The sequence below is a fragment of the Musca autumnalis genome, unplaced genomic scaffold, assembly GCF_047663935.1.
Source record: "Musca autumnalis isolate F117 unplaced genomic scaffold, ASM4766393v1 scaffold_1, whole genome shotgun sequence".
Classification (NCBI taxonomy): Eukaryota; Metazoa; Arthropoda; class Insecta; order Diptera; family Muscidae; genus Musca; species Musca autumnalis.
The window spans coordinates 236,950,781-237,239,138 of NW_027411644.1; the positions used below are offsets into that span (position 1 = coordinate 236,950,781).

Below are 288,358 nucleotides of genomic sequence, written 5' to 3' on the forward strand. Positions count from 1 at the left end.
AGCATCATTTGTTGGATCGAGCTTTTATGGAAGCTGAGCTCCATGGGAGGACTAAATCACAAAACATCCAGTTCTTCTATGTGAAATATTTGATGAGCAATTATGCTCAGTTGAAAGCAACCTACACCAATTGAGATTTAAGAAACAGACTGCTGCATTAAGTTACTCTTCCGTCACTTCACTGAGAAAAGTGAGATCTCTTTTTATACCCTACACCACTATGTGGTAAGGGGTATTATGTGTTAGTGCATTTGTATGTAACATACAAAAGGAAGCGAGATAGACCCATAGTTCCTTCTAGGGATATACATAGAATCACTTTCTGAGTCGATTTATGCATGTCCGTCCGTCCGTCCGTTCGCAACATACAGGTCGCATTTGTTGACCGATTTCGCTGAAAATTGGGGAATACCATTTTTTTAGCCGTCGGAAGATCAAGTTCGAAGATGGGCTATATCGGTCCAAGTTTTGGTATAGCCCCCATATATATTTCGGCCGATTTCACGTATTTTCTGTAACACACACGCTATATATGTCCGATTTCGATGAAATTTGGAATGTGTGACTGAATTTGGTCTAAAAATAAATGTGCCAAATTATATCGAAATTGGTTCAGATTTGGATATAGCTCCCATATATATGTTCGCCCGATTTCACGTATGCGATGTACCAATCACGCTATATACGTCCGATTTTAATGAAATTTGGAATGTTTGACTGAATTTGGTATAGAAATAAGTGTGCCAAATTATATAGAAATCAGTTCAGATTTGGATATAGCTCCCATATATATTTTCGGCCGATTTCACGTATTTTCTGTACCAAACACGCTATATATTTCCGATTTCGATGAAATTTGGAATGTGTGACTGAATTCAGTCTAGAAATAAATGTGCCAAATTATATCGAAATCGGTTCAGATTTGGATATAGCACCCATATATATTTTCGGCCGATTTCGCGTATTTGCTGCTACAAACACGCTATATAAGTCGGATTTCAATGATATTTGGAATGTGTGACTGAATTCGGTCTGGAAATAAATGTGCCAAATTATATCAAAATCGGTTTAGATCTGGATATAGCTCCGATTTATATTTTACATATTCACAGTGGTGTAGGGTATCATATAGTCGGCCCCGCCCGACTTTGATCCTTTCCTTACTGGTTGTAACGTTTAATTAGATCCCAAACTCTTCTTGCGTTTATTTTGGTGCCTGAAACCTGTACGTAAAATTGGTTCATTCATTTCTTACTCATGGTCTGATCATTGGTTCATTAGTCAATTGTTCCGCGCTATCATCCGCAGCTCTGAATAACTACCCATTGACCGAAACATTCTGTGCTGTAGGTGTGCGATAAAAGTCATGCAAGATTTATGAAATGAAAATTTTAAAATCATTTTGTACGAGAGGTTTATTTTATTTAATTACCTTATATGTAAGATTTTATGCAATCTTTAAAATAATCTCATCAACATATGATACAGGAATATGAGGTTCTAAATAGGCCATCACCTTAATAATACATAGATCGACAACTTCACACTACTTCCCAAACTTAGTTTAAATCAAGGTTGAGAGAATTTTCTACATATCGATCATTTACCCAAAGATTGGTATAACTCAAAAAATGCGTTTTTGAGTTTCTGAGCAACATTTTTGCAGAACATTTCTAAGCTGAAAAACGTCATCTTGTGGTACTTTTAAATCGGTTCTTAAAATAAATGACGAAAAGGACATTGAAGGAAGCGAGTTAGAAGGTCGAAATGCTCTACGAAAATAATCCTCATTCGACTTCTCATAAATAAGCTAAAACAACAGTCAACGAAGATATAACTCTAATTTCTGATGCCTTTTTAGGGTCATCAGCAGAAACTTCATCACGACATAATTCGGAAATTCGACTCGCAGATCTGTCCTTCACGGCGGATCTGTCCTTCGGAATTCTCAATATACTCATCAAGGGCTCTCATTCCCAATAGAAACTATCTCTGCCCCAGATTTTCTCCTCCATTTTGTGTCACAGTGTAATTGAAGTCGACAGCTTGGTAATATTGGAGCCGGTACTAGTATACTATTGGCTACGGTTACCCTTGAACTCTGAGAGAAATGAGGATAGGTCTTTAGTCACGTCGACGTTGAATGATCCGAAGAGCCGTGCAAGTTCGAGAGTATTATATGACAAATATGATCTCTCTCTCTCCCAGCGGTGGTGGCACCATTTCAGTTTACAATGGATGATGTTGCAAATGCCAACCCAAATGCTAAATTATTTAAGACATTGGGTCTGTACCTAATCTCCATAGTAATACTGAAACAGCGGTAGCGAATATATCATGAAAGTCCTCAGTTTTTCTATGACCACCCTTATCGTTCCAGAAGTCTTGAATAAGGACAGGGTTGAGCCGCAACTGATGCCAGGCAGGGATTCAGCACTTCGTTGCCAGAAAATTTGGCTATCGAACCTCCACGTTTCTCCATAAGAGATAGCTATCCAATTGCTGATCATTAGCATGGATTTAGAAAACAGAGCAGCACAATAACATCGCTGCCGGCATCTCTACACATATCAGTCGAAGACAGACTGATACATATCAATCGAGAACAGACCGTGTCATAGATAAGTGTGTAACGACATAGTCCATTTGGAACCTGATCTACTGTTGGGAGACATTCCTTTCGATAGTTATCGTTCCAACAACTATTTGGATTGGTCACCGTAGGAGTTTTCGATATTTTGGGTCATTATGTCAGGGAGCATGGTCTTGTCCACAACAAAATTTTCAATCCCAAGGCAGCGGGTTCCTTCGTACCGGATTGCCCCGAAACCAAACATGTTTCGGCCAGCAGCTGCCAACCCAGCATCATCACAACAAAATTATATCGTTCTAATCAGAATAACAGGGTGCCATCGTGGTGCTATGGTCAACCGCTGAACATTTAAAAACAATCATCGAAAGGAGTTTAAACTCACTTCTTCGAACTTTGAGTTTAAGTTTGAAAGAAATATTACGATGTGTAAAGGTTGGACCCACGTCAGTCAATCCTTTCAATAGTTTATCCTGGAAGTAGATCACTGTTGTAGTCATTCCTTTTAAAAGTTATCCTGAAAACCAGCCATTTTGGTTGGTCACTATATCTTGGGTCATTATGTAAGGAAACATGGTATTGTCCCCAACAAGGTCACAACGTTTTAAACAAAATCACAAGGACAAAACAATCCTCGGAAAGTGCTTAAAGTGCACTTAAGCAAAGTTTGAACTTTTGTGAGGGAGGTACCGGAAGGTGTAGTCCCTATATTTTTGAACTGCAGTTAACTTTGCGAAAAATATTACAATGTGCAAAGTTTGGACCTACATACATCGATAGTTATCGTGTCTATCATTAATTTCAGCTGTACACCATAGGTTTTTTTAGTTTAGTTTGGACCAAACACCGATCATCGAACAACGCTTAAACTGCACTTAACTGCATTTTTACTTTTGTGAGGGAGGTACCGGAAACTTTGAAGTAAGTTATTAGACGTATTGAACGAGAGAGATATAATACCATCAGTCAGTTGCATAAAGAAAAAAGGAATCTAAAATATGGACTGTTTTTCGACACATAAATCTTTGAATAACAAGTAATAAAGTATAAGTCAGCTGTTCCTACAGATTTACATATACCCTCAGCCTTGAACTGGGACCCGAAATATTGCACCGTCGTAACTTGGGCCGCATTCACAACATGTTGCCATAAATTTAAAAACGTTCCCCCCACGAGTCCTTAAACTGCACTCTTTTCAATCTTTGTGTTGGAAATACCCGAATGAGTGATCCGATGTAGCCAATATTCCAACATAATGTGTGTCTTTAAGAAACAATACAATGTACAGCGTTTGGACCAAATCGGCCTCTCCATTCGAAGGTTTTCTTAAGCACTACCCCGTTTATTTGGCTTTTTGGGCCCTTATCTTAGAAAGTATGGACTTGCCTCCGAAAAAAAACAAGGCCCGCAAGAAGAAACTGTTGCAGAAAATTTCAAAACGATCCGAGACGAGCTGTTAGACTGTACTCTTCCCAAATTTTGTGTGGGAGGTATACCGATTTAGTCCATATTCAAACCTAATCTGGTAGTAATATTACCATATGCAAAGTTATGAACAATTTGGTTACTCCTATCGAGAGTTATCATGCGCACCATTTTAGCGAACATTTTTAAACTTCTGTCGAGGAGGTAACGGTAGGAGTGGACCGATATGGCCTATTTTCGAACGTAAGCTATGTTCGGATAAAATATTACGATACCCAAACTTGTGACCAGAGCGGTTGATCCTTACGAGAGTTATCATGTGCACCAGCCAGCGAGGCAGACGGACGAACACACATTTTTGGTCGTATCAAACTGTATATACCCTCTTTAGCCCTAATCCGAGGGTATAAAATTAATACCCTGATCTTTAATCTGAGAGTCATTATACCCTCAGCCTTTGCGCCAAAAATGTGCCTCATTGAAATAATGGTTTTAGACCCCAAGTATACTTGTTTGAACGGAATCTGTTTCCGAGAAATTGAAGCTGATTGATCAATGTCTGTCCGTCTGTATGTCTGGATGGCTGGTGCGCACAATAACTCTCGAATGAAGCAACCGATCGGGTTCAAATTTTAGCATTAGTAATTATTTGTACAAACTTAGTTTAAGTTTGAATATTGGCAATATCGGTCCATCCCATCTTGTACTTCACCCACAGAAGTTCAAAAATTTTCGCCAAAATCTTGGGCACGATGACTTTACATATGGTAATATTACTTTCAGGCATAGCTCGGGTTCAAAAATGGACTATATTGGTCCACTCCTTCGGATAACTCCCACATATAATTCGGAAAAAGGGAAGTTTAAGAGCTCCTCTCGGATAATTTTGAAATTTTTTCAGCAGATTGTCCTTGCGGCCCCATTTACGACGGTACATTTTTTTCAGTTGCAAGTCCATACTTTCTGAGATATTGGCCTAAACGCTTCAAGAAACCTTGGCGGCAAATACGCAGGATAACTCTCGCAGGAAGTTTTTGATTTGGTCTATCGGTCCCGTCCTTCGGGTACCTCCTACACAAAATTTGGGAAAAGTGCAGTTTAACAGCTCATTTCACAGTTTTCGAAATACCTGCGGGCCATGTTACGACAGCACAATTTTTTCGGTGGCAAGTACGAGGGTCACTAGAAAACTAACTGGTCTAGGCAACAAGCAGTGTCGCCTGTCGTCCTTTGCCTTTTTTTTGAAAGTTTGACAGTTTTTAGCCTAAGAGTACTCAGGACAGTTTGACATAGGACCATGTGTTGTTTACAGTGACTTGAAAAAATCATTTTGTAAACAAAATGGAATTTACTTGTGAACATTTTCGTCCAAGAATTTTTCACAATTTTCGACGTGGATAATCACCGCAAAAGTGTATCGATCAAATTAAATCTCTGTGTGTCGATAAAGGACCATCCTATAGCACTATGGAAAATTGGTTTAATGAATTCGATCGTGGTCGGCACTCGCCAACTAACATTTGATATTGCATTAACACTTGGCGGCAGAAATTGTGTTTTTCTCGTTAGATCCCATGTCGATCGGTGCAAGAAATTTCGAAAAAAAACGATCGCGGTGCTTCAAAAGATGTTTATAAGATGGATCCAGGTAACGAAGCATGGAACTCTACATATGGTCGTATGTCAAACTGTCCTGAGTCAAATGATGCCTGGCGACACTGCGTGTTGCCTAGGCCAGATAGTTTTCTAGTGTCCCTCGTACATACTTCCTGAGATAATGGCCCAAAATATCTAAAAGGACAGGCTGCCAGTACACGCAGAGAAAAAAATATGATTGACCCAACAATATTCGAAGAACAAAATATGTATTGTAAAGATATTGTTAGATTCCGCATGTAGTATTGTGTGTCCAACAATAGTTTTTGTTAATTACAACAGTTATTTTTGTCATATCCAACAATAGTTTTTGTCTGCTGGACAATATTATTCTCTTCTCTCGGTATTCGATGCCGTGGTAAAAAAAAAACAATTTTGGTGAGTTTTGTTTGTATTAGTTCCTCTTATCTTTGTTATACCCTCCACCATAATATGGAGGGTATAATTAAATTTGTCATTCCGTTTGTAACACATCGAAATATTCATCGGAGGCCCTATAAAGTATATATATTCTTGATCAAGATAAGATTATAAGTCGATATAACCATGTCCGTTTGTCTGTCCGTCCGTCTGTTGAAATCAAGATACAGCTCGCAATTTTTAAGATAGAGCTTTGAAATTTGGTATAGAAGTTTCTATTACTCCTAGGTATTGCAAATGAAGGTTTTAGCCTCATTATCACACCATTAGTCTTCGTTGGGGATATACAACTTTCCCCCAGAAACTTGTTGGTACAGGTCCACGCCTGTATTTTCAAGGTTTTGGCCTCAATATTCTAACGAAATAAATTAAATTTGGTATTTGGTCTTCATTTGGGGTACTAAACGTTCCATATGAAACTTGTCGGTATAGGTCCACGCTTTCATATAGCCCCCATAGAACGGTACCTCCCGATTTTCGGTGGTTTGAAAGTTTAAGCCGCATTATCACACCGAAATAGTTGAAATTCGGTACTTAGTCTTCGGTACCAGGTCCACGTAGGTCCACGCCTTCATATAGCGGTACCTCTCGATTTTCGTTATTTTGAAGGTAGTGACCCCAGCAACCCACCGAAATGGTTGACATTTGGTATTTAGTCTTTGTTGGAAGTAAAAGCCTTTCAGACTGAAATTCGGAATAGGTCCACGTTTCGATATAGCCCTAATAGAACTGTACCTCCCGATTTTCGTAATTCTGACAGTTGTGACGTCAATATCCCACCGAAAGATTGACATTTCGTCGGTGTCATGCTTAAGTGTTCCATACACCATTTTTGACATTTTGAGATAAAGGTACCTTACAAGGTTTGAACCATGCTCTTTCAGATTTTTTGGTCGGTTTTTCTCTATCTCTTATAGTTTCTGAGATATTCAGATGCCAGTATGTTCCAAATCCGCTTTGTGGCCCAAAAAATCTTGTCGTTTTGTTCCATATCCATAAAGCCTGGCGTATGGAACAAAACATCTTTGAACTTTTTAGTTCCATATCCATGTCGTTTGGCGAATGGAACAAAAAGAGGCAAAAACGAATTGTTTGCAATTATAAAAATTTGCCATAACTTCTAGACTATCAAAGATATCTGACTAAAATAAACTACTGATATATTCTATGAGTTTAGTTAAGTAGAACTGAGCTCTTAAAGTATTGGATTATTGCACCATTTTTATCCTGTATGGCCTTAAACATTAACTTGAGTTTTTCTCGAATCAGGCAAATGGCGTATGGAACACTTAAGCATGACACCGACGATTTGTTATTTAGTCTTCCATGGGGTCATAAAATATTCCAGAATAGAATTATCTGTATAGGTCCGCGGGTTCCTATATCCCCCATAGAAGCGTATCTCTTGATTTTCGGCATTTTGATGGTTATACGGAAATATCTGAAATTTGGTGTTTAGTCTTCTTTGAGTCTAAAAACTTTACGCCAGAAATTTTTAGGTATAGACCAACGTTTTGATATAGCCTCTATGGAACGGTACCTCCCAAGTTTCGGTATTTTCAAGATTAGCCACATTGTTTTACCGAACTTGCTGAAATTTGTTCCATTTTACTTCAATAAAACTCGTGGTGGAGGGTATAACAAGTTCGGCCTGGCCGAACTTAACGTCGTTCTTACTTGTTTTATTTTATCTTTGTTCTTTTTTTGTGTATATACACCAATTTTTGTTTGTTTTGATAGAGTTACACCACAACATTAGAAGTGTTTTTGGTCGAATTTGTGTTTTCTTTTCATATTTGTTGTGGTTTTTATTCCTTATGTTGGAGTAGGTGCTTGGAGGATGAGCAAAATGGAGTAGTTATGTTTCTTCATTCAATTTGTTGTATGTAGGGTTTGTCAATGCTCATAATATTATACGTGATGTGGAAAGTGTATACGAGAATTGTATACGATCAATTTAAAAATTTCAGTAACACGTTTTCTGGGCTGACAATAGTTTTTGTAAAAATTCTAGATTATGATAGTTCCTACCATAGGTATTGTCAATGATTTTTACAATATTGAGGATTTGGATTTGCAATTGCAATGCTTGAACAAAACAAATGAATTGTCGGAACAAAAATAGATATTGTTGTTCCAACAATAGCGACAAATATTTTTTCTCTGCGTGTAACAACTAAATTAGCCAGTACGTAAGATAACCCTCGAGGGGAGAAGCCGATTTAGCCCAATCGTGGTACATTGTATTCCTTAAGCCCTCGAATTATGTGCAAATATCGACTACATCGGCCCACTCTTTCGTGTGCCTCGTTTTAAAACGGTACAATTTTTTCGGGGACAAATCCATACCTGCTGAGAAATTGTCCCAACAAATCTCAAAAAGCCCCTATAGACGTGAGAAGTATTGTTCTTTCTTTTGCTTATTTTCTTTATGTCCTTTACTTGTTGTTTGTATTTATCGGACAAAGTTCTTTACGGTAACTTTTTTCCTTTTTGAATCGCAAATGCAACTTGGCAACATTGTTGGCCACCCTTTCTTTAATTATCCTTAATTTTATGGTGTGTTAGTTCATTGGTTTTTATTTTATTTATACAATTTTCTTAGCTCTTTTTTGTTTAACTTAAAACAACGAGTCTGATTAATTAATCGAGGCTAGAAGTAGTGAACTGCCGCCTTTCTATTGACAAGACTATCCTTCGGTCTGTGCTTTTTAATGCTTGGAATAACCACAATAAATATTTGCTTTGCTTAACGTAGTCATCAGCGTCACGTTCCAAATTCCCTCGTAAATGACAGAGTATGTGTTTATATGGGGCGATTTTAGTTTAATAGTGAGAGTCACGTCAACTCCTTCACATCAAGAAGTCAAATTCTTGACCTTGTTGGCCATTGAATTTAAAATTTCTTAAAATCACGAGATATTTTATGGTTTTTGAGAAATGTTGGTTCTAATGACAGGCCGCAAGTTCAGGTTGTTGATTGAAGAAAGTACCCTTTATTAGTGACATGAATTTTTACACGGCAATATTTTTAACACCATATTATAAAAATACAAGGACAAGGATATGGACAAACGTTAAAAACTTGTTTACTTGTTTCCTTTCTAAAAAAGAGAAAAATAACGAAAAGAGTAACATTTTCCAAAGGAGTTGTTAAAATTTTAATAAGAGTTTGTGTTGGTTTTTAGTCAAGATTTCTATTATGGTTTGGATTTGTATGTAACGCGATAAACTTTCGCAAGTTATGGGGTCTCATCACTAGCTAACAAAAATCACTTTTTTCTTGAATTTTGAACAAGTCAATCGATATATAAATTTTATATAAATTAAACTAGAATTCACTTTTTCATTACAAACTCCTTAGGTCATGTTAGTTCAATTAATTATAAACTAATTTAGGTTGGCCGATTGTGTTTATTTTTTTGACAAAAAAAATTAACTGTAGACAAATAAATAATCACATTGTTGTCTATCTTTCTCCAACAATATATTTCAAAAAATTCAAAATCTACTCAATAGAATTTGAACCCCTTACAAGGCTAAAGGTTTTATGTCATACTACATTTCTACGATTAAGGTATATTCCTTTATTTCTTCTCTAACTCTTCGCTGTCTTGAATTCAAATAAAAAAATAGTACTTTTCAACTCCGAATCCAAGTGTCTAAAAAAGTGCATTAATCACATCAGGGTGAAAGTATTTCTTGTAAATTATAATAAATTCTAATTGTGCGGAAATGTCTTTCACGTGTCAACAATTAGTGCTGGAGGAACAAAACCAAACCGTTAATCATGCCGATTGTGTTTTGCGATAGCTTTGCATGAAATTATAAAGAAAGGTTCATAAATTTTCTGCAATCAAATTTGTAGCGCAGACCAGAAATTCACATTTTAAAAGCATAGAAATTACGCTATCCTTCCAAATACAATGTAGTAAACATTAAATGTGTACATTAGGGGTTATGACTTTTTTACGACCTACCTATGATTAGATAAAATCTGAATTATAAGGTGATTCGATAAAAAAACCTTCCGGACAAAATCATTTAAAAATTATTATTTTTTAATGTGACTAATGTGCTTCATCAAAACAATGGTATGTTAAATAATAGGCCATTTAGATATGACATCATTAGCCTGATGTAGCGCATTATCAGGTTTTATTCGCTAAATCCGGTCAAAATCTACAAGATTTCCCATACGAAAATAAATCCTCGTATTGAGTGGATTTGTTTTAAATCCGTCATAAATCCTCGTACACAACTCTGTTTTTTGCAACATGTTGCTAGAAAATACAAAAAGTTGCAAGCTGGCACAAAAAACAAGGTAGATGCATCGGTGAATTGCTACAACAAAAATAATTTAAAATGTTAACATTTTTAAACAAGGCGGAAAAATTAAATTTGCTTTGATGTACAAAGTTGATTTTAATTAAACAAGACTAATATTTACGGTGTCTACACGATTTGCTCATTAGTTAGCTTTAGTAGCATAATGTGCTAACATTTTCAATATTAAACAATAAATTTTTAATTTGCCGTACGTTTCTTGAGACGAATTCAATTTACAACAATTTCTTCTGACGTTTACCTTTGGCACGTGAAAATACTTTATGAAACATTTCCAATGGTTTCGTTTCGTATTTTCCATAGGAACAATACAAAACGAAACATTGTCCACGTTGACCGAACTCGCCGTTTTGTTTCGTTTTGTTTAAATTCGTGAGTACGAACAAAACGAATAGCGAAAAGTTCTGAATTCCACAACAACAGATAGAAAACGAAAAAGTTCAAAACACATGTACGAGTCGATGAATGATGAATGGTAGTTGGAAACACCAACCGTAGTATGTTTATTAATGGCTATATCACACCATATGTATGTATATGTATTAGGGTTATGACTTTTTTACAACCTCATATCCCTGTATCATAGCGTGATGAGTTTTGCCATAAGATTACATAAAATCCTAATTATAAGGTGATTCGGTGAAAAAACCTCACGCACAAAATGATTTTAAAATTTGAATTTATCAAAATTATGGACAATTTTTTGAAGTCACTGAAAACAGATTTATAATTGAAAATAAACTTTAGAGCCACATGAGATAATTAAAATGACATAAAATTTATTTCTCACTATTTTTCTTCAATTCTCAGAATCGTAAAAATGTTGTAAACGCTTTTATTCAAAAATATAATTTTTTAACAAAAAACAAAAAATTTAAAATTTTTTTAAACTGGCTTTTTTTGCGACTTTTTTAATATTTCAATGAAATAAACGTTATTATAGTTATTAATAGGCTTATATTTATTCATTCGTGCAACAAAAAAATAATTTTTTGAAAAAAATTTTTTTTTCTTTTCATATATTTTTTCAAAAAATTATTTTTTTAAAATCGATTTGTGCGTGAACTTTTTTTATATTTCAATGGAATAAACGATAGCATAGTGATTAATAGGCAAAAGTTCATTCATTCCTGCTACAGGAAATCATTTTTGAGGAAAAATGTCAAAAAGTCATAACCCTAATATGTATATTAGTATACCCAAAGTGACAACATACATGTGAAAAAGCATATGGTGTGATATAGCCATAACATAAACATGTTTGTGGCATTGATCATTTCGCACAGCAAGAGTCATGAAGGCCATAACCAATTTGATCCATCCCAGCAAAATTTGAAGGAAGGGGTTCCATGCGATGACGTGATTTCATGGCATATTTTGCATTGGTTCAAACGAAGTCGTGAAAGATGCCAGCTTTTCATTAGCATTTGAACCAATGCAAAGGAAGTCGTGAAAGATCCGATCTTTTCATCAGCATTTGAACCCATTCCATCGATCCAATAGAGATGAATTTTGTGTTTTTATTTATAGGCATTTTTCTAAATATTGTTACGAATGTAACTGATAGGTTTAAGTTAATTTAGTTTAATTTCCGTTAATTTAAAAATTTGAATTGTAACGTAACGTTTTATTACGCAGTTATTTTATTTAAGCAACAACAACTACCATGTAGAACTCTCTTCATCATTCTAGTCGTTACATTACCTTTTGTTAATGTTCTTTTGTTTGTTTTGCCATGTAATTATCGTTTAGTTTGTTACTTCTTTTCTTGCATTTATTTGTTGTTGTAATTACGTCATTGATCATCCCCCCTGTATGTGAGTCTGGTTGTTCGCTTAGTGCGAATGTGCGTCTGTGTGTTCGTTGTACATATTCGAGGAGTTGCCAGACATTTTCTAGAGGACTCTCGAACAGGGAGACTTTGGGATATAAATACAGGGGAACTGGCAATGACGAGTGAGTTGTGTTTTAAGCGTCGAACTGAACAGATCGGTTAAATAAGAGCTGCGTGCTAACTAGAGACTTGCTGTGTGCTTTGTAATTAAAGTCGGTTCTGAATAAGTGTAATAAAGTAAATAAAGCATTGTAGAAACGTAATCTAAAACGAACCCTGTTTTATTTGGTACAAATCGTACTGGGGAATAAAACAACGTCTACACGGAGATTAGTTAAACCTAATTCCGTAACAATATATAAGATTATTTATTTATAATAGGCTTGATGTTGTCGGAGACTCGAAATCACGCTCATATAAAATTCATCGATGAAGATGCTAAAAAGATGACATGCCAGATCACTTTCGCCCATGATTGAATGGTATCATTGGCATCGAACATTTTGCTGGAATACTCAGTACGTCGTACTATTTCTATTGGTCCACCCCTTCGATTACCTCCCACACAATATTTCGGAAAAATGCTGACACCATTACGACGCATAGTGTTGCCGGTGCCAGTGGACAATTATTATTTCTGAAAATTTTGTTTATAATATTAAAAGTTTTGGATGGGGATTTGATGGGTGGGCTATCTAAAATTTTAATACAATAGGTTGACATAAACTGGACATGGGCAAAGTACCGTTATCAAGAATTACAAATTTAAATTTGATAAAAAATATAAATTCTTAATATTTCGTAGAGTATATCTTTTGATTGCCACCTATTGCCACAGTGGCTCTTGATTTCCGTTAATTGGACATCTCTTCAAAAGCGAAATGTGTAAAAACGTTCTGGCCATCCCTGCAACCTTCTGAGATATATTGTTTCAGATTATATATAGCCCCCATGTATATCCTTTCCCGATTTTGCTACAACTCGTTCAATTTTGATCGAATAGCCTGCAAATTTAGTATGTGTTATTAGACCCTTGAGTAGCTACACCGATTTTACAAAATTCGGTTCAGTGCACCGATTTTTAACGAGTTGTAGCAAAATCGGGAAAAGATTTATATCCAAATCTGAACCGATATGAACCAAAGTTGATATTTTTCATTCCTGTGCCCTCATAAGTACTTGTGTGAAAATTCATCAACCTAGGTCAACGCCTTCTATTTTTGTCCACTTTTATATGGAAACGGAAACACTGTTCATACTTCCTGAAAAAATTGCCCAAAAACTGTAAAAAAAAACCAGTAAGGAAAGGATGATCCGGGCGGGACCGACTATATGATACAATACACCACTGTGAATATGTAAAAAATAGGAGATATATATCAATTTGAACTAATTTCTATATAATGTGGTACACTTATTACTAGACAAAATGCCGTCATAGATTCCAAATTTCATATAAATTGGATAGATCGGGCGAAAATATATATGAGAGCTATATCCAAATCTGAACCGATTTCGTTGTAATTTGGCTCATTTATTTTTAGACCGAATTCAGTCACACATTCCACATTTCATCAAAATCGGACGTATATAGCGTGTTTGGTGCGGCAAATACGTCAAATCGGCCGAAAATATATATGGGGGCTATTTATTTTTAGACCGAATTCAGTCACACATTTAAAATTTCATTAAAATCGGACGTATGTAGCGTGTTTGGTGCCGCAAATACGTCAAATCGGCCGAAAATATATATGGGAGCTATATCCAAATCTTAACCAATTTTCACCAAAAGCAATAGCTTTCGACCTATTGCAAAAAATATATATTACCAAATTTTCAGCTGAATCGGACAAAAAATGCGATCTCTACGTTGCGAACAAAAATTTATGGACGGACGGACATGCATAAATCGGCTCAGAAAGTGATTATATGTATATCCTCAAAAGGAAAAATGGGTATATTTCGTTTCCTTTTGCATGTTACATACAAATGCACAAAGACATAATACCCCTTACAACAGAGTGGTGTGGGGTATAAACATCACAGCACCATGTGTAGGGGCTAGAGCGCACGATAGCTCTCGAAAGGATCAGCCGATTCGAAGTTCGAAGATAGGCAATATCGGACCGTACCTTCCGGTAGCTACCCCTTAAAAGTGCAAATTTCACTAAAATTGTACGCGCTATATCTGTTGAACGGATCAACCGATTTTTGTATAAATTTAGTTTAACTTCAATAAAAATGGTCATATCGGTGTCTTCCTTAGGGATCTGTTCGAGAGTCTTTTGGAATATTATACCGATGCTACTCATTGTGGTTCTGTTTACAGCAAGCATGGTCACATTTGGCACGGCGGTGCCGGTGATTTTCGGCAATTTGCACGCACACGACCCGAATGCACATAAAGAGCGTACAAAAGAGAACAAATGTTTTGATTAGTTATTGTTTTATAGCTTGCGTGAATACAAACTTACTAACACACTGTTATAAGTTGCCAATATTTTCACATATTCTCCGTTCCCTTTTTGTCATGCCTGGTTTACAGCGATATTATATATTTCGTGAGCAAGTCCAGGCTTTCTGACATAGTGTTCCAAAACGTCTAAGTTATACGGTGTCCATAGGGTGTAGGCGCGATACCTATCGAAATGAAATGACTACCAAACCAAGATCCACTTCAAAACGGATCCATTTCTTCAGGTACCACCAACGCAACTCTTTTGAGCTCTAATCCAAACATACAAATGGGAATTTCTGAGTTAAATCGGGCAATTTTTCAAAATTGGTTTTTGATTTCATTTATTTTATGCGATCGTGAGGCTGTTGATCAGCAAAACAGTGTAAGTCTGGCATAACTTCGATCGCAGGGTCACAGCACTGGTTGCTTCGGGAAATGTTGATTGGAGATACATCTTTTCAAAGTGGGTCTTCAAGAATTTGAGAGCTTTTGGGTAGTCGATCGGAACTACAGATAGTACTTCAAAATCGTCAACGCGGAACAATTGACTACTGTAGTGGTAATCAAATGAAATGAATGGGTTTCAGGCATCAGAATAAACGCAAGAAGTCCTAGAATAGCACTAGAGTTTTGGTTGTTTTTGTAGCAGCATAAAAACCTACGTAGAAGCAGAGGTTTGAAGCTGTGTTGGCAGCCTCTGGCCAAAACACTATGTTTTCGGATCAATCCGGTACGAAAGAACCCGCTGCCGTGGGATTGCCGTTGTGCATGGCTGATGCTTGGAATCAAAAGGAAGGATCTTACTCCTCTCAGTGATGTTAAGGAAGACATGAGTTAGGTGGAAGAGAAACTTCAAGTCGTTCCACTAGGCGCTCGTTACCTTATTCTCAGTCTTACCATTGATGAAGGATGCTTTCAATTTAGCATAATTGTTAATCAAATCCAGCACTAAGAAGTGATCGATGTTTGTTGATTTATTCGAACCGCGCAGCTAATCGTCCATGGCAACACGAAGAACTCGTTATTTTAGTCATTAGTAAGCAAAAGTGTCGTGGTTGACGAAGGTGGTGGAAGATACCAAGCAAGGGTCCTGACATGGAAAAGCCCAGGACTTTTCTTGGTCCCTATTTTATCTCATGTGGACACTGACCTCCACGTTGAGTCACCTGTGGAGCTACCTTTAATACCCGTTAAAGGTAGCGAGATAACACGTGTAGCGCGTTCACGAATAAGAAGGATAAAAACTTGGGTTGGGCTAGTAACCCATCCCTTCAAATGACAGCTTACTATGAAAAAAAAAACAAAGAAAAAGAAGAAAAACAAGCCCGTCTAAAGTTGACGAACATCCAAACATTTTAAATACCATGATCTGCGAGTTTGGCAAGCCATGTCTGAGTTTGGCATCCCTACATAGTTAATACGAGTATGCAGGATGCAAAACGAAGTTTCAGACAAGTTGACAGTCTATCGTTTGACCTATTTAACATCCTACTGGAAAAAGTCATACGAGATGCGAATGGACATATATACGGTCAGAGACAAAATTAGCAATATATTTATAAATAAAAATCAAATGTCATTCGCTGGTAATTGCATCGGTTGCGAACGGCAGGACCAATTTTGATGATTTTTTTAATGTTCGTCATAGCCCAACCTGACAATGGTGGATGTATCTCGGACATTACGTACTTATTTGGGACCCAAAGACTGGACCATACCCACTTTTTTAAATATGTAACATCTACAAAACTACTGAATCGATTTTCCTGAAATTTTCAGGGAATGTACAGGCATGACCTCCGGTGAAAATAGAATGAATATTTTATTTTGAATTTCGAAGGGGCTGGATATCTCCCTATGCCTTAATTTTTAAAAACGCTATATTTGCAAACATTACGATTGCATTGGTTTGAAAATCAATTTGCGAGACAATGGTGGATGGTTCTCCGACCTTACGTAATTATTTGGGGCCTAAATTTTTTGATGAAGGGTGGTACCTCCCTTGGTCCCTATTTATACCCTACACCACACTGTAATAAACCTTATTATGTATTTGTGCATTAGTTTGTAACATGATATCGACTGATTGTTCCTTATAGGAATATATAGAGAATCACTTCATGAGTCGATTAACGCATGTCCGTCTGTCTTTCAGATCGCATTAATTGTCCGATTCGCAAGATTGGGAAGACATTCGTTGGCCAATGAACGAACGCTATGTATTTTGGTAAGAAAAGGTTCAGATTCAGATATAGCTCCCATATATTTTTTCGGCTGATTTTATTTACTTGATGCACCGAACACCCCACTTATGTCCAATTACAATGAAAGCTGCATGCGTAACGGAATCGGAACGGAAAGGAGGAAATACATTTGCCAAATTATATTGTAATCGGTTCAAATATGAAACATATTTGGAGTCAAAATTCCCAACCATTCCCACTTTTTATACCCTACACCACTATGTGGGGAGGATATTATAAGTTGGGTTTGGCCGAAAAGTTTGTAACGCATTGAAATAATGATCGTAGACCCATACTTATATATACCAAAATTAATGTCTCGACGAGCTGAGTCGATCGGGCAATGTGTGCCCGTTCCTCCGTCCGTCTGTCCACCTAAACCTTGTAATCACGCTACAGGTCGCAAATTTGATCGGATCGTCACCTAATTTTGGGTTTTGATAGGAGTGCCGGAGGGGAAGAAGTAGAGCTGGCAAACTATTGATATTCCCAACATTAGATATTTTAGATATTTTATTTAAAAAATCGATTGTTATCGATATTATCGTTAATTTGTCATCACCATTAAATGAAAATGCCGGAAAATTCTATGCTTTTGATGACATTTTCCACAAGTAGTTCACCGAAATATAAAGGCCGGCGTACATAAGCTGCCTTGCCTGCTTACCTTGCTTGCTTCTGATAAAAGAATAAAAAAGAAAAGGGCAACTCAGTTCGAAATTTGCTCCGCCTTATTTATTCTTTTATTTTTATTATGTCAGAAATGAAGCAGGAAAGCAAGGCAATCAGGCAATGCAGCTTATGTACGCAGGCCTTAAAGAAGGAAAAATAATTGCTTTTTTAATAAAAATATACAAAAAAAAACTTTTTACTTTTTCGGAAAATTTGCACGTATTAATACGGACTTACATCCACAAAACCGAAAAACCGCGAAATTTCTATTTCTTGGGATTTTTAATCCAATAATATAGATAGACAAACCTATCTATCGATATTGAATTTTTAAAAAATAATCGATACTCTCGATAGTGCCATCGATTTTTTGCCATGAAGAAGCCTATTGATTTGGATTTGGAGAAAAAGTCAACGTTTTTTCCGAAGCGAATATCTCAGTTTCTATGAGAGGTATATCAAAATGATGAAAGTAGAAAATATCCCCTTTTTAACGATGTAATGTAGGTTTTCGTAGGTGGTCAAACAACAAATATATCACAATAGTCGCTAATGAAATCTAGCTTTCATTTTTGCGATATTAATTATAACAATCAAAATGCCCGCTGCGGAAAAGGAATATTATACAAATAAACAATAGTTAATATGAAAATGGAGGACTCTGAAACTGTTGATGTACTAATACCTATTTTAATTGATATTTAATTTCATTTTAGTACTGGTCGTATACTTTTAGTTCGAATTTCCAAAAAAGGTTCTTATCGCACCCCTACACATCAACAGAGTATTTTTGAAGAAGTAGCTGTAATTTCGGAATTTGTGATATCAAAATGGAGAAAACCCATATTCAAAAAATGTACTGTATGCGCACGCTTGGATGGCCTCTATATAACAGTTAATTTTTTGAGACATTTTAATTAAGGCCTTTTTGTTCTCTTGTAAAACAATAGTTGCATAGATCTACATGCATTCTAAAACGTTCAGAATAAACAAGTAAGAACGGCGTTAAGTTCGGCCGGGCCGAACTTGTTATACCCTCCACCACAAGTTGTATTGAAGTAAAATGGAATAATTAGTTTTCTTTCGTGTATGAAGAATACTTAATACTAAATTTCAGCAATTTCGGTAAAACAATGTGATGCACCATTCTATGGGGGCTATTTCAAAACGTCGATCTATACCGACAAATTTCTGACGGAAAGTTTTTAGGCTCAAAGAAGACTAAATACCAAATTTCCTATATTTCGGTAAGAGAATGTGGCTAAAACTAAAAAAATACCGAAAATCAAGAAGTATGCTTCTATGGGAATATAGGAAGACGTGGACCTATACTGATAATACTCTTCTGGAATATTTTATAACTCTTGGAAGACGAAATAACGAATTTCAGCCATTTCGGTTGGATATTGACTTCACAATCTTCAGTATTACGAAAATCCGGAGGTACCGTTCTAGAGGGGCTATATCGAAACGTGAATCTATACCGACGAATTTTAGTCAGAAATGGGGCAATATGAAAGCGTGGACCTGTACTGTATTTCTGGCGAACAGTTTTATATCACATTGAAGACCAAATTTCAGCCATTTTGTTGGAATATTGAAGACACAGCCTTCAAAATACGAAAAATCGGGAGGTACTTTTCCATGGGGGCTATATGAAGGCGTGGACCTATACCGACAAATTTAAAGGGGAAGTTTGAGTACCCCCAACGAAGTCTAAATACCAAATTTCAGCCATTTCGGTGGAATATTGAGGCCACAACGTTCAAAATACCGAAAACCGGGAGTTACCTTTCTATGGGGGCTATATGAAGGCATGGACCGATACCGACAAAGTTCTGGGGGAAAGTTTTATACCACCAACGTAGACTAAGTATCAAATTTCAGCCATTTCGGTGTGATAATGGAGCTAAAACCTTCAAAATACCGAAAATCGGGAGGTACCGTTCTATGGGGGCTATATGAAGGTGTGGACCGATACCGACAAAATTCTGGGGGAAAGTTTTATACTCCTAAAGAAGACTACGTACCAACTTTCAGCCATTTTGGTAGGATAATGAAGCTAAAACCATCAAAATACCGAAGATCGGGAGGTACCGTTATATGGGGGCTATATGAAGGTGTGGACCGATAACGACAAAATTTTGGGGTGAAGTTTTGTACCCCTAAAGAAGACTACGTACCAAATTTCAGCCATTTTGGTAGGACAATGAAACTAAAACCTTAAAAATACGGAAAATCGGGAGGTACCGTTCAATGGGGTCTATATGAAGGTGTGGACCGATACCGACAAAATTCTGGGGGAAAGTTTTATACCCCTAAAGAAGACTACGTACCAAATTTCAGCCATTTTGGTAGGATAATGAATCTAAAACCTTAAAAATACCGAAAATCGGGAGGTACCGTTCTATGGGGGCTATATCAAAACGTGGACCATTTTCAATACCATCCTGCAAGTAATAAAAACTTCTGTACCAAATTTTGACTCTCTATCTTTAAAATTGCGAGCTGTATCTTTCAACAGACAGACGGACGGACGGACAGACGGACATAGAATTTTACGCTGATCAATAATATATATACTTTATAGGGTTTCCGACGAATATTTCGATGTGTTACAAACGGAATGACAAATTTATACCCTCCATATGGTGGAGGCTATAAAAATAAACAATTTTGTACAACGTATCTTTGACTTTTTGATTTCAATACATTATTTAGAAACCGCCTCCGCGTCAACATGAAATCAATAGTACACTATTCAGTACAATTTTTAAAATCCATGGTATTACATGTAGAAACATTTCATACATTTTAAAGGCGGATTTTCATAAATATTCTGATCCAATCTCAACAGTGATCCTCATTACAAAATCCATTTATCGGATGTACTACCACCTCTAACAGTGAACCTGACAAATAAATCATAAATCAGAATTCTACTTCTATTCCTTGGCCCCATACCAAATCTATTGCACCTTCGTAATCTTCGCACACTAATTGTATAATTTCAGCTTCACCCAATATCAAATTTAGTACCATTCTGTACTTTTCGTATTTAAAACACAAACTCAATAATTCAATCACTACCTCCATGCCTAATTGCAGAATTTGTATGCATTTCATAAACTCCTTATGTAAACACCAACATATATATACAACATCAAAATGGTACCGAATATAGTACTTGTAACAGGTATAAGTTTCAAAAATTACATCCCTTTATCCAAAACTATATCCCAAACGCGATACTCATTTACAGCTCTATCTGTTCTCACAAAACCGATTATAGCAGTATTTTATACTTTTCGTATAAATATAACCTCCTACTTATCTCCACTCTAAACGCCAACTGCTATCCTAATAACGAATTTCACAATTTCAGCTCTACCCCTTTACACAATATTTGTTCACTTTTGGTACGTATATATATCCACCAACAACCACCTCCATATCTCAACCCTACACACCAGCATCAACTATAATACCAAATTTCAGAATTCCACCTATATTCATATACCAAACTTAGTACCATTTAATACTTTTCGTACGAATTTCAATAACTATCTCTATCATCCACTCCAACAGTAATCTTAATTCTATATTTCAGGATTTTAGCTCGATGCGTTCACCAAATCTAAATTGTACCAAATTTAGTACCATTCACTACTTTTTGTACACATAACTATGAATTTCCGAAATCTGTCTCAATCCTCCATGCGACAGTAATCATTATTCCAAGTTTTAAGATTCCAGCTCCATCCATTCACCAAAATCCAAATTGTACCAAATTTAGTACCAGCTGGTACACATATCGTACACTGCAACAGTAATCATTATTCCAAATTTCAGGATCCCAATTCTATACGTTCACCCAAAACCGTACTAAATTTAGTACAATTTAGTAGTTTTCGTACGCAATAAGTACGAATTTTCAAAACTACCTCAATCCTGCACTCAAAGAGTAATTTTATTTCCAAATTTCAGAATACCATCTCTATCCGTTCAATCAAATACACATAGTACTAAATTTAATGTCTTTTTAGTATGAATTTATACAAATAATCTTCATTCCAAATTTCAAGATTCCCCTCTATACATTCACCCAAATCCAAATTGTACCAAATTTAGCCCCGTGTAGTACTTTTCGTATACATAATTACGAATTTCCAAAACTACCTCAACTTTATACTCCAACTTTAAACATTATTCCAAATTTCAGGATTCCAACTCTACCCATTCACCCAAATCCAAATTGTACCAACTTTAGTACCGTTTACTACTTTTCGTAGGCGGTGCGAAATAAGTCCCCAATGAAATAAGTCCCCAAACTGAAAATGAAACAAATCCCCAACATTTTATATACAAAACAACAACAACTATATTTTTAATTTTTGGGGATTTATTTCATATTTCTGGGGATTTATTTCTAGATTCACTTTTGGCAGTTTTGTTGAGATGTGTGTTATTTTTTTGTTGTAAAATAATTCAGCTTAAATCTCGGGTTTTGTTGTTTTTAAATTTTAAAACAACAAGTTTTATTTAAAGTGGGATGTAGTTAAAATTGATTTAATTTCGGGAAAGGCAAAGAATACTAGTTTCGTCCAACGCCACTTGGACTCATCAGTTCTCTTAGTTCTTTGTATTGAAACAAAGAACTCTTCCCCAATTTTATGACGACCAGAGCTCAAGAATAAACGTAACCGATGAATTCGTTTAAATGCGAATTCATCGGAAACATTTAAAAAATCTCGCAGCCGCATATGTAAACCAAGTAACTACTTCCCACTGTTATGGTCTTTGCATTGCAAAGAAACGCATAACAAATTTTTATGGTTTGTTTTAAACAACAACAACAAACTATCGTCACCGTGCTGTGTGCCTATTTTTATTTATTTCATAAATAAATGTTTGGGGACTAGGGTTATGACTTTTTGACATTTTTTTAAAAAATGATTTCCTGTAGCAGGGATGAATGAACTTTTGCCTCTTAATCACTACGCTATCGTTTATTTCATTGAAGTATTAAAAAAAGTTCACGCACAAATCGATTAAAAAAAAAATAATTTTTTTTGAAAAAATGTATGAAATGAAAATTTTTTTTTTTCAAAAATTATTTTTTGTTGCACGAATGAATAAATATAAGCCTGCTAATAACTATAATAACGTTTATTTCATTCAAATATTGAAAAAGGTCACGCATAAACCACTTTGAAAAAATTAAAAATTTTTTGTTTTTTGTTAAAAAATTATATCTTTGAATAAAAGCGTTTACGAAATTTTTACGATTCTCAGAATTAAAGAAAATTTGTGAGAAATAAATGTTATGTCAGTTCAATTATCGCATGTGGCTGTAAAGTTTTTTTTTTCAATTGTATATCTGCTTACAGTGACTTCAAAAAATTGCCCATAATTTTGATAAATTCCAATTTTAAAATCATTTTGTGCGAGAGGTTTTTTCACCGAATCACCTTATAATTAAGATTTTATGTAATCTAATGGCAAAACTTATCACGCTATGATACAGGGATATGAGGTTGTAAAAAAGTCATAACCCTATTGGGGACATATTTCGTTATGAAATAACTCCCTAATTTTGGAAATGAAATAAATCCCCAAAAATAAATTTGGGGACTTATTTCATGTTTCTAAAATTACATATTATTCGGAAACTAATGGAAATATCCCATTGGACTTACTGCTCGAGTCGTTGTGTTTTCTCATGTAGTTATTGCTTATCAATTAGTTTGTTAAAAAGCGTATACTGATCAGTATGGAATTCAAAATTATTGCCGCTGATAAAAAAGTTCGGAGGTATTATATGTTTCAAAAATGATTTATATACAAATTAGGAGTGAATGTAGAAAATGGAAAGTTTTTTAAGCAAAAAAAAAAAAAAAAAAAATATGAAGTATAGTCATTAGAATGAGAAAGGAATATATGGAACTAAAAGCATAGGGAATATGATTGTGAAAGTAAAATGTTTTGTGGTGCATGGTAATTGTTGTTTGGGGGAAAAAGGACGTGTCTTTGATTTGCTACTTGTATTCACTACCCCCCATACGACGCTATAAGTTTCATCAGGGGCAAGTCCATACTATAGGTCCACTCCTTCCGGTACCTCCCCCACAAAAGTTCGAAAATATTCGCTACAAGTCCACATTTACATTAAGCAATTCTCCGCGCGGCAATTGTCAGTTTGAAGGAGAAAGAGGTGAGGCATGTGGTAACCCTTTGCCCCTCAACACCCTCTCTCACCAATAAACTGATAATTGCCGCAAGGAAAATTGCCTAATGTAAATATGAAGTAATAATCTTGTTTATAAACGAAAGAATCTGAATCTGTTCCACTACTGCAAGAATCTACTAATTTTTACTTTTTTTTCTATAACATAAAGGAAAAATGTTATTGTGGGCAAAAATAGTAGCTTCTTGCAGGTTCGTCCATATTTATATTAGGCAATTTTCCTTTGCGCAATTCTCAGTTTGTAGGTGAGAGAGGGTGTTGAGAGGCAAAGGGTTAGCATATGAACTTCTGGAACAGAGCAAATTTAAAAAAAATGGTGAACAGTCAAATTCGAAATTTCGATTTTTAACAAAAAATGGGTAGTTTTTTGACAATTAATCGTAAAAAAACTTGTTGAAGGAAAATTCGTTGATTTAAAGACAAAATTTTGGTTGTATTCAATAAGATGTGGAAGAAGTGGAAGACGAAATCGAAAAACAGCAACAAATATAGAGGAGTGGAAATTTTTTCTTAGTTCGACTTACGCTTCACTTACACATGCCAGTGAATTGGTGCCAATTGAGTACATGTATTATACTCGAAAATGCCGAAAAAGTGTTCGACTGGCATGCAGTTTTCTTGTGTGTTTACACATGCCAGTGCAAGTTCAATTCCAAAATTATTTTAAGCCGCATATAACACACAAAATTGCATTATATTTCAGATTTAAAACACAATTCACAACATATTTTATTACTTTTTATTTTATTTTGTTTTAAAAGGATTATTTTCAATCATAAACATAATGAATCTGGTATTGCCGCCTTTTCAATATTGTATAATCCCAGAGGGGAAATTATTTATCAACCTATATTTGCATGAAAAACATCAAAATTATGTCTTTACTAAACACTAATATATTGCAGCTACCAAGACGTATTATTTGTGTTTCCCAATCTTTTTGAAAATATGCATTAAATCTTTGCATTCTTAAAAGAAACAAAAATGTACATGGATTAAAAAATAGTCTCGGCAACTCTTTTTTCATTTTCGACATATCACTGGCAGCAAGCTCAAAATTTTGCTGGCATGAAAAATCTAGTGCCAGTGGAGTCGACAATTCAAAAAATGTAATTGTGGTAGTAAAATATTGTGTATGTATTGAATTTTTCGAACTGTCACTGGCATGTGTAAAGGTTGGGTAAGTAAGTAAGTACAGATCTAGTTTCAAGATGGACTATATCAGTTCATGTATTGGTGTATGTAGTAACTCCCCCAACCAATTGAAATGGTCAACATTTTTCCTTGTAAATCCAGTTCAGTATTCCGGATGCTTGAAGAATATATCGCTCATTTACTCAAAGAGTGGCATAAGTCAAAAAATGCGTTTTCTGAGTCAGCAATTTCTATTTATTGTTGAAGATTCAATCTCATTTTGATTGCTTGAGTGGAATATTTCCCCATTGGCTCAACTTCATTTATTACCCTATATTACCGAGAGTAATGTTTTTCAAAACGAACTGACAGTGTTGCAAAATTTTACTGATCGCTACCAATATCATGATTTCATCCCGGCGAAGGGAATTATCAATTGGCTTCTCAGTTTTTGAAATGATGCCATTTTATGATATTGAATCTTCAACAATAAACAAAACAAACAAAAGACAGCGAAGGCAGGCAGGGAAATTTGTTAAAAACAAAATTCCAAAAACAACCTCACAGGCAACTGTGGTGATGTTATTTTCAACTCACAGAATTCGACGAATTCTTAGTTGATACGTGCTGACATGTTGCAGAATATTTTGATTTTGGTGTTTCTTTGGAAAAGCCGAAAAGTGAGTGTGATTCTCATTCATATGGGAATACTAGACACTTAAAGAGTTCGGTTTTTCGCTAAAAAGGTATCATTTCAAAAACTGAGAAGCCAATTGATAATTCCCTACGCCTGGATGAAATCATGATATTGGTAGCGATCAGTAAAATTTTGCAACACTGTCAGTTCGTTTTGAAAAACATTACTCTCTGTAATAGAGGGTAATAAATGAAGTTGAGCCAATGGGGGAATACTCCACTCAAGCAATCAAATTTCTATTTTTTCTAACACTTCTACTTTATCTTGTGTCAAATTTCCATGCTGATATCTCTAAAACTCATCGAGTTACAGCTCATTTACTCCGGGTTTGGCATAATTCAACAAAAAAGTTTTTTGAGGTTATGAATCACCAAAACACTTCAAATCATGCTTGATCTTGCACAGACATTTAGCACTGATATCTGGCTAGATGTTTGCAAAATATGGTTCAAGTAGTTAATTTATTTTCTGTGTAATAGTCTTTTTAAGTTGGAAGGTCAAATTTCAATCGGCAAATTAAAACGCGTTTTTCTCGAAACTAGATTTTTTGAGATGTGTCACTCTTTGAGTAAATGAGCGATATGTTAATTCTGACTATTGTTAATTCTGACATACATACATACTCGTGCATATGCATGTACTCTGTTTGATGTACTCTTCTGTATAAACAACATTTTTTTACGAATCAATTCCCATGTTTCCTTATCGTCCCCCACAGTCTATTTGCGTTTTTAATTATTTGTTTCAATTCTAGAAACACCACGAAATTGTGTGTGTCAGTGTGTTTTTTAAAATATATGAGTTTTAAAAGTGATAATCTATCTTTTAAAGGTATACATTAAAACGACATATCGTTTGACACAAATACCGTATCCGCTTCTTATTTTATGCATAATGAAAATAAACATATTTCCATTACAATACACAGCAGTAAGTATGTATTGCATGCTTTCTAACCACATACATACATGTGTATGTCCGTTTTGCATTGCATGTCCTACCACACAGACTACACTTCCGTATCCTGTTAAAGTTGTTGGGCTCTTAAAGTATGGCCAGTACGTTTCAGCCATGGCATGTGGATAGTTTTAAAGTATGCTAGCAATTTGGCATAAATACTACATACATACATACATACATATATAGACAACTGCTAGCTTTTTGCCAACAACATTCACGGCTCAACCACAAATGGCAAACCGCAAACAAAAAACATGAATAGTCCAACACCAATAATAAATACATAGAAAAAACGCGATGAAACTATTATCGCGTTTTATACGTGTATATAGTATTTCAATACTAAAATACTATGTCTGTATGTATGAATGTATGTTATGTTATTATATTGGCAGGAAAAAGAGGTAAAGAGCAACAACAACAACTTAGTTGGACTAGCGAACTAGTGACTTGAATTTTGCCTGTTCTGGTGTGGCAACTGGGTCAATCAAATGCGGATTTGGCCAAAACGCTAAATACAAACACATAAAACCTACACGCCAACTAAACTAAAAAAACTTACCCACCAACCAGCTAACCAACCAACCAACCCTTATGCAAACTCCATTTGTTTAGCAATCATTTATCCATTAATATTTCAATATTTTAAGCAAATATTTATTTTTTTTGCTTCTGTGCAACATTTTCCACATTTTATTTAAATGAGAAATTTATTACGTTGGATTTTCCATTCAAAAGGAATTACTTTAAAATGGAATAAATAAAAATATACTAAACTCACTTTTTTATTACTTTATTTAGTTTTTTTTTTGTTTATTGTTGTTTTTTATAATATTCAGATTTTATGGCACCGTTATTAACACTCTGTTTTTCTGAATTCGTTGTGCGTTTGTATTACTTGTTGTTATCCTTTGTGCGTCGTCGATAGGGTTCGTTTTAATAAACGTTTCGCGTCCGATTCAAAAACTCAACTAAACACCAGTCGAATGGTAAATCCTCATAAATGTGGTCAACATTCAAATGTTGCTTTTTTCGAATTCCATTACTAGGCTGCGACCACCCATCCTGCTAGTGGTGAGAGCCACAATAATTGTTTTTGCATTCAACTAACACCCCACTACTTGTGGGGCTAGTATCCTGATCGAGTTACTACTAGTCTTGTTAAACAAAAGCTAGTATGTACTCGTAGTTAGCATGAGAGTAGTAGCATAGGGATGTCGTGTGCAGTTGTGGGGATTATATGGTAAGTGGTTTAGAGTGACGATTCCAGGTCATATCTTTGGACCCACATTAAATACCTTTATGAAAGTTAAAGCGTATGAAAGAGAGATTTTTCCAAAGGCGGGCCAAGTTCGAATATGCGCTATATAGACCCACATTTTGGTATAGCACCCTTATAACAGTAAATCCAGATTTTCAGATTTTAGCTATAGTAGTCGTGTTGGAGCGACTCGGCTTGTTGTATTCGGGTTGATGTGGTCGAGTTGAAGCGACTCGGTTTGATAGCTGCAGAACAAAACCCGAGAAAATTTTTTAAAAGAAATTTGACCTTGGCGATTTTGACCTTGCAGATGAAGTTTGATGGATTATATGTATTCACAAATTTTGTTCCTTAAGACAAGATCTAGTCTTGAAAAATGACCCCTTTTTACATCAAAGCCTCAAACCATTGGAGGCCTACAACCGCGAAAGTTGATGAGATAGGGAAAAACGACGAGACACGTGTCTTCTATTTTTTGTCTTCTATCACGCTGCGGTGACAGAATATGGTTAATAACACTATGCAACACTGAAAATGCAAACAACTTCTAGCATGGATTTTTTGAAAGTACATATTTAGACTACAAAAACCCTAGTTGGGTTTTGTCCTGTCAGATCCAGTTCGGATTTTATGGCCTCATCTAAACCGGGCTAAATCTACACTTTTTTGCATTTATCAAGCCTTTATCTCAGAAACGAATAGGAATTTGGCCTTGCTGTCTTTAGCAATATTGTAGCCCTAAACTAGTAGAACTTATCTTTTGAAGAAAACGCATAAGAAAAACTCCATCTAGGGCATCAAAATCGATCAAATATAGACAATTTTACATAATTTCTGGAATTCTGGTCGGTATCAGCTAAACTATTGGGAGTTGAACCAAGTAACCTTTTGCAAAAATCATCCAAATAATGTTCTCAGCAATTCTTCAGAACATTCTGAAACTCTAAAATGCTTATTTCATGTTGTTTCAGCGGTATTTAGTATCATATCTTTTACAACACCCATTTCAAACACCTTTCACACGAACACTTTATTTACAACAATGGCATGTTCTGAAGAGTTGTGTATCACATTCTAGAGAACATTTTTTTAAATAAAACATTAAGAAAAAATTAAAAGTTTTGGAGATATTGTGCGAAATGTATACAAATTAGGGAATTTTTAAATATATTTTGAAATTTGAGGCAATAAATGTGGTCTTTCGAGTTCATTATTTCTCCAAATATTTTATTTATGTCCTTATCTACAAATTTGCTTCAGGGGTCAGAAGAATATTCGCATTGGTTTCAGAGATATAGCCCCGAATTTCTTTAAAAACTCAATATTTAACCATATTTAGATTAGGCCATAAAATCCGAGCTGGATATGACACAACAAAACCCAACTAGGGGTTTTTGTCGTTTGGGTCTGTACTTTCAAAAAATCCTCGGTTCGAATTGTTTGCACAAGATCACCTTAAAAATGTTGTACAGTGTTATAGAAGGCATGAAGTTTTTTATAGAAGATCTGGAGGTATACTTTTAGAAGATTTGGATTATAGAATATCTGGAGTTCTTCTTTTAGAACATTGAAAGCTTCTTATAGAAGACCTACACGCAGAGAAAAAAATATGTTTGATCCAACAATATTCCAAGAGCAAAATATGTATTGTTAACATATTGTTGGATTTCTTATGTAGTATTGTGAATCCAACAATCGTTTTTGTTAAATCCAAAAATAGTTTGTGTCAACTGAACAATATTTCTCTCTTTTCTTCGAAAATTTTTTTTCTCTTCTCTCGCTATTCGATGCCGTGTTCAAAAAACAATTTTGGTGAGTTGTGGTGTTTGTATGACATGCTGCCTTTATCTTTGTTTTTGTGTGTATGTATACCAACAATGAGACTCTTGTTTTTATTTGTTTCTGTTTTGTTTCATTCTTCTTCTTTATTTCATTTCATGTTTGTTATGGTGTTTAATTATTCCTTATGTTGGTGGTGGCTGCTTGTGGCTTTTTGTTTGTCTTTGTTGTCAGCTAAAGTAGCAAACCATGTATTGCGTTCATCAATGCTCGTAATATTATACGCGATATTTACATCAAAGTTGTGTGGAAAGTGTATATGAGAAGTATATACACTCAAATCAAAAAATTTAGTATCTGGTTTTCAGGGCTGACAATATGTTTTGTAAAAAATTTAGATTATGATTGTTCCTACAATCGGTATTGTTAACGATTTTTACAATATTGTGGAATTTCGAAATTTGTTTTTGTTTTCTATGTTCGGAACAAAAGATGGTATTTTTGGATGTTTGTACAAATCAAACACATTTTTGGAACCAAAATAGATATTTTTGTTCCAACAAAACCGAAAAATATTTTTTCTCTGCGTGTAGGGTCTTCTTATGGAAGATTTGAGGCTTTCTTATGGAAGATCTGAGGCCTTCTTATAGAAAAACTGGAGGACTTCTTATAGAAGTCCTGTATGTCTTCTTATATATTTTTGTCCACTTAATATTCAGGTTCTCTGATTTCTTCTTCACATGCTCCTTCCACTTCAATTTTGCATCTAGTGTCATTCCTAGATACTTTGCATTATTTGATTTACAATGATTGAGATGAATCTGTTTATACTGGGATTCATTACTACACCTTAACCGATTTTCAGTACCACCAACAGGGTATCATAACAATGACATAATAAAAATCGGTTATGATATAATATGGGGGGTGTAGCCTATCGCCTTTAGCATGTTACAAACAGCGGCATAATTCCCTTAATTACTACATTTTGTCATTAAACGGATTCCCTGCTTAGAATCAACCTACCACCACAAATGAGAACATTCCATGTTCTATTAACAATTGTATTGCATTCGCTTTCTCTTACTCATTTCATAAGGAGGTAGGACTAACCTACCTACCTTGCAGTGGGGTCAATTTGAAATGTAATAAATAGTGGAAAACCAAACAAATTCTACTACACCGATGATGGCTGTCCCAATGGAGTTCATGTGGAGTTGTTGTTTTGTTGTTGTTTATATTTATTTGTAACAACATGCCAATACAACGAATAAGAGAGGTGGACAACTTCTACCACTTCAAGAGTAGTTTTCCTATAATTATTGTTGTTGTGGAAATTTGAAGTTTCATTTCTAATAACACGAACCTGAAATGAATATTGATGTGTGGGTATTTCAATGTGTTTGTTGGTTTTACTATTGGTATTTCTACTGGGTGGACTGAGGAATATAGGAATCAAAATTTGCATAATATGTATTTAAACCAATGCCGCAACGTTATGTGGAAATCATTTTAAAGTTTTTACTGGTGCGAGGTAGATAAGTATGCCGTAGCCTTCAAAGTCACAGAATTCGCTGTACCACAGTGTGGGTAGGTTATTTTAAGTTTGTTTTGTCCCTCCGAATTCATAACTCGACTGTCCATTATAAATTGTATCAACTACACGCATAGAAGATATATTGTAGGACCAATCATATTCTATGGACAACAAGTAGGTATCAGTCAGCTGTGCTGACGGAGATATACCCTCAGCCACTGACCAAAAAAACCAGTAAGGAAAGCATTAAAGTCGGACGGAGCCGACGATATGATACCCTACACCACCACGATTTCAATATAATTTTGCGAAATTTTTCCTACACCAAATTGCGTTATATTTTCTAAATTTCATCAAAATATCTGAATAATTTTGTTTTTGGTGGAACAAATACCTCAAATCGGGCGAACATCGGAGCTACATCCAAATATGAACCGATTTCAGTATGATTTGGCACACTTAATTCTACTTTGAATTTGGTGCCATTTTCCAAATCGACAGAATTTGGGTGTTTGGAGCTACATATATCCAAATTTGAACCGATTTTCACAAAAGCACCAATAGCGTTCTTCCTATGGCTAAAAAAATGATTTTCCACAATTTTCAGCTGAATCGGACAATAAATGCGACCTGTACTTTGATCACAAAAACACATGGATAGACGCACTGACGGACATGCATAAATCGACTCAAAAAGTGATTCTGTGTATATCCCCAAAAGGAACTATGGGTCTATCTCGTTTCCTTTTGCATGTTACATACAAATGCACAAAGACATAATACCCCTTACCACAATGTGCTATAGGTAAAACAACAAAACTAAACCAAACACAATAATTATGCGGTATATAAAATATATTGATTTTGAATCATGAGTTTGCTTTAAAATCTGTAGGTACCAAATCATTGACATATACACAGAAAAAAAAAATACTGTATTATAGGAATAGTGTTCATAAAGTCTTGCCAAAGTTCAATATTCTGCATTTCAAGAACGCCTTTCATAAATCAAAACAAGTAAGAAAAGCGTTAAGTTCGATTGGGCCGAACTTTTTATACCCTCCACCACAAATTTCAGCCATTTCGGTGCATTAATGTGTCCACAACCTTCAAAATACCGAAATTCGGAAGGTACCGGAAGGTGTGGGGGCTATATGATGGCGTGGACCTATACCTACAAATTTCTGGGGGAAAGTTTTATACGCCTAAAGAAGACTAAATACCAAATTTCAGCCATCTCGGTGTGATAATGAGGCTAAAACGTTCAAAATATCAAAAATCGGGAGATATTGTATTATGGGGGCTATATCAACACGTGGATCTATATAAACATTTTATGGTAGAAATGTTTCTTAGCCTCTGGAAACACAAAATACAAAGTTACAACCGATTCTTTGGTCAAATGGGTCTAATACATTCAAAATATATTAAAATGACGCGTACTTTATAAGGGGCATTATGTGGGGGCCAGGGACGTAGCCAGGATTTCATTTCGGGGGGGTGGGGGGCCCACCTGACCAAAATTTTGAAAGTTCATGTTAGCGAAAATTTCTTATTTATCATAGACGTAAACTTATTTTAGACTTATATTACTGATAAAATAATGTTCATTACTATATTTTAAATAAAATGACGTAAGACTTCTTGGCCAATGTCCCTTGTCTTTTTGACAATATATCAGAGTTAATATATGTTCAAAACAATGGATATATTAATAATCGCATATATTGTTGGGTGTATCATTTATCAAATAACTCACAACTACAGTGAATGTTATGTAATTCAGTGATATCACTTCGGTAAGACCAAAATAAGGAGTATACAATCGGAAACCCTTAGAAATATCTTAAGATTTAACTTTTTTGTTTACATGGAATATTGAGGACCTTTCCTTTCCTACTTCACAAAAGTTCAAAATCAAGGCTTTAATTTTCCACTCCAATTTTATTGAGTAATTTATGGAAAGAAAATGAGATTAGTAGAGAATTGATTTATGCAGATAGAACGTTCGGATATCATGACGTTATCCAGTAATATTTTTTATATTTACAGGTATACTTAGCAGTTATATAAATAAAGGAAAAAACGTCGTGTCAGAATGTGGTCAATTTCGGAAATTCAATCGTTGCTATTGTCATAAAGAAACCAATTGTAGTTATTTCCCTAAGTATATTTTGGTGTCCAATCGTAGATCTTATCGCAAAGAATTTCTGAAGGCTGATAGTGGTTTTCTTGATAGAGAACTAATGCTGAGCAATAGTGAGTCTATCCATGATGAAATTCTAGCACCCAATCGCGGGACAATCGTCGGGCTTCTCTTATAGAAATTCTGGTTTCCTATCGTGGATCTTCTCATAAGTTGATCAGGAACTAGGAAAACTCTGGCAACCAGTCTTGAATACTTTTAAAATGAAATTCTCGCGCCAATCCAAGGACTATACATGTATACAAATCCATAAACACAATTTTCTCCAATCTACATTTTTTATACTCTTAGCATTTACTCAAATTGTGCCTCTTAGAAATAATGGTTTTAAGGGCAAAGAGTGTTTGGAAGAAATGTGTTTCAGAAAAGTTGGAGTCCACTTATATATGTTCGTCCATCTGGATTGCTGCCTTGAGAACACGATAATTCTCGAACAGATCCACCGATTCTGTCCAAAATTTGGCCTTCGTGATATTTTGTCCAAATTTCGATCAAGTTCGAATATGGACAATATCGATCCACTTTTTCGATATGCTTCCACAGAGTATTTCTAAATTTTTGAGAAAAGTGCAGTTTAAGACCTCTCTGGATAATTATTAAATATGGTTTCACTTCCTTTATGCTAATAATTTAGTTATAAGTAAAAATATGAAATAAATAAAAGCTTTGCTTTTTTGCAACAAGCGTTCTCGGGTCCGCTATTACTACAGTACAAGTTTTTTCAGGGGCAAGTCCATACTTCCAGAGAAAATGGCCCGAAAGCTGTAAAGAACACCTACGGCACCTACCATGTGCGCACAACAACTTTCGAACCGGATACTACGTTGGTCCAAACTTTGTCGCCATATTTCTGCGAGCCTTATATAAAGTTCGAAGATGGTGATTTTCGGTCTACTCATTCTGGTATTTCCCCTCAAATTTCAAGAATGTTAGCTAAAGCGGTATGTGCGATTTTTCTTGAATGGAGCAACAGATTTGGACCAAACTTTGGATTTAGTAATATTTTGTCCAAACTTAGTTTTAGCTCGAAAATGAACTACATTGGTGAAGAACTGAAATGACTGGTGGGCGCAATATCTTTTAAAAGGAATGACCCCCAAAATAATATCTACTTCCAAAATAAACTATGTTGGTCCGGTCCATTTCTTCAGGTACTTTCATCGCAACACTTGTGATCAATGAAAAAATCTATACTTTGTTGGCAAGTTCATACGTACGCAAATGGCTAGACAATTCTGAAAATCTCCTAATACATACCTTCGGGTTAAAGGATTTTGGTTATGAAGCCGCTATTCAATCTCTCCATAGATGAAAGTTTCAGTGCACACAGGCTCATGATATATTCCTGTCCGCAAAGCCGACTGATACTTGTTGAGACTTTGACGAAGAAGAATCTGTTTCCGACAAGTTTTTTTATACCCTACACCACTATGTGGGGAGGGTATTATATGTTGGCTTTGGCCAAAAAGTTTGTAACGCATCGAAATAATGGTCGTAGACCCATACTTATATATACCAAAATTAATGTCTCGACGAGCTGAGTCGATCTACGTGTGTTCGTCCGTCCGTTTTTCTGTCCATCTAAACCTATTAATCACGCTACAGGTTGTAATTTTGATCGGATAGTCACGAAATGTTGGTTGCTTATGGGGGTCCCAGAGAGAAAGAGGTATATTATCTTTGGTGGTAGTCGAATTTTATTCCCTAAAAGAAATGTTTTCCAGTGAAAAGCTTATGCACAGGGGTAGTGGTGTAGGGTGTCACATGGTTGGCCCCGTCCCGACTATAACCTTTTCTCACTTGTTTGATTTCGTTTGTCGTCACAAAGTCCTCTGCCGAAGAAGGAAAAGGGAACATTTCTAGAAATGTGTATCCATTGAAAGTAAGCCCCAAAATACAATTCATTTCAATGTAATTTCGAAATATTGGAAATAATATGCAATAAATAAAATATTAACTTTAACCTCAATAATCTTGATTTTATTATCATTCGAAGGGTCGAACAGCCCAATTATGAATATCAACTTCATTCATAATCACCCTGAAAAATACGACAGAAAATCCTTTTTTTTGTACAATAGCATTTACTAATTTGTAGCACTAACCAGTTTCAAATAATCTCAACGGGCGACACTGCGGTGGAACAGAATTATATCATAAAAAATGGTTGATATAGTTTTTTTTTTGCAAATTTCAAACATAATAAAGAATTTGTAATTGTTATGATGTTCAAAATAGTTCATTACAAAAACGTGTTAGAAACTATATACAAAAATTTAAAACCACAAAATTAAGCAACGATTTTATATTTTATTGTTGAATTGCTCTTATCAAAAATTTCAAAGACAAAATATCGCAAGAATGTTTTTTCTAGATGTTGTTTATAAGCCAAAGTATTGGACGTAATATGCAACAAAGTTCAACAAATACAAATCAACATCTTGTTCTGAACTCAGTAACACTTGCGTCAGACTAAAATTACGAATAAACGCTTAAACAACACCTTAAAACTTAACAACTATGGCCGGGCCCGTCGGTGGTGGGGGCTATACCAAAACGTGGACCTATATAACCCAACTTTGGTAGGTATGTTTTCTGGCCTCTGAAGACACAAAATACCAAATTACTATCAATTCTGTGGTCAAATGGGTCAAACGGATCGAAATCGATACGATGTCGCTCCGACATTTCGTTCCGAAATTATGTCAACCACTTCATACAACTTTCGTTAAGATATCGTTACGATTTCGGATCAGACATCGGACGTATCGTCCGAATTTTGTTCCGATTTCGTTAAGATGTCGGTACGATTGTAAAAATTCTTGAAATATTTTTTTTCTGTGTACCAAACATTTGTAGTAAACAGAAGAAGTCTGGGCTCGAAATATAAAATTACGTTAAACTAAGTTTGGAGGTAATTTTTGATAAAGCCGGCTGGGTTTTGGATATTTTGGGCCATTATCTCAGGAAGTTTTGACTTACTCCGGAAAAAAGTGTACCTTTGTTAATGAGGCAGCTAGAACAAACTACAAAAACAAAGAATCAGAACGATGCGAGAGGAGCTCTTAAACCAAATCAATTGCTCCCTTTGAGAGTTATTGTTAACACAATTTTACAGACAAAATTTGAACTTTTGTGGAGGAGGTACCCGAAGAAGTGGACAGCCAGCTAGACAGACAGACGGACTCCAAATTGTCTGCAATGAATTTCTTCCAAACATACTTGGGGTCTAAAACCGTAAAACCTCTCTAACCTAAAGGCTGAGGGTATAAAAAGGTGTAAAATTCTGAAAATAGATATTGTTAATTCAACAATATATTTTGCAACATTATAGTGCCTGCCACAAAGTATATTATATTATATTTTCAGTTTTTATAAATACCGTATTCTGTTCCTAGAATATTGTGACCCCCACAATATATCTTTTTGCGAGTACAGGCAACAATTATTGACTGATAAATAATGTTTTGTTTGCAGCCAGAAGATATCTGAAGAGATTTGTACAGGAATATTCGCTAAATGTTTAGCAGATACAGAAAAAGAGCAAATGGAGAAGCGTGATTGTGTGAAGAAATCTAGATGTACAGGAATCAAAATGATGCCAAAAAATTGTACCAAAGAGTAAAACACGGCACAGGTATATTTTCCTGTAAAATGGGATTCTGGTAACCGATTTAAAAAGCGTAGTGTAGTAACAAGTGGCAGAGGTTAATAAAAACAAGTAAAAAAGTATCAGTCGGCTTTGCCGACAGAGATATACCCTCAGCCAATGTGAACTGAAACTTTCATCTACGGGCAGATCGAATTTATTTAGGGTCTTTTCAGAATTTTGAGGCCCTTTTGAACATTTTAACTTACAGACAAAAATGTGGATTAGGATTATAGTTCAAAAGTGTTGCGGAGGAGATACTTGAAGTAATGGACCGACATAGTCCATTATGAAAGTGAATCTTATTTTGGGAGTCATATCTTTTCGATAGATATCGCACCCACTAGTCAGTTCAGTAGGTCATCGTATAACATTTGGACCAGTATGCCAGGAAGCATAAACTTGTCCACGGAAAACATATCGCTGTCCAAATTTGGACAAAATATTAGAAGATCCAAAGTTTGGACCAAATCGGTTACCCCGTTCAAGAATGTTTATTGTGCATTCCGTTTTAGTGACGCTTTTTTAATTTTGGGGGAAGTACTGGAAGTTGTGGACCTGGATTGCCCATCTTCGAACTGAAACTAAGTTTGGACAAAATATGTTGAAGGCCAAATTTCCGATCAAATCTGTTGACCAGTTCGAGTGCTACTGTGCGATCCAGCCACTATCCATGGTGCCATAGGGATTTTTACAACTTTCGGGCTATTTTCTCAGGAAGTATTTACTTGCCCCTGAAAAAACTTGTACCATCGTAAAGGGGATCAGTGAATGCAGGCTGCTTCAAGAAAAACCAAAGTGATTCGAGATCAGGTCTTAAAGTGAACTTATCCGAAATTGTGTGTGGGAGGTACCCGAAGGAGTGGACAAATATAGTCATTATTGGAACCTGATCTATACTTGGTAGATATATAAGGATGTGTAAAGTATGGACCAAATCGGTCCTTCCCTTCAAGAGTTATCGTGCGCACAATTTTTCCGAACAATTTTTAAACTTTTGTGGAGGAGGTACCTGAAGGAGTGGACCGATATGGCTCATCTTCGTGGACAAAATAAGTTTGGACAAAATATACGAAGGCCAAATGTCGAACCGAATCGGCAGATCCGTTCGAGAGTTATCTTGCGCTCCAACAAGTACACACGGTGTCATAGGGGTTTTTTACAACATTCAGGCTATTTTGTCAGGAAGTTGGGCTTGCCCCTGATGAAACTTATACCGTCGTATGGGGGCAGTGAACACAAGTTGTTACAATAAAAATCAAAGCGATTCGAGAGCTGGTCCTAAACTGAACTTTTCCGAAATTTTGTGTGAGAGGTACACGAAGGAGTGGACCGAAGGAGTCCATATTGAAACCTCATCTATGTCTGGTAGAAATTTCAGGATGTGCAAAGCATGGACTGAATCGGTTAATCTCTTCAAGAGTTATAGTGCGCTCAAATTTTCCGCACATTTTCGAACTTTTTTGGGGGAGGTACCCGAAGGAGTGAACCGATATGGCCCATCTTCCAACTTAAACTAAGTTTAGGCAAAACATTGCTACACCCAAAATTTGATTCGATTCGGCTGATCCGTTCGAGAGTTATCGTGCGTTCCAGCCAGCCAGACAGACGGACGGACATGTCTAAATCGACTCCAAATTGTCTGAAACGGATTTCGTCCAAACATACTTAGGGTCTAAAACCATTATTTCGATGAGGTATATTTTGCCCGTATGAAAGTGTATATACATACCCTTGTTAGCATAAATGCTGAGGGTATAAAAATTAATATTAAATGATCTTATTTAACCTGCCTGGCTTTCACGACAAACGTTTTTAGCTCAACCTTCGGAAGTTATGAGTTTGGCTTTGAACGTTAACACGTCATGATAACATTTTTCATATGTTTTCGTGTGTTCATATCCCAGCCTGTCTCAAGCTGGTTTATTTATTCGAAACTTTGTCTGTTTTCCCCCTAACAGGCAAAATTAAAATAACTTCTGAAGGCTACATACATTAAAAAGCGTTTGTCGTGGAAGCCATGCAGGTTGAATGGGTAAAAAAACTCATCACTGCAAAAACGCATTGCCTTTGAACAATCGAAGTTCGATGGCAAGCTTAGTCTCTTAATTACAATATTCGAAGTTACAATATTAAAATAACTTTGGTATAAGTATAAGCTTCGAAGCATTGCCAAGTCACTCCACAGCCGATATGCCTGATGAGCTGCGCAACTCACAGCAAAACCGGTAGCATAATTTTGTGGTTGTGTGGGAATCTCTTCGGATTTCATTTTTCATATGCAAAAATCTTCGTTCATTCGACTTGACTCCAACGAAAAATTAATAAAAAGAGCAGTCATGATGACGAGGTGACAGTATCAATCTCAGATGCCGAAATCGAACGTATACCGCCCAGTCATAATGATGTTAAGACTGCATTAAATCGGCTAAAGAACAATAAGGCAGCAGGAGCTAATGGGCTACGAAGTGAGGCGGTGAACTGCGCTTCATGTAGCTGGAGGAATGCATGCCCGACGATTGGATACATGAAAAAGATAACAATGTATGTATCAGCAGGTAAGAACGGCGTTAAGTTCGGCCAGGCCAGGCTAACTTTCAAAATACCGAATTTCGGGAGGTTCCGTTCCATTGGGGCTATATCAAAACGTCGATGTATACCTACAAATTTCTGGCGAATTTTTTCAGTCTCAAAGAAGACTAAATACCAAATTTCGGATATTTCGGTAAAACCTTCAAAATACCGACAATTATGAGGTACGCTTCTATGGGTGATATAGGAACCAACGGACCTATACTGATAATTCTCTTCAGGAATATTTTATAACCCCATAACAAATTTCAGTCTATTGGGGCTATACCGAAACGTTGACCTATACCGACGAATTTCCGTCAGAAAAATCTTTACCTCCAACAAAGACTAAATATCAAAGTTCAGCCATTTCGGTGGGTTGCTCTGGCCACAACTTTCAAAACACCGAAAATCGGGAGGTATCGTTCTATGGAGGCAATATGAAGGCGTGGACTTATACCGACAAATTACGGGGAGAAAGTTTTATACTCCCAACGAAGACTAAGTACCAAATTTCAGCCATTTCAGTTTAATAATGAGGCTAAACCCTTCAAAATATCGAAAATCGGGTGGTACCGTTCTATGGGGACTATATGAATGCGTTGACCTATACCGACAAATTTTATATGGAACGTTTAGTGCCCCAAATGAAGACCAAATACCAAATTTTAGTCATTTCAGTGAAATATTCAAGTATTGAGGCCACAACCTTCAAAATACCGGAAATAAGGAGCTACCGTTTTATGAGGGCTATACTAGGGCGTGTACCTATTCCGACAAGTTTCATATGGAACGTTTTGTACCGCAAATGAAGACCAAATACCAAATTTCAGCCATTTTGGTGGAATATTGAGGCCACAATCTTCAAAAGACCGGAAGTAGGAAGGTACCGTTCTATGGGGGCTATACTAAGGCGTGGACCTGTACCGACAAGTTTCTGGGGCATAGTTGTATAGCCCCAACGAAGACTAAATACCAAATTTCAGCCATTTGAAAACCTAAAACCTTCAAAATATCGAAAATCGGGTGGTACCGTTCAATGGGGGCTATATGAAGGCATGGACCTATACCGACAAATTTTATATGGAACGTTTACAAAATACCAAATTTCAGCCATTTCAGTGAAATATTGAGGCCACAACCTTTAAAACACCGAAAATCGGGAGGTACGTTCTATGGGGGCTACATGAAGGCGTGGGCATATACCGTCAAATTTCTGGGGGAAAGTTTTATACCCCCAACGAACACTAAGATTTCAGTCATTTAGGTTGGTAATGGTACCATACTTTGGGGGCTTTATCAAAACGTGGGCCGATATAGCCCATTTGCAATACCAAACATCCTAGGAGTAATGGAAACTTCTATACCAAATTACAAAGTTCTATCTTAAAAATTGAGAGCTGTATCTTGATTTAAACAGACGGACGGACAGAATTACCCTGATCAAGAATATATGTACTTTATAGGGTCTTCGATGAATATTTCGATGTGTTACAAACGGAATGGCAAATTTAATTATACCCTTCATGTCTTGGTGGAGGTTGTAATTATAAAATAGTACCCAGCCTATAATGTGAAAGACCAAAACCTAAGGTCAATGATATAATACGACCATATCTATACGGCTTTAAACCTTGCAAATCACCTTACGGCAAATTCTGGAGAATACTCAAAAGAGGCCGACCGACACCTATAGTTTTGTCGACTATAGGGCTGCTTTAAAGGTGTTCCATGTCCCCGACACGCGATCATCATTTAAAATAGGAAGGAAATCTCCGAGCAGTTCACTACCAAACGAGGCTTCAGACAACGGGGAAAAAAAAAGATCACGCGAAAGAATATTTTCAATATCCTGTTGGAGAAGATCATAGGGGACGCCCAGGCAAACAGAAATGACACAATATTATTATGGCCGACGACACCGACATCATAGGTCGATCGGAATATAAGATAAAGGACCATCCTATAGCACTAAGAAAAACCGGTTTAATGAATTTAATCGTGGCCGACACTCGCCAAAGAACGAAGGCCGTGAGGTCGTCCAAAAAAGGCCGTTGTGCCAGAAAAAAATAAAGCCGTGCATGAACGGATAATGCAAGATCGTCATGTTATACACCGTGAGATAGAGACATACTTGGGCACAACCCACCAACTTACATTTGATATTGCATGAACACATGTCCGCAAAAATTTATTTTTTCGTTAGACCAGGCAAAATTGGACAATCCCTCAAAAAAGGCTCTTGTGGATTGGTGCAAAGAAATTGTGAATACGACGTTTATAAGATCGTCACAGACGTCGAATCTTGGATCTATGCTTAGAAACCCGATACAAGACGGGAATCGACCGTTTAGGTCTTCGAAAGCAAGCCAAATCCAACGAAAGTTGTTCATGTAAGAAGTAATTCGAAGCAAGATGCTGTTGAAGCGTTCAAAAACCATGTTTTGGAGGTGTCTCAATCGGAGCGGAGAAAGTGTATGAACAATTGGTTTGAGCGCATGAAAAATTGTAAAAATCATGCTGGAGACTACTTAGGAAAACAATAAAACTATTTTTGATGTTAAATATTCGCGTTTTCATTGTAAGACCAGATAATATTTTAATTAACAGACTAATGACAATGACATGACAACATTTTCACATGCTTTTCGGCTCAAGCTGATTTATTTATTTTTTGAAAATGTTGCCTGTTAGGGCGAAGACCATTTTAATATTAATTTGTATTAATTTTTCGTTGCATTTAAATCAGCTTGAGCCAGGCTGGGGTTTGAACCCACGTCCTCAAAAAACATGTGAAAAATGTTGACATAACGTATTAGCGTTCAAAGCCGACTCATAACATTCAAAGGCCGCGCTGAAAAGAGTTTGGCAGGTTGAATGGGAATGAAGCTCATTACAGCAAACAACACATTGCATTTGAAAAATCAAAGCTCGATGGCAAAGCTTAGTCTCTTAATTACAATACTACCGTTACAGTATTACAATAATTTCAGTATAGGTGTGAGTTTCGAAGCATTGCCAGAGAAGCATTGGATCGGTCTATCTTTTGATATAGCCCCCACAGAACGGTACCTCCCGATGTTCGGCATTTTTGAAGGTTTTAGCCCCACTATAGCACCGAAATGACTGAAATTTGGTATTTAGTCTTCTTTGGGGGTACAAAACTTTCCACCTGAAATTTGTCGGTATATGTCTACGTCTTCATACAGACCCCATATTACCTCCTGATTTTCGGTATTTTGAAGGTTATGTCCTCAATATCCCACCGAAATATCTAAAATTTGGTATTTAGTCTTCACTAACTCAAGTTTGGAAATTAGTCTACATTGGGGTATAAAACTTTCCGCTGAAATTTGTCGATATATGCCTTTGTTATCATATAACCCCCATAGAACGGTTCCCTCCGATTTTCGGTGTTTTTAAAACGGAATAACTGAAATTTGGAATTTAGACTTTGCTTGAGAGGTACAAAACATCCCTTGCAAAATATTAGACACTGTTCGGGCCGGCAGAATTTAACGCCTTTCTCACTTGTTTTAAAAATATTTTGTTAATACATAGAAGTTTTCCGTTTCGATTAAGGATAAGATTATTAGGTTTTGAAAGATCCTACAAAAATATATGCCGATCGGTTTATACGTTTTCGAGCTATAGTGGGCACCGCAAACCGTTTTAGTAAAAACAGTTTTTCGTAGGCGGCCATATGTAGAAAAAATCCGAAAGTAGCGTAAGTCGTAACCTTTCAGATGGAAAAAATCTTCTAAAATAGTTTAGTTCTTGTAAAAAAATTATAAAAAATGCTTTTTGTGCTCAATAAGTGGCTATAACCACTTATCCAACCAATAGGTGTTCCATAGGTATGTGCGTATTTTTTGTAGTTGTAGTTCGCTTCTCTACTTCGAAAGTGACGTTTGCTATTTATTCTTAAAAAATCATTCTGTACCACTTTAATACACAAATAAACGTAAATTACCATTAAATCGTGTTGTGAATTGTAAAGAAAAATTAAAACTGCTTCAAATATTCTTTAAAGGATTCGTGATTAAACTCTTAACGACGGCAATGATGACATCTTTTGCGTATTTCTTTTATAATTTCCTTTCTTCATTTTTCTAACCAGGGATTTTCTTATGAGTAATTATTGCAACCCATGGAATACTAAAGAATGTCGAATGAAAGCAAAATGTTTTATACACGAAACGCTTAAACACATTCCCTATTCGTTTATAAACACTAACAGAAATTGCAATGAAGTATTGCCTGTTTTACATTTTTATTGAGCAGACCAGACATTTGCTAAAAGGGGAATAGGTTGGTTATTTTATGATTTACAGCTTTTCAATTTGCGTTCAACACCCTACTCGTGTTATTAAAATTTCTCTCTACTCTCAACTATAATCAAGTCTTCAATTCCTACATATTACTGACCCTAAGCGATTCCTTTCCTCTTCTTCCATAGGCATAGTTTCTTTCTTAGGCATGATTCTATCAAAATTAGCAATCAACTTTTCACTTTAACCTGATTGAGATTGATTGAGAAATTGAAATAAATTGCTTTCACATTTTTTTATGAAAATTTAATGAGTAGCAAGAAGAAGAAGGTGGTGGACTTCCTCGGTGACGAAAATCATTATTACGTTAATTCAATGTTCTTCGTGAATTTTGTTTGCAGTATGTGTGTCTGTATGTATGAACATATTTTTGTTACGTGTATGAACGAATGTGATTTCGTGTTTAAACTAGACCGACAATAACAACCATGAATTTTGTTTGGGGGCTCCTCCAACTAAGTAAATGGGTAATTGTGTGACCAATGAAGGAGGAAGACAAATTTTGTTATGGAACAGTGTTTCGACTAAAAAACAACAACAATACAAGAATATATTGCGTTATTTTTTAGTTCACATATAGCATGGTCATTTAATGATAGAAGAATTTAAGATTTTTTTTTAAATAGAAGACCGGTTATGAGTCTTCCATTGATAGAATATGTATATATTAAGGGGTTTTATATATAAAAGTCCTTTGAGTGTAATCTGTAGAAGGAAACATTTTTCAAAGTATTCAATAGATTGGATATTTTATAGATATGAGAGCTTTTATGAGACATCTGTGGAACAAGTAAAAAGTATCAGTCGGCTTTGCCGACAGAGATATACGCTAAGCTTATGTGAATTTAAACTTTCATCTACGGACAGATTGAATGTGTTTAGAGTCTTTTCAGAATTTTGTGGACCTTTTGGGATACTTGAACTTGCCGACAAAAATTTTGATTATGATTAAAGTTCCAAACGAATGGACCGACATAGTCCAGTATGGAAGTTGTTCATATTTTGTGAGTCATATGTTTTCGATAGATATCATGCAAACTAGTCATTTCAGTGTGTCGTAGTATAACATTTGGACCACTATGCCAGGAAGCATGGAATGTCCACAGAAAACATAATGTCGCTGTAAACAGGACCACAACGAACAGCATCGCTATACATTTTCAAAGGATCTTCGAACAGACCCTAAACTACACTTCGACACACATGTTGAACTTTTGTGTGGGATGTACCCAAAGGAGACGACGAAGATGGGCCATTTTAGAATTAAAAACCAGTAAGGAAAGGATCAAAGTCGGGCGGGGCCGACTACATGATACCCTACACCACTGTGAATATGTAAAATATAAATCGGACCTACATATATCCAGAACTTAACCGATTTCGATATAATTTGGCACATTTATTTCCAGACCGAATTCAGTCACACATTCCAAATATAATTATATATGGGAGCTATATCCAAATCTGAACCGATTTCGATATAATTCGGCACACTTATTTCTAGACTGAGTTCAGTCACACATTCCAAATTACATCGAAATCGGAAATATATAGCGTGTTTGGTACATAAAATACGTGAAATCGACAGAAAATATATATGGAAGCTATATCCAAATCTGAACCGATTTCGATATAATTTGGGACACTTATTTCTAGACCGAATTCAGTCAAACATTCCAAATATCATCAATATCGGACGTATATAGCGTGTTTGGTGCAGCAAATACGTGAAATCGGGCGAAAATATATATGGGAGCTATATCAAAATCTGAACCGATTTTCACCAAAAGCAAAAGCGTTCTTCCTATGGCTAAAAAAAAATTTAGTCCCCAATTTTCAGCTGAATCGGACAAAAAATGCGACCTGTACGTTGCGAACAAAAATACATGGACAGACGGACGCACATAAATAAATCGACTCAGAAAGTTATTATTTGTATAACCCCAAAAGGAACTATGGGTCTATTTCGTTTCCTTTTGTATGTTACATACAAATGCACAAAGACAAAATAACCCTTACCACAGTGTGGTGTAGGGTATCATAAATTTGGACAAAATTTAAGGAGATCCAACGTTTGGACCAAATTGGTTGCCCGTTCAAGAGATATCGTGCATACCGTTTTTGTGACATTTGTTTGGGGGGAAGCACCGGAAGTTGTGGGCCGGTATTGCTCATCTTCGAACTGAAACTAAGTTTGGACAAAATATTGCAAAGGCCAAATTTTGGACCAAATCGGCTGATCTGTGCGAGAGTTGTCGTGCTCTCCAGCCACTACATATTGTGCCATAGAGGTTTTTTACACCTTTCAGGATGTTTTCTCAAGAAGTATTGACTCGATCCTATGGACAGAAATCAAAGTGATTCGAGAGCTGGTCTTAAGAAGTGAACTTATCCGAAATTTTGTTTGGGAGGTATCCGAAGGAATTGACAAATATAGTCCATATTCGAACCTGATCTATATCTGGTAGATATATTAGGATGTGTAAGTATGAACCAAATCGGTCATTCCCGTCAAGAGTTATCGTGCGCACAATTTTCCGAACATTTTTGAACTTTTGTGGCGTAGGTACCTGAAGAGGTGGACCGATATGGCTTATCTTCGAACTTAAACTAAGTTTAGACAAAATACAAGTAAGAAAAGTCTATAGTCGGAGGGAGCCGACCATGGGATACCCCATACCACTATCCCTGGACAATTGGATTGTGAAAATTTAATTATCAAATATCAGAGATGTAATGTATAATACTTATGACCAAAACCAAAAAATTATCTGGCATGACAAAGACATTTTTGTAGCAGGAAAGGAAAATTTAGTTCACACAAACTTTAATGTAATGAAACACACTTATGTAGTACTACTACTTTCGTTGTTTAACCGCTAAGTTATTGAAATTTTTACCAATTTCACACAAAAGTTACAGTCCATTTAACCTGCTAAGTATTATCTGATCTTCACGTTGGTTTGTACGCTTCTTCTTCATCATAAACTCAAACTTTGTTTAAAATTTTGCGGGTTATTATTTTGACCTACAGAGCCGCTACAAAATTGGTTAAAATTTTGTTTATACCCTCAGCCTTTAGGCTAAAGAGGGTATTTACACTTTGATACGACCAAATATGTGCCTCATCGAAATAATGGTTTTAGACCCCAAGTATGTTTGTACGATATCCGTTTCAGACAATTTTGAGTAGATCTAGCAATGTCCGTCCGTCTGTCTGTCTGGCTGGTGCGCACGATAACTCTCGAACGGATCAAACGATTCGGTTCAAATTTTGGGTATCGAAAAATTTTGTCCAGATTCGATTTAAGTTCGAAGATGGGCCATATAGGTCCACTCCTTCAGGTACCTCCCCCACAAATGTTCAAAAATTGTCCCAAAACTTGTGCGCGCGATAACTCGTGTAGGGAATAACCGATTTGGTCCATACTTTGCACATCGTGTAATTTCTACCAAACTTAGATGAGGTTCCAATATGGACTCAATCGGTCCACTCCTTCGGGTACCTCCCACACAAAATTTCGGAAAAGTTCAGTTTAGGACATGGTATCGAATCGCTTTGATTTTTGTTTATGCAAGTTGTATTCGCTGTCCTCTATACGACGCTGTAAGTTTCATCAGGGGCAAGTCCATACTTCCTGAGAAAATGACCGGAAAGGTGCAAAAGCCCCTATGACACCTTGTGTAGTGGTTGGAGCCAGGGACGTAGCCAGGATTTCATTTCGGGGGGGGCCCACATGACAAAAATTTTGAAAGTTCATGTTAGCAAAAATTTCTTATTTAGCAAAGATGTAAACCTTTTTAGACATACATATATTACCGATGAAAAAATGTGCGTTGCCATTTTTTGATTAAAATGACGTAAGACTTCTTGACCAATTTACCCTAGTTTTCAGAACTTTTTTGACAATATGTATAATAATATGTTCAAAACAATGGATATATTAATAATCGCATACATTTTTGGGTGTATCACTTATCAAATAACTCACATCTACAGTGAATGTTGTGTAATTCAGTGAAGAAAGAGTATATTATCAGATTACCTTAGAAATATCTTAACATTTCATTTTTTTACATGGAATGTTGAGGACATTTCCTTTGTTTCCTACTTAACAAAAGTATAAAAATCACGGCTTCAATTTTCTACTCCAATTTTATTGAGTAAAAAATATGGGATTAGTAGAGAATTGATTTATGCAGAGGGAACGTTGGATATCATGGCGTTATCCACTAGTATTTTTCATATTTACCGGTAGAATTTAGAAGAAAAAAACGACGAGGCGCGTGTGCTCTTTTTTTTGGTCTCTTATCACGCTGCGGTGTCAGAATATGCTCAATTTTTCAATTGGTGTCAGGTGTCCAATCGTTGTTATTGCCATAAAAAAATTGTAGTTATTTTCCTAAAGATATTTCGGTGTCCAATCGTAGATCTCATCACAAAGAATTTCTGAAGGCCGATAGTGGTTTTCTTGATAGAGAAATAATGCTGAGCAATAGTGAGTCTATCTATGATGAAATTCTAGCACCCAATCGCGAATATGTAAATGACAAATTCTGTCGCCCAATCGTGTATCTGTCAATAGACTAATTTCGGCGTCCAATCTTCGGACTTCTCTTATAGAAATTCTGGTTTCCTATCGTGGATCTTCTCATAAATTGATCAGGAACTAGGAAAACTCTGACAAATAGTCTTGAATTCTTTTAAAATGAAATTATGGCTCCCAATCCAAGTTCTATACATGTATACATTCTTTTAGCAAAAATCCACAAACACAATTTTTCCCAATCTAAATTTATTATACTCTCAACCTTTAGTCCTCATCGAAATAATGGTTTTAGGGCCAACGTGTTTTTGGAACAAATCTATTTCATAAAACTTGGAGTCGACCTAGCTATGTTCGTCCGTCTGGCTGGCTGCCTGGAGAACACGTAATTCTCGAATAGATCAACCGATTCGCTCCAAAATTTGGCCTTCGTGATATTTTTTCAAAATGTTGATCAATTTCAATCGATTATCTATCCACTCTTTCGGCGACCTTCCACAGAGTATTTCAAAAATTTTCAGAGAAGTGCAGTTTAAGACCTCTCTGGATAATTAGTAAATACATCTGTGTAATCTTAAGACCTCAGTCATGGCTTCACTTCCCTTATGCTAATAATTTAGTTATAAGTAGAAATATGAAATAAATAAATTAATAAATAAAAATACCTCTCTGAAAGGCTTTGCTCTTTTGCAACAAGTGTTCTCGGGGCCCCTATTACTATAGTACTATAGTTTTTTCAGGGGCAAGTCCATACATCTAGAGAAAATGGCCCGAAAGCTGTAAAGAAAACCTACGGCCATCATGTGTAGTGGCTGGTGCGCACGACAACGTTCGAACCGGATACTGCGTTGGTCCAAACTTTGTTTATCACAATATTCCTGCGAACCTTATATAAAGTTCGAAGATGGTGATTTTCCCCCAAATTTGAAGAATTTTAGTGAATGTGGTATGTGCGATTTTCCTTGGACGGAGCAACAGATTTGGTCCAAACTTTGGATTTAGTAATATTTTGTCCAGACTTAGATTTATCTCGAAATTGGACCCTCACATCCCTCACAAACCTTCAAAATATTTGTTTAATGCAGTTTAACGTATGTTCGAGGATCCTTAGCAATTTTTACTGAAGGAATTCCTTGTGTTTAGAGCGGTATTATGTTTTTCGTGGGCAAGTCCATATTTCCTGAAAAAACTGAAAGTTATACGCGACGAACTGAAATGACTGGTGGCCGCAATATCTTTTAAAAGGAATGATTCCGAAAATAAGATTTACTTCCAAAATTAACTATGTCGGTCCGGTCCATTTCTTCGGGTACCACAGCAGCACTTGTGGTCAATGATAAAATCCATATTTTGTTGGCAAGTTCATACGTCCGAAAATGACTACACAATTCTGAAATCTCCCAATACATAGCTTTTGGTTAAACGATTTTGGTTGTGTAGCCGCTATTCGATCTGTCCATAGATGAAAGTTTCAGTTCACACAGGCTCAGGGTATATTCCCGTTCTCAAAGACGACTGATACTTGTTAAGATTTTGACGAAGACGAATCTGTTTCCGATTAGCTTTTTTTCTGATTTCGTTTGTCGTTACAAAGGCCTTTGCCGAAGAAGGCAAAAGGAACATTTCTAGAAATGTGCATCGATTGAAAGTACTTCCCAAAATACAATTAAAAGAGTAATCGACAGAAAAATCCCTGAAGATGAAATTCAATGTAATTTCGAAATATTGGAAATAATATGCAATAAATAAAATATAAACATTGAGCCCAATCTCAATAACCTTGATTTTATTAACATTCGAAAGGCCGAACAAAACATAAAAATACGACAGAAAAATCCTTTTTTATACAATAGACATTTAGTAATGAGTAGCAAGAGACCAGTATCAAATAATCTCAACGGACGAAACTGCGTTGGAACAGAAATTATATCATAAAAAATTGTTGATATAGTTTTTTTTTGCAAATTTCAAACATAATAAAGAATTTGTAATTGTTATGATGTTCAAAATAGTTCATTACAAAAACGTGTTAGAGACTCTATACAAAAATTTAAAACCACAAAGTTTAAGCATTAAGATTTTATTGTTCTTTTCAAAAAAGCTAAAGATCGGAAGATTTTTTCCAAATGGTGTTTTTTAAGCCAAAGTATTGGACGTAATATGCTGCAAACGTTCAATAAATACAAATAAACGTCTTGTTCTGAACTCAGTAACACTTACAGTCAGCCTAAAATTACAATTAACAGCTTACAAACAACAGCTTAAAACTTAACAACAACTATGCAGAAAATTGCTCAAAAAGCCTAACGTGTTCCTTATTTTTATACTTTCCAATATGTGTGACAATAATGTATACCAATGTAGTTAAATAATTCTCTGTAATACTTCATCCAAATACTTTACATATTTCTTGAAAAATTTAAAACAGTTTAACATTTTACTCAAAAATTAAAAAAAAATGTGTAACTACGTCGGTGGTTGGAGCGCAAGATAACTCTCGAACGGATCTGTCGATTCGGTCCAAAATTTGACCTTCGTAATATTTTATCAAAACATAGTTTAAAGAAGGTCTATATCGGTCCACTCCTTCAGGTACCTCCCCCACAAAACTTCAAAAAAAAAAAAATTTTTGCGCACGATAACTCTTGAAAGGAGTGACCGATGTAATCTATACTTTGCACACCCTAATATATCTACCAGATATAGATCAGGTTCGAATATGGACTATATTTGTCTACTCCTTCTGGTACCTCTCACACAAAATTTCGGATAAGTTCACTTTAAGACCTGCTCTCGAATCACTTTGATTTTTGTTGAAGTGATTTGCATTCGCTACCTCCATTACGACGATAAAAGTTTTTTCAGAGGCAAGTCCATATTTCTTGGACTTGGATTTCACAATATGTGGCGGTCTGAGAGCACGATAACTCTCGAACTGTTCAACCGATTTGGTCATATTATATCAAAACTTAGTTTCATGGACAATACCGGTTCACAACTTTCGGTACTTCTCCCCAATATTTAAAACATGTCACTAAAATGCTAGGACGATATCACTTTAATGGGGCAACCAATTTGGTCAAAACTTTGGATCTCCTAACATTTTATGAAAATTTAGGTTAACTTCTAAAATGGCCCATATCGGTCCTCCCTAAAGGTACCTGCCCTACAGAAGTTCAACATTTGTGTCTTAGTGCAGTTAATTCCTAATCAAATGTCCAAAAAGGGCCACAAAATTCTGAAGAGACCTTAAATACATTCGATCTGTCCGGAGGTAAAAGTTTGGCTTCACATTAGCTGAGGGTATATATCTGTCGGCAAAGACGACTGACACTTTTTTACTTGTTTTGGTCCATTTCATCCCCTGAACATTTCACGATCATCACCAAAAACTAATCATTTCTATTCTGGCCCAAACCCAACCTCCTTAAAAAATTCGTTACAATCGGTCCATAACTGCGGCCTTAGGCTTGTTTACAATTTTTAATGGACGGACATACTAAATCGCTTTATCTCGTCGAGATATGAATTTTGGCATACCAAATAAGGGGACTAGGACGAATATTTCGTGGTGTTACATAAACTTTTGGAGAGACAATATGTAGCATGGGATAAAAATGTGGTTCTCTGCACAGAACCCATTATATATTAGGCACTAGGCCCGTTATCTAGCAAACACTTTATTGCAATTTACATAAGAGGAAAGGTCAGTAGTTTTTTTCCATGTGTAGGCTACTTTGCGAAATATATATGTATGTCCTCAAGGAATTAAAATATCGACCAAAAATAAAATTTTTATATTTTTCATACAAAAGTAATGGTCCAATTCACCCGCTAAAGAATATCAGATCAACATTCAAAATTGTATGCATCTTTTTCGACCCATACTCTTACCCGGTGCCAAATATCGGGACTATTGATGTATAATTGCGACTTCTAGCGAGTTTATTATTAAACTACAAACAAATAACGGAATATATTAGGCTGTAACTATGTTATCTGATCATGCACACCAACATAATTGGCATCAATTGAAAGCTCAAGCGTTCCACTTTCAAGTATATCTCCGGAATGTCACTTCCAGGAATAAAGATATAAGCTGTATATTAAAAATTTTCACAATTTTCACACAAAAGTTTTGGTCCATTTAACCCTCTAAATATTATCCGATCGCCATCTCAAATTGCAAGCTTCTCCTTTGTGATATACTCTTACCTTATTTAAAATTACGCGTTGATCGGACTATTATTGAGACCTACAGAGCCGCTAGAAAATTGGATAAATATTATGTTTTTGGTCCATTTCACCCGATAAATATTTCACGATGATCACCAATAAGAATAGAGATCTATTCTGATCTGAATCCTCCATACAAAATTTCGTGAGATCGGTCCATAATTGCGGCCTGGAGCGTGTTTACAATTTATAATGGACAGAAGGACGGACGGACAGACACACATCTCAAAATCGCTTTATCTCGTCGAGATATGAAGATTGGTATACCACATTGAGGGTCTCCGACGAATATTTCGCGGTGTTACATGAATTTTTACCAAACCAAACTTATAACACCCTTTTCCACATTGTGGTATAGGGTATAATTACGGAAGACAAATTTTGTAACGAATCGGCAGATCCGTTCGAGAGTTATGTTGCGCTCCAACCACTACACACGGTATCCTAGGGGTTTTTGTACCTATCAGGCTGTTTTCTCAGGAAGTATGGACTTGCCCCTAACGGAACTTATGCCGTCGTATGGGGAGCAGTGAATACAAGTTGCTACAACAAAAATCAATGCGATTCGAGAGCAGGTTCTAAACTGAACTTTTCTGAAATTTTGTGTGGGAGGTACCCGAAGGAGTGGACCGATTAAGTCCATATTGGATACTCATCTAAGTCTGGTAGACATTTTACGATGTACAAAGTATGGTTACTTCCTTTAAGAGTTATCGTGCGGACAAATTTTCCGAACATTTTCGAACTTTTGTGGGGGAGGTACCGGAAGGAGTGGGCCGATATAACCCATCTTCGAACTTAAACTAAGTTTGAACAAAATATTCGGAAAGCCAAATTTTGGAACGAGAGTTATCGTGCGCTCTAGCCAGACAGACGGACGAACATGGCTAAATCAACTCCAAATTGTCTGAAACGTATTTCGTCCAAACATACTGGGGATCTAAAACCATTATTTCGATAAGGCACATTTAGCCCGTGTGAAAGAGTATATACCCTCGTTAGCATAAATGCTGAGGGTATAAAAACAACAGTTTCTGGTTCATCTGTAAAACGAAGAAGGGGTGTTCTGTAGAAAGAAGGTTACTTAATGGTATTCTATAGATAAAATAACTTTTCACGGTCCTCTATTGATAGAAGACTTTCTGGATGACGTTTTGACTGTCCTATATAGATGGATCACCATTTGACGGCATGGAAGTCCTTTTAGCGGTCTTCTATTGATATAACACTTTTTGGCAGCTTTCTACAGGTAGAACCCCTTTTGACTATCTTTGGACGGCTTCCTACAGGTAGAAGGCTTTTGAACGGCATTCTGCAGATAATAGACCTTTGGACGGCCTTCTACGGATAAAAGACCTTTGGATGGTAATTTACAAATAGTAAACATTTGGATGGTCTTCTATAGATAGATGGTCTTCTACTGCTCTTCTAATCTTGATGGTCTTCTATTATTTATCTATATATTGATGTTTTGGGGTCCTTTACTGATAGAAGACGTTTTAAGGGTTTTCCATAGAGTAAAGATCTTTTGACGGTCGTGTACAGATAGAAATAGATTACCTAGATATAGATTACCTTTTGACGGTTGTCTACATATAGGTGGCCTTTTGAAGCTCCATTACTGATAGAAGACCGATGGTCTTCTAAAAATTACATACAGTGAGTGTCAAAAATATTCGGTTTTAAATTTCACCAATAATAACACCTCAGTATTTTAGAAGCCCATGCCCAATATCCAAAAAACAAAATACTTAAAAAAATGTTGGTCCTGTGGCAATTAAAAAGTGTATGTAACATGGATCCATGGCAACCCTATAAGCGAGAATAACAAAGAAAACCTTGTTAACCCTGTTTTCAATGCGTCAAAAATATTCGGTTTTTGTAACTTTTGTTAAATATTTCGCCAAAAAACAGGTCATTATCGAACTTTTTCTGCAATACTAGTATACATTTTATCATATTTCTTAGCAAATTATCAAAATTTAGGGCTAAGGAAAAACGCTATCCTAGAAAAGAGAAAACTGTTTATATTTTATTATAAAAACGGCAGAAATAAAGGGAATTTTTGCTTATTTTTGAATATTTAGTCGAATATAGTTTAAATAATTTGCAAAAGTCACGAAAACACAGAAATAATCGATTTCGTGAAACACATAAGCCAGCCAAACCAAGGTCTGTGAGGGAAGGTAGAGGAATCTCCTGAAAAATTACAGCTAAAACGCCCTTAATTTTCTTGAAATTAGTCACCGAGCCCTAAATAACTTTCATAAGTCATTAACAAATAGATGTCTCCTAGAAGCTCCTTTGTACTTTTTGTGTTGGAGTACACAGAAAGGCCGGAAACTTGGTGGGTTAACAACGTTTTCTTTGTTATTCTCGCTTATAGGGTTGCCATGGATCCATGTTACGTACACTTTTTAATTGCCACAGGACCAACATTTTTTTAACTATTTGGTTTTTTGGATACTGGGCATGGGCTTCTAAAATACTGAGGAGTTATTATTGGTGAAATTGAAAACCGAATATTTTTGACACTCACTGTACCTTCTGACTGTCTTCTACGGATAGACGACCATTTGACCGATGACCTTTTCCGGGGAATAACATATACATATAACTTTGCAAAACCAATGTTTATAAGCAGACGCAAAGAGGAGGCTACTTGGATATTGTTCATTCAGCCATTTTCATATATTGTTGTTTTCTCGTAAAATCAACGATTTTAAAATATGTACTTATATTTAAATAAAATTGAATTTACATATTTCCATTAGTTTCAAAACACTGTGCCAAAAGTAAATCACTCTGTTTTGCTTATCGTTTATTTAGGTCTTGATGTGGTGGTGGCTACCTTGACTTGATGTGAAAAATTACTTCAAATCAAATGATGTTGACTTATCTGACACGCATATAAAACTTAGGGAAAATAACGTCAAGGTGGTGGAACTTGAATCGCTGTCGTTAGTTAGTCTTTCAACAATTTGAGAAGCTTTCAATCACAGTCACGTTAGCAGTTTTCACTTTAGTTCATTGTGGAAAATTGAAATGGGTCAAGTTTGCGATTATTGCAGTTTTGTAACGACGGGTTAATTTAATGTCAAAAAGAATTGTTTCATAAAAAGAAACGAAGAAGCAAGCGCGATCAAAGTGTATGTGTGTATTGTTAAAAATCGCCATTAATCATAAGAATTAACTTGTGATGAAATTAAGAGAATTTAGAATATCAAATGTGTGATTTAAAATGAAAGAGACACCCACAACCAGTAGAAAAAATAAAATAAAGTGTCTGTCATTGTGCGCGTGTGTGTCTGTTTGTCATAAAAAATAAATCATTATCATCATAATCCAAATTGCTTTTATGAATGTCTTTTGTATATTGTCAAAACTTAGGAAGCTGTATTATCTCATCTCAGTAATATTCGAATGCATGAAATAATGTTCGAGAGAAGCGTAAATGGGAATTGATTGAATCCATTTGTTGTTGATGCAGCCTTGTGTTTGTGTTCTTTCCTAAGTTACAAACAACAATTTAATAATGGAAATGGAATAAAAACACCCCAAATAGTTAAAGACTAGGTACACGAACATATGGGTCACTACGCACTAATTTACAAAAAAAGCGCAAGGGAAATTACAGAATATTTTTTTTTTTGAATTAATGGGTTGAAATATATCTGCAGCCAGTGAGTAAAGAAAAGAAACAAACTCAAATCGTTTACTCCTCATGTCTATAAAATATATTGATTTTTAATCAAAGAGTTTCTGATAATTTTGAGGTTTTTGTAGACATCTTCCGAAAACGTTATTTACAATTATAGCTCTGTTCCAGAACTAACAAGTTTTTACAATTTTTACCACTTTTACACATTTTGCGTTCCCGTACACAAAATTTATATGAAAATCGTTTACGACTTTTACAACTTTTACCATTTTATAAAGTACGGGAACAGGCCATATATTTCGTAAAAAGTTAACGCTACTATCACAGTTTTCATAAGAGGTAGACTTTTGCCAAATTGGGACCTTTATTTAAGAGCTGATCGAATGAATATCTTGACAGAAGCCCTCATCTTGCTTTGTGTCTTATACGGACAGAAGACCTTACCTTGAGGTCTGCTATAGACCAAAGGTAGGTCATCATCGTTTATACTAAATCATGGACCAATAACAAAACTTTTGTTTGAGAAGAGATGTTGAAAATTATAAAAGCTGAATGACAAAACTCTCAAAATACGTCAAATTAAAAGGTCAACAATTTTGAAATTCAAATATACAGCTAATTTGGTTGGAAAACGTGTGAAACTTTTCGAAATAACCTTTAAAATGTATCCAATCCCAATCAGTACTTAAGCCAAAATGTTTGAAATTTAGTTGGGTATCGGAAGGAGTGGACCGATATTATAGCCTCGTCAAAATAGACATGTGTATAAAAGGGGAAATAGCAGAAATTTTCCACAAGTTGAATTTTTATGGAGTGTTAGAGTTTGTCATTAGAAGCAATGTCCCAAAAGTTCCTATCGACCCATGTGAACGAAATAAGTTAATCGGGGTCAAAAGTCATTTTTTGGCACACCACCTGTATAAGTTTTGATACGTTCCAACAACTTCCCGAGCTCAGTCGATCACGGATGTGATCGGACATTTCCTCTGCACGTTCCCTCTGCGGCCACTGTAGAGCGCATATAATTCTAGTTGTAGTAGTAATAAATGAAGATCCTCTGGTATCATAAGGATACTCTGCGGTCACTAAAATCCTCTGCGATCCAAATGAACCTCTGCGTTCATTAAACACTTGTCGACCAACCTTTGGACAGTAAACTTGTACGAACTAACATAACATCAACGCGGTATACTAACCGACCTCTGTCGCCACCAGATTACAAAAGGTAATCATTGTTGTTGTTTAAGAAGATAATTGAATATCACCAATAAACTTCAAGCATATTATTATATTCAAACTGATACTGCTTTGTTTTAATTTCTTTGGTTCTTTTCTCACTCCTTTGCTCACTTCTTTGCTCATCATAAGGCATCCTAAGCTATCGTTTGTAGACACATATGGATTTCCCCTCCCTCATCGAAACACCCCTATACGTGAATATACATATACTAGCAAATACCCGCTACTTCGTATGCGGAAAGCGAATAAAATATAAATAAATAATATTTTATATGAAAAAAATATTTCAAAATGGAAATTTTATCTTAACCTTTCACAACAATAGCGTACATTCATACATATTTAAGAGGCCTTTGTTCCCCCTGACAACATAAAATGGTCGCATAGACGTGGTCCTTGAATTAACGTCCTAAAACGTTTAAAACAAAAAAACTTGTGGTTTGACTACTTGATTTCAGTACATTATTTAGAAACCGCCTTCGGTGAACATAAAATCAATGGAACAATATTAATTTTTCAAACCCAGGAGTTTATCTCAGCGACGTCCTTACATAATTTCAGATTTTGTACGCATTTAAAAACTCCTTACCTAAACAAAAACATTGACCCTTATACAAAAATTTGGAATTCAAATCCAATCCGTTTATACAATAGCAAAGTGGTACCAAATGTAATACTTTTCCTACACATAGGTTTATGTTTCAAAAAAGAACCTATTTATATCCCAACTATATCCCAATCGCAATTACTTATTCGAGCTTTATCTGTTCCCCTAAAACAAATTATTGAACTCTCAAACTCAATTGCACTTCGTAAACTTATGATTCGAATTTCCAAAAACCCTTTGAAACATCTTTCTTACTCTTCATTAGTAACCCTCATTCCAAACTTCAGGATTCCAGCTCAAATTCAATATGTCCTAAATTTAGTACTTTTCGTAAACTTATGGTTTGAATGTACAAAAACATATTTGTTGCCTCTTTCCAAATGTCAGGATTTCAGCTCTATCCGTTAACCCAAATCCAAATTGTACTAAATATAGTACTATTTAGTAATTTTCGACTTTGGTCCATCTTTGTTAATCTTCATCAGTGACCCTCATTCCAAATTTCAGGATTCCAGCTCTATTCGATGACCCAAATCCAAATTGTACTAAATTTAGTAACATTTAGTACTTTTCGACCTTTAGCCCATTTCTGTTACTTTTCATCACTGAGCGCATTCCAAATTTCAGGATTCCACCTCTATCCGATCACCCAAATCCAACTTGTACAAAATTTAGTACCATTTAGTACTTTCGACTTTTGGTATATCGTAGTTTCCCTCCATCAGCGGCCCTCATTTAAAATTCAGGACTCCAGCTCTATCCGTTCACCCAAATCCAAATTGTACTAAATTTAGTACCATTTAGTACTTTTCGACCTTTGGTCCATCCTTGTTACTAATCAGAAGTGACCCTTTTTACAAATTTAACGGTTCCAGCTATTCGTTCACCCAAATCCAAATTGTACTAAATTTAGTACCTTTCGTACACTTTTAGTTCGAATTTTCAAAAATCCTACTGTAATTCTTTGTTATTCTTCATCAATGAACCTAACTCCAAATTTCAGAATTCCAGCTCTATCCGTTCGCCCAAATCCACTTTTTCCTAAATTTAGTACCATTTAGTACACATAGTACGAGTTTCTAAACCTCCATATTTTAATATTTTACAGTTGAAGTGTAACCTGATCCCAAATTTCAGGTATCCTACTCTATCCTTTCACTCAAATCCAAATTGTTCTAAATTTAGTACCATTTAGTATTTTTCGTACCCGTAAGTACAATTATCCAAAACTTCCTCTATCCTACAATCCAACAGTAATCTTAATTCCAAATTTCTGCATTCCACCTGCCCCGTTCATCCAAATCCAAATTGTACCAAATTTAGTACCATTTCGTACTTTTCGTACACATAAGTACTAATATCTAAAACTTCCTCAATCCGACGTGTCCACGTGTTTCCGTTCACCCAAATCCAAATTGCACCAAATTTAGTACCATTTCGTACTTTTCCTACCCATAAGTACAAATATCCAAAACTTCCTCTACCTACAATCCAACAGTATTCCTAATTCTAAATTTCTGCATTCCACGTGTCTCCGTTCACCCAAATCTAAATTGTGCCAAACTTAGTACCATTTAGTACTTTTCGTACCCATAAGTACTAATATCTAAAACTTCATCTATACTACAATCCAACAGTGATCTTAATTCCAAATTTCAGTATTCCACCTGTCTCTGTCCACCCAAATCCAAATTGTACCCGGCTTAGTACCATTTAGTACTTTTCGTACTCATAAGTACGATTTTCCGAAACTACCTTAATCCTACAATCTAAGAGTAATCTTAATTCCGAATTTCAGGTTTCCAGCTATATCTGTTAACCCAAATCCATGTTGTACTAAATTTAGTACCATTTAGTACTTTTCGTACACATAAGTACGAATTTCCAAAACCATTTGCTTATATAAACACCACCACCCAACCTTGATTCCCATACCAAATTTCAAGATTCTAGCTGTATCCATTGAAAATATACAATTGGTACTAAATTTAGTAAATTTTAGTACCATTCGTACACTTGTAGTTCCAATTTCCAAAAGCCCTTTGGTACACCTTTCTAGGTCTCCATCAGTTACCCTCATTCCAAATTTCAGAATTCTAGCTCTTACCGTTTGCCTGATACAAAGGGTACCATATTTAGTACCATTTAATACTTTTCGTACACATAAGTACGATTTTCCAAAACGACCCACACTTCGTTTTCAACAGTAGTCTGAATTCCAAATTTCAGGTTTCCATCTCTATCCGTTCACCCAAATACAAATTGTACTAAATTTAGTACCATTTAGTACTTTTCGTACGAGTGCGTATTCCCCAAACCATTTCCGTTTTTAAACAACACTTTCCAACCTTGTTTTCCATACCAAATTTCAAGATTCTAGCTATACCCGATCAAAATATACAATTGGTACTAAATTTGGTAACTTTTAGTACACTTAGACGTCGAATTTCCAAAAATCCTTTGGTACATCTTTCGAACTTTCCATCAGTGACCCTAATGCAAAATTTCAGAATTCTAGCTCTTCCCGTTTGCCTAATACAAAGGGCACCATATTTAGTACCTTTTAGTACTTTTCGTACACTTCTAGGTCGAATTTCGAAAAACCCAGCCTTATCTCACCCCTACACACCAACAGCAACCTACACCCAAAATTTCAACTTTCTAGCTTCAGCGGTTTCGTCTGGGCGCTGATGAATCAGTCAGTGAATACCTCACCTCACTGCTCTTTTATATATATAGATGATGTGTCTTTTAGAACATTTATAATTCAAGAATGGATCGTTCTAGAAAAAATTATAAAGATCATCTACAACATTTACTTCAATCACTTCCGAAAACCTAAAAAAACCTTAAAATTTGACCTGCACCTATGGCATCGATGGGGATTTTAGGATATTGCTTCTAATGGCAAACCCTAGCTCTCCACCGAAATTCAGATTTTTATAACCTCAGTCTTTAAGCTATCGAGGGCTATGCACTTTGTTACTATCAAAAATGTGCCTCATAGAAATAGTGGTTTTTGACCCCATGTATGTTAGGGTGAAATCCGTTTCACACAATTTGGAGTCGATTTAGCAATGTCCGTCCGTTTGTTTGTCTGGCTGGGGCGCACGATAACTCTCGAACGGATTTACCGATTTGTTCCAAAAATTTGACCTTCGCAATATTTTTTTCCAATCTTAGTTTATGTTAGAAGCTGGACCATATTGTTCCACTACTTCCGTTACCTTTGAAACCGGTCCATATCAAAATTATTGATGAAGTGGAGTTTGAGTTCTGTTCCAAGATCTTTTGGAAATTTATATGTATCTATGCAAATCCTTGGGGTCTTATTTACAGCAATATTATGTTTTTCTTCGGATAGTCCTGACATAGTGGTCCAAAAGGTCTAAGTTATTCGGTGTCCAACTGCAATGACTAGTGGGCGCAATATCTATCCGAAAGAAATGACTCCCAACATAAGATTCACTTCCAAAATGGACTATGTCGATACATTCCTTCAGGTAACTTCTTCGCAGCAGATTTGAGCTTTAACCAAATATAATTTTGTCAGTGTGGTTTGACGTGGGACCGTGCGTTGCGTTGTTTACAGTGACTGAAAAATATTTTTGACAAAAAAAATGTAATTAACTTGTGAGCCATTTTTCACAAATTTTACTACGACTACAAGGATGTGCTACAGGTGACATTGATATATGTATGTTAGCCATATTGACGTAAAAGATGCACTCTATAGGTCTCCAGGTTCAATACACATTGCTCGGTGGATGGCAAACGCTGTATACTGTCTGAAAATGCAGCTCTTCCGTGACAAGTTTATTCTGACTTCACAAGACGAAGAGGCCGTAGGAGCACTTTTTGTTTTCATCGTTCGAGTCTACTGCAGCGTCAGGCGAGAGAGCGCCCACGTGCGCTCATTTAACGCTGCTCTCCCCACACACACAATTCAACCCATTGAAAAAGCATGCACTCACACAATGACACCCCGTAAACTATGCAATAGAAGAGTATGGTGCCTGACGATGGTTTACTGCAATGCCCGTTTTAACGGCCTCATAGCGTGTTTAGCACCATAACAAGACCTAGACCTCATTGAAAATCGATTCAAATAGGAAAACATTCCCAAATAGTATCAGAAAAAGTAATTAACAAAATGATAAAACGTCTGCGGTATCTTAGTCCTGCACCTCCTGCTCTGGCACTGTTACAAAAAAAAATCTTAACAAATCAAGGATAAGAAAATGGGAGCTTAAAGTTGTGAACGACAGGGAAGAGCGAGCAGTCAAGCTCATCACAAATTACTACCAATTACATACAAAGGACGAGCATCAAGAACAATACGTTCTGCAAGTGATCAGAAGGTGCCGTCAGCTGATTCCAGATACATAGATCCAAAAGAACATTACACTGTACAACAAAATCGAACTTTTTTTAAAATTACAAGAAACCCCGCACAGATTATGAAAGAGGACCGAAAAAAGAAGACACGTGTATCGGCGTTTTGAAAGTTTACGTCGGGAAGTAACCTAAATAGGCGTGGTAAGTTCCGCCCATTTCTACAGGTTTTGAAATATTCCTTGGAATCCTTGCATTTTAGGTATAAAGTGTCTTTGGCAATATTACCGACAACAATGCGGGGTATCTTTTTATGAAAAAAATTAACCCTGATTCGAGTCACTAAAGGGGTCTTTTTGGTCTTTTTTTTTCAAAAACGTTTAAAAACTCCTTTAAAATGTAATCGTATCAGATCAAAATATTCTACAAAATTATTTGTCATAAAATTTTACTATAGGTCCCCGAAAACACCAAAACTCTAAATCGTACTTAAACGCCAGGAATCTGCCAAAAGTAAAATCACGTTTTAGGGTTAATGTTGTACTTTATCTGAGTTTATTAAGTTTTGTCCCACAAAACTTCATTCTAGATAGAAGACGTCAAAGACAAATATAATCTCCATCAAATTTCAATATAAGTCGCTGAATAAATGAAATATGTATTTTCAATATATATCAAGATAATATATACATCAAGTTTGCCAACAAAACACCCACATATTTATACCCTACACCACTGTGTGGGGAGGGTATTATAAGTTGGTTTTGGCCAAAAAGTTTGTAACGCATCGAAATAATGGTCCTAGACCCATACTTATATATATCAAAATGAATGCCTCGACGAGCTGAGTCGATCTGGCTATGTGTGTCCGTCCGTCAGTCCGTCCGTCCGTCCGTCTGTCCGTCTGTCCGTCTGTCCATCTAAACCTTGTAATCACGCTACAGGCCGCAATTTTGATCGGATCGTCACGAAATTTTGGATGTTGATGGGGGTCCCGGAGGGGAAGAAGCCTATTGATTTTGGTGATGGTCGGATAATATTTAGGGGTCGGAAAGGGCAAAAAACTTAGGTGGATAAAAAGACAACGTTTTTTTCCAAAGCCAATATCTCAGCTTCTATATGGGGTATACCAAAAGCAAAACCTGACAATGAAAGCAGAAAATATCATCTTTCTAACGATGTAAAGTAGGTGCTCGTAGGTGATTAAACAACGAAGATATCGCAATAGTAGCAAATAAAACCCCAATTTTCATTTTTGCGATTTTAATTATATTGACAAATATCACAGCTTTGGTTGAAAATTTTCCAAACGCAAAACCTGACTATGAAAGTAGAAGATCCCGTCTTTACAATGATGCAAACTAGGTCGGCGTAGGTAACCATATAACGGAGATATCGCAATAGTCGGTAATACATCCCATTTTTCTATTTTTTTGGAAATCACGCTACAGGTCGCAATATTGATAGGATCGTCACGAAAATTTGAGGGTTAATGGGGGTCTCACAGATGAAGAAGCATATTGATTTTGGTGATGGTCGGATAATATTTAGGGGTCGGAATGGGCAAACACTTATTTGGAGAAAAGTCAACATTTTATTTCAAAGCCAATGTCTCTGTTTCTTTAAGAGGTATATCAAAAGCAAAATCTGGCAAGGCAAGTAGAAAATATCACCTTTACAACGATGTAAATTAAGTTGTCATAGGTAGTCAAATAGCAGAGATATGGCAATAGTCGATAATGCATCCCATTTCCGATTTTTTTGTAATCACGCCACAGGTCGCAATTTTGATCGGATCGTCACGAAAGTTTAGGGGTTAATGTGGGTCCCACAGAGGAAGAAGCCTAGTGATTTTAATGATGGTCGGATAATATTCAAGGGTCGGAATGGGCAAAAACTTATTTGGAGAAAAGGTCTACGTTTTATTTATTTCAAAGCCAATATCTCTGTTTCTTTAGGAGGTATATCAAAAGCAAAACCTGGCAAGGAAAGTAGAAAACATCACCTTTACAACGATGTAAAGCAGGTTGTCGTAGCTGCTCAAACAACAGAGATATGGCAATAGTCGGTAATGCATCCCATTTTCCGATTTGTTTGTAATCACGCTACAGGTCGCAATTTTAATCGGATCGTCACGAATTTTTTGGGAGTTGATGCGGGTCCCACATAGGAAGAAGCCTATTGAAGGTGGTCAAACAAGGGAGATACCACAATAGTCGGTAATGCATCCAATTCTTCCATTTTTTTTTCAATCAAGCTACAGGTCGTAATTTTGATCGGATGGTCATGAAATTTTGGTTGCTTAAGGGGGTCCCAGAGACAGAGAGGCATATTATTTTTGGTGGTAGTCGGTTTATATTCCCTAAAAGAAATGTTTACCAGTGAAAAGCTTATGCACAGGGGTAGTGGTGTAGGGTATCACATGGTCGGCCCCGCCCCGACTATAGCCTTTGCTCACTTGTTTTTGAATAAATTTGTTTTGTTCTTTTTTCGAGTTGATGCATGAAAGTAACATGAAATTTAGTTCTTGACGAAAGGTGTTAAAAGAAAAAATATTCTACTCAAAATTTCATTGTAAGTTCTAAAACAAACTAGATATCTGAGTAAAGTACTTTGTTAAGAAAATGACGTTAAAAAATTAGATATTATAGGTAGAAATTATTTGTTACACTTTTAGACTCTTAATTAAAATTTATTCCATACTGAGCCAAAATCTCCTAAAATACCTCACTTTTTGGGGTTTGTGTCAAAAGAAGAAATGTTCCAAATCAAATTTCATTATGAGTCTCTGAACAAAAGAAATTTGTAGGTATAATATTAAACATCTCCAGAAGCATTCGCTTTTTATATATGATTTAGGACCATGTTCTACCATTTTTTTCACATTTTCGTTATCTGCGGTCACAAAATATATTTTATTGATGTTTTTCGTAATAAATTGTTTCAGAAGATTATGTGTGCTCGATCCAAACTGTTTTTGGAGTATCTATGGTGAATATATATAGGGAAAATATTGATAACCCAGATCGGACTATAAAATTACGTATTTTAGTACTATAAACTAAAATAATGTCATCAGGATAAGTCATAGGTTCCTGATATTGTATGTGAAAATGCGGGGATAGTCTACGACTATTGTCCAGTGAATATATATCTGACATGCGAGTCCTAACATCCATGATTTTGGCATGGTCCTAAATACTATAATAACGGCAGCTACTCTTGATCTGATAAAATTGACTGAATTCTATCTAGAATGAAGTTTTGTGGGACAAAACTTAATAAACTCAGATAAAGTACAACATTAACCCTAAAACGTGATTTTACTTTTGGCAGATTCCTGGCGTTTAGGTTTTCGGGGACCTATAGTAAAATTTTATGACAAATAATTTTGTAGAATATTTTGATCTGATACGATAACATTTTAAAGGAGTTTTTAAACGTTTTTGAAAAAAGAGACCAAAAAGACCCCTTTAGTGACTCCAATGAGGGTTAAATTTTTCCATAAAAAGATACCCCGCATTGTTGTCAGTAATATTGCCAAAGACACTTTATATCTAAAATGCAAGGATTCCAAGGAATCGGATGTCGAATATTTCAACACCTGTAGAAATGGGCGGAACTTACCACGCCTATTTAGGTTACTTCCGGACGTAAACTTTCAAAACGCCGATACACGTGTCTTCTTTTTATCGGTGCTCTTTCATAATCTGGTCGAATTCTCTTGTAATTATTTTTTGTGTTGTACAGTGTTATGTAAGTCCTTTGAATACATTTCAATAAAAATGAAAATACATTTATTTAATTTCATGTTTTATACAGGCAAAGCATCTTTAGCCGTTCCATATATGTATATGGGTCGCCAAATAGCCAAAATATCGAGATTACTATCTTTCAACTGTCGACTTCGATTTTATTCCCTTTGAGATAAAACCAGCATAATGTGGGTCCTCGAAGACGAGCCAAAATCCAACGAAAGTTGGTTGTGGAAGAAGCACTTCGAAATAAATTTCGCCTGTTTTTTTAGTAAAAGCTGGTCATGTGACGACTTTTCCGCTTTAGCAACGTGGCGGTCAATTCTATGTGTAGTTCACCACAATTTGTTTGCCCTTCTTTGGAGAAATTCTAAAAATAAACAAGTGAAGACGAATAATTGTGCAACATGACAATGGAAGCTATCACATAACCATCAAATCAAACCATCAAACCAGGGGTTTTTTGACCAGCCAAACCGTGAAATTGATGGGTCGTCATCTGTCGACCATATTCCTTTTCTCTGTGAAGCATAAGTATTTGTGAGCAAAAATCGTATGCGCTAATCTGTATGAAGGATTCAGCGATGGCTATGTCATAATGTGGAATACGAGCATATGGAATAAATTCGATAGAAAGTTCTGAATGAAGTAGCCCTGATAGATTTTATTTTTTTCGTTGTTTTATGAAAACACCCATACCTCTGCGAATGATGTGCGTGAAATCTATGAACGTTGTCCGGTAAAAGAGGGTGAGAATTCAGTCAATCATGATTCATGAAGTATTAATTGGCGGTTGCTTCTATTGTTGTGCCAATGAGTGGTGTTCTTTCCGCGTAGTAAATCAAAACCATACATTAATGTACAATTCTATTATGTAGAACAAAGACTAAACATTGAGGGGTTGCTACTGTAAATCATAAACAGAGATTTTCAGTTCTTTCCTTTGTAAGCGACAAAATATTTATGTTTAAATATATTATTTTTAGGACATTTATAAACGATTTGTATTTCGATACAAATATTTTGATGGGTTTATATCAATGTCAAAAGTGCATAGAAATCAACATAGTGGTTTTTATAATTTTAATTTGAGAACAAAATAGTTTATCATTCTATTTAAGCCATCACGATCGATGCATTGACAAATTTTACATTTTGCGAGGTCCCAGTAGGCAATGCATATCTTAATCTACTTTCTGATTTTTCTACCTTCAGATTTCAGAAAAAAAGGATAATTTTTTTTCGCGCTACATCAACGATTTTTGATATGTAGGTTAAGAAAAAGATTCACAGTACGAATCTGGTCGCGAGCCAATTTTTGGTTGTTGCGGACAAAAGTTATGGCGCTTTTATTTCGCTTTTTAAGAAAGAAAATATTATAAAAACGCTAATTATTTTAATGAGCACAATTGTTACAAAAAAGTTCTCTCGAAGTGACTTCAGCGAGTAGATTGCATAATACCTGCAAAATATTACACAGAATTCGCGGAATGTACATAAAATTGATAAATTATTGAATATAAGTCAACTTTTTTCAAAATTAAGGCCCATTTAGTGGTCATAAAATTACATAAAAATTTGTTCTAGATCAAAACTTCACGGCGAATCAAATGAGACTACAATCATACAGACTGGTGTTATAGTTTCGATGTTACAGCCAAAATAAGCATAAGTAGTAAAAAAAATTGTGAAAATCTATAGGAATACTTCCTTCATTTTGCTTAAATCTCCCAATAAAATAGACGGATTTTGCTTTATTGACATTCATATTAAAGCTTTTCCATTAGGGAAGGTAATTGGGTTGATGAGGAATAATCTCAAAGCTTCTGAAATGGAAATAGAGGTCAAATAACCTATTTTAATTTATATGCATTTTAAAATACGTGTAAATCTCGTAATTATCAAAATCATTTTGTCCGCATGTAGCATCGGCTGCATCTTAGCATTAAAAAACCTATAAAATATCGCTAATTTGCGCAAAGTGCATACAATTTTTGTCCGCATCCGATTTCAATGTCAACCATGAAAATCTACATCGATATATATCTATTTGAAGGCGATCAATCAAGAACCGCGGATGTAGCATCACACACTATTTTTTGGGATAAAATGAATGTAGCTTTCTTATCAGTAACGTTTTCAAATCTCTGTTTCCGCTAAAACGAAGATGTTGCACTAGTTTTTTCATTGCAGTGGAAACGATGCGCAGAAAACGCGATAAAATACGCGATATTTTCAAAAACAATTTTAGGTGATTTTTCTACTTTGGAATTTCTCGTAACTCGCGTTTTAGTAGATAGATTTTCACGAGGAATGATTTATTGGATCCGAAACGTAAAAAACTAAAATGTGCAATGGAGTACGAAGTATTCTAGAGACAATTGCAAATATTAGACCCGAAAAATATGATTTTTAGAAAAATGTTCACACAAAATTTCCGCATTTGGATGCAGATTTCTATGAAGCTGTGCAGACTACATTCACAATATACGTATCAAATAACTCAGAATCGCAAGTATTACAATTCTATATATGATTTTTTGAAAAACCTGTTTGCGGAATGACATTAGAAGAAAATTTCAAAAAACACTGTAAATCTGGCTTCAAAATGTCAGCATCTTTCAATGGTAGAAGCAGACGAAATTTTGAAAAATAATACATTATTGAGATGATCCTTATTTAGTTTGCTTCTGCTTTTACTTTGACAGGAAACTCAAGAGAAGTGTGGTTTACTCACAAATCGAGATATAACAAAAAAAGACATGGTGTCTTCAACCCATTTTCACCAATTTTTTAACATAAATATAGCCACAGCTTCCACGCAAATTATCTTTTAAGGCTAATATTTTTTGCCACGACCAAAAACATTTCATTTTATCCAAAAGTATTTAATTTGTATAATATACAATCACGAGTCGCGTTTTCTGAAAGGGCAAACCTTGGCTTCAGCTATGTTAAATTTTCAAAAATATTGGTGATATACACTTTGATACGACCAAAAATGTGCCTCATCAAAATAATGGTTTTAGACCCCAAGTATGTTTGTACGATATACGTTTCAGACAATTTTGAGTAGATCTAGCAATGTCCGTCCGTCTGTATGTCTGGCTGGCTGGTGCGCACGATAACTCTCGAACGGATCAACCGATTCGAACCAAATTTTGGGTATCGTAATATTTTGTCAAAACTTAGTTTAAGTTCGAAGATGCACATCGTATTATTTCTTCCAGATATAGATCGGGTTCGGGTAGGTTGCGGTTGCGGTTTCCTTTACGACGGTACAATTTTTTTGCGCAAGTCCATACTTCCTGAGATATTGGCCTAAAAGTTCTAAAAAACCCTGACGGCACCAACCAAAATGGTAAATACACTAGTTAATTCTTGCAGGAAGTTTCTGATTGGTGCAGACTTTGCACATCGTATTATTTCATCCAGTCATGTATTAGGTTCGAATATGGACTATATCGGAAAAACTAAAAAAATATATATTATAAGGTATATATCAATGTATTTAAAACCGCGGAAAAATAAACCAAATATAAATATATGTAAAATCGAATCGGGTGACGTAGGGGATGAATGATACCAAGCAACGGTCTTGACCGGCTTTAACATGGCAAAGCCCAGGATTTATCTTGGTCCCTCTTTCATCTCAAGTGGACACTGACCTCCCCGTGGTGTCACCTGGGGAACTGCCTTTAACACCCGTTAAAGGTAGTGAGCTAACATGTGCCGCGCGTTCACCCATAAGAACGTTAAAAACTTGGGTTTGGGCGTCGGGTTAGTAACCCTCCCCTAGAAAAAACATCCTACTATGAAAAAACAAAAGAAAAGAAAAACAAACCCCTCTAAAGTTGACGAACCCCGCAAACGTTTTAAGGACCATGATCTGCGAATCTGCACCTGGAATGTTCGCACTCTTTATAGAGAAGGTGCAGTCTTCGCATTGGCAGACGTACTTGAAAAGTACAAGGCCGACATTACTGCCATACAGGAAATACGATGGATTGGGAAAGGCGTCACAACAACACCTAAAGGTGACGCACTGTATTATAGCTGCCATGATGTAAAGCATGTGGATTCGTAGTTAGTCGGAGACTAAAACATCTGGTATCCAGCTTCACCCCAGTGAATGAAAGATTTGCTGCAATTCGAATAAAAGCTAAATTCTTCAACATCAGCTTTATTTGCGCTCATGCTCCCACTGAAGAAAAGGACGAACAGACCAAAGATATATTTTACGAGCGCTTAGAAGAAACATATGACCGTTGCCCTGCCCATGATATTAAAATCATTCTAGGCGATTTTAATGCCAAAATTGGAAAGGAGAATATCTTTGGCCCAACAGTCGGGAAATTCAGTCTCCACAGTGAAACATCTGACAATGGTATGAGGCTGATAGACTTTACAGCTGTAAAAAACATGGTAGTTAGCAGTACCAGATTTAATCATCTCGATATTCATAAGTGCACCTGGCTGTCTCCAGATCAAAGAACAAGTAATCAAATTGATCATGTTGTAATAGATGGAAGACATTCATCCAGCGTGTTGGATGTACGATCGTTCCGAGGCGCAAACATTGATTCGGACCTTCGTACCCGTCTAAACGTTGCAAATAAAGCACGAACAGACACAACGCGGAAGTTGGACATCGATAGGCTGCAAACACAACAGATAGCCACAGCATATTCCACTCAACTAGCCCAATTGCTTAACGCGAGCACTCCTTGTCCCGATAACATAACAACACAATGGCAACATATTGCCCACTCCATGCAAACAGCCGCAAAATCCATACTTGGATTCCAGAGACCTCCACAAAGGAATTCATGGTATGACCAGGAGTGTCGTGCTGATACCGAAGAGAAAAATGCGGCATATAGAGCTACTTTACAATCAGTAGCAACGTAGCGCACGAGAGAGACATCGGGAGAAAAGGAGAGAAGAGAAACGTCTTTTCCGCAAGAAAAAGAGAGAAATGGAAAAGAAAATGAAAAAAAAATCGAGATGTGCAGGAGCCAGAATGAAGTCCGAAAATTCTACCAAAGAGTGAAGCATCAAACAGATGGCTTTGGTACAGGCACATCCTCCTGTAGAGACCAGCAAGGTAATCTGGTAACAGATACAGATAGCGTGCTCAGGATATGGAAGGAACATTTCTCCAATCTGCTGGTATCCAATAGTAGCGAAGACGATGATACCACGGATCCAATTCCAGAAGATGGTATAGACTGTATACCGCCCGGCCAAGATGAGGTAAAAACAGCAATCAACCGGCTAAAGAATAATAAAGCAGCAGGAGACGATGGCTTACCAGCCGAGCTGTTTAAAATCGGAGGCGACGCGCTGATAAGGTGTATGCATCTGGCAGGAGGAACGCGTACCCGACGATTGGAACCTGAGCATCCTATGTCCCGTCCACAAGAAAGGAGGGGCATAAGTCTTCTCCCTATTGCCTATAAGATAGTGTCAGGGATATTGTGCGAACGACTAAAGCCAATGGTCAACGAAATAATTGGACCATATCAATGTGGCTTTAGACCTGGCAAGTCCACCATTGACCAGATATTTACCCTGCGGCAAATCCTAGAGAAGACCCAAGAGATGCAGATCGACACATTTCACCTTTTCGTCGATTATAAAGCAGCATTCGACAGTTCCCTCCCATCAAAGGTATTCCACGCAATGTCTGAATTTGGTATCCCCGCAAAGCTCATCCGGCTTTGTAAGATGACATTAACTGATACTAGGTCCTCAGTTAACATTGGAAAGAACCTCTCCGAAGAATTTTGTACCAAAAGAGGTTTCAGACAAGGAGACAGCCTTTCGTGTGACCTATTCAACATTTTGCTGGAAAAGGTAATACGAGATGCAAATGTCAAAAGAAATAGCACAATTTACACCAATAGCCACATGTTACTTGCCTATGCTGATGACATAGACATCATGGGACGATCAGTAAAGGAAGTAACTGATACCTTTATGAAGGTCGAAGCAGAATCTGCGAAAGTGGGTCTGGCGGTAAACGGCGAAAAGACCAAATTGATGGTGTCGACGCGCAAAGCGTCCATAGAGCTCGGACCAACCGTGGAAGTTGGTACCTACAATTTTGAGGTAGTTAAAGACTTCGTCTACCTCGGCACTGCCATAAACACAACAAACAACATCAGTTGTGAAATAAGAAGAAGAATTGTATTGGCCAACATATGCTACTATGGTCTAAGTAAGCAATTTAAAAACAAAGCCACATCTCGTCAAACAAAAATAACACTATACAAAACGCTGATACTACCCGTGCTAATGTATGGCTCCGAAGCATGGGTACTTGCGCAAGCAGATAAGGCAGTGCTTGGTGTGTTTGAGAGGAAAATTCTTCGAAAGATCTACGGGCCGATTTGCGTTGACGGTGAATATCGACGTCGTATGAACCACCAGCTATATCAGCTACACAAAGACATGAATATAGTTAAACGTATCGAGATGCAACGATTGCGATGGCTAGGCCATATCATGAGAATGAGCGATGATGAACCCGCTAAAAAGGCGTATGAATACATGCCACATGGCGGTGCACGCAGAATCGGCAGGCCTAAGCTTCGATGGAGCATACAAGTGGATGAAGAAATGGAAAGGCGCGGTATTCCAAAAAGTTAAGCGAAAAACAGAGAGGAATGGAGATCTTTTCTTAGTTCGGTCTATGGAACAAATGTTCTGTAATGGGCCAACTAAGTAAGTAAAATCGAATAGATTTGCAATTGTGAGAAGAATTTATTTAATATACACTCTAAACTTTTTCTGTTGACTTTCACAATGATAATGATAGGCAACAAGATGCGACACAAAAGTGCGTAATTTTAAACAGCTTTGTTGTTGTAAGATTTTACGCATAATGTGTTTAAAACTTTACACATTTCTTGTTGCGATTTTAGACACTATTTATTGTAATTTTAGGAAATTCGGTGTGTAAATTTGAGCAAATTTGTGCTTAATTTATGATTGCGTTTAATAAAACAACATTTTCAATAGAATGGGAAATTCATTTTTATTTTTTAACAAAAACTTAACTTATTTCATTTATAAACCAAAAATACTTATATAAATAAATAGGAATTCATCTAGTTTTTGTATGAGGGTTACAATTCTTTTAATATTATTGATATTCGTTTTTTTGCCTCTGACCTGTATGGGATAAAATTTAAAGAAGTATCACATACAAAATTCACAAGTTTGTGAGATATCTTTATACCCTACACCACTATGTGGGGAGGGTATTATAAGTTGGTTTTGGCCAAAAAGTTTGTAACGCATCGAAATAATGGTCGTAGACCCATACTTATATATACCAAAATGAATGTCTCGACGAGCTGAGTCGATCTGGCTATGTGTGTCCGTCCGTCAGTCCGTCCGTCCGTCCGTCTGTCCGTCTGTCCATCTAAACCTTGTAATCACGCTACAGGTCGCAATTTTGATCGGATCGTCACGAAATTTTGGATGTTGATGGGAGTCCCGGAGGGGAAGAAGCCTATTGATTTTGGTGATGGTCGGATAATATTTAGGGGTCAGAATGGGCAAAAAACTAATGCGGATAAAAAGACAACGTTTTTTTCCAAAGCGAATATCTCAGCTTCTATACGGGGTATACCAAAAGCAAAACCTGACAATAAAATTAGAAAATATCGCCTTTCTAATGATGTAAAGTCGGTTCTCGTAGGTGATCAAACAACGAAGATATCACAATAGTCGCAAGTAAAACCCAAGTTTTCATTTTTGCAATTTTAATTATAATGACGAATATCACAGCTTTGGTTGAGGACTTTCCAAAAGCAAAGCCTGGCTGTGAAAGTAGAAGATCCCATCTTTACAATGATGTAAACTAGGTCGGCGTAGGTGACCAAATAACGGAGATATCGCAATAGTCGGTAATACATCCCATTTTTCCACTTTTTTGGAAATCACGCTACAGGTCTCAATTTTGATCGGATCGTCACGAAATTTTGAGGGTTAATGGGGGTCACACAGATGAAGAAGCCTATTGATTTTGGTGATGGTCGGATAATATTTAGGGGTCGTAATGGGCAAAAAACTTATTTGGAGAAAAAGACAACGTTTTTTTCCAAAGCGAATATCTCAGCTTCAATATGGGGTATATCAAAAGCAGAACCTGAACATGAAAGCAGAAAATATCGCCTTTCTAATGATGTGAAGTAGGTTCTCGTAGGTGATCAAACAACGAATATATCGCAATAGCCGCTAATAGAACGCAACTTTTTATTTTTGCGATTTTAATAATAATGACGAATATCACAGCTTCGGTTGGGGATCTTCCAAAAACAAAGTCTGACTATGAAAGTAGAAAATCAAATCTTTACAATGATGTAAAGCAGGTTGGCGTAGGTATCCAAATAACGGAGATATCGCAATAGTCGGTAATACATCCCATTTTTTCATTTTTTTAATCACGCTACAGTTCGCAATTTTAATCGGATCGTCACGAAATGTTGGGGGCTAATGGGGATCCTACAGAGAAAGAAGCCTATTGATTTTGGTGATGGTCGGATAATATTCAGAGGTCGGAATGGGCAAAAAACTTATTTGGAGAAAAAGTCAACGTTTTATTTCAAAGCGAATATCTCTGCTTCTAAAAGGGGTATATCAAAAGCAGAACTTGCTGATGAAAGTAGAAAATATCACCTTTGCAACGATGTTACCTAGGTTGTCGTAGGTGGTCAAACAACGAAGGTATCGCAAAAGCCGCTAATAGAACACAACTTTTCATTTTTGCGATTTTAATAATAATGACGAATATCACAGCTTTGGTTCCGGACCTTCCAAAAGCAAAGTCTGACAATGAAAGTAAAAAATCCCATCATTACAATGATGTAAAGCAGGTTGGCGTAGGTATCCAAATAACGGAGATATCGCAATAGTCGGTAGTACATCGCATTTTTCCACTTTTTTGGAAATCACGCTACAGGTCGCAATTTTAATTGGATCGTCACGAAATTTTGGGTGTTATTGGGGGTCCCACAAAGGAAAAAACCTTTTGATTTTTGATAATGGTCGGATATTATTCAGGGGTCGGAATGTGACAAAAAAAATATTTGGAAAAAGGCCAACGTTTTATTTCAAAGTTAATATCTCCCTTCTGTAGGAGGTATATCGAAAGCAAAACCTGGCAAGGAATGTGGAAAATATCACCTTTACAACGATGTGAAGTAGGTTGTCATAGGTGGTCAAACAACAGAGATATCGCAATAGTCGTTAATGCATCCCTTTTTCCATTTTTGCGCAATCACACTACGAAATTTTGATCGGATCTTCACGAAATTTTGGGGGTTGATGGGGGTCTAACACAGAAAGAAGCCTATTGATGGTTGGCATACATCCCACTTTTCCTTTTTTTATTTGGGTTGTACTGTCGATGCACCTAAATGCGTTTCAAAAAAATTGACCTGTGTTAATGAAGACATTCAGAGCAAAAGCGCTAAGCTATCCCAATTTTAATATTTTGAATTTTATTAGTCAAAAGCTTATGAAGAGGGGTAGTGGTGTAGGGTATCACATAGTCGGCCCCGACCCGACTATAGCCTTGGCTCACTTGTTTGGATATTCTATATTGAATATGTAAAAATAACAAAGTAATTGTATAATTAAAGTTGGTATGTCGCTGTTGGGCTCTATACCAAACCCGTTCGTAGGTATTGATATGGTTACGAAGTTTTTCGGCAAATCACACACACGCGACCCGAACGCAAAGTAAGAGAGCAAATGCTTTGATTTTTTTACTTCAGTCTTGTACTGAATGTCATGCAAGTAGGTTGATGCCGCTTTATTTGTTTTTTTGGGTACACTGAAAAGATTTTGCAGTTGTACAGCAAATATGTGGAGGGAAGAATTTGAAAATGATTTTTTGTTTTGTATTAATATTTTTAATGACGCAGAATGCCTCGTCTGCAATGCAACAATAAACAAGTAAGAAAAGCGTTAAGTTCGGTCGGGCCGAACTTTTTATACCCTCCACCACAAATTTCAGCCGTTTCGGTGGATTAATGTGGCCACTACCTTCAAAATACCGAAATTCGGAAGGTACCGTTCTATGGGGGCTATATGATGGCGTGGACCTATACCTACAAATTTCTGGGGTAAAGTTTTATACGCCTAAAGAAGACTAAATACCAAATTTCAGCCATATTGGTGTGATAATGAGACTAAAACGTTCAAAATATCGAAAATCGGGAGATTTGTATTATGGGGGCTATATCAACACGTGGACCTATATAAACATTTTATGGTAGAAATGTTTCTTAGCCTCTGGAAACACAAAATACAAAGTTGCAACCGATTCTTTGGTCAAATGGGACTAATACATTCAAAATATATTAAAATGACGCGTACTTTATAAGGGGTCTTATGTGGGGACTATACCAAAACGTGGACCTATATAACCCAACTTGGTAAGAATATTTTCTGGCCTCTGAAGACACAAAATACCAAATTACAACCAATTCTGTGGTCAAATGGGTCTAATACATTCAAAATATGTTATAATGACGCGTACTTTATATGGGGCCTTATATGGGGGCTATACCAAAACGTGGACCTATATAACCCAACTTTGGTAGAAATATTTTTTGGCCTCTGGAGACACAAAGTACCAAATTACAACCAATTCGGTGGTAAAATGGGCCAAATATCTTAAAAATTCCTTAAAACGACGCGTACTTTATATGGGGCCTTATATGGGGGCTATATCAAAACGTGGACCTATATAACCCAACTTTGATAGGAATATTGTTTGGCCTCTGGAGACACAAAGTACCAAATTACAACCAATTCGGTGGTAAAATGGGCCAAATATCTTAAAAATGCCTTAAAACGACGACGCGTCACGCGTCATTTTGTATGGGGGCTATACGAAAGCGTGGACCTACATAGCGCGCTTTCAATACCAAAAGTCCTACGTAAATATAACATATTTTCCCAAAATTTCATCAACCTACGTCAATCCGTTCGGACGCTAGAGTGATTTCCACAGACGGACAGACAGACGGACGGACATGGCTATATCGATGTAGAATTGCACGCTGATCAAGAATATATATACTTTGTGGGGTCTACAATGATTATTTCGAGTAGTTACAAACGTAGTGACAAACTTAATATACCCCCATCCTATAGTGGAGGGTATAAAAATGTATATAAACAAAGGAGAGGATTCGAAATGCGGTATATGTATGTATCTGTTTGCTTTGATGAAAGCACTGATATAAGGGACACAAGTCAAATGCTAATTTATATTAGAACCGTAGACAATTTGTTCAATGCATTTGAAGAAATTTTAAAGTTGAAATCGCTATCATTAATTAACTCCTAGCAATCGCAGTTTTAATAAAAGAAACTGAAGTGGATACTTTTGACTGTGATTCACTGTATATTATTTTTAATTTTAGTCATACAAAGCGAACGCGCCAACAATATATTTTTTCTATTTGAAAATTTTGCCTTTTTAGGCGAAGATCATTTTTAGTATTATTTTTTTTTTAATTTATTAATCGAGCTTTTTTATGATCTATAATGCAAATGAAAAAGGAAAGCCGACGATTCGAACCCACACACCCACCACTATGTTTGGCTCTGAACGCTAACACGCCGTGACAACTTTTTTCCTGTGTTTTTCATTTCACCCTGTTCTGTTCTCCCAGCAAACACAATGTCGGACGTCCGACGCGTCTGCTCAAAGTCGGAAGTTTTTTCCGAGGCGTCTGACCGACTTCGGTCCGAACTCTGTCCGACTAGTCTGACGAACTTTTTACTGTCCGCTCTCTCCCTCTCTGAAGGAAATTTTTCTATTTTCTCTTGTGCTGCTTTGCCAAAATTAAGTGTAAATAAGCAGAGAGAAAAGAATTGTACATGTTTCGCTCGCACATTGTAAATGTGTAATTGTTGATGTGCCGACATTGATGCAGTACGAAGAAAAATTGAGTGCTCGGGTTTTAATTTCTGTATCGGAGAACAAATTTGGTTTATTTTTGTTATGCGTGTAGATGCATGATAGTGTTTAAATGTTATTCATAGTGATCGGTTGCATACATATTTCTTTATTTTTGTGAAGTTAATGAAAGTAAAGATTTTCTTCGTCAAACTTCAACACTATGTTTTATATTTGTATATGGCCAAAGTTAAGTTTCTTAACACTTTTATGTGTATGAACATTTTTTGCATGTGAAGACATGTATTTCCACAGATCGTGTTGACGAATTTGTTGTTTTCCACAGTTTGTTTTCCGCATTTAACACAGCATAAGATGATATTAAAACCTTTAATATGTTTATAGTAGATAAACTTTTATAGGATTTGGATATATCTTAACTAAAACACTTTCGAATTTCATAAGATTTTACTTCCGAATTCGGACCGATAGCTGTCCGAAAGTCGGTAAATAAATCAGAAATTTATACGATAGTTCATCAGAGTTCGGACCGAATTCGGTCCGAAAGTCGGCTAAAACATCCGATTTTCATCCGAATTTCGGTCAGAGAACACGTCAACCACGCCATATGACTTTCGGTCAGAGTTCGGACCGAATTCGGATCCGAACTCGGACGTTTCATCCGACTTTCGGACCGAATTCGGTCCGAACTCTGATGTTTTTTCCGATTTTGGTTTGCTGGGCTGTCAGTGTAATTTTACCCACACATAAACAATTTAAGCGCTCGCTCTTCTTGGTCGGCTATGCTCTATACTGGTCATTTCATCTTCTAACCAGACATATGCGATAGAATTCCTCTCTTCATCTGTAAGGGGTGTATCTGAAATGATTTAATTAAATTGAAACTCTTTTTATCTTTTCTTGTTATACAGTGTATACTTACAAATTATGGAAACCCATTGAGTAGCCGTTTCGTTTACACGTTTAATTTCGTCTATCGTTGTTCCAAACTAAAATATTGCCTTTACAATGCTGTTGTGCACCTTTTGTATGGTCAATGTGAAAAAGCATGCAAATCTTTCAAAATTGGATTTGAATATTGAAATATCCAAACCCATTAACTTCTCAAAGTGGTCAAATAGCCATTCTTTGTGAAATATCATTGGCCAGTTCTCCAATATATTTCGGCCAGTTGGGATATTTTGCGAATCATTATAAAATGCTCGCTGTGTGGCAAAACAGTCACAAATTTGGCATACATATATTTTTATATAAATACTTAAATTAATTTAAATTGTATTACTTATTTAAAACACAATATTACGCCACCACCACTTCTGCTCAAAACAAAGAACGGAAAGCTACTAAGCGCGAGCACGTGTGTTTGCATGTTGTTGTTATGTCTTTGGAGTTATGCACACTTTCAGTTCTGATTTTGCTACAGTTTGTGCTTAATTTTAGGCATTTTCTGTTGAAATGCAGTTTTTGCAACACTTTATGTTTGTAATTAAGCACTTCGTGTTTAATTTCAAGCATTTTCTGTTTCAAATCCAATTTTTGCAATAATTTATGTTTGAAATTACGCATTTCTATAAATTACACTATAATTTGTTAATTATTACGCACCTCTTAAAAAATAAACAAAAAATCACAGTGATTTTTATTGCAATTTCCAACAAATAATTTAGAGTGTATGTATGTATAATATAGTTTAAACATTTTGGGTAGCGACCAAAAATCACAAAAAGTCAGAAATAAGTATTTTATTTTTCTTAAACTCACTTCATATAGACTTATACTAAATTGGCCGTTACTAAAAGTCTTCTGCATTGGTATTATTAGGTTTCAAAACCCGATTTTGCTCGTTTTTTCATATTTATCAGATTTTGTAAGATTACTTCTCAATAAAAAGTCTAATTGTGGAAGTTTGGTTTGAGGAAATAAATAACAAATACAAGTAAGCAAAGGCTATAGTCGGACGGGGCCGACCATGTGATACCCTACACCACAACCTGTAGGAATTAGCTATGTGCAACCGCCTTGCACGCTGAATGTCTGGGTTCGATTCCCATCAAATTGTTAACGGTGGCAAAATACCTCTTAGTAATTTTGGCGATATTTTCTGAATATTTCAGCCATGAAGAACGTCTCTACAAGTGACAACTTAGGACACGCCGTTCGGACTCGGCGATATAAACTAGGTCACATATCAATAACTTAATATGAATCCATTGATGGATATTTGTGGAAAAATATATAAATTATACATTTCTAAAAAATATTCGAAATTTGAAAATTCACATTGATTAGCCTCTCCTGCTACATCTTCAAATTGTCTTTGAATATCAGGTTCCTTTTGGAATACACCTAAAATAAATAAATGAATATATCAGGAATATTGTCAATTATTTCATATTCCATTTCAGAAAAAATGTTAAATTTTTTTTCGCGCTACATCCACGATTTTTGATATGTAGGTTAAGTAAAAAATTGCCAGTACGAATCTGGTCGCGAGCCAATTTTTGGTTGTTGCGGACAAAAGTTATTGCCCTTTTATTTCGCTTTTTAAGAAAGAAAATATTATAAAAACGCTAATTATTTTAATGAGCACAATTGTTACTAAAAAGTTCTCTCGAAGTGACTTCAGCGAGTAGATTTCATAATACCTACAAAATGTTACACAGAATTCGCAGAATGTACATAAAATTGATAAATTAATGAATATAAGTCAACTTTTTTCAAAATTAAGGCCCATTTAGTGGTCATAAAGTTACATAAAAATTTTTTGTGGATCAAAACTTCACGGCTAATCAAATGAAACTAAAATCATACAGATAAGCACATATTTTGGTCAAACAAATAATTTTTTGTTTGAAAAAATATTTTTTCACATGCATTATGTTGTAAAAAATATTGAAAAAATCTATAGGAATACTTCTTTCATTTTGCTTAAATCTCCCAATAAAATAGACGGATATTGCTTCATTGACATTCATATTAAAGCTTTCCCATTAGGGAAGGTAATTGGGTTGATGAGGATATATCTCAAAGCTTCTGAAATGTAAACAGAGGTCAAATAACCCATTTTAATTTATATGCATTTTAAAATACGTGTAAATCGCGTTATTATCAAAATCATTTTGTCCGCATGTGATTTTCATGCACAACAAGACTATATCTTTAAATTTATATACAGTGACACAGAAAAGTATACATACACCCTACAAAAATGCAGTTTTGGCTAAGTCGTTGGGTTTTTTACAGCAACAACTACACTGTGTGACTCCTTTGTGACAAAAGAACCATAATTACACAAATTTATTTTAATCTAATGCGTATATTTAATACAATTGAAGAAATTCAATTTTCACAACACAGAAAAGTATACATACACCCCAAGGAAATACGAGTATTATCGTAAAATTTATGGAATTAGTAGCAAAATTTATACATTTTTTAGTTTTGGCGAATGTCTCTGGGTGTCTGAGATATATTTTAGAGAAAAGAAAATAATTTTTGGGGGTCAAATGCCGTTATTTAGGGTCAAATTTCGTATATACCTCGTTAAAGCTGACCCTTGCTTAATTTTTTGCGTTTTTAGGTATTGTACTTTATAAAAAGCACAAAATTCATATCAGATGGCAAATCTTGAGACCCTAGAAAGCTTTGAAGTTCTTTTTGTGCGTAATATACCTTCCTGAACGTCGATAAATGCACGTTTTCCCTCAGATTTCTCAGGAAGTGAATAGATTCCGCGGAATTCTTGGTGCAAATTACATATACATGGCCTTGAATTGCCTTGTAATATTGTCGGATACAATCCTTGGGCATCAATTGATTCAGAAATGTACAATTATACGAAACGTTTCGCGCCTATAGTAACGGTAATGATCATAATACGAAAACGATGTTGTTCACCGTACAAATTTCATGCTTTTTTTGTAGTGCTTATATTTTGTTGCTTTAGAAGCTTTGGGAACAGGTTTGTAACAAAATATGTCACATTTCTGATTCAATTAATGCCCAAGGACTGTATCAGACCATAATACAAGGCAATTCAATGCATTTTGTATGTAATTTGCGCCAGGAATTCCGCGGAATATATTAACTTCCTGAGAAATTTGAGGAAACACGTGCATTAATCGACGTTCAGGAAGGAATATTTTGCTCAATAACAACATCAAAGCTTTCTTGGGTCTCAAGATTTGTAATCTGAAACTAATTTTGTGCTTTTTATAAAGTACAATACCTAAAAACGCAAAAAATTAAGCAAGGGTCAACTTTAATTTTGCTACTAATTCCATAAATTTTACGATAATACTCGTATTTCCTTGGGGTGTATGTATACTATTCTGTGTTGTGAAAACTGGATTTCTTCAATTGTATTAAATATACGCATTAGATTAAAATAAATTTGTGTAATTATGATTATTTTGTCACCAAGGAGCCACACAGTGTAGTTATTGCTGTAAAAAACCCAACGATTTAGCCAAAACTGCATTTTTGTACGGTGTATGTATACTTTTCTGTGTCACTGTATATTTTTCGAAATTTACATTGGAGGCTAAGATGTAGCATCGGCTGCATCCGAGCATTAAAAAACCTATAAAATATCGCTAGTCTGTGCAAAGTGCATACAATTTTTGTCCGCATCCGATTTCAGTGTTCACCTTGAAAATCTATATCGATATATATCTATTTCAAGGCGATAAAATGAATGGGATAAAATGAATGTAGCTCCCTTATCAGTGAAGTTTTCAAATCTCTGTTTCCGCCAAAACGAAGATGCTGTACTAGTTGTTTCATTGCAGTGGAAACGAACCGCATAAAACGCGATAACATACGCGAAATTTCTAAAAACAATTTTAGGTGATTTTTCTACTTTGGAATTTCTTGTAAATCGCGTTTTAGTAGATAGATTTTCAAGGGGAATCATTTATTGGATCAGGAACGTAAAAAACTAAAATGTGCAATCAAGTACGAAGAAAATGAATGACAATTGTTAAAATTAGGCCCGAAAAATATGATTTTTAGAAAAATGTTCGCACAAAATTTTCGCATTTGGATTCAGATTTCTATGAAGCTGTGCAGACTACATTCACAATATTCGTATCAAATAACTCAGAATCGCAAGTACTACAATCCTGTATATGGATTTTTGAAAAACCTGTTTGCGGAATGAAATTGGAGGAATATTTCAAAAAACACTGTAAATCTGGCTTCAAAATGTCAGCATCATTTAATGGTGGAAGCAGACGAAATTTTGAAAAGTAATACATTAGCAAGATGATCCTTATTTAGTTTGCTTCTGCTTTTACTTTGACAGGAAACTCGAGAGAAGTGTGGTTTACTCACAAATCGAGAGATAACAAAAAAAGACATGGTGGCTTCAACCCATTTTCACACATTTTTTAACATAAATATAGCCACAGCTTCCACGCAAATTATCTCTTAAGGCCAATATTTGTTGCCACGTCCAAAAACATTTCATTTTATCCAAAAGTATTTAATTTGTATAATATACAATCACAAGTCGCGTTTTCTAAAAGGGTAAACCTTGGCTTCAGCTATGTTAAATTTTCAAAAATATTGGTGATATACCATTTGGTATATTTGATAATTGGGAAAATTGCGAGTTTATTGAAGATCTATCGTCCAAAAATTGTGTACTTGTACCACACGTATGCTTCGAAAATAGTTCATTGCATATATTGTGATATCAAAAATAGATTTTATACCGGTAGAAATAACTAGCAATGAATAGAAATTCAAAAATTTTGCATGCAAACAAATTTATAAATCCCAAAATTATTCATATTCAATTACACACCAAAGAAGATAGTATAAGTCAGCTGCGCTAACGGTGACATACCCTCAGCCTCTGCCGTATAAAAATATATTTATTTTGTAACACGAGTTTGCTTCAAAATACGTATAATCTGTAGGTAGGGTAATATGGGGCTATACCAAATTAATTTTAGTAAGCTAACTTCTGAGTTTTGGAAAAATTTGAGAATTATTTTTTCAGATTTGTAATTTTAGTTGGAGCCGGCAGGGGTTTTTGGAACTTCTGGACTATTATCTCAGGAAGTATGACTTACTCCGGAAAAGGGACCATGAAAAGAACCTTCTTCAAAAAAATCAAATAGATCCGATACGGGTCCTCAAACTGCACTTTTCCCAAATTTTGTGAGGGGAGTACTCGAATAACGGACCGATATAGTTCATATTCCAACCCGATACATGACTGCACGCAAAAAAATAACGGCCTCTCTAACATATGTCCCAAACATATTTTGCAACAAATATATGTTTGGGTGGAAACAAATATATGTTTGGGTGCAAACATATATTTGTTTGGGTGCAAAGATATTTATGTTTGGGTGCAAAGATATATATGTTTGGGTGCAAACAAAGATATGTTTGGGTGGAAACAATTTTATATTTGGGTGCAAAGATATGTATGTTTGGGTGCAAAAAAATACAAACCCAAAAGGCACAACAAAAAAACAAACACATGCACCAGTGGGCGCTTACTGAGAGCAAGGGAGCGTAAAATTCAATGTAAAACAGGAGGAGGCATTGTGACTCACAAGAGAGCCCATGTGCTCTAAGTGAGCGTAAATTTGTTATCGCTCACAGCCTGTGTAGATGCTAACACGTTGTGAACAACAACAAATTTACGCTCATTGAGAGCACAAGAGAGACCCAAAAATGTTCTCTGCCTCACTCTGATGTAAAACACTTTAAAATTTGTGCTCACTTGCTCTCAGTAAGAACTCACTGGCTATCTCTATAGCAGGGTCGAGCTTCTTTGCTTAGACCGTATAGTGAGGGCGCCCACTGAGTTGTTTTTGCATTTGCTTCTCTCTCTCACGTACAGTGTAAATGAATGAAAACAAACAAAAACATAATGTGGTTGTTGCTTTTTTCACTCATACGTTCATACATGTCTTCGCATTGGCTGTATTTCTGTGGTCGTCGCTGCTCTATAGTATACACACAAATGTTCTGGTTTTTTATTGAAAGGCAAAAGAACAACAAACACATAGATACATACAAAATTCCAAAGAAATACATAACACACTTTAATAAAAGAAAAACTGATTGAAATAATTTGTAAATAGTCACACTTTTAAAAAGGAAAAATATATAGAAACGTAGTTGAACGCTTCTCCTTAGTTGTGAAATAAAACAAACTGTCCTCATAGTTGAAATCATCAGCGGGGAATCGGCATCTAGAAACAAATGATAATGTAATGTAATAAATAAATATGGATATGCCATATTTCAAATATACATAAGTATGTTTGTAATTACCAATATTAAATGCGATTTCTTCCTTGTCCAATAAAATAATTCCATTCAACTTTCCGATTCAATTATAAAATGTATTGGGCATTTAATTTACTAAAAAGCACAATTTCTTTAAAAAAAAAAAACACAAAACACTGATTTATTCTGATGTTTTTTCCGATTTTGGTTTGCTGGGCTGTCAGTGTAATTTTACCCACACATAAACAATTTAAGCGCTCGCTCTTCTTGGTCGGCTATGCTCTATACTGGTCATTTCATCTTCTAACCAGACATATGCGATAGAATTCCTCTCTTCATCTGTAAGGGGTGTATCTGAAATGATTTAATTAAATTGAAACTCTTTTTATCTTTTCTTGTTATACAGTGTATACTTACAAATTATGGAAACCCATTGAGTAGCCGTTTCGTTTACACGTTTAATTTCGTCTATCGTTGTTCCAAACTAAAATATTGCCTTTACAATGCTGTTGTGCACCTTTTGTATGGTCAATGTGAAAAAGCATGCAAATCTTTCAAAATTGGATTTGAATATTGAAATATCCAAACCCATTAACTTCTCAAAGTGGTCAAATAGCCATTCTTTGTGAAATATCATTGGCCAGTTCTCCAATATATTTCGGCCAGTTGGGATATTTTGCGAATCATTATAAAATGCTCGCTGTGTGGCAAAACAGTCACAAATTTGGCATACATATATTTTTATATAAATACTTAAATTAATTTAAATTGTATTACTTATTTAAAACACAATATTACGCCACCACCACTTCTGCTCAAAACAAAGAACGGAAAGCTACTAAGCGCGAGCACGTGTGTTTGCATGTTGTTGTTATGTCTTTGGAGTTATGCACACTTTCAGTTCTGATTTTGCTACAGTTTGTGCTTAATTTTAGGCATTTTCTGTTGAAATGCAGTTTTTGCAACACTTTATGTTTGTAATTAAGCACTTCGTGTTTAATTTCAAGCATTTTCTGTTTCAAATCCAATTTTTGCAATAATTTATGTTTGAAATTACGCATTTCTATAAATTACACTATAATTTGTTAATTATTACGCACCTCTTAAAAAATAAACAAAAAATCACAGTGATTTTTATTGCAATTTCCAACAAATAATTTAGAGTGTATGTATGTATAATATAGTTTAAACATTTTGGGTAGCGACCAAAAATCACAAAAAGTCAGAAATAAGTATTTTATTTTTCTTAAACTCACTTCATATAGACTTATACTAAATTGGCCGTTACTAAAAGTCTTCTGCATTGGTATTATTAGGTTTCAAAACCCGATTTTGCTCGTTTTTTCATATTTATCAGATTTTGTAAGATTACTTCTCAATAAAAAGTCTAATTGTGGAAGTTTGGTTTGAGGAAATAAATAACAAATACAAGTAAGCAAAGGCTATAGTCGGACGGGGCCGACCATGTGATACCCTACACCACAACCTGTAGGAATTAGCTATGTGCAACCGCCTTGCACGCTGAATGTCTGGGTTCGATTCCCATCAAATTGTTAACGGTGGCAAAATACCTCTTAGTAATTTTGGCGATATTTTCTGAATATTTCAGCCATGAAGAACGTCTCTACAAGTGACAACTTAGGACACGCCGTTCGGACTCGGCGATATAAACTAGGTCACATATCAATAACTTAATATGAATCCATTGATGGATATTTGTGGAAAAATATATAAATTATACATTTCTAAAAAATATTCGAAATTTGAAAATTCACATTGATTAGCCTCTCCTGCTACATCTTCAAATTGTCTTTGAATATCAGGTTCCTTTTGGAATACACCTAAAATAAATAAATGAATATATCAGGAATATTGTCAATTATTTCATATTCCATTTCAGAAAAAATGTTAAATTTTTTTTCGCGCTACATCCACGATTTTTGATATGTAGGTTAAGTAAAAAATTGCCAGTACGAATCTGGTCGCGAGCCAATTTTTGGTTGTTGCGGACAAAAGTTATTGCCCTTTTATTTCGCTTTTTAAGAAAGAAAATATTATAAAAACGCTAATTATTTTAATGAGCACAATTGTTACTAAAAAGTTCTCTCGAAGTGACTTCAGCGAGTAGATTTCATAATACCTACAAAATGTTACACAGAATTCGCAGAATGTACATAAAATTGATAAATTAATGAATATAAGTCAACTTTTTTCAAAATTAAGGCCCATTTAGTGGTCATAAAGTTACATAAAAATTTTTTGTGGATCAAAACTTCACGGCTAATCAAATGAAACTAAAATCATACAGATAAGCACATATTTTGGTCAAACAAATAATTTTTTGTTTGAAAAAATATTTTTTCACATGCATTATGTTGTAAAAAATATTGAAAAAATCTATAGGAATACTTCTTTCATTTTGCTTAAATCTCCCAATAAAATAGACGGATATTGCTTCATTGACATTCATATTAAAGCTTTCCCATTAGGGAAGGTAATTGGGTTGATGAGGATATATCTCAAAGCTTCTGAAATGTAAACAGAGGTCAAATAACCCATTTTAATTTATATGCATTTTAAAATACGTGTAAATCGCGTTATTATCAAAATCATTTTGTCCGCATGTGATTTTCATGCACAACAAGACTATATCTTTAAATTTATATACAGTGACACAGAAAAGTATACATACACCCTACAAAAATGCAGTTTTGGCTAAGTCGTTGGGTTTTTTACAGCAACAACTACACTGTGTGACTCCTTTGTGACAAAAGAACCATAATTACACAAATTTATTTTAATCTAATGCGTATATTTAATACAATTGAAGAAATTCAATTTTCACAACACAGAAAAGTATACATACACCCCAAGGAAATACGAGTATTATCGTAAAATTTATGGAATTAGTAGCAAAATTTATACATTTTTTAGTTTTGGCGAATGTCTCTGGGTGTCTGAGATATATTTTAGAGAAAAGAAAATAATTTTTGGGGGTCAAATGCCGTTATTTAGGGTCAAATTTCGTATATACCTCGTTAAAGCTGACCCTTGCTTAATTTTTTGCGTTTTTAGGTATTGTACTTTATAAAAAGCACAAAATTCATATCAGATGGCAAATCTTGAGACCCTAGAAAGCTTTGAAGTTCTTTTTGTGCGTAATATACCTTCCTGAACGTCGATAAATGCACGTTTTCCCTCAGATTTCTCAGGAAGTGAATAGATTCCGCGGAATTCTTGGTGCAAATTACATATACATGGCCTTGAATTGCCTTGTAATATTGTCGGATACAATCCTTGGGCATCAATTGATTCAGAAATGTACAATTATACGAAACGTTTCGCGCCTATAGTAACGGTAATGATCATAATACGAAAACGATGTTGTTCACCGTACAAATTTCATGCTTTTTTTGTAGTGCTTATATTTTGTTGCTTTAGAAGCTTTGGGAACAGGTTTGTAACAAAATATGTCACATTTCTGATTCAATTAATGCCCAAGGACTGTATCAGACCATAATACAAGGCAATTCAATGCATTTTGTATGTAATTTGCGCCAGGAATTCCGCGGAATATATTAACTTCCTGAGAAATTTGAGGAAACACGTGCATTAATCGACGTCCAGGAAGGAATATTTTGCTCAATAACAACATCAAAGCTTTCTTGGGTCTCAAGATTTGTAATCTGAAACTAATTTTGTGCTTTTTATAAAGTACAATACCTAAAAACGCAAAAAATTAAGCAAGGGTCAACTTTAATTTTGCTACTAATTCCATAAATTTTACGATAATACTCGTATTTCCTTGGGGTGTATGTATACTATTCTGTGTTGTGAAAACTGGATTTCTTCAATTGTATTAAATATACGCATTAGATTAAAATAAATTTGTGTAATTATGATTATTTTGTCACCAAGGAGCCACACAGTGTAGTTATTGCTGTAAAAAACCCAACGATTTAGCCAAAACTGCATTTTTGTACGGTGTATGTATACTTTTCTGTGTCACTGTATATTTTTCGAAATTTACATTGGAGGCTAAGATGTAGCATCGGCTGCATCCGAGCATTAAAAAACCTATAAAATATCGCTAGTCTGTGCAAAGTGCATACAATTTTTGTCCGCATCCGATTTCAGTGTTCACCTTGAAAATCTATATCGATATATATCTATTTCAAGGCGATAAAATGAATGGGATAAAATGAATGTAGCTCCCTTATCAGTGAAGTTTTCAAATCTCTGTTTCCGCCAAAACGAAGATGCTGTACTAGTTGTTTCATTGCAGTGGAAACGAACCGCATAAAACGCGATAACATACGCGAAATTTCTAAAAACAATTTTAGGTGATTTTTCTACTTTGGAATTTATTGTAAATCGCGTTTTAGTAGATAGATTTTCAAGGGGAATCATTTATTGGATCAGGAACGTAAAAAACTAAAATGTGCAATCAAGTACGAAGAAAATGAATGACAATTGTTAAAATTAGGCCCGAAAAATATGATTTTTAGAAAAATGTTCGCACAAAATTTTCGCATTTGGATTCAGATTTCTATGAAGCTGTGCAGACTACATTCACAATATTCGTATCAAATAACTCAGAATCGCAAGTACTACAATCCTGTATATGGATTTTTGAAAAACCTGTTTGCGGAATGAAATTGGAGGAATATTTCAAAAAACACTGTAAATCTGGCTTCAAAATGTCAGCATCATTTAATGGTGGAAGCAGACGAAATTTTGAAAAGTAATACATTAGCAAGATGATCCTTATTTAGTTTGCTTCTGCTTTTACTTTGACAGGAAACTCGAGAGAAGTGTGGTTTACTCACAAATCGAGAGATAACAAAAAAAGACATGGTGGCTTCAACCCATTTTCACACATTTTTTAACATAAATATAGCCACAGCTTCCACGCAAATTATCTCTTAAGGCCAATATTTGTTGCCACGTCCAAAAACATTTCATTTTATCCAAAAGTATTTAATTTGTATAATATACAATCACAAGTCGCGTTTTCTAAAAGGGTAAACCTTGGCTTCAGCTATGTTAAATTTTCAAAAATATTGGTGATATACCATTTGGTATATTTGATAATTGGGAAAATTGCGAGTTTATTGAAGATCTATCGTCCAAAAATTGTGTACTTGTACCACACGTATGCTTCGAAAATAGTTCATTGCATATATTGTGATATCAAAAATAGATTTTATACCGGTAGAAATAACTAGCAATGAATAGAAATTCAAAAATTTTGCATGCAAACAAATTTATAAATCCCAAAATTATTCATATTCAATTACACACCAAAGAAGATAGTATAAGTCAGCTGCGCTAACGGTGACATACCCTCAGCCTCTGCCGTATAAAAATATATTTATTTTGTAACACGAGTTTGCTTCAAAATACGTATAATCTGTAGGTAGGGTAATATGGGGCTATACCAAATTAATTTTAGTAAGCTAACTTCTGAGTTTTGGAAAAATTTGAGAATTATTTTTTCAGATTTGTAATTTTAGTTGGAGCCGGCAGGGGTTTTTGGAACTTCTGGACTATTATCTCAGGAAGTATGACTTACTCCGGAAAAGGGACCATGAAAAGAACCTTCTTCAAAAAAATCAAATAGATCCGATACGGGTCCTCAAACTGCACTTTTCCCAAATTTTGTGAGGGGAGTACTCGAATAACGGACCGATATAGTTCATATTCCAACCCGATACATGACTGCACGCAAAAAAATAACGGCCTCTCTAACATATGTCCCAAACATATTTTGCAACAAATATATGTTTGGGTGGAAACAAATATATGTTTGGGTGCAAACATATATTTGTTTGGGTGCAAAGATATTTATGTTTGGGTGCAAAGATATATATGTTTGGGTGCAAACAAAGATATGTTTGGGTGGAAACAATTTTATATTTGGGTGCAAAGATATGTATGTTTGGGTGCAAAAAAATACAAACCCAAAAGGCACAACAAAAAAACAAACACATGCACCAGTGGGCGCTTACTGAGAGCAAGGGAGCGTAAAATTCAATGTAAAACAGGAGGAGGCATTGTGACTCACAAGAGAGCCCATGTGCTCTAAGTGAGCGTAAATTTGTTATCGCTCACAGCCTGTGTAGATGCTAACACGTTGTGAACAACAACAAATTTACGCTCATTGAGAGCACAAGAGAGACCCAAAAATGTTCTCTGCCTCACTCTGATGTAAAACACTTTAAAATTTGTGCTCACTTGCTCTCAGTAAGAACTCACTGGCTATCTCTATAGCAGGGTCGAGCTTCTTTGCTTAGACCGTATAGTGAGGGCGCCCACTGAGTTGTTTTTGCATTTGCTTCTCTCTCTCACGTACAGTGTAAATGAATGAAAACAAACAAAAACATAATGTGGTTGTTGCTTTTTTCACTCATACGTTCATACATGTCTTCGCATTGGCTGTATTTCTGTGGTCGTCGCTGCTCTATAGTATACACACAAATGTTCTGGTTTTTTATTGAAAGGCAAAAGAACAACAAACACATAGATACATACAAAATTCCAAAGAAATACATAACACACTTTAATAAAAGAAAAACTGATTGAAATAATTTGTAAATAGTCACACTTTTAAAAAGGAAAAATATATAGAAACGTAGTTGAACGCTTCTCCTTAGTTGTGAAATAAAACAAACTGTCCTCATAGTTGAAATCATCAGCGGGGAATCGGCATCTAGAAACAAATGATAATGTAATGTAATAAATAAATATGGATATGCCATATTTCAAATATACATAAGTATGTTTGTAATTACCAATATTAAATGCGATTTCTTCCTTGTCCAATAAAATAATTCCATTCAACTTTCCGATTCAATTATAAAATGTATTGGGCATTTAATTTACTAAAAAGCACAATTTCTTTAAAAAAAAAACACAAAACACTGATTTATTCTGATGTTTTTTCCGATTTTGGTTTGCTGGGCTGTCAGTGTAATTTTACCCACACATAAACAATTTAAGCGCTCGCTCTTCTTGGTCGGCTATGCTCTATACTGGTCATTTCATCTTCTAACCAGACATATGCGATAGAATTCCTCTCTTCATCTGTAAGGGGTGTATCTGAAATGATTTAATTAAATTGAAACTCTTTTTATCTTTTCTTGTTATACAGTGTATACTTACAAATTATGGAAACCCATTGAGTAGCCGTTTCGTTTACACGTTTAATTTCGTCTATCGTTGTTCCAAACTAAAATATTGCCTTTACAATGCTGTTGTGCACCTTTTGTATGGTCAATGTGAAAAAGCATGCAAATCTTTCAAAATTGGATTTGAATATTGAAATATCCAAACCCATTAACTTCTCAAAGTGGTCAAATAGCCATTCTTTGTGAAATATCATTGGCCAGTTCTCCAATATATTTCGGCCAGTTGGGATATTTTGCGAATCATTATAAAATGCTCGCTGTGTGGCAAAACAGTCACAAATTTGGCATACATATATTTTTATATAAATACTTAAATTAATTTAAATTGTATTACTTATTTAAAACACAATATTACGCCACCACCACTTCTGCTCAAAACAAAGAACGGAAAGCTACTAAGCGCGAGCACGTGTGTTTGCATGTTGTTGTTATGTCTTTGGAGTTATGCACACTTTCAGTTCTGATTTTGCTACAGTTTGTGCTTAATTTTAGGCATTTTCTGTTGAAATGCAGTTTTTGCAACACTTTATGTTTGTAATTAAGCACTTCGTGTTTAATTTCAAGCATTTTCTGTTTCAAATCCAATTTTTGCAATAATTTATGTTTGAAATTACGCATTTCTATAAATTACACTATAATTTGTTAATTATTACGCACCTCTTAAAAAATAAACAAAAAATCACAGTGATTTTTATTGCAATTTCCAACAAATAATTTAGAGTGTATGTATGTATAATATAGTTTAAACATTTTGGGTAGCGACCAAAAATCACAAAAAGTCAGAAATAAGTATTTTATTTTTCTTAAACTCACTTCATATAGACTTATACTAAATTGGCCGTTACTAAAAGTCTTCTGCATTGGTATTATTAGGTTTCAAAACCCGATTTTGCTCGTTTTTTCATATTTATCAGATTTTGTAAGATTACTTCTCAATAAAAAGTCTAATTGTGGAAGTTTGGTTTGAGGAAATAAATAACAAATACAAGTAAGCAAAGGCTATAGTCGGACGGGGCCGACCATGTGATACCCTACACCACAACCTGTAGGAATTAGCTATGTGCAACCGCCTTGCACGCTGAATGTCTGGGTTCGATTCCCATCAAATTGTTAACGGTGGCAAAATACCTCTTAGTAATTTTGGCGATATTTTCTGAATATTTCAGCCATGAAGAACGTCTCTACAAGTGACAACTTAGGACACGCCGTTCGGACTCGGCGATATAAACTAGGTCACATATCAATAACTTAATATGAATCCATTGATGGATATTTGTGGAAAAATATATAAATTATACATTTCTAAAAAATATTCGAAATTTGAAAATTCACATTGATTAGCCTCTCCTGCTACATCTTCAAATTGTCTTTGAATATCAGGTTCCTTTTGGAATACACCTAAAATAAATAAATGAATATATCAGGAATATTGTCAATTATTTCATATTCCATTTCAGAAAAAATGTTAAATTTTTTTTCGCGCTACATCCACGATTTTTGATATGTAGGTTAAGTAAAAAATTGCCAGTACGAATCTGGTCGCGAGCCAATTTTTGGTTGTTGCGGACAAAAGTTATTGCCCTTTTATTTCGCTTTTTAAGAAAGAAAATATTATAAAAACGCTAATTATTTTAATGAGCACAATTGTTACTAAAAAGTTCTCTCGAAGTGACTTCAGCGAGTAGATTTCATAATACCTACAAAATGTTACACAGAATTCGCAGAATGTACATAAAATTGATAAATTAATGAATATAAGTCAACTTTTTTCAAAATTAAGGCCCATTTAGTGGTCATAAAGTTACATAAAAATTTTTTGTGGATCAAAACTTCACGGCTAATCAAATGAAACTAAAATCATACAGATAAGCACATATTTTGGTCAAACAAATAATTTTTTGTTTGAAAAAATATTTTTTCACATGCATTATGTTGTAAAAAATATTGAAAAAATCTATAGGAATACTTCTTTCATTTTGCTTAAATCTCCCAATAAAATAGACGGATATTGCTTCATTGACATTCATATTAAAGCTTTCCCATTAGGGAAGGTAATTGGGTTGATGAGGATATATCTCAAAGCTTCTGAAATGTAAACAGAGGTCAAATAACCCATTTTAATTTATATGCATTTTAAAATACGTGTAAATCGCGTTATTATCAAAATCATTTTGTCCGCATGTGATTTTCATGCACAACAAGACTATATCTTTAAATTTATATACAGTGACACAGAAAAGTATACATACACCCTACAAAAATGCAGTTTTGGCTAAGTCGTTGGGTTTTTTACAGCAACAACTACACTGTGTGACTCCTTTGTGACAAAAGAACCATAATTACACAAATTTATTTTAATCTAATGCGTATATTTAATACAATTGAAGAAATTCAATTTTCACAACACAGAAAAGTATACATACACCCCAAGGAAATACGAGTATTATCGTAAAATTTATGGAATTAGTAGCAAAATTTATACATTTTTTAGTTTTGGCGAATGTCTCTGGGTGTCTGAGATATATTTTAGAGAAAAGAAAATAATTTTTGGGGGTCAAATGCCGTTATTTAGGGTCAAATTTCGTATATACCTCGTTAAAGCTGACCCTTGCTTAATTTTTTGCGTTTTTAGGTATTGTACTTTATAAAAAGCACAAAATTCATATCAGATGGCAAATCTTGAGACCCTAGAAAGCTTTGAAGTTCTTTTTGTGCGTAATATACCTTCCTGAACGTCGATAAATGCACGTTTTCCCTCAGATTTCTCAGGAAGTGAATAGATTCCGCGGAATTCTTGGTGCAAATTACATATACATGGCCTTGAATTGCCTTGTAATATTGTCGGATACAATCCTTGGGCATCAATTGATTCAGAAATGTACAATTATACGAAACGTTTCGCGCCTATAGTAACGGTAATGATCATAATACGAAAACGATGTTGTTCACCGTACAAATTTCATGCTTTTTTTGTAGTGCTTATATTTTGTTGCTTTAGAAGCTTTGGGAACAGGTTTGTAACAAAATATGTCACATTTCTGATTCAATTAATGCCCAAGGACTGTATCAGACCATAATACAAGGCAATTCAATGCATTTTGTATGTAATTTGCGCCAGGAATTCCGCGGAATATATTAACTTCCTGAGAAATTTGAGGAAACACGTGCATTAATCGACGTCCAGGAAGGAATATTTTGCTCAATAACAACATCAAAGCTTTCTTGGGTCTCAAGATTTGTAATCTGAAACTAATTTTGTGCTTTTTATAAAGTACAATACCTAAAAACGCAAAAAATTAAGCAAGGGTCAACTTTAATTTTGCTACTAATTCCATAAATTTTACGATAATACTCGTATTTCCTTGGGGTGTATGTATACTATTCTGTGTTGTGAAAACTGGATTTCTTCAATTGTATTAAATATACGCATTAGATTAAAATAAATTTGTGTAATTATGATTATTTTGTCACCAAGGAGCCACACAGTGTAGTTATTGCTGTAAAAAACCCAACGATTTAGCCAAAACTGCATTTTTGTACGGTGTATGTATACTTTTCTGTGTCACTGTATATTTTTCGAAATTTACATTGGAGGCTAAGATGTAGCATCGGCTGCATCCGAGCATTAAAAAACCTATAAAATATCGCTAGTCTGTGCAAAGTGCATACAATTTTTGTCCGCATCCGATTTCAGTGTTCACCTTGAAAATCTATATCGATATATATCTATTTCAAGGCGATAAAATGAATGGGATAAAATGAATGTAGCTCCCTTATCAGTGAAGTTTTCAAATCTCTGTTTCCGCCAAAACGAAGATGCTGTACTAGTTGTTTCATTGCAGTGGAAACGAACCGCATAAAACGCGATAACATACGCGAAATTTCTAAAAACAATTTTAGGTGATTTTTCTACTTTGGAATTTCTTGTAAATCGCGTTTTAGTAGATAGATTTTCAAGGGGAATCATTTATTGGATCAGGAACGTAAAAAACTAAAATGTGCAATCAAGTACGAAGAAAATGAATGACAATTGTTAAAATTAGGCCCGAAAAATATGATTTTTAGAAAAATGTTCGCACAAAATTTTCGCATTTGGATTCAGATTTCTATGAAGCTGTGCAGACTACATTCACAATATTCGTATCAAATAACTCAGAATCGCAAGTACTACAATCCTGTATATGGATTTTTGAAAAACCTGTTTGCGGAATGAAATTGGAGGAATATTTCAAAAAACACTGTAAATCTGGCTTCAAAATGTCAGCATCATTTAATGGTGGAAGCAGACGAAATTTTGAAAAGTAATACATTAGCAAGATGATCCTTATTTAGTTTGCTTCTGCTTTTACTTTGACAGGAAACTCGAGAGAAGTGTGGTTTACTCACAAATCGAGAGATAACAAAAAAAGACATGGTGGCTTCAACCCATTTTCACACATTTTTTAACATAAATATAGCCACAGCTTCCACGCAAATTATCTCTTAAGGCCAATATTTGTTGCCACGTCCAAAAACATTTCATTTTATCCAAAAGTATTTAATTTGTATAATATACAATCACAAGTCGCGTTTTCTAAAAGGGTAAACCTTGGCTTCAGCTATGTTAAATTTTCAAAAATATTGGTGATATACCATTTGGTATATTTGATAATTGGGAAAATTGCGAGTTTATTGAAGATCTATCGTCCAAAAATTGTGTACTTGTACCACACGTATGCTTCGAAAATAGTTCATTGCATATATTGTGATATCAAAAATAGATTTTATACCGGTAGAAATAACTAGCAATGAATAGAAATTCAAAAATTTTGCATGCAAACAAATTTATAAATCCCAAAATTATTCATATTCAATTACACACCAAAGAAGATAGTATAAGTCAGCTGCGCTAACGGTGACATACCCTCAGCCTCTGCCGTATAAAAATATATTTATTTTGTAACACGAGTTTGCTTCAAAATACGTATAATCTGTAGGTAGGGTAATATGGGGCTATACCAAATTAATTTTAGTAAGCTAACTTCTGAGTTTTGGAAAAATTTGAGAATTATTTTTTCAGATTTGTAATTTTAGTTGGAGCCGGCAGGGGTTTTTGGAACTTCTGGACTATTATCTCAGGAAGTATGACTTACTCCGGAAAAGGGACCATGAAAAGAACCTTCTTCAAAAAAATCAAATAGATCCGATACGGGTCCTCAAACTGCACTTTTCCCAAATTTTGTGAGGGGAGTACTCGAATAACGGACCGATATAGTTCATATTCCAACCCGATACATGACTGCACGCAAAAAAATAACGGCCTCTCTAACATATGTCCCAAACATATTTTGCAACAAATATATGTTTGGGTGGAAACAAATATATGTTTGGGTGCAAACATATATTTGTTTGGGTGCAAAGATATTTATGTTTGGGTGCAAAGATATATATGTTTGGGTGCAAACAAAGATATGTTTGGGTGGAAACAATTTTATATTTGGGTGCAAAGATATGTATGTTTGGGTGCAAAAAAATACAAACCCAAAAGGCACAACAAAAAAACAAACACATGCACCAGTGGGCGCTTACTGAGAGCAAGGGAGCGTAAAATTCAATGTAAAACAGGAGGAGGCATTGTGACTCACAAGAGAGCCCATGTGCTCTAAGTGAGCGTAAATTTGTTATCGCTCACAGCCTGTGTAGATGCTAACACGTTGTGAACAACAACAAATTTACGCTCATTGAGAGCACAAGAGAGACCCAAAAATGTTCTCTGCCTCACTCTGATGTAAAACACTTTAAAATTTGTGCTCACTTGCTCTCAGTAAGAACTCACTGGCTATCTCTATAGCAGGGTCGAGCTTCTTTGCTTAGACCGTATAGTGAGGGCGCCCACTGAGTTGTTTTTGCATTTGCTTCTCTCTCTCACGTACAGTGTAAATGAATGAAAACAAACAAAAACATAATGTGGTTGTTGCTTTTTTCACTCATACGTTCATACATGTCTTCGCATTGGCTGTATTTCTGTGGTCGTCGCTGCTCTATAGTATACACACAAATGTTCTGGTTTTTTATTGAAAGGCAAAAGAACAACAAACACATAGATACATACAAAATTCCAAAGAAATACATAACACACTTTAATAAAAGAAAAACTGATTGAAATAATTTGTAAATAGTCACACTTTTAAAAAGGAAAAATATATAGAAACGTAGTTGAACGCTTCTCCTTAGTTGTGAAATAAAACAAACTGTCCTCATAGTTGAAATCATCAGCGGGGAATCGGCATCTAGAAACAAATGATAATGTAATGTAATAAATAAATATGGATATGCCATATTTCAAATATACATAAGTATGTTTGTAATTACCAATATTAAATGCGATTTCTTCCTTGTCCAATAAAATAATTCCATTCAACTTTCCGATTCAATTATAAAATGTATTGGGCATTTAATTTACTAAAAAGCACAATTTCTTTAAAAAAAAAAAACACAAAACACTGATTTATTCACTCACTTTACCGTCTTGACTCTACAAAGGCATCTAAAACACTGAAGAAAGAAAAAAATATAATTCATATCATTTCTTCTTGGTTAACAACAACAAAACAAGAAACACACGAGTTTGACGCATACATGCCACCAAAGCCCCCTCCTTCGCTTCTACGTCTTCTATTATACAATACACATAACTCTTTATTATAAAACAGCATTCCACAGCCGCGAGAGCACTGTTATTACTCTCGCTGACAAACATCCTCTCTCCACCCATGAAAAAAATGTTCTAACATAAAAAATATGTTTTACCCAACATATCAAATTGAGATATGTTACAAAATGTTGCAAACATATATTTGTTTGGACCCAAACATATTATGTTTAGATCCAAACATATATTTGTTTGCAACCGGTCCCAAACATATATTTGTTTGGATCCAAACATATTTCTAACAAAAATTTTTCTGCGTGTGGATGAAATAAAACGATGTGTAAAGAGAGAGTTATCTTGCGGATTTGCGGCTCAAGTACAATCTACTGAAAAAAATCAAAACGATTCGAGAGGACTCTTAAATTTCCCTTTTCCGAATTTTGTGTGGGAGGTACCCTAAGGTGTGTACCGAGATAGTCTTATTCGATCTGTATCTGTAAGGAATAATAATATAAGGAAAGTTTGGAGCAAATCGATTGCTCACTTCGCCAGTTATCTTTTACACAATTTTTTGAAAACAATTTTCAACTTTTTTGGGTGATGTGTGGACCGACATAGTATAAAATAGTATAAAATTTGGTTCTAATCGGCAGATCCGTTCTAGAATTATCGTGAGCACCACCCAGCTAGGCATTAAGAGAGACAGATGAACGGACAGGGCTAAATAGACTCCAAATTGTCTGAAACGAATTTCGTCAAAGCATACTTGGTATCTAAAAGCAATATTTCGATGAGACACATCTTTTGTCGTATTTTGTTTGTATCCCTTTACCCTAAATCTTGAGGTATAAAATATGTGGCGAGGCGACCCCATGTTGCAATATTTGTATAAAAACTGCAATTTGACTACTGAACTGAAAATTTCTCTGTCATGAAAGAGTTGTCAAGAAATTGTGGTTCTCTACACAAAACCCATTATATATTAGGCAGTAGGCCCGTTATCTAGCAGACCATTATTGCATCAGGGGAAAGGTCAATAGTTATTATTCCATATATTATTCCATTTAAATATGGACCAAGAATAAGATTTGTATATTTTTATACCCGCTAAATAATATCAGATCATCATGCAAAATTATAGGCATTTTCTTCTACCTAAACTCTTACCTCGTGCAAAATTTCGTGACTATTGAGCTATAACTGCGACCTTTACAAAAAAAAAACACATTGTTCCACAACATCCCAAACGGGACAAGGGAGACTTCTGCGACCTTTAGAGTGTTAATTACTACACTACAAACAGAAAACTGGATATATTAGGCTGTAGCTCTGTTATCTGATCACGTACATTAACGTAATCGACATCATTGCAAAGGTCAAGAGATCGTCTTCCAAATATGACTCTCGAGGGAAGAATGTGTCTTACAGGAACAAATATATAAGCAGTATATTAACAATTTTCACAATTTTCACACAAAAGTTCTGGTCCATTTAACCCTCTAAATATTATCTGATCGGCATCTCAAATTACAAGCTACTTCTTTGTCATATACTCTTACCATATTTAATTTCGCTTTGATCGGACTATTATTGCGACCTACAGAGCCGCTACAAAATTGGATGAAAATTATGTTTTTGGTCCATTTCACCCGCTAAATATTTCACGATCATCTCCAAAATAGGGATCTATTCTGGTCTGAACCCGACCTCCATGCAAAATTGCGTGACGATCGGTCCAGACAGACGGACACGCATCTCAAAATCGCTTTATCTCGTCGAGATATGAAGATTGGTATACCACATTGGGGGCCTCCGAAGAATATTTCGCGGTGTTACAAGAATTTTTACCAAAACAAACTTATCATACCCTTTCCACATAGTTGTGTATACCCTATAGGGTATAAATATAAAAATATTGTTGTTTACAATTTCATTGCAAGTAAAATAGGTAATGGCGACAAATTGTTCGTTATATCCGTGGTTTTCTATAAACGGTGCGGCAGTAGTAAGCTTTAGTTTATCTCTCTGTCACATATTAATCATTGATACGGTTTAAGGGAGTACTAAACTCGTCTTTATTAACGAATATTCAAAAAAATTACAAAATTGTAATAACAATTCATTGGAAAATCTACTCGCGGGGACAATATTTTTGTTGCTCGTTTTCAACAGTTTGTTGTGTATAAGAAAACTAATGGAAATGGCATTGGAACAAATAGTTTTGTTCGTTGCTTATAACATATATCCAAGTATGGATTTTGCGTCTTTTTGAATGGAGTAGACAATATATTGACATTGCACTGTAGGTAATTTGCCCTATTTTAGAGACAAAAATTAATAATTATTGAAAATACCGAACATCGGTGGTACAGTTCTATGTTATTGTATCAAAACGTTGACTGATATAGCCCCTTTTCAATACCAAACATCCGTATCAAGTTAAAAAATCTCTGGCTTACATACTGCGAGCTGTATATTGATTTCAAAAGACGGAAGAACGGACATGCTTGTACCGACTTCGAGAGCCTGTTTCACTATGTCGAACGAAAAGGAAAACGAAAGAAGAACAACTAAACTCGTGTATGGTTTTTAAATTGTGTAGTTGTTTTAAAGCAAACGCAAAGTCAAAATTGCCATGAAAACCAAAGTTAAGGTGTTTTTCGTTCGAAATATTCGACATAGTGAAACAGACCCCGTATTTCAAACTGGTCAATAATATGTAGGTATTTTATATAGTCACCGATGAATATTTCTATGTGTTACAAACGGTATGATAAACATAATTATACCCTCCATTTTATGTCTTGATTTAGAATCTAAATTTTAGATTAGGCGAGTTTGCTTGCGGCAATTTTTCTCGTTCCTTTTTAAACTTGCCTCTTGCGTTTATAAAAGGCAATACTGTTCCGACTAGTTTTGTTTTCAGACAGTGAAAATAATGTCAAATACGAAAAATATAAAAGAAATTGCCTGAAAATTGCCGGTACGAACAATTTTTTTCCATTTACATTCCCCTTACGAGTCTCTCCTACAAACAGGCCCGCAAGTAAACTTGTCTAATGTAAATTGGGACTATGGAGGGTTGCCAAGTCCATTGAATATTTATTAAATGAAAGATAGTCCATATTTACATGTTGCGGGAGAGCTCTTGGTCCATTACTAACTTAATTCCAAAAAAACAATCACTCCAAACATGATACCCTGCACTGGCAATTGATTGTTTTGGTTTTTGCAAATATCACCATTGTGAATGGTTTTTTTTAACACATCCGAATGTAGAATCACACAAACAAAAAAAAACACCATATATTTTTCCACTAGTGGCAGGGTTTACTGAAGGAATGCTCTGGATGCCTTTGGACCATGCCTGGGAGCAGGAAATTATATAAAAGATAGCCCTTGATAGGTTTTCGTAACATTAGTTATTGCCGGCAATATTTATGTTTTTTTGACGGCAATATGGATGCCACACACACACAGACACATGACCGTCCAACAATCGAGAGATGAGATAGACGAGATGGCGGCTTTGGCGGCTTAATATTCCATGCACGTATTGGGGTTGGGTTGACGGAAAACCGAAATAAAAATTTGGTTGTTTTTATTCTGCCCAAATATGGCCACAATAAGTAAATAAATCCACTTTTTTCGCGAGAATTTCAATGTTGATGTACGTATTGTGGTAAAATTTACGCGGGGGTTGCCGGCCGTGAATGTTTTGATTGTCAGCTGTCAGTTTTTAGACCAGCTGTCACAATCATTCGTACTAAACAGTACAGGGTACGTACAAGAAACTGCTAACTGCCATCGCTGAATGCGGACGGACGGCATGACGGCGTTGGTCGTACGTCGAGAAAATGGGGGATTATAATTTGTGTAATTTGATAGAAAGAGAAAACGGTTAGAACTTTAAAATTATTGGAAGAAATTCTGTTTGGGAATAATCACCTATAAAAGGCAACAAACCAGAGAAAACAGCCATTTGTAAAGTGGAAATTTGCCAGTGTGGTTATTAATTGTGTGTATTGTTGGCCATAGTAAAAGTTAAAAACTTTAATAAACAGTCAAAAGTTTAGTGTGTTTAACGTTTGTGTTACCAAACCTCCATGCCTTCGGATTATAATCAAGGAAGTGAGTTTAAATAGTGACCAAAAGGTGTAGAATTTAGAGCAAATGCCTAAAAAGAAATTATTTCATCCATAGGTAATCCGTAATTCAAAAGGTTTGTCGCAAGCAAATAAACGTAGGCCACTACAATAGGACACGAGTAGTGTGTCGAGAATAAAGCCAACAATATAAAGGTAGGAACTATTTTTCCTCATAAACCACAAATTTCAAACTCTTTCTGGCGTAATTTATAAAGCTTCGTTTACGCCCAATCAAAATTTATACGCTGACCAGTGGCAACCTTTACCTTGTTAAATTTACGCTACGCCCTGTGAATGTGAGTCGTGTGCTAAAAGACAGCTGTTGGATGGTTGTAGCTGTGGTCAGAACCTATCCGAGCCAAACGTGTCAGCTGGGCGAAGAACTACAAGAACTGCCATAATAGTTTCCACACTGTCATATTGTTATACTGATGGCCACGCAAATTTGTTATACCAAGTCAGAAACTGGCATGAGGGTTAATGGCCTCGAATGTAAAGCCGACTCTTAGGCGCAAAATTAATTAATACACCCAAATCTAAATTTTCATTACTTTTTTAGTTAAGTTATATGTATTTTGTATCCGTATTATATTGTATTACTTATTATTTACCTTTTTATCCTAATTGATTAATATTTTGACCTTATTTAATCCCAAATTTTAATATTTTTTTTTTGTTTATTGACCTTTATAATTTCCATTAGTTATAATACTGTAAGGGACTGTACAAACCGAACTGGTAAGGGGTTTTTTTTATGATTTCGAATTCCTAGATTGAAAAGGATAACAAGACTAATTTTTCCCACTTAATTGAGCTCGATTAGGTAGGTGTCCTGGTAGAGTAATTAGTGGTCAGGTGTTAAGGCCTGAAAACACCCCACCTCAGTAAGATTGTAGGTCTTTGAGGAAAATTTAACGTAATTTATTTCTTTTTGCTTTTGTATTAAGGTTTTGATTAATCAGTCGACTAAAATAATGATTCTTTGACTGTTCGTATAAATGTTTAAGTTATGTATGGTATTATTTAATAAATATGTTTAATGATGAATCATAATATGAACATGGAGTGAGAGTATTCTTTTGAGGGAAAAAGGGCTGCGTGAGGGAGATGTTGCAGTAGAGGGGATTTGTGGGGTCCATCATGCTTTGGAATAGAAACCGAATGGACCATGGTTGGGCGGGTCAAGTGTGGGTCGAGTCATCAAGAGACCCAAATCTCCGAAAATGTTCCCCGTGTATGTGTTTTGTAAAGCTTTGTGTAGTGTTTGTTTTAGTTCATATGAAAAAATGATGTTAGGCCCTGGGTTTGTTTGGGTGGGTTGAGGACCGCCTTGAGAAGCCACCGTGGAGCTACCGGATGGCCCGAATAAACGCCCGTATGGGGCCGGAACAGAAATGGCGCCCAATCCAAAGTAACTTCTTTGAATTTGCAATGAAGATAGTAAGCAGAAGTGTATGAAACCGAGGCACTTAAAAATAGCCAAGAAATAGTTTAAATAGACCAGAATGTCTCATCCCAAAACTGACAATGTCTAGTCTATATTGCAACCAGATCTGTATTTAAGGATTATGTTTAAATGTGCAATATTAGATGTAGACAAATTAGTTTTAGGATAGATTTAAGATTAAGGTCATGTGCAATCTCTAGTTGTTTTGTGTAACTATGAATGTTTGTATCGACCTGTCCCTTGTTTAAGTTTTGTTTTGTTTGTTCTTTGAGTACCGAATGGTAGGAATAATGAGAGGAAATATGATAGCCGTTATAGGAATCAGATAGCCTGTAAGACAGAGTGTCATTCACCGAAGTGAAAACCCATGAAAGCGTGTTTTTTTGATAAGATAAAAACAGAGCCATGGGACCATATTCCTACGAGGGTATTCAATTCAAGTATATGTTCGTGTTGTCTAGAATATTTTCGGAGAAACAAAACACTTTATGAAAAACATTTTTAATGGATATTGCAACATGCAAATTGGTCATTCGTCACCCAAACCTAATGTTTGTGATTTCGAAGACAATAAATTCTTCAGAGTTATGTGATATGAATGACAATTGTAGTTGTTGTAAGACTCCTAATATGCAACTCCCTCTGAAAAATAGCAGCCTATATCCCTCTGTGAATTATAATAGATATATTTGAATATAAAAAATTAAACAATAATACATATTATAGTGAAGGAATTAGCAGAATTTAATCAGGATATTTCAGTAAAAAAGTTACAGATTTTATATTAAGAGTCTAGCATATATTGAAAAGAGAATCTAATTAAAGATAAATAACACTGGTTAGACTAATAGATACTCAAAGCATATTCTCCACGAAAAAGTGAAGCCTTCTTCCAATAAATTGAGAGTTATAACCGTAAAGAAAAGTAGGATTAGGGGCTCGAGTAAGGGTATGATAACCCGATCGGCTAGTAAAAGAACTTGGCCACCAGCTTTCGATACAAATTCTGACACCACAATTCATCCCGACACCGCGTCCAAAAAGAAAAAAATGGCCCAATCGCTAAGTAGTGATGCGAATCTAAATGCAACGATTCGGGACTTATCTGGCACGATAATACAGCGTCCAGTAAGCGAAAATTCGAATCTGCCAACTCAGCCACTGGCCGCAAATGGGGGTGAGAACGGTGCCGAAAAGTTCCAAACGCCTGACCAATCTCGAGCACAACCCTCAGAGAAGTTCCTAGAGGCAAAAATGAAGAAAATGATTAGCGATGAAATGAGTGTTATGAAAAAGACATTGGATACCTTGGTGAAAACGGTCCAGAGTATGACTATAAATGGTAATAACACTGCTCCAACACCAAGTAGTTCCAATGGTAGTTCCAATAGCAATAGGGATGTCCCCCAACAGCAACCAATAGAAACGTCAACTAGGGCAGCGTATACTGATCGTGTTCCGCAGGGAACCTCAGGAAATAATAGCCATTACTTTCCACCACCGTTCTTTAGCGAAATGATAAGAATCCGTGTAGACAAGTTCGGAATTAATTTTGATGGAAATTCTCAGAAGCTTACAGTGGAAGAGTTTATTTTTAGATTAGAGAGTCTTCAAGCCCAGTATGGAATCCCATGGGATGAAATACTCAGGGATTTTCGGGTTTTAGTCTCTGGGCCTGTACTGGAGTGGTTCTGGCAAAGCCAAAAGATGCGAACATTCACGTCTTGGATCCAGTTAAAGGACGCTTTGTTATGCCAGTACCGTAATACCAAGTCCACATATGAAGCTATGCGAGATTTGGTGGAACGTAAGCAGTTGGCGAACGAGTCGATTGATTCATTTTTCCACACAATGAACCAACTCAGGTCCCGACTGGTACACCCTATAACTGATCAAGATATGATACACATAATAAAAGTCAATCTAAAGGAAAATATAAAGATGGTGATATACCCAATGTCCGTTGCCACTGTCGAAATGTTGCGCATCGAGTGCAAGGACGCAGAAAAGAACTTCCCTAGGCGTGATGCCAGACCCATTCAGCCTCCGCAGCGCTCCGGAAGACAGGTGAATGAAGTAATGCTTGAAGAGTACGAACCACAAGAGCCGAATGCGCCAGAAAACAATGTGGAGAACTTATCAGCTGTCCACATAAATCACCAGCAGAGTCGTGTGGTGTGCTGGAATTGCCGCAATGTAGGCCACGTGTTCATGGAATGTCCGTCCACAGAACGCAAGCTGTTTTGTTACAGGTGCGGGAAACCAAATACTACCACTCCCCATTGTTCGAATTGCCAGGCGGGAAACACGAAGAGGGGCGTGGAGAAGCCGGGGGAATCACGTCCGTCAGACCACCCCGAGATCTAGACCAAATCGCAGTAATTCCGCGACTGAATTCTGGAAATAAAGATCGTGTGTATGAAGAAAGTGGTCCCAATGTCAAAAATAACTTTGCGAGACGACGTCATACAATACCTCTGGAAGAAAGAGAGAAAAATTATGCCGCAGTTAGATCCAGAATATTTGCTTCTGTGGATAGTGAGTATAATGTACCAAAACGCATTTTGAAAATAAGACAGAAAACGGCGGAAAAGAGAAAAACAAGACGGTTTTTAGTGGATTCTATTGTTAGAGCTGATACAAATAATAAAGATCCCCGAGTGTATGCCCTAATCCGTATGAATGGGAAATGCTTGAAGGGATTATTAGACAGTGGGGCCTCCGTAAGCCTATTAGGTAAAGGATGTAGGGAGTTGATGGAAGAGTTGGACATAGAAGTTAAGCCAGTATTACATAATATAACGACTGCCAGCGGACAATTGTTTAGAGTTATCGGAAAAATTAGTGCCGTGGTCGAATACGAAAACAGGCAAGGAGAAATACTTCTGTACTTATGCCCCGATTTGGAGCAAACCCTCTATTTAGGCATTGATTTTTGGAGGAAGTTTAATCTTGCCCCTGAAATAGTTGGTGTTGATGAAATTAACATTGAGAAAATAGTCGATGAATATAAAAATAGTGATGAAAACCATCGACTAAAACCCCATGAACTAAATAATGAACAGCAGCGTAGATTAAACGAAGTGATCAAACAATTTGATACCTTCGAAGAAAAAGGTTTAGGTCGGACAAAGCTAGAGAGGCACACAATAAAGCTGGTAGAAGGGGCTGAGCCTGTAAAGGATAGGCATTACCCGATGTCGCCTGCCGTCCAAGAAATTACTTATCAAGAGATAGATAAGATGCTCCAGCTAAAGGTCATCGAGGAGAGTGAAAGTCCCTGGAGCAACCGAACCACAGTGGTGAGGAAGCCCGGGAAGAACAGATTCTGCCTCGATGCCCGGAAGCTCAATAAATTAACGGAGAAGGATGCATATCCTCTCCAGAATATAGACGGTATTCTGAGCAGGATCGACGAGACAGTGTTTATTAGTAGCGTCGACTTGAAATTTGCCTTCTGGCAGATCGAGTTAGACGAAGACAGCAAGAAATACACCGCGTTCACGGTGCCGGGACGACCTTTGTACCAGTTTCGCGTAATGCCCTTTGGGTTATGCAACGCTGCGCAAAGGTTGTGCCGGTTAATGGACAAGGTCGTCCCCAGCAGGTTAAAAGAGAATGTCTTCGTCTACCTCGATGACCTTTTGGTCATTTCAAGTGATTTCGACCATCACCTGGAGATATTAAAAGAAGTTGCACAGTGTCTTAGATCGGCGAATTTGACGATAGGCTTAAAAAAGTCTCAATTTTGCTTCCAAGAGCTCAAATATCTGGGTTTCATTATTGGCGGAGGTATGTTGAAGACAGACCCCGAAAAGGTACAGGCGATCAAAAAGATAGCCATACCCAGGAACCCCAGGGAAGTCCGCAGTTTCTTAGGGACAGCCGGATGGTACCGTCGTTTCATTAGGGACTTCGCGACCATCTCGGCCCCTCTAACGGACACATTAAAAAAGAGCAAAAAGTTTTCAATGACAAAGGAGGCCATATCCGCATTTGAAAATTTGAAGAAGTCCTTGATAAGTGCTCCGGTATTAAGGCATGCGGACTTTAAAAAGAAATTTTATATCCAGTGCGATGCTTCGGAGTACGGTATCGGGGCAGTACTGTTCCAGCTGAGCGACCACGGAGACGAACACCCGATCGCTTTTTACTCACAAAAATTGAATTCGAGTCAAAAAAACTATAGTGTGACCGAAAAGGAGTGTCTAGCGGCTGTTATGGCAGTAAAAAAGTTCCGACCATACGTCGAACTGATGGACTTTACTGTCATAACAGACCATGCTAGCCTCCAATGGTTGATGAACTTAAAGGATTTGAGTGGTCGTCTCGCCCGTTGGTCGCTTCAGTTGCAACATTATCGCTTCGACATCGAACACCGGAAGGGAAAAGAAAACGTCGTGGCTGATACTTTGTCGAGGCTCCCGACAATAGATGAGTTAGATGTAAGTCCAGTAGTCGCCACTGAAACTAACGAATATGAGAGTGCCGAATATGAGGAGCTTATAAAGAATATCGAGGCAAATAAAGATCGGCTCCCAGATTTAAAGGTAGAAGATGGGAAAGTTTATAAACGTGTAAATTCCGACGATAACGACATGCCAGGTGAATATGAGTGGAGGTTGTGGGTACCAGAGTCGATGACCCACCTCCTCATAGAAAAAGCCCACGATCCGCCCACAAAAGCACATGGCGGAATTTTTAAGACTTTGAACCGTCTGAGGCAACAGTATTACTGGCCCCATATGACCTCACAAGTCCGACAATATGTCGGCAAGTGTATTATATGCAAAGAAACCAAAGGGGTCAACTATAAAACTCAAGCACCTATTGGTAATGAAGTCCGAACAGAACGCCCTTTTCAAAAGATATACGTTGACTTTTTGGGGAAGTATCCCCGTTCCAAAAGTGGCAACGCATATATTTTTATCGCAGTGGACCATTTTTCAAAATTTGTCTTTCTCAAATGTATGAAAGAGGCCACTGCCAGCAATGTTGTGAAATTTTTAGTGGAAGAGATTTTTAGGAAGTTTGGAGTCCCTGAAACTGTGCATAGTGATAACGGTGCACAGTTCAACTCCAAACAGTTCAAGGAGATGATCGATGCATATAAAATACAACATATGCAGACAGCCCCCTATTCCCCACAAGCAAACGCCTCAGAACGGGTTAACCAATCTGTTCTGGCGGCAATAAGGGCATATATGCAGAACGACCACAGAGATTGGGACTTGTACATGACGGAAATCGAGTGTGCTCTCCGAACCTCGGTACATGCTGCCACAGGTGTCACACCGTTTTTCGCCCTGTTTGGCTTTCACATGTACTCGAGTGGAGCCGATTACAAGTTAGCACGGAAGTTGAAATCACTAACCGAGCATGAAATATATGCCTTAGATAGAAATGACCGTTTATCTGTTATCAGAGAAAAAATTAGGGAAAATATGCATAAAGCCTATGAGGTCAGCGCTAAACGCTACAATAACAGAGCTAGGGTGACCAGATTTGTCCCCGGACAAGAAGTTTTTCGAAGGAACCACATGCTCAGTGAGTTCCAAAAGAACTTTAATGCCAAATTTGCACGAAAATTCACTAAAGTGAGAATAACCAATCCCGTTGGGAACAATATGTATGCGATCGAGGACCTTCAAGGTAGACCCTTGGGAGTAGCACACTCAAAAGACCTCAAGATGTGATTTTCCTGTGATATACCAGCCCTTTTTGGCGAAACTGACTGTGATATTAGTAACTAGGTGCAATATAGGATAAGTAATTATTTAATTAATTAGTTGATTATTATTGTTAATTATACAATTAATTATTTAGTGAAGTCCTATATGTATTAGTAGTTACAAATCAGTAAAGCAACTCACCATCATATCCTTTTATCCATACCGATCACAAACAGTCAAAACCAATAAAATCCAAGCCTAGAAAATCACCTACTTGACATATAACCATCCAGGGGGTCTAAAAATAAATATTTCACAAAGTAAATATTCGTACAATTTACTAAAATTGCAATATACTTCCCTAATATGACATTGTTTGCCCGGCTAATGAGACATCAGGGTGTGGGAGTTCCCCACGTTGGGTCCCACTTACATTTCTAGGCCGAACTATGGTGGTACACTGAACAAACCCCACCCGCACACCGACATTTACTGCGCTGGCTCGTAACCGTCGGAGTTTTGTTGCGGGAGAGCTCTTGGTCCATTACTAACTTAATTCCAAAAAAACAATCACTCCAAACATGATACCCTGCACTGGCAATTGATTGTTTTGGTTTTTGCAAATATCACCATTGTGAATGGTTTTTTTTAACACATCCGAATGTAGAATCACACAAACAAAAAAAAACACCATATATTTTTCCACTAGTGGCAGGGTTTACTGAAGGAATGCTCTGGATGCCTTTGGACCATGCCTGGGAGCAGGAAATTATATAAAAGATAGCCCTTGATAGGTTTTCGTAACATTAGTTATTGCCGGCAATATTTATGTTTTTTTGACGGCAATATGGATGCCACACACACACAGACACATGACCGTCCAACAATCGAGAGATGAGATAGACGAGATGGCGGCTTTGGCGGCTTAATATTCCATGCACGTATTGGGGTTGGGTTGACGGAAAACCGAAATAAAAATTTGGTTGTTTTTATTCTGCCCAAATATGGCCACAATAAGTAAATAAATCCACTTTTTTCGCGAGAATTTCAATGTTGATGTACGTATTGTGGTAAAATTTACGCGGGGGTTGCCGGCCGTGAATGTTTTGATTGTCAGCTGTCAGTTTTTAGACCAGCTGTCACAATCATTCGTACTAAACAGTACAGGGTACGTACAAGAAACTGCTAACTGCCATCGCTGAATGCGGACGGACGGCATGACGGCGTTGGTCGTACGTCGAGAAAATGGGGGATTATAATTTGTGTAATTTGATAGAAAGAGAAAACGGTTAGAACTTTAAAATTATTGGAAGAAATTCTGTTTGGGAATAATCACCTATAAAAGGCAACAAACCAGAGAAAACAGCCATTTGTAAAGTGGAAATTTGCCAGTGTGGTTATTAATTGTGTGTATTGTTGGCCATAGTAAAAGTTAAAAACTTTAATAAACAGTCAAAAGTTTAGTGTGTTTAACGTTTGTGTTACCAAACCTCCATGCCTTCGGATTATAATCAAGGAAGTGAGTTTAAATAGTGACCAAAAGGTGTAGAATTTAGAGCAAATGCCTAAAAAGAAATTATTTCATCCATAGGTAATCCGTAATTCAAAAGGTTTGTCGCAAGCAAATAAACGTAGGCCACTACAATAGGACACGAGTAGTGTGTCGAGAATAAAGCCAACAATATAAAGGTAGGAACTATTTTTCCTCATAAACCACAAATTTCAAACTCTTTCTGGCGTAATTTATAAAGCTTCGTTTACGCCCAATCAAAATTTATACGCTGACCAGTGGCAACCTTTACCTTGTTAAATTTACGCTACGCCCTGTGAATGTGAGTCGTGTGCTAAAAGACAGCTGTTGGATGGTTGTAGCTGTGGTCAGAACCTATCCGAGCCAAACGTGTCAGCTGGGCGAAGAACTACAAGAACTGCCATAATAGTTTCCACACTGTCATATTGTTATACTGATGGCCACGCAAATTTGTTATACCAAGTCAGAAACTGGCATGAGGGTTAATGGCCTCGAATGTAAAGCCGACTCTTAGGCGCAAAATTAATTAATACACCCAAATCTAAATTTTCATTACTTTTTTAGTTAAGTTATATGTATTTTGTATCCGTATTATATTGTATTACTTATTATTTACCTTTTTATCCTAATTGATTAATATTTTGACCTTATTTAATCCCAAATTTTAATATTTTTTTTTTGTTTATTGACCTTTATAATTTCCATTAGTTATAATACTGTAAGGGACTGTACAAACCGAACTGGTAAGGGGTTTTTTTTATGATTTCGAATTCCTAGATTGAAAAGGATAACAAGACTAATTTTTCCCACTTAATTGAGCTCGATTAGGTAGGTGTCCTGGTAGAGTAATTAGTGGTCAGGTGTTAAGGCCTGAAAACACCCCACCTCAGTAAGATTGTAGGTCTTTGAGGAAAATTTAACGTAATTTATTTCTTTTTGCTTTTGTATTAAGGTTTTGATTAATCAGTCGACTAAAATAATGATTCTTTGACTGTTCGTATAAATGTTTAAGTTATGTATGGTATTATTTAATAAATATGTTTAATGATGAATCATAATATGAACATGGAGTGAGAGTATTCTTTTGAGGGAAAAAGGGCTGCGTGAGGGAGATGTTGCAGTAGAGGGGATTTGTGGGGTCCATCATGCTTTGGAATAGAAACCGAATGGACCATGGTTGGGCGGGTCAAGTGTGGGTCGAGTCATCAAGAGACCCAAATCTCCGAAAATGTTCCCCGTGTATGTGTTTTGTAAAGCTTTGTGTAGTGTTTGTTTTAGTTCATATGAAAAAATGATGTTAGGCCCTGGGTTTGTTTGGGTGGGTTGAGGACCGCCTTGAGAAGCCACCGTGGAGCTACCGGATGGCCCGAATAAACGCCCGTATGGGGCCGGAACATACATTAGGCAATTTTCTTTGCGGCAATTGTCAGTTCGAAGGAGAGAGAGGCGAGGCATGTGGTAACCCTTTGCCTCTCAACACCCTCTCTCACCGACAAACTGAAAATTGCCGCAAGGAAAATTGCCTAATGTAAATATGGACATATATTTTTCCGAAACACCTGCATTAATCTGTGTTTAGACACACAAATTTCTCGGGAAAGTAAATTGAGTTTTTGGAAGAGAGCGGAGAGGAAAGAGCTTCTCAATACTCTTTCCTACCCCCTATTGCTTAAAAACTGAATTTACTTTCCCGTGTGTCTAAACACGGACTTAGAAATGTTATTCTGTTTCCTTTGAATAATATTCCAATTTAGCTTGAAACTACAATTCGGTGCTTCATGTTGTATCCTACGACCAGTGATGCCAGATTTGCCGATTTATCGAAATTTTGACGACCAAAAAAAAAGCAGAAATGCCGATTTGACGATTTTTACCCCTAAAACGCCGATTTTTAGTTATGACAAATTTTTTAAATAAAATTTGCGTTTTGTGTGAATATTGTGATTGGTAGCACTGACAACTATACTTAAATGTCAATTCCAGTTTGTATACGTCAAATAAATCCTCATAAAGGAGGTTAACCCGAAAAAAAAAAACTATAATATAAACAGTCTATTAATTAACTTCTTAAAACTATATTTGTATTAGTTTTATTTAAAGGGTCGTGCAGCTCAAAAACATATTTTTTATGATTTTTTTTCCAGGAAAAGTACCAGACTTTTTTACAGATATTTTTTTATGAAGAAAGGCATATTTTGATCTATCATCGGTAATTTTTTGTTGAAAAATATTGCATAGTTTTGCGGCAAATGACCATCTTCGTGATACTATTTTTTAAAAGCGTCTGGCGATGTCCGCTCTATCTCGAAAACGACTGGAGTGATCATCACATATTTCTATTGGCTTATTAAGTATCTAAAAATGTTGATAAAAATTAATTAAAAAATTGTGGACTTTTAAAATTCAAACTTTGTTAACATATTGGGTAGTTTATTGGCCAAAAAAAACGTTCAAAATTGAAATGAATCTCTTCTTTAAAGAAACTATTTTTATGTACTTTATAATATAGTATAATTGTTCCACAAAAATCCCAGAAGCGGCAAGTGAAGGTTAGGGTGGTGTTGTACTCAATAAACCCACAAAAATATATGAAGATCGGTACAGTCCTTCTCGACCTATAGTGAACACCGTTTCTTTAAAACAGTGTTTCGTAGGTAATTGTTTTCTTTACTTAACATTTTATTTTTTGTCTTATATAGTAATAATTTAAACTGTAATACAAGTTATTGTATTTGCCGATTTTTTGACGATTTTAAATACTATTTTGCCGATTTTGGCTCCCGAAAATTGACGATTTTCGACCAATCTTATCTGGCATCACTGCCTACGACCTATGTATAAATCGTTTGCAATTTGGGCCTATGTATCATAATTCGACATTGTAATTAACTGAGTATTTTCTCATGGAGTTAAAACTAGCTTATAATGCCACCCCGACTACAGTGGGCGGTATTTACAAACCTGTCTGCTTTCATTCATACAACATCAGTATGTAAATTTGTTGTTCCACATTTTCCTTTTTTTTTGGAAACTACTCAACATAATTAAAATGTAGTCACATGCATTACGGTATTAAAAGAAAGTTAGAATGTTGTAAACCCATTTTGATAAAAACCCGTGCTAAGTAACTTGTCCATTTCATTAATAAGCAGCATTGGTCGGTCGAATGTAGGCTGGCTGAACTATTTAAATGATGACGTGAAAAATGGTTCACGATGTCGTTATGTTGTCTGTCTGTTTGTATGCAGAAAGACACTTTGTAATGTGGCACACAGCTATCACTGATCGACATAGAAAAGTTAAAACATTAAGGTGGGTAGAACTTATAGAAAAGTTTTAGAAATTTAGGTTAATGAGATCACATAAAATGCTACATATGTATGTACACATATGCATATTAAGGGGCGTTGTTACCTACTATATGAAGACTTTTAGTAAATTAACACAAAATCAGAAATGTTCACATATCGATATCTACTCGACATAACATAACGTACATATGTATGTATAGTCGTTATTAAAATTATGGTTATGTACAGAATTTGTCATTTGGGTATAGGATTTAAATAGGCATTCATAAACTGATTTTCAGTTACTTTCAGTTCAACTAAATTTGACATTTTATATAAGTATTCTTAAGTTTAGTTTTATTGAATTAAATTTTTTGATAACAATTCTATGAATATTTATCTAATTTATTTCCAATATTTCAAAACCGACCCAATACCCAATTTAATGTAATGTCATGTTCCTCACTTAGTATTCCAAACAGAACAACAAAAACAACAATGACAATGTAACACAAAAGATAAAAGGTTTTCTAAAATATGTACAAATGTAACTGAGTAGGTAGAAAGAAGATAACCAACCAACTAACGTGGGTTTTATAGATCTTTTGTTGCTGTCCGTATCTTACATTTCGATTCTCCTATTCAAACCTCTTTTGCGTACACAAATTTATCTCTGTTTGTTTTTGAAAATATCACTTCTCTTCTAATGTTTGTATAAGAGAATTACAACAGAAATGTTACCAAGGCCGTTTGGTTAATTGGTTATTGAACCTGAACCTACATAAGTTGAACTAAGCATCTAATAAGTGCTCAATGAGCATTGTATACTACAGGGTTACCTTCGTACCATCGTACCAACGCACAGTGCGAAGTATGAACACTTTAGTGGAACTTTACTAAAATTTTGAAGTACGTACAAATCATGATATTCATATGAAAATCCATAGGTAAGTATCCCACCATAAATACCTCATACTTAATTTTGCAATTTTCCCCGCGAAACAACCAGAAATGAACGTAAAAGTTGAGCTTTTTATTCATTATTTTTTTATTTATAAATAGCACATCGATTTACTTAAGTTAATAAAGCGATAGTAACAAATGGTAATCCAGTAAGCTATGACTTTTCGTTCTTGTTGTATATTGGAGGAAATTGTGATTTTTTGGTGTTTACAGAATTGCAAAATATGATTTAGTTTTTGTGTTATTCGTCCTCAAAAAAATGGCTTTTTAATAAGTTCTTGAGAAAAAAAATATATACATCTTTGGAAGATTTCTTTATACCCAGCGTGGACCAGCGTACTAAAATTTATATCATTTGAAAGGTAGGAACTTCCTCTATTGGAAAATTAAAAAATTAGCTGCGATTATTTGCGATTCTTAGTAATATGCCATGATTTTCAGTATGACCCCGAAAATATCATATAACCGTATTTTTCAAAAGTGGAGAGAAGAACCGACATTGGAAGCTATTGTTGGTTTTGTTGTTCGCCAGTTCTAACAAATGATGCTCTTAGTAGTTTGTAAACTACTCTTGCTGTTGTAATTGATACTATAAAGAAAAACTGGCAGAAATGTGGTCGAAATTAGACTTTTTAGCAATAAAAATGCTAAATGGCTTGGATGTAACGTTCTCGAAGGCGGTAAATGATGGATTTCTTAGTAGTACAAATTTGTGCAAACCTATAAAAGAATTTAAAAATTGTCATCCTAAAGTTCAAACCAGAAAAGTAAAACACATTGTGCAGACAACTATTTACGAGGAGTTAGCTAAAGCAACTTCTACAAGCCTATACCAAACAGGAAAACGAAACTCTTTTATGAATAAATTGACAGTGACAGTTCGAGTTCACAAGTTCAATTCCAAGTTGTCAAGTCCTTATTGGAAAACCCGTTAGTAGTGAAATCCACAATCCTTCACATACATATTACAAGAAAACCACTTGAACTGCAGTTTTGAAAATTTCGAGCCGCTATTGAGGAAAGTACGGCGAATAATATTAAAGAGCTGCAATTAGGTAAGAGGCTGTATGAAGAGGTGGATCTAAATATTCGGACATTTCACGGTCATATACCGGAAAATATTGACTTTTTCATGAAAAAAAAACACTTACACTGTTTTAGTCATGATCACAAGGACTTATAGTACGAAAATTCTGATTTCATAAACCCACTGGGTTTCAAATGTCACTTCCATTGGCTATATGTCAAACGAATCCTCATAAAGAAGGTTAACCCGGCAAAAAAACTCGAATGTGTACGGCGTTTTACTTACTTAGTTGGCTCTCTATAGAACGTTTGTCCTATAAGCTCAACTGTTGATATGTTTCTCGATATCGTCTTCCACTTGGTTGCTAAGGCTTCGTTGGCTTGGCCTTCCACTTCAACGTGTACCGCCGTGCGGCCCATATTTATACGCCTTTTTAGGGGTTCACTCATCATCGCCCTTCTTTTCTTAAGCAACTCGTGGTTCATACGACGTCGATATTCACCGTCAACGCAGATTGGCCCGTAGATCTTCCGACGAAATTTTGTCTCAACAAGTAAAAAAGTGTCAGTCGGCTTTGCCGACAGAGGTATACTCTCAGCCAATGTGAATTTAAACTTTCATCTACGGACACAGAATGGACAGAATGTATTTAGCGCCTCTTCAGAATTTTGTGGCCCTTTTTCAACATTTGAACTTGCCGTCAAAAATGTGGATTAGGAATTAACACCAATGTTTAACTTTTGTGGGGGAGGTATTCTTAGGGAGGTACTCTTAGACCGATATGGGCCATTTTAGAAGTTAAACTAAATTTTGACAAAATATTGGTTGCACCATTCAAGTGATATCGTCCTAACATTTTAGTGACATTTTTTAAATATTGGTGAGAAGTACCAGAAGTTGGGGACCGGTATTGCCCCATAAAACTAAGTTTGGATAAAATATGACGAAGACCAAATGGTGCACCAAATCGGTAGAACAGTTCGAGAGCCACATATGGTGACATAGGGCTTTTTACACCTTTCGGGATGCTTCCCCAAGAAATGTGGACCTGCCCTTGAAAAAACTTTTACCGTCGTAATGGAGGTAGCGCATGCAATTCGATTCAACAAAAATCAAAGTGATTCGAGAGCAGGTCTTAAAGTGAAATTATCCGAAATTTTGTGTGGGAGGTACCCAAAGGAGTGGACAAATATAGTCCATATTCGAACCTGATCTATATCTGGTAGATATATTAGGATGTGCAGAGTATGGATTACATCAGTCACTCCCTTCAAGAGTTATCGTGCGCATATTTTTTCCGAAGATTTTTGAATTTTTGTGAGGGAGGTACCTGAAGGAGTGGACCGACATGGTTTATCTTCGAACTTAAACTATGTTTGGACAAAATATTACGAAGGCCAAATTTTGGACCGAATTGGCAGATCCGTTCGAGATTTATCTTGCGCTCCAATCACTACACACGGTGTCATAGGGGTTTTTTGCACCTTTCAGGCTATTTTTCTCAGGAAGTATGGACTTGCCCTTATGAAACTTGTACCGTCGTATGGGGGACAGCGAATACAAGTTGTTACAACAAAAACCAAAGCGATTCGAGAGCAGGTCCTAAACTGATCTTTTCCGAAATTTTGTGTGGGAGGAACCCGAAGGAGTGGACCGATTGAGTCCATATTTAAACTTCATCTAAGTCTGGTAGAACTTTCACGATGTACAAAGTGTGGGCCAAATCGGTTACTCCCTTCAAGAGTTATCGTGCGCACAAATTTTACGAGCATTTTCGAACTTTTGTGGGGGAGGTACCGGAAGGAGTGGACCGATATAACCCATCTTCGAACTTAAACTAAGTTTGGGCAATATATTACGAGAGCCAAATTTTGAACCGAATCGGTTGCTCCGTTCGACAGACGGACAGACATGGCTAAATCAACTCCAAATTGTCTGAAACGTATTTCGACTAAACATACTTGGGGTCTCAAACCATTATTTCGATGAGGCACATTTTGTCAGTATGAAAGTGTATATACCCTCGTTAGCATAAATGCTGAGGGCATAAACACACAATTCAAGGCCTTTTCTGCTTGCGCAAATACCCCGACTTCTGAACCATACCATTGCACGGGTGCTATCATTGTTTTGTAATGTGTTATTTTTGTTTGACTAGAGGTGGCTTTGTTTTTATTTAAGTCAAAGTAGCATCTGTTTGCCGATAAAATTCTTCTTTTTATTTCACAACTGATGTTGTTTGTGGTGCTTACGGCGGTGTCGAGGTGGACGAAGTCTATTACTACCTCAAAATTGTAGAAACCATCGTGTCGACACCATTAACTTGGTCTTCTCGCCGTTTACCGCCAGACCCACTTCAGCAGATTCTCTTCGAACTTCATAAAGGTATGTTTTACTGATCGACCCATGATGTCTATATCATCAGCATAAGCAAGTAACTTGTGGCTTTTGGTGTAGATTGTGCAATTTCTTTTAACGTTTGCCTCTCGTATAAACTTTTCCAGCAGGATGTTGTCTGAAACCTCTTTTGGTACAAAACTCTTCGGAAAGGTTCTTTCCTATTTTAACTGAAGATCTTGTGTCAGTTAGAATCATTTTACAAAGCCGAATGAGCTTTGCGGGGATACCAGACATGGCACAGTGTCCGATATTCCGAAAAACCTGGCCAAAACTTTAAAAATGAATGGATTTTGACCTAACTTTTGGTTCTTATGTTTTTCGGGCCGCTGATTACATTTTTGATATTATTAAACCTCAGGCGGTCATTTAAGGGGTCTTTTTGGTCCCTCCTCCTATAAAATGTGGTCTTATCGGATCAAAATATTCTACAAATTTCTTCGCCATCAATTTTTAATATAGGTCCTAGAATACACCAAAACTCTATATCTTACCTTAACTCCAGAAATATGCAAATTAGAAAAACATTTTAGGGTTAATGTCGTACTTCATCAAAGTTTTGGCAAAATTGTCATACAAAGCATCATTTTTGAAGAATGGCGTCAAAGACAAAAATGTTCTCAGCTAAATTTCACTATAAGTCACCAAAGAAATGAAATCCCTATTTGCATAACATACCAAGGAAATATCGGTATTAAGTTTGCCAAAAAACCAAGAAACTAAAATAGGGGTGCAAACTTCCACAATTTCTACAGTTTTGGAAATATTTGAGTTAAGATCACTTGGAATCCTTGCACTTTAGGTGTATAATGTCTTTGGCAACTTTACTGACAAGAATGCAAGGAATATTTGTCTTAAAAAAATTAACCCTCGTGCGAGTCATAAAAGGGGTCTTTTTGGCCCCTTTTTCCACAAATCTTTAAAATCTCCTATAAAATGTGGCCGGATCAGACCAAAATATTCTAGAAATTTGTTCGCCATAAAATTTTACTATAGGTCTTAAAATATATCAGAACTCTAAATTATGCCCAAACGCCAGAAAGTGGCCTTATACTATATTCTGACATTCTATTTTCATAATTTATTGTGAAAATTGATCTTGAAAAAAATTAACAAGTACGAACATCAATTATTAAAGAACGCACAATTCATTGGCGACACTGAACATCTTAAATACGTTTCACATACCTTTCATTACAAATACAAAAAGAAAATATTTAATAACCGTTGTTTATTTTGCATATTATCATAGATTTATAAACAACTTAAATATAAAAAAATAAAATTCCAAATATGGTCACTTCGACCTGCTTTTATACCCAAGAAATGTATATATTTTTTCATATCTACACGCACTGGGATCCTATAAACAATATCTGACCCTTTTTAGTGTACATTGATAATTTTTTTTAATTTTGGCCAGGTTTTTTGGAAAATCGGACACTGTGCATGGCTTGGAATACCTTTGAACGTAGTGGGCTATCGAAGGCTGCTTTATAATTGACAAAAAGGTGGTAGGTGTCGATCTGCATCTCTTGGGTCTTCTCCAGGATTTGCCGCAGGGTAAATGTCTGGTCAATGGTTGACTTGCCAGGTCCAAAGCCGCATTGTTTTGGCCCAATTATCTCCTTGACCATAGGCTTTAGTCGTTCGCACAATATCCCTGACACGATCTTGTAGGCAACCGGGAGTAGATTTATGCCCCTATAGTTAAAACATAGAGGTCATTGTCTCCTGCTGCCTTATTTATCTTCAGCCAGTTTATTGCTATCTTTGCTTCATCTTGGTCGGGATATAGGCATTCACCATCTTCTCCTGATATTGGATCTGTGGAAACTTCGTCGTCTTCACTTTCTGCTTTAAGTTTATGTTGAATTTTTTGTTCAGAATAACCCTCTTAACTATACAGTAAGTCTGACTTCCGACACGTCAGTTGCTCTGCAAATGTCTTAAGTATTGTATACCATAACGCTGTAATACTTAACTACTGAATTTTATGTTTTTCAAAACGTCACAGTTGCGCTATTTTGACGCAGTAAAAAAGCGAAATGTATAATTTTTATTTCTTATGCAATCGCAGTTGCATTTTCGAGGAACAGTGCATCAGTGTGAAACTAAAATATTATGGGAAGTCAACCTAATATCCAAAAATGGTCGATTTTTGCTACTTTTTACAAACCTGTCCGTATTTCAAATAAATGTGTGGGGTAACCCTTACATATATCTAGCAATAGAAGAGAATTTGTATGCGAGAACCCAGTGCGAGAGAATTACATGGTGTGGAATTGTTAGAAAAGAGAGATGTAAACAAAACAACAAAACACATGAATGGGAAAATATTTGTGGGTCGCACCGACGAACAGAGAGATGGGTGAAGGGTGACTGTAACATGAGGCATGTGTATTATGGTTGATTCTATGCTTTAATGGGTTTCTGGGAACATTTACAAAACATAGGCGAATAAACATAGATGTGCGTTCGTACGAAACGAACGTATCGTAGCGCTTTGTTTTACTAATTCATATTTTTACGTGAGTTGCGCGTCGCGTGGTGGTTGGTTTGTGGCGTTCGTTGGTTGTATTCCCGATAGAATCAACGTAAAATAGCAGTTAATATTTTGAGCATATCTTTCTGGCTCCGAATGTGTGTGTGTAAATTTAATATAGAACGTGATAAACAGAAGCAAAAACAACAACAATTAAACAATCTTACAAATTCGACGTGAAGTCGTATCTTTTTGTATACCAACTTCTTTTTCGTTACAATGAATATTATTGCGCAGGTTGTTGTTTTGCCATAGAGACGACGTAGAACCAAATACCCATAACAACGTCCCTCAACGTCCCTTCAGTGGAGGAAAAATAAACAATACATACCAACTGAATACTACGTTTTCCATGTGAAAGAAGAAAATGGAAAAAAGTTAAAGAAAACAGTGAAAAATTCTGATAGAGCTCATCAAGTCGTGTTTGTGAATGGTACACAGACGAAAAATTACAGTGAAAAAAGCGATTTTAAAAATTAAAAATTCAAAAAAAAGATATTTGGAATCAAAAATTGTAATAAAAAGCCCAACAGTGTCGTTTGACTAGCTTAAAAAACAAAAGAATTAAAAGTGTTAATCGCAATCGAAACATCTTGGATTACCATATCAAAATTTTGTTAAAAGAATATATCGAACGGAATATGGCTTGGTGGCTATTAGTAAGGAAATAAAATAAAACAAGAATTTCCATTTTCTGGCCATAATTCTTTGTAAATAAAAACCTGTAATAACCTTAACATCTAACAAACCCAAAGAATACCCAGCGGCAACATCAACCAACAACAAAAACAACACCTTAACCAGCATCTAACAGTAGGGTAACAACAACCTACCAAACAATCATGGATATTAAAAAAACAAAAACAAATCGTCTGTTTAAAGATCCGATCAAGCAGGTAAGCATTACAGGAAAAATAAAACAAAAAAACAAGTCAAACTGTCAAATACATTAGGTTTGAAAACTGAATTCTCATATCATCACCATCATTCGACAAAACTACCAAGATTTGTTTTTTTTTTATTATTTACTTCGTTTGTTTGTTCATTGCGCAAAGTGTAAATGGTGGTACATAGACGTGTTGTATAGGAGGAACCTAACATGTGTACGGAAATATCATTCCAAGAATGTTTTAATATTTACAATGAAAATTGGACAAATGTTTGTTCATTTTATTGTTGTAAAAAGCTTTATATGGCTCACTCACATATTAGTCAAAACAATTCAAACATTCGTATCTCATCATCTGCCATCCATTTGGTCATTTAGGGGGGATAGAGCGTTTTTTGGGGGGAATTGTTCTACTTTGGCCCATGCCATTCTCTCATTTTATGTATAAATTATGATTCTTATGCTTTCATTGACAATGAATTCGCTTTACGTTGTATGTTGCTCTCGCACTCAGTAACACCAGCCGAAGTACAAGGCCAAAATGTACATAAAACAGTGTAATGACTTTTAGCACGTTTTCCAGTGATGCTAATATGAGATTTATAAAAGCAATTGAAATAAGTATAAAAGAATAAGAAATTTAAATAACAAATCTAATGCTGGGTTTACATTTACGAAATCCACTCGATTTCAACCGTCAATTCCATTGCATAAACGTCAAATGAAATCAAATGGATTTCGGATGAGTTCTTTTGACGTATACACAAAGGAATTGACCCCCAGCAAAATTTTAAGGAAGGGGTTCCATGCGATGACGTGATTTCATGGCATCTTTTGCATTGGTTTACACGAAGTCGTGAACGATCCGATCTTTTCATTAGCATTTGAACCAATGCAAAGGAAGTCGTGAAAGTTCCGATCTTTTCATCAGCATTTGAATCCATTCCATCGATTCAATAGAAATGAATTTAGTGTTTTTAATTATACAAATTTTTATACCCTCCAGATAGGATGGGGGTATATTAAGTTTGTCATTCCGTTTGTAACTACTCGAAATAATCATTGTAGACCCCACAAAGTATATATATTCTTGATCAGCGTGCAATTCTACATCGATATAGCCATGTCCGCCGGTCTGCCCGTCTGTGGAAATCACTCTAGCGTCAGAACGGATTGAAGTAGGTGGATGAAATTTTGGTAAAATCTATTATATGTACGTAGGACTTTTGGTATTGAAAGCGGACTATGTAGGTCGACGCTCTCGTATAGCCCCCATACAAAATGACGCGTGAAGCGCCGTCGTTTTAAGGAATTTTTAAGATATTTGTCCCATTTTACCACCGAATTGGTTGTAATTTGGTATTTTCTGTCTCCAGAGGCCAACAAACATTCCTACCAAAGTTGGTTTATATAGATCCACGTTTTGGTATAGCCCCCATATAAAGTACGCGTCATTTTAATATATTTTGAATGTATTAGTCCCATTTGACAACAGAATCGGTTGTAAGTTGGTATTTCGTGTTTCCAGAGGCAAGAATCATTTCTACCATAAAATGTTTATATAGGTCCACGTTTTGATATAGCCCCCATAGGACGATATCTCCCGATTTTCGGTATTTTGAAGGTTTTGGCCTCATTATCATACCGAGATGGCTGAAATTTACACTTTTTTCATTTATCAGGCCTTTATCTCAGAAACGAATAGGAGTTTGTCCTTGCTGTCTTTAGCAATATTGTAGCCCTAAACTAGTAGAACTTATATTAAAAAAAAAAACACATAAGAAAAACTCCATCTAGGGCATCAAAATCTATAAAATATAGAAAATTGTACATATTTGCTGAAATTCTGGTCAGTATCGGCTAAACTATTGGGAGTTGAACCAAGTTACCTTTTGAAAAAAATCTTCCAAATAAAGTTCTCAACAATTCTTTAGAACATTCTGAAACTCTAAAATGCTTACTTCATGTTGTTTCAGCGGTATTTTGCATCATATCGATTACAACACGTATTTCAAACGCAGTTCACACCAACAGTTTATAATCGCATTTCAGATTTCACTACATTATTGACATTTTACAACAATGACATGTTCTGTAGGGTTGTCTAGGGAATATTTTTCCAAAAGAAAATATTCAGAAAAAATTAACGGTTTTGGAGATACGGTGCGAAATGTATAAAAATTGTGGAATTTTTGCATATATTTTGAAATTTGAGGCAATAATTGTAGTGTTTCGAGTTCATTATTTCTCCAAATATTTTATTCCTGTCCCTAGCTACAAATTTGCTTCAGAGGTCAGAAGAAGATTCGCATTGGTTTCAGAGATATAGTCCCGAATTTCTTTAAAAACTCAATAGTTAACCATGTTTAGATGGGGCCATAAAATCCGAGTTGAATCTGACACAACAAAACCCAACTAGAGTTTCTTGTCGTTTGGGTCTGTACTTTCAAAAAATCCTAAGTTCGAATTGTTTGCACAAGATCACTTTATAAATCGTCGTAATGATAATATCATTGCAAAGGGTTGGTGAAAATGACATGCCGAAGCATTGGGGAAAATGACATGTCAAAGCATTGGTGTAAATGACATGCTTTGTGTCCAGAAATGAATAGCATCTTTTGGGGTCCACTCTCATATAAAATTCATCGATGAAGATGCTAAAAAGATGACATGCCAGATCATTTGCACCCATGATTGAATGGCATCTTTGACATCGAACATTTTGGTGGGCAGTTAAAATCGAGTGGATTTCATAAATGGAAACGTAGTATGACGATTTGTTCCAGAACCTGCAATAATCTTACTTATAGCTCATTTAGACTAGCCATAAATCCTCAACTGGATTTAATAAATCCAGTACAAATCTCATTGCATTTAGATATACATTTGAATGATATAAACGACAGTCAGCTGATTTTTGTTCATAGCACACTTACCAATTTAAATGCATCAGGCCATCTGATCGAATTTGAAATGTCAAAAGAAGTTGTTGTAAATTGAATCCGGCTCAAAAAACATACGCAAATTACAAATTTATTGTTTAATATTGAAAATGTTAGCACAATATGCTACTAATGCTAACTTATGAGCAAATAATGAATTATTTTATCGTTTAGACATCGTTAATATTAGTCTTGGTTGATTAAAATCAACTTTGTATATCAAAGCAAATTTTTTTTCGCCTTTTTTACAGATGTTGACATTTTAAATTATTTTTGTTGTATATGTATTGTTGTTGTATTTTCTAGCAACATATTACAAAAAACGGAGTTGTATACGAGGATTTATGCCGAATTTAAAACAAATCCACTAAATACGAGGATTTATTTTTGTATGGGAAATCTGGTAGATTATCACCGGATTTAATAAATAAATCCTGATAATGCGCTAATGAGGCTAATGAGGTCATATCTAAATGGCCTGTATTGCTTTGTTCCAGAACCTGCAAGAATCTTACTTAGATGGTTTTATATTCTAAACAGAACGTTATGTTCCATAAGCCGAAATAAGAACAGATTTCCAAACACGCCGATCTTTGAGACTACTTCTCAAATTTTAAATGCCATGTTTGGTGATATCGTCTTCAACTTGGTTCTCCATCGGAGTTTTGGCCTTCCCTTTGGGCATAACGGTATATGCCCTTATTCGTATTCGTATGCTTTTTCTGGCGTGGACATCTTTATCCATCACATTGACATGACCCAGACAACGCAATCGTTGCAACTCTATATATACGTTTTACTAGGTGCCCGGACATGACTCCCACGGACATAACTCCCAAATGAACTAAAAAATCGCGGATATAACTCCGAAAAATTTTTTTCATTTCAAATTTTTTTTAATAGAGCTATTTTGAAAGTATTTGCATATTTTTACAAAAAAATTATATTTTCTTAAATTGTGAAAATATTTTTTATATTTTTTTTTAATATTTTCAAAAATATTTTTCCCTTCGTAGTTTTTTGATTTTCAGAAGTTATTTGCATATTTTTACAAAAACTTTGTATTTTCTTAAATAGTGAACATATTTTTGTAAAAAATCGAACTTTTTTCAAAAATATTTTGCCTGCTGTTTATTTTTCAGAAAGTAATTGCATACTTTTATAAAAATTTCTTATTTTCTTAAATACTTTTGTAAAAAAATCGTGCGATTTTTTTCAACATTTTTTTCGCCTGAGGCGCTTTCCATTTTTTCAGAAAGTATTTGCATACTTTTACAAACACTTTTTATTTTTTTTTTTAAATACAACAAAATATGGGTTTTAGCTGAAATAAACACCATCATGTGTATTTTACACAATTTTTATTTCAAATGTATAAGAACATTAAAAATAACTTTAATTTCATACACAGTTTTCATTTCATAAAACTATTTATAATTGATTTTAATTTTTTATGATAATAAGGAGTAGTAACCAATACAAATCGAACCATATTCAACATTTCAACAACATTTTGCCTGCTGTATGGATTTTTTGGTTTTTAGAAAAAAACGTGTAAAAATAAAATATTGTCACCTTATGAAGCTAAGTGGTGATGTGTCGGGAAGTGGAAAAGCATTTATGCTAACAAGGGTATATACACTTTCGTATGGGCAAAATGTGCCTCATTGAAATAATGGATTTCGACGAAATCCGTTTCAGAAAATTTGGAGTTGATTTAGCCATGTCCGTCTGCCTGTCTTGCTGGCTGGAGCGCACGATAAGTCTCGAACGGATCAACTGACTCGGTCTAAAATTTGGCTTTCGTAATATTTTATCCAACATAGTTTAAGTTCGAAAATGGGATAAAGAGTGGACCTTCCGGTACCTCCCCCACGAAAGTTCGAAAAAGTTCGGACAATTTGTGCGCACGATAACTCCTGAAGAAAGTAACCGATTGGGTCCACACTTTGCACATCGCGAAATTTCTATCAGACTTAGATGAGGTTCCAAAATGGACTCAATCAGTCCACTTCTTCGGGTAACTCCCACACAAATTTTCGGAAATGTTCATCCTAGGACGTGCTCTCGATATACTTCCAGAGAAAATAGCCTGAAAGGTACAAAAAAACCCCCTATGACACCATGTGTAGTGGTTGGAGCGCAAGATAACTCTAGAACGGATTTGCCGATTCGGTCCAAAATTTGGCCTTCGTAATATTTTGTCCAAGCTTAGTTTAAGTTCGAAGATAAGTCATATCCGCTGACAATTCCATGCTCCCCGGCATACTGGTCCAAAAGTTATACGATGAAAAGATATGACTCCCAAAATAACATCCACTTCCGTCCATTTTTTTAAGTACCTCATCCGCAACACTTTTAAGCTTTTATCCAAATCTACATTTTTGTCGGCAAGTTCTAATGTCCGAAAAGGGCCACAAAATTTTGAAAAGACCCTAAATAAATTCGATCAGTCCGTAGATGAACTTTTCAGATCACATAGGCTGAGGGTATTTCTCTGTCGGCAGAGCCGACTGATACTATTTTACTTGTTACAAAAAGTTTTGCTTATTTTAATGAAATATAAAGTTATTTTAAAAATATAAAAATATGTAAAAAAAGATGTGTTTAATTACAATTTCTAAATAAGAAAAGTGCCGCAACCGAATTTTTTTTGAAAAAAATTGCGCGATTTTTTTGAAAAAACTATTTTTACTATTGAAGCAAATAAAAATAAAAACGTATGAAAATATTAAAAATCGCGCTATTTTGTTCAAAAATATTTTCACTTTTTAAGGAAATTAAAAGTTTTTCTAAAAGTATATGTTCTAGAAAATTGTTTATTGAAATCTTAGGTACATTTTTGTAGTTGACTGTGTCCTTAATTTTTTGGGCGGTTCGGTATCTGTGGACCAGAATAGGACAAAAAATTATAAAAATCTAATATGTATTTTCAAAAGTTCAAAGGTGAGCGGTAGTGTGGAGGAGTATTAATACACAAATGTCAAAGCTCCTGAGCTGTCATAGGCCCCGATTTGATTCGTTTTTGTGTTAAAAAGTTCATATTTATCCAAGGAATGTCTTCGTATACAGTCGAAATCGCTTAAAAAATATCGACATATCGGTTATAACAAGTAAAAAAGTATCCGCCGACAGAGATATACCCTCAGCCTATCCTAATTTAAACTATCATCTACGGACAGATCGAATGTATTTAGGCCCTAAATTTTAGGGTCTTTTCGGACATTTGAACTTGCCGACAAAAATGTGGATTAGGATAAAATCAAATTTGTTGGAGGGGGTACTTAAAGGAATGGACCGACATAGTCCATTACGAAAGTTGATCTTATTTTTGATAGATATCGCGCCCACTAGCCATTTCAGTGGGTCATCGCATAAATTTTGTACCAGAAAATCGATATCGGCCATTTTGGAAGTTAAACTAAATTTGGACAACATATGTATTAGGAGATCCAAAGTTTTAAACAAATTGGTTTCCCCGTTCAAGAGGCATCGTGCATTCCATTTTACATTTTTAGTGAAATGTTCTACATATTGAGGGGGAAGTACTGGAAGCTGTTGCCCATCTTCGAACTGAGACTAAGTTTGGACGAAATATGACGAAAGTCAATATGACCAAATCGGTTGATCAGTTCAAGAGTTATATTGCTCTCCAGCGACTACATTTGGTGCTATGGGGTTTTTACACCTTCGGGCAGTTTTATCAAGAAGAGTGGACTTGCCCTTGAAAAAGCTTCTACCGTCGTAATTGAGGCAGCGAATGCATGTTGCTTCAACAGAAATAACAGTGATTCGAGAGCAGGTCTTAAAGTGAACTTATCCGAAATGTTGTGTAGGAGGTACACAAAGGAGTAGACAAATATAATCCATATTCAAAACTGATATACATCTGGTAGATATATTAGGGTGTGTAATGTATGGACCACATCGGTCACTCCCTTCAAGACTTATCATGCGCACAATGTTTCCCAACATTTTTGAAATTTTGTGGGGGAGGTATCTGAAGGAGTGTACCGATATGGCTTATCTTCGAACTTAAGCTAAGTTTGGACAAATATGACGAAGGTCAAATTTTGGACCAACTCGGCAAAACCATTCGAGATTTATCTTACGCTCCAACCACAACACACGGTTTTATAGGGGTTTTTTGTACTTTTCAGGCTATTTTCTCAGGAAGTATGGACTTGCCCCAGATAAAACGTGTACCGTCGTATGGGGGGTGGTGAATACAAGATGCTACAACAAAAACCGAAGCTATTCGAGACCTGCTCCTAAACTGAACTTTTCCGAAATTTTGTGTGCGAGGTACCCGAAGGAGCGGACCGATTGAGTCCTTATTGGAACCTCATCTAAGTCTGGTAGAAATTTCACGATGTGCACAGTATGGATCATATCGGTTACTTCCTTCAAGAGTTATCGTACGCACAAATTTTCAGAACATTTTCAAACTTTTGTGGGGGAGGTACCGGAAGGAGTGGACCGATATAACCCATCTTCGAACTTAAACTAAGTTTGGACAAAATATTACGAAAGCCAAATGTTGGACCCAATCGGCTCATCCGTTCGAGAGTTATCGTGCGCACCAGCCAGCCAGACAGACGGACGGACATTGCTAAATCGACTCCAAATTGTCTGAAACACATTTCGTCAAAACATACTTGGGGTCTAAAACCATTATTTCGATGAGGCACATTTTGTCCGTATGAAAGTGTATATACTCTCGTTAGCATAAATGCTGAGGGTATAAAAACAAAATCCAAAAGTCCCATATTTCTGTGTGCCTTTATGGCCCACATAAAACAAATATCGGTTATAGCGTCCAATTCCGTCGGTCCTTTGACTGTCGTTATAACTTTTACTTTTTACTTTTTTTAATGCAATAACATTTTTATAACAAATTCATCTTCTTCATCTTATATATAAAAATCAATATTTATGTTTGTATGCACGTATGGACTTAAAAACGTCTAAATTGATTTTCCTGACATTTTCAGAAAATGTACAGGGATGGCCCCCGGTGAAAATAGGCGATATATTTGTTGATGAATTTCGGAGGGCCCTATTGTTTTAAAATCGTTATATTTGCAAAACTTATGAACGCATCGGTTTGCAAATTAATTTGCTATACCGCCGCTTAAATTTTCTTAGTTGGGTCAGAAGTCCACCACTGCCACTTTTTAAATATGTTATACATATATACATTTTCATGAAATTTTCTGGAGATGGCACGGTACTATTAAAAAAACGACATGTTTACAAGTTATCCAAAATGGTTTGATTTAATGGTACAAAAGCGTAGATCTGTCCATCAGCAAAGAAAAACTAAAAACATATACGACCTTAATAAGCGGAAGAATACGACTTACCATTTTTTAGTTTTATAAATAGATTGCGTTAGGATAAAGATAGTGATCAGGGCGATTATCAATCCTAAACGTAACCCGCTTGCAATGAAAATTGCAATTGCTGTGATTTAAGTAGTCCAGAACTAGTTCTATGCGGTACTAGTACACAATTGACAACTAAGTAATGCGAAGGGAACCAATTGACACCTTTTTATCCCCAAATAAACGACGAGACGTCAGTTGCGATTATTCGCTCTTAAATTAAATCCACCATTTTTTTACTTAATCGACGATTTGTATAAATAATTCACATTTGCATTTTCTTAATAACTTGCATATAAATGCAGCATCCAATAACAGAAGCTAGTGCTGATGGACTGAACATATTCGTACCTATTATTCACATTGTTCTGGTATATAAAAGGAATATGAAGGAAATATACAATTTGTCATCTTTTCTCTCTACCCACTACCAATGAAAATTCCAATTGTCACAATTAGGCCAGAAATAATTCTGGGCCGAACTAGTACCAAATCGTCACAAAGTAAAGCGAAGGGAACCAATTGACACCCTTTTTATTCCCACGTAAACGACGAAGCGTCAGTTGCGACTATTTACTCTTACATTAAATCCACCACTTTTTTGAACAACATACTGGTATATGACTGTAAAATTGGAACTAGTACAATACTATCTACAGGTAATGCATAAAAAGTCAATTGGTTACCTCCTATGACATCCCCATGATAAAGTTTACAGTTGACTGCACTGTGAGGGGTCTAAAGTGGAACTAGTTACTGTAGCCCTAAGAATCGACTAGTTACTGATGCCGAACTAGTTAATCTTGTTAACATAATAATTGAGCGCAAAAATTCAGCAACGCGGACCCGGGTCTGTTAGTATACAATAACAGTTTCATACGATTTAAAATTGTTATTATTTTTATTTTTTAAAAATTGTGTAATTTTTCGTCGACATTAAGCAGTTTACAACACTGTCGTATTTTGCTTTGAATTTTGTTCTGGTTTGGGGTATCAACAATTTGCGGTCTTTTGTTGTGCGTACAATTTTATATACGCACATTTTTGTATAAGTATGTGTGTATATATAATTATGCGTAAATTGTATATACACAACAATCACTACCAAAATGCCAGCTGTTTCCCCACCATATACAGGCCTTTACATGTAGGCTTGTACCACATACTCTGTAATTTTGATGATTAGATGATGTCATGTGGTTCGCAGTTTTACAACTGTCGAACAATTTTCTTGCTCTTTGTCGCTCTCAACCAATTCAGTTCAATATTTGTTTTTTTCCAAATTTATAAAACAAGAATTGTGTGGCCAATTTGCCTTCGAAAATTTATACGATTTTCAATGGCGGAATATTTTACATAGTTATGACGATGATGATGATGATAATTTGTTTTTGTTTATTTTAATATCAACAAAAATATGACAACCTTGTGGTGCGTTTTGTAAAAAAAATAAATTAAAGCATAAAAAACTACCAGAGATAAGAGAACAAATAGGCAGATAAGTTTTTTTTTGTAACGCAAACATTTAAAATTAATTGCTAGGGTCATTGCCTTCGTGGCTTTTGCCAATGTCAGGTGCTAAGAATTAAGTTTTGTATTTTTGGTTAGTAGAAAGAAGAACCATGGAAATGAAATTCAAAAAACTAAGCAACCGAAAAAATAATAATTTCCACATCACTCAGCTGTTTAACGCTTCATTTGAAGGGGTGGTGGAGGATGTTGAAGCCTTTATAAGGGTAATGCAAAGTCATAAGGGTGCATATTTTGCTCCGTGCCATGATCACAGTGGCCGGCGTTGGAAGGGGGTTGAAGATCGCATAACATAAATAGGTGGCATTTACACCTTCAATATTAGGCTATTAGTTATGGTATTGAAAAAAATGTGTCTGCAGAAGATTGTATTGTTTAATAACACTGTGCAACAAAATTCAATTTTTTTCAAAATGATGGGAAAAATCGAATAGATTATGAAAATATGAGACACGTGTATCGGCGTTTTAAAAGTTTACGTCGGAAAGTAACCAAAATAGGCGGGGCAAGTTTCGCCCATTTTTTCGAAATATTCGAGTTAAGATATCTTTGAATCCTTGCATTTTAGGTATATAGTGTCTTTGGCAACTTTACAGAGGAATATGTGGGCAATATTTTTGTTAAAAATGTTAACCCTCATGCGGTTCATCAAAGGGGTCTTTTTTGTCCTTTTTTCAAAAATCTTTCAAAAACTCCTTTAAAATGTGATTGTATCAAATCCAAATATTCTACAAAATTGTTCGCGATAAAATTTTACTATAGGTCTCAGAATACACCAAATCTGTAGCTCTTGTCTAATCGCCAGAAATCTCTAAAAATGAAAAACACGTTTTAGGGTTAAAGTCGGACTTCATCTGAGTTTATTCAAAATTGTCCCACAAAACATAAATTTAGAGAGATGATGTCAGAGACAAAAATATTCTTCGTCAAATTTCACTATGGGTCACCAAAGAAATGAAATGTCTATTTACATTTTATAGCATGAAAATATCAGTATCAATTTTGCTGAAAAAACATGAAAATATTTCCGAATTTTATTGATGAAAAATTTTTCCTTCTTTTTTCGAGTTGGTACATAGAAGTAATATGAAACTTGGTTATAGGTGAAAAGTGCCAAAGGATGAAAAATTCTACACAAAATTTCACTATGAGTTTCAAAATAAACTATATATCTATGTATACTATTTCCTTAAAAAATTAGATTACAAATTTATATAAATTAGGATGAAATTATATGTTTTAATTTTGGACTGTTAATTTTACATAATTCCATACTGGATCAAAATCTAGCAAAATCCTTTACTTTTTGGGAATATTGTTAAAGAAAGAAATGTTCCAAATGAAATTTCATTATGGGTCTCTGAATAAAAGAAATCTGTAACCATATCATATAACATTCTTAGCAGCACTTGTTTTTGATATATATGTTTTAGGGTCATATTTCCCAATTTTCATACAGATTGTCGTTGTGATTGGATACTGTAAATATCATATTGATGGTTTTTCTTTATGAATTCATACAGAAGATGTTGTACGTTCCATTCATAATGTTCTTGAAATATTTGTGGTGCATATATAATTGGGAGTATAAAAAACCCACATTGGACCTGCCCAAATTGCGTATTTTTAGTACTTTCAACTTAAATTCCGTAGTTTGGATAAGCCATTGGTTGCTTATATTGTAACTGAAAATACATTAGAGGTCTACGGCTATGGTCAAGTGAAAATATAGGTGTCTTATGGGCTCTCACATGCACAATTTGGTGTGGTCCAAAAAAATACAATGATGGTGGCATTTACGGTGGCAATGGTGGCATTTGCGGAACTAACACTAGCATTTGACATAAATAGCTGTATCATGAATGACCATAATGAACCCAGTTACGATATAGTCATTTATGTCAATTTCTAAGGTTTATTCCGTAAATGCCACCAAAGTAGGACTTAGTCCCATCATTGTAGTTTTTTGGACCACACCAAATTGTGCATGTGAGAGCCCATATGACACCTATATTTTCACTTGACCATAGCCGTAGACCTCTAATGTATTTTCAGTTACAATATAAGCAACCAATGGCTTATCCAAACTACGGAATTTAAGTTGAAAGTACTAAAAATACGCAATTTGGTCAGGTCCAATGTGGGTTTTTTATACTCCCAATTATATATGCACTACAAATATTTCAAGAACATTATGAATGGAACGTACAACATCTTCTATATGAATTCATAACGAAAATCCATCAATATGATATTTACAGTATCCAATCACAAGGACAATCTGTATGAAAATTGGGAAATATGGCCCTAAAACATATATATCAAAAACAAGTGCTGCTAAGAATGTTATATGCTATGGTTACGGATTTCTTTTATTCAGAGACCCATAATGAAATTTCATTTGGAACATTTCTTTCTTTAACAATATTCCCAAAAAGTAAAGGATTTTGCTAGATTTTGATCCAGTATGGAATTATGGAAAATTAACAGTCCAAAATTAAAACATATAATTTCATCCTAATTTATATAAATTTGTAATCTAATTTTTTAAGGAAATAGTATACATAGATATATAGTTTATTTTGAAACTCATAGTGGAATTTTGTGTAGAATTTTTCATCCTTTGGTACTTTTCACCTATAACCAAGTTTCATATTACTTCTATGTACCAACTCGAAAAAAGAAGGAAAAATTTTTCATCAATAAAATTCGGAAATATTTTCATGTTTTTCAGCAAAATTGATACTGATATTTTCATGCTATAAAATGTAAATAGACATTTCATTTCTTTGGTGACCCATAGTGAAATTTGACGAAGAATATTTTTGTCTCTGACATCATCTCTCTAAATTTATGTTTTGTGGGACAATTTTGAATAAACTCAGATGAAGTCCGACTTTAACCCTAAAACGTGTTTTTCATTTTTAGAGATTCCTGGCGATTAGACAAGAGTTACAGATTTGGTGTATTCTGAGACCTATAGTAAAATTTTATGGCGAACAATTTTGTAGAATATTGGGATTTGATACAATCACATTTTTAAGGAGTTTTTGAAAGATTTTTGAAAAAAGGACAAAAAAGGTCCCTTTTATCAACCGCATGAGGGTTAAAATATTTAACAGAAATATTGCCCACATATTCCTCTGTAAAGTTGCCAAAGACACTATATACCTAAAATGCAAGGATTCAAAGATATCTTAACTCGAATATTTTGAAAAAATTAAAAATGGGTGGAACTTGCCCCGCCTATTTTGGTTACTTTCCGACGTAAACTTTTAAAACGCCGATACACGTGTCTCATATTTTTAGCTCTACTTTCATAATCTACTCGATTTTCCTCGTCATTTTTTTTTTGTTGTCGCACAGTGTAATAGGCTGCGGCATTTGGCGACAGCTGCTACGCTTTTTCACTTGACTAAATTTTGAAATTAAGTTGTGCTTATATTTCAGAATACTACTGTAGGTGTTTATTGACAGAAAATTTTAAGGTAGTATCTTTAAATTTTTCCCAAATCTGGGAGAAGTACGTATTTGTGGAAATCAGATAATAGACACACATACACACATATCTTGGTGTTAAATATGTACATCATATCATTAACCAAATTTCCGGAAAACTTTTCTTGTTAGAACATGGTAATGGCTAATGTGTGATAAAATGGATGACATATTTTTTTCTTCGATGTTGAACTTAGTCATCATGCATTTTTCTAAATTAAAAATAGTTTTTGAACAAATCAATCTGCTTAATTAAAATTACATTCGTTTTTTTTTAAAGACACGAGTGAATAATTAGAATATTTTCTTCAAGCCAATTTTGCTTGGACAGGTGTATGTTATACATACACACATATTTTTCAATTAAATGAAACGACAACTTTTCGGCCATCCTCCTATAAAAATTTGTGTTGTTCGCTTATTTAATTTTTGAATAGAAATTAAGATTTCATGTTTCGGTTTCAAATATTGAACGCCTACGATGAGCGACACTTGTCGAATTTGTAAAATACAACAACTGTAATAAAAGCATTTTAATAATGTGAAATTTACATAAAAATTTGATGATGTCGAATGGAAAATCATATGAATTATGGGGGTGAGTCATTTGGCGATCTTAAACTTAAATGATCTAGAAAGGATTTGCTAGTGGACATGCCAAGGTCTCGTATAGTCTGCGACAATTTATAACATCAAATTACATACGAATATATGAAAACAGCTACACCATGAGAAGAGCTATTGTAAAAGGAGCAATACTTACTTACTTAGTTGGCCCATTACAGAACATTTGTTCCATAGACCGAACTAAGAAAAGATCTCCATTCCTCTCTGTTTTTCGCTTAACTTTTTGGAATGGAAAGGCGCGGTTTCCATTTCTTCATCCACTTGTATGCTCCATCGAAGCTTAGGCCTGCCGATTCTGCGTGCACCGCCATGTGGCATGTATTCATACGCCTTTTTAACGGGTTCATCATCGCTCATTCTCATGATATGGCCTAGCCAACGCAATCGTTGCATCTCGATACGTTTAACTATATTCATGTCTTTGTATAGCTGATATAGCTCGTGGTTCATACGACGTCGATATTCACCGTCAACGCAAATCGGCCCGTAGATCTTTCGAAGAATTTTCCTCTCAAACACACCAAGCACTGCCTTATCTGCTTGCGCAAGTACCCATGCTTCGGAGCCATACATTAGCACGGGTAGTATCAGCGTTTTGTATAGTGTTATTTTTGTTTGACGAGATGTGGCTTTGTTTTTAAATTGCTTACTTAGACCATAGTAGCATCTGTTGGCCAATACAATTCTTCTTCTTATTTCACAACTGATGTTGTTTGTTGTGTTTATGGCAGTGCCGAGGTTGACGAAGTCTTTAACTACCTCAAAATTGTAGGTACCAACTTCCACAGTTGGTCCGAGCTCTATGGACGCTTTGCGCGTCGACACCATCAATTTGGTCTTTTCGCCGTTTACCGCCAGACCCACTTTCGCAGATTCTGCTTCGACCTTCCTAAAGGTATCAGTTACTTCCTATACTGATCGTCCCATGATGTCTATGTCATCAGCATAAGCAAGTAACATGTGGCTGTTGGTGTAAATTGTGCCATTTCTTTTGACATTCAGGATGATGTGCCTGTACCAAAGCCATCTGTTTGATGTTTCACTCTTTGGTAAAATTTTCGGACTTCATTCTGGCTCCTGTACATCTCGATTTTTTCACACTCCCGCTTTTCCATTTCTCTCTTTTTCTTGCGGAAAATACGTTTCTCTTCTCTCCTTTTCTCCCGATATCTCTCTCGTGCGCTACGCGTTGCTATTGATTGTAAAGTAGCTCTATATGCCGCATTTTTAACTTCGGTAGCAGCACAACACTCCTGCTCATACCATGAATTCCTTTGTGGAGGTCTCTGGAATCCAAGTATGGATTTTGTGGCTGTTTGCATGGAGTGGGCAATATGTTGCCATTGTGATGTTATGTTATGGGGACAAGGAGTGCTCGCGTAAAGCAATTGGGCTAGTTGAGTGGAATATGCTGTGGCTATCTGTTGTGTTTGAAGCCTATCGATGTCCAACTTCCGCGTTGTGTCTGTTCGTGCTTTATTTGCAACGTTTTGATGGGTACGTACCTTTGCTGCAACAAGGTAGTGGTCCGAATCAATGTTTGTGCCTCGGAACGATCGTACATCCAACACGCTCGATGAATGTCTTCCATCTATCACAACATGATCAATTTGATTACTTGTTCTTTGATCTGGAGACAGCCAGGTGCCCTTATGAAATCGAGATGATTAAATCTGGTACTGCTAACTACCATGTTTTTTGCAGCTGCAAAGTCTATCAGCCTCATACCATTGTCAGATGTTTCACTGTCGAGACTGAAATTCCCGACTGTTGGGCCAAAGATATTCTTCTTTCCAATTTTGGCATTAAAATCGCCTAGAATTATTTTAATGTCATGGGCAGGGCAGCGGTCATATGTTTCTTCTAAGCGCTCGTAAAATATATCTTTGGTCTGTTCGTCCTTTTCTTCAGTAGGATCGTGAGCGTAAATAAAGCTGATGTTGAAGAATTTAGCTTTTATTCGAATTGCAGCAAGTCTTTCATTCACTGGGGTGGGGTTCCGACTAACTACGAATCCGTAACCAAAGTCATGCTTTACGTCATGGCAGCTATAATACAGTGTGTCACCTTTAGGTGTTGTTGTGACGCCTTTCCCAATCCATCGTATTTCCTGTATGGCAGTAATATCGGCCTTGTACTTTTCAAGTACGTCTGCCAATGCGAAGACTGCACCTTCTCTATAAAGAGTGCGAACATTCCAGGTGCAGATTCGCAGATCATGGTCCTTAAAACGTTTGCGGGGTTCGTCAACTTTAGAGGGGTTTGTTTTTCTTTTCTTTCGTTTTTTCATAGTAGGCTGTTTTTTCTAGGGGAGGGTTACTAACCCGACGCCCAAACCCAAGTTTTTAACGTTCTTTTGGTGAACGCGCGGCACATGTTAGCTCACTACCTTTAACGGGTGTTAAAGGCAGTTCCCCAGGTGACACCACGGGGAGGTCAGTGTCCACTTGAGATGAAAGAGGGACCAAGATAAATCCTGAGCTTTGCCATGTTAAAACCGGTCAGGACCGTTCCTTGGTATCTTCCATCCCCTACGTCACCCTTGGTCCCTGGAAGTATTTTCAGAAAGTCCCTGGAGGTATTTTCTAGATATCAGAAGTACTCTGATCTCTTGAGCTCTTCTATAGAAAACAGAAGATCTTCTGAACTCTTCTATAGACAACAGAAGACCTCTTGTGATCTTTAACGGACAACAGAAGAGGTCTTCTATAGATAACCGATGACCTCTTAAGCCTTCTGCAGACTTTGTATAGACAACGGTGGATTTCTTGATGTCTCCCATTCACCACAGAGGATCTCTAGAGGTCTTCGGTAGACAACATAACACCTTTTGAGATCTTCTATTTACAAAAGAAGATTTCTTAAAATCTTCTATAGACAACAGAAGACTACTTGAGGTCTTCAATGAGCAAAAGGTCCCTGGAGGTATTCTCTAGACAGCAGAAGTTTTCTTAGGTCCTCAGTAGACAACAAAATATATTGTGAGCTCTGCTATAGACAACAAATTATTCTATGGGCAACAGAAGACCTCAAGAGGTCTTCTATATACAATGGAAGACCTCTTAAAGTTTTCTGTAGACAACATAGGACGTCTTGATATCTTCTATTTACCAAAGAGCAACAGAAGACCTCTTGAGGTCTTCAAGGGTAACAAAAGAGGTATATTGTAGACAACAGAAGGCCTCTTTGGTCTTCTATAGACAGAACAGAAGACTTCTTGGGTCTTCTATGGACAAGCAACATAAAACCTCTTGGCAACAGAAAACCTCTTGAGGTCTTCTATAGGTAACGGGAGACCTTGTTTGGTCGTCTATATGCGACAATGGGCAAGAAAAAAGTGCATAAGGACTTCTCCATACAACAAAAGAGCTTCTATAGACAACATACGACCCTTTGTGATTTTCAAGGGACAACAGAAGACCTTAAGAAGTCTCCTATTGACAACCGAATACCTCTTGAAGTTTTTTATAGACATCAGAGGACCTATGGCGATCTTCTATACAAAACGGAAGACCTCTGGAGATCTTCTATAGACAACATAACATCTTTTGAAGTCTTCTATATATCACAGAAGACTTCGTTAGGTCTTCAATGGGTTAGAAAACCCCTCATGAGGCTTTTTCTATAGAGCAGAAGAGATATTGAGGGCTTCAATAGAAAAGTGAAGACCATGGATGTCTTCAATAGACCACAGAAGACCTATAAAGGTCTTCTATAGAGGTCTTATATATACAATAGAAGACTTCTTGAAGTCTTCTATGGGCAACAAAATACCTTATATGGTCTTCTCTTCTAGACTTCTCGAGGTATTCTATAGGCACAGGAGACATCTCGAGGTCTTCTCTAGACAGCAGGAGACATCTCGGGGTCTTCTCTAGGCAGCAGAAGACGTATTGAAGTCTTCTATAGATAACAGAAGACATCTTAAGGTCTTCTATGGATAACAGACGACATCTTACGGTATTCTATAGACAACAGAAGACTTCTTCAGATCATCTGTATACAACAGAAGACCTCTGATGTCATCAAGAAGATGCAAGAGGCAAGAAAAAAGCTCATGAATAGACAGCGGAATCCTATGCAAATGCATATATTGTTAGGATGATCGTAGAGAAAATCTGATTAGACAGAAACCCGTTTTATCTATATATATAAAAGAGCTTAGTGATGACTGAGTGAGTGAGTGAGTGAGTGAGTGAGTGACATGTATATCATCGCCCAGACGAAACCGCTGAAGCTAGAAAGCTGAAATTTTGACTGTGGGTTGCTGTCGGTGTGTAGGGGTGAGATAAGGCTGGGTTTTTGGAAATTCGACCTAGAAGGGTACGAAAAGTGCTAAAAGGTACTAAATATGGTACCCTTTGTATTAGGCAAACGGGAAGAGCTAGAATTCTGAAATTTGGAATGAGGGTAACTGATGGAGATTTAGAAAGATGTACCAAAGGGTTTTTGGAAATTCGACTTATAAGTGTACGAAAAGTTACTAAATTTGGTACCAATTGTATATTTTGAGCGGATATAGCTACAATGTTCATATTTGGTATGGAAATCAAGGTTGTGAAGTGGTGTTGATATAAGGAAATTATTTTGGAAGTTCGTACTTATGTGTACGAGTAGTACTAAATGGTACTAAATTTGGTACAATTTGGATTTGGGTGAACGGATAGAGCTGAAAACCTGAAATTTGGAATTTAGATTACCGTTGAAGCGTACGATTGAGATATGGGTGTACTTTTGGAAATTCATACTTATGTGTACGAAAAGTACTAAATGGTACAAAATTTGGTACAATTTGGATTTAGATAGACATGGAAACCTGAAATTTGGAATTAAGATTACTGATGGAGTAAAGGAATTAGGTAGTTTTGGAAATTCTTACTTATGGGTACGAAAAGTAGTAAACGGTACTAAATTTGGTACAATTTCTATTTAGGTGAACGGATAGAGCTGGAATCCTGAAATTTGGAATTTCATTACTTTTGGAGTGTAGGATTGAGTTAGTCTTGGAAATGTATACTTATGGGCACGAAAAGTACTAAATGGTACTAAATTTGGTACAATTTAAATTTAGTTGAACGGATAGAGTTGGAATCCTGAAATTTCGAATTAAGTTTACTGATGGAATGTAGGATAGAGGTAGTTTTGGAAATTCATACTTATAGAAACGGAAAGTACTAAATTTGGTACAATTTGGATGTGAGTGAACGCATAGAGACGGAATACTGAAATTTGCAATTAAAACTACTTTTGAAGTGTAGGATTGAGGTAATTCTGAAATTCGTACTTTTAAGTACGGAAAATACTAAATTTGGTATAAATTGCCTTTGGATGGAGAGATAGCGCTGGAATCCGAAAATTATAATAAATAGTAAATAATAAATCATAAATAATAAATAATAAATAATAAATAATTAAATAATAAATAATAAATAATTAAATAATAAATAATAAATAATAAATAATAAATAATAAATAATAAATAATAAATAATAAATAATAAATAATAAATAATAAATAATAAATAATAAATAATAAATAATAAATAATAAATAATAAATAATAAATAATAAATAATAAATAATAAATAATAAATAATAAATAATAAATAATAAATAATAAATAATAAATAATAAATAATAAATAATAAATAATAAATAATAAATAATAAATAATAAATAATAAATAATAAATAATAAATAATAAATAATAAATAATAAATAATAAATAATAAATAATAAATAATAAATAATAAATAATAAATAATAAATAATAAATAATAAATAATAAATAATAAATAATAAATAATAAATAATAAATAATAAATAATAAATAATAAATAATAAATAATAAATAATAAATAATAAATAATAAATAATAAATAATAAATAATAAATAATAAATAATAAATAATAAATAATAAATAATAAATAATAAATAATAAATAATAAATAATAAATAATAAATAATAAATAATAAATAATAAATAATAAATAATAAATAATAAATAATAAATAATAAATAATAAATAATAAATAATAAATAATAAATAATAAATAATAAATAATAAATAATAAATAATAAATAATAAATAATAAATAATAAATAATAAATAATAAATAATAAATAATAAATAATAAATAATAAATAATAAATAATAAATAATAAATAATAAATAATAAATAATAAATAATAAATAATAAATAATAAATAATAAATAATAAATAATAAATAATAAATAATAAATAATAAATAATAAATAATAAATAATAAATAATAAATAATAAATAATAAATAATAAATAATAAATAATAAATAATAAATAATAAATAATAAATAATAAATAATAAATAATAAATAATAAATAATAAATAATAAATAATAAATAATAAATAATAAATAATAAATAATAAATAATAAATAATAAATAATAAATAATAAATAATCTATATATATAAAAGAGCTTAGTGATGACTGAGTGAGTGAGTGAGTGAGTGACTGACTGGCATATCATCGCCCAGACGAAACCGCTGAAGCTAGAAAGCTGAAATTTTGACTGTGCGTTGCTGTTGGTGTGTAGGCGTGAGATAAGGCTGGGTTTTTGGAAATTCGACCTAGAAGGGTACGAAAAGTACTAAAAGGTACTAAATATGGTACCCTTTGTATTAGGCAAACGGGAAGAGCTAGAATTCTGAAATTTGGAATGAGGGTAACTGATGGAGAGTTAGAAAGATATACCAAAGGGTTTTTGGAAATTCGACCTCTAAGTGTACGAAAATGTCTAAAAGTTACAAAATTTAGTACCAGTTGTATATTTTGAACGGATTTAGCTAGAAACTTTGAATTTGGTATGTAAATGAAGGTTGGGAAGTGGTGTTTATAAAAGGAAATGGTTTAGGAAATTCATACTCATGTGTACGAAAAGTACTAAATGGTACTAAATTTAGTACAATTTGGATTTGGGGAAAGGATAGAGCTGGAAACCTGAAATATGGAACTAAGATTACTGACGGAGTATAGGATTGAGATATGGGGGTGGTTTTGGAAATTCGTACTTATGTGTACGAAAAGTACTAAATGGTACTAAAATTAGTACAACTTGGATTTGGGTTAACGGAAATAGCTGGAAACCTGAAATTTGGAATTAAGATTACTGACGGAGTATAGGATTGAGATATGGGGGTAGTTTTGGAAATTCGTACTTATGTGTACGAAAAGTACTAAATGGTACTAAATTTAGTACAACTTGGATTTGGGTGAAAGGATAAAGTTCGAAACCTGAAATTTGGAATTAAGATTACTGTTAGAGTGTAGAATTGAGATAGGTTTGGAAATTCGTAAATTATGTGAACGAAAAGTACTATATTTAGTACAACTTGGATTTGGGTTGTAAATGAAGGTTGGGAAGTGGTGTTTATAAAAGGGAGTAATAATAAATACTAAATAATAAATAATCTATATATATAAAAGAGCTCAGTGAGTGAGTGAGTGAGTGAGTGAGTGACTGACATATCATCGCTCAGACGAAACCGCTGAAGCTAGAATGCTGAAATTTTGACTGCGGGTTTCTGTCGGTGTGTAGGGGTGAGATAAGGCTGGGTTTTTGGAAATTCGACCTAGAAGGGTACGAAAAGTACTAAAACGTACTAAATATGGTACCCTTTGTATTAGGCAAACGGGAAGAGCTAGAACCCTGAAATTTGGAATGAGGGTAACTGATGGAGAGTTAGAAAGATGTACCAAAGGGTTTTTGGAAATTCGACCTATAAGTGTACGAAAAGTTACTAAATTTGGTACCAATTGTATATTTTGATCAGATATAGCTACAATCTTCATGTTTGGTATGGGAATCAAGGTTGGGAAGTGGCGTTAATATAAGGAAATGATTTTGGAAGTTCGTACTTATGTGTACGAGTAATACTAAATGGCACTAAATTTGGTACAATTTGGATTTGGGTGACCGGATAGAGCTGAAAACCTGAAGTTTGGAATTTAGATTACCGTTGAAGCGTACGATTGAGATATGGGTGTACTTTTGGAAATTCATACTTATGTGTACGAAAAGTACTAAATGGTACCAAATTTGGTACAATTTGGATTTAGATAGACATAGAAACCTGAAATTTGGAATTAAGATTACTGATGGAGTGAAGGATTGAGGTAGTTTTGGAAATTCTTACTTATGGGTACGAAAAGTAGTAAACGGTACTAAATTTGGTACAAATTGGATTTGGGTGAACAGATAGTGCTGGAATCCTGAAATTTGGAATTTAATTACTTTTGGAGTGTAGGATTGAGTTAGTCTTGGAAATTCGTACTTATTGGTACGGAAAGTACTAAATGGTACTAAATTTGATACAATTTAAATTTAGCTGAACGCATAGAGCTGGAATCATGAAATTTTGATTTAAGATTACTATTGGGATGTAGGATTGAGCAAGTTTTGAAAATTCGTACTTATGGGTACCGAAAGTACTAAATGCACTAAATTTGGTACAATATATTTGGGTGAACGGATAGAGTTGGAATCCGTGGAGTGTAGGATTGAGGTAGTTTTGGAAATTCATACTTATGGGTACGGAAAGTACTAAATGTACTAAATTTGGTACAATTTATATTTGGGAGAACGGATAGAGTTGGAATCCTAAAATTTCGAATTAAGGTTACTGTTGGAGTGTAGGATTGAGGAAGTTTTGGGAATTCGTACTGATGGGTACGAAAAGTACTAAATTTGGGACAATTTGGATTTCGGGGAACGAATAGAGCTGGGATCCTGAAATTTGGAATTAAGATTACAGTTGGACTGTAGGATTGACTTAGTCTTGGAAATTCTTACTTATGGGTACGGAAAGTACTAAATGGTACTAAGTTTGGTACATTTTGGATTTGGGTGAACAGATAGAGCTGGAATCCTGAAATTTATAATTAAGATTACTTATGGAGTGTAGCATTGACGTAGTTATGGAAATTCGTACTTATGGGTACGCAAAGTACTAAATGGTACTAAATTTGGTACAATTTATATTTGGCTGAACGAATAGAGCTGGAATACTGAAATTTCGATTTAAGGTTACTGTTGGAGTGTGGGATTGAGGAAGTTTTGGAAATTCGTACTTATGGGTACGAAAAGTAATAAATGGTACTAAATTTGGTACTATTTAGATTGATTTGGGTGGACGGATAGAGGTGAAATCCTGTTGAAGATAGGAATTGAAATTCGTACTTTCATACGAAAAGTATTAATGGTATTATGAATAGAGGTGGAATTCGGAAATTTGGTATTATAGCCGCTGTTGGGTTGAGATATGGCTGTGGTTGTGGACATACGTACAATAAGTGTACGAAAATTACTAAATGGCACAGAGTTTGGTCCAAATTGTTATTGTGGGTAAAGCTGAAATTGTGAAATTCGGTATTAGTATAGCAGTTGACGTTTAGAGTGAAGATAGAGAGGAAGTTTTGGAAATTCGTACTAATGTATACGAAAAATACTAAATCGCGGTTGGGATATAGTTTTGTATAAAAGGAAGTAATTTTCGAAACTTATACATACTATAAGTACTAAATTTAATACCAATTTGGTGTAGCATTATGGAATATATGTAGGTGGAATTTCGAATTGTTGTATGAGTGATTGTGTTCGTGTTTAGATACGGATTTTTTGAAATGCATACAATTTCTAAAATTATGCTGAGAGCTGGATGATTTATTGAGAAATGCGAAATGTACCAAATGCTATTAAATTTGACGTTGGGTGTAGCAATGAAGATGGAATTATATCAATAGTGCGTGAAAAGTACAAAATTGCAATAAATTTGGTATTGGGCTAAGGAATAGAAGTGAAATTCTGATATATTATTGATTTGTCAGGTTCATTGTTAGAGGTGGTCGTACAATAAGTGTATTAGAAGTATAAAATAATACTAAATATTGAAGCACTGGTATTGGGTGAATCGATAAATAAAATTTGTTATGAGGATAACTGTTGAGATTGGATCAGAATGTTTATTTAAATCCACCTTTAAATGTATGAAAGGTTTCTACAGGTAATACCATTGACATTGGGTGAACAAATAGAAAATAAAAATTGTACTAAATAATGTGCTATTGTTCCTAGGTTAACACGAATTCGGTTTCTAAATAATGTACTGAAATCAAAAAGTCAAACGTACCTTTTCAACAAAATTGTTTTTATCTTTGTTGTCTATTCTAACCGTTATAGTTAGTTCATTTGAAAAGGTACACCTATGCGGCTAATGTTTTACAAGAAGGTTTTTACATCCTGAAAAAAAGGCCTAATATAAAATGTCTTAAAAATTAATTTTGATATCACAAATTCCAAAACTCGTTTGGAAAATGTGGATAAAATTTTCAAAATGACCATACCGTTCTAATAAAACATGGACTGGAATTTAAAATGTAGACCGCTGTTTTTTTTTTGTTTTAAATTCGAACAAAACTTATACGAGCAGTACTTGGAAGAAATTAAATATCAATTCAAATAGGTATTAGTACATCAAAATTTTCAGTGTTCTCCATATTGAATATTGTTTATTTGTATATTATTCCTTTTTCGCTTACGAAGTAGCGGGCATTTTGCTAGTTACAAAATAAAACGAATTAGGCTTAGAAATTTGTGCATATTTTTGCATAAAATGAGCATATGCAAAAATATATTCAAGGATTTGTGGTATAAATATCCCCCCGAAATGGCTGAAATTTGGTATTAAGTCTTCGTTAGGGGTATGCAACTTCACAACTGAAATCTGTCCGCATAGGTCCACGTCTTCATATAGCCCACATAGAATGGGACCTCCCGATTTTTGGTATTTGGAAGGTTGTGGCCTCAATATCCCACCGAAATGACTGAAATTTGGTATGTAGTTTTCGTTGGGTTTATAAAACTTCCCTCCTGAAATTTCTCGATATAGGTCCACGTCTTCATATAGCCCCCATAGAACGGTTCCTCCGGATTTCTGGTATTTTGAAGGTTGAGCCCTCAATATCCCTCCGAAATGGCTGAAATTTGGTATTAAGTCTTCCTTGGGGGTATAAATTTCTCGATATAGGTCCACGTCTTCATATAGCCCCCACAGAATGGTACCTCCGGATTTCTGGTATTTCAAAGGTTGTGCCCTCAATATCCATCCGAAATGGCTGAAATTTGGTATTAAGTCTTCGTTGGGGGTATAAAACTTTCCACCTGAAATTTGTCAGTACAGGTCTACGTCTTCATATAGCCCCCATAGAACGGTACCTCCGGATTTCTGGTATTTTGAAGGTTTTGGCCTCAATATCAAACCGAAATGACTGAAATTTGGCAGTTTGTCTTCGCTGTGGGTATAAAACTTTCCACCTGAAATTTGTCAGTACAGGTCTACGTCTTCATATAGCCCCCATAGAACGGTACCTCCGGATTTCTGGTATTTTAAAGGTTGTGCCATCAATATCCATCCGAAATGGCTGAAATTTGGTATTAAGTCTTCGTTGGGGGTATAAAACTTTCCACCTGAAATTTATCGGTATAGGTCTACGTCTTCATATAGCCCTCATAGAATGGTACCTCTCTATTTTCGGTATTTTGAAGGTTGTGGCCTCAATATCCCACAACATACGACCTTTTGTGATTTTCAAGGGACAACAGAAGACCTTAAGAAGTCTCCTATTGACAAGCGAATACCTCTTGAAGTTTTTTATAGACATCAGAGGACCTATGGCGATCTTCTATACAAAACGGAAGACCTCTGGAGATCTTCTATATACATATATATAACAGAAGACTACGTTAGGTCTTTAATGGGACCTCCCGATTTTTGGTATTTGGAAGGTTGTGGCCTCAATATTCCACCGAAATGACTGAAATTTGGTATGTAGTTTTCGTTGGGTTTATAAAACTTCCCACCTGAAATTTCTCGATATAGGTCCACGTCTTCATATAGCCCCCATAGAACGGTTCCTCCGGATTTCTGGTATTTTGAAGGTTGTGCCCTCAATATCCCTCCGAAATGGCTGAAATTTGGTATTAAGTCTTCCTTGGGGGTATAAATTTCTCGATATAGGTCCACGTCTTCATATAGCCCCCATAGAATGGTGCCTCCGGATTTCTGGTATTTTAAAGGTTGTGCCCTCAATATCCATCCGAAATGGCTGAAATTTGGTATTAAGTCTTCGTTGGGGGTATAAAACTTTCCACCTGAAATTTGTCAGTACAGGTCTACGTCTTCATATAGCCCCCATAGAACGGTACCTCCGGATTTCTGGTATTTTGAAGGTTTTGGCCTCAATATCAAACCGAAATGACTGAAATTTGGCATTTTGTCTTCGCTGTGGGTATAAAACTTTCCACCTGAAATTTGTCAGTACAGGTCTACGTCTTCATATAGCCCCCATAGAACGGTACTTCCGGATTTCTGGTATTATAAAGGTTGTGCCCTCAATATCCATCCGAAATGGCTGAAATTTGGTATTAAGTCTTCGTTGGCGGTATAAAACTTTCCACCTGAAATTTGTCAGTACAGGTCTACGTCTTCATATAGCCCCCATAGAACGGTACCTCCGGATTTCTGGTATTTTAAAGGTTGTGGCCTCAATATCCCTCCGAAATGGCTGAAATTTGGTACTTAGTCTTCGTTGGGGATACAAAAAATTGTCCACCTAAAATTTGTCGGTTTAGGTTCAGGCCTTCATATAGCCTCCATAGAGCGATACCTCCCGATTTTCGGTATTTTGATTTTAATGACTTGTCTGAAGAGAATTTTAAACAGAAAAATTGTACACACAAACATTTTTGTACCTATTATTGGAATATTTGTTGCATAAGAAAATATGTAAAATTTTTGCATAATTTTGCATATGTCATATGTTTCGATTGCAATGTAATCAGAAGCCAAAAATATGTCCAGTCTCAAAATTTGACATGAATCGGACCAAAAATAGTGGTTGCATAAAATTCCGCTGTCTACTCATGAAGTTATCTCTATACAGCAGAAGAGCTATTTAAGGCTTCTATAGATAACGGTCAGAAGACTTCATCAGTCAGTCTTCTACAGACCTGACGAAGTCTTCTATACAGTAGAATAGCTATTGAAGTCTCTTGAGGTTTTCTATAGACAACAGAGGACCGCTTGAGATCTTCTATACATAATATAAGACCTCTCGAGGTTTTGACGGGCAAAAAACCTCATCAGGTATTAAATACCACAATTATGGTCCGATCGATGAAAAAAACTTAACAAGTCCATTATTGTGGCTAAAAATCGGATCTGATTTTGATATAGCTCCAATATGCATATTTGGCCGATTTTGGGCCCTTTATAGTTATAGCAAAGGGCTTATTTTATTTTTTGGTTAATAATCTTTTTGTGTTGGGAAGTCAAATTTCAATCGCTAACTTTTTTTTTGAATTTTTAAACTGTATTTTTTTAGATGTGTCACTCTTTGAGTAAATGAGCGATATGTATTTCCTAAATCTTAAGCAATAACTGAGATAGTTTGTAAATAACCATAACAACGATGTAACGAAGCTATTACAAGAATTTCTATCAACAAATTGTTTCGTTGATATTTGGTGAAGATAAAGAAGTGGTTCATAAATTATTGTCGTTGGTTGGGAGGTTACAATAAAGAAAGAGGAGGGGGAGTAAACAACATGTAGGACGGTGGTTAGTACAATCAATCAAGCGTTAAAGAGAATAGCCAGCCGTCTGTTGTATGGTTGGCTACCATTTGGTAATTTAGTTTGGTAGCCAAAACATATTCGATTTTAAATTACCAAGCAACCACCACTACCATCGCCACTACCAATGTGAAGAAAGACCAACAAAGATTTTAAGACACTTCCGGGTTGCTAGTAATCGAAGAATAATAACATTTAAGATACGGACGGACAATCATTGATGTGTGTGATTTCAAGTTTTCAATCGAATACTTTAGAATCGATTAAAATCGCCAGTTATTAATAATATTTTCTTTCTCTTTTAGCTTAAAAATATGAATACTATGCGAGAATTGGCCACAAGTTTGGAGAGTAGTCAAGATTCGGCCAATAATTCAACAAATGCTGCTTGCCTTCGATGGAATGATTTACCCAATGAACTGCTGATACACATCTTCCAGTATTTGCCACATGGAGATTTGCAACAGATACATCTGGTGTGCCGCCGTTGGCATGATTTGGCTCAAATAACGGAGTTTAAAGAGAAAAATAAAATTGTGATAAATAATGAAAACAAAGCCCAACTATTGGAGAGTTTGCAACACGAAGCGGATTTGGCACAACGTTTAAGCTTTGACACCTTAGAATTACATGGCCTTGAGTTGGGTAAGGAGGTCCAGCAGCTCTTGCAATACTTGGGTAGGAAGGTGAATAAATTGAAGTTATACAAGTCACCAGTATTTGCCGCCTTAAATGATAATCTACCCGCCTTGGAAGAATTAATTGTCACCCACATACCCACAGTGCAAAGTGACAACACCTTTGCCTTGAATCTAAGCAAATTTCCCAAATTCAAGGCCTTGGATATTGCCTGCAGCAATGTCACCACCTATGTTAAAACTCACATGATTTTAAATTTGACCCGTGAGGTATCGCTAAAAATGGAAAAACTTTGTATTGAAGTTAATAGAGAGCACGAAGATTTACTGATTTACACCCTGCAGTGTCATGCCCAGACTTTGAGGCATTTGGAAATTATTTTACGTTCCACTCCCATTATGATTGTAAAATGGAAGCAGGTCTTTGCTGCGTTGCAAAATTTGGAGACTTTAAAAATTACGGGAATTTCATGTTACATGTGGCTGAAGCATGTCTTTGAATGTTTGCCCAAGGAGGCCCCGTTGAGACATTTGGACCTAAGTGGTGGCCTACAAGTAGATGATCCCTTACTCAAACTTATTGTTGCCAAATGGCCGTCCAGTTTAGAAACCATGGAATTGATGTTTTGTAGCTGTCTCACAGATGAAGGTGTGCGTAGTTTGGGTAGCCTAAAGCATAGTCTAAAGACTCTAAATATTTCCCATTGCTCCAAAATATCTAGCCGAGGTTTGTTGCAGGGTTTGGTTCAAGAAACCAATCCCATTTTAACGACATTGGTGCTAAACGATATCACCGACACTGATGCGGAAAGCATGTGTTTGGTCATGCAGCGTTTGCCGAATTTGTGTTACCTCAGTCTGGAGAGTTGCCGTGATGCTGTCACCGATGCCACATTGGAAAATATTTTCCGACATCAAACGAAATTGCAACACTTATTTTTGGACGATTGTATGCGTATCAGTGATGAAGGCTTGTTGGGTTTTGGTGAAGAACCTGCAGCCATACGAAGGCTGAAAGGCCTCCAAACCCTATCGCTGAGGGGTTGTCGTAACCTGTCCAATCGTGCCTTGGCAAAAGGTTTGAAATTCCTGGAATTGCGAAAATTGGTATTGGGATATTGTCATAAAATCTCTTCAATGGGTATTGAAGAGTTGGTGGAAAATTGTCCTGCGCTGGAGGATTTGACCATTTCCAGTTGCCTGATGATCGATGATGATGCAATGCTGCACATAGCTCAGGGATTGCGGCGTTTGCGTCGCCTTAATGTAAGCAATTGTATAAATTTAACTGGAAAATCCATAGACTACGTTGTGGAGCTATGCAAGTCGCTGAAAGAACTTTCAATGTGTGGCATTGATTCGTTGGAAATCCAAGAGGTCCAGGATAAATTTCTTCAAATTAAACCACAAATTTGTGAGGTTAATTTATAAGGTGGAGATTAACGGTGGCAAGAAACATGCACCCTTGGGTGGGGTGATTAGTGTGGAAGGAAAAAAAATCTTAATGGGCGCTTCGTTGTTGTGATTCTTGGGATTGTACTGATCAACTAAGTCCACTAGACCATACGTCTACAATTTGTGAGGTTAATTTATAAGGTTGAGATTAAAGGCGGTAACAAACATGCACACTAGGGTGAGGCGATTAGTATGGAACGAAAAAATCTTAATGGGCCATTCGCGCTTCTGATTCTTGGGATTGTACTGATCAACTAAGTCCACTAGACCACATCTACGGTGAAAATCGAACTTCAAAATGACTTGCATTCTTTTCTTTTTTTGAAAATTTGCAAATTTTCTTAGGCTTAAGGCCTCGGCACATAAGAAGCATGGCATTCTAGCTTAAGTCATATCTGGTAAATTACTAAAGACCAAGTTCGACCTAATTCAAATATGATTCTGAAATATTTTTATTAGTCGAACTTGGTCTGTAGTCTTTTATCAGGCATGACTTCACCAAGAATGCCGTGCTTCTTATGTGTCGAGGCCTTTATATTTCGCAAACTATTTGAAATGTTGACGTATTTTCAAAAGTTTTCGTTCGTTTTCATGACCAAAAGGACGAAAATTCACCATTTTCTGCCACGGTTTTTTTTATACTTTGACCTATAACAGCCAATCTATGGAGATTTTCGATCCAATACTAAGACATAAATTATAGCCAAGACAATAGTTAGGAAGTTTCTAGTACGTCGCGAAAGCATTGGAACGCTCCTTCAGACAGTTTTGGCCTTGTAAAAGTGCAAATTTTGATAATATATCAATATTTTCAGGAAAAAAGGCCAAAACTGCCTGAACGAGCGTCCCAATGCCATTGCGATGTGCTAGAGTCTCCTTAACTACAGAAGATATCTTGAGGTCTTTTATATTCAACAGAAGACTTCTTGAGGTCTTTTATAGAAGATATCTTGAGCTCTTCTATAGACAAAAAAAGTCCTCTGGTGGTATTCTCCAGGCAGCAGACGTTTTTTGGATCTTCTATAAACAATAGAAAAGCTTTGTGGTCTTCCATAGGCAACCGAAGACCTCTTGAGGTCTTCAATGGACAACATCAGACTTCTTGAGGTCTTCAATGGGCAAGATTAACATCATGAGGTCTTCTCTATACATCAACAGAGCTATGGATGTCTTCTGCAGGAAAGAGAATATATTTTGAAACCTTCTATAAGCAACAGAAAACCCCTGTAGGTATTCTCTAGATATCAAAAGTTCTCTTGAGATATTTTATAAAAAACAGAAGCCTATTGAGATCTTCTATAGATAACAGAAGATTTCTTGAGGTCTTTTATATTCAAAAGAAGACTTCTGGAGGTCGTCTATAGGCAACAGAAGTCCTCTTTGGTCTTCTATAGACAATAGAAGACTTCTTGGTAGACAACCGATGACATCTTGAGGTCTTCTTTGGACAAACAACTACCTCTTGAAGTCTTCTGTAGATAATCGAAGACCTATTAATGTCTTTTAGAATCAACAGAAAGTCTCTTGAGGTCTTCTAAAGACAACAGAAGATTTCTTGTGGTCGTCAATGAGCAAGAAAAACCTCATGTGATCTTCCAAGCTCTTCTATAGACAAAAAAGGTTTTCTGGACGTAGCATAAGTTTTCTTGGGTCTTCTATAGACAACAAAAGACTTCTTGAGGTCTTCTATAGACAACAGCAGACTTCTACAGGTCTTCAATGGGAAAGAACAACCTCATGAGGTCTTCTCTATACAGCAAAAGAGCTATGGATGTCTTCTGTAGGAAACACAAGATCTCTTGAAATCTTCCATAGACAACAGAAGGCCTCTGGAGGTATTCTCTAGATAGCAGAAGTTCTCTTGAGATCTTTTATAAAAAAACAGAAGTCCTACTGAGATTTTCTATAGACAACAGAAGGTCTGTTGAGGACTTTTATAGGCAACAGAATACTTCTTGAGGTCTTCTATAGATAGCAGAAGTTTTCTATCGAAGACCTTTTAAGTTCTTCTACAGGCAACAGAAGACTTCTTGAGATCTTTTATAGGCAACAGAATACTTGTATAGGCAACAGAAGACTTCTTGAGGTCTTCTATAGACAACAGCAATCTTCTTCAGGTCTTCAATAGGCGAGAACAACCTCATGAGGTCTTTTCTGTACAGCAAAAGAGCTATGGATGTCTTTTGTAAGAAACAGAAGATCTCTTGAAATCTTCTATAGACAACAGAAGGTCCCTGTAGGTATTCTCTAGATATCAGAAGTTCTCTTGAGATCTTTTATACAAAACAAAAGTCTCTTGAGATCTTCTATAGACAACAGAAGATATCTTGAGGTCTTTTATAGGCAACATAAGACTTCTTGAGGTATTTAATATTCAACAGAAAATGTCTTGAGGTCTTTTATAGGCAACAGAACGCTTCGTGAAGTCTCTTATAGACAACAGATTACTCCTTGAGGTCTTCTATAGATAGCTGACTTTTCTATAGACAATCGAAGACCTTTTAAGTTCTTCTACAGGCAAAAGAAGACGTGTTGAGATCTGTTATAGGCAACAGAAGAAGATAGTAGAAGTTTTCTATAGACAATCGAAGACCTTGTAAGGTCTTTTACAGGCAAAAGGAGACCTCTTTAGGTATTCTATAGACAACATAAAACCTCTTGAGGTCTTTTATGGGCAACAGAAGACTTGAGATCTTCTATAGATAGCAGATGACCTCTTGAGGTCTTCCATAGACAACAGAAGACTTCATGTGGTCTTCAATGGGCAAGAAAAACCTCACATGGCCTTCTAGGTCTTCTATAGAAAACAGAAGATATGTTGAACTCTTCTATAGACAAAAAGTCCTCTGGTGGTATTTTCCAGGCACCCGAAGTTTTCTTGGATCTTCTATAGACAATAGAAAGGCTCTTGAGGTCTTCCATAGACTTTTGAGGTCTTCAATGGGCAAGATTATCCTCATGAGGGTTTACCTTTATAGGAATGAGAAGATCTCTTGATATCTTCTATAGACAACAGAAGACCTCTGGAGGTATTCTTTAGATAGCAGAAGTTCTCTTGAGATCTTTCATAAAAAAACAGAAGTCGTATTGAGGTCTTTTATAGGCAACAGAAGACTTCTTGAGGTCTTTTATATTCAACAGAAGATGTCTTGAAGTCTTTAATAGGCAACAGAAGGCTTCTTGAAGTCTCTAATATGCAACAGAGGACTTCTTGAGGTCTTCTATAGATAGCTGAAGTTTTCTATAGGCAATCGAAGACCTTTTAAGTTCTTCTACAGGCAACAGGAGACTTATTGAGGTCTTTTATAAGCAACAACAGACTTCTTGAGGTCTTACATAGGCCACAGAAGACTTCTTGAAGTCTCTTATAGGCAACAGAAGACTTCTTGAGGTCTTCTAGAGATAGCAGACGTACTCTATAGACAGGCAACAGAAGATCTGTAGACAATGAAAGTCCTCTGTAAATATTCTCTAGACAGTAGACTTTTTCTTGGGTCTGTTGTAGGCAACAGAAGGCCTTCTACAAGCAACACAAGACCTCTTAAGATTTTTTATAGACGACCGAAGATATATTTATGTATTCCATAGTCAATCAAAGAACCCTTAAAATATTCTTTTGGTAATATGTATACCAATATTTTCACGAAAGAATATTGCAGTTTCACAAGACCAAAACTGCCTGAAGAATTATCCCAATGCCTTTGCGATGTGTTAGAGACTTCTTAACAATTGTCTTGGAGATAATTTGTCTTAGTATTGGATCGCAAATTTCAATGGCTGTTATAGGCTAAAGAATCAAAAAAACCGTGACCAAAAAAATGGTGAATTTTCTACATGCTCAGAGATACTGTAGTCCGAGACAACAGCTACAAATTTTCCAAGAAAAAAAAAATGCACAAAAAAATGTCTAGTGTACTTTTTTTGCTCAGTACAATCCTAAGAATCAGAAACGCGAAGCCTCCCTTAAGATGTTTAAATCACCCCAGCCTAATGCACAGATATGTATGTGCTGCTGGGAAGAATTGAGGGTATTTTGGTGGTGTTCGATGCAGATAACGTAGATATATTCAAACAACAAGGCCTCCAGATAACGTGAATATATAATCCAGATTATCCGTGCACATATTTTACCCATTTCCTTAAGATAAAGACATTTTATTATACTTTTTATCCAAATAACGAGGATATGATATCCATTTTATCCCGATAAAGTGGATATATTATCCATGTTGTCCATATAATATGGATAAATTTGCAATTTTTTCCAGATAAAATGTATATATTATCCACATTATCAGGTAACGATATGTGCCACATTCAAAGCAGATAACATGGAGACGTTATCCATATAATGTTGACGTCCTATCCACATTATCCATGTAATGTTAAAATAATTTCCATGTAAACCATATATAGCGATTATATTATCCACTTTATCAGGATAAATGTGGTATTTAACATGGACATAATATCCGTTTTTTTTTCTGAATTCGTATTCATATTATCCGGGTAAAGTTGTGGTATTATCCACTTTATTTACATTACCCATATTACCCAGATAACGTTGATTATTCATTATATCCAGATGAAGTGGATATATTTACCCATTAGCCATTTTGCCAATATAATATGGATAAAGTTGTCATTATATCCAGATAAAGATGATAAATTACTCAGATGATGTGTACATAATATCTATTTTATCAGGTAACGTGGATTATCCATTCTATTATCCAGATAACGTGGAAAGATAATCCCTATTTATTCATATAATTACCCGCATTGTTATCCATTTTATAATTTTATAATGTGGTTTTTTATCTAATTAATCCATATAATGTTGTAATACTAAGCATGATATTATCAATTTTATCAGCGTTATGGTTATAACTACATATTTAATTTTATCCAGATAACATTAGTATATTATCCGTTTGTACAGATGATGAGGTTGTATTATCCATATTATCTCGATAAAGTGATGGTATTTCCCACTTTATATACATATATTATCCATCCAGATAACGCAGATTGCTATCCATTATATCCAGATAAAACGGATATATTTTTCATTTTATCGAGATAAAGTAAATATGTTATACATTTTATGTAGATAAAAAGAATAGATGGATATAATGAGGATATCTTATTTTTTATCCAGATAACATGGATGATGATCAATGGGGGTTAGCATGAACGGCAATTCACCGTAACTTTTTCCCTTTCTCCCTTAAGTTGCAACGGCGGAAAAGCAAAACTCACGGGGACATTTCATTCATGATAACTTCCCAAGTTATTTATATAATATTTTATATATAATGTGGATATGTATTACATTTTATACATGAGAATATTTTTATATATTTAATTACATATATATTATCCAACTTATTTAGATGACGCGTGTTTTTTATTGAACTATCCAGATAATAAATATGTATACATATATTATTATATATTATTACCTTTTATCCACATAATTTGGAACCAAAATTCATGTATCCGGATAACCTTAATATTTATCTAGCCTTTCCATTTTTTCTGTATCAACAGCCAATTTTATTTTGATAACGAAAAATAAATTTGAACCCATCCTTTATCCGTTACAAAAGCCACACTTATAGACTCCGATATCACAAACAAAAGGGTCCAAACAAAGAACTGTGTTTTATTTTTAAAATGAATTTAATTTTTAGTTTAAACTCTGTACATGTTTATGTTTTAGAAAATTGTATATATTTTAAATATGTTATTTTCTTCAAAAAAATCCTTTATCCACAAAATAAGTGGATAAAAAAAATTAAAATTTAATTTTAGTTATTATAACAAAACTCTACTATACTACTTTGTGATTTAACAAATTTTTGTTAATTTTTATTAAAACAAAAACAGAATTTAGTTTATTTAAGGGATTAATGGTCTGTTTCTTTAATACCATTCAAATTTAAATTTCTTTCGAATTACTACCAAACTCGTTGTGTGGTAGAACATTTTCATTTGATTGAAAACATCAATGAATCAAATATTTTTCAAAAGCATACGTTTAATAGTTGTTCGAACAAATTTCGAATCGTCTTGGTGAAACAGGTCATTATTTTCGGTAAAGAAATGTGAAATGTTTTTTTTATGTTATGATGTGCAATATTTTTATTTTTTTCATTTTGTTTTATAAAAAGAAATCTGTAATGTTAATATAATACCATACATATATTATACTTATATTTACAAATTTACATACTTACATATACAAATGTTAAAAAGTAAAAAAAACATATTTTTAAAATGTATTTTATAAGAATTTTAAAATACCTTAAATAAAAAATCTTGTTATAATAACAATATTAACTGTAAATCGAATGTGTTTTAATTGACAAATGGCAGAATCATGGCACAATTACCCAGGTGTGGTATCAGACCAGCTGTTCGAATATGAAAAGTCAAATCCCTTTATAAAAACATATTTTTGTTGTAATTTCCACAACAACATAAAGAAAGCTTTGACATAACATATTCAAAATTGTACGATGCCATTACCTGGGTAATTGTGCCATGGGCAGAATAAAGTATATATACGAAGGTTACTAGAAAAGTTCATGACTTAATAATGAAACTTACTTACTTACTTAGCTGGCCCAATACAGAACATTTGTTCCATAGGCCGAACTAAGAAAAGATCCCCAATTCTCTCTATTTGTTGCTTCGCTTTCTGGAATACAGCGCCTTTTCATCTCATCATCCACTTGTTTGCGCCATCTATTACTTGGCCTGCCTATTCTGCGTGCACCGCCAAGCGGTCTGTGTTTATACGCCGTTTTAGCGGGTTCATCATCGCTCATTCTTATGATATGGCCTAGTCAACGCAATCGCTGCATCTGGATACGTTTAACAATATTGATGTCGTTGTATAGCAGATACAGCTCGTGGTTCATGCGACGTCGATATTCAACACCCCAAGCACTGCCATGTCTGCTTGCGCAAGTACCCAGGCTTCGGAGCCATACATCCGCACGGGTAGTATCAGTGTTTTGTAGAGCGTTATTTTTGTTTGACGAGATGTGGCTTTGTTTTTAAACTGCTTACTTAAAATAAAGTAGCATCTGTTGGCCAATACAATTCTTCTTTTTATTTCACAACTGATGTCGTTTGTTGTGTTTACGGAGGTGCCGAGGTAGACGAAGTCTTTTACTACCTCAATATTATAGGAACCAACTTCCACAGTCGGTCCGAGCTCAATGGACGCATTGCGCGTCGACACCATCAACTTGGTCTTCTCACCGCTTACCGCCAGACCCACTTTAGCAGATTCTCCTTTGACCTTCATAAAGGTATCAGTTACTTCGTTTACTGATCGGCCTATGATGTCTATCAGGCATGTCACAGATTCCGATCGGAATGGTTGCAATTCCGACATTTCATTTCGATCGTTTTTGTCTTAGCTTCTTTAGATTCCGATCGATTTTGTGAAGTCAGAAAACTTAATTATTTATTTTAAATGCGAAATTAAATGTAAATTTGTTAATAAAACAACATTTTAATTATTTCTAAGTGTTTTTAGAGTGTTTTAAAGTGGCAGATTTAAACAAAATAAAAATACAATTCCGTTTGCAAAATCAAAAGTGGTTTCATTCCGAAAAATTCTTCGTTTTTCGTTTTCTGAAGAAGCTAAATACGGAATCAATTCCACTTTCGATCGGAATTCGTTTCTGTGACATGCCTGTGTATCATCAGCATAAGCAAGTAACATATGACTATTGGTGTAGATTGTGCCACTTCTTTTGACGTTTGCCATTCGTATAACCTTTTCCAGCAGGATGTTGAAGAGATCACACGAAAGGCTGTCTCCTTGTCTGAAACCTCTTTTGGTACCAAACTCTTTGGAGAGGTTCTTTACTATTTTAACTGAGGACCTCGAGTCAGTTAAAGTCATTTTGCAAAGCCGGATGAGCTTTGCGGGGATACCAAATTCAGACATGGCTTGGAATACCTTTGAACGCAGCGGGCTGTCGAAGGCTGCTTTATAATCGACAAAAAGGTGGTAGGTGTCGATCTGCATCTCTTGGGTCTTCTCCAGGATTTGCCGCAGGGTAAATATCTGGTCAATGGTGGACTTGCCAGGTCTAAAGCCGCATTGGTATTGTCCAATTATCTCGTTGACCATAGGCTTTAGTCGTTCGCACAATATCCCTGTCACGATCTTGTAGGCAATAGGGTGTAGACCCCTATAGTTAGAACATACAATCTTATCTCCCTTCTTGTGGACGGGGCACAGGATACTCAGGTTCCAATCGTCGGGTACTCGTTCTTCCTGCCAGATGGTGCTAACTAGCTGATGAATACACCTTATCAGCGTGTCGCCTCCGGTTTTGAACAGCTCGGCTGGTAAGCCATCGGCTCCTGCTGCTTTATTATTCTTCAGCCGATTTATTGCTGTCTTTACCTCATCTTGGCTGGGCCGTATACATTCAATACCATCTTCTGGGATTGGGACTGTGGTATCTTCGCTGCTATTGGATACCAACAGTTTTGAAAAATGTTCTTTCCATATCCTGAGTACACTATATGTATCAGTTACCAAATTACCTTGCTGGTCTCTACAGGAGGATGTGCCTGTACCAAAGCCATCAGTTTGATACTTGACTCTTTGGTAGAATTTTCGGACTTCATTCTGGCTCCTGTACATCTCGATTTTTTCACACTCCCTCTTTTCCATCTCTCTCTTTTTCCTGCGGAAAAGACGTTTCTCCTCTCTCCTTTTCTCCGTGTATCTCTCTCGTGCGCTACGCGTTGCTACGGATTGCAAAGTAGCCCTATATGACGAATTTTTCTCTTCGGTGGCAGCACGACACTCCTGATCATAACATGGATTCCATGGTGGAGGTCTCTGGTATCCAAGTATGGATTTTGCGTCTGTTTGTATGGAGTGGGCAATGCTTTGCCATTGCGCTGATATGTTATCGGGATGAGGAGTGCTTTGATTAAGCAATTGGGCTAGTTGAGTGGAATATGCTGTGGCTATCTGTTGTGATTGCAGCTTACCGATGTCTAACTTTCGTGTTGTGTCTGTTCGTACTTTGTTTGCTACGTTTAAGCGGGTGCGTACCTTTGCTGCAACAAGGTAGTGGTCCGAATCAATGTTTACGCCTCGGAACGATCGTACATCCAACACGCTCGATGAATGTCCTCCATTTATCACAACATGATCAATTTGATTTCTAGTTTTCTGATCTGGAGACAGCCAGGTGCTCTTATGAATATCGAGATGATTAAATCTGGTACTGCTAACTACCATGTTTTTGCTGCTGCAAAGTCTATCAGACTGCACCTTCTCTATAAAGAGTGCGAACATTCCAGGTGCAGATTCGCAGATTATGGTCCTTAAAACGTTTGCGGGGTTCGTCAACTTTAGAGGGGGTGTTTTTCTTTTCTTTCGTTTTTTCATAGTATGCTGTTTTTTCTAGGGGAGGGTTACTAACCCGACGCCCAAACCCAAGTTTTTAACGTTCTTATGGGAGAAAGCGCGGCACATGTTAGCTCACAACCTTTAACGGGTGTTAAAGGCAGTTCCCCAGGTGACACCACGGGGAGGTCAGTGTCCACTTGAGATGAAAGAGGGACCAAGATAAATCCTGGGCTTTGCCATGTTAAAAGCGGTCAGGACCGTTGCTTGGTATCTTCCATCCCCTGCGTCACCCTATCATCATAAATAGTTTTATTATAGTTTATTATTTTCTGAAGTATTCTCCACTCCGAAAGAGACATCTCCAAAACATGGTTTTTCAACAGCGACGAAAATCGTTGACCACGCCTTTTTTTCTTTGTGTTCGGGAATAAAAAGAAGTCTTGGGTGCCAAGTCAGGGCTGTACGGCGGGTAACCCATCAATTCCACGTTTCATCCGATCAAAAAGACGCTGGTTTGAATTGATATGTGAGAGCTCGCATTGTCATTGTGCCTTACTAGGCGTTTACACCAGACGATTTGTCTTTAAATACAACTCTGATTTGCTAACACAAACATACATTTGTCGGCTGTCTCCCAGGTGTCCATCATTTTTTCACAGACAATCAGGCTAACAAATTTTTGACATTTTTGTAAAAATAAGTGAGATAATAATTGAAATGTATTGAAAACAAAAGAACATGAACAATAACAAAATATGTGAACGGAAAACAATCAATATATGAACTCAACTGTCCTGTCATGTGTAAACGCAGGGTTAGAAAACACAAAATATAGACGACGGAATGTTCTCACCGAGTATGTTCGAATTGAGTTTGATGATCATGCAACTCAATATAAAATGCCAAAAAGTGCATTTTAACAAATATTTTGTTCTGGCAACAGACTACATGGGGTTAGATTTTGATGGGAACTATATTCTGAGATAAAAATATCCATGAAAATATTGTCATTTTCCCCAAAAATCAAAAAATCGTTTTTGAACATTTTGATTTTTCGGGTTTGAGTGATTTGACAGCGCAACAATTTAGTAATCCTTCGCCTATATCTTCATTAGTCTACGATGGTGCATTATTCAATTTTCAATTTTTGCCAAATGCCATATTTATTAGGAATATATTCTTAAGACTAACAGAAATGGCTTACTGTGCTAATTATTCTGTATTACATAGCTACTTCGCTATCTACCACATTAAACATTTATAAATAGCTCTGGATGAACCACGAGTCGCAATTATTGAAATTAAAATTATACAAAATTCATGTTAAATATGAGCGGTCGGTCCAGTTCTCCTAGCTGGGAGGGTTGGTCGTGTCCTTAGTTGTGTACATACTAAAGCAACGATGGTGCATTATGATTTGTCTTTTCTTGTTCGTTTTTCGAATTTATCGAAAACAGCAATGTTCATAGATGAGAAAAATCCAAAGACAAGAAAAAATCGCTGGAGGGATTTTTAAAAAAATTGCGGTAAAAGTTCACATTTTACTTTGAATCCGCAACTTCTATCGAAATGGAACTAAAGAAAATGTTGTAGCTGTCAATTGAGATATAGAAGTTCATGTTACAATTTTAGGTTTTATTGTTAGGTTTTCGCGATTTTGCTTAAAAACGGCTAGACTTACCGAAAGGGCACTGAAGAATATCTTATATCTGTGAAAATTTTCTACAAGATTGTCTTTTGTAATTTTTTCCTAGGTTGTACCATTTTTGAGATATATAAGTTTATTTATATATTTATTTATTTTAATGACAGTTATTAAAAGTACTATGGTAGATTTTTTCCACCTTTTTTGTGTTCGATCGTTCTGAGGAGCCACCATAGACTCGGGCCACCTTGTTGCAGCAAAGGTGCGTACCAGATTAAACGTAGCAAATAAGGTACGAACTGACACAACTTGGAAATTGGACATCGGTAAGCTGCAAACACAACAGATAGCAACAGCATATTCCACTCAACTGGCCCAATTGCCAAGATGAGGTAAAGACTGTAATAAACCGGCTGAAGGATAATAAGGCAGCTGGAGCCGATCGCCTACCAGCGGAGCTGTTCAAAACCGGAGGCGACACGCTGATAAGGTGTATGCATCAGCTAGTTAGCACCATCTGGCAGGAAGAACGCGTAACCGACGATTGGAACCTGAGCATCCTGTGTAACGTCCACAAGGAAGGAGATAAGACTGTATGCTCTAACTATAGAGGCATAAGTCCTCTTCCTATTGCTTACCAAATAGTGTCAGGGGTATTGTGCGAAGGACTAAAGCCTATGGTCAACGAAATAATTGGACCATACTAATGCGGCTTTACACCTGGGAAGTCCACCATTCGCCAGATATTTACCATGCGGCAAATCATAGAGAAGACCCAAGAAATGCAGATCGACACCTACCACCTTTTAGTCGATTATAAAGCAGCCTTCGACAGCCCCCTATGTGCAAAGGTATTACAAGCCATGACTGAATTTGGTATCCCTGCAAAGCTCACACGGCTTTGTAAAATGACTTTAACTGACATTCGCTCCTCAGTTAAAATAGGAAAGAACCTCTCCGAACAGTTTTATACCAAAACAGGTTTCAGACAAGAAGACTGCTTTTCGTGTGATCTATTCAACATACTGCTGGAGAAGGTAATACAAGAGACAAACGTTAAGAGAAATGGCACAATCCACGCCAATAGTCATATGTTACTTGCTTATGCTGACTATATAGATATCATAGGACCATCAGTAAAAGAAGTAACTGATACCTTTGTGAAGCTCGAAGGAGAATCAGCAAAAGTGGGTATGGCGGTAAGCGTCGAGAAAACCAAGTTGATGGTGTCGACGCGCAATGCGTCCATAGAGCTCGGACCAACTGTTGAAGCTGCCTCCTATAATTTTGAGGTAGTGAAAGACTTCGTCTACGTCGGCACCACCGTAAACACACCAAACAACATCTGTTGTGAAATAAAAAGAAGAATTATATTGGCTAACAGATGCTACTTTGGCGCCAAACAAAAATAACACTTTAGAAAACACTGATACTACCCGTGCTGATGTATGACTCCGAAGCAAGGGTACTTGCGCAAGCGGACAAGGCAGTGCTTGGTGTGTTTGAGAAAAAATTCTTCGAAAGATCTACGGACTAATCTGAGTTGATAGTGAATATCGACGTCGTATGAACCACGAGTTGTATCTGCTATACAACGACAACAGGATGGATAAACGTATCGAGATACAACGATTGTGTTGGCTAGGCCATATCATAAGAATGAGGGATGATGAACCTGCTAAAAAGGCGTATAAATACGGGCCACATGGTGGTACACGCAGAACTGGTAGACCAAGGAATCGATTTAGAAAACAAGTGGAAGAAGAGATGAAAAGGCGAAGATTTGTAATTTGAGATTCCCTGTGGTAGCAAAACTTTTTCACTAAAAATTTTCAATATGGTTTTGGTATAAGCCCCATATGACGATACCTCCAGCTATTTGATATTTTGAAGGCCTTAGTTACATTTCTTGGACAAACTACCCATAATTTGATAATTAAGCTTATCTGCAGTCACTACACTTCTCCACCAAAATTGTCTACATAAGTCAACGTTTTGACCCCCATATCTCCCACGGTATCTAGCGGTCTTAGGTGTTTTCAACCGATCTATATGTAATTAGTTTGCCACAGTAGTGCAATGGTAAGCTAATGCGCCTTGTACGGTGAATACCCGGGTCCGATTCCCAGGCTAGGCGTCAACAGTGGCCAGAATACCCTTCAGCGTAACGTTGGGCGACATTTACAGAGTATCTTAGCAAGTCAAACTTCTCTATAAGACGTGTTCTGACTCGGCGATTAACCGTAGTTGCCATATCATTGCGCTAATATGAATCGGGGTGCACTCAGTGATATGATAGATCTCATCCTCTTCTGGGATGTTCGTGGAACAATTATATTATATTATAATTTTACTATATGTATTTTGGTTTCAAAGGTTCTTAGTGCTCACAACACATATGAGGACAAATTCGGATTTTCGGTATTTTGAGGATATGGTCCCCATATAACAGCACCTCCCGATTTTCGGTATTGTAAGCATTTAAACTAAAATTTTTAACCGAATTTTACATTTGAGGTTCCCAGCGGTCACAAAATTTCTCCACTAAAAATTCTCATCAAAGGGCCATGTTTTGGTATAGTCCCCATACAACGGTATCTGTAATTTGACATTTGAAGTTCCCAGTGGCCACAAAACTCCTCTAACAAAAATTGTCCACGTTTTGTTATAGATTCTATATGCCCGTACCACCCGATTTTAGGTGTTTTGCGGAGTTTAGCTACATCTGTTGACCGAAGTACCAGTAATTTGGTTTCCAGTGGTCACATAACTTCATCACCAGAAATTGTCAACATAAGTCCTTGTTTTGGTATAGGCCCTATAGGACTAAACATAGGACCACGCTTTGTTATAGGCCTGATATAGAAGAGCTACCCGATTGAAGGCATATTAGATAGATTTTTTAGGCATTTGGGTATACGTGGTCATAAGAAATAAAACTTTAGTTGTGAATATTTTATGGTGAAGATTATAAAAAAAAAATATCGGTTAGATTTGTTACTTGTTGTCCCTTTTTGTAAATGTGTATGAATATACTTCCTTGTTCCCGGCTGACTCCCAAATGACAACAAAAATTGTCTTTCATTAAATGTTTGACGACAAAGGCTGTCTTTATTAAATTGTTACTGTTTTTGGTAACGGGATTTAGCGCAGAGCGTCGTGTGTGTTTATTCTCAAAAGAGTACATAAGTAAATTAGAATAGTAAATTAAGCAAAACACAAAATGAAGCAAATGAGATCTTACTTGTTTTTGGCTCTATAACAAAAAGAACCGAAATATGTGTCAGATGGGCCTATCTATAGAGTTAGGATCCAATTAAAATACAACAATAAAACAAAATGAAGATATTTAGTACTTAAACAAGTGAGCCAAGGCTATAGTCGGGTCGGGGCCGACTATGTGATACCCTACACCACTACCCCTGTTCATAAGCTTTTGATAATAAAATTCAAAATATTAAAATTGGAATAGCTTAGCGCCTTTGCTCTGAATGTCTACATTAACACAGGTCAATTTTTTTGAAACGCATTTAAGTGCATCGACAATACAACCCAAATAAAAACATGGAAAAGTGGGATGTATGCCAACCATCAATAGGCTTCGTTCTGAGTTAGACCCCTATCAACCCCCAAAATTTCGTGAGGATCCGATCAAAATTTCGTAGTGTGATTGCACAAAAATGGAAAAAGGGATGCATTACCGACTATATTTTTGTTTGTCACATTCCGACCCCTGAATAATATCCAACCATTATCAAAAATCAAAAGGTTTTTTCCTCTGTGGGACCCCCAATAACACCCAAAATTTCGTGACGATCCAATTAAAATTGCGACCTGTAGCGTGATTTCCAAAAAAGTGGAAAAATGGGATGTATAACCGACTATTGCGATATCTCCGTTATTTTGATACCTACGCCAACCTGCTTTACATCATTGTAATGATGGGATTTTTTACTTTCATTGTCAGAAGGTCCGGAACCAAAGCTGTGATATTCGTCATTATTATTAAAATCGCAAAAAATGAAAAGTTGTGTTCTATTAGCGGCTTTTGCGATATCTTCGTTGTTTGACAAAGGTGATATTTTCTACTTTCATCAGCAGGTTTTTTTGCTTTTGATATACCCCTTATAGAAGCAGAGATATTCGCTTTGAAATAAAACGTTGACTTTTTCTCCAGATACGTTTTTTGCCCATTCCGACCTCTGAATATTAGTCGACCATCACCAAAATCAATAGACTTCTTTCGCTGTAGGATCCCCATTAGCCCCCAAAATTTCGTGACGATCCGATTAAAATTGCGACCTGTAGCGTGATTACAAAAAAATTAAAAAATGGGATGTATTGCCGACTATTGTGATATCTCCGTTATGTGGCCACCTACGCCAACCTACTTTGCATCACTGTAAAGATGGGATTTTCTACTTTCATAGTCAGACTTTGTTTTTGGAAGATCCCCAACCGAAGCTGTGATATTCGTCATTATTATTAAAATCGCAAAAATAAAAAGTTGGGTTCTATTAGCGACTATTGCGATATATTCGTTGCTTGATCACCTACGAGAACCTGCTTTACATCATTAGAAAGGCGATATTTTCTACTTTCATGGCCAGGTTCTGCTTTTGGTATACCCCATATTGAAGCTGAGATATTCGCTTTGGAAAAAAACGTTGTCTTTTTCTCCAAATAAGTTTTTTGTCCATTACGACCCCTAAATATTATCCGACCATCACCAAAATCAATAGGCTACTTCATCTGTGTGACCCCCATTAACCCTCAAAATTTCGTGACGATCCGATCAAAATTGAGACCTGTAGCGTGATTTCCAAAAAAGTGGAAAAATGGAATGTATTGCCGACTATTGTGATATCTCCGTTATGTGGCCACCTACGCCAACCTACTTTGCATCACTGTAAAGATGGGATTTTCTACTTTCATAGTCAGACTTTGTTTTTGGAAGATCCCCAACCGAAGCTGTGATATTCGTCATTATTATTAAAATCGCAAAAATAAAAAGTTGGGTTCTATTAGCGACTATTGCGATATATTCGTTGCTTGATCACCTACGAGAACCTGCTTTACATCATTAGAAAGGCGATATTTTCTACTTTCATGGCCAGGTTCTGCTTTTGGTATACCCCATATTGAAGCTGAGATATTCGCTTTGGAAAAAAACGTTGTCTTTTTATCCACATAAGTTTTTTGCCCATTCCGACCCCTAAATATTATCCGACCATCACAAAAATCAATAGGCTTCTTCCCCTCCGGGACCCCCATCAACATCCAAAATTTCGTGACGATCCGATCAAAATTGCGACCTGTAGCGTGATTACAAGGTTTAGATGGACAGACGGACAGACGGACGGACTGACGGACGGACACACATAGCCAGATCGACTCAGCTCGTCGAGACATTCATTTTGGTATATATAAGTATGGGTCTACGACCATTATTTCGATGCGTTACAAACTTTTTGGCCAAAACCAACTTATAATACCCTCCCCACATAGTGGTGTAGGGTATAATTAATAAACGAAAATATATCTGTCTCATCTTGGCTTCAAGCATTGGCATTTTTAAGGTGACCATCCACAACACTTGTGTTTTTTTTTTTTTGTGAAAAATTTTGTGTCTGCAACTATGTACTGAACGAATTTTTGTCATTATTTGTGACCTCTGGTGAGAAAATTTAGAACTTATGTGTGTACTGTGCTTTAGATGATTTCAAAAAATGTAAAGCTTTTACTGTAACATTAACATTCTGTAAAAAAGCGTTCATAAGAACTTTATTTACAATTTAAAGATATAAGCTTTTACACACATTTTCCCACCAACAATACCAGTTCATAGCCAGTTGAAAATTATGTTCACCCCTTTCAGTTTTCATTTCAACGCCAACAACAAACAACTCGAGAAGCACGACACAAACTGCATTTTCATTGAAATTTGGGAAGTCGCGTAAAAAAGTCAATCCATTGATGGAAAATGGGAAAAGTGGAAAAATAAACGTGACCGGTAGAGCGGGAAAATTGAAAATAAAAGTAAACATATAAAAACAAAAGAGGAACAAAAAACAGGCGCGTTCTAACGCACACACACACACTCATCTTTGCACACACATAGTGCCCAAAAAAGCTAAAGGAAAACACAATGGAATTAGCAAAACAATTACAATTTTGTTTTTTGTTTTTGGAAAAACAAAACGAAAATTAAGTGAAAATCAACAGAAAAAGTGTATTTTAAGCGGAAAATTCGTATCATTGGCCAGATAAATTTCAACTGTGCTCGAATGAGGACCTTTTTTCGGATGCGTGGAAAGTAAAATTACGGTTACGGATAAAAAAACATAACGGAAAATTTATCAAGTGGGGATATTTATTTTGGTGGCAATTTAAAAAAAATGTCAAGAAAATACTATAAATAAAAAACAAAAATATTCCACTTCTACCTGTTGACACAAAATATCCACGTTTTTGTGATTTTTTTAATAAATATTTTGCGTGTCGTCGTAGTTGGCCCCTTTACGGCATTGAAAAATCTCCGTACATTTGCCTATAACATTTTGTGCGTGCATCTTACCAAGTTTAAACGATTGCGATTACAAATTAAATAGCCTTACAAGACCTACCCCATGCTATTGTGTGCTTGGTTGTGAGAGAGGCAAAGGGAGTGCAAGCAAGATCATTTACATGACTGTTGTTTTTTTTTTTTTGTAAAATTTAAAAGTTATTGCAACACCAAATTTCTCATATCAAGTTTTGGAGATTAAAAAATGTAAATAAAAAATTAATCCATAATTAAAGTGAAAAATAATAAATTAAATGTGACCTAGGGCTTCATTCAATAAGCCAACCAAAATGAAAATAAAAAAAACAAGTAAAAAGTGTTATGGGTTATACCCTGCACCATGGAATATTCTGAACTAAAATGGAATAATATATAGCTAAACTCCTCAAAATACCTAACATCGGGGAGTTACTTGATATGGGGAGTTACATGGACCTATGTATGTTGACAATTTGTGATGGATAAGTTTTGTGACCACTGGGAACCTTAAACGCAAATTACAGATGAAAATGCCCCTAAAATTCTCAAAATACCTAAAACAGGAAAAACAGTTATATAGGATTATATCAAAAATATGGACCTATGTATATGGACAAATCTCGGTGGAGAGCTGTTGTGACAGCAAGGAACCTTAAATGGGAAATAACAGGTAGTTCGGTCCAATCCTGTAGCTAAAATCCTCAAAATACCGAAATTCGGGAGGTACCGTAGTATGGAGGCTATATAAACTTGTACCCGTATTGACAATTTTTGGTAGAGACGTTTTTTGACCAGTGGGAACCTCAACTCTCAAATTACAGGTAGTTCGGTCAAAAATTGTAGCTTAAATCCTCAAAATACCAAAAATCGGGAGGTACCGTTATAAGGGGGCTATACCAAAACGTGGACATATGTTGATAATATTTTGTGGAGAAGCTTTGTGACCACTGCTACCCTAAACGTCAAATTACCGATAGTTCGGTCAAAGATGTGGCTAAGATCGTCAAAATACCGAAAATCGGGAGATACCGTTATATTGGGGCTATACCAAATCGTGGACCTATATTAATAATTTTTAGTGGAGATGTTTTGTGACCATTAGGAAACTAAACTGTAAAATTACTGATAGTTCGGTTTAAAATTGTAGCTAAAATCCACAAAATTCCGCAAATTGGAAGGTACTGTTATATCGGGGGCTATACCAAAAACATGGAACTATATTGAAAATTTTTATTGAAGAAGTGCTTTGACCGCTAAGAACTTCAAGCGGCAAACAACAGCTAATTCGGTTAAAAAGTACAGCTGTAATCCTCAAAATACCGAAAATCGGGAGGACCGTTACATGGGGGCTATACCAAAACATGGACCTATGTCGACAACTTTTGGTGGAGACGTTTTGTGACCACTAGGAACCTGAACTGTCAAATAACAAGTAGTTCGGTCAAAAATTGTAGCTAAAATCTTCAAAATACTGAACATACTGTACACTGGAGGTACAGTTATATCTGGGTCTATACCGAAACATGGATCTATATTGAAATTTTTAGTGGAGAAGTGTTGTGACCACTAGGAACCTCAAATGCCGAATTACAAAATAGTTCGGTTAAAAAATTGGTGCTAAAATCCTCAAAATACCGAAACTCGAGAAGAACCGTTATAAGGGGGCTATACCAAAACGTGGATCTATGTTGACATTATTTGCTGGAGAAGTTTGTGACCACTGGTACCCTAAACGTGAAATAACCGGTAGTTCGGTCAAAAATTTGGCTAAAATTGTCAAAATACCGAAAATCGGGAGATGCCGTTATATGGGGGCTATACCAAAACATGGACCTATGTTGACAATTTTTAGTGCAGATGTTTTGTGACCACTGGGAAATTAAACTGACAAATTACCGATAGTTCGGTTTAAAATTGTAGCTAAAATCCACAAAATTTCGAAAATCGGAAGGTACTCTTATATCGGGGACTATACAAACATGGACATATATTCACAATTTTTAGTGGAGAAGTGTTGTGACCTTAAGTGGCAAATAACAACTAGTTCGGGTAAAAATTGTTGCTAAAATCCTCAAAATATCGAAAATCGGGAGGTACCGTTATATGGGGGCCTATACCAAAACATGGATCTATGTTAACATAGGTTTTGGTGGAGACGTTTTGTGACCACTAGGAACCTCAACTGTCAAATAACAGGTAGTTCGGTCAAAAATTCTAGCTAAATTGCTCAAAATACCGAAAATCGGGAGGTACCGTTATAAGGGGACTATACCAAAATATGGACCTATGTTGACAATTTGTGGTGGAGACGTTTTGTGACTACTAGGAACCTCAACTAACAGGTACATAGTTCGGTCAAAAATTCTAGCTAAAATCCTCAAAATACCGAAAATCGGGAGGTACCGTTATATGGGGGCCTATACCAAAACGTGTACCTATGCTCACAATTTTGTGATGGACCGCTGTTAATCTTAAATGTTAAATTACAAGTAGTTCGGTCAAAAAACGTAGCTATAGTCATTAATAGACATCGGATTTTGCATATTTGCATATTTTTTAATAATAAAGATACGAAGATTCTGATTGGACCAAAATTCGTTTCAAAGAAATCTAAATTCAATGGCAGGGTCATATTTTGTATTTATTTTGCATATTTGCATATTTTGCATATGCACAAAATATGCAAAAATATGCAAAATATGCAAAAAATATGCAAAATATGCAAAATATGCAAAAAATATGCAAAATATGCAAACAGTTTTTGGCCGAAAATCGTCATAAAAGTCGTAAAATTGACAATTAAAGTTGGTAAAAATCATCAAAGTGTCCTAAATTAAAATTGTTGGAAGTTTAACGTCGCTTTTTTAGCAGATTATTATGCTATTGAGACCCCTTACCACAGTGTGGATATAAAAATATGGTTATATGTATATTGTAATACCATTTTTTTTATTATTAACCTATTAAAAAATATAAAATTTGTTAATTTGTCAAATATTTTATTTAAAATTCAATATTTTCTTTGTCTTAATTTGTTGCATTAGTCTGGTTTTAACTCAAAGGAAAACATTGATGTCGGATTTTTTTATGCGGCACTCCCCAAAAGTGTTTAGTTTCGTTAGATTTTAAGATTGTTAAAGTTTGAGCACAATTGGAATATGTTAACACATGCCACTGGGTCCTCGTAGTTATGAAAATCTCGATTTTCTGGCTATTTGACGACTTCAGCTGCCCATATCTATGAAACTGTTAAAACTATTTGCCCGTGTTATGCATTAAATTAAATGCCATACTATTCTTAATATTTCTTGCTGAACAACAAAATACGTAAGTAGTACTGAATTCAAGATAATAAAGCCAATGTCCCGAAAACGCCTTAGGGTGAAAATGGAGTCTATTGTGAAAAAATCCTTTTTACAGTGTTTAATTTAACTTGCTTTTGTGTCTGTTTAGTTCAAATCTAGTAACTTATTTTCCACATAGTTGAAGTTGACCAATCGAACTAAAACTTTGCACACTTTTCAGACTTGGATGACAATACATGAATATGAAACCAAAATCAATATGGGTCCATTTTTTCTTAGAGCCCCATATAGCGGTACCACCCGATTCTGTTTAAATTTTTAGGCCGAATTGGCTATAACTTGGCATTTGGGGTTCCCAATGGCACAGAAACTTCCTCACTAAAAATGTATATATAATTTGTTATGAGGTTCCCAGTGGTCAAAAAAATTAAATGTTGAAAAGTTAAAAATAAAAAAATAGTTAAAAAATAAGTTACAGTGTTTTATTTACAAATGCACTTAAAACTAGCAAATAATTTTTAATGATTAAATCTCTCAAATAAAACGCTTGAATTTGAATTAAAAATTGTGGCAATATTAAACGGCCACCAGCGTTTTATTTGAGAGAATCCATCTTTAAAAATTATGTTCTAGTTTAAAGTGCTTTTATAAATAAAACATTGTAACTTAATTCTTTAAATTATTTTTTATTCCTCAATTCAATCAATTTTTGGGAATGAAATCAAATGTCTTTTACATTTTGTTCATATTTAAATTTATTTAAGGGACTGACTTAATGTGATTTTGGAGACATCTGGGTAAAGATGACTACTTGGTGATGAACTCGACTCCTTGCTCTGCTATGTCGTTCACATCTTTCAAATTTTTTAACACCTGATTGCTTTAGTGGAGTATTCCCCCATTGGCTCAACTTCATTTATTACCCTCTATTACAGAGAGTAATGTTTTTCAAAACGAACCGACAGTGTTGCAAAATTTTACTGATCACTACCAATATCATGATTTCATCCCGGAGATGGGAATTATCAATTTTTTAACACCTTTTACCCTTCCTGGTAATTGATGTTCTGCGGTCAAGTTACATGATCTTTTTCAAGAAATTCGGAGTTAATGCTTAATCTCTTAAACAAGAAGTAAGTATCACTGTGCAACACGAAAATTATTAACCATATTCTGACACCGCAGCGTGATTGAAGACCAAAAAAGAGAGGACACGTGTCTCACCGTTTTTTCCTATCTCATCAACTTTCGCGGTTATAGGCCTCCAAAGGTTTGAGGCTTTGATGTAAAAAGGGTCATTTAGTCAGGGCTATATCTTCCAAACCGTTAGGAAAATTGAATTTATCTCAGAGGCAAAATTGTAGCTCTTGTCTTAAAGAACAAGAATTGTGAACACATATAATCCCTCAAACTTCATCTGTAAGGTCAAAATCGCCAAGGTCAAATTTCTTTTAAATTTTTTCTCGGGTTTGGTCTACAGCTGTCCAACCGATCAAATTTGAAGGAAACAAGCAACTACAAAAATATACCTCAGATCTTAATAAACATCTTTCTAGAACATACGAACTAGGTATAGACGATTCTTAAAGGTAAAAATAGCAAAGCAAATGGGATTTTTATCCTGTTTCTCTGGTTTTGGTCCACAGATACTAAACCGTTCAATATTCAAGAAAACAACCAAGTACAATAATGTAGCAAAGGCATCAATAAAAAATTTTCTGGAACATGCGAAATGTCTATGAACGGTTCATTATGGTAAAAAAAGCAAAACACTTTTGAAAATATTCAATTTTACACTTTTTTCTCCGATTCTGGTCCACAGATACCAAATCGCCGAAAAATTAAGGATACCGCCAACTACAAAAATGTACCTAAGAATTCAGTAAACAACTTTCTAGAACATATTAAGATTCTAGAAATGATTCTCAGGGCTGAAGTTCACGAACAATTAAATTATTTTTAACATTCCCCCTGCTCAGGTTTGGAAATAACAAACTGTTAAAAACTCAAGGAAACTTGAAAGGTTTGTTATTTACGGACCTGAACAGGAAAGAATGTTCCAAAATAATCGAATTTTGAGCTTGAAGAATCGTTCGTAGAATATTCATATGTTCTAGAAACTTGTTTATTGAAAGCTAAGGTACATTTTTGTAGTTGACTGTATCCTTAATTTGTGGGCGGTTGGGTATCTTTGGACCAGAGTCGGAGAAAAAGTATAAAAATTGAATATTCTCAAAAGTGTTTTGCTATTTTTACCATAAAGAACCGTTCATAGACATTTCGCATGTTCCAGAAAATTGTTTATTTATGCCTTTGCTACATTATTGTAGTTGGTTGTTTTGTTGAATATTGAACGTTTTAGTATCTGCGGACCAGAACCAGAGAAAACAGCATAAAAATCCCAATTGCTTTGCTATTTTGACCTTTAAGAATCGCCTATACATAGTTCGTATGTTCTAGAAAGATATTTATTGAGATCTGAGGTACATTTTTGTAGTTGCTTCTTTGCTTCAAATTTGATCGGATTGATAGCTGTAGACCAAAACCCGAGAAAAAAATTTAAAAGAAATTTGACCTTGGCGGTTTTGACTTTGCAGATGAAGTTTGATGGAGCAAGACAAGAGCTACAACTTTGCTTCTGAGATAAATTCGAATTTCCTAACGGTTTGGAAGATATACTCCTGACTACATGACCCCTTTTTACATTAAAGCCTCAAACTTTGGAGGCCTATAACCGCGAAAGTTGATGCGATAGGGAAAAGCGGCGAGACACGTGTCTTCTGTTTTTTGATGTTCTATCACACTGTGGAGTCAGAATATGGTTAATAAAACATGACTCAAAAAATTACACACAGTGTATACCCTGTAATTACGCCTGGTAGACTTTTTCTGAAATTTCGGCAGTTGTTCTTTTGTTATACCCCGGTTACACTTAGCCGGATTAACCCAGTGGGTTTGGATTTCAAATGTCAATTCCCGTAACCGTACTATTAGTTTCGTTTTTTCCATCTTCTTCTGCTTGCTTTATTAAGATCTTTGTCGCATTTGGCTCTTTACGGTGGTTTGAACTATCAGATCAGGCCAACAAGTTCAGGACTAAGATACCACAGATGATTTATTATTTTGTTATTTCCTTTATCTAATATTTGTTTCGTATTTCAATAAATCTTCAATGCGGTCCTAAAAAATATTTCTGAATTTCGTTTTCACTATTTGTTGTATTAAACTCAATCTATTGTCTCTAATCCTTTTCAACCTATTGATTATGTTTACCCAAATCCATCCTATATTATATCTATATAAACATTATCTTTTTCATTATACGTTTTGTAAAATCAATAACCCACACTCTCATTTATACACTAAATTGTTTTCGTTTAATACAAACTAAATAAACAAAATAAAAAACGTTCTGGGCGCTTTAAACCAGGCTCGAAAGATGAAAATACAAAGTGCTTTTACGACCTCTTGTTCTTGGGAAGTCAGCTGGGAAGTAGTTTTAAAACATTCTCGCCTACATCGAACTTGGATTTGTCATTCGCAGACTATTCTTATAGAAATCGCGTGAATATGTTTGGTTGATGTCCGGATGTGCTGCCAAACTTGCAGACAAATACCTCTCAACAATACTTCTTATAAATGTGTACGCAGTTACAGAAGCTCTCGACCTAACATCAGCTCAAGCTGGTAAGACCCCATTATTTTAGGCATTCGTACACTGCTAAGTCTTGTTTCTCCCCTGAGCTACTGTCAGTTTCAGGAACGCCCAGGAGTTGTTCTTTACCTCCATACCAGATGATACCAGAACAGCAACCCGTTCTTTCTTCACTGTTTTGGGAATACCTGGTAATAGTTTTCCATGCCAGTGCACGCAAATAGCCTTGTTTTGGGGTATCTTCCTTGAAGTTGTTGCTAGTATTTTTCACTGTTTATTCTCCGGAATAAACGGATAAAGCTTCTAAAGATCATATATTTGTTGGGGTCCTCTCCGAAAGCTTATACTGTAGATAAAATGATACGACTAACGTTCCTATAGGACACTTTACAGGGATCCAGCAGCAATGACAATTTCATGGTTAGGAGTTTTCGTTGAAGCTGCGCTTGGTTATTTTCGGGACAGATGGTTCTTCAGATTTCTTCAGTTTAGGCGGCACCCCGCCTAAAAAAATCCGACATCGATTTCTTCCCTTTGAGTTAAATCCAGCCTAAAGCTACAAATTGAGACAAAGAAAATATTGAATTTACATAAAATGATTGATATTTTATCAAATTTTATATTTTTGTGTAGTTTAACAATAAAAAATACTATTACAATACCATATACCCTACACCACACCGTCGTAAGAGGTATCAATAACATAATAATCTGCTAAAAAATCGACGTTAAATGGGCAACAGTCTTTATTTAGGACACTTTAAAGTTTTTTTGATGATTTTGTCCATCTTTAATTGTAAATTTTACGACTTTTATGACGATTTTCGGCCAAAAACTGTTTTGCATATTTTGCATATTCTGCATATTTTTTGCATATTTTGCATATTTTTTGCATATTTTGCATATTTTTTGCATATTTTGCATATTTTTTGCATATTTTTTTTGCATTTTTGCTTATTTTTTTGCATATTTTGCGCATATTTTTGATATGACCCCAAATATCGAGAAATTGACCGTCAAAACGCCTAGATCCAAAATTTGAGTCCAATCGGATGAGAAATAAAAAACATGCAAAAATCCGATGTCTAGTCATTAAAATACCGAAAATCGGGAGGTACTCTATTGGGAGAGGGCTATACCAAAAAGTGGGTCGATATAGACCATTTTCGAACTTGACCTGCATATGAAAAAAATACACTCGGGTGCAAAAACATAACGCTCTAGGTTAATTATTGTGGACGCTGGGGTGATTACAACAGACGACTCAAAATTTTATCCTGATCAAGAATATACATACTTTATCGCAAATGTATATTTTAGTGCGTTACAGACGAAAAAACTAACTTAATATACCCTCCATAATAAATTGAAAACAATAAAAAAGTTTCAGTCGGCATTTCGGACAGAGATATACCCTCAGTTAGTGGCATAAAGAAAAGAAACCAACCCAATATGTGCTGCTTTCCCAATACAACTCTTTAACTGCTCACATCCACAAAATATATTAATTTTAAATCAAACATTTTCTACTAATTAGCAAGTATGATCTGCATTAAATTCGATCGGCCCCAACTTTTATAACTAAGAGTAATTAATTTCTTTTCGTTAATTAATGTACTAAGCTCTTTTTCCACGTTAAGGCTTATTTCTTGGAGGTGTAGAATATCTTAACTGACGCAAATCACTTTATATTGATCATTTTCTCCGTGGAGGTTTTCTACCCATTGCGAGTCCAAAATACCATGTTACATCCACTTCAGAACGAAAATGTAGCAAATCGCTTTAAGATAACTCACATGAGGCGTCATCGTTGTTCTTTAAATACAACACACAATACCAAATTAGAGCAATCTCCGTTCGAAAATTTGACAAAAAAAACCCTCGAACTACATAAAATTGTGCAATACCGATACTAAGACCTGGATATATATGGATAGTTTTTTGCTAGTAAGTTTTCTATCTGCTAGGAACCCATAATTCCAATTAACAACTAATTCGGTAGAAAAATGTGACTAAAATATTCGAAAAAGTTTAAATTTGATGGTACCCTTATATGAGTGCAATACCTGTTATAATGTTTTGTGCCCCTAGCGATGACTAAATACAAAATTTCAGTCATTATACTCTACACCACTATGTGGTAAGGGGTATTATGTGTTAGTGCATTTGTATGTAATATACAAAAGGAAGCGAGATAGACCCAAAGTTCCTTCTAGGGATATACATAGAATCACTTTCTGAGTCGATTTATGCATGTCCGTCCGTCCGTTCGCAACATACAGGTCGCATTTGTTGACCGATTCGGCTGAAAATTGGGGAATACCATTTTTTTAGCCGTCGGAAGATCAAGTTCGAAGATGGGCTATATCGGTCCAAGTTTGGGTATAGCCTCCATATATATTTTCGGCCGATTTCACGTATTTTCTGTAACACACACGCTATATATGTCCGATTTCGATGAAATTTGGAATGTGTGACTGAATTTGGTCTAAAAATAAATGTGCCAAATTATATCGAAATCGGTTCAGATTTGGATATAGCTCCCATATATATGTTCGCCCGATTTCACGTATGCGATGTACCAATCACGCTATATACGTCCGATTTTAATGAAATTTGGAATGTTTGACTGAATTTGGTATAGAAATAAGTGTGCCAAATCTGAAATAGAAATCGGTTCAGATTTGGATATAGCTCCCATATATATTTTCGGCCGATTTCACGTATTTTCTGTACCAAACACGCTATATATTTCCGATTTCGATGAAATTTGGAATGTGTGACTGAATTCAGTCTAGAAATAAATGTGCCAAATTATATCGAAATCGGTACAGATTTGGATATAGCACCCATATATATTTTCGGCCGATTTCGCGTATTTGCTGCTCCAAACACGCTATATAAGTCGGATTTCAATGATATTTGGAATGTGTGACTGAATTCGGTCTGGAAATAAATATGCCAAATTATATCAAAATCGGTTTAGATCTGGATATAGCTCCGATTTATATTTTACATATTCACAGTGGTGTAGGGTATCATATAGTCGGCCCCGCCCGACTTTGATCCTTTCCTTACTGGTTTCTTTTGAATAATGTGGTTAAAACTTTCAAATACCGAAAATCGGTGGTGCCATTCTATAGGGGCTATATGAAAACGTATACCTATAATGGCACATTTTTGGTGGAATCTTGTATACCCTCAACGAAGACTACATACAATAATTCATCCATTTCGGTTTGATAATGATGCTAAAACTTTAAAAATACCGAAATCGGGAGGTATTCTTCTATGGGGCCTATTCCAACAATTCTTTTCTGAAATGTTTTATACCCCAAACGTAGACGAAATACGAAATTTCACTTATTTCGGTTTGATAATGACGCTGAAACCTTAAAAATACCTAAAATCGGGAGGTGCCCCGCTATGGGGGCTATATGAAAACGTGGACATATTTCAACATTTCTCTTCCGGAAAGTTTTGTATTCCCATCGAAGACTGAATACTAAGAACTGTTTTAATAAATTACAGTATCGGTTAAAACTAATAACGCTGAATAACTAGTTATTCTATAACTACTAGAATAACTAGTTATTCTATGTCCACAAGAAGTTGAAAAATAAGCTGAAAACATATGTTCTATTTTTAGGACACTTCATATTTATACCCTACACCACTATGTGGAAAGGGTATTATAAGTTTGTTTTGGTAAAAATTCATGTAACACCGCGAAATATTCGTCGGAGACCCCCAATGTGGTATACCAATCTTCATATCTCGGCGAGATAAAGCGATTTTGAGATGTGTGTCCGTCTGTCCATTATAAATTGTAATCAAACTCCAGGTCGCAATTATGGACCGATCGTCACGAAATTTGGTATGAAGGTTGGTTTCACATCAGAATAGATCGCTATTTTAATTGGTGATGATCGTGAAATTTTTAGCAGGTGAAATGGACCAAAAACATAATTTTTTTCGATTTTGTAGCTGCTCTGTTGGTCGCAATAATAGTCCGATGGCCTCGAAATTTTTGTGTAGAGAACTACAATTTCCTCCCATACTAGAAATTGTCTCTATCGTGACAGAGAAATTTTCAGTTCAGTTGTCCAATTGGATTTTTATACAAATATTGCAGCATGGGGTTGCTTTGCCACCTCTTTTAAACCCTCAGCCTTTAGGATAAAGGGAATATAAACAAAATGCGACCAAAGATGTACCTCATCTAAATAATGGTTTTAGACCCCAAGTATGGTTAGACGAAATTCGTTTCAGACAATTTGGAGTCGATTTAGCCTTCTCCGTTCATCTGTCTCTCTTACTGACAAATATCAGATACATGGCAAATTGCATTGTATATATATTTATTTATATTAGGTGCATTTCAAAAAGTAACCTGATATTTAAAGATGTAGCAGGAGATAATAATCATTGTGAAAATTCGCAATTTTGGCATATTGTTTAGAAATGTGTAGTTTATATAATTGTCAATGGATTCATGTTATGCCATTGATATGTGACGTAGTTTTTATCGCCGAAACCGAAAGGTGTGTCCTAAGTTGCCACTTGTAGAGAAGTTTCTCATGGCTGAAATACTCAGGAAATATCACTAACATTACTAAAGGTACAGTTACATTAGGCAAATATTTGCTCCAGCGACCGGCAATGTGCGCTTACTAAAAGCAAGTGAGCATAAATTCAATATATTATTAACACTCACTTGATCTCAGTAAGTGCACAATGCCGGTCGCTGGAGCAAATATTTGCCTAATGTGACCTTACCTTTAGGGGTATTATGCCACCGTTGAAAATTTGATGTGGGCAGGCTTGGGAGTCGAACCCGGACATTCAACGTGCAAAGTGGTTGCACATAGCTAATTCCTAGAGGTTGTGGTGTAGGGTATCACATGGTCGGCCCCGTCCGACTATAACCTTTGCTTACTTGTTTTATTTTATTTTGCTCTCGGCTGGGTTCGATCATGCGTCCTTCTGATTTGTAGCCGAAAACACTATACACTCTGCCACGCGTACGAACATTAGGGTTTTTAAACGCTTACATACGCTTATACCCTAGACAGACGGCAGCGTTAATTCGCATTAACTGCCTTAATTCAAATTAATTCGTGCATTATCCACATTCTTAATGCACAAAATCAAAGGAAATTTAAACTGAATTTAGGTATTTCAATATGGCAATGCTGTAAAAGAGTACCCATATTCATTTAGGAGAGAGAGCATATTCATGCTCTGAGACACAATTTGCATTGAAAATCAATTGTCTTTTGTCAAATTTCCATGTTTAAGAAAATAAAAAAGGAAAACAAATCAGAAATTCTCGCGTTTCTTTCAAATAGTAGTGGTCTTTCTCGAATAGAATAGCAGCTAATCGTTTTCCATGCCTTCTAACAAATCTCTTTTTAAAATTTTTATTTTCACAACAATTTTCATTACCCACCATACCAATTCTATCGAAAATTATATCTTCTACAAATGTTTGTTTTTTTAAAGTTTTGCAATATTTTTATAATATTAAAAAGTCTCAAAAATATCGCGAATAAATTAAATTTATTTTTGCATTATCGTGGTGAAAAATTCAATGGTAGAAAGTATATTTGTTTCGCATATTTTGGCGAACTTTTGTAAAACTTTATGAAATGGTCTGCTGGGTACAAACAAACAACACAAACAGCTGTTTCATAAATGCAGAAACTATCGTCTGTCAGGGTAAAAAGTTAATTCAAATTAAGGAATTTTTAATGCAAATTAACTCTGCCGTCTGTCTAGGGTATTACATGTACACCACCAAACATTTTTTAGAGCTTTTCGAAAATAACACGGAGTACCTTCCGTACACATTTCAAAACGATCCACATATGTATGTATGTATGTTTGGTAGAAACATTACGATATGCAAACTGATGTCTTCATTTGCTGCCAAAACATGATTTTAATCAAAATTAAATAACAAATATTTCTCTTCTATCAACACCTCCAAATAATAGTATGCTAAGTCTAAAAAGCTCTCAAAGTTTGGACATTTTTTTGAACTTCAGTACTATGCTAAGTCAATATTTGTTTATAACTTCTGTTCGGATTGACCGATCATTACCAAAATTTGACAGAAGTTAAGTTAAAGAACGTTCGACACCTCCAAATAATAGTTTGCTAATTCTGAACAGTGAGTTTTGCAAGACAAGCTCTAAAAGTTTGAAAATTTCTTTGACCTTCAGTACTATGCTAAGTAAATATTTGTTTATAACTTATGTTCGGATTGTCCGATTATTACCAAATTTTGACAGAATTTAAGTTAAAGGACGTTAAATATAAAAATGTAAAGAACTTGAAAACATGCTAAGTCGACTTAGCATACTATTGTTTGGAGGCGTCGCTATATAGAATTTACATATGTGTAAAACATCTTTATTTAAGCTTCGCGCAGAATATTCTACAGTTTTCTTCTACCTTTTGTGGATATTTCGCGCAAAAAATTTTGACATCAAATAAAGCGTACGACCTAAATTCGCCTTTTGGATCACTTTCTTAAATTCGCCTTGGGTGATCCAAAAGACGAATTCAGGCGAATTTAGACCGTAGTCTTCATTTGCTGTCAAAATCTTTTGCGCGAAATATCCACAAAAGGTAGAAGAAAACGGTAAAATACTCTTCGCGAAGCTTAAATAAATATGTTGTACACAGATATTCTTTACGGAAGCGAAATATTTGTTATTTATTTTTAATTAAAATTTTGTTTTGACAGCAAATGAAATGGTAATTGTATCGCCTTCTTTTTTGCACCATGATACAGACAAGTTTTAAAAATGTTCGAAGATGGGTTACATGGGTCCACCCCTTCCGGTACCTCCCCCACAAAAGTTCGAAAATGTTCGGCAAATTTGTGCGCACGATAACTCTTGAAGGAAGTAACCGATTTGGTCCATACTTTGCACATCGTGAAATGTCCACCAGACTTAAATGACGTTCCAATATGGACTCAATCGGTCCACTCTTTCGGGTACTTCCCACACAACATTTCGGAAAAGTTCAGTTTTGGAGCTGCCCTCGAATCGCTTTGATTTTTGTTGTAGCAACTTGTATTCACAGCCCCCAATACCGCGGCACAAGTTTCATCTGGGGCAAGTTCATACTTCCTGAGAAAATAGCCTGAAAGTTGCAAAAAACCCCTATGACACCGTGTGTGGTTGGAGCGCAAGATAACTCTCGAACTGATCTGCCGATTCGGTTCAAACTTTGGTCTTCGTAATATTTTGTCCAAACTTAATTTAAGTTCGAAGATAAACCATATCGGTCCACACCTTCAGGTACCTCAAAAATGTTCGGAAAAATTTTGCGCATGATAAATTTTGAAGGCAGTGATCGATTTGGTCCATACTTTACACATCATAATATATCTACCAGATGTATGTCAGTTTTGAATATGGAGTATGTTTGTCCAATCCCTCGGGTACCTCCCACACAAGATTTCGGAAAAGTTCACTTTAATATCTGCTCTCGAATCACTTTGATTTCTGTAGAAGCAACATGCATTCGCTGCATGGACAAGTCCATATTTCTTGAGAAAACAGCCCGAAGGTTGTAAAAACCCCCTGTGGCACCATATGTAGTCGCTGAAGAGCACTATAACTCTCGGACGGATCAACCGATTTGGTCCAAAATTTGGACTTCGTCATTTTTTGTCCAAACTTAGCTACAGTTCGAAAATGGGCAACAACTTCCGGTACTTCCCCCAATATTTAAAAAATGTCTCTAAAATAGTATGCGCGGTATCTCTTGAACGGGGCAACCAATTTGATTCAAACTTTGGATCTCCCAATATTTTGTACAGATTTAGTTTAACTTCTAAAATGGCCTATATCGAACTTCTCCTTAGGGTACCACCCGCACGAAAGATCAACATTTGTGTATAAGTGCAATTTAGGGTCGCGATATCTAAAATAATATCCACTTCCAAAATGGACTATGTCGGTCCATTTCTTCCGCAACACTTTTGAACTTTAATCCTAATCCACATTTTTGTCGGCAAGTTCAAATGTCCATAAAGGGCCATAAAATGTTGAAAAGACCCTTAATACATTCGATCTGTCCATAGATGAAATTTTCAATTCACATAGGCTGAGGGCACTTCGACCTTCTAACTCGCTTCCTTCAATGTCCTTTTCGTCCTCTATTTTAAGAGCTGCTATAAAAGTACCACAAGATGACGTTTTTCAGCTTCGAAATGTTCTGCAAAAATGTCGCTCAGAAAATGTTAGGTATGGCTCTCATTGACAACTAATCGATTTTAACGCTGATATGCAATTTTAACATACCACCAAAGAACTGATGACTTGAGACATGCATTTATTTGGAAGTGTTTGTCTGAAATCTAAACGTAAATTGCTTCTTAAATCCTTTAAGAATCGATCTATAGCTTCTAGGGAGTTTTTATGTGCCATCGTACATTCGTTCCAAATGATAACTTCTATTTAATATTGCATGTGTAGCCTTCATTCACATGAATTTCCACTGTATTGTCCTTTCACCTTCTTATAGTGTATATCTTGTATACCTGACAATACTTAGCTATCGATATGTTGCCTTCTAATCCAAACACTTGATTTCCAATAAGACCAAAGCTTCGTTATTTATAACATCTGGTATATCCATGGATTTGTAACGTACGTAAGTTTTACATATATAGCGCATTTAAAAAAAAATAGGGCACAGGGGATCCGCCTCTACTACGAAATTCAACAAAATATATAGCCTATTTCCACCATTGGCCATCTCTGTACATCATCTAAAAATGATATGGAAATCGGTTGAGATGTTTTGGAGATATAACATATTTAGGAAAAACATGGTTGGGCCTTTGGGTCCCAAATAAGTACCTAGGGTGGGGGACACAACCATCATTGAGAATTCATTTTCAAACCGATACGTTCGCAAGATTTACAAAAATAACGTTTTTAAAAAATAGGGCCTTGTGGAGGTACCCCTCCGAAATTCAACAAAATATATTGGCTATTTTCACCAGGGGTCATCCCTATACATTCTCAAGAAAATCGGTTAAGCAGTTTTGGATATATAACATATTTAAAAAAGTGGGCGGGGTCAGATCGTCAGGCTCCAAATGAGTACCTATGGTCGGAGATACAACCACCATTGCCTCGCAAATTAATTTTCTCACGGATACGTTCGTCAGTTTTGCTAAAATAGCGTTTTTAAAAATTAGGGCATAGGGGAGGTATCCCGCCCTCCGAGATATAACATTTTTCACCACGGGACTTCCCTGTACATTCTCTGAAATTTTCAGGAAAATCGGTTCAGTAGTTTTGGATATATAACATATTTAAAAGGTGGGCGTGCTAAAATAGCGTTTTTGAAAATGTAGGGCATTGGGGAGGTACCCCGCCCCCTTCGAAACTAAAAAAAATGTATAGCCTATTTTCACCGAAATTTTTAATAAAATCATACACACATTGTCTTTTATATAAGTTTACTGCCTGTATAAGCGTGCCAAGAGAACATTTTTCAAACCGTATAATCTGTAAATTGGTATATCGGATTCCATATGAAATATATTGGCAAAGATTAACATTAATTGGGAACGTTCACAATTGTCCAAATAAAGGCCCTAACATTATTTGTGTAGGCTGAGGGTATATCTCTGTCAAAAAAGCCGACTGATATTTTTTACCCGTTTATACAAATTAGAGTGGTTTTAAAAAATCGAAGTCGGATTTTTTTATGTGGCACCCTCAATCGGAATATATTAACACGTGCCACGGGGCCTCAAAGTTTCCATGCACGGGCCCTTTATATTTATAGCTAACATAAAAATCTGACCCGATTTTCAAAATTTTTTGTAGGATCACTTGTTTAGTCACTAAAAAGAACTGGTGAACTGTTTTCATCAATTGGACAATAACCAAATCGGGGACTGCTATATAAAGGGCCCATGGAAACTTTGAAGCCCCAGTGGCACGCACGTGTTAACATATTCCGACTGAGCTCAAACTTTGGCAATCTTAAGTTTTAACAAAACGATACATTTTAAGAGGGTGCCGCATAAAAAAATCCTACATCGATTTTTCCCTTTGCGTTAAAACCAGTCTAATACATATGTATGTATGTATTTTCCTATATGCATATTTGGTGTTGTAATTGACCAGGACATATTATAATTTTTTAAATATGTATATTTTTTATACAGAAAGTTTTAAATAAAAAGTTAAATAAGCATAAATAAAAACAAAACTTTATAAAATAAAATAAAATAAAAATACAAAATGATGGATAACTTGTCAGAAACTTTATCTTCGAATAAATACAATAGCATAACATCATTATCATCAGCTATGAATGAAATAATGAACAATACAACAAAAGCAACACCAAAACAAACTACAAACACCAGTGAAGAAAGTCTCTTCGATGATGACATTTTTTATGAACAACACACATCCGTGGAATACGATTTAATAGCAGATTTCGGCCCGAAACGTGACTCCCTACATGTCGTTATACCTCTGACAATAATTTATGGTTTGATATTTGTGACCGGAGTCATTGGCAACATCAGCACCTGCATCGTTATCAAAAAGAATCGTTCAATGCACACGGCCACGAATTATTATCTCTTCAGTTTGGCCATTTCGGATTTTCTATTGCTAATTTCGGGAGTACCACAGGAGATCTATTTGACTTGGTCAAAATATCCGTATGTTTTTGGTGAATATTTTTGTGTGGGCCGTGGCATTTTGGCGGAGACATCAGCCAATGCCACAGTATTGACAATAACCGCATTCACTGTGGAACGTTATGTGGCCATTTGTCATCCATTTTTAAGTCAAGCCATTTCGAAATTGAGCCGTGCCATACGCATCATTGTACTCATTTGGATTTTGTCCATTTTAACGGCCATACCGCAGGCTCTGCAATTTGGTATAATCTCCATTGGAGGCATTGAGAAATGTGTTGTCGTTCGCATTATTCTCCAACATTCGTTTCAATTATCGACCTATATATTTTTCTTTGCTCCGATGTCGATTATTTTTGTCCTCTATCTACTGATTGGTCTTCATTTGTATCGTTCAAATGTAATCGGCGGTGGTGCTTTGGGTAATGCCGGCAGTCTGGAAAGTGATGGACACTATCGCAACAAAGACACAATGATGAAACGCATACGCCGCGACCTGTCACATGATTTAAGTGATCCTTCAACGGCGCGTGGACGTGGTCGTTTCGGTATGAAAAGTGTCCAAAGTGATACGATTTTATATCGTTACTCTGGTGGTGCTCAAGTTAGTGCTGTGCGTGGACGCATGAATCAATTTGGAACAAAGCGCGTGCTGAAAATGTTGGGTAAGTATTTTTGTCGGTTTTAGTGTTATTATAGTGTTGTAAGGTAGTTTTATACCCTCAGCCATATGGATAAGGTAGCTCCCCCACAAAAGTTCAAAAATGTTTGGAAAAATTGTGCTCACGATAACTCTTGAAGGGAGTGACCGATTTGGTCCATACTTTACACATCCTAATACATCTGCCATATGTATATCAGTTTTGAATATGGACCATTTGTCCACTCATTCGGGTACCTCCCACACAAAATTTTGGATAAATTCACATTAAGGCCTGCTCTCAAATCACATTGATTTCTGTTGAAGCATCATGCATTCGCAGCCTCAATTACGACCGTAAATGCTTTTTGAGGGGCATGTCCATACTTCTTGAGAAAACAGCGCAAAGGTGCCCAAACTTAGTTTCAGTTCGAAGATTGGCAACAATTTCCTGTACTTCCCTCCAATATTTAAAAAAATGTCACTAAAATGGTATGCACGATATCCCTTGAACGGGGCAACCAAGATTATCCAAACGTTGGATCTCCTAATATTTTGTCCAAATTTAGTTTATCTTCTAAAATGGCCGACATCGATCTTCTCCCCCACAAAAGTTCAACAATTGTGTCGATCTGTCCGTAGATGAAAGTTTTAATTCACATAGGCTGAGGGTATATCTCTGTCGACAAAGCCGACTGATACTTTTTTTACTTGTTTAGTCTCATTTTCATAAGACTTGCGTTTTCTAATCAAGATCGTGACAACCTAAAAAACCCTAAAAATTTTAACATTGACCGCGATTTATTTAAAAAGCCATCAGGCGATTTTTTCAGAATCCGCAAACTTCCCAGATGTAAGCATCACTCATTTAATGTTAGTTCGGGCGCAACGTGAACATTATCGAACATATTTGAAATTTATGTGTGAAAGATAACCCTTTAACTGGACCGGTATTGTCCATATCCGAACCTGACCTTTATTTGGTAGAAAAAGTGTGGACGAAATCTATTACTACGTTCGAGAGTGGGGATTTGCCATCTCCGAAAATGTTGATGTTCTGTTCAGGGATTGAACCGCAGGTCGGTTCTATGCACCGGATTGAGTCGGAGCCGTCAATTCAACAATTATGTGTTTGTGTCCGTGTATTGTCACCATGGGTGTGGCAATTTATCCCCGAATGCCTGCTCCGAGCTCCTTTGGTCCCTGCCGAGATATAGATAAATGCCGGACCATTGATCTGTTCCGTTTGCCACATCCGCTTTTACCACATGCAAATAGCGGTAAGATGCAATAGATGTAGGGCATGTTTGCACTTCCGAGGGTGCTCTCGTCTTAGTCGCACCCCGTTATGCGATGTTGCCATGCCAGAACATATCCTAACGTGTCTCCAACTTCGTCGTCCGTCGTCCGCAGTCTCCCCAACAACAAAAAACACAGCATCTTACAGCACAAGCTGTTGTTCAGCTCCCCGGAAAATTATCATTCCTGCAACTAAATTGCAACGGTCTCCGCAATATGATCAGTGAAATTGTGGATTTCATGACTCGGAAAAATATCATAGTCGCCGTGAACTAGGAAAAAACTCACCGTTATTAGTAGCTTGCAACGTTGCGATGTTGACAATGTTTTACGGAAAGACCTCATAAGAAGCGGAGGAGTAGGACTTGCCTTCCTTATACACCAGTCTGTCTATTATATACCTGCATATTTCGCTTGAGCTTGACTCTAGTGGAATGTATGGGAGTAGCAGTAAAGTTTGGTACTGCCGAGGTGGAGCTGCTTAATGTGTACATACCAGAGGCCTGCGTTGAATCAACGCAACTATGTAGTGTATCGCATCATTTCGTAAACAAATTATTCATTGTTACCAAAAGAATTTCCGTTGGCATAATTGAATCATCATAAATCAGCATACGCCAATTATTACTACAAGAATACATTTCTTATCTCATACACTCGGTTTGATTCATTCATAAATGAGTGTGATGTACGAACTACTAATGAGCGATCGTTGTATGATTAAAAAACCACCGCATGAATAGAGAGCATTAATCCAACATGGCATAACCAGGGTGCCAAGTTGGTGGTTTTTCCGCTACTTGTGGTGATTTTTGACGTACAAAAACAACTGTTTAAGCTGGTATGTCAACTGTTTTAAGGTAAAAATCGCTGCAGACCTAGGGTGCGTATGTGGCTGCAGCGATTTTTGCCTCGAAACAGTTGGCATCCCTGGGCATAACGTGTGAGCGAACTGAAAACAAAGACAACACAATTGTCAAACATAGCTGTCTAAAAATATGGGGAATTTATGGGAGAGATATGTATGTTGCTTTGTCATACAAAGGCTGTGTTAGCTAAGAAGGGAATGTGTTTCTTTTCGTGTTACGACAACGTACATTGCCGGACAACTGTGATTGCACTTGATCTGTTAATTTTTTTTATGTGTTTTCCGTTGTTTTTCTTTTCGCTATTCTTATGCATAAAGAATACTCGATACGAAGTCAACACGAACAATTCAAGCAATCACATTCATTTTTACGAAGCAGTAAGGGCCTTTCAATGCGTTAAATATGAACCAGCAATGTTTTTGTTTGACTTTCAACAGAATATTGATTACTCTAACGCAAAAAAGAGAGTGGCGATGTGTACTAGTATCGTTTTATTTTGTGTCTACCTCAAATCACAAAATTGCCACCCGTTGCAGATCACTGGTACATACCGCGACGAATAGCGCGTTATATGCCGGATATTAGTTTGCTTTTAGAGGGCAATAACCGCCTTGTGCTAAGGAACTTGCCCATTATGAGCTATGGTATTCCGTCCTAGGTAATGACCAAAGGGGTAGAGTGCTGACCGAGCAAATTGATAACTCCACATTTTTCACGGTAAATGAACACGCGCGAGGATAAGAGGAGATTGCCACAGCTCATGATATCACCATTGTGAAATGTATCAGACCATGACGATTCCTGGCAATCCGTCATTTCTCTTGGCTCAGACCAGCTTCCTACCATCGTCTCCGTAAATAGAACACCCGACTTCAAAACCTCTGAACGCCGTACTTTTTGGAACCATGGGAAAGCTGATTGACAAGCGTTTAGAGGATTTACAGTCACCACTTCAGAGAGCTGTCCCTCAGATCCTCATTTAGCTGAGAAAACATACCTGCTGGTCGATTACCCGAAATCAGATCAAATTTCCCAGCAGAGACGACAGGACTAACAATTGAGCGTGATGAGCATCGTCGTACGACCCAATAGTTAAATAACTTTCTCCTGAAGTCAACAGGCTAGTATGCGAACATAAGCGGAAAAAGTGGTTAAATCACCTGAAGCAATGCAACATTGGTATGCGATTAAGTAAATGGTGGGCAATGATTAAATAAGTCTCAAGTCCGGGAAAGAAGGATGATAGAACGGTTGTTACTTTCAACGTCATGACAGTAACTGACCCAAAGAGGCGTGCCTGTTATTTTAACCGGGACTTTATTGGAAACCCTGAGAGTGATAGGGCGAAGAGGAGTGTGCTAAGTGCTATTAGAATAGCACTCTCAGTCGAGAAAGTACGACCACAATTTACGATGGGCAATATAGCATTAGACTGGCTTTAACTCAAAGGAAAAAAACCGTTGTCGGATTTTTTTATGCGGTACACTCCTAAAATGTTTAGTTTTGTTAAAAATTTTGCCAAAGTTTGAGCTCAATCGGAATATATTAACACATGCCACTGGGGCCTCAAAGTTTCCATGGGCCCTTTATATACTAAAAAGAACTGGTAAACTGTTTTCATCGATTGGACTATAAATGTGGTTTGTAGAGTGATTTTGTGAATATTCGCTTTTGGTCCCATACAAATTCGCCTTTGGCCCCATACAAATTTTAATGAAATCGCTCTACAGGCCACATTTATTGTCCAATCGCTGAAAACAATTTACCAGATCTTTGTAGTGGCTAAACTAGTAATCCTACAACAAATTTTAAAAATCGGGTCAGATTTTAATGTTAGCTACATAAAGGGCCCATGGAAACTTTGAGGCCCCAGTGGCACGTTTAACATATTCCGATTGAGCTCACACTGTGGCTATCTTTATTTTTAACAAAACTAAACATTTTAGGAGGATGCCGCATAAAAAAATCCAACATCGATTTTTTAAAACCACTCTAATATAGCATACGCCATCCGAAACGTGTAATCATCCAAAGCGTTGGTAATGCTTAAGCAGCTGAACCAGGAGTTGAGTATTTAACAAGTGTCCTCAACCGATCGTTAACCACCCATATTGTAACAGAAGCCTGGAATGGTGACATCTATTGAAGCACAGCAAGGATACCAGCAGAGGTGAATCGTACAGGTCGATTTTCCTCATGTCGCCAGTAGCAAAGATTCTAGAGACACTACTCTTCCCCACAATGAGAAGCTGTTTTCCATTTGCCTAACGTCAACATAGATTCCGAAAAATGCATATAACTTCAACAGCATTTCACGTTATATACACACATATCAGTTGAGGACTGAACTAAAAATGGCCTTGCTACCGAAGAGTCATGGTGGCTCTTAAGCTATGGAAAGCCTTCAGTACTGTCAACCATGCCAAACTCTTTGAGGATATAGAGAAGACTACCCTCCAACTGTCTTTTAAACGTTGGATAATCAATTATAGTTGTGGATGCCAGTCGTTTGTGGAATTTAGGAACAAGAGGTCCAAAATCCGTAGAGTGAAACAGGCAGTTCTACAAGGCGGGGTGAAATCTCCCAAACAGTTTAAACTCCTCTTTCTTTCTGAAATCCCACACCTTCCAGACGGCAATGTATGCGGATTTTTGTAATATCTTGGTGTCGGGTCCTATCATCGATAACATATCTGATAGGTTAAATGCCTACATAGCTGACCTAGTGCACTTCTTCCATCTGAGGAATATGAAAATATCCGCCGCTAAATCCACTACCACACTGTTCACCACATGGACGACAGAAAAGAGGCTCCCACTAAAGATATTGGTCGATGGTGTCCTGATTCCGACCACTAACAAACCCAAAATATTGGGTTAACGGTAGTATTGGGTTCGATAGTATGTTTAAGTCGTCCACGCAAGTCATAGCTATTTGCGCATGAGCATCCCTGTTGCGATTTAATGGACAGTCATCCCCCACCCAGGCACGTCAGGAGTAATCTTCATCATCTAGAAAGATAGGTCATCTGCCAAGGTAAACACGAGTAGTTTTAGCCCAGTTAAGATCTGGACGCATCCGCTTAAGTTCGTGTTGGAGCCGAATTGATGTCTCGATACCCATTACATGTTCTGGATTGGGATTGGGACCACAGGAGACGCTGCATTTGTTTAGCTGCCCAGCTAACCCCACTCACTTTCCTCCCGATTATTTATGAACGCAACCAGTCCAGGTGGCAAAATTTTTGGGATACAGAGGAACCAGAACCAGCTAACTGAAATAATACACGAACGAACATATTTGCGTTGCAACAACAACAACCTGCTAAATGTCAGGCGTTGCAGTTCGACTGTAGCAAATGTTCGAAGAGAATAAATAATTGTTTTACAAACATCCCAAAAGGGACAAGGGAGACTTCTCTCATATCAATGAGTGCACCCCGATTCATATTAGATCACTCATATGGGACCTACTGTTTATCGCAGAGTCCGAAAGGCATGTCTTACGACACCACTTGTAGAGAAGTTGTACATGGTTGAAATACTTAGGAAATGTCACCAACATTACTGAGGTGTATTTTACCGCCGCACAGTGGTTCAGAATAGTTTTTTCCTGGTCAAAACTCTGAAACTTTTGAGCGGATAGAGATATTTTCATAATTTTTCGACAGATAATATACGAATTCGGTCTTGTAGTTGCAGAGGAATTCAAGGTCAAAGTTAAAAAATTAACAAAAAATACTTCTTCCAGAAATTTGCAAAAATGACGTTTTTTTCCAAAATTGCGAAAAATGGTCGTCTTTGTTAAAATTTCTTTTGTTTTTGTAACAGCTACAAAACAAACAAATGAAATAGTTGTAAAATAAACAATGAGTAATGTTGTTAAGCTGAAAACAGATACAACGTTTGATTAAAGTTTTGCGTTGGGCGTCGAGAAAAAAACAACAACAACAGGGCGACGACGATACCAAAGTCCAGCGTTTATCTGTTTGTCGGCATATATTTCAAATGAATTTGAATTTTTCGGCATCATGCCCAACAGTGTAAAAACGGCCAAAACGACACAAAACTTTAATCAAACGTTGTATCTGTTTTCAGCTTTATACTGTTACAGAATAGCCCTACTGTAGACCTATTCTGTATCTTTTATCGATAGAAAAGTTATTAAAATTCTTTTGTTATTGTAACAACTACAAAACAAACAAATGGAATTGTTGTAAAATAAACAATGAGTAAAGTTGTTAAAAAGTTACAGAATAGAGGGGCTGAACCACTGTCCGCTGTTGAACATTTGATGTTGCCTGGCCAGGGACCTTCTGAGTGCAAGGCGGGTGTGCATACCACTGCACCAAGGTGGTACCCCGAAGAGAAAGGCCTTGGTAAAACTAACAGCCTGTTTCACTATGTCGAATGAAAGTGAAAACGAAAGAAAAACTAATTAACTCGTGTATGATTTTCAATATTTGTAGTTGTTTAGAAGCAAACGCAACGTCAACATTACCATGAAAAGCTAAGTTTAGGTGTTTTTCGTTCGCATTCATTTTCTTTCGACATAGTGAAACAGGCCCTAAGATTTCTGTTCCGTCACTTGACTAAGAGGATTGAGAATAGCTATGTACGCTCGAACACTCGTGCCATTCTAGATATTCTTGCGTTTATTCCGTTGTCTGAAAACCAGGAACAGTTTGCGTAAAATCCGTTCATTGATTTCTTACTCACGACTTATCATTGGTTCAGTAGTCAATTGTTCCGCTCGGAAGAGTTTGAATTCTGTATCTTTTATCGATTCAAAAGTTGTTAAAATTTCTTTTGTTTTTGTAACAACTACAAAACAAACAAATGGAATTGTTGTAAAATAAACAATGAGTAAAGTTGTTAAAAAGTTACAAAATAGGCCCCTAGGTTATATCTCTGTCGGCAACACCGCCTAATACATTCTTACTCGTTTTATTACACATTCAATTCACAGAAAAATGAATTTTTGTTTATTCTGAAAATGATTCCAAATGAACCAAGAAGCTAATTCCTGAAACACACACATACACTCAGTATAGAAATTGTATGAATGTAACTTAATCATGAGTGTCCTCAGGTGTTATTAAATCAAGATGATAATAAATTATGTTCTTACTTCAATAATTGATTTTCCTAGCACTAGACAATTATTATGTCATGAATTTTCAGAGAATGCTTGCTACTACGAGAACCAAGAACGGATTTTAACTTGTCAGTATCTAGCTATTATTTATTTATTACATTTTAGTAGAAAAGTACATAGTACATACATACATACATACGTAAGTATGTACTTGCTTTCGTAGAAACAATATGTAGAAGAAGCAAAATAGGAAAAATTTTGCATTACTAAGATACATATATTTTTTTAAATTAATTTTATCACAGCATAAAGTCCCATAATTTTGAAACTACTGGTAATTATATTATTTTGTAATAGGCTCTCGTTGCTCGCAAATTTTTGTGGGATACAGACTTGTCCTTTCTAAGAGTCCGTATATTTAATCATATGTATCCACATTTTCATGTTTGTCATATAACAGGTAATGATATAGCAAGTGGCGCCAACTATCCCAATTTTCATAAGCCCTTCAATATTTACAGTTATCATTACAATATGTTCAAATATCGATGGCACGAATCACTGCGTTAGAAAATAGAAAGTGATGTCTTCTAAAAATAACACAACTACTGCTTCTGGTTATCTCTTAACTAATTTGCACAACAAATCTGTTGCCTGTCCAGCTGAAACAACACAAATAAGTGTAGTATGCGGGATATGTTCCAAGCTGTTGCACTGTCTGCCTTTAATAACCGCAACACGTGTTGTAAATTTTGTTGACTTACGCTGCAGAAAACAATTTCATTCGGTAACAATGTTGGCGATAACATGACAATGTTTGTTTAAGGAAATAGAAGCGGTTGGTTATTTTCTTTACCTCCTATCATAGTATTAATGGATATTAGCCAACAAATGCTTGTTTTGGATGGACCATCACAGCCATTAGCGTGGATTTTTAAACAATATTTTTGAAGGGACCATCACAGCCATTAGCGTGGATTTTAAACAATATTTTTGGAGAGACCATCACAGCCACTAACGTGGATTTTTAAACAATATTTTGGAAGGGACCATCACAGCCATTAGCGTGGATTTTAAACAATATTTTTGGAGAGACCATCACAGAAATTAGCGTGGATTTTTAAAGAATATTTTTGGAGAGACCATCACAGCCACTAGCGTGGATTTTTAAACACTATTTTTTGGGGATCATCACAGCCACTAGCGTGCATTTTTAAACAATATTTTTTGAGGGACCATCACAGCCATTAGCGTGGATTTTTAAACAATATTTTTGAAGGGACCATCACAGCCATTAGCGTATATTTTTAAGCAATATATTGTTGAACAGCCATTAGCGTGGATTTTTAAACAATATATTGTTGGAGGGGCCATAACAGCCATTAGCGTAGATTTTTAAACAATATTTTTGGAGGGACCATCACATCCATTAGCGTGGATTTTTAAACAATATTTTTGGAGGGACCATCACAGCGATTAGCGTGGATTTTTAAACAATATTTTTGTAGGGCTGAACACAGATATAAGCGTGGATTTTTAAACAATATTTTTGTAGGGCTAAACACAGATATAAGCGTGGATTTTTAAACAATATTTTTGGAGGGACCATCACAGCCATTAACGTGGATTTTTAAACAATATTTTTGGAGGGACCATCACAGCCATTAACGTGGATTTTTAAACAATATTTTTGTAGGGCTGAACACAGATATAAGCGTGGATTTTTAAACAATATTTTTGGAGGGACCATCACATCCATTAGCGTGGATTTTTAAACAATATTTTTGGAGGGACCATCACAGCCATTAGCGTGGATTTTTAAACAATATTTGTGGAAGGACCATCACAGCCATTAGCGCGGATTTTTAAACAATATTTGTGAAAGGACCATCACAGCCATTAGCGTGGATTTTTAAACAATATTTTTAAAGGGACCATCATAGCTATAAGTGTTGATTTTTAAACAATATTTTTTAGATGGACCGTCACAGCCATAAGCGTGGATTTTTAAACAATATTTTTTTAGAGGCACCATCAGAGTCATATGTGTGGATTTTTAAACATCATCGTGGATTTTTAAACAATATTGTTTTAGAGGCACCATCACAGTCATAAGTGTGGATTTTTAAACATTAGCGTGGATTTTCAAACAATATTTTTTAGATGGACCGTCACAGCCCTAAGCGTGGATTTTTAAACAATATTTTTTTAGGGACCATCACAGCCGTAAGCGCGGATTTTTAAACAATATTTTTTAGAGGGACCATCACAGCCATAAGCGTGGATTTTTAAACAATATTTTTTAGAGGGACCATCACAGCCATAAGCGTGGATTTTTAAACAATATTTTTTAGAGGGACCATCACAGCCATAAGCCTGGATTTTTAAACAATATTTTTTAGAGGGACCATCACAGCCATAAGCGTGGATTTTTAAACAATATTTTTTAGAGGGACCATCACAGCCATAAGCGTGGATTTTTAAACAATATTTTTTAGAGGGACCATTACAGCCATAAGCTTGGATTTTTAAACAATATTTTTTAGAGGGACCATCACAGCCATAAGCGTGGATTTTTAAACAATATTTTTTAGAGGGACCATCACAGCCATAAGCGTGGATTTTTAAACAATATTTTTTAGAGGGACCATCACAGCCATAAGCGTGGATTTTTAAACAATATTTTTTAGAGGGACCATCACAGCCATAAGCGTGGATTTTTAAACAATATTTTTTAGAGGGACCATCACAGCCATAAGCGTGGATTTTTAAACAATATTTTTTAGAGGGACCATCACAGCCATAAGCGTGGATTTTTAAACAATATTTTTTAGAGGGACCATCACAGCCATAAGCGTGGATTTTTAAACAATATTTTTTAGAGGGACCATCACAGCCATAAGCGTGGATTTTTAAACAATATTTTTTAGAGGGACCATCACAGCCATAAGCGTGGATTTTTAAACAATATTTTTTAGAGGGACCATCACAGCCATAAGCGTGGATTTTTAAACAATATTTTTTAGAGGGACCATCACAGCCATAAGCGTGGATTTTTAAACAATATTTTTTAGAGGGACCATCACAGCCATAAGCGTGGATTTTTAAACAATATTTTTTAGAGGGACCATCACAGCCATAAGCGTGGATTTTTAAACAATATTTTTTAGAGGGACCATCACAGCCATAAGCGTGGATTTTTAAACAATATTTTTTAGAGGGACCATCACAGCCATAAGCGTGGATTTTTAAACAATATTTTTTAGAGGGACCATCACAGCCATAAGCGTGGATTTTTAAACAATATTTTTTAGAGGGACCATCACAGCCATAAGCGTGGATTTTTAAACAATATTTTTTAGAGGGACCATCACAGCCATAAGCGTGGATTTTTAAACAATATTTTTTAGAGGGACCATCACAGCCATAAGCGTGGATTTTTAAACAATATTTTTTAGAGGGACCATCACAGCCATAAGCGTGGATTTTTAAACAATATTTTTTAGAGGGACCATCACAGCCATAAGCGTGGATTTTTAAACAATATTTTTTAGAGGGACCATCACAGCCATAAGCGTGGATTTTTAAACAATATTTTTTAGAGGGACCATCACAGCCATAAGCGTGGATTTTTAAACAATATTTTTTAGAGGGACCATCACAGCCATAAGCGTGGATTTTTAAACAATATTTTTTAGAGGGACCATCACAGCCATAAGCGTGGATTTTTAAACAATATTTTTTAGAGGGACCATCACAGCCATAAGCGTGGATTTTTAAACAATATTTTTTAGAGGGACCATCACAGCCATAAGCGTGGATTTTTAAACAATATTTTTTAGAGGGACCATCACAGCCATAAGCGTGGATTTTTAAACAATATTTTTTAGAGGGACCATCACAGCCATAAGCGTGGATTTTTAAACAATATTTTTTAGAGGGACCATCACAGCCATAAGCGTGGATTTTTAAACAATATTTTTTAGAGGGACCATCACAGCCATAAGCGTGGATTTTTAAACAATATTTTTTAGAGGGACCATCACAGCCATAAGCGTGGATTTTTAAACAATATTTTTTAGAGGGACCATCACAGCCATAAGCGTGGATTTTTAAACAATATTTTTTAGAGGGACCATCACAGCCATAAGCGTGGATTTTTAAACAATATTTTTTAGAGGGACCATCACAGCCATAAGCGTGGATTTTTAAACAATATTTTTTAGAGGGACCATCACAGCCATAAGCGTGGATTTTTAAACAATATTTTTTAGAGGGACCATCACAGCCATAAGCGTGGATTTTTAAACAATATTTTTTAGAGGGACCATCACAGCCATAAGCGTGGATTTTTAAACAATATTTTTTAGAGGGACCATCACAGCCATAAGCGTGGATTTTTAAACAATATTTTTTAGAGGGACCATCACAGCCATAAGCGTGGATTTTTAAACAATATTTTTTAGAGGGACCATCACAGCCATAAGCGTGGATTTTTAAACAATATTTTTTAGAGGGACCATCACAGCCATAAGCGTGGATTTTTAAACAATATTTTTTAGAGGGACCATCACAGCCATAAGCGTGGATTTTTAAACAATATTTTTTAGAGGGACCATCACAGCCATAAGCGTGGATTTTTAAACAATATTTTTTAGAGGGACCATCACAGTCATACGCGTGGATTAGCGTGGATTTTTAAACAATATTTTTTAGAGGGACCATCACAGTCATACGCGTGGATTAGCGTGGATTTTTAAACAATATTTTTGGAGGGACCATCACAGCCATTAGCGTGGATTTTTAAACAATGCTTTTGAAGGGACCATCACAGCCATTAGCGTGGATTTTTAAACAATATTTTTGGAGGGACCATCACAGCCATTATCGTGAATTTTTAAACAATATTTTTGGAGGGACCACCACAGTCATACGCGTGGATTAGCGTGGATTTTTGAACAATATTTATGGAGGGACCTTCACAGTCATTAGCGTGAATTTTTAAACAATATTTTTGGAGGGATCATCACCGCCATTAGCGTGGATTTTTAAACAATATTTTTCAGAGGGACCACCACAGTCATACGCGTGGATTAGCGTGGATTTTTAAACAATATTTTTAGAGGGACCACCACAGTCATACGCGTGGATTAGCGTGGATTTTTAAACAATATTTTTGGAGGGACCATCACAGCCATTATCGTGAATTTTTAAACAATATTTTTGGAGAGATCATCCACCAAAGCCAGTATCGTGGATTTTGGAACAATATTCTTGGGAGACAATATGTTTTTTTTTTGTATACAATTGTCTCCTTATTGAACTACTCATTTAAAGAGTATCGTTCGAATTCAACTGTAATAATTACCATATGAGGCGTTCAGAGCACACTTCGACTAACTCCATAAAACAAAAAGTTGAGAAAATCAATGATGAAGTGTATATTGTTTTTTAAAATTCCCCTGATAATATGGATTCAAATATATAATGTAGAATGCATAATAGCAGGAATAGCTTTCATCTAACGGTATATAAAATAAAATAAAAAAATATTTAACAAACAATCATTAGTAATGTTGTGGTAATGGTGGAGTTAATCGAAGTGTGCACTGAAAAAAGTAATAAAGCTACGTCTTGAAGTTTTTTTATTTTTTTATTAACGAAAAACTAAGTTTTATACACATATATTCAGGTTTTACATAAAAATTAATGTCGGCAGTTCGGTTATAAAACAATATTTGTAATTAATTCATGTTAGCTTTATGTTAGCGACATTCTTCATGGCTAGGTTTACGACGTTTCCGACGTATGTAATATACATCAAAAATGTATGTCATATACGTCATAATTTCCTAAAGGCCATCTATGGTTTCAACAAAAGCCGAAAGAGCATTGAATGTAAAAATGTACTCGTTGCGAGCAGAGCTACATTTGAATGTGGAGTTAATCGAAGTGTGCACTGAAAAAAATTGCATATTATTCAGTGGTCAAAAAAAACTTGTTATTTAAAGGTGCTCATCTTTATTATTCGGGAAAGATATTATAATCATAAATAGATATGGCTATATCAAAGGCTTTGACACTAAAATCTCAAATTTTTCCAAAAGTGGAGTTAGTCGAAGTGTGCACTGAGCGGCTCATATATTACTATCTAACGTTTCGTTCTACACATGTATAATATTACCACTTAATTCATATTACAAGTCAATGATAACATTTATTTAACATATGTCATTATAGTTATGTACGTACCACTCACTCATCATTAGTAAATGAATGCATGTATGTATGTATAAATGAATATCTTTGGAATGGGCTAGGATGAGCCAGTGACTATAGACTATTCTTATCAATTTGTGACCTCGTCAATCTTCATCGTTAACGCCTGGTGTGATTAAACATGCCTATATCGGCGCCTCCCCCACTTAATATCTGCAGTCATTCAGCCATTCACACTTTATTAGCGAAACATTAACATTTCCCAAATCGATTTCAATGGCCAAAGTTTAATTAGAAAGCAATAGTTTGGTGATACGATGGGATGTGAGGCATGAAAACAAGAACATCAATGATTATTGTAAACAAATAAAAATCGATAAAGAGCTTCATATGGCTCCCGAAATTTACAGTGGCTTTCGAAATTTATAGATAAATAAAATTATTAAAATAATTTTTTTTATATATGCTCCAAAAAGGATTGCATTGTACTCCTAATCGTGTAATAAAGTTAAAAAATTGTAAATTGTGTACACCACTTTTCTATTGATAATTCCATTTGAGAAAGAAATGTCAATTTTTAATCACCTATAAATGTTTTGAATATTACATCCATAATTATAAGTTTCTTTTTGTTATTGGTTGAATTTTTCAAAAATATCTAATAAAATTAATGAAGAGATTTAATGAGAGGAGGACCATCTCATTAACGTTTAATATGCATTTTAAGTTTTTAAATCCTCCAAAAGTTGTTATTTAGTTTATTTTTATCTGTTAGCAATATTTTTCCAACGGTGCTTGCCATTCTATCTCTGGCATTTTTTCCAAGAACATTTTTGTGTGAAACACTGTCTTTTATAGCCTATTATTATCATTGGACATCCATTCACTCCCAATTTATTTACATGCATGGAATTTAGTTGGAAAACATGCTGATTTTTTTCATAATATTTCGATTAGTTTAACGAAATAGGAATTTGCCAATTTGTGTTTGGATATTTAAAGCAACAATGCACAGTATTGGCCAAAAATGTCATGGAACAAAACGTAGTGAGTAATTTGACTGCATTTGATATTGACGAATGTCGTCTTTCTCCTTGACAAACAGTCAATTCCATGATTGACATTGGAATAAACTTCCAAGGACATTGTGATTTACTTCAAATGAAAAAAGTTTGATGTGACATCCTCCACTGGAGCTTTGCACTTTGGCATAGCTACTGTTTGTCTAACTACAAATCAATCCCTGATAAATATACACGTGAAGTGTAGTACAATTGGAATGGGGTAACCGATTTGGTCAAAACTTTCGACATCGTAATATTTGACTATGGATACTCCACTTCATTCAAAATTTCAATTTGTATATCCCACACTACATCGTGGAAAGGGGTACTACGAGTATGTCTTTGTGCATTTGAAAACGAGACATACCCGTAGGTCATTTTAGGGATATATTTAGAACCACTTTCTGAGTCGATTTATCCATGTCCGTCTGTTCATGTATTTTTGTTTGTAACGTACAGATAATTTTTTAGCCGGTTCAGATTTGGATATAGCTTCCTGATTTCATGTGTTTGATGCACCAAACACGTTACGTGTGTCCTTTTTCAATGAAATTTAGAATGTGTGAGGGAATTTGGTCTAGACATAAACGTACCAAACTTTATTGAAGTCAGTTCAGATTTGGATATAGCCCCCATATGTATGTTGAGCCGATTTGAGGTATTTGACGCACCGAACACGAAATTGGACAAACATTTTGATAAAATTTGGCAAATGTGACAGAGCATGGTCTAGACATAAACGTACCAAACTTTATTGAAGTCAGTTCAGATTTGGATATAGCCCCCATATGTATGTTGAGCCGATTTGAGGTATTTGACGCACCGAACACGAAATTGGACAAACATTTTGATAAAATTTGGAAAATGTGACAGAGCATGGTCTATACAAAATTTCCCTAATTTAAATTAAAATCGTGATGGTGTAGGGTATCATGTAGTCGGCCCCGCCCAACTTTTATTTTATCCCTACTGGGTTTGGTTTACTTTTCCAATTTGGAATGCCGCGTTTTTATACCCTCAGCGTTTATGCTAACGAGGGTATATACACTTTCATACGGGCAAAATGTGTCTCATCGAAATAATGGTTTTAGACCCCAGAGAGTTTGTTTGGACGAAATGTGTTTCAGACAATTTGGAGTTGATTGAGCAATGTTCGTCCGTCTGTCTGTCTGGCTAGCTGGAGCGCACGATAACTCTCGAACGGATCAACCGATTCGGTCCAAAATTCGCCTTTCACAATATTTTGTCCAAACTTAGTTTAAGTTCGAAGATGGGTTATATCGGTCACTCCTTCCGGTACCTCTACCGCAAAAGTTCGAAATTGTTCGGAAAATTTGTGCGCACGATAATTCTTGAAGGGAGTGACCGATTTGGTCCATACTTTGAAAAATCGTGAAATTTCTACCAGACCTAGATGAGGTTCCAATATGGACTCAATCAATCCACTCCTTCGGATATCTCCCACACAAAATTTCGGAATAGCTCGGATTAGGTCCTGCTCACGAATCGCTTCGATTTTTTGTAACAACTTGTAGTCACTGCCCCCCATACGACGGTACAAGTTTCATCAGGGGCAAGTCCATACTTCCTGAGAAAATAACCTGAAAGGTGCAAAAAACCCCTACGACACCGTGTGTAGTGGTTGGAGCGCATAATAAATCTCGAACGGATCTGCCGATCCGGTCCAATATTTGACCTTCGTAATATTTTGTCCAAACTTAGTTTATGTTCGAAGATAAGCCATGTCTGTCCACTGCATCAGGTACCTCCCCCATAAAAGTTCCAAAATGTTCGGAAATATTGTGCGCACGATAACTCTTGAAGGGGTTACTCCCTTTGGTCCATATTTTACAAATCCTAATATATCTACCAGATATGGATTAGGTTCGGATTATTTCAATTTAAGATCTGCATTCGCTGCCTCAATTACGACGGAAAAGTTTTTTCAGGGGCAAATTCATACTTCTTGAGAAAACAGACCGAAAGTTGTAAAAACCCCCTATGGCACAATATGCAGTCGCTGGTGAGTTCGATAACTCTAGAACTGATAAACCGATTTGGTCCACCATTTGGCCTTCGTTATATTTTGTCCAAACTTATCTTCAGTTCGAAGATGGGCAATACCGGTCCTCAACTTCTGGTACTTCCCCCCAATATATAAAAGGTGTCACTAAAATTGTATGCACGATATCTCTTGAACGGGGCAACCAATTTGGTCCAAACTTCTCCTCTCCTAATATTTTATCCCAATTTAATTTAACTTGTAAAATGGAGCATATTGGTCATCTCCTCCCCCACAAAAGTTGAACATTTGTGTCTAAGTCGGATAATCGTCGGGTATTCGTTCTTCCTGCCATGTGGTATCAACCAGAGGTCCGCAAAATGCCACTCGCTTGTAATGCATATTCGCGATTTCGTGCTTTTTTCATTGCTTGCTATTGCCATCTCTGTTTAATGCTATTGCTTGCTTTGCCTTTACTTTCATGAGTGTGTGCCAATTGCACACACACAACACACTACAAGAGCTCGTTGCCTTTTTTTTGCAAGCTGCCTTCGAAAAAGCACGTTGCATTACAAAAAGCAGTAGATATTTCTGGTCAAATTTACATGTTAATAAACATAAAAAAATTAATGTTGAGGCAATAAAAACAATTACTAGTTAAAGACTATTATATATAAATACTATTATTAAAGAAACTCAAAGAAAAAGCGAAATTTGGCAAATGTATTCATTTATTCAAACAGAAGATGGTACAATACTGTGTGGTGGTATGCAGTATTGTGCATACTGCATTTGCGAATCGTGTGAATACAAATGTAAAAGCAAGCAAGCATGCACTAAAGCAGTGAATCATTTTTTGGGGTGAATCTGCTTTTTGCACATTCATATTTTTTATATGCAAGGCACTGCACTATTCGCTTTTGGGAAAAGGCAATAGAGTGTGCCTTTTATATGCATTTTGCGGACCTCTGGTATCAACTATCTGATGCATACACCATATAAGTGTGTCGCCTCCGGTTTTGAACAGCTTGGCTGTTAAGCCATCGGCATCTTCAGCCGGTTTATTGTTGTCTTTACCTCATCTTTGCCTGGCAGTATACATTCAATACTATCTTCTGGGATTGGATCTGTGGTATCTTCGTTGTCTTCGCTAGTATCGGATACCAACAGTTTAGAAAAATGTTCTTTCCATATCCTGAGGACACTATCTGTATCTGTTACCAAATTAACTTGCTGTTTCACTCTTTGGTAAAATTTTTGGACTTTATTCTGTCTCATGTACAAGTCAATTTATCACACTCGCGCTTTTCCATTTCTCTCCTTTTTCACCCGATATCTCTCTCGGGCGGTACGGGTAAGTGTAGCCCTTTATGCCGCATTCTTCTCTTCAGTAGCAGCACGACATTCCTGGTCATACCATGGGCTCCTTGGTGGAGGTTTCTGGCGGTCAAGTATGAATTTTTCGGAACGTGGAGTACTTTGATTATACGGTGGAATATGCTATCTGTTGTGATTCTTCCAAACGCTCGTAAAACATATCTTCGGTCTGTTCGTCCTTGTCTACAGTGAGAGCATAACCGTGCCTATACCCAAACCTGGACCTACATATGTCCACAATTTTTGGTGGAAAGGTTTAGTGACCACTAAAAACCCTAAGTACCAAATTACAACTAATTTGGAAGGAAAGGGTGGCTTAAATCTTCAAAATACCGAATATCAGGAGGTACCGTTGGGGGCTATACCAAAATATTAGCCGATGTTGTTCATATATAGTCCATTATTACCCATGGACACATACTGAGTCTGTGCAAAATTTCAGAAACATATCTGTATTCGTTTGCAGGTTAATAATTTCGCGCCGCCAGATCAGTGATTTCGATCACTGTGCGTTGGATAGATTTGATTTTTTTCAGTAACAGATTAAAATAAGTAAAAAAACTTAAGCCAAAAAATCATCGATATGGGTCCGACTTTTCCTATAGCCCCATACAACGATACCACCCGATTTCACCCGGTGGATTTCACCCTGATGGAATCTCCATGGTAATGCTGAAGCAGCTGGATGAGCCGAGAGTTTAAATAGTTATCAAGTTGTCGATCATCAGCATGGATTCCGTAAGCAGCTCAGCACGACAACTGCGTTGCACGTCATTACCACATATATTTGTCAAGGACTCAACCAGCGACGGCCGTGCGATAGAAGAGTGATGGTGGTGCTTGACTTATCAAAAGCCCTTGATACAGTCTGGCACTCCACGCTGTTTGAGGACATCGAGCAGACAACCCTCCGGCCAAGCTTGAAACGTTGGATAGTCAATTATATGTGTGGACGCCAGTTATACGTGGAATTCAGGAATAAGAAGTCCAAACCCCGTAGACTGTTTAACCTCTACCTCTCCTGTATTCCGCCCCCTCTAGGCGGCATCGAGATCGTAATGAATGAACGATCCTGGCGTCGGGTACCTATCCTGATGACATCTGTGAGAGACTGAACAACTATTTAACCGATCTTACCACCTTTTTCCATTCGAGCAATATATGCAGATCTCCGCCACAAAATCAACAGCCACTCTGTTCACCACATGGACAGCGCAGTTTGGAAGAGAATTGAATGTCGTGGTCGACGGTACCAGAATTCCGACCACAAACTGCCCCAAAATTTTAGGCGTCACATTCGACACTACTTTCAAGATGTGCGCGCACACCACAGCAATCTGCGACCAACTGAAAAGTAGGAACAAGGTCCTCAAGTCCCTAGCCGGCAGCAATTGGGGTGCAGATAAAGAAACCTTGTTGACCACATATAACGCGACAGGACAGTCTGTGGTAAGCTATGCGACGCCAGTTTGGTCCCCGGGATTATATGATACGAATTGGAAAAAGATTCAAATCTGCCAGAATGTCGCCCTGAAAACAGCAACAGGGTGCCTCCTCAAGTCTTCAGTGGACCATCTACATGAGGAGGCAAAGATTTTTCCAGTAAAGCAACACAATCAGATGCTTTCGTTGCAGTACTTGCTTGGGTGTTATCGTGAGAGCCATCCCAATCACCATCTGCTGGCTAGGCCCGACACATTCAGGCATATCAGGAAGGATATTCATGCTCTAGAGAGAGAGAGATCAAACAATATAGGGGAGAACCCCTAGATCAACAGGCATATCAAACAGGTTTAAATAGTATTCACACGGATGCAGTTGCTAAGGCCATAAGCAAATATAGTGTGAATAAAGTCCTCGGAGTACATCCCCCATCTATCGCAGCTGAGGAGCGTCAGCTGCCACGACAAACTACAGTAGTTTTGCCTCAACTACGCTCGGGATATTGCAGTCGCCTAAATTCTTATTTGGCGGAAATCAACCACGCCGTGCAACACATCCGTCCAGTATGCGGCATGAGCCCGCACGACACAAAACACCTTTTCAACTGCCAAGCCAAACCTTCTCATCTAACTCCACTGGATCTGTGGTTACATCCCATCGATGCAGCCACTTTCCTGGAACTGGAGATAGACCCAGAGCCAGATTGAACAGAGGAACGAACATACAAATATAATATAAACACTGTTACAACAACAAGAACCCGATTTCAGGTATTTTGAAGCTTTTATCTATATTTTTGGCCCGAATTGGCTGTAATTTGGTATTTAGGGTTTCCAGTAGTCAGAAACCTTCTGCGCTAACAATTGTGGAAATAGGACCAGGTTTTGGCATAGCCGCCATATAACGGTTCCTCCCGATATCAGATATTTTGAAGCTTTTATCTATATTTTTGGCCCGAAGTGGCTGCAATTTGGTATTCGGAGTTCTCATTGAACGGGAAACTTTCCCACCAAAAAGTGTGGACATATGTACAGGTTTTGGTAAAGCCCCCATATAACGGTAACGACAGATCTCAAGTTCTTTGAAGTTTTTATAAATAAACATTTTCAGCCTAAATTGGCTGTAATTTTGTCTCCGCCTGATATTCTTGACAGGAAAATAAACAAATTATTCCATTTCAGGTCAGAATATTCCATTTCAGGTAAGAATATTTCGTTTCTCAGGGAGCGAGTAGAACACCTTTTCTGACCTAATACCATCACCTCCATGTAGAATTTACCACACCCCGTAACCGAATCGTATCGGAACCTGGACATGGGTGGTATGTACCTTTATATGGGGACTTTATCATAAAATGAAAAATTGGCCTGAGAATTCAAAATCCTTTTGGGGTTTTGCTCTTCTGGCCTAATACCATCACCTCCATTTGGAAGGGAACACACCCCATACCATTTCGGTTCGGAACGTGGACTTGGGAGGGACCGTTATATGGGGACTATACCAAAATCTATACCTATATTGAAAATCTTCTGCAGGAAGGTTTTCAACTCCCAAAGAAACATAAATACAAATGTGGCCAAGACCCTCGAAAAAAGTTAAAATCAGGCGGTATTTTTATATGGGCGCTACACCGAAACACGGGCCTACATTGAATATTTTCTTCGAAAGAGTGTGCTACCCCCTGAGAAACGAAGATTGCAAATTAGAGCTTCATATATTTTAAAATATGGCCAAGGTCCTCGAAATAGCGAAAACCAGGGGGTACGTATATATGAGACGATACCAAAACGTGGACATACATTGATGATTTTTGCATAGATGGTTTATATTTACTAAGAACTCAAAATACCAACATTTGGCGAAATTCGCAAAAAATACTGGAAATTGGGGTATACCCTTATATGGGGGCTATCTATACCAAACAATGGACCGACATGACCCAGCTGGGACCCATTGCCTTTGGTTACGGTTATATACATATATAATTGGATCTAAAAAAAGTTGTCCTGAGAACCCAATACCCTTTTGGGGTTTTGATCTACTAACCGAATACTATCACCCCACAAGATAAAGCAGTAGTCGTAGAAAAATAGAACTCGCTAAGGGGTAGTTTACACTATATGTAAATGTCATATGACATGAAATTTTCCATCGTTATATATTCTCTAATATGTGTAATAGGGTTATGACTTTTTTACAACCTCATATCCCTGTATCATATTGGGATGAATTTTTACATAAGATTACATAAAATCTTAATTTTAGCGTGATTGGATAAAAAAACCTTACGCACAAAATCATTTGAAAAATTGTATTTATGCATTTTTGACATTTTTTGGGGTCAGTATAAGTAGATATTAAAAAATACATAAATAATAAAATAAATAATAACTAAAATAAATATACTAACATAACAAGGATCATAAAACACAAAATAAAGTTAAATATACACATTGTCATTGGAGAGGATGAATCTCAGTGGATGGTTGTCCTTGTTACGGCAGGAGTTGTATAAGTCTTGCATATCTTTGATCGCGCGCTCACAACACTGGTTGCTTCGGGCAAAGTTGATTGGAGATTAATCTTTTTCCAATGAGTATTCAAGCATTTGAGAGCTTTTGGGTAGTCATTTAGAGCTGCAGATAATTCTTCGAAATCTTTAGAGCGGAACAATTGACTACTGAACCAATGATCAGCCCATGAATAAGAAATGAATAAACAGATTTTACGCAACCTGCACCGGGTTTCAGGCATCAGTATAAAATCAAGTAGAGCTAGAATAGCACGAGAGTTCCAGGGTGCATTGAAAATGTTTGGGATCTGCTTAAAATCTACAAAAGGAATCTCACTCTTCTCATTGAAATGGCGGAAAACACGAGTAAGGTGGAAGAGAAACTTCATGTTGTCTCTCCAGCCACTTGTTTCCTTAATCAAAGTTGTACCATTACTGAAGGCTGTTTTCAATTGAGAATAGTTTTTCATCAAATCCTTCACAACAATTTATTCGATGTTTCGTAATATTGTAGACGCATGGAGTTCATCGTCCATGACAACCCGAACAACTCGATCCAGCACATGGTGCTGGCAACTGATGAACTTGGGTGCGGTGTAACCTTTCGCTTCAAACATTTGCTGCAGTCGAACTACAACGCCTGTCTTTTTGTCGGTATTCAGGCTTGTTGTATTGGCAACAATCATCACAATTGATCCCAAGAGGTTGAACTCCTCTAACACATTCTGGAGACCTTCTGAGATTGTTTTAGCTCTCCCATTTTTCAATTTGAGCGCAGTCAATATAATTTCTTTAAATTCGTTCTTGAGGACCACTGCCTGATATTCATAGCTCTCAAGGTGTTTGCCGTCCAGATAAAGCGTGTTTACCAAGTGGTTCTTCAACCGAGCAGCTTCCTTGCAGATAGCCCTGTGGATTCCTGACTGACATGGAGTTGGGATTTCAATGCCTTCATCGGAAAGCTGCTGGAACATCGTAGCTGCTTTATTGGACGAAATCTTTGGACTTGTAACAAGGAGTCTTGCAATTTCTTTTGGTTATGCTTCCTTTTGCTTGTTAATGCTGCATTTTCATACTCCTGTCGTAAAAATCCCAGCCACTTTCGGAACAATCAGGTATTGCTGAACTGGTAAATGTGGGCGCACTCGCTTCTATTGTCTTGTCTTGGACGGGTGAATGGTATTGACACCAGCAGGTTTGTCGCTTGAATAATTAACGCGGCTTTTGCTCTCAATTTGCAGTTTGTAGAGTTTCTCGTCTTCTTTGCACATCCACTCGCCCTTTACATTAGTGATGTCAAACAGTTCCCTAATTGGAACAAAGTTTCGTTTTCTTCTGCAGCGCCCGTAGTATTTCAGAAGAGGTCTTAGATTTGCCTAAATGGCTTGGTCCGATATATGCGGCAAGTACAATATTTTACTCCATAGAACCTTAAGCTCTACAGCAATTAGAGCGATCATCTCTGTCCGTCCTTTTGCTGTAGACTGAAGAAATTTGATGCGAACAATGACGTGTATCTTCAGGGGCATGCGACTCAGTTCACTCAATGCTGTTTCCACAATTGCCACTATGTCTCTTCTTAATGGCGCTTGAAACTTTACTAGGTTCTTTGTCCAGGTTTCATTGTTCTTCTCCGCGTTGGAAGCACTCTTCTTGAATGACATGTTATAATTCACTTTTCACTTCACTATTCACTTTTTATATTTGTTCTTTTCGGGGTTTTCGACACTTGTTGAATGACACAAAACGATCAATGATTTATACAAGCATTTCTCAATATTTTTCTGACAGGTATGTACTTATAAGTGGGCTTATTTATGGTGACATTATACCTGATTCAGCACGTGTGCGTTGTAAAATTTTAAGAAATTTCCAAAACATAATTCTAATAAATGTGGTTTCTGTAGTCAACGGAAAAACACACATCAATAAAAAATGCAAATCCTTTCCTTCATACATTGAATGTAAAGGAGTAACTGCCATAAATGAACCAGTAGAGCAATTAGTCATAAATTTATGAGAGTTTATTAGCTCCCAACATGTGATACCTTCACTTAATTGTAAATAAAAACGTGAGATGTTCATCGATTTTTATGATTAATGCCTCAGTTTGTTCATATGATATGGGGCTTTTCGTGGGAGTAATAAAAATGTTCAAATTTTTACGTTTTGGGTTTATAAAACGAACAAAAAAGAAAAAATGTAAAATTTTTCACAAAAATTTAATTTCAAAGTGGTTTGTGCGTGACCTTTTTTAATAATTAAATGGAATGAACGTTACCATTGGCATTAATAGGCAAAAGTTCATTCATTCCTGCTACAGGAAATCATTTTTGAGAAAAAAGGTCAAAAAGTCATAACCCTAATGTGTAATATTGGAGATTTTCCTTATGCCATTTACTCTATGCGTCCACACCAGCAAAAATGTAAAAAAAACTACGTCTCCACATTGTCTCCGTGGGTAAATATTGAATGTTTTTATTTCGTGTCATATGACATTGATAGATAGTGTAAACTACCTCTAACTTAGAAAACGCATTTTTGCGTTATGCCACTCTTTAAGTAAATGAGCGATATGTACTTATTAACCATTACTACTCAATTGCGTTATTAAATATCCATTCCTTTCTTTAATGATTTGAAAAAATAAATCACAAACAAATTACCACCCTTTACTATGAAATATGTATTTATCACACTATTGCCAAACTATTTTTTGTATGATAACCAACCATATGAAATAATTAACTCAACTAATGCTGACATTTTCTTCGTTTCTTTTCATGTCTGCTTGTCGCAAAACTTAAACAAACTTACAGTGGCCGTGGTAATTTGCTTCTTTTTATGTTGGGCACCATTTCATGCTCAACGGTTAATAGCTGTTTATGGTCCTGGTGTTATAGCTGATGGAGGAGGTTCCGCACATAGTTCAGATATTAACAACAACGACATTAGTGATGGCGATATGGAATTACTAGACGGCGTAACAACCAGCAGTGAGGCTGCCGATGTCACAGACAATGTCAACAACAACAATGATCATCATGAGGTCATTTACACAGTGATGACTTATATTTCGGGGGTGCTCTATTATTTGTCGACTTGCATTAACCCCTTGCTCTACAATTTGATGAGTAATAAATTTCGCCAAGCATTTAAGGTAAGTTGAATAAAATTCCGCGGTCATTCATTCGCCTATTGATTAACCTGTTCGCAAATTACTTTGCAATTACCTATTTGTTTAAATAATTGAACAATTTTAACAGTTTGTAATAAAAATTGTTTGTTTTTTTCTTTTTTTGCACTTTTTGTTCTCCTCAATATTCCACTACGTTTGTTTTTGTTTCGACACAGTCAATTTTATTTGGCAAGAAATCAACAACACAACTCAGATCTCAAAATTCTCATCGCAGCATTGGTCGTAAAACCACTTTGACTTCATCGTCGGGCCAAAGAGATTCCATTGAATCGGAACTGCAGCAGTCCAAGGTGTCATTAATGCAGGTATTTAGTAAAAGAAAGCAAAAACCTATGGCCTTATTATTTGTTTTTTGTTGTTTTTTGCATTGATTTGATTTGTTTAATGTTCCGTTGTTTTTCTTTTCTTTGCAGACTGTATTGAATGATCGCAAAATGAATAACGACAGAATGATTCCATAATTAATTTTAAAATTTAGTTATATCTATTTACATTTATATACAAACATATAAAAACTAGAATAAGATAAATTAATTTAAGCAAGAAGCGTTAATCAAAAATCAATCATGGAAGTTATAAAATTGTAGTTTTCTATAATAACTGTGACGTGTATGTATATATTTTCGGCGTGTTTCACAAAGCCAAACAAAACATCGTTGCTTTGCATCTTTTTTGGGAATCGTTCAGTTTCGAAGTTCATTAAAACCTGTGTATTATAAAGGACTATTAATCGAATGGCCAGGTGTTATTCTTTACATGTTTCGATACCAACATTGACATTCCTATGTTAAATGGAGTTGTTATTAATTGTGTCTTCGATTGTCCCATATTCAGAAATGCGCTAATTAATACAAAAAATATAAACTAAGCGTGGTATTCCTATTAGGATAACAAGTATATATATTATAATATGTTTATAAAATAAAACAGATACATAACAATGTTTTGTTGTGTATTTAAATAAAATTATTGAATAAAAGATCTTAAATTAAGGTATTTATATGTAAACTTCCACATTTACTCCGTATTTTAGTATTTCAAAAGGAATGTTAGGCAAAATCCAAATTGGGTGAGACAAAACGTTTACTAGCCTGTTTCACAATTGAGAAAAAAATAAAGAAAGAGGTGAAAACGAAAACAAGTAAGAACGGCATTAAGTTCGGCCAGCCCGAACTTGTTATACCCTCCACCACGAGTTGTATTGATTAAAACAAGTGAAAAAGTATTAGTCGGCTTTGCCGACAGACATATACCCTCAGCCTGTGTAAGTTTAAACATTTTTTCCCAAAAAACTTATGTATGTAGTGGGTTTCAAAATTTTGATTGTATGAACCGACAAAAATGTTGATTAGATTAAAGATCAGAAGTTTTGCGGGGGAATTACTTAAAGGAATGGACCGACATAGACCATGGGGGTGCCATAGGGGGTTTTTACACCCTTCGGGCTGTTTTCTCAAGAAGTATGGACTTGCCCCTGAAAAAACTTGTACCATCGTAATTGAGGCAGCGAATGTAAGTTGCTTCAACAAAAATTCAAAGTGATTCGATAGCTGGTCTTAAAGTGAACTTATCCGAAATTTTGTGTGAGAGGTACCGGATAGAGTGGACAAATATAGTCCATATTCGAACCTGATCTATATCTGGTAGATATATTAGGATGTGTAAAGTATGGACCAAATCGGCCACTTTATTCAAGAGTTATCGTGGCACAATTTTCCGAACATTTTTTAACTTTTGTGGGGGAGGTACCTGAAGGAGTGGACCGATATGGCTTATCTACGAACTTAAAGTAAGTTTGGACACAATATTACGAAAGCCAAATTTTGGATGGAATCGGCATATCCGTTCGAGAATTATGTTGCGCTCCAACCACTACACATGGTGTCATAGGGGTTTTTCAACTTGCAGGATCTTTTTTCAGGAAGTATGGACTTGCCCCTGAGGAAACTTATACCTTTGTATAGGGGACAGTGAATACAAGATGTTACAACAAAAACTAAGGCGATTCGAGAGCAGGTCCTAAACTGAACTTTTCCGAAATTTTGTCTGGGAGGTACTCGAAGGAGTTTACCGATTGAGTCCATATTGGAACCTCATCTAAGTCTGGTAGAAATTTCATAATGTGCAAAGTATGGAACAAATCTGTTACTCCCTTCAAGAGTTATCGTACGCACAAATTTTCCGAACATTTTCGAACTTTTGTGGGGGAGGTACAGGAAGGAGTGGACCGATATAATCCATCTTTGAACTTGAACTAAGTTTGGACAAAATATTACGAAAGCCAAATTTTAGACCGAATCGGCAGATCCGTTCGAGAGTTATCTTGCGCTCCAACCACTACACACGGTGTCATAGGGTTTTTTGTAACTTTCAGGCCATTTTCTCAGGAAGTATGGACTTGCCCCTAATGAGACTTACAGCGTCGTATAGAGGACAGCGAATACAACTTGCGTAAACAAAAATTGAAGCGATTCGAGACCAGGTCCTAAACTGAACTTTTCCGAAATTTTGTGTGGGAGGTACCCGAAGGAGTGGACCGATTGAGTCCATATTGGAACCTTATCTAAGTTTGGTAGAAATTACACGATGTGCAAAGTATGGACCAAATCGGTTATTCCCTACAAGAGTTATCGTGCGCACAAGTTTTGCGACAATTTTTGAACATTTGTGGGGGAGGTAACTGAAGGAGTGGACCTTTATGCCCATCTTCGAACTTAAATCGAGTCTGAACAAAATATTTCGATTCTCAAAATTTTAACCGAATCGATTGATCCATTCGAGAGTTATCGTGCGCACCAGCCTGCCAGACAGACAGACAGACGGACGGACATTGCTAGATCTACTCAAAATTGTCTGAAACGGATATCGTACAAACATACTTGGGGTCTAAAACCATTATTTCGATGAGGCACATTTTTGGTCGTATCAAAGCCTAAAGGCCTAAAGGCTGAGGGTATAACAATTAGTTTCCTTTCGTTTATGACTTACTTACTTAGTTGGCCCATTACAACATTTGTTCCAAAGGCCGAACTAAGAAAAGATCTCCATTCCTCTCTGTTTTTCGCTTGACCTTTTGGAATACCGCGCCTTTTCGATATTCATCGTCAACGCAAATCGGCCCGTAGATCTTTCGAAGAATTTTTCTGTCAAACACACCAAGCACTGCCTTTCGTTTATGAAGAAGACTAAATACCAAAGTCCACCAAGTTCGGTAAAACAATGTGGCTAACCTTCAAAATACCGAAATTCGGGAGTCACCCTTCCATGGGAGCTATATCAAAACGTCGAGCTATACCTACAAATTTCTGGCGGTAAGTTTTTAGACTCGAAGAAGACTAAGTACCAAATTTCCGGTATTTCGGTAAAACCTTCAAAATACCGAAAATCAAGAGGTATGCTTCTTTGGGGATATAGGAACGCGAGGACCTATCCTGATAATTTTCTTCTGGAATATTTTATAACTAAATAACAAATTTCAGTCTTTCGGTGGGATATTGACGTCAAAGCCTTCAGAATTACGAAAATCGGAAGGTACCATTCTATGGGGGCTATATCTAAACGTGGACCAATATCGACGAGTTTAAGTCAGACAGGCTTTTACCTCCAACAAAGACTAAATACCAAATTTCAACCATTTCGATTGGTTTGCTGTGTTCAAAACCTTCAAAATTTCTAAAAATCGGGAGGTACCGTTCTATGGAGACTATATGAAGAAAGTTTTATACCCCTAACGAAAAATAAGTACCAAATTGAAGCCATTTCGGTGGGATAATGAGGCTAAGACCTTCAAAATAACGGAAATCGGGTGCTACAGTTTTATGGGGGCTATATGAAGGCGTGGACCTATACCGACAAATGAAGACCAAATGCCAAACTTCACCCTTTTCGGTGTAATTTTGAGCCCACAACCTTCAAAATACCGGGTATAGGGAGGTACCGTTCTATTGGGCTATATGAAGGCGTGGACCTGTACCGAAAAATTTCTGGGAGAAAGTGTTATACCCCCAACGAAGACTAAGTACCACATTTCAGCCATTTCGGTGTGATAATGAGGCTAAAACTTTGAAAATACCGAAAATCGTGTGGTATAGTTTTATGGAGGCTATATGAAGGCGTGGAGCGATACCGCAAAATGTCATATAGTAGGGTTAATACCCCAAATGCAGACCAAATACAAAATTTCAGCCATTTCGGTTGATTATTGTGGCCACAACTTTCAAAATAACGAAAATCGGGAGGTACCGTTCTATGGGAGCAATATGAATGCGTGGACCTATACCGACAAATTTCATATAGTCCGCTTAATACCCCAAATGAAGACCAAGTAATAAATTTCAGCCATTTCGGTTGATTATTGTGACCACAACTTTCAAAATACCGGAAATATGAGGTACCGTTCTATGGGGGCTATACTAAGGCTTGGACCTATACCGACAAGTTTCTGTGATAAAGTTGAATACCACCAACGAATACTAAATACCAAATTTCTGCCATTTCAGTGGAATATTGACAATCTTCAAAATACCGGAAATAGGGAGGTACCGTTTTATGGGGGCTATACTTAGGCGTGGACCTATACCGAAAAATTTCACATGGAACGTCTAATACCCCAAATGAATACCAAATATCGACCATTTCGGTGGATTATTGTGGCCACAACCTTCAAAATACCGAAAATCGGGAGGTACCGTTCTATGGGGTCTATATAAAGGAGTGGACCTATATCGACTAATTTCTTGGAGGAAAGTTTGATACCCCCAACGAAGACTAAGTACCAAATTTAAGCCATTTCGGTGTGCTGAGTCTAAAATCTTCAAAATACCAAAAATCGTATGGTACCGTTCTATGGGGGTTATATGAAGGCGTGGGCCAATACTGACAAATTTCTTGGGGAAAAGACTATGTACCAAATTTCAGTCATTTCGGTGTGATAATGAGGCTAATACCATCAAAATACCGAAACTCGCTTGGTACTGTTCTATGGGTGCTACATCAAAACGTGGACCGATATAGCCCATTTGCAATACCAAACATCCTAGGAGTAATAGAAACTTGTATACCAAATTACAAGACTTTATCTTAAAATCTGCGTGCTGTATCTTGATTTCAACAGACGGACAGACGGACATGGTTATATCGACTTAGAATTTTACCCTGATCAAGAATATATATACTTTATAGGGTCTCCGATGAATATTTCGATGTGTTACAAACGGAAAAACAAACTTAATATAAAAACAGCTAACAACACGTGGACACCTGGGGAACTACATTTAACACCCCCGCTGTTATTTTTAAAAAAAGTACTTACCATTTTCGAGATATCGCAATCTAAAAACCAAATTAAAAATTAGCCGCGTAGGTACATTATGAGGCGAACAGGTGACAATAACCACACTATGTGTTAGGTATTTCCATAAGCTTTCAAACGATATCCACTTTGCAGTAATCGGTTCAGTAGAACCGGGCCTAACCCTGTTTTTAAATCTAGCCTTCCGGTTCGAATAACCGGCGAACCGGATCCGCCGCCCATGAAAAATATATTTTTCCGTAATCAGCGCAACAAACCATACCTTCGGACAAAACTTCAAAAAAATCGGAGAGTTTTCATTGGGGTCGTTCCCGTTGGGCTTTCGATATATTTTTTGGGGGGACAGACCCGGTTACTTCGGATATTTTAGCCGGTTCGTCTGAAAATGTGCATATTTCCCTTGTATGTGCATAAAAATCATGTGTTTGTTTTGAGAACAGCTATATCTCAAGAATGGTTCCTTCTAGGAAAACAAATTATAAAGACCAAACTTGTAGATAATTTTTTGTCTACAATATTTACTTTCGTCACTTTTCGATTAGATCAACTGTTTTCCAAAAATAAATCCGTAAACCTAAAAAACCCTTAACATGGGCCTTTGACCCCGAATAACTTTTTTTGCACACAAGGGATAGATGGGGACTTTTAGGACGTTGCTTCTAATTGCAAACCCAAGCTCTCCACGAAAAATCAGCTTTGTCCGAATTTTTGTTATTTCAATATCTATTTTGACTGGGCTATGACTCGAAACCATAGTGGTATACACATTTCCCGCAGGAAAAAGAGGTAAATGGAAAAGCGGGAAGGTGAAAACATCGTGATGTATCGGAGCCAAAATTTAGTCTGATAATTCTATCAAAGAGTGAAACATCAAACTGATGGCTACCGTACACACACACTCTACTGTAGAGACCAGCAAATGCATATATGGTTAAACGAAGTAGGCCCAGAGCATATGCAAAAATATATATACAAGGATTTGTGGTCGAAATATCCCACCGAAATGGCTGAAATTTGGTATTAAGTCTTCGTTAAAGGTATGAAACTTTACACCTGAAATTTCTCCGCAAGGGTCCACGTCTTCATATAGCCCCCATAGAACGGTACCTCCCGATTTTCGGTATTTTGAAAGTTGTAGCCTCAATATCCCACCGAAATGATTGAAATTTTAGTCTTCGTTGGGGGTACAAAACTCTCCACCTGCAATTTGTCGGTATAGGTCCACGTCTTCATATAGCCCCCATAGAACGGTACCTCCCGAATTTCGGTATTTTGAAGGTTGTGGTCTCAATATGCCATCGAAGTGGTTGAAATTTGGTATTAAGTCTTCCTTGGGGGTAAAAAACTTCCCACCTAAAATTGTCAGTTTAGGTTCAAGCCTACATATAGCACCCATAGAACGATACCTCCCGATTTTCGGTTTTTGAAGGTTGTGGCTGTGGTTATACATTTCTCTACTTTATTGAGAGAATTTCAAACAGAAAAATTTTACAAACATTTTTGTACCTATTATTGAAATATTTGTTGCATAAGGAAATATGTAAAATTCATATATTTTGCATATGCACATATTATTTTTTGCATATGCAAATTTTATGCATTTTGCATATGTCATATGTTGTCATATGTCCCAAAATTTGACATGAATCGGACCAAAAATAGCGGTTGCATAAAATTCTGCTGTCTAATGATAACTGCTATCGATATGTGCTCAGGATATGTAAGGAGTATTTTTCCAAACTGTTGGCATCCAATCTTTTTGTCGGTTATAAGGCAGCCTTCGACAGTCCCCTACGCTCAAGGTATACCAAGCCATGTATTCACGAGAAACTCATTGGGCTTTGTAAGATGACTTTAACTGATACCCTGTTCTCAGTTAAAATAGGAATGAACCTCACCGAAGAGTTTACTACCAAAAGAGGTTTCAGACAAGAAGACAGCCCACGGTGCCCCTGAAGTAACTTTATATGGTGTACGTTTTTGCGGTTTCTGAAACGGTTATCGATTATGAAAAGGCATTTGATACCGTCCAACACGACAAATTGATTAATATACTGAGGGAAATAGGAATAGAAGAAAACGAAATTAGGTGCATACAGAATCTATATTGGAACCAAACTGCAAGAATCGAAATAAATGGTGAACTGACTGACGACATTCCCATATCAAAAGGAGTCCGACAAGGGTGCATACTATCACCGCTCCTCTTTAATATATATTCCCAAAAAATATTTCATGAGTCAATCGAAGGAGAACGAATTGGAATAAGAGTTCAGGGTAAAATTATAAATAACATACGGTACGCTGATGATACCACAATTATTGCCGGCAGTATATCTGGGCTACAACAGCTTCTAGACAAGCTCACGTACGTAAGTGAAACATATGGCCTCAAAATAAATACAAAAAAGACAAAATACATGATTGTTAGTCGGAAAAATGCAAGTTATGAAACGTCACTGAGTATTAAAGATGAACTTGTCGAACGTGTAAAAACTTTTAAATACCTTGGCGTTTCAATTAACGACCAATGGAATATTTCAAACGAAATAAAGCGCCGAGTGGAGATGGCCAGAAACGCCTTTTTTAAATACAAAAAAACACTTACAAATCACGAATTAAGTCTCGCAACCAAGATACGATTCGTCAAATGTTATATTTGGTCTATACTATTATATGCCGTAGAAACTTGGACCATCAAAAGTGCAGATCAAAAAAGAATTGAAGCATTTGAAATGTGGGTCTATAGAAGAATACTTAAGATACCCTATACATCGCACATTTCAAACCAAGAAGTTCTCAGACGAATGCATGTCGACAGGCAACTCTTACACACGGTCAAATCGAGAAAAATCGCATACCTTGGACACCTGATGAGAAATGACAAATACAGATTTATACAATGCATTATTAAATGCAACATAGAAGGACAACGACCAAGAGGCAGAAGAGAGATATACTGGCTAAGTAACATCCAAGAGTGGACAGGATACAGATATGAAACAAATCTGCTACATGCTGCTAAAAATCGAGAGCTGTTTATAATTTCATAAAATAAAATAACATAACATGTACATATGATATATATAAATGTAATGTATACTATTGTATGATCGCTTTATATCCGAATAACGGATCCGCAAATAAAGAAGAAGAAGAAACGGCAATGTTAATAGATGAAAAAAAATCAAATTCAAAAGAAAATCGCCGGATGGAGTTTTAAATAAATTGCGGTCAAAGTTCACATTTTTAGGATTTTTTTAGGTTTTCACGATTTTGCTTGGAAACCGAAAATCTTATCGAAATGGGACTAAGGAAAAAGTTGTAGCAGTGAAAATTCTCTACAACGTTTTCTTTAGTTCCATTTCGGTAGGGCTTTCCGTTTCAGAATCCGTAACAAAACTTCCCAGGTGTTTTAATTTTATAAGTGACGATATTGTCATTGTCCCAATTTGAACTCCTATATCTCAAAATACGGTAAAGCTTACAACAATATCATAAAGGTCAATCGTGTAGAGAATTTTCACTGCTTCAACATTTTTTTAGTCCTATTTCCATAGGACCTGCGATTTCCAAGCAAAATCGCGAAAACCTAAAAAAACCCTAAAAATGTGAACTTTGACCGCAATTTAAAAAGATACCACAGATCGAATTCCAGAAGATGGTATTAAATGTATTCCGCCCGGCCAACATGCCGGCTGAAGAATAATAAAGCAGCAGGACCAGATGGTTTACCAGCCGAGCCTTTTAAAACCCAGGGTGGCACGCTAATAAGGTGTATGCATCAGCTATTTAGTATCAGCTGGTAGAAATAACCCTTGATTTCCAAAATTGTGTGCTCAAACAAGTTAGTGTGTGGGATATTGTGTAAACGAGTAAAGCCTATGGCCAATGAGCCTTACCAATGCGGCTTTCAACTGACAAATTCACCATTGACCAGATATTTATCTAGCTAAACGAAAAGGCCCAAAAGATACAGATCGATACATACCATAATTTTTTTCGATTCCACTATGCAAAAAATTTCGGGTCATGGTCTGGGGGGTGGGAAATTCCAAGTGGGGGGTGATAGTATTCGGTTAGTAGATCAGGACCCCGTTTTGAATTTTCCGGCCAAACTTCTTTTAGAGCCCCTTATATACATATATCACCCTAGCCAAAGGCTATGAGTCGCCAATATTATGTGCGACACTTAGCAAGATTAAAGATAAAACTTTGAAAACTGATAGAGACCTTTGGATTACGTATAGATTCATTGGTTCAAAAAATGGGTCATGTCGGTCTATTTTTTGGTATAGCCCCCCATAAAAAGGGTATACCCCGATTTCAAGTATTTTTTACGTTTTACCCATATTTTCTAACAAATTTCGCCAAATATTGCTATTTTGAGTTCAACGTAAATAAAACTCATCTATGAACAAAATCATTATTATAATAGGTCATCGTTTTGGTATAGCCCTCTTATATAGGTACCCCGCTTAATTTAGCTATTTCGAGAGCCTTGGCCATATGTTCAAAATGATTATATTCTAATTTGTCATCTTTGTTGGGCAAGGGATAAGAACATCCTTTCGCAGAAAAATTTCAAAATGTTCCATGTTTCGGTACCTCGGGATTTTACTTATTTAGAGCAGGGTAGAACAAAGTAGGTAGAGTAAATACTGCCACAAATACAACTCAACAACAGCCACATAGGAATTTGTTTTTGTTTGTAATGTTAGTGTCAACTGTACATGTAAACAAAACAAGGAATTTATAAAACTAATATTTTTTACTTTTGATTGAATATTTTGAAAAACATGAATGAAAATTCGTTACATTTTCAATTTGAAAGTATCCACATCATTCCACCAAATGGATAATTTGTCGCAGAAAGTAGAATTCTTGCAAAAATGTTTGGGTCCGCTAAAAATTCATTGAAAAAGGAGAAAGTGTTTCAATCTTTCGTTTTTGAAATCAAAAAGGCTTTAATTTTTTTTCAAATTTAACAAAATAACACACATATTAAAAAATATTATACCGCTTCTATAAGCAGTGTTACAGTGTGCGGCACGTTGTTCGGACTATGAAGAGGTTACATATTTTATTGATATGAAGAAGTCTGTACGGGAAATAGTTTTTTTTCTGTATGATATATGTCTCCTCAAAAATATATATCCCTAATATGCATCGAACATAGTCCATATTTACATTAGGCAATTTTTTTTGCGGCAATTGTCAGTTTGTAGGTGAGAGAGGGTGTTGAGAGGCAAAGGGTTACTATATGCCTCACCCCTCTCTCCCTCAAACTGACAATTGCCGCAAGGAAAATTGCCTAATGTAAATATGAACATATAAATATATAAAATCTCGTATGGAAATTGACACTAAAGTTACAGCCCAGTTCAGTCAGCTGGGTATTGCCTTTACCTTATATTGTTCTACCAAGTATTTCAAGGATCTTGGCTACATTTTCCAATCGATTTGGCTGAAAATTTGTATTTTTGTTTCATTGAGAGTAGAAAATCTTCCTGTAGAAGATTTTCAATATAAGCATATTTTTTGCTATATTCCCCATATAACGGTACCTCCCAAGTCCATTTTCCGAACCGATTTGGTATGGGGTGTGGTAAATTCCATAAGTTTATATCAGAAGAGCAAAACCCGCAAAGGATTGTAAATTCTTAGGGCAATTTTTCATTTTATGATAAAGTGCCCTTATAACGGTATATCCCAAGTCCACGTTCCCAACAAATATAGTCTGGGTGGTGAACAGTTCTAAATGGAGGTTATGGTTGTTGCACAGTGTTATAAAGCAGCCTTCGACAGTCCTAAATGTTCAAAGGTATTCCAACCACTCCTCAATTTGGGTTCCCGCCAAGCTCATTCGGCTTTGTAAAATCACACTAATTAATACCCGGTCCACAAAAAAATGGGTCTATCAGTAAAATAAGTTATTATTACATTTAAAAAAGTCGAAAGAAAATATGGCAAGATGGGTCAGGCTGTAATCGGCAACGGTAGTACAACAATCAGATCGTGCATCGGGAAAAAATTATTATATGTATATTAGTGTTGCCAAAGTCCAAGTTCATGTTTCTAAACCAAACACTATGGGTATTCTCGGAGAAAGATGAAAAAGGAAATGTTTTTAATATCAGGGTGGATTTTTAGTCGACAATTTTGGACAAGTTTTCTGTATCAGTCTATCTTCGTAAGTATTTCCTTCAAATGGTCAAAATTTTGTTGTGTCTGAATTATAAGTTTTATAAAATCATAATGCCGTGTCCATAAAATTGAACATCAGTGTGGTTCAATGTTTAGATCTTAACGAAATCAATCAATTTCTTCACATTTCTTAATATCAAAACAAATGTCGGTATCAATGACTCTCACTCACAAAATCTCTTATTCACATTTATTGTGAAAAATAATAGCGGATGCCATAATTGTATATAAATTTTAGTAAATATTTCCATGCAAATGAGATTTTAATTGTTATTTATGTCTTGTGTTGGGGGAATAATGCATGTGTTATTGTTTTTCCAAAAATGTGCACATTTGCTTACATGAGAAAAAGAAAAGAAAATACCAAGAAAAACGACAACGAGAGATCCACACCAACTGTTCGAGTGTATTTTAGCACTTCAATACATGTAACCAAAATTTCAAATGGAAATAAAACAAATGGCCTTATTTTGTTTCATTCTAAGGTATCAATAAAAAAAAAAACAAAACAATAAGCAAAGGATCAAAGTCAGTGGGGGCCGATTACATGATATCCTACACCACCACGATTTCAATATATAATAATTGTTCCACAAACATCCAAAACGGGACAGGGTAGACTTCTCACATATCAATGAATTCACCCCGATTCATATTAGCTCAAGGATATGGGACCTACTGTTTATCGAAAGGCGTGCCTACGACACCACTTTATAGAGAAGTTTTACATGGCTGAAATACTCAGGAAATGTCGCCAACATAACTGAGGTGTATTTTGCCACCGTTGAAAATTTTGATGTTGCCTGACCGGGGAATCGAACCCGCGACCTTATGTGTGCAAGGCGGGTGTGCATACCATTGCACCACGGTTTCGATTTCAATATAGTCTAGACTAATCACATTTTTCAATTTTCATCAAAATGTCTGTCCAATTTTGTGTTTGACTGAAAATATGGGTGATACATTCAAATCTGAATCGATTTCAATATAATTTGGCAAACTTATTATACCCTCAGCATTTATGCTAACGAGGGTAAATACACTTTCATACGGACAAAATGTGCTTCATCCAAATAAGTATGTTTGTTTCAGACAGTTTGGAGTCGATTTAGCCATGTCCGTCGGTATTGCTGGTGCTCACGATAACTCTCGAACGAAGCAACTGATCGGGTCAAATTGGCATTCGTAATATTTTGTCCAAACTTAGTTTAGGTTCGAAGATGGACCATACCGGTCCACTCCTTCTGGTACATCCCCAAAAAAAGTTCAACATTTTTCGATAAAATTGTGCGCACGATAACTCTCGAAGAGAGTAACCGATTTGGTCATAGCCTTGGACATCGCAATATTTCTACGAGACACAGGTCAAGTTTGAATATGCACTATATCTGTCCATTTCTTTGGGATCCTCTCACACAAAAATTCGGTAAAGTGCAGTTTAAGACCTCCTCTCGAATCCTTTTGATTTTTGTTGTTTTTTCAAGAGCAAGTCCATATTTCCTGAGAAAATGACCGGAGAGCTGTAAATACCCGCTATGTGTTATGGATGGAGCGCCGTATCTCTCGAACGGATAAACCGATTCGATCCAAAGTTAAATCAAATTCTACGATGGGCTTTATCGGTCCACTCCCTTGGGTAACTCCCCCACAAAAATTCAAAACTTTTCGCTAAAATACTACGCACGATAACTCACGAAGGCAGTAACCAATTTGGTCCATACTTTGGACATCGTAATATTTCTACGAGACATAGATCATGTTAGAATATGGGGTATATATGTCAACTACTTCGGATACCTCCCACACTAAATTTCGGAAAAATGCAGGTTAGGCCCTCCTCTTGAATTGATTTTTCTTGCAACAGATTGTACTCAAGCCCTATTATGATGGTACAAGTATTTTCAGTGGCTAGCCCATACTTCTTGAGAAACGACCCGAAAAATGTAAAAAATTTCCCTACGGCCTGCATGTGTAGTGGCTGATGCGCACGACAACTCCCGAACCCAATACTGCGTTGGTCCACACTTTGCATATCGTAATATTTCTTAGAATATTAGATGAAATTCGAAGATGGTGCTTATAGGTCCACTCCTTTTGGTACCTCTTCCACAAAAATTCGAAAACAGTCGCTAAAATTGTAAGCGCAATATCTCATAAACGGAGCAACCGATTTGGTCCAAACTTTGCATCTCAAAATATTTGGTCCAAACTTAGTTTATTTTTTAAAATATCGATTTTTAAATATAGATCCATTCCTTAAGGTACCACCCACACAAATGATCCAATTTTTTGTTTAAGTGCGATTAAGGGTCTGTGCGGGAATTCTATGAAAATTTTTACTGAAGGTTCTCCTAGTAGATCTGTTTACAGCGAAATGATGTTTTTCGTCGGCAAGTCCATGTTTCCTGATCACGGTGTGCCTTAACCAAATTTAAATGGAAGGTGCTTACACCTGGAAAGTTTTTGCAGATTCTGAAACTACAATGCTCATAGATGAGAAATATCAAGAAACAAAAAAATCGACGGAGGGATTTTCAAATAAATCGCGATTTAAGTTCACAATTTCAGGGGTTCTTTAGGTTTTCACGATTTTGCTTGGAAACTCCCAAAATAAGACACACTTCCAAAATGGACTATGTCGGTCCATTCCTTCAGATACCTCCCCCGCAAAGCTTTTAAGATTTTATCCTAATCCTAATCCATATCTTTGTCGGCAGTTCATACGCCCAATCTGAAGACCCCCTAAATACATACTTTTTTTGGGAAAAGAGGGTTTCAATTCACACAGGCTGAGGGTATACCTATGTCGGCAAAGTCGACTGATACTTTTTTTTACCTGTTTCTAGTTCGAATTCCAAATTGCAACAAATTTGGACTGAATTTTCGTGCTTAAGGCACCAAATAACTCAAATTGCGTGAAAATATATGTGGGAGCTTTATCCAAATTGGAACTGATTTCAATATAATGTGGCAAACTTTTTTTCAAAATTCCAAATTCCGTCACTCATTCCAAATTTCATTGAAATCGGAGACATATAGCGTGTTTTGTACGTCAAATACCTCAAATCGGGTGAAAATATATATTGGAGCTATATCCAAATCTGAACCGATTTCAATATAATTTGATCAACTTTTGTCTAGACCTAATTACGTCGCAAATTTCAAATTTCATCAAAATTGGATATACATAGCGAGGTTGATGCACCAAATATCTAAAATCGGCCGAAAATATATATGGGAGGTATATCCAAATCTGAACCAATTTCTATATAATTTGGTAAACTTATTCCTAGTTCTAATTCGGTGATATTTTTCTAATTTCATAAAATCTTGGAATGAATTTGGGTGTTTGGAGAAACAAGCACATAAAATCGAATGTACATATATATTAGAGCTACATCCAAATCTGAACCGATTTCAATATTATTTGGTAAACTCTTTTCTAGACAAAATTCCGTCACACATTCCAAAATTTCATTAAAATTGGACACACATAGGGTGATTGGTGCACCAAATACCTCAAATTGGTTGAAAATATATATGGGAGCTATATCCAAATCTGAATCGATCTGCACCAAAACCAAAAGCGTTCTTAACTTCCTTACTTACTTAGCTGGCCCATTACAGAACATTTGTTCCATAGGCCGAACTAAGAAAAGATCTACAGTTCTCTCTATTTGTTGCTTCGCACTCTGGAATACCGCGCCTTTTCATCTCTTCATCCACTTGTTTGTGCCATCTATTCTTTGGCCTGCCAATTCTGCGTGCACCGCCAAGCGGTTCGAATTTATACGCCCTTTAAGCGGGCTCATCTTCGCCCATTTTTATGATATGACCTAGCCAACGCAATCGCTGCATCTCGATACGTTTAACTATATTGATGTCGTTGTATTGCAGATACAGCTCGTGGTTCATGCGACGTCGATATTCACAGATTGGTCCGTAGTTCTTTCAAAGAATTTTTCTCTCAAACACACCAAGCACTGCCATGTCTGCTTGGGCAAGTACCCAGGCTTCGGAGCCATACATCAGCACGGGTAGTATCAGTGTTTTGTAGAGCGTTATTTTTGTTTGACGAGGTGTGGCTTTGTTTTTAAACTGCTAACTTAAACCAAAGTAGCATCTGTTGGCCAATACAATTCTTCTTTTTATTTCACAGCTGATGTCGTTTGTTGTGTTTACGGAGGTGCCGAGGTAGACGAAGTCTTTTACTACCTCAAAATTATAGGAACCAACTTCCACAGTCAGTCCGAGCTCAATGGACGCATTGCGCGTCGACACCATCAACTTGGTCTTCTCACCGTTTACCGCCAGACCCGCTTTAGCAGATTCTCCTTCGACCTTTATAAAGGTATCAGTTACATCTTTTACTGATCGTCCCATGATGTCTATACCATCAGCATAAGCAAGTAACATGTGACTATTGGTGTAGATTGTGCCACTTCTTTTGGCGTTTGTCTCTCGTATAACCTTTTCCAGCAGGATGTTGAAGAGATCACACGAAAGGTTGTCTCCTTGTCTGAAACCTCTTTTGGTACAAAACTCTTCGGAGAGGTTCTTTCCTATTTTAACTGAGAATCTCGTGTCAGTTTAAGTCATTTTACAAAGCCGGATGAGCTTTGCAGGGATACCATGGCCTTTGAACGCAGCGGGTTGTCGAAGGCTGCTTTATAATCGACAAAAACGTGATAGGTGTCGATCTGCATCTCTTGGGTCTTCTCCAGGATTTGCCGCAGGGTAAATATCTGGTCAATGGTGGACTTGCCAGGTCTAAAGCCGCATTGTTGGTCCAATTATCTCGTTGACCATAGGCTTTAGTCGTTCGCATAATATCCCTGACACGATCTTGTAGGCAATAGGGAGTAGACTTATGCCCCTATAGTTAGAGCATACAGTCTTATCTCCCTTCAGGTTTCAATCGTCGGGTACTCGTTATTCCTGCCAGATATTGCTAACTAGCTGATGAATACACCTTATCAGCGTGTCGCCTCCGGTTTTGAACAGCTCGGTTGGTAAGCCATCGGCTGCTGCTGCCTTATTATTCTTCAGCCGATTTATTGCTGTCTTTACCTCATCTTGGCTGGGCGGTATACATTCAATACCATCTTCTGGGATTGGATCTGTGGTATCTTCGTCGTCTTCGCTGCTATTGGATACCAACAGTTTTGAAAAATGTTCTTTCCATATCGTGAGCAAACCATCTGTATCAGTTACCAGATTACCTTGCTGGTCTCTACAGGAGGATGTGCCTGTACCAAAGCCATCAGTTTGATGCTTGACTCTTTGGCAGAATTTTCGGACTTCATTCTGGTTCCTGTACATCTCGATTTTTTTCACACTCCCGCTTTTCTATCTCCTGCGGAAAAGACGTTTCTCCTCTCTCCTTTTCTCCCGATATCTCTGTCGTGCGCTACGCGTTGCTACGGATTGTAAAGTAGCCCTATATGCCCCATTTTTCTCTTTGGTAGCAGCACGACACTCCTGATCATACCATGGATTCCTTGGTGGAGGTCTCTGGCATAGATGGTCTGTCGGAAATTATGACGTATATGACATACATTTCTGACGTATATTACATACGTCAGAAACGTCGTAAACCTTCCCAAAAAACATGGTTTTTTACAGCATAAACAATAGAATTGTATAACCTAAAAATTGTTGTATTTCATAACAACAAAACTCATTTTATAATTTCTTTTGTGATTCCGTTTATAAAAAAGGAACGAATGTAAAAATAGGTCATTGAAAAAATATACATTTTATGTATATTTTTATATTATATGGACATTATTGTTTGTTTAATACTACAAATACTTTGAATCACACATAGTGTTAAGAATGTATTGTAGATGGCGTGCTAAGTGCCTAATCCAATTTGTTCGTTCAATCATTTCAGTTATTTTATAATAAAATATTAAAAAAATGTCTTTAAATTTCAAAAAAAAATTAATTGAAAAATGTGGCAACATAATTTTTTTGAGGTTTATAACGTTTACTACTTTTTATACGTTTTCGACGGGTATATGACGTTTTCGACGTTTACAACTTTCTGACCGTCGAAAACCTAAAAAATCATCATACAGACCATCTCTGGTCTCTGGTCTCCAAGTATGGATTTTTCGGCTGTTTGCATGGAGTGGGCAATACTTTGCCATTGCGCTGATATGTTATCGGGATGAGGAGTGCTTTGATTAAGCAATTGGGCTAGTTGAGTGGAATATGCTGTGGCTATCTGTTGCAATTGCAGCTTACCGATGTCTAACTTTCGTGTTGTGTCTGTTCGAACTTAGTTTGCTACGTTTAAGCGGGTGCGTACCTTTGCTGCAACAAGGTAGTGGTCCGAGTCTATGTTCGCTCCTGTGAACGAACGCACATCCAACATGCTCGATGAATGGCTTCCATCTATCACAACGTGATCAATTTGATTTCTTGTTTTCTGATCTGGAGACATCCAGGTGCCATTATGGATGTCGAGATGTTGAAAGCTGGTGCTGCTAACTACCATATTTTTTGCCGCTGCGAAGTCTATCAGCCTCATACCATTGTCATATATTTCACTGTGGAGACTGAATTTTCCGACTGTTGGGCCAAAGACATTCTCCTTTCCAATTTTGGCATTAAAATCGCCTAGAATAATTTAAATGTCATGGGCAGGACAACGGTCATATGTTTCTTCTAAGCGCTCATAAAATATATCTTTGGTCAGTTCGTCCTTGTCTTCAGGGGGAGCATGAGCGCAAATAAAGCTGATGTTGAAGAATTTTGCTTTTATTCGAATTGTAGGAAGTCTTTCATTCACTGGTGTGAAGCTGGAGACCAGGTGTTTTAACCTCCGACCAACTACAAATCCGCAACCAAACTCATGATTTATTTCATGGTGTTGTTGTGACGCCTTTCCCATTCCATCGTATTTCCTGTATGGCAGTAATGTCGGCCTTGTACTTTTGAAGTACATCTACCAATACGTAAACTGCACCTTCTCTATAAAGAGTGCGAACATTCCAGGTGCAGATTATGGTCCTTAAAACGTTTGCGGGGGTCGTAAACTTTTGAGTGATTTGTTTATCTTTTCTTTTGTTTTTTCATTGTAGGCGGTTTTTTCTAGGGGAGGGTTACTAACTCTGCGCCCGAACCCAAGCTTTTAACGTTCTTATGGGCGAACGCGCGCCACATTTTAGCTTACTACCTTTAACGGGTGTTAAAGACAGCTACCCCAGGTGACACCACGGGGAGGTCAGTGTCCACTTGAGATGAAAGGGGGACCAAGATAATATCAGGACCGTTCCTTGGTATCTTTCAACCCCTACGTCAACCAAACCGTTCTTAATATGACTAAAAAATGATCTTCCCCAATTTTTAGCTCATCACGATGTGGTGTAGGGTATAAAAAAAAAAAACAAAACAAAAAATCCATTCCAAATGTGCATATTTTTTATCCATTCACTGTGGCTACCCGTTCATCATAATCAATGGTGATGATATGCAGTTTTCTACCAGCTTCTCGAATAATATTTAAAATATATTGCAAGACATAATCAGTGATGTATGGAAGTCCACTTAGGAAAGCAGCATCCAAACACAGTTACTCCTAGAATGCAAACAAGTCCATTTATTAAATTAAATTTTTTGTCCTAGATAAATCCTTTGTTTTCCTTTTGCATGTCATAATACATCACAAGGTGTACAATACATTATTTTGTTACAGATGTGAATACTTGGAATGGCATTAAATTGAAAAATGAAGAAAAACAATGTAAGGAGGATGGTCAACTCGTAGCACATGATGACGAATGAAATAAACACTTACAATCAGGACCAAGAAGTCTACATTCTGTAAAATGTCACAAATTTTGGTGAAGTGGCCCTAAATTGCAAAATGTGTAATTTTGTTTGGGGGAGTACCAAAGGGAATAAAATCACATGTTCGTATGTTTTTGGCGAAAAACAATTTTTTGGTAGGTTTCTGTACTTTTGGTCATTTCTGGGCCCTTATCTCGGAAAGTATGATCTTCCCAAACAACCAACAACATTGTAATCAGAAGTAGAAGGACTACCTGCTCTAAAACATAAATTCTAAACGATCCCTGAAGTGACGTTAAGTTGCATTTAACCGCAAAAATGTAAACGTTTTAAGCGAAAGTTCCCGATAAAGTGTGCTGGTTAAGTCCATCGTGGAACTTGACCTTAAATTGGGAGCAAGTATAGACATGTCTAAAGTTTGAATCAAATTGAATACTTCTGTCGAGATTAATCGTGCTAATCACACATTTTAGTAGGTGGCCGTATTTGTTTTTAAAGCTCTCGGGTCATTACCTCTAGAAGCATGGGCTTTATGTCGTTGTGAGCATGGCCACAGCAACATTAATAAAAAAACGATTCACGTATTCTGCTTTACTGGTAAGTATTTATCTTATAATATATAATAAAAGTGAGTATATGTATGTAAACTATAATCCTTTCATAATCCACTGCTGAACTAAATGGCAGTACATGTTAAGCCACAATTTTAAATTCCTCTTCACTTCATGTGTGTGTATTGTGTGATAACACAAACACACATATTTATAGAATATGCAAATGACTTCAGATATCATCATTTTGCATGAACTGGCATGCATTTAATTACAGGTGGGACACGACACAATGACCGCGCTGTTTATTTAACCCTCTCTACAAATTAGCTTGTCAATAGCTATTAATAGTTGTGGACAGCGGTTTAGTAACCCACCTACATAGATCCATGTAGTAAGTAACCTACGTAAGTACATACATGTAGGATGCAATATCCTTTCACGTGAATCATTCCCATGTATTGGTAATGTTAAATTGAAGTTTTTTCCACTTCATTTTATAAGTAAGTATCCTGTGGTTTCTATGAAAAAGTCGTATTTACGCATGCAAAAAGTGAAATGAGAGTGGTTTTAATTAATACACAATGAATAGAATGAAGAAATTGGGATAGAGTGAAATGTCTTTTGCTAGCTAATTTTATAATTATACAAAACAATTTCTAAAATTCGGAAGTATGTAATTTAAATATGACAAGTAAAAAAATATTAGTCGGCTTTGTCGACACTTTTTGGACCTTTGAACCTGCCGACAAAAATGTGGATTAGGATTAAAGTTCAAAAGTTTTGCGGAGGAGGGAATGGACCGACATAGTATATTACGGAAGTGGATCTTATTTTGAGAGTCGCGCCCACTAGTCATTTCAGTGGGTTATCGACCAGTATGCCAGGAAGCATGGACTTGTCCACGGAAAATATAATATGGCTGTAAACAGGACCACAAAGAACATTAGAGGTATAAATTTCCAAAGGATCTCCGAACAGACCCTAAACTGCACTTGGACACAAATGTTGAACTTTTGTGGGGGATGTACCCTAAGGAGAGGACCGATATGGGCCATTTTAGAAGTTAAACTAAGTTTGAACAAAATATGACAACTTTCGGGCTGTTTTCCCAAGAAGTATGGACTTGCCACTGAAAAAACATTTACCGTTATAATTGAGACAGCGATTGCAAGTTGCTTCAACAGAAATCAAAGTTAGTCAAGAGCAGGTCTTAAAGTGAACATATCCGAAATTTTGTTTGGGAGGTACCCAAAGGAATGGGCAAATATTGTCCATATTCAAATCTTAATCTGGTAGATATATTCGGATGCGTAAAGTATGCACCAATTCCCTTCAAAAGTTATCGTGCGCACAATTTTCCGAACATTTTTGAACTTTTGTGGGGGAGCTACCTGAAAGTTTGAACCGTTATGGCTTATCTTCGAACTTAAACTAAGTTTGGACAAAATATTACGAAGACCAAATTGTGGACCGAATCGGCAGATCCGTTCGAGAGTTAGCTTGCGCTCCAACCACTACACCTGGTGTCATAGGGCTTTTTTGTACCTTTCAGACTATTTTCTCAGGAAGTATGGACTTGCCCCTGATAAAACTTATACCGTTAAATTAAGGGCAGTGAATACAAGTTGCTACAACAAAAATCAAAGCGATTCGTGAACAGGTCCTAAACTGAACGTTTCCGAAATTTTGTGTGGGAGTTACCCGAAGGACTGGACCGATTGAGTCCATATTGGAAGCTCATCTAAGTCTGGTAGACGTTTCACGATGTGCAAAGTATGGACCAAATCGGTTACTTCCTTCAAGAGTTATCGTGAGCACAAATTTTCCGAACATTTCCGAACTTTTTGGGGAGGTATCGGAAGGAGTGGACCGATATAACTCATCTTCGAACTTAAACTAAGTTTGGACAAAATATTACGAAAGCCAAATTTTGGACCGAATTGGTTGATCGGTTCGAGAGTTATCGTGCGCTCCAGCCAGCGAGACAGACAGGCGGACGGACATGGCTAAATCAACTCCAAATTGTCTGAAACACATTTCGTCCAAACATACTTGGGGTCTAAAACTATATTTCGATAAGGCACATTTTGCCGTATGCTAAGGGTATAATGAAGAAATTGGCATAGAGTGAAATGCCTTTTGTTAGCTAATTTTACAATTATATACAACAATTTCTAAAATTCTGAAGTATGTAAATTAAATATTAATATGAAGAATTACACTAACAGACATAAGTTTACATACACCCTATAAATTTCGGGTTTTAGGGAATGTAATGATTTTTATGAAATTCAAAGTTTACAGTTTTATTTCTTCTCACTAATAAACAATATTTATCTCCTGTTTTTATACCCTCAGCATTTATACTAATGAGGGTATATGGTAAATTTCAAATTTCCTTTTCAATACCATTGAAAAAAAATTAATTTTTTTTTTGCGAGCACATCCGCGATTTTTGGTACTTATGTTAACAAAAAAATTGTGGTTTCAAATATGTTCGCGTTCACAATATTGGACGCTGCACCCTAAAGTTATAGGGGGTTTTGTTTCCTTATAAAGAAAAAATATTTAAAAATTCCCTTTGGGTTGTAATAAAAAAAATGTATACATACGAGGGCAGTTCGGAAACTTCTTAGTCTAGCACAAAAAGCGCGGTATAAACAGAAAAAAGTAAAGTGTTTTGGAAACTTCCATCTCTGTTATGAACACATGTTAAATTTTGTTTCGATCTGGCAACTCCTTCATATAGAAACAGGTGTTCAAAAAAGAAGCATCCGCAATTTTTTACAATGGTATAATTAGAAATGCGTGCTGTCATTAAATATTTACATAAAAAAGGTTTATCGGGACAAGAAATTCATAATGATATGGTGAATGTGTTAGGTGAAAGTGCTCCTTCATATGCAACAGTAAAAAATTGGGTTGCTGAATTTAAACGTGGTCGTACAAGCATTGAAGATGAACCACGTAGTGGACGTCCAAAAACAGCAACAAAAACAGAAATTGTAGCCAAAGTGCATGATATGGTATTAAATGATCGACGAATAAAAGTGCGTGAAATTGCTAATATCATGGGCATCTCAAGTGATCGAGTCCATTTAATTTTGCATGAAGAACTACAGATGAAAAAGCTTTCTGCAAGATGGGTGCCGCACTTGAACTCGAACATTTCTCAAGCTTGTTTGGATCGTTTTAAGCGAAATAAAATGGATTTTAAGCGTCGTTTCATAACTGTTGATGAGACATGGATCCGCCACTATACTCCAGAGACTAAAGAACAATCCAAACAATGGACTGAAGCTGGAGGAAGTGCCCCAAAGACGGCAAAAACAATTCAATCGGCTGGTAAGGTTATGGCAACGGTTTTTGGGACTTCAAACGTATTTTATTGATTGACTATCTGCAAAAGGGTAAAACAGAAAATTCAGAGTACTATTGCAACCTTTTGGATCAATTAAATGTACAAATTCGAGAAAAACGTCCTGGCTTACAACACAAAAAATAATTTTTCATCAAGATAACGCACCAGCGCACAAGAGTGGTTTAACAATGGCTAAAATCAACGAATTAAAGAACGAGTTGCTTGACCACCCACCTTATTCTCCTGATTTAGCTCCCAGTGACTTTTACTTGTTCCCAAATCAAAATGATGATGCAATTACAGTTGGAAACCACTATTTTGAAGACCTTGAGGAAAATTGCTAGAAAGGATAGAATTGCTAGAAAATCGTTGGACTAAGTGTATTGAAGTTTCAGGAGATTATATTGAAAAATAAAAATATTTTTGAAAAACTAACTATTCTCTTTCATTGATAGGCTAAGAAGTTTCCGAACCGCCCTCGTAATTGTTGGAAATATGTATTTTTGTCCTTATTTTACTAAAATTAATAACTTTAAAGAAGAACAAAACAACGAAATTAATTTAAAATGGTACTTGACTCTCTATTTAGCTATTATTTCCAGCAAAACATCTAGGTCCATCAACTTGGGCAAGCGTGGTATTGATGTTAAGCCTTCAACTCTAGCTAAAGAATGAGAGCGATTTTATTGAAATTTCGATTTACTTAAGTGCTTAGGATGAGACGCGAATAGTATTAGTTGCACAAAATGGTACTAAGATCAAAGATGTAATTAGTAGTACTATTTACAAAATATGTACATGGTTGCATTTTTAGCTGTTAAATTCAAATATTTAAACATATGTTGCGTAATATTAACTGAATTAGTGAAAACATATACGTAAAGTATTAAAATAAAATATATACATAAGGGAAATTATAATAATAAAAGATGATCCGCTTCAGTCTCCCCCTTCTGATGCTCCAATCGTCCCGATTAAGCATCAGAAACAATGAGTTGTTGAATCTGCTGCGGTAAACTGCATTATTATTATGGGTTATTGAATCGGGTATGTCCTCAATAATACTGCAATAATGGTGTGTAGATGGCGTTGTTGTTACATGTCCAAACTATGTAACGGACTGTCATCGAAATCTCCCCCTGGAGTAAAGCTGCGCAAGTCTTGTTGGTTCTCCAAACAAGCTGGTAAACTCCTCATAATCTCCTTCTAGAGTTATTTTGCTCCACGAATTGTTGGCTCTCCAAACAACCTGGTAAAACTCGTCGGAAAAAGCTATGATATTTTAAGGTCATCGGTTGGCAGTCAACAGAATCTTGAATAACAACTGCGAATCTTCTGGCTGCTAAGGTTGTCCAAATACAGCGATAATCTCTTCAACAGTAAGTACACAGTTACAATTGTCACAAATTGCCTGGATAAACATCTTTCTGCTGGGATCTTCTAATATTCGCGTTATTGATGTTCTGCTTGTAAACACAATATGCACGACAAACACAGCAAGCGTTGATTTTCTCGGCTGAACGTTACGCACATTTTGAGCTGATGTGTGCGGACGTTGTTGTTCTTGCTTGATGTGCGTCGGTTCACCATTGTACGTTTTCTTCTTGATGTTTTGTGTGTGGTTGTTGTAGTACATCATCACAATGTTGTTTTTCAACCCTCATTTTCATACAGATGAATGTGCCTGCGTCGTCTTTGCTGCTTGCATTCATACTTGTACGTAAATGTGTTTTTGATCAATGCCTTTGCTTGATCGAAGGAGTTGACGTTCTTGTTTACGCCAATCCACAAATTTGCTGCGTAATCCGGATGATTGTCGATGGATGTTGTTCAAAACTGATACACAACAGAGACATCTCTATGTTTCTGGGATCGCCTAGTACAAAACGCATGGGATTACCATCATAACGCTTGTCTAGATAAGTTTTGTAAACTGTGCCAACTGATCTTCACCAGATACGTACGCTTCGCATTCAATGTTGTTGTTGTCCTCGGCTGTTTACGATGGAGTGGTCGTGTTACATGGCCACGAGTTGGGCGTCAATAAAGAAGGACAAAACAACGAAATTAATTTAAGATGTTACTTGACTCTCCATTTAGCTATTGTTTCCAGCAAAACATCTAGGTCCATCAACTTGGGCAAGCGTGGTATTGATGTTAAGCCTTCAACTCTAGCTAAAGAATGAGAGCGATTTTATTGAAATTTCGATTTACTTAAGTGCTTAGGATGAGACGCGAATAGTATTAGTTGCACAAAATGGTACTAAGATCAAAGATGTAATTAGTAGTACTATTTACAAAATATGTACATGGTTGCATTTTTAGCTGTTAAATTCAAATATTTAAACATATGTTGCGTAATATTAACTGAATTAGTGAAAACATATACGTAAAGTATTAAAATAAAATATATACATAAGGGAAATTATAATAATAAAAGATGATCCGCTTCAACTTGTATTATGCTCCAAAATTTTTATATTTAAATTTATCGTTCTAAATTTAATTTTAAAGTTGATTTGTATGTAATAAACATGGATTTAATTTCGTTTGGAAGTAAATAGTGATCATATGGTGATTACAGCTACCCAAGTCTGTGGTACTTAGTACATCGATTTTGTGAAACAAATTTTAAAATTAGTGGAGTGGGAAAAATCTTCTATATATAAAATTGAAATTTGTTTGTACGTTTGTTGGCTTGTTTGTTTGTGCCTTATAGACTTGAAAACCGCTGAACAGATCTTACTGAAATTTGTAGGGTACATTGATACATGGAATGGAATGAAAATAGCCTATATCATTTTTTGAAATTTCGCGTTGATCTGGAGATATAACACCAAAACCGGAGGTACCTCCAAAAAATTAGATTTTGTATGCAAATATCTTTAGAACTATTACAGATACAATCTCCAATTTGTGTATGTGTGACGAAATTTGATGTAGAAATAAATTTACCAAATTATATTCAAATCGGTTCAGATTTGGATATAGCTCCCATACACATATATTTTCGGTCGATTTTCCGCATTTGATGCACCGAACACGCTATATATGTCCAAATTCGCTGAAATTTGGAAAGTGTTACAGAACTTGGTCTGGAAATAAATGTGCCAAATTATATCGAAATCGGTTCAGATTTGGATATTGCTCCTATATATATTTTCGGCCGACTTCCTGTATTTGATGCACCAAACACGCTATGTATGTCCAATTACGCTGAATTTTGGGATGTGTGACGGAATTTGGTGTAGACATAAATGTGGCAAATTATATCGAAATCGATTCAGATTTGAATTTAGCTCCCATATATATTTTCGACCGATTTGTTGCACCAAACATGCTATATATGACTAATTTCGCTGAAATTTGGAATGTGTTAAGGAATTTGTTCCAGAAATAAATGTGCCAAATTATATCGAAATCGGTTAAGATTTGAATACAACTCTCATATATATTTTCGGTCAATTTCATGTTTTTGATACGTATGTCAAATTTCAATGGAATTTTAAAGAAACTCAAAAGTCAGTAGAAGTTATCATTATATACAGAAGTACATATAGTTGGGAAGGAATAGACCAAATCCACAGGTATTAAATATCATATATTTTAGAGACTTCCTAAGAATATGTTTTTATTATGATAGATATACCATCATAATTTGAGTAAAATTTATATATAAAAGTGGGAGTTATCCGGTGGGTGCCACCGTGGTGCAATGGTATGCACACCCGCCTTGCACACATAAGGTCGTTGGTTCGATTCCCCGGCCAGGAACATCAAAACACATTTCAACGGTGGCAAAATACCCCTCAGTAATGTTGGGAACATTTCCTGAGTATTTCAGCCATGTAAAACTTCTCTACAAAAGTGGTGTCTTAGATACGCCGTTCGGACTCGGCGATTAACTGTAGGTCCCATATCATTGAGCTAATATGAATCGGGGTGCACCCATTGATATGAGAGAAGTCTCCCTTGTCCCTTATAGGATGTTTGTGGAACAATTAGTATTTAGTAGTTATCCTAAGAGTAATATAAGATATCACAATATGTTAATATGTATATGACCTGGAAAAAATAAGTAACATATAAAAGAAATTAAAACTATCCTCAAACATAAGGTTTTCAAACCTGGTTCTATTCTTATATTAATTCAGCTAGGTAAATCTAAATCCAATCTGTAGAAAAAAGAGAAATTAACAGTGTAAGATTATAAGGCTTTAGGAGGAGTGTTACCCACTGAAACATACAAAAATACCATAGTAGCTCTATGACAGCCATGAATGGACTCTCCTTTATTTATACGTTAAAATATAAAAAAAAAAATAATATAATTATAGCTTTCCACTACATTTTATGTTAGTCGGGGTAGCAAAGCGCACAGGGTTTAGCTAGTATTGTATAAAAGTGTATATCGATATTATTTGTTGTTTGAGTTGTGAAAAGTGAGTACTTCAAACGTATAAAGGTTCCAGGTGCAGAGGTTTTCAGACGAACATGTTATTTCTCTTTATCAGCAACCACCTCACTCAAGGGTTACCCCCTATTTTAACAAAGCGCTTTGCGGTGTTGGCTATAGCGCGGAAACGAATGAACCGATCATCACATATTTTTGTGGGCTTATTAAGTACGTAATAATCTTGCTTTAAAACGAGAGACTTTTAAAAATATAGATTAAAAAAAATTTTTTTAAAGGAAAATTCTCATATATAAAGACAAGAGTTTGATGTGTTAATAGGCTCACAAAAAATATGAAGACTGAACACCAAATTTCAGTCATTTCGGGTGGATATTGAGCCCACAACATTCAAAATACCGAAAATGGGGATGTACGGTTCTATGGGGGCTATAGGAAGACGAGGACCTATACTGATTGATTTCCGGTGGGAAGTTATAAGCCCCTAACGAAGACTTAATACCAATTTTCAGCCATTTCGGTGTGATAATTAAGCTAAAACCTCCAAAATACTGAAAATCGGGAGGTACCGTCCTTTGGGGGCTATATGAAGGCGTGGACCTTGAGACAAATTTCAAGCTCAAAGTTTTATATTGTTTGTGTTAAATACCAAATTTCAGCAATTTCGGTGTAATAATGAGGCTAAAATCTTCAAAATACCAATAATCGGGAGGTACCGTTCTATGGGGGCTATATCAAAACGTGGACCTACACCCAAAATTCTCAGTTGGAATGTTTCAAACCTCTGCTGAAGACTAACCAAAAAAATTTCAGTAATTTCTGTTGGTCATTATGACTAAAACTTTCAAAATACTAAAAATAGGGAGGTACGGTTCTATGGGGGCTATATCAAAACGTGGACCGACCATCCCAGTTTTTTGTCCTGGAGATTGTAAGTCAATAATAGGTACGGGTACCAAAATTGATGCACCTACAACAACTCCTTCTATTTTTGACCACAGTTAATATGAACTCGCGACATAGTGCGGCGTGATGAAGTTTCTGCTAAATACCCTGTAAGGCATCTGAAATTAACGTTATATCTTTGTTAACGGTTGTTTTACCTTATTTATGAGATGACATGGCAGTCAAATCGAATGAGGATTATTTTCGTAGAGCATTTCGACTTTCTAACTCGCTTCCTTCAATGTCCTTTTCGTCCCTTATTTCAATAACCACTATAAAAGTACCACAAGATGACGTTATTCTGCTTCGACATGTTCTGCAAAAATGTCGCTCAGAAAATTTTACGTACGACTCTCATTAACAACTAATCGATTTTGTCGCGTTTTCAGGGTCCTTTTGACATTTACCCAGTTGTTGTTGTTGTTTTTTTTACAAATTTTTTGAGTGACAAGTCGACAATTCCTGAGAAAATGACCCGAAAGCTGTAAAAAACAACTACGGCCAGCAAGTGTAGTGGCTGGTCCGAACTTTGGATCTCGAAATATTGTGTCCAAACTTAGTTTATGTTAAAAAAAAAACAACTACGGCCAGCAAGTGTAGTGGCTGGTCCAAACTTTGGATTTCGAAGCATTGTGTCCAAACTTAGTTTATGTTCAAAAGTGGGACCTATCGGGCCATTGCTTTGGTTACCACCCGCACAAATGTTCAACATTATTGTTTAAGGATCTGTTTAAGGATTCTTTGGAAATTTTTACCGAATGTCCCTGTTTATGATGACCATCTGAAAAGACTGTTGGGCGCGATATTAATAGAGAGGGATGATTCCCAAAATAAGACCACTTCCAAAATGGGCTATGTCGGTCCATTCCTATAGGTACCTCCCCATCATACGCCCAACATTCTAAAAATTCCCTAAATACATACTTTTTTTGAAAAAGAAGTGTTTCAATTCACACAGGCTGAGGGTATATCTCTGTCGGCAAAGCCCACTGAAGTAATAAAGTTATTACTTGTTGTAACTAATTTTTTGTTCGTTCGTCTATATTCGTAATAATTTAGGCATCCATAGCTCTGCCCCCAGATGACATAAAATTTTTCGTAGACGCGTTCCATATTTAGTAAAGAATTCCTCAATTAAAAATCAGCCCTCTACATTTGCACTACGGTGGATAAATCGATGTAAAAAAATTGACAATTCGTGTGTGAAGAATAATTTTTTTTCACAAAAACAAAAGTATATTCCATAATACAAATAACGGTAAATTTTTTATTTTACTTATACTACTCCTTACTAATTTATGAGTACGGTGGCACAAATCCCAGGTTTGTGTGTTCAACGCTCAACGTCGTCCGGGTACTTTTTGTTAAAAAAAAAAAAACAAAGAACAGATAGTTGGTGGTGCACATGTGAGCACGTGCAAGCATTTAAACAACTCTCAATGTACCGGAAGATGCGCCCCGATAGTGTCAATCTTCGAACTTTAACAAAGTTTGGAAACAATATTACGAAAACCAAATTTTGGACTGATCCGTTCAAGAGTTATCGTGCCCTTCATTCCGCCACTATACATGGTGTCATAGGGGTTTTTATAGCTTTTAAGCTATTTTATCATGACTTGGAAAAACTTGTACTGTCGAATGCAGGTTGTTACAACATCAAAGATCAAAGTGATTCGAGAGAAGTCCTTAAACTGCATTTTTCGAACTTTTGTGTGGGAGGTACCCGAAGGAGTTGACATATATAGTACGTATTCGAACCTGATCTATGTTTCGTAGAAATATTATGATGTTCAAAGTACGGGCCATATCGGACACTCTCTTCGAGAGTTATCGTGCTCCTTATTTTTGTGAAAAGATTTGAACTTTTGGGGGGAGGTGCCTAAAGCAGTGGAATGATATGGCTCATGTTCGAAATCAAACAAGGTTCGGACAAGATATTACGATGGCCAAATTTTGGGCCTAATCGGCAGATCCGTTCGAGAGTTGTCGGTGTCATAGGCGTCTTTTAACGCTTTTCAGGATATTTTCTCAGGAAGTATGGACTTGTCCCTGATGAAACTTGTGCCGTCACAAGGGTGCAGTGAATAAGAGTTTTTGCAACAAAAATTCAAGCGATTCGAGAGCAGGTCTTAAACTGGTATTTTCTGAAATTTTGTGTGAGAGGTACCCGATGGAGTGGACAGATTGATTCCATACTGGAACCTCATCTATGTCTGGTAGAAATTTCACGATGTGCTAACGAGCGTATGGCTTCTCTTTTTTTTTTGATGTTACAACATGTTTTGTTATTTTTTTTAATTGGCATCTAGTCTATGCATAGAAGAGTAAAGAAATAGCATAGACAAATAAATATATAGACAACTAAAGCTTTCATTTTCTCATCCTAACAGATGTCGCACAAAAAGTTTTTGCGCGTTCATCTGGTTCAGCTTTTGTGTTTTCTTGGTCAAGCCACTCGACATCGAAAACAAATAATGCTATTTTCTAACAAATGAATTAAAAGCTCTGTTCCAGAACTAAACAGTTTTTACAATTTTTACCACTTTTACACATTTTCATGATCTATTTAACAGGTCACGTAAGTAGCACAACAACAACTCTATTTTGGCCGAAAATTCTTCAATATGTCAAAATGTTTGTTTACGTTTTCATACAATTTATTCACAATAACAAAATATTTGACAGATTGAAACCAATCAGCTGGCCGTTTTACGCCACCTTATAATTTCATGATGCACATTTTGAGTTCCCGTACACAAAATTTTTATGAAAATCGTTTACGACTTTTACAACTTTTACGACTTTTTCCACTTTATAAAGTACGGGAACAGGCCATATATTTTGTACATTTTGTTTGCATCATCATGTCGTTAACAAGAAAACTCAACTAAAAACATGTGTCGCCGAACAAATGTTTGCAATTTCGTTAGTTTTTTGCGCATTTAATGTTTGAGTGACTTCAGTAAAATCACTCAAACACCAAAAATACATAACACGACCTCTGTTGTTAAGCTTTTTTCGAACAAAAGAGATGAGAACATTCCGGCGACTATATCTTCATTAGTCTATGGAAATATACAACGGGAACTCATAGACTAATGAAAAGATAGACGACGGAATCATAGACTAATGAAAACATAGACGAAGGAATACTCAATTTTGCGCCGTCAAGCTTAGACTAATAAATCCATAGACATTTATTTGCTCTCAGCATTTATCTTCGAAATTTTCGAAAATTGGTAGATGGCGTTAGTAGGTGTCAGTAGTTTTATTTAAAGTTACTATAGATTTTAAACTATTTATTCTGATAAAAGACAAAATATGGATAATCTTTGGCCAGATCTACATCCTCATATAAACAAAACCAAAAAAATATTGTAATTTGCCCCAAAACATTGTGCAATTGTGTGAAAAGATTAGGTACTTTGCATACCGGCGACACCTACAAAAAAGAAGCACACTACAACTCTCTTTGTCTATGAATTTATTAGTCTATGCGTCAAGCTTCTCAAACACGAAAACTCAAAAAAGTTCGAAGACGATTTTTGCGGAAAATGGCAATATTTTCATGGATATTTTTGTCTGAGGATATTGTTCCCAGAGCATTCCGTCGTCTATCTTTTCATTAGTCTATAACGGAATGCTCTCGCCGAGTATGTTCGAATTGAGTATGCTGAAAACGCAACTCAAAATAAAATGCCAAAAAATACAAGTTAATAAATATTTTGTTCTGGAAAAAGACAACTTGGGGTTAGTTTTTGATGGGAACAATATCCTCAGACAAAAATATCCATGAAAATATTGCCATTTTCCGCAAAAATCGTCTTCGAACTTTTTTGAGTTTTCGTGTTTGAGTAGCTTGACGGCGCAAAATTGAGTATTCCTTCGCCTATGTTTTCATTAGTCTATGCGGGAACTTTCATTGCTTTCAGCAAGTTCTGCTTCTTTCATAGACTAATGAATTTATAGACGACGGATTACTCAATTTTTCCGCGGTCAAGTAACTCAAAACCGAAACTTAAAAAAGTTCGAAGACGATTTTTGGGGAAAATGGCAATATTTTCTTGGATATTTTTATCTGGGAATATAGCTCACATCAAAAACTAACCCCTTTTAGATTTTTGCCATAACAAAATATTTGTTAAGTTGTATTTTTTGGCATTTTATATTGAGTTTCTTAGTTGCCACACTCAATTCGAAGATACTCCGTGAGAGGGTCAGCATCGAAAACACATAATTTAGTTTTCTAAAAAATTAATAGATATTTATTTTGTACAGTTGTTTTGCATCATCGTGAAGTTTACACGAACACTTAATGTTTGAGTGACTTCAGTAAAATCACTGAAACTCCAAAATTACATGATACGACCTCTGTTGTAAAGTTTTTTCGAACAAAACAGATGAGAACATTCCGTCCATAGACTAATGCATATACATATAGACGGCGGAATGTTCTAATCTGGTTTGTTCGAAAAAAATATTTAAAACAGGGGTATGACGCACTTTAGCTGTTTGAGTAATTTTACTTAAGTCACTCAAACATTAAATGCCAAAAAAAAATTAACAAAACTGCAAACATTTGTTAGTTTACATGAAAATTCAACTAAACACATTTTTCGCCGACCAAATGTTTGCATAGACTAATGAAAAGATAGACGACGGAATGCTCTCACCGAGTATGTTCGAATTGAGTATGCTGAAAACGCAACTCAAAATAAAATGCCAAAAAATACAAGTTAACAAATATTTTGTTCTGGCAAAAGACAACTTGGGGTTAGTTTTTGATGGGAACAATATCCTCAGACAAAAATATCCAAGAAAATATTGTCATTTTCCCCAAAAAACGTCTTCGAACTTTTTTGAGTTTTCGTGTTTGAGTAGCTTGACGGCGCAAAATTGAGTGTTCCTTCGTCTATCTTTTCATTAGTCTATGATGTTTGTACCTATGTTATTTTTTTGGACATTTAATGTTTGAGTGACCTAAGTAAAATCACTCAGCAAAAGTTACTACCCCCGTTGTAAAGCTTTTTTCGAACAATACAGATGAGAACATTCCGTCGTCCATATCTTTATTTGTCTATGGTCGTTAGACAAAAAAGATATAGACAACGGAAGCTTTCATTTTTTCATCCTAACAGATGTCGCACAAAAAGTTTTTGCGTTTTCAGCTTTCTTGTTTGCGTGGACTTCGAAACCAAATAACGTAGTTTTCTAACAAATGAATAGATATTTTGTATAGTTTTTTTTGCATCATTGCATACAAAAAACAAGAACACTACAATTTCTCTGTCTATACTTTTATTAGTCTACTAGCAAAATGCCCACTACTTTGTATGCGGAAAGGATATAAAAGAAAATAAACAATATTTAATATGGAAATGGCGAACACTGAAAACGTTTGGTTTACTAATACCAATTTTAAACTATATTAAATTTTAGAATTCCAGCTCTGTTCCTACACACTATACAAAATTTAGACCGCTTAGGTACTATTCGTCAAGTTATGGACGCATTCCTTAAAACACGCTCATATACCAACGCTACACTAATACCCACCAACTCCAAAAAATAAAGATTCCAGCCCCCCTATTCAGTAACTTTTTAACAACATTACTCATTGTTTATTTTACAACAATTTCATTTGTTTGTTTTGTAGTTGTTACAAAAACAAAAGAAATTTTAACAACTTTAAAATCGATAAAAGTTACAGAATAGGCATACAGCTCTGTCCTTACATCCAACAGCAAATTGAGTACCATTTAGTAATTTTTGTATACATATGGTACGTATTTCGACAACCACATATCTCATCCCTACACATACATTAATACAAAATAATAACAGTAACCTTTATTCCAAACCTCAGGATTTCAGCTGTAAGCGTTCATTTGTACCAAATTGTACCATTTAGTACTCTTCGTCCCCATACTTTCAGTATCCATAAGTACGAATTTAAAAAAAACTACCCCATACCTATACTCCAACAGTACTCGTAATTCCAAATTGCAAGATTGTAGCTCTATCCGTTCACCCAAATCAAAATTGTACCATATTTAGTACATTTCGTACACGTAGGTACGAATTTTCTAAACATCCTCAATCCTATACTCCAAAAGTAATATAATTCAATTCAAGATTCCTGCTCATTCCGTTTAACCAAACTTAACTGTACCAAATTTAGTACTTTTCGTACGTCCCATAAGGAATTTTCAAAACTTCCTCAATCCTACACTTCAACAGTAATCTTAACTTCTAATTACTGGTTTGCAGTTCTACCCGTTCACCCAAACCCAAATTGTACCAAATTCAGTACCATTTATTACTTAATAAGTACTTATTTTCAAAACATCCTCAATCCTACACCCCAATAGCAATCTTAATTCCAAATTTCAGGATTCAAGCTCTATCCGGTCAACCAAATCCAAATTGTACCAAATTTAGTACCACTTAGTACTTTTCTTACCACAAGTTCGAATTTCCAAATCTACCTCAATCCCACACCCCAATAACAATCTTAATTCCAATTTCAGAATATCAGCACTATCCGTTCTCCCTAATCCCAATAGTACCAAATTTAGTACCATTTAGTACTTTCCGTACCCCTAAGTACGAGTTTCCAAAACTACCTGAATCGTCCAACAGTTATTTTAATTCCAAATTTAAGCATTCCAGCTCTATCCGTTCACCCAAATCTAAATTGTACCAAATGTAGTACCATTTAGTACCCTTCATACCCATATATACGAATTTCCAAAACTACCTTAATCCCACACTCCAATATCAATCTTAATTCCAAATTTAAGGATTCCAGGTCGATCCGTTTACCCAGATCCAAATTGTACCAAATTTAGTACCATTTAGTACCCTTCATACCCATAAGTACGAGTTTCCATAACTACCTCAATCGTACAGTCCAACAGTAATTTTAATTAAAAATTTCAGGATTCCAGCTCTATCCGTGCACCCAAATCCAAATTGTAACAAATTTTGTACCATTTAGTACTTTTCGTACATGTAAGTACGAATTTCCAAAACTACCTCAATCCTATTCTCCAACATTAATCTTAGTTTCATATTTCAGGATTCCAGTTCTATCAGTTCACCCAAATCCAAGTTGTACTAAATTTTGTACCATTAAGTACTTTTCGTACACATAAGTACGACTTCCCAAAACTACCTCCATAGCTGAATCATACGCTCCAACGGAAATCTTTTTTCAAATTTTAGGTTTCCAGCTCTATCCGTTCACGCAAATCAAAATTGTACCACGTTTAGTACCATTTAGTACTTTTCGTACCCATAAGTACAAATTTCCAAAACTACCTCAATCCTAAAATCCAACAGTAATCATGATTCCAAATTTCAGGTTTCCACCTCTATGCGTTCACCCAAATCCAATTTGAACTAAATTTAGTACCACTTAGTACTTTTCGTACACATAAGTACGAATTTCCAAAATTTCCTTATATCAATACCACTTCTCAAGCCTGATTCCCATACCAAATATCAAGATTCTAGCTATAGCCGTTCAAAATATACAATTGGTACTAAATTTTATATCTTTTAGTACTTTTTGTACACTTATAGGCCGAATTTCCAAAAACCCTTTGGTACATCTTTCTAAATCTCCACCAGTGACCCTCATTCCAAATTTTAGAATTCTAGCTCTTCCCTTTTGCCTAATACAAAGGGTACCATATTTAGTACTTTTCGTACCCTTCCAGTTCGAATTTCCAAAAACCAAGCCTTATCTCACGCCTACATACCAACTGCAACCTACACTCAATATTTCAAGCTTCTGGCTTGAGCCGTTTCGTCTGGGCGATGATCTGTCAGTCACTCACTCACTCACTTATCACTAAGATCTTTTATATAATAAGATGTTTCTACTTTCCGTAAACCATTTTTTACGTATATGTAAAGTGAAAACGCTGGGCAGTTTACGGAAGGGCGACACCTAGAAAAAACAATGACATTACAATTTCTCTGTCTATACATTTATTAGGCTATGAATTGTATCTTTCAAATTTATCTGAAATTTATATGGTAATCGATAAATGCTGTTATCGATTTGGTTTGTGTCATTGATATGTTGCTAATGGAATAGCCATCGTCAACACTTTGGTAGTTAGTCATATTGTCAATAGATGGTGCTAATCATGTTGATGTAAGTAACTAACCCTGTGAGAATACACACACAGGAAGACAGATTAGTTAATAAAAGAAAACTTGTTCTTTTTTTTCTTTCATATAAAATATAAGCTTTGTTCCTTTACTTTTTTAATTGTAAAAGTAGCAAAAGAGAGATCTGTTAAAATTGCTCTCACGTAACAAGTTTTGCACACAAGTAAAGGAACGGAAAAATAGTAGATCTGGCAGCAATGACAAAAAACAAACATGGCTGCTTAAATAAATAACAAATAACAAAATAAATTTCACTGTTTATTATATTTTATTTGACTGATTTAATTTTTTTATTATTTACTTTATTTTTTTTTCTTTTTATTTTGCATCGACAGTGCGCCATGCTTTTGCCGCAATTGTCAAATAAATGTCAAATCAACAGTTTGATAGATTTTCCACTTTTTACACCACGAAATTTGTCGATCAGAAAGTAGTAAAAGAGAAAGCCATTTTGGAATGCTCTCTCTTAAATTTTGCTTCAAGTTTTACTACTTTTTGGGGTTAAGAAACGCTTTCCGAGTTAAAAATGGTAAAACTGGTAAAACTTTAACGTAAAGGAACACAGCTATATATAGCCCCAGCGCCACAAGGCGTTGTACGGACAAAATAGACAACCACAGTACACATTGCAATGTAATCATTAAATTTTCTCTTAACAGTAAAATATAATTATTTTAATTTACGAAAGAAATGTACTAATTTTAGTTAATTTATCTTTAAAAGAGGAGATCGCATTTAAATTCTTTATCTGAGAAGGTAATTTGTTATATTTAGTGGGCCAAGCAAAACCAATTCTCTGATTTGTAACCGTTAATCCTACTTGCATAAACTCCTGGCAAATAAGTCAGGTGCGAATGTATCAATGCTTGATATATTAACTACATGGCCTCGGTAGTCAAACGTCTTCTAAATTTCCGGAGAACACCTGTAGCTGATGCCACTTTAGACTTCGATATTTCACTGAGCTCGATTCCATAATTGTCACTCCATTTATGTGTAGGCTCATAGTTTCTTCGCGATGAGGTTTAAATCGCTCTTATGAAGTAGAAGTCCGGACAATTGGCGTAACAATTTTGATATCATAAATATTAAAATACTTATTTTTAAATTCTTGCTTGGTTTGTTTATCAAAGTAGCTATTTAATTTATTGTTTGTGATGATCCATGTCACTGAGAATTCCAAAACAGTGACTTTGCTCTGTTACTTATTTTGCAAAAAAAACGAAGGCGAATAGATGGCACAACAAATTCTTGATCATTTATTATAATCTGCTTTTGTAACCCCCAGTTTTTGTAAAAATTTTTATTCTTCTCACACGAACTGTCAAATTTTGTAGATCGTTTTACTCGCTTTAGCGCAAATGTAGAGCGCTGATTTTTAAATGAGGAATCCTTAACGATATATGGAACGGGTATACGAAAAATTAGATGTGTATGTTATCTGGGGGCTGAGCTATGAATGCCTAAATTATTACGAATATAGACGAACGAACAAAAATAAGTTACAAAAACAGGGGGTAAGACGAATTGAAACCAAATTGATATGAAGTACAAACAACCAAATTTATTTTTTTTGGAAAATATTTGATTAATATTCACACAAAAACATGTATACAACCTTACTATTAATTCGAACGAATTTCAATTCGAATCGTCTTACAGAAACTGACTAAAAGTGTTTATTCATTTAAGCCATAGACTATACTTTTTTACAAGTTGCCTCTCTACAGAACATTTGTTCCCGTAAGCCGAAGTAAGAAAAGATTTCCATTCCTCTTTATTTGCTGCTTTACTTCCCCAATTTGGAGTACTGTGCCTTTCGATCTCGTCTTTCACTTGTTTACTCCATCGAAGCCTTGGCCTTCCAGGCCTTTTCTCTCAAGCACACCAGGCGCTGCCTTATCTGCTCTCGCAAGTACCCAGGCTTCGGAACCATACATTAACATTTGTAGTATCAGTGTTTTGTAAAGTGTTATTTTTGCTTGTTTTTCAACTGCTTAATTAAGCCAAAATAACATCTGGTGACCATTAATACTCTTTTTCTTATTTCACTTTTATTGTTGTTTGTTGTGTAGATGGGGGTACCTAGGTTGTCGAAGCCTTTAACTATGTCAAAATTATATGTAGTTGCCAACTTCCACAGTTGGTGATATTTCTATAGACACGTTGCGCGCCGATACCATCAACTAGGTCTTGTCGCCTTTTACTGCCAGACCCACTTTAGTAGATTCACCTTCAACTTTCTTAAAGGTATCAGTTACTTCCCTTACTGATCGCCCCATGATGTCTATACAACAAAAATACTCATTACAAAACCCCCTACTAAACCATTATTTTATCAAGGGCATGTCGCTCGAAATAAGTAGTTACGACTTTTAGTAACTACTTATTTAAGTGGTCAAAAAATAACCACTCATATTGCGCGACATGGCCTTGTTATAATAATGGGTTAGTAGGGGGTTTTGTAATGAGTATTTTTGCTGGGAACATGTGGCTATTGGTATAAATTGTGACATTTCTTTAAACATCTGCATCTCGTATAACCGGGTATTAGTTAAAGCATCTAACAAATACGAATAAGTTTTACGGGGATTTTCCAGGATTTTTCGCAGGGTAAATATCTGCTCAATGGTGTATTTCCCAGGTCTAAAGCCTCCTTGGTATGGTCCAACAATATCCCTGATACTATCTTATACGCAATATGGAGGAAACGTATGCCCCTATAGTTAGGGTACACAGTCTTATCTTCTTGTCAGATGATGCTTAATAGCTGATGATATCAATGTGTCGTCTCCGATTGTGAACAACTCGACTGGTAAACCATCGGCTTCTGCTGCCTTATTATTCTTCAGCCAGTTTATTGCTGAGGTCAAATCTTGGTCGGGCGGTATACATTCAGTACCATCTTCTGGAATTGTATATGTGCTATCTTCGTAGTCTTCTCTAGTATTGGATACCAACGGTAGGGGTATGCCATCAGTTTGATGTTTCACGTTTTGGTAGAACATCAGTCTGGTTCCTGTACATTTCGATTTGTCCACACTTCCGCTTTTCCATTTCTCTCTTTTTCCAGCGAAAAAGACGTTTCTCCTCTCTTCATTTTCACCTATACCTCTCTCCTACGCTACGCGTTGCTACTGATTGTAAAGTATCCCTATATGCCGCATTTTTCTCATACAACTGGTTCCTTGGTGGAGGTATCTGGTATCCAAGTATGGATTTTGCGGCTGTTTGCATGGAGTGGGCAATATTTTGCCATTGTGCTAATCTGTTATCTAGACGAGGAGTGCTTTGATTAAGCAATTGGCCAATTTGAGTGTAATATGCTGTGACTATCTGTTGTGATTGCAGCTTATGGATGTCCAACTTCTGTTTTGTATCTGTTCGTACTTTATTTGTTAGGTTTATTCTGGTTTGTTGCAACAAGGTGGTGGTCCGAGTCAATATTTGCTCCTCGGAACGGTAGCACACTCAACAGGCTCGATAAATGTCTTCCATCTATCACAACGTGATCAATATGAACATTTACCTTTTATCCGAATTGTAGCAAGTCTTCTATTCACTGGGATGAAGCTGGAGATCAGATGTTTTAACCTCTGACCAACTACAAATTCGCAACCAAAATCATGAAGTATGTCACGGAAGCTATAATACAGCGCCTCACCTATAGATGATATTGCGTTCGGTTCAGTAGAACCGGGTCTAGTACATCTTGAATTTTACGTAAGTTTGGACAAGCGACTACGGCGTGTAAAGATTGGACCAAGTCCATGAATGCCTTAGTTGGTGGCCGTGAGGTTTTTACAGCTTTCGTATAATTATCTCAGTCAGTATGGACTTACTGTCGTAATATGAGCCACTAGGACTACCACTTGTAAGAATTTCAAAACGATCCTAGACATGCCTCAAAACTGCACATGTGCGAAACATAAGTTTGGGCAAAATATTACTAGAACCAAATTTTGAACCAAGTCGGTTGACCCGTTCAAGAGTTATCGTGCACTCCAGCAAGCCGGATAGACAGACGGACGAACGTGGCTAAATCGACTCCAAATTGTCTGAAGCAGATTTCGTCCAAACATACTTAGGGTTTAAGAAGCATTATTTCGATGAGACACATTTTCATCGTATCAAAGTGTATATACCCTCATTAGTTTAAAGGCCGAGGGTATAAAAACGTAAAGCTGTTTATGAACTAGCTGTTTATCTACCATGGGTAAAAGCCTTAATCCCCACTCAAAGTCCGCCCGAAATCAACATGTTTTATTGTGTCTGGAGAGTTTTTTGTTTAGACAAGTAAAAAAATATCAGTCGGCTTTGTCGACAGAGATATACCCTCAGCTTATGTGAAATAAAACTTTCATCTAGGGACAGATCGACACAATTGTTGAACTTTTGCGGGGGAGGTAACATAAAAAGAAGATCGATATCGTCCATTTTAGAAGTTAAACCTAATTTGGACAAAATATTAGTGGATCCAACGTTTGGATAAATTTGGTTGCCCCGTTCAAGGCATATCGTGCATACCATTTATCCAAAATTTTGTGTGGGAGGTACCCAAATAAGTTGACAAATATAGTCCATATTCAAACCTGATAAACATACATATGGCAGATGTATTAGGATGTGTAAAGTATGGAACAAATCGGTCACTCCCTACAAGAGTTATCGTGCGCAAAATTTTTCCGAACTTTTTTGAACTTTTGGGGGAGGTACCGGAAGGAATGGACCGATATAACCCATCTTGGAACTTAAACTAAGTTTGGACAAAATATTATTGCAATTATTGCGCTCCAGCCAGACAGACAGACGGACGGACAGTACTAAATCCACTTCAAATTGTATTACACGGATTTCGTCCAAACAAACTTGGGGTCTAAAACCATTATTTCGATGAGGCACATTTTGCCCGTATGAAAGTGTATATGGTAATATTCAAAAAAGTTTTACAATCGTTGAAGTTGAGGTTCACCATTTAATAAGTCGCGAACTGTTAATATATTTTAAAAAATATGAATATAGTTATTTTAATTGAAGTGTTTTAGTCACGATCTCATAATATGGACCATAACATATACTTTTCGTGGAAGCTGCGATGGTGGTAATATATAAAAATGGGAAAAATGTGTTGAAGTAAACAAGTTTTTTTGTGTTCTTTTTTGATTTCTGGCCAAACCACGCAAAATTCAAACTTGTGCTGAAAGAAAGAACTAAAGAATACTCCTTGGGCAACATGGTTCTAGTGTATGACTTTTCGATATATACACTGCATCCCCCTAAAATCGAGGCTGACATTTTGAAGTTTTGATTTCAGTGCTTTTCGAATTTTTCTTATAATTATAGGGTGCAACTAGATAATAAATCCAAACTAGTTATAGGATTGTAGAACTCGCGATTCAACGTCGTCTGATGTATATCTCATGAGTGTGCTCCTTACAGCTTCCAAGTAATAGAAGTCCAAAGGCGAAAATTTGGTGCGTAAATTTTCTGAAAAAAACAATTTTTTGACTTTAAAATTTACAACTGTCGTACAGTTACCCCTGAACCCCGCGTGATTTTAGTTTTTTTACGTGCCGGATCTAATAAGCTCTTCCGCGTTCGAATCCGTCCACTAAAACGCCGGATATAGATACCTTGAAAGTAGGAAAATCTGCAAAAATATATTTTGACAATTCCGCGAATTGAACCGCGATTTTCTTTGATTATTTTTGAATAAATGTAATCCTTTATACGCGATTATAATATTTGCCAAAAAGGTGTGTCACAAATTACAATGACTCGGGCGTAATATCCCTATTTATCCCAAAATAGAATGTGGTGGCACATCCGCAGTTCTTGACGAATCTGTCTAAAATAATTGATATTGACGTATTTTTAATAGGCGGCCATTGAAATCGGATGCACCTTATAATCATATGGACATCGCGTAATTTTTGCTCAATTGAAGGTTTTTTGAATAGTAAGATGCAACTGATGGCACACTTTGGCCGCTGAATGAAACATGGGAAAATCCGTGCATATTGATAGAGATGGACTCCCTGTATCCGAAATGCACATGCACCTCAACTGATTTAAACGGATTCGCGAATTATACGGTTTTTAATTTCTATGTTTTTTCATTGAATAAATACAATTTACTCCAGAATTTCTTCAATATTTTTTGACTTTCCGCGAAAATAACAATAAATTTAGCAACTATTTTAGCATCTACGGATAGATATCAAATGCTGTTAACGATTCATATATACATGTTCTTATTACAACACAATAGGAATTTTTAAATATTTTTTCTTTATAAGAGAGTAAAACCCCCCATAACTTTTGAGTGCAGCATCCAATTTTGTGAACGCGAACAGATTTGAAACCACGATTGTTTTCGTAACCCATGTATCAAAAATGGCGGATGTGCTCGCCAAAAAAATGTTTAATTTTTTTTCTATGGAATTGTAAAGGAAATTTGAAATTTACCATATACCCTCGTTAGCATAAATGCTGAGGGTATAAAAAGTATTACAAATGACATAAGTCCTATTTCATTGCTCCCAAAATTATTAGGTTGGTTGTAAAAGGATGCGATTTACAGATGTTTCATACAGATTGCCTTTAAAGCGAAAATAAATTATAACTTTCCATTAAAACTATCTATGTATGTTATCCCATAACCAAATAAACACGCGGAATCTTTTCACAGACACACCAAACACTTTGGGATTTTCCATGTTTACCAGAAGTCTATTCTATTACTTTTACCCGCATTGCTTTTGTGCAACAAAACACCTGTTGGTTGGCCAGCCAATAATCTTCATTGCCCTTTAGAAAATAACAAACCTGTGTGTGTGTGCGTGCGTATACGTTATAATGTTTAACGTGAATAATACGTCATCGGAGGAATACGCCAATTGCAAAACATGCAAAAACAGTGATAATCTTTATGATAGATAATACATACATATGTATGTATGCACATCTATATTATGATTAGTTGTGGTATTAGAAATCTTCGTCACACCTCTGCGTTAATACATCACAAAATACCACAAATATTATTTTCACCACAAAGTTTGACATTTTTATGGTTGGGAAAAAAACAAAAATAGGAAAAATATCATCTAAAAATACGCTTAGCTGAAGTGGCATACAACGTTTAAGAATTTTCTGGTAGTCAGGGCTGCTATTGCAGTTATATTGTAATGTAATCTATGATACGTTGTACAGATCGATAGACAGTAGCATTCGGTTAGTAGATGATAACGCCTAAAGGGTTTTGGGTTCTCATGCCAAACTTTGTTTTAGAGCTTTTTTAGAGCCCCTTGTATATAACCTTAACCAAAGGCAATGGATCCCCAATAGATAGCGATATACATATTTCCCAAGATTAAGGATAAAGCTTTGAAATATGATAGAGACCTTTGGTATACATAAAGAGTCACTGGTACAAAAAATGGGTCATGTCGGTCGACTTTTTGGTATAGCCCCATATAAGGGTTTTCCTTGATTTCGAGGAATTTTTACGTTTTGCCCATATTTTCAAAATAATTTCGCCGAATGTTGGTACTTTGCGTTCTTAGGGATTTGGGTTTTCTGATCTTATACCATCACCTCGTGGTATACCAGAACGTGGTAGTTTGTGCCAATTACTCTATATGTAGTCCATAGGATTCTATCAAATTGCAAGCTTTATCTTTAATCTTGCGAAATATAGCGCCATCTGCTGGAGGCTAATTGCATTTGATGCAGATTATGTATAAGGCGCTCTAAAAAAGTTTGTCCTGAGAACCCTACTAACCGAATACTATCACTCACCCCCTCTTCAAATTGGCCACATCCCAAATCATGACCTGAAAATTGTTGCAGAGTTTTATTAAAATAAGCTCTCCGATAATCCCCATACAAAGTTTCAGTTACTCCGAAGGTTTTTAGTCGAACTTGAAGATTAAAATCGGTTATAGTTTTGCATTTCTGGTGGACATAAAAACTGTCATTAAAAATTATCGAAATAGAATAGCAGGATGTGGGCAATAATGCAATCGTACTAAAATGTTACTCCATTGTTGAATCGATTGATATGCTTGACGATTTGGTGTACAGACCCTGAGTTGGAGGATATGTTAAATTTGTCCATTTGAAACACATCGAAACATTCGTTGGTAATTATATAAAGTAAACATAGAGCTTTCAATGAACATAATATAACTCCTAGAATGTTTGGTATCGGTCCACATTTTGATATAGAACGATGCCGTCCTAATTTGGGTATTTTTATGGATTTTGCCACATTTTCCAATTAAAATTGATATTTTAACTTCGCTAGTGGTATACAGCTTTTTTTGCAGAAAAGGCTAACATTTTTAAGCGCAGGGTGGGAGTAATTTTTCTGGTTTATCGACAGGCATAACATTTGGTACTTGTCTTTGCTGGAAGTGCAAACCTTCATTGGATTACATGTTCAGCAAAAGTCGACGTTTTGTTAGTTTTATGATTATATCGACTAAGAATTTGGTATACGGCCTTTGCAAACATTCTTTACAGTGGTGCCCAATACATTTGCAACAAAATTGCACGTTTTAGAAAATTTTCTGTAATATATTTTTTTGAAAGACAATTTAGGTATTTATACCCTACACCACTATGTGGAAAGGGTATTATAAGTTTGTTTTGGTAAAAATTCATGTAACACCGCCAATCTTTATATCCGACGAGATAAAGCGATTTTGAGATGTGTGTCCGTCCGTCAGTCCACTATAAATTGTAATAAAACTCCAGGCCGCAATTATGGACCGATCGTCACGAAATTTTGTATGGAGCTCGGGTTCAGACCTGAATAGATCCCTATTCTTATTGGTGATGATCGTGAAATATTTAGCGGATGAAATGGACCAAAAACATAATATTAATCAAATTTCCTAGTTCAGTAGGTCGCAATAATAGTCCGATCAAAGAAGAGGCTTGCAATTTGAGATGGCGATCAGATAATATTTGGAGGGTTAAATGAACCACAACTTTTGTGTGAAAATTGTGAAAATTTTTAATATACAACTCATATCTTTATTCCTGAAAGAGACATTCCGGACAAGTAAGTTATACTTGGAAGTGGAACGCTTAACATTTCCGCCTAATATATTCAGTTATTTGTTTGTAGTGTAATCATGAACTCGCTAGAGATCGCAATTAGACCTCAATAGTCACGAAATTTTGCACCGGGTAAGAGTTTGGGTCGAAGAAGATGCCTACAATTTTGAATGGTGATCTGATATTATTTAGCTGGTGAAATGGACCATTACTTTTGTATGAAAAATATAAAAAAAATATTGTTGGTCCATATTTTAATCCTACATATGGAAAAGTAGTACTGACTTTTCCCGTGATTCAAATTGCAAAATGTGTCTGGACCTACTTCCTCCCCCGCTTCATATTGTCTCTATCATGACAGAGAAATTCCCTGTTTTTGCATTATTACAAATTACGTGGAGCCCTAGCGTATTAATTGTCCAATTTGATTTTTGATTTTTCGCTTCGCCACCTTTTTCAAAATGTAATCGGTGTCGCTACCGTTAAAGCTTTTTTGAAAAGTGAATATGAAGGCCTGGCGTATAATTGAATATGAATAATTTTGTCTGTCCAGGCAACAGCAAATTTTTAAGCGGTGGCAAAATACCCATCTATAATGTTGGCAACAAGTGGTGTGTTAAGATACGCCGTTCGGTCTCAGCGATAAACTGTAGGTCCCATATCAGACAATATGAATTTCATTGATATGAGAAAAGTCTTCCTTTTTCCTTCTGAGATGTTTGTTGAACAATTATGGCAGAATCCAAAAAGTTATTTCATTGAATAAGTTTATTTGTTCCATAAAGGAATTTTGATTTGCTGGAAGCTAATTCCCAGGGTAGTGGTGAAGGGTATCAAATGGTCGGCCCCGTCCGACTATAGCCTTTGCTTACTTGTTTTTACAATTATTTGTAGGTCAATACTTCAAGTTTATGAAAATAAAAAAGTTTTGACTCGATGTCCAACAAGAATTATGAAAAAATTAGAAAACACATAAAACGCCTTAAAATGTAATGGTCAAAAATATGCAACTGAACCAAATCGCATGCAAAAATCTTCAATATTTTGTAAAATATCATTTTTAATATGATTCAAATTATTTATTTTTTTTTTTGGAAGTTAAAAAGTGTGTAAAATTGTAAAACTGATATCAGTCATACGTACTTCATCGAGTGAGTGGAGGGTCTAGGTGAGGAGCATGAGCATGGGTGCAAGAGTCAGAAACTTAGGAAATAATGGAAATTTCTTGATATTTAAGTTTTGGATTTACTAAAATTCAGAGTCCAGAGTGCAGGTATATCGTTTATTAGCAAAAGTCAGAAGTCTGGGGGTCTCGAAAAACTTATGAACGTAGGGATCCGGCTCTAATGAGAGTGAGTACTACTGATTTATAAACGTTCTATTGGGCTATATCATTGGAAATTCGGGATTCTATAAAGGCAAAAAAATTAGAAAGCCCATCAGATGATAATTTACCGCACACATTATGTTGACCACGAAAATGTTGACCACAACACGTCTGTACATGTTAAGAACACATGGTGAATATTTCTTTAAAGAAAATGTCTTTATACCCTCAGCCTTTAGGCTAAAGAGGGTATTTACACTTTGATACGACCCAAAATGTGCCTCATCGAAATAATGGTTTTAGACGCCAAGTATGTTTGTACGATATCCGTTTCAGACAATTTTGAGTAGATCTAGCAATGTCCGTCAGTCTGTCTGTCTGTCCGTCTGTCTGGCTGGCTGGTGCGCACGATAACTCTCGAACGGATCAATCGATTCGGTTCAAATTTTGGGTATCGAATTATTTTGTCCAGATTCGATTTAAGTTCGAAGATGGGCCATATAGGTCCACTCCTTCAGCTACCTCCCCCACAAATGTTCAAAAATTGTCGCAAAACTTGTGCGCACGATAACTCTTATAGGGAATAACCGATTTGGTTCATACTTTGCACATCGTGTAATTTCTAACAAACTAAGATGAGCTTTTAATATGGACTCAATCGGTCCACTCCTTCGGGGACCTCCCACACAAAATTTCGGAAAGCTTCAGTTTAGGTCCTGGTCTCGAATCGCTTTGATTTTTGTTTACGCAAGTTGTATTCGCTGTCCTCTATACGACGCTGTAAGTTTCATTAGTGGCAAGTCCATACTTCCTGAGGAAATAGCCTGAAAGTTACAAAAAGCCCTATGACACCGTGTGTAATGGTTGGAGCGCAAGATAACCCTCGAACGGATCTGCCGATTCGGTCCAAAATTTGGCTTTCGTAATATTTTGTCCAAACTTAGTTCAAGTTCAAAGATGGATTATATCGGTCCACTCCTTCCGGTACCGCCCCCACAAAAGTTCGAAAATGTTCGGAAAATTTGTGCGTACGATAACTCTTGAAGGAAGTTACCGATTTGGTCATTACTTTGCACATTATGAAATTTATACCAGACTTAGATGGGGTTCCAATATGGACTCAATCGGTAAACTCCTTTGAGTACCTCCCACACAAAATTTCGGAAAAGTTCAGTTTAGGACCTGCTCACGAATCGCCTTGGTTTTTGTTGTAACATCTTGTATTCACTGTCCCCTATACGAAGGTACAAGTTTCCTCAGGGGCAAGTCCATACTTCCTGAAAAATAGCCTGAAAGTTGAAAAACAAATCCTGTGACTCCATGTTTATGGGTGGAAGCGCAAGATAATTCTCGAACAGAAATGCCGATTCCGGCCAAAATTTGGCCTTCGTAATATTGTTTCCAAACTTAGTTTAAGTTCGTAGATAAGCCATATCGGTCCACTCCTTTAGGTACCTACCCCACAAAAGTTCAATAATATTCGGAAAAATTGTGCGCACGATAACTCTTGATGGGCAGTGACCGATTTGGTCCATACTTTACACATTCTCATAATATCTACCAGATATAGATCAGGTTCGAATATGGACTATATTTGTCCACTCCATCCCGTACCTCCCAAACAAAATTTTGGATAAGTTCACTTTAAGACCTGCTATTGAATCACTTTGATTTTTGTTGAAGCAACTTACATTCGCTGCCTCAATTACGATGGTAAAAGTTTTTTTCCAGGGCAAGTCCATACTTCTTGAGAAAACTGCCCGAAGGGTGTAAAAACCCCCTATGGCACCCCCCTGGTCTATGTCGGTCCATTTCTTTAAGTGCCTTTTCAGCAAAAATTTTGAACTTTATTCCTAATCAACATTTTTGTCGGTTCATACGACCAAAATTTTGAAACCCCCTAACTACATAAGTTTTTTGTGAAAAAAGTGTTTCAATTTTCCCATGCCCATATACCCTATCTCTGTCGGCAAAGCCGACTGATACTTTTTTACTTGTTTTAGTTCAAATCGGAGTGTTTTTTTGTGTTTAAAACAAAACAAAAACAAAAAATTAAAAAAAAAAATATTTTTTTCTGCAAGGAGTGCACCTTCAAAAAAGTGATATAACTCAAAAATCGCACCTTAGTACTTATGTAGTTGATTCAGAACACTTTGCTGAAGATATTCCCGGTGGCAGAATTTCGGACAAAGTTGGACAATATTGTAACAATCTATAATATATAAAAATATAATTTTTTAAAAAAATAATTCTTAGGTTGTATCCTGTATGACGATTTCTTCTGCTGTAACAAACATTTTGAAGAAAATTATTTCTTAAAACAGAAAGTACACACCGCCACCATTCCACTGAATATCATATCTTTGTATTTGATTATTACCAAACTCTTACAAATTGCGTTTAAATTCTGCTCTGAGTTTTAATCTTTATTAACATTTTTTATTTTGTCTTCCAAATTTTGATTTTAACTTCGAATTATACAGCGAGTTTTGAATATTTTTAAAAACAAATTACACGTCCATAGAATTTGAAATTTTCTTTCTTCGAATCAAATTAGAAAACTCGCGTTATTAAAAGTGCAAAAATCGAGTTTTTGCCTAAAAACCAGTCCAAATTACCTATAGTGCAAAGGAGGAAATGAATACCGAAAAGTTTCCTAAATAAGAAAGACCAAAATTCTTCAAAATATTCTTTGCAATTTTTTTGCAGATTTTTGCATTTTTTTTAGGGTTTATCCATTTCCGCCGAATTGTCAAAATCTGTTCGGCGGTTCTTCAGTTATAAGTAACTAACACTATTTGCTTTTATATGTACATATATAGATAAAATATAAAATATAAAATCCCCAACGAAGGTCCTATTTTGGTGCTACAACTAACGAAATATATATAACAACTTATTTTTCAAGTATTTTTTTAAATATAATTTATGACTAACAACACATTTCAAGAATTAAATACATTAGTTTTATTCAACGAATGTGATTCAGAAATACATGTATATTTTATTTTTATGGTAGTTCATAAATCCCGCCTATTGTTGTTTTGCATCAGGTCTTTCGAGCCATGCAAATTCTCTAGAATTAAACATCAAAGGCGGTGCATTTTTTACTTGGAATGCAAAAAATCCCATAAATGCAGCGTAAATTATGAAATGTCGTTCTAAATATATTAACATCCCGAAGGTTGCGCAAATGTAGTTGTTTGCAACTCCCACACATATGTATATCAATATATATGTATGTATATGCGTGTGATTAAGTATATTTTCTTTCATTGTGTTGCAAATTCATTTATTAACACTATCCCATGCGCACAATTCAAATTTCAGTTTCCTGTGTTATGTGTGTATGTAACATTTCAGTGCGTATTTTAGCAACAACAGCAACCTGTTGTTGGCTATTTTGTGTGGTATTTGTTTTTAGTGTGGTAGTGTTAAGTCTCGCCAATTTGTTGTACGAATGTTGTTCATTATCGTGTGGCCACATGTCAAAATGCATTCTCTACAAATAGACGTTTTAGATACGGATTTGGATGTTATGGTACAACTAAGTTCTATTTGTTTGTGGTTGTGTTTATCAAATTCCCTGTCATACATTAGCCAATGAATGATTTAAGCCATTTCTGCGTCGTACACTAACAGCCGAAGTGGTCATGTTAAACAGTGACGATGTTCTTGTTATCAGATTTATCACTTCGTTTAACAGTGTTTAAATATATGGTTACATATGTATTGCTATTGACAAGTGAATGTGTTATATATGTAATATGCCTGACAATAACATAATAATGCCAACAAATTGTACAGTATGAATTACGAGCTATACTAAGTATGTTACTCCGACAAGGAGGTTCAAAACATTGGCCTTGTTCATACATTCTTTTCAATGAATACATAGTTCAATTGAATTAGTTCGATTTTGAACTAAGGGCGCTCCCAGATTACATCCCTGCAATTAGCAACATAGTACATATTGTGTTCAACGTTTCAAAACACTGTTCGTTGATACTTTCGCTGTTATCTTTTCTTACATTTCTTTTCAATGTATTTACAGTAGAGAGATAGATACATGAACATAGCCATTATCTAACAATCCTTTTTTACAACACTGCGTGTGAGTGAATTGTCTGTATGTGTGCATCTCAAAGGTAGCATGTGATTGTTATTGTGTTCAGGTCTTCAGCCTGAAAGTCTTCCGTTGTTACCATGACTTTTGGTATAAAAACTCCGTGTAAACTGTGTTAGGGTCGACAGTTTAAATTGTGCTTCAAACTCTAACGGAAATAAGGTTTGCACGCAAAACGGCAACAATCGAAGATATCAACAAGTTATTTGTTATATAAAATAATATTTTTCACATCAAAAAAGTAAAATAATAGTACAAAAAGTTTGTGTAAAAAGAAATAAAACATTTATTAACAAAATTGTTTCGACAAATTAAAACATTATGGCATTTAAAACTTTGTATTGTGTTCTATTGTTTTTTCTGCTAACATTTACAGCTGCTAAAGGTAATTGAAAAGTGTTCCGTTATATAAACTACAGTTTATGTTCCAAATCAATTGTTGCACCAAATTAGACAACGGTTTTAATGTGGAATTAATAAAAATTAATTAAATAAGTAAAACAATTTTGTATAATGTTTAAGAATATATAGTATATATTATAAAACTTTAAGAAAAAACTGTAGAAAAAATACGGTCCACATGGACCCTTACATGTGAAAATTGTTCGAATGAAAATAATTTGTTAATTGTGTGAATAAAATGTTTCTACATACAGGTAATTGCGGAAGCATTTTTTCTGTAAAAAAAAGGAAAAGTGATGACAATTTTTATCGAAATCCGAAAGTGTAGTCTTCTCTAACTGTCCCGAAATCAAATCTTTTTACTACAAATCACTTTAAAATCTTGTCGTTTTAAAATTTAAAACAAAAACAAAAGTGAGATATATTTCGGTTAAATATATTATAACGATTTTAAGGGGTGTCCCCCACTTGTAAAGCCATTTTTCAATAATTTTTCCAAGAAAACTACCAAACTTTTTTGGTAGATTTTGTTTTCTTCTGAAAGAGCATATCCTAATAGAGTGTCTGATTTTTTTTTTTTTGGAAAATATAAACTATTTAACCGACGGTATTGTATTTTTGTTGGCTTATTTAGAACATAAAGATCTAGTCCTTCTTCGATCGATTGTTTAAAAACCGACAATGTTGTTGAGGTCTTAGCGTTCTAAGCCACTGTCAATCTATCATATCAAACTTTCGAAATGGAAGGCATTACAATTCATGAAGGAAAACCCCCATCCATTTGTACATCTGTATCTATTGAGAAGAAATTATTCTAGACACGACACTGATTGACTTGATAAGAAAAAGGCTTCAAAAAATACTTCATATCTGCAAATTTGTAATAATGTTTGTACAAATAGAATATATCAAAATCAGCCTTTGTCTCCTAGCTATTCACATCTGATATGTCTGATGAGCTGAATTAAACCACCAGCGAAACGATCGTAGGGACTTTGCTAGAATTCAATTTTTATACCCTCAGCCTTTAGGCAAAATGTGCCTCATCGAAATAATGGTTTTTAGACCCCAAGTATGTTTGGAGGAAATGTGTTTCAGACAATTTGGAGTTGATTTAGCAATGTCCGTCCGTCTGTCTGTCTGGCTGGCTGGAGCGCACGATAACTCTCGAACGGATTAACCGATTCAGTCCAAAATTTGGCTTTCATAATATTTTGCCCAAACTTAGTTTAAGTTCGAAGACAGGTTATATCGGTCCACTCCTTCTGGTATCTCCCCCACAAAAGTTCGAAAATGTTGGGAAAATTTGTGCGCACTATAACTCTTGAAGGGAGTAACGGATTTGGTCCATACTTTACACATATTGAAATTTCTACCAGACTTAGATGAGGTTCCAATATGAACTCAATCGGCCCACTCCTTCTGGTACCTCCCACCCAAAATTTCAGTTTAGGACCACCTCTCGAATCGCTTTGATTTTTGTTGCAACTACTTGTATTCACTGCCCGCCATAAGACGGTTCAAGTTTCATCAGGGGCAAGTCCATACTTCCTATGACACAGTGTGTAGTGGTTGGAGCGCAATATAAATCTCGAACGGACCTGCGGATCGGTCCAAAATTTGGCCTTCATAATATTTTGTTCAAACTTAGTTTATGTTCGAAGATAAGCCGTATCGGTTCACTCCTTCAGGTACCTCCACACAAAAGATCAAAAATGTTTGCACAAATTGTGCGCACAATCATTCTAGAAGGGGGTGACCGATTTGGTCCATACTTTACACATCCTAATATATCTACCGGATATAGATCAGGTTCGAATATGGACTATATTTGTGCACTCCTTCGGGTACCTCCCACACAAAATTTCGGATAAGTTCACTTTAAGACATTCTCTCGAATCACTTTGATTTTTGTTGAAGCAACTTGCATTCGCTGCCTCGATTACGACGGTGAAAGTTTGTTTGTGGGCAAGTCCATACTTCTGGAGAAAACTGCCCGAATGGTGTAAAAAAACCCTATGACATCATATGTGGGGGCTGGAGAGCACGATAACTCTCGAACTGATTAACCGGTTTGGTCCAAAATTTGGCCTTCTTCATATTTAGTCCAAACATAGTTTCAGTTCGAATTGGCCCGACATTGGATCTTTTAATATTTTATCCAAATTTATCTTAATTTCTAAAATGGCACATATCGGTCCTCTCCTTAGGTTACCTCCCGCAAAAAAGTTCAACATTTTTGCCTAAGTGCATAGGATCTGTTCGAAGATCTTTCGGAAATGTATACCAATGCTGTTCGTTGTGGTCCTGTTCAAGCAATGCCGTTCGTTGGTATTGTTGAAATTACGAAGTTTTTCGGCAATTCACAAATACGACCCGAAGGGAATGAAGGAGCACAAAAAAGAGAGTAAATGTTTTGATTTGTGTTTGTTTTGCAGCATGCGTGCATACAACCTTACTAACACACTGTCAAAAGATACCAATACTCAGAATTTTGTTTGCCCTCTTCTTGGTCGGCAGTGGTTTAAAGCGATATTATGTTTTTCGTGGACAAGTCCATGTTTCCTGGTCCAAAAGATATACGAAGACCCACTGAAATGACTTGTGGGCGCGATATCTATCGAAATGAAATGACTCCCAACATAAGATTCACTTCCATAATGGATTATGTTCGGCAAGTTCAAATGTCACGCATGCTGTTCAATACAAAACTCCTTATGTCATGTTAGCTCTATTAATTCAATTAATTAAAAACTTTCATAAATAATGACCTTCGTCCTAATAACACAACAATAAATAAAAATATACGTTTTCTGTCAAAAAAAACGCAACGATTTCAAAATCTCGTTTAACTCAAGGGGCAAAAATCGATCTCGGATTTTTTTAGGTGGCACCTCCTTAATTGTTTAGTTTTGTTAGATTTTAAGAATACCAAAATTTGAGCACAATTGCATGATGTTAACACATGTGTACCACCGTGGTGCAATGGTATGCACACCAGAGGTCCGCAAAATGCATATAAAAGGCACACTCTATTGCCTTTTCCCAAAAGCGAATAGTGCAGTGCCTTGCATATAAAAAATATGAATGTGCAAAAAGCAGATTCACCCCAAAAAATGATTTACTGCTTTAGTGCATGCTTGCTTGCTTTTACATTTGTATTCACACAATTCGCAAATGCAGTATGCACAATACTGCATACCACCACACAGTATCGTACCATCTTCTGTTTGAATAAATGAATACATTTGCCAAATTTCGCTTTATCTTTGAGTTTCTTTAATAATAGGATAAACTAAACTAGTAATTGTTTTTATTGTCTCAACATTAATTTTTTATGTTTATTACAGGCCTGCTCAAGGTGCGCACCTGAGCTGTCGGTGTGTGTCAATTTTCTCACACACACAATTTAAAAAGAGAGCTTTTGTTTTTGTTTTGAATATTTTCAAAATTAAAAATCAGTCTCTATTGAACATTCAATGAGGAAGGTTCTGTTTGTCCCAATTTACATTAGGCGAGTTTACTTGCGGCAATTGTCAGTTTGTGGGTGAGAGAGGGTATTGAGAGGCAAAGGGTTACCATATACCTCAACTCTCTCTCCATCAAACTGACAATTGCCGCAAGTAAACTCGCCTAATGTAAATTGGGACTTTTCGAATTTGTCTATGAATTTATATGCGTACACTGAAAAAATGAATGAAGATACTGAATATGAATTTTTATTTGCCTAAAATTTTTACGGCAAATTAGAGTGTTTGGTTTGTCAACGCACTTTGGTTTGTCACGAACTTGATTTGCAACAAATTATAACATCAACAGTCACATTTGGTCAAAATAAAATAATTATTCTACTCTATATTTTGAAATATAAAATAAAAAAAAACTGTTACGATATTTCTCACAGTATACAGAGAGACAAAGGTAAATTGAAATTTGTGTATTTCAAAACCAACACAATTACAAAATGTGTTTGTATGTGTCTGAGTAGGCCTGGTTTATTAGCATGTCAATTTGACTAGAAATATCTACTGCTTTTTGTAATGCAACGTGCTTTTTCGAAGGCAGCGTGCAAAAAAAAGGCAACGAGCTCTTGTAGTGTGTTGTGTGTGTGCAATTGGCACACACTCATGAAAGTAAAGGCAAATCAAGCAATAGCATTAAACAGAGATGGCAATAGCAAGCAATGAAAAAAGCACGAAATCGCGAATATGCATTAAAAGCGAGTGGCATTTTGCGGACCTCTGATGCACACCCGCCTTGCACGCTTAAGGTCGTGGGTTCTATTCCCCGGCCAGTCAACATCAAACACTTTTCAACGGTGGCAAAATACCCATCAGTAGTGTTGGGGACATTTGCTAAGTATTTCAGCCATGTAAAACTTCTCTACAAGTGGTGTCTTCGACACGCCGTTCGGACTCGGCGATAAACAGTAGGTCCCATATCACTGAGCTAATATGAATCGGGGTGCACTCATTGATATGAGAGAAGTCTCCCCTGTCCCGCCTGGGATGTTTGTGGAACAATTATTATATAACACATGTCACTATATATATTCTTGAAATTTGGTACTTAGTCTTTGTTGAGGGTATAAAACTTTCTACCTGAAATTGGTCAGTATATGTCAACGTCTTCATGTAGCCCCCATAGAACGGTACCGCCTGATTTTCGGTATTTTGAAGGTTTTAGCCTCATTATTCCACAGAAGTGGTTGAAATTTGGTACTAAGTCTTTTTCTGGGCTACAAAAATTTCCCTCAGAAATTTTTCGGTATATGTGCCAGTTTTGGTGTACTCCACATAGAACAGTACATCCCAATTGTCGGTATATTGACGCTTTTAGCCTCATTATAACACCGAAATGGCTGCAAGTTGGTATTTAATCTTCGTTGAGGGTATAAAACTTTTCATAGGTCCATAAAACGGTACCTCACGATGTTCGGTATTTTTAAGGTTGTGTGCTCAATATCCCATCGAAATGACTTATATTTGGTAGTTAGTCTTCGTTGGAGGTATAAAACTTTCCACTATATATTTGTCGGTTTAGGACCACGCCTTCATATAGCCCCCATAGAACAGTACCTCTCGATTTTCTGTATTTTAAAGGTTGTAGCCTCAATTCCCCACCCAATTAGCTGATATTTGGTATAGGTCGACGTCCTCAGATAGCCCCCATAGGACGGTAACTCCCGATTTTCGGTATTTTGAAAGTTGTGGCCTCAATATACCACCGATATGACTGAAATTTAGTATTTAAACTTCCATGGGTGTATAAAATATTGCAGAAGAGAATTAATAGTATAAGTTCATGTCTTCACATAGCCCCCATAGAAGCGTACTTCCCGATTTTCGGTATTTGTGACATCAATATCCCATCGAAACGGATGAAATTTAATATTTAGTCTTCGTTGGTGGTATAAAACTTTCCACCTGAAATTTTGTGGTATTGTTTTTATATAGCCCCCATAGAATGGTCCCTCCCAATTTTCGGTATTTTGAAAGTTTTAGCCACATTATTCAACTGGAGTAACTGAAATTTGGTATTTAGTCTTCGCTGGAATTACGAAACTTTCCTCCAGAAATTTATCGGTACAGGTCAACGTTTTATACAGCCTCCATAGAACGGTGCATCCGATGTTTATACCCTCAGCATTTATGCTTACGAGGGTATATGGGCAATATTATTGAAAATTTAACATCGTTGAAGCCAAGGTTTACCCGTTTATAACTCGCGACTAGCGGTTGTATATTGTACAATTTACATGCTTTTGGATAAAATGAAATGTTTTTAGACTTGGCAAAAAATATTGGCCTTCAAAGTTGATTTGCGTGGAAGCTGTGGATATATTTATGTTAAAAAATGGGTAAAAATGGGTTGAAGCCAACGTGTCTTCTTTTGTTTTCTCTCGATTTGTGATTAAACAACACTTTTCACGATTTTCCCGTTAAAGTAAAAGTAGAAGGCAACTAAATAAGGATCATCTCACTAGTGTATAACTTCTCAAAATTTGATCTGCGTCTACCATTAAATGATGCTGACATTTTGAAGCCAGATTTTAAGTGTTTTTTGAAATTTTCTTATAATTTCGTTCCGCAAACAGGTTTTTCAAAAAATCATTTATAGGAATGAAGAACTCACGATTCTGATTTATTTGATATATGTGCCGTGAATGTAGCCTACACAGCTTCAGAGAAATCTGTATCCAAATACGAAAATTTTGTGCGAACAAATTTCTAAAAATCATATATTTCGGGTCTAATTTGTACAATTGGCATTCGATTTACTCGTGCATGATTGCAAATTTTGGATTTTTACGTTGCGGATCTAATAAATCATTATTCGTTAAAATCCATCTACTAAAACGCGAAATAGGAGGAATTCCAAGGTAGGAAAATCACCTAATATTGTTTTTGAAAATATCGCGCATTTTATCGCGTATTCTGTCGGCCGCTTGCACTACTATGAAAAAACTAGTGCAGCATCTTCCTTTTTGCGGAAACAGAGATTTAAAAACTTCACTGATAAGGGAACTACATTCATTTTATCCCAAAAATAGTGTGTGATGCTACATCCACGGTTCTTGACTGATTGCCTTGAAATAGGTATATATCGATGCAGATTTTCATGGTGACACTAAAACCGGATGCGGAACGAAATTGTATGAACTTTGCGCAAATTAGCGATGTTTTATAGGTTTTTTAATGCTAAGATGCACCCGATGCTACATCTTAGCTTCCAAATTATATTTCGAAAAATATATACAAATTAAAAGATGTGGTCTTGCTGTACATGAAAATCACATGCGGACAAAACGATTTTGATAATTACGCGATTTACACATATTTTAATAATGCATATAAGTTAAAGCGGTTTATTTGAATTCTATTTCCGTTTAAGAAGTCTAATGATTTATTTCAACAACCCGATAACTTTCCTCAATGGGAAACTTACTATGTGAATGTAGATAAAGCAAAATCCGCCCATTTCCTTGGGAGTTTCATGAAAAATAAAAGAAGTACTCCTATAGAATTTTTCCAATATTTTCGACTCTAGAATGCATGTGAAAACCATTATTCCAAACCAAAATTAGTTTTTTGTAACACAAATATGTGCTTATTTTGGCTATAATATCCTAACTACTATCCCGATAATTATAAGTTTGGTCTCATTTGATTCCCCGTGAAGTCTTTATTTAAAACTGTTACTTTTTTTGTAATTTTTGACGGGTAAAAGGACCTACATTTTCAAAAAATTCGGATTACATTTAAAATTTTGTCAATTTTTTGTAAATTCCGCGAATGCTGAGAAACATTTTACAAATATTATGCAATCTACTTAATGACGTCACTTCGTGATAACTTTTTAGTGACAATTGTGCTCAATAAAATAATTAGCGTTTTTATAATAATTTTTTCTTAAAAGCAGAAGTAAAACCGCGATAACATTTGTCCGCAACAACCAAAAATTTGCTCGCGATCGGATTTGTACTGGGGAATTTTTTCTTAACCTATGTACCAAAAATCGTTAATGTAGCGCGAAAAGAAAAAAATCATTTTTTTGGAAATGGAATATGAAATAATTGGCAGTTTTGCCCATATACACTTTCATACGGGCAAAATGTGCCTCATCGAAATAATGGGTTTAGACCCCAAGTATGTTTGGACGAAATGTGTTTCAGACAATTTGGAGTTGATTTAGCAATGTCCGTCTGTCTGGCTGGCTGGTGCGCACGATAACTCTCGAACGGATAAACCGATTCGGTTAAAATTTTGGCTTTCGTAATATTTTTTCCAAACTTAGTTTCAGTTCGAAGATGAGCTATATCGGTCCACTCCTTCCGGTACCTCCCCCACAAAAGTTCCAAAATGTTCGGAAAAGTTTTGGGCATGAGGGAATAACCGATTTGGTCCATACTTTGCACATCGTGAAATTTCTACCAGACTTAGATGAGGTACCAATATGGGCTCAATCGGCCCACTCCTTCGTGTACCTCCCACACAAAATTTCGGATAAGTTCAGTTTAGGACCTGCTCTCGAATCGCTTTGATACACGGTACAAGTTTCATCAGGGGCAAGTCCATACTTCCTGAGAAAATGGCCGGAAGGGTGCAAAAAGCCCCTATGACACCTTGTGTAGTGGTTGGAGCGCAAGATAACTCTCGAACGGATCTGTCGATTCGGTCCAAAATTTGGCCTTCGTAATATTTAATCAAAACATAGTTTAAATTCGAAGATGGGTTATATCGATCCACTCCTTCAGGTACCTCTCCCACAAAACTTCAAAGATGTACGGGAAAATTTTGCGCACGATAACTCTTGAAGGCAGTGACCGATATAATCTATACTTTGCACATCCTAATATATCTACCAGATATAGATCAGGTTCGAATATGGACTATATTTGTCTACTCCTTCTGGTACCTCTCACACAAAATTTTGGATAAGCTCACTTTAAAACCTGCTCTCGAATCACTTTGATTTTTTTGAAGCGATTTGCATACGCTACCTCCATTACGACGGTAAAAGTTTTTCAGGGGCAAGTCCATATTTTTTGGGAAAACAGCCCGAAAGGTGTAAAAACCCCTATGTCACCATATGTGGCGATCGGAGAGCACGGTAACTCTCGAACTGTTTAACCGATTTGGTTTAACATTTGGTCTTCGTCATATTATATTCAAACTTAGTTTCATGGGCAATACCGGTCCACAACTTTCTGTACTTCTCCCCAATATTTAAAAAATGTCACTAAAATGCTAGGACGATATCACTTGAATGGGGCAATCAATTTGGTCCAAATTTGGATCTCCTAATATTTTATCAGCATTTAGTTTAACTTCCAAAAAGGCCCATATCGGTCCTCCCTAAGGGTACCTGCCCTACAAAAGTTCAACATTTGTGTCTTAGTGCAGTTAATTCCTAATCCACATTTTTGTCGGCAAGTTCAAATGTCCAAAAAGGGCCACAAAATTCTGAAGAGACCTTAAATACATTCGATCTGTCCGGAGGTGAAAGTTTCGCATCACATTGGCTGAGGGTATATATCTGTCGGCAAAGCCGACTGACACTTTTTTACTTGTTTGCAAACAAGGGAACTCATTAGGATCTGTGGCGAAATCCGAAACTATAGTCTTCCCTACCTTATCCCTTGGTAAACATTGTCTATTTTTTCCCACTAATAAATAAAAGTTGTTTTAATAAAATATTAAAGCAACGACTATAGGGTTAAGCCCGACTATTTTGAAAAGAAAAATAGAGACCGGGCACCGTCGAGTCCACCGGAGTCGTGAAAAAAACTGGTGTGGAGTCGGAGTCGAGCCATAAATACCTCGACCCCGAAACAACTTGTATTCGCTGCCCGCATTACGACAGCACAGTTTTTTTCAGAGGCAAGTCCATACTATATATCTATACTTCTTCCAACGATTAAGTTTTCTTTAGTGTTTTTCATAGAATGAAATTTTGTTTTGTGAAAAATATGTTCATATGATCGGCCCCGTGCCGACACTAGCATTTGCTTCTTTCATTTAAAACTTTGCTAAATTTAATGAAATAAACAATTTGTATTTATGTGCTATGCATTTTTGTATTTTTGGACAAACAAACTGTAATGTAATTGATTTTTGAACACAAACATAATAATATTTATCATAAATATCTACATACGAGTATGTATGTATATTGCAAAAACTCTGATAAGACACTGAATATGCCAGACTCTGAAGAGCCATAACATTGAGTACCGCAACATGTAAACTAGTGAATAACATCAAGATATGGGGAATTTACCCGAAAAATAATTACGCCATCACATTGGCGTCACTTCATCTTTGGCCCCTAACGCAGTTTGTGCCTTATCTGTGGACGGACAATAAGCGAAAAACAATTGTGTTACGCTTAGAAGCCTTAAATTGCTTTATGTTTTTTTTCACAATCAATCCTCGGAGGGAGTTTTTTTCGGGGACATCTTGCATTTTTCTCATGACAAGAAATGACGGTAAACAATGCAAATTCATACGTCAGTTGGCGTGGAGTGTTTGAGTGTTTGCGTTTTTATTTGTTTGTTGGTGGTTTTCACCTGAGGATTAATTTACGATAGCAATTAAACGTTAGATAGGCAGACAGACCATAGATAGTTCATAGAAATTTCAACCTATTACACACAATGTGTGACAGACACGATGCATTCGCTGAAAAAGGCAAAAATAGCTCAATATAACCACTTCAATGGAACCCTGTAATTATGGAACATTTTATTACCCGGTGCAATTGTTGGTGGTTGGATGGGTCAGTGGCAATGGGGAGGATGTTTGCTTATCATCGTAACTTAGTTTGATTAGTTTTATTTATTACATTAAATTGTTATCTATCATCATTGATTTTGATGATGTGTAAAAGAGGGCATGTTAACACGGCAAATAACACTGTTAATTAACCAATAGACTTGTTGAAGTTTGATCCTTGGTAGTGGTGTTGTTAACTGTTTTTAAACATTTCTAGTAAATGCTTGATTAGATAATAAAACTATTTCATGTTAATCGCTTGTCTGAACATCAATTTACGATGATAATAGATTATTAATTTGTTATTCATCGGCATTCATCAAAGGTGTGATTATTATGATTTATTATACAAATCAGTCTTCATGTTTAAACAACATCAAATAATCTTTGTGGACTTTGTAAAGAATGCTTAGGTTTCCATAAACTTATTATCTTACTATGGGCCTAATGCAAACTTGATCCTGGAATCGACCCATTGCTGTGAGGGTCCATGAAAATTATTATTTAAAAAATCCACGAGATTGTCCATGAAAAATATTATTTAAAGAATCCACGATTATTGCTGTGAGGGCCTATTAAAGATATTATGTAAAAAATCCACAATTATTGCTGTGAGGGTCCATGAAAAATGTTATTTAAAAAATCCACATGAAAAATATTATTTAAAAAAATTCACATTTATTGCTGTGAGGGTCCATGAAAAATGTTATTTAAAAAATCCACATTTATTGCTGTGAGGGTCCATGAAAAATATTATTTAAAAAAATCCACGTTTATTGCTGTGAGGGTCCATGAAAAATGTTATTTAAAAAACCCACATGAAAAATATTATTTAAAAAATTCACATTTATTGCTGTGAGGGTCCATGAAAAATGTTATTTAAAAAATCCACGTTTATTGCTGTGAGGGTCCATGAAAAATATTATTTAAAAAATCCACATTTATTTCTGTGAGGGTCCATGAAAAATATTGTTTAAAAATTCACGATTATTGCTTTGAGGGTCCATGAAAAATATTATTTAAAAAAATCCACTTTTATTGCTGTAAGGGTCCATGAAAAATATTATTTAAGAAATCCACATTTATTGCTGTGAGGGTCCATGAAAAATATTGTTTAAAAAATCCGCAATTATTGTTGAAAGGGTTCATGAAAAATATTATTTAAATCCAAAATTGTTGTGTGTTGTTGTGTGTGGGTCCAGAAAAATATTATTTAAAAAATCCACTATTATTGCTGTAAGGGTCCATGAAAAATATTATTTAAAAAATCCGCGATTACTGATGTAAGGGTCCATGAAAAATATTATTTCAAAAATCCACGATTATTGCTGTGAGGGTATATGAAAAATGTTATTTAAAAAATCCTCGATTATTATTTCCAATCCTCTAAATTTTACGCTTTTACCCAATTTGGAATATCGCGTTTTATAATCTCGTCTTCCACGTGTTTAGTCCATCGAAGCATCGTTGTAACTAGATACGTTTAACTAACCGGCTGGATGTCATATTATAACCCACTGCTCTTAGTACGAGGACGACATTGATGTTCAACGCCAAAGTAATTTGGCGCCAGGTGCCCTTATGAATGACGAGATGCTTAAATCTGGTTCTACTAAATACCATGTTTTTTGTCGGTGCGAAGTCTATCATTCCATTGTGGGATGTTTCATTGTGGAAACTGAATTTCCCGACAATCGGGCCAAAGATATTCTCTTTACAAATTTTGGCATCAAATTAGCCTAGAATAATTGCATGTTGTGGGCATGAGAGCACTCGTAAAATATAGTTTCGTTCATTCTTGTCTTCGGTGCATCATGGGCGCAGATAAGACTTCTGTCGAAAAATTTAGCTTTAAACCACATTGTAGCAAGTCTTGGGTTGGGTTCAAATTTTGTACATCTTAATATTTTCATCAAACATAGTTTAATTTCGAAGATAGGCCATATTGGAGTGGACCGATAGCCATATCGGAGTGGACCCCCACAAATGTAAAATAATATTAGCTAAAATGGTGCGCAAGATAACTCTTTCACATCACCATAGATCAGTAGTGAGTATGGACTATATCGGTCCACTAACTGATTCCATTCCATACAAAATTTCCTATTACGGCGATACAGTTTTTTTCGGGGGCAAGTAAAGAATTTCTACGATAATGAAGCAAGAGCTCTAAAAAACGATCTTGGTGCTGAACGTGTTTTTTAGATCTCTGGACCGATGAGCACGATAACTTACGAAATGAGTATCCGATTTGTCCGAAACTTTGCACTTCGTACAATTTCTTCCAAATATACGACAACCTTTCAAAGGGTCTATGTCGGACAGCATCTTCGGATACCTTCCTCACAAACCGCAACATTTCGCTCAAGAGCAGTTTAAGGCATTTGCAGATATACTAAGCAATCTATAAACATATATTGTATACATATGTATTTACAAAAAATCTGTTTATATTGTATTGGTCGCTAACATTCGGAAAACGAATTAGCAAATAAAAAAGATTAGGGAGTAGGCCCGTTATCTAGCAGACACATTATAGCAATTTGCATCAGGGGAAGCGCCAGTAGGTCTTTTTTCATATGTAGGCTACTTTGCCAGTATAAGAGGGGCACTAAAAAATCTTCTGGCCTAGGCAACACGCAGTGTCGCCAGGCCTCATTTGACTTTTTTTTTTTTTTTTGAAAGTTTGACAGTTTTTAGCCTAAGCGTACTCAGGACAGTTTGACATACGACCATGTGTTGTGTTGTTTACAGTGCACGAAGGGCCAATGGCAGGTTTTTGAGCAAAAAGTCATTTTTTCAAGTCATTGATTGCATTCAAACAATAACGCAATTATATTCTTAGCACTTTCAAACCTCCAAAACCAAAAAAATTACAATCTGGCAACGGCCCTCGGCGACATGCCAAGCTGCCAAAGATGTCATAATTTTCATTCCGTTTATTTCTGACATTCAGTCGTAATTAAACAATTTAAGTATTTTGATGCCAAAACCTGATTTGTTGATATTATATATTTTTTAAAAATTTAAAATACGGATAATGGTATGTAAATTAAGATTATTATTAAAAATGTAAATGTAATATTAGATGTGGTCAATAATTTGTTGTGTCAGTAAGTGATGTTTTTATGTAGTCTGTGGTATCGTCCATGTGTTCTTTGGAGTAGAACTTTCAGAATCGGGGTGTATTCTCGTAAAAATATGTATCTGGTGAGAGGTGACAATGCCAGCTAACAGATTTTGAAAAGAAATTTTGCGTATACTTTCGTATAAAAAATTATCAATTTCCAGATTTCGTAAAACTTAAAAATTTGGATATTTTTAATTTTTGGTTGGAAAATCAGCGAAAACCTAAACACGTTATAGACTGGATTTCTGCGAAATTTACACGAGGTGTCAAAGACAACTTAGTGACGGGAGTTAAAAAACAAGTTTATAACATTTGTGCACGCCTTAACCAAAAATGGATAAAAAATTGGAGGTCAAAAAATCGTGTATTACAATTTGAAAGCTTATGGTTAGCTAGCGACACAGCATTTACGCTAGAACAAGGTAATGATACAAAGAAAAGAGGGCGCTCTAATGTGGATTATAGTGAAGGAAGAAAACTTGCTTCGGAAGTCTCCTATGAACACGGCAACAATACCAAGCTCTTGATTCATGCCGCCTCTGTTTCGGCCAATTTGTCAAAAGAAAAATATTTAAAATAATAATGAATGAATGAATAATAATGAACCGATTTCAATATGATGTCTCAATAATGTTTTCTAGACCAAATTCCGTCAGACGCTTTAAATTTCATCACAAATGGACATACAGTGGCGGCCAGCTAATTAGGGACAGTAAATTCAGTTTAATAGATTATTCGATTTCAATTAAAAAATGTGTAGATTTTGATGAAATAAATTTTGCATAGAAGGTATTGGTATAAGCACTATCGAGTAATGTCAAAACAGTTTGAGATTACCCTATGGGGGGAAGTACAACCCACTTTTCTAAAAATGGTCCACATTAGCCTGGCCAGCTAATTAGGGACATTAGTAGTAAAATTAACTTAAAGCTTAATTGATGCATATTTTTGTACAATAATTGCTCGTATTAGTTAGTTTAATTCATGCTTTACCCCCGCCGAAAGTCCTTTAAGGACCGAAGTATTACTATAATCCATAATAATGTGCTTTAGGCCATTATTTTCCGTTAATGCACCAAAACTATGCATATTTTTTGGCACTTTATAACAAAAACTGTATTTTTAGTAACCCCGTACATCATTGCGAACCATACACCGCAAGTATCGCTCCATACTGGGTGTACATTTATCCTTAAATTACTTATTGGTTGGTTGAGTGATTAAGGTGAGAATTCTATTTGAAGGATGAGTTATGAGGCGTCTTTAAGGCAACGAAATATGGTTATCTGGTCATAAGCATGCCGACATTATGTAAAAAAATATTTTGCCGCTATCTATAAAATTGAGCAACATTTAGATGAGGGATCATTTACATGCACAATTTTTACAAAGGATGAAAAACACCCAACATTGATGGAAGCCCCAGGGATCCTTGTGTTAGCTTTTGCATGGAACAAAGTACATTTTCACATCGAAACCAATCGATACTAATCATTTTTTAGGGTAAAGATGTTTATATTGCTGGAAAAATTATCCGGTGCCTATAAACAAAAAGTTGGTTTAATTGCATAGTTTTAAAATGGCACACAAAATCTGAACCAATTTCGATATAATTTGGCAAACTTATTTCTAGACCGAATCCTGTCACACGTTTCAAATTTCATCGAAATTTTACAGAAATTGCGTGTTTGTTTCACCAAATACCTCAAATCGGGCGAAAATATATATGTGAGCTATATCCAAATCTGAGCCGACTTCAAAATAACTTTGCAAACTTATTTCCAGTCCGTAATATTTCAAATATCATTATAATTTTCGTGTTTGGACCATCAATTACTCGAAATCGGGCGAACATATATATGAGAGCTATATCTATATATGAACCGATATCAACCAAATTTGGCAGATTAGTTTCTAGGCCGATTATAAACAGCTGCACGAAATTTTGAAGGTCTAGCTTGCTCCTGTGATTTTTTGCCTCAAAAACCTGTCATCGGCCCCATCGTGCAGTGACTTGAAAAAATCACTTTGCAAAAAAATGGAATTTACTTGTGAACATTTTTGTGCTATAATTTTTCACAAATTTCGACATAAATAATCACGGCAAGAGTGCATCGATCAAGTTAAATCTGTGTATGTCGATCGGCCGTTGTGCCAGAAAAAAAAATAAGCCGTGCGTGAACGGATAATGCAAGATCGCCATGTCACAAACGACGAATTTGGATCTATGCTAAGGAGCCCGAAACAAAACAGGAATCGACCATTTGGGTCTTCGAAAGCGAGCCCAATCCAACGAGAGTTGTTCGTGGAAGAAGACCTTTGAAGTAAAGTTTTGCTTTGAAGTTTCTTCGGCAAAACTGACCGTGTATACGACTTGAGATATGTAGGACGGTTAATTCTGGGTGTTACACTACAATTTGTTTGCTTGAAGTCTCCTGAGAAATTCGAAAAACGAACAAGAGAAATCGAATCGTTCTGCATCATGACAATGCGAACTCTCACACATCGATTGAAACCAGCGCCTGTTTGACCGGGCAAAACGTGGAATTGATGGGTCATGCGCCGTACAGCCCTGACTGGGGATCCAATGACTTCATTTGATTGCAGCACATCAAGAAAAAAGACATGGCCAACCATTTTCGTCGCCAGAAGATGCTGTAAAAGTGTTAAAAACCATGTTTTGGAGGTGTCTCAATCAAGCCACTGAAAACAACCCAACACACGGTCGCAAAATTTCCAACAAAAAAATGTCAAATGACGCCTAGGACGGAAGGATTTTCAGTGCCCTCGTATGCCATTCAGAAATTAAAATATGGACCAAAATTACATTTTTATATCATTCATACAAAAGTAATGGTCCATTTCATGCGCTAAATAATATCAGATCAACGTCCAAAATTGTAGGCATCTTCTTCGACCAAAACTCGTACCTCGTGCAACATTTCGTGACTATGATTACTCTACAAACAAATAACTGTATATATTAGCCTGTAGCTCTGTTATCTGACCTCGTACATCATCATAATTGGCATCAATGGAAAGGTCGAGAGATCGTCTTCCAAATGTAACTCACGTGGGCGAAATGTGTCTTCCAGAAATAAAGATTTAAGCGGTAGATTATAAATTTTCACACAAAAGTTGTGGTCCATTTAACCCTTTAAATATTATCTGATCATCATCTCAATTTGGAAGCCTCTTCTTTGTCATATACTCTTACCTTATTTAAAATGTCGAGGCGATCGGACTATTAGTTTAACCTACAGAACCGCTACATAATTAGATAAGAATTATGTTTTTGGTGAATTTCACCCGCTAAATATTCCACGATCATCACCAATACCAATAGTTGTCTATTCTGGTCTGAACCCGTCCTCTATGTACAATTTCGTGGCGATCGGTCCATAATTTCGCCTGGAGTTTGATTACAATTTATAATGGACAGACGGACGGACTGAAACACATCTCAAAATCGCCTTATCTCGTCGAGATATGAAGATTGGTATGCCACATTGGGGGTCACCGACGAATATTTCGCGGTGTTACATGAATTTTTGCCAAAACAAACTTATAATACCCTCTCCACATAGTGGTGTAGGGTATAAATAGGTTCTTGATTGATCGCCTTGAAATAGATATTTATCGATGTAGATTTTCATGGTGACACTGAAACCGAATAAGGAACAAAATTGTATGCACTTTGCGCAAATAAGCGATGTTTTATAGGTTTTTTAATGCTAAGATCCAGTCGATGCTTCTTAGTGTCAAAATTATATTTCGAAAAATGTATAGAAAGACAAAATGATTTTGATAATTACGCGATTATTTTAAAAATGCATATAAATTAAAACGGTGTATTTGAACCCTATTTCCGTTTGAGAAACCTAATGATTTATCGCAACAACCCGATAATTTTCCTCAATGATAGATAAAGCAAAATCCATACATTTTCTTAAAAGTTTCAAAAAAGTAAAAGAAGCACTCCTATAGATTTTTTCCAATATTTTCAACTCTAGAATGCATGTGAAAACTATTTTTTCAAACCAAAATTTATTTTTTGTTACCCAAATATGTGTTTATTTTGGCAATAACATTCAAACTATTATCCCCATCATTATAATTTTGGTCTCATTCGATTCCCCGTGATGCTTTTATTTACAATTGTCCGCAGCAACAAAAAATTTGCTCGCGAGCGGTTTTGATCTGTCAAATTTAGTTTCAGTTCTCAATCTATGCAATTAAATTCATTGATGTTCGGTTCAATCATTACTTTCGGCTAGTAAAAAACGATTCTGACCCAATGTGCTCCGTTGAAATCAGGCTGCCCCATTAATAAGGGCGAGGTATCCCTTGGAAAACTATATATTTATTCATATCGGAGAGTGGGGACTGAAAAATAAATATAAAATAATATTTTTTTCGAAAATTTGGTTATTTGGTTATATAACTGACTTTTAGAAAGTCTTATTTAAATTTTATATTTAATCAAAGTACTTCCGGTTCTTGAAAATAGCCAGTTGTATACAGTTCGTAGCCAGAAATACAATTTCGGAGGCGCAATAGACACAATTTGAATTTTTGCGTGTAAAATATACAAAAAATGTCAAAAAATATTGGGTGTGCAGTTCATATAATAGCCATTACTTCAGAGTTATTCCATTCACATAATTATGTTTGCTATGTTTCGTCACTTTGGATGCATACAGACAGTATCTTGTGTGAAATGTCGTAATGTTTTTCAATGTACATAAGTGGCTACATCCGTACTTTACTTTATTTCAATGATGAGGGACATCTAATAAAGAGTCATTTTAATGACTGGTACACGATAATGGTGAGGTAATAACCATTCATTGGACCATGGTAGGATAATCGCGAATTGACTAATCGACATGGGGGCACTTCAACAAGCATCATTTAAGCCACGAGAAAAGTAATGATTTAATCCATAAACATTTTAACACATCCTTTTGCGAAATTACACAAACAAAAACAGCTTTTAACACACACGCTTATACATATCAACACACGTTGAAGGATTACATATGCTATTGATAAATACATCATCATTATCAGCAGCAGCCGTATCTTGACGACAGTAAGCTAACAGATAATGGTTCGACAAGTTAATGTCTCATTTTAACAGATTTCAACTCTTAACAGACGTTATCAAAAAACAAAGCAATAAAATTGCCCGTTGAATGTTGTCAAGCGGGACAATTTGGTTCACACTCAAAGTAAATTGTTTCCCCTTTTGGCCACCGGCCTTAAGTAAATAGTATCTGAAAAAAAATGTAAACAAATATTTATGATTTGAAATATAACTTTTTAATGTGAAATGTCGCAAAATTTTATTTGCCAGCATATTAGCATCCTTTTTCCCATAAACTTCTACTTTTGATATCCTTTTCCCATTGCCTGTTCTTGGTTATTTTGTTGAACACATTGTTGCTATGTCCTTTCAAACACATGATTAACGCATGTGAATATACACCTGAGACTTTTGTGCAATGTTTTTTTTAGAATATTTTTATCTTTTTTTCTCATTCAGTCATTTTGAATGGATCACAGTGAGTGTGGAAAGATGGTTGAAGCTATTAGAAAAGTATGCTGGGAAGGAAGGACTGATTTCGTTCCTTTGGTACCAAAGAGTAATTACTAAATACTCGTGGACTAATATAAGCTTCGTTTGAGTAGAAGAAATTTTAAACATCCAGATGACATTCGTCATGTTCAAAACTGCGCAATAATCTTAAATTAGACATAGAGAAGACACTTGTCGTAAGAAATAATATAGTATAGTACAGTGCAGTTTCGTACCGTAATAGAACGAATTCATGTTTCCAGCCATTTCGAATTACATACACAATTTTGTGGGGAGGGTATTACAAGTTGGTTTTGGCCAAAAAGTTTGTAACGCATAGAAATATTGGTCGTAGACCCATACTTATATGTACAAAAATTAATGTCTCGAAGAGCTAAGAAAATCTGGCTATGTATGTCCGTCCATACTTCTCTCCATCTAAATCTTCTAATCACGCTTCAGGTCGCAATTTTGATCTGATCATCACCAAATTTTGGGTGCTGATGAAGATCCTGGAGTGGAAGAAGCCTATTGATTTTGGCGATGGTCGGATAATATTTAGGGGTCAGAATAGGCAAAAATCTTTTTTGGAGAAAAAGTCAACGTTTTTTCAAAGCAAATATCTTAGCGTCTATAAGGGGTATACCAAAAACAAAACCTGATAATGAAAGTAGAGAGTATCGCCTTTCTAATGACGCAAAGTAGGTTGTCGTAGGTGGTCAAACAACGAATACATCGCAATAGTCGCTAATGAAACCCAACTTTTAATTTTTGCGATTTGAAATATAATGTCGAATATCACAGTTTTGGTTGTGGACTTTTCAAAAGCAAAGCCTGACTGTGGAAGTAAAACATCGCATCTTTACAATGACGCAAAGTTGGTTGGCGTGGGTGACCAAATAACGCAGATATCGCATTTCCATTTGTTTGAAATCACGCTACAGGTCGCAATTTTTACCTGATCGTATTTTGAGGGTTAATGGGTGTCCATTAGAGGAAGAAGCACGAGTCGGAATGGACAAAAATTCATAGTTTTATTCTTATGCTAATACCTCTGCTTTTAGTAGTTGTATTCCCAAAGAAAAGCCCATCAATGGAAGATGAAAATGTCACCTTTATTATGATGATTGGCGCACATCCCACTTTCACATTTTTATACCCTTTAGGCTAAAAAGGGTATATACACATTCATACGGGCAAAATGTGCCTCATCGAAATAACGGTTTTAGACCCCAAGTATGTTTGGACGAAATGTGTTTCAGGCAATTTGGAGTCGATTTAGCAATGTCCGTCCGTCTGTCTGTCTGGCTGGTGCGCACGATAACTCTCAAACTGATGAGCCGATTTGGTCCAACATTTGGCTATCGTAATATTTTTGTCCAAACTTAGTTTAAGATCGAAGATGGGCCATATCGGTCTACTCCTTCAGGTACCTCCTCCACAAAAGATCGACAATGTTCAGAAAATTTGTGCGCACGATAACTGTTGAAGGGAGTAACCGATTTGGTCCATACTTTGCCCATCGTGAAATGTGTACCTGACTTAGATAAGGTTTCAATATGGACTCAATCGGTCCACTCCTTCGGGAACCTCCCACACAAAATTTCGGAAAAGTTCAGTTTAGGGCCTGCTCTCGAATCGCTTTGATTTTTGTTGTAGCAACTTATATTCACTGCCCCCCATACGACGGTACAAGTTTCATCAAGGGCAAGTCCATACTTCCTGAGAAAATAGCCTGAAAAGTGAAAAGAACCCCTATGATAGGGTGTAGTGGTTTCGGTCCAAATGGTGGCCTTCGTATTATTTTGTGCAAACTTAGTTTAAGTTCGAAGATAAGCCATATCGGTCCACTCCTTCAGGTACCTCCTCCACAAAAGTTAAAAAATGTTCAGAAAAATTGTGCGTACGATAACTCTTGATGGGAGTGACAGATTTGTTCCATACTTTAGACATCCTAATATATCTACCAGGTATAGGTTAGGTTCGAATATGCACTATATTTGTCCACTGCGTCGGGTACCTCCCACACACATTTTTGGATAAATTCACTTTAAGACCTGCTCTCGGATCACTTTGATTTTTGTTGAAGCAAATTCCATTCGCTGCCTCAATTACGACAGTAAAAGTTTTTCAATAGCAAGTCTATACTTCTTGAGAAAAAAAGCCCGAAAGTTGAAAAACCCCCTATGGCACCATATGTAATGACTGGAGAGCTCAACCTAATACTGCGTTCGTCCACACCTTGGATATTGTAATATTTCTTCGAATATTAGATGAAATTCGAAGATGGAAGGAGTGGACCTTCCCATACCTCCCTCACAAAAGGTCGAAAATATTCGCTAAAATAGTACTCTAAATACTGTCGAAACTCAGTTAAAAAAGCCCTATCTATCGATATCCCCGCAAATTTGCGCTTTAGTGTTATCCATATTGTTTTGTAAACCGCCCTAAATATATACGTTTTTTGAAAAAAAAAGTATTTCAATCCACACAGGCTGAGGGTATATCTCTGTTGGCAATGTCGACTGATACTTTTATTACTTGTTTTATTTGAATTGTACTGGCGAGTATCTCAGCTTTTGTTGGATGCGTTTCAACAATGAAGACATTCCGAGCATTGAAATATTCCCAATTGCGTTACCAATATTGGTGAAAAGCTTGTTATGTTGAAAAAATCGCTGGGATATCCCAATTTCCAATTTATGGCATTTTATTTCCATGTCAGATATTTCTGTTTCTGTTAGACATATTCCAAGGAGAGAGATTGATAATGAAACAAAACCTGAGCTTTAAATTAATACAAAGTGTGGCATTTATGGAAAAATATCAGAGTTATTTCAAAAGGCGCTAAGCTATCACAAGTTAAATATGTATTTTAAAGCCTGTTTTCTGCTTCTGTTAGGTGTATTAAAGACATGTAAAACCAGCAACGCTTTCAATCAGTACGACGTAGATGTCGACAGTAGTCAAATATAAAATTAAATATTAATCATTTTGGTTCAGTTCGCTTTAAGTAGTTTGGTAGTTTAGTTAAGTAGTTCCCTAAATCATTGCTAAATCGTCTCATAATTATCTGAAACGGATTTCGACCAAACATACTTGGGGTCTAAAACCATTATTTCGATGAGGTACATTTTACTGAGGGTATAAAAATGGTACTACAATCCATATACATATAACAATACACGGTGTGCCTTAACCAAATTTTAATGGAAGGTGCTTACACCTGGGAAGTTTCTGCAGATTCTGAAACTACAGTGCTCATAGATGAGAAATATCAAGAAACAAAAAAATCGGCGGAGGAATTTTCAAATAAATCGCGATTTAAGTTCACATTTTTACGGGTTCTTTAGGTTTTCACGATTTTGCTTGGAAACCGCGAGTCCTATGTAAATGAGCCTAAAGAAAATGTTGTAGCTGTGAAAATACTCCACAAAATTGGTCTTTATGATATTCTCGTAGGTTTTACCGTTTTTGAGATATAGAAGTTCAAATTGAGATAATGCACTGACTGTATCGCCTCCTTATAAAACAATATTATGCTCAGAGCGCCTTAGTCCCGGGCCACACTAGAGTGATTTCAATGAAATAATTTCATGAAATTAGACGTTCATAGATCGAGT

The 288,358-nt window shown here is 35.9% G+C and overlaps 3 protein-coding genes and 2 long non-coding RNA genes across 20 annotated transcripts in view; 3 read left to right on the forward strand and 2 right to left on the reverse strand.

Annotated features, from left to right (window-relative positions):
* Nucleotides 1-55,763: 55,763 nt before the first annotated feature.
* PK1-R (Pyrokinin 1 receptor) lies at nucleotides 55,764-215,063 on the forward strand. 15 transcript variants are annotated; one of them, XM_073960591.1, is made up of 6 exons: nucleotides 55,844-55,949; nucleotides 116,243-116,457; nucleotides 187,840-188,990; nucleotides 213,668-214,008; nucleotides 214,203-214,352; nucleotides 214,461-215,063. In XM_073960591.1, the coding sequence occupies exons 3-6, from the start codon at nucleotides 187,916-187,918 to the stop codon at nucleotides 214,506-214,508; spliced, it is 1,614 nt and encodes a 537-aa protein (XP_073816692.1). In that variant the 5' UTR covers nucleotides 55,844-55,949; nucleotides 116,243-116,457; nucleotides 187,840-187,915; the 3' UTR covers nucleotides 214,509-215,063. The 15 variants fall into 15 exon arrangements, with proteins under 15 accessions (XP_073816690.1, XP_073816697.1, XP_073816691.1 ...); XM_073960589.1 differs by lacking the exon at nucleotides 116,243-116,457 and having other exon boundaries at nucleotides 55,764-55,949; XM_073960596.1 differs by lacking the exon at nucleotides 116,243-116,457 and having other exon boundaries at nucleotides 55,800-55,949; nucleotides 187,963-188,990.
* On the reverse strand, nucleotides 85,058-88,314 carry LOC141389278 (uncharacterized). The gene is made up of 3 exons (XR_012409014.1): nucleotides 86,019-88,314; nucleotides 85,647-85,955; nucleotides 85,058-85,564 (listed from the first exon to the last, which is right to left on the reverse strand). It is a non-coding gene; the product is annotated as an uncharacterized lncRNA (long non-coding RNA).
* LOC141389279 (uncharacterized) lies at nucleotides 98,788-101,313 on the reverse strand. 2 transcript variants are annotated; one of them, XR_012409016.1, is made up of 3 exons: nucleotides 99,291-101,313; nucleotides 99,143-99,232; nucleotides 98,788-99,060 (listed from the first exon to the last, which is right to left on the reverse strand). It is a non-coding gene; the product is annotated as an uncharacterized lncRNA (long non-coding RNA). The 2 variants fall into 2 exon arrangements; XR_012409015.1 differs by having other exon boundaries at nucleotides 99,143-101,304.
* Nucleotides 122,360-156,984, forward strand: LOC141389272 (uncharacterized). Its single transcript, XM_073960573.1, has 2 exons — nucleotides 122,360-123,338; nucleotides 151,293-156,984. Exons 1-2 carry the CDS (start codon nucleotides 123,285-123,287, stop codon nucleotides 153,054-153,056), a joined length of 1,818 nt encoding a protein of 605 aa, XP_073816674.1. The 5' UTR covers nucleotides 122,360-123,284; the 3' UTR covers nucleotides 153,057-156,984.
* Nucleotides 215,064-265,468: 50,405 nt separating the features above from the next.
* CCHa1 (neuropeptide CCHamide 1) overlaps nucleotides 265,469-288,358 on the forward strand; it is a 46,005-nt gene continuing 23,115 nt past the window's right edge. The window contains exon 1 of the mRNA XM_073960604.1: nucleotides 265,469-265,730. Within this exon, the coding sequence (XP_073816705.1) occupies nucleotides 265,667-265,730 (64 nt within the window). The 5' untranslated portion in view covers nucleotides 265,469-265,666. The remainder of the gene's footprint in view (nucleotides 265,731-288,358) is intronic.

Excerpts from the sequence above, each read along its gene's own strand:
- LOC141389272 (XM_073960573.1), top strand. The coding sequence starts at position 123,285 with ATGGATATTAAAAAAACAAAAACAAATCGTCTGTTTAAAGATCCGATC. Across the intron at positions 123,339-151,292 it reads TTAAAGATCCGATCAAGCAG|CTTAAAAATATGAATACTAT; the intron begins GTAAGCATTACA and ends TTTCTCTTTTAG.
- PK1-R (XM_073960589.1), top strand. The coding sequence starts at position 187,916 with ATGATGGATAACTTGTCAGAAACTTTATCTTCGAATAAATACAATAGC. Across the intron at positions 188,991-213,667 it reads GCGCGTGCTGAAAATGTTGG|TGGCCGTGGTAATTTGCTTC; the intron begins GTAAGTATTTTT and ends ACAAACTTACAG. Across the intron at positions 214,353-214,460 it reads CCAAGGTGTCATTAATGCAG|ACTGTATTGAATGATCGCAA; the intron begins GTATTTAGTAAA and ends TTTTCTTTGCAG.